We start from the raw sequence: 288358 nt of genomic DNA, 5'->3' as shown, positions 1-288358 counted from the left end.
GTCTTACTACTAATTTCATTGACTGAATAGAGGCGGTGGATTTCTTGCTCAGCATTTAAACAGGGAATTTACTGAAATGTGTCTGCAAACCTATTTCAGTGTATTTATCTCACACAAGACGTTTCAGTCCTGTTGCCATGGACTTTCTCTAAAAGCTGCTTATGGAGCCCTGCACTGTGAAACATTTGGGTGGTACTTTGCATTAGCCTAAATTCAAAAATTAAAAGTACTGTAACACATTTTGTGAATCGTGAAAATATTCTGATAATGTGCCCGTATTGTCAGGCATAGGCACATTGTTGAATGGTGATAGGTGAGTTTAGCAGGACAGAATTACAATCAACTATACAACAATATACAACATTTTTAAGTGCAATAACCATTCTTTTTTATAGTATTGATACAAGCTTCATATTTATTGGATGTGGGCTTGTTATCTGTCTTTAGTTGTTTTATTAATTGCACTGATCAGGAGTAGTGCTCCTAATTTTGTTGTACTTCTAAAATGACAATAAAGGCTTCCTATTCTATTCTAACTATTAATGCAACAACCAATCTTCATAGATGATACACACTGCAAATGCACATAAGATATAGGTTTATAACACAAATACCCATAGTAAAATTTATATATGTACGTATATGAAAAATACCTAAAGGAAGATCTGTTATACGGCATTGTATGTTGCAACCTTATTATATATTATTAATTTATATATGCCTATATGAGTTTAGAACATATATGAAATACCCATAGTAAAATTTACATATGCACATATATTATAAATATGTCTGTGCTGAATTCTCTCTCTCTCTCTCTCTCTCTCTCTATATATATATATATGTGTGTGTGTGTGTGTGTTGACACCATATATGTTAATTTTTTTATGTATATATGCATATATATATATATATATATATATATATATATATATATATATATATATATATATGTGTGTGTGTGTGTGTGTGTGTGTGTTTAGAACATATATGAAATTCCCATAGTAATAGTTGTGTATGAACACATATTAGAAATACATGTATGATTAATTTTCATATGATATTACATGTTGCAACCATAAATGTTGACAATATATTATTGATTAGTATATGCAAATGGGTCATTCCATGTCATTTCACCAAATTTTCAGGACATCCCACGCACTTGGGTCTCGAAAAATTCTGAAAAATTCACCAGTTGTTCCTTATGTATCCAATAGGCACACTGTAAAATTTTAGTTTGCTCAGATGGATACCTTTTGAGATATGGCCAATTTAGTGAGGGGAGTATGTGTCGATTTTGGTGCGATTTTCGCGCGTCCTTATTTTTCCTTCATTTTCAGGTGTCAATATCTCAGAAACTACACCACATAGGAAACTGAAATTTGGTACGATAATACACCTCCACCTACTCTCTCCGAATATACAAAAACATCTGTCATACATCATAACTGGTAGGCATGCCAGCCCCTCAAAAATGGAAAAAAAAATTACACAGGTTTTGTGGTCGACCACGTTTGGGCCTTCAGAAAACAACTTTGTATTTGCCCCAGCTTCTTGATTTTTTCAGAGCTTTGAGATACATAAATGGACTGTTCAAAGCATTAATGGTTAGTCAGATATATGCAACGGTTTCTGGATGGCAGCTTCTCCAAATCCAAAAAAAAGTTTTCATGTCAGATTTTCATTAGCCCATAACTGCATGTGGGAATGTCTTAAAAAATCTGATCTCTGTTTTAATTTAAAGTTCAAAGCTTGCTCTTTCTTGGGATATAAAACAATTTTTCTTTATGCAAGTTCTACATTTTTATTTTTGATCCCAAATATGGGGCTATTTCACCACTTGCTTAATCCAATTCCTTAATATTAGACCATTGTAGCTTGCTTTTGTGTCTTATATTCATTTATTGTTTGTTATTTGTTCATTATTAACCTAAAATATAATGACCATTGCACCAGAAATGCATTTATTTGTCAAAACATCAACATTTTCATGAACTTTTTACCAAATCTCTTAAGCTGCACATTCATGAATTCATGAACTCAATCACTGAGCACAACACCAAGTGTCGGAGGAGGCGGTGTAAAGCACACTGCCTCTGGACTCTGGAACAGTGAAAAAGAGTTCTGTGGAGTGATGAATCACGTTTCTCTATCTGGCAGTCTGATGGACGAGTCTGCGTTTGGTGAATGCCAGGAGAACTTTCCCTGCCTGACTGCACTGTGCCGACTGTAAAGTTTGCTGGAGGGAGTGATATTTTGGCAGAAATCGAATCTAATATCTATAAGTATATTTATTAGTGTATAATCAAGTGTAAATAGGAAACTGTAGTTTGTTTCACTTAGAATACGTCCTTTGTATCTACATAGGGAGCGGGTCCACTTCCATGTAGGCTGCCATATTGCACTGTCATGTTTCTACAGTAGCCCAGAAGGGACCAATTAGAGTCGCCTATTTTCTGCTGGACAGGTAATGTAGACTACCAATGTAAATGCGATGTGTTGTGTGCTTGCTTTAGCTAGAACATGGCCATGGGCATAGCTACCAACACAAGTATCCTCAGTTACCATTTTGTCACTTGAAAAACAATTGATTTAAGGAGCCCCCCGGGATCAGCTGAGAGAAAAAAGACCCTTGTGTCAATCTGTACTCTCAGTTTGCCCTGGTGTTACAAATCCATGCCGACAGATTTGTAAACTGTGCCCACGGGTTTTTAGTCCATGCACTCAAACAATCCAGGCATGGATTGGTAATCCAAGGGCACGGTGTACAAATCTGTCGGCATGGATTTGTAATTGGGGGCATGGATTATCAATCCACAAGCACAGTTATTCACCATAAACAGTGCGCACAGATTTCTAAACCAAGAGTTCAGATTTACACAAGGGCCTGGGCATGCTTGTTGTTGATCTGCTGGCTGTGCTATACTTGATTTATTTGTTTGCTGAGGAAAGCCCAATCCCAGCAGGTTAGGACACAACAGAATGTATTACAGGGGAATGCAACTGTATCACGTAGCTCTTATAACCTTGATGTTGCTATTAATTCTCCAGCTGTGAGCTATGAGGTCCTGCAACATCGACTCCCATGAAGAGAAAACCATTTCAAGTCACAGCTTTGGACTACAATATCCACCACAACCATGAGATGCAAGTTTCACACCTGAATTATTGAAACAAGAAAACGGCTCGCACATTTGAAATATTCCCATTTACAGAAATGGAACAGATTTTTTTCAATCAATGTTTTGTATTCAAGAGTTCTTTTTGTCTACTCTTAAAATGATTAGTAGATAATGGATGTTTTCAATTTTTGTTATATTTAGTTTCAGAAGGCTGTACAAGAAAAACGCCAGACCATAGGCATGTCTGAAGAACCTATGGAGACATGTTAACTTACCCTCTAACTCATACTGGTGGTGATGGTGAAATAGCATTATTTTAACAAAAAAAATGTATTAAAAGATACAAACAGTATTAATGTGTAATGTCAGCGTCTTCAAGAGGACGAGTTATCCACGAGGATGCTGATTCAGAATGAGCCAGACAGGAGTTGACCATTCATGAATCCAAGGCTGAATCAAGGTGCTTCTTAGACAGGGCGAGGAGAACACGGATAAACTCACAGCTCTTACTGTTTACACAGACAAATGTTTTGCCAAATTGTTTTTGTTTTTCTGAGTCGACTCTAATGTAGACAGAATAAGCTGCCATACTGTTTGTCTATTTGTACACTAAAAGCTGCATGTCTATGATTGTGTGCCAGCATATCTACTTTTATTGTCAAAATAAAAAAAATGTGGCCAACAGTGTCTTTATACATATGTCATAAATTTTACAAGTGTCAATACTGACAATGTTTTACACATTTTTGATTTCAAAACTATAAAGTACAGTTGTCCCTTGTAATAAACATATACTGTACATTACTATAACCTGAAGTGGCAGTGACAAAAATGATTGTAATGAAAATGACACTGCAGGGAAGCACTGTCATACTTACTGTGTTAGTGTATGTACACTTACTGTATACCAAGTGTATGTACACATGTATGTAATTGCAATAAATGCATTACATCTGATTATTTTTTATTAGTTACTGCACTTTGAAAACACCTCAGTGAAACAATACTAATACTCTGTTATGAACATCAATAAATAACTACAAAAACACATGAATAGCAAATATATTATTACTTTGTAGCTCCTCTTCTGCGGTTGGAAAGAGAGGGGGAGCGGAGGGGTGTTCAGTTGGTTGCAATCTGCAACCTCAGCGCTAGGTGCTGCTAAATCCTACACGATTCTACTAGATCTTACACACTGTTCCTTTACTGCTTCAGCACATCAAAACATTCTGTGGGAACAGCTTGGAGAAGGACCTTTTCGGTTCCAGCATGACTGTGACCCAGTGCACAAAGCAGCTCCATAAAGGCATGGTTGGGTGAGTTTTAGAAGAATGTGACTGGCCCGCACAGAGCCCTGACCTCAACCCCATCCAACACCTTTGGGATGAACTAGAACGGAGATTGCGAGCCGGGCCCTCTGGTCCAACATCAGTGTCTGACCTCACAAATGCTCTTCTGGATGAACGGGTAAAAATTCCCACAGACTCACTCCAAAATCATGTAGAAATCCTTCCCAGAAGAGTGGAAGCTGTTCTAGCTGCAAAGGGGGGACCCAACTCCATATTAATGCCTATGGATTTAGAATGGGATGTCAGAGAAGCTCCTGTAGGTGTAATGCGTGCGTGGCCCAATACTTTTGTCCATATAGTGTATATGCTGGGACCAGCAAGTAATGTCAGCAGTCTGCATCACTGTTTCTAAACTATTTTACACTAATTTGACAGTAACGGCAAAAACATGTCTCAGTTTACATTGCTGTAACCACAATGTGCAGATAAGAACACAATGTCTACTAAATTTAGATTGGGTCTGATGGTATTCTAGTGAATGTGTGCTTTTGTTAGGAGTCTATGTGTGAAGTAAGAACTCTGTACCAACCACACCAACTGACCCCGTCCTACGATGTGAATGTAATTTACTCATGTCTGTGTGTCACTTTAAACTTAAGGTGTATACTTTATATCATAAGTGTGCAATTCCACAGTGTACTAACACTGTCAGCTGAATCTAGAAGTACTAACACTTACTAATCTACTATTTGCAGTTTGTTTGTTGTGTGTGGATGAGTGTATGCACATGTGCACATAGTCATCTATGCATATGTGTGTGAGAGAGTATGTGTATTGCATGCACAAACTGTATGAGCACTGTGAGCACACAACTCCAATTCAAGTTCTTTGCGTATGAATGTGTATGTGTATACGTTTGTTATTATACGCTGCTATTCCATGAGGCATAATTTCAATAAAAATGAATACATGAATAAGTAAAAAGCCATAATATCAATTACAAAGTAATGATGCCTTGCATAAGTAGACACCAAATTCAAATGTGGAATGTCAGTCATTAAAGCAACAGAGGCATAACACAACAAAGCAGCCAGTATTAAGCTCATTAGTGTAGTGCAGCTTCATATTCAAGTATTCAGTATAAAGTAGGCTATACCCACCTCCTTCACTGAATGTAATGGGATGTACCCAATGTGGCTGTGTATAAACAAACAATACCTGGTGATTTCTAGTATTAGGACTGATTTAAGTCTAAAAAGTTACCATACGGAATTGAATTGAAATGAAATGACATGAAATATCCAAATACAAGAATTCTTCAGTGCAAATTCGTATTCATGGGAATTAAACTATACTACACTCTGTAATAGTCAGCCAAACCAAGCTGTTCACAGAAGTCCAGTAGCTGAACTCAGCAGCACAGTCCAAGTAGTGTTTGCCAACAATTTGTTTGTTTTAACCTATTTGGAGAAGCACACGGGTGGAGAGGTGGTGGTTGGTTCATATTCACATAGTGTGGAGTGAGTTCTGAAGTACAGAAAAGCATACGGATTGTCAGATACCTACCTGTGGCGATACGAACACTCTAGCTTTTACTGTAGCACCCTATATGGCAAGCCACACTTATGTAATGTAAGAGAATGAAATGTATTTGCAGGTAGTATTTGACCCAGGTCTGCTCTGCAGTCATCCTCTGACATTGCACCACAGCAGTGGCATGTATGGTAATGGTGATTGAGTGTGGGTGTGTGCCCCCAACTGAGTGGCACAGGCTGACAGAACCAGTGGACTGTAGAAAGAACTGGGCTGTGGAGCAACTGCAGGGAAAACACACACACACACACACACACACACACACAGGGCCAAGGCCATCTTTCTACATCTTCCCTGCTGCAATGCTATGGCAACCAGCCTGGTAGCCAGTCAGCGGTCCCCACTTGCCTCACATTGATCACAGATACCTTGTCGTAGTGGCACAGCAGGCATCGCTTAGTCCTTAGTGTTAGCGTCTATTTACTTCATACTGGAAGACAAGTCTGTTTCTCAGGTACATTTTAAAACATCTTAATCAAAGCTGCAATTCACATAACAGTAACATGAGTGTTACTCTTTTTTTTTTTTTTTTTTTTTTTTTTTACAAATATGGATAATAACGTTTTTCATTGCAACAGGTATCCACTTTTTTAATTCTAAATGAAATGTACCTGTTTTGTGTTCTGTCTGTAAAGCTATTTCAATGACACTCCTGTCTGTTCAAAGTCTATACAGTAAATTATCTTGATGTAACATGAATGAACTGAATTGCAAGTGGACTAACCCAAGCATGGCACATCAGGTGGAGAAACAGGACAAGGCACAAGTGAGAGCTAACTGAATTTCAAATTTACCAGCCTACCAAAATTGAGGGCATAAGAGTGATGGGAGACCACCTCTTTAAATTTGAGTGAAATAAATGTGAAATAAATAACATATAAATTGGTTGTAATTCTGTCAGAATCTATGGCTCCACCTTTCTTTCTTTTTGGTACTTTTTTCCTTAGTTTTTGTGTAGACAAAAAAGGTCTGAAGAAATAAGTTAATAATTCTAAAGTAAATAAATAAACCAATCAAATAACTAATTTAAAAAAGACAAAGAAACAAACAAAAAAAGAGTGGGCACAGGTTACAGTTTGTAATACACTCAAACAAGAGGAAAGGCTCATTAACAGTCCAGATGGCCGTAACAATCCCATTTTTTCCAAAGTGTATCTCCCTTCTCCTTTTGAAGTTGAAGGGTGAAGGTCAGCTTCTCCATTGAACGGATAGAGTTGATTATGTTGATGAGGAGGGGAGTTCCTCTGAAGCCAGCATTTTGTAATTGCTTTTTTGCTGGCGACCATGAAAACATTCAAAAGATATGTGCCACTTTCACTGAGGCTTTTAGGTGTGTTTCCAAGATATAAAAAGTTGAAAGAAAAATCAGATTTCAGGTCCAGAATCTTCAAGACTAAATGGCCCACTCCTTTCCAGAAAGGCCTGACATAGGACAAAACCATAAATTATGTGCATGGTCTGCCGAAGCCGATCCAGAGTGATACCTCTTCTCTGAATAGACAAGCTAAGCCAGTGTGCTGCTGTTAGATAGTGAAAATAGAGCTGAGTGGCAACTCTTCGCTTTGTTACACAATCTATGTCAGTGCACTGCTGAAGTTTGGAAATCTGCTGTGCCTTTGCCAGACATACGTTCATATTCCACACAAAAACAGCATTTCATTCAAATTTTGTCAAACTCTGCCATATTCCGCGTAGCGGCGCAACTTGGTGGGCGTTATCCTGGTAATTTCGGCTCTGACGACGTGCTAACATCCATGCTAACTCGCACTGGCTCTGCCTCATCATCGAGCCGCGGCTCGGTCGGCTCGCCGGGGATGCACTCCCCTCGGCCTGGGGGTGAACGAGCGGGCTCATTGTCTCCTCCAGTGCTCCTCCGACTTCGGAAAAAGAAAGTGTCCAACGTGTTTTGACCCTTTCTCTGTGACATGTCGTGTAAAAGTTGTTAGCGTGTGGACAGGTAGAGACAGGCAGTGGTTTTGGGGGTTCAGGTGATGGATAATACACCCGACCTCTCACCGCCTATGTGTTCACGTGTCGACCATAAGATGTCGCCATTGCGCTTTCAACCGTATCACCAGAAGCGGTTAAAAGCTCTGTATACCGTCTGTGGTATCACTGTTTCTGGTGCATAAAAAAACTATTTAAAATAAACAAACAAGCGACACTTAGCCTGGCGGGGGGGCAAGAAAAGCCTGGCGGCCCGCCATGCCTATAAAGCACTGGGGGAAACCCTAGATGGATAAATGTAATGATTAAGTTAGCCAAAGTTGTATATTCTATACCCTGTAGATTCATCACTACTGAAAACAAAAATCTTAATCTTCATAATTATTATTATGAATCAACAGCACAAATACTTACCTGACTGGTTAACTTTGCTCAATTCTGTGGAAACAAAACGCGTCACGCTAAAAGAAGAGAGATGTGCATACCCTGCAAAGTGGTTCCAAAGAGAGCATTCTTCCTATATTTCACCAATCCCCTAAACAAACCTAGCAGGTTTACACATTCGTCATTAAAATGAACTTAGTAACAAATGCTAGTGCTGCTACAAGTTCTCTGTCCCTCAGTATATCCAACGATTTCTTGGTATGCTGCATGCTGAAGTGTAGTGTGCAAGCAAGTCATGGCAATTTACTGGAGACAAGGTGACACAGATGAATTTGGTGCCAGTGTTGTCGTCACATATTTGGTAAGGTGACCTTTTCCTTTTTGAGTAAGTTGGTTGGCTAAGATTAGGGCAAGAGAATGAATGTTAGGGTTAGGGTTAATGTTAGGTCATTTGGTCATGACTCCTCCACCCTAGGGCAAAAAATATGGGATCCAGCGTATGTAGCATCCAGTGTTGAGTGTTTTCCCTATCATTCTATTGACGGGGCGTGAAATAATTCATGTCATGTCGGCTGTAGCCCCCTGAAAAACAGGTGAAAATCTCAGCGTTTTTTAAACGCACAGTACGACAGCCTGAGTCGACCACTAGTGGAGAAGATGAGTGCATCTGCACTCCTCCGGTCCCGGTCCAAGTCAAATGGACACCCACATGGGCGTTCCAAGCACTACAGCCACAGGTACGAGGTCTAACCAGAGCGGCAGCCCCCTGGTTGAAACGGCCTCCCTCCCCCTGACAGGCCGCTCAAGTCAACTCATCACCACCAAGATGAGTGTGTTCCCTGTCCAAGTCAAATGGACATGGGCATTTCAGGCACTACTGCTGCTGTTACTCACAACCAGAGCCTATTCTATTAATATAGATCAGGGCCATGCCTGACCAATTTGGTGCCCTAGGCAACATATTTGCTGGCGCAGTATGCAAAATGCAAAAGATTTTTTGAATAGGATGGGGAAAAAACCTCAGTCCCTGGCGCCCTCTGGCATGATGGTGCCTATAGCATTTGCCTAACCTGCCTTATGGACCACACGGCCCTGATATAGATTCATATAATATAGATGAGTGAATTAGTGCAAAGCTGAAGAATATTGAGCAACTTATTAATATTGTCCCCACCCTTCAAAATGTATGTGTACCCCCAAAATTTTCGAGCATGCACAGTGCACGCCTGCATCCCCCCTCGCCAAAGCCAGAGTCCTAGGGGAAACACTGAGTGTTGGCTAGGTCTCTTCCTAGGAAAAGCCTCTGACACACAGGTAGTGATGTGTTTTACATTCCCAGAGGCTAGAGCAGTTTATTTGGAATAAACAGAGGATGAAGAGCTGGGTAGTTAGCATGGACAGCGATAGCCACCATGGCTGAACAGACAAAGAAACACACCACCTACAGAAACTCAAACTCTCACTCCAGCACTGACCACACTGTTCGATTGCCAAGTGATCTCTGGGAAGCGCAGTGCAAAACACCACCGCAGTGACCACTTAGCACCATAGATGTTGCCAAAAGGGGAGAAAAAGGTAGGGAACTCACCATGCAAGGGCTACATGTTATAATAATTACAAAGACAAAGAATAAACATGTAGATCTTGCATGCTTACACATCTTGCTCTTTTGTTCACCTTCCCAAATCCTTCCCTCACTCTGCCCACACACACACACACACACATTCAAACACCCCAACCAGTGAGAGAGTGCGCGCTGAGCCGAGGTCCTGAGGGAGAGGAAGGCCTGGTATAATTCCTGAATACCAGCCCAGCCCCATGGGGATCCATGACCTGCATCTCTGCCCTGCTGCTCTCTGCCTCCACTGCCTCAATAGATGGGGCGTGCACTGCTCTCCAAATCAGACCAAAATAACACACACACACATACACACATACACATACATACACACACATACACAACAAAATCCACAGTACTATGTGTGGCCCTATCCTGGTGGCGGTGATTTATTTGGTGACTTGCTTCTAATAAATTATCACATTGGCCTGATAATAGCAACAATCTTGTCCTTCGTGTTATTCCCAAAAATGTAGAAGCCGGTTTCAAATTTTATGGTGGCAAATGATACTGCATAGCTTTCTGCACAAAAGTGTTTAGCAAATTGACACACTACCGGGTAGAGCTGTGAAATTAGAGGAGCAGAGACCTGAGGGACTGAGCTGCCCACACATCCTGATGGTGTAGAGCCGAGGGAGGGAGGATCCCGCAGGTCAGATAAATTCAGAATGATGAAACTAACTGTAACGCCACGATACACCCAAGTCTGACACATGCAACGCACAAATCAAATGCACAGCACACACAACCATTGAGGGGAAAGAAAAAGAGCAAGAGACACAGAGAAAAAGAGAGAGAGCTCATAGGAACTAAATACAGAAACACTACATCATTTCATCCCGCGCGATTTGCTGATTGCTGAATTATGGATTCAAATCTTGGCTGTTATTACTCAAATCGACCCCTCACCCCCACCCCATCCCACCCTCCCCCATTTTTCTGCATTTCCATCAGATGAAGATGAGCTTCAACAACACAGAATACAATCTTGCACAACATGTTTTGGTGTTTATCCCCTACAAAACATATATAGTGTGTGCACTTTTTCATGGTAAAGTTACGTCATTTGTTACTGTACCCAAATCTGTCCCCCAACTCTGTAGACTCAAGCTGAGGCTTCAGAAAGCACCGTTCAAAAATATGAACCAAAAACAAATATTTCATGCAGAATGTTGAATCTCACCCCCAAAGAGGGCAGACTATAGCAGGCTGACTTGATGTAAGGCATACTGACACGACGTGCTGTTCTGCAAATACCAACATGATAGGGTCCCCGCGTGTAGAGGGTGCTGGTCTATGGTGAAGCTTGATCACGTTATCAGCCAGTGCACTGAGGATCAGTGACTGTAGGTCATCCAAGGCACCCGACCTAGGGCTCTGCTCCTGTGATGGATGTGTCATCATCAGAGTTACACTGAGGATGGGAATGTTCTACCTCTCCCTGCTGGACCCACCCCCCACCCCATTCGTTCTGTGTTAGTGTCACTGAGGTCTGCCCTGCAGCCTGCCTGCATGTGAGGAGGATTTTGTCACTCTCTATCACTGGCTCCCATCCCCCATCTCCCTATCCCCCGCTGTTGCATTTGCCAAGCAGACAGCGTTACATAACCACAGCAGGAGTTCTGGGCTAAGTGACGACTCTGCACGTTTCCCCTCATTGTGCCCACTTCTGCCACCTTCCTCTCTTGCTCCCTCTTTCTTTCCCACATACACAAATGTGTCATCTCACGAGAACACACATGAACTCTATCCTCCTTCTGCTTGACACACACCTTTCGTCAAATACAGACACAGACTGTTGTGTAATTGGATTCCCAGTCCCTCTCTAAAATCAGGTTTTTCTACCACATGATTCTGACTGAGGGGGGCATGGAGACTAGCAGCTCCGAGAAAGGTCAAAACTGCCCCCTGTCGTCTCAAGGAGAGAATAGCAGGCGTCTGGGTAACTGCAGAGCAATTGATTTCTCATCTTCAGCCTTGCAAATCAAGCAGAGACCGTACTGCATGGCAGAATCCCATTTGCCTCAAGCCAATTTCATATCCATGCAAGTAGCGACATTTAAAACCCCATGTGGCATCTGCTGTACATTCACAGACATTCATTTTTGTCAAAAAGGTTGAGGTTTTCAGGGAAATATCTCGAGTGCTCTGCACCGACAAATATCAGCCTTGTGTGTGTCAGCCATTAAAACGTTAGATTGCCCTCTAGTGTCCAGTCAATGCCATCACACCTTTCCACTTAGCCATATGGAGTCCCACCCATGAAGTGGCTTCTGATCATTTGATTCAATTCAAACAGCTCTTATGAAAAACAGATGGGGATAGGACACCTACAGGTAATGGTGTATGCTTCCCCTTTGACAGGAAAAGGGATAACAGTGTGAATGATGGCGGAGGAGCTATGCCATTTAATGGCTGGCTAGATTAGAAATCAATGGCTCTTGTGAGGGAGCAAAATGCAGCCATTTAATGACATTAAAGCAGAAGGCGGGCAGATAGGCAGCAAGACAGAGCAGGGCAAATGAAAGGTTATAGCACATGTTAGAGAAGGACAGAGGAGTAATAGGGATTCTTGACAAAAACAGGGACCAGGTGCTGTGTGGCAAAACCAATCTGCACAAAAACCACCTCCCTTCTTTTCATCTCAAGAGAAAATGCTTTTATCTTTGATCATGGATGATTTTTGTCAGCCAGTCAAGCAAGCACAAGAGCCCAACAAATATATTGGATGGCCAATATTATCGCCTGATATTGGCCTATCACAGATTTATCGTATTGGTGTATGTTGACCAATATGTGCCATTATAAAATATTTGTACCAGGGTCTTGTACTGCTATCATATAGCCTAAAACTAGACGACCCAAGGAATCCATTGGTGCCAGGCATTTCATGCAAGGAGGACTGCAAGGAAGCTAAATAGTACTCCAAAATTAAAATACATTTTGGCAAGTGGAAAATGGCATGGCCAGTTTCAAAGGGGTCCCTTGACCTCTCACTTTAAGATATCTGAATGATTTCTATGGGTTCTATGTTCCTATCTAAAATCAGTATTTGTATCAAAAATGCCATAATGGTCAGGCACAAGCCAGAGCACATGCCAAGGTGTCCTGGCTCAGATTGTGTTTGGATGTCAGTGAGGTGTGGAAAGCATGTGGCCACAATCCATACAGTTAAATACATATAGTGGAATATATCCATGCGGGAATATATCCGATCACTATCCAATCAAGCAGGGGGCACTGAAGTGTCAAGTCTACACACACTTATGCAGAGCTCCATTCTGGTGTAGTTGATCCTAAAAGTCACACTGAAAAGACAAGTGTAAGTTAGTTCCTTATAGTTTTGTCTGGTCATTGAATTGATGCAGAGTGAGGGAGAGATTTTTATATTTATTAGGCTTACTCCAACACTGATGTGCAGTGATGGCATGGCCAGCCATAATCTAAAGGTTAGAGAATCAGGCGTGCGCCTGAAAAGTTACAGCTTCAAATTACCAGACCAATTACAAAAATCTGTTTGGAGTAATACATGCCATTGTGCAAGTCACCCAAAGGAGCACGACACTGATTTTTCACATTATCTCTATGTCCCTGCTTAAATACACCGGTCAATAGCAAAAGCTAGAATGCTCAGTGACTGTTAAAGCTCTTTATCATGTACCTGCAATACTTGTCCCAAATCGCCTTTGTTACCACTGCAACAAGCAGTGATTAAGCACATTATTTTGAAGTTCAGCTTCCACGCAAAACAAGTGTTTACACTGGGGAAAGACCTCAGTGCAGGGGTTTGACCGATGTGGGACTATTCTGTTGTTAAAGTTGTACTGGGTAACTCCCAGGTGTGATTATGAATGTGAAGCAGGGTAGCGCTGAAAAGCATGCAGTCAGCAAAACCCTTCCTTGGATAAATACAGGTTTCTAAACAATCTTCTCATACACTATTTAAAGTCATTATAACATTACCTACTAAACCGCATTATGGCCCTGAGATATTGACTGTTCACCTTTTTGTCTATAGCAGCCTGTCACTACAATCCTGAATCTTCATTTACACTGAAGAAGTGTTTTTATGTTGCCTGTGCTTCAAAAAAAAGGGTGTTGTTTTTCAAAATCCTGTTCTATAAGCGATGCTGTCCTCCCCCACGGAGCTACTTAATAGCCATTGTACTGAATCAGTCCTCGATATGAAGCCTAGGCAACTCCTGTGGAGAGCTACAACCCCTGTGGAGGAGGTACAGTGATATGTGTCCTAACCACCACAGAGAACAGCATCACTCCTAAATCAGAGATTCACCTCTACCCACACTGCTTTAACTGTGACACAGGGGCAGATAGGCCTGAACAATTACAGACACACACACACACTGGGGCTGGGACAACACTTATCTCCCAATTTGATACTATAATAATCCTTGTGTGGCGATTTTGCACTGATACTCTTCTAGTATTGAGATTCAACATCATTATTTACTGCTATTTTTGTTTGCTTTTTTAACACTAGACCACAGGAAAAAGTTGAATCATACGCTTCTAGAGACTGTATATCATGAGTCATATTTCCAAAAACAATGCACATCATGTATTTTTTTTTTTTGTGACCAACTTTTTATTGTTTTTTCTTTTTTCCCCATTTGCTTTCATAACAAAATCAAGTAAAAGAAATACTGTGTTGATGCTGCATAACACAACTACATCTATTCAAGTAATCACATGTGCATTACACATTTGCATTCATATAAAGAGATGGAGTGAAATACCAAAATAAATGATGTGAATAATACAGAAAAGGAATGTGTACCCAGAAGCCAAGATAAGCACATTAATGTGTTATGATCTAGTCAAACTTTCAAAAAAGATCAAATAAATAAATAATTTTAACAACCTTCATTTAAACAATGCACAACCAGTATTTAAGTATATAAGCCTTTATGTATTGCAATGGTCTGGTGACAAAAATCCAATCAGTACAGTAAAAACGATAACAGCACTGAGGATGACAACACACAGCTACACATCTCTTAGACTATTTACTGGTAACACACTGATTGCAAGGTCTGTTTGGCTTTGCTCTGCATTAAACGGAGTCAGGTCATCATAAACAAGATGACCTGACAGGCTGAATACAGACTAATAAACTTATTAAATTAGAGAGGATGGAAGTGCTTGGGTAATTGCACATTGTTGTTGTTGTTATGGTAAAACTCCATTTGCTGTTTGCTCATCAAACAAACATATAGGCTAGTAGCTACATGGATGTAGAACACAGTTCAGAAAGAAAGTGACACACTGAACGGCAAGGGCAAGCACACACACACACACACACACACACACACACACACAAATATCCCTAATTTGGTCAAAGAGGGACTAGGAGAGTGTTTAGAGGATGAATATTTCACCCAACCCCCTTTTGTGCAGCATGTCATGAGGTCATTGTGTCGTCTCGTTGTTGCTGTTGTTGTGTTTGTTGTGTTGTTGTGGTAGGTCATTCTGTTCTGCGCAGTATTTGACTAGAAGGAAAAAGAACATCATGACACAAATTAAACCTCAGCCAAGTTGGTTTCCCTGCTCTCGCACCAAAACACTGAGGAACAACTGTAGAAGCACAACTAGAACAATAGGGAAGTCCGATACTTATTGCTGGTACAATAATAAAATTCATCGACAAGGAAGCTTTCACATACAGGCATGCGCGCAAACACACACACACACACACATGCACACCAGCACAAAGTTGGAACTTGTTTGCACAACCACAGCTTGGCTGGATAACCGCAAGAGTCAAGCCAAGGAGTGCATTAATAATGAATCATGTTCACCCAACTCTCCCCAAAATAGTTCAGAGAGGAGACCTGCTCACTCAAGTCAAAATCACATTGAAGCTGCTCCAGCGAGTGAAATGATTTGAACAACACAAATTCTTCTCTTACGTCTGCTATAATAGTAAAAGTAATGCATAGCACAACCACAAAAAATGTCCTTGTCATGCACCACAACCTTACACCTTCAAAAATGATGTATCATCATGACTGAACTCAAGAAAAACAGTCCGATCTTTAATTTCAGTGCTCTTGCATTCCCCATTGAAGCCTATGGATTTCATAAATGCAGTATTATTAGTAAAGCTTTAGATTAAGCCAAGTGTTTTTTGCAACAACAAAAAAAAAATACTCCAAATGAGAGGTAGGGCCAAGACGTAGCACCAAGAGCAATATCCAAACTGCAGGAGATGCAACTTCTTCACATAGGTAAAATATGTGGGGAAAATAGCATTATAAATGAAGTATTGTGGTGCTACAGAGATGCCCGAACCTCTAAATCATATTCTCAAGAGGAAAGTATATCATCATATCATCATAATTTTAATCGTCTTTTCAGTGAAAATTCCCACTGAAACCATGGATCATATCACAATCACAATAATTAATTAAAAACAATTACAATATGATTTCTGACCAGATTGTTCAGTCCTAACAAGATGCAACATCAGCTGTCAGCTGAAAAACCGTCTCAAGTGGAGATCTGATGTTTGTGAACAACATACTGTACAAGCTTGACAGCTTGCCTGCTGTACCAACGGTGGGACAAAAAACACTCAGCCCATTCTGAGCCTATCCATATCCCATCCCCCTGAGCCGAGCCAGTCTAATAAAGATATATATCTCTGCACCTCTGCAAGGTCAAGGGCAGAGAGGGCAGGGAGACTCGGCTGGCAGACGGGTGGCTCTTCCTCTTGCATCCCATCATCATCAACCCTAGCGGTTTGCTGAGCCAACTGAGCTCACACCTCCTTCTGGATCAATAGAAACTGGATCATTGGTCCGGGCTGGAGGGAAAGTATTTAGATATTGCACTGCTCGCCCAGCTAAAATAGGACTAAGATTGAAGGAGACTTGGATAGACACTGGGATAATTGCACAGCAGGAAAATGCCAACAGCAGGGTGATTATGTTGACAAATTTAGAAGTGCACACACACACCAGCTTAGTCCGTTTGACACGCTTACCCATACGCAGACCAACACAAACATGCACCTTTATATGCAGCCAAGCAAAACATGCATACATACATATAATATGGACATACATATGATCCAAATCAATTACTATACAGCAATAGCACTTTACTGTATATAGTTTGTGAATACCAAAACTGATAATATTCCTCTGTACTGGTTGCATTACCAACATACAGAATTTTCTAGTTACTAGCCTCACTCAGTGAGAATGCTGGTTCATTTTCTCCTTCTACTAAAGCTGTCTGAAGCCCTTTTGAGTAAATCTTGGGAAAGAGAAAATATCACACGCCATTAGTGAGATATGCAGATGACGTGGGTATCCTTTGCACTCCTCAAAGACAATAACTCTCTCTCTGCCTACCAGCAGTCCATATTTCACTCTACCACATGGTGTCACATGAAAGTCCTCCAGCTCGGTATCTCCAAAACCAAAGAACTGCTCATCAACACCCCCCGTAACACTTGATCACACCCCCCACTCCAACCATTATTCCCTGGGAAACAGCAGAGGTGGTTGAGGCGCTCAAATCCCTCAGCATTACACAAGGCAGCTTCAGCCAGCAAATCATGGATGTTCAGAAACACTTTCAACAGAAGCTGTCAGTGATCTATAAACTAAATAACCAGTCTCTCCAAACCCAGCTCTCCAGTACCACAGCATCACTGTCCCTCTATTGTATGTAAAGCCTCATGTTCTCAATGAGTTTGTTTGTTGTTGTATGAGCAATGAGCAATTCATTGCACTGTATCATGGTTTTGTATGTGATCTGTGCAAAAGAATTTCCTCTCTGCGGTCAGTAAACTACAGTGCTGATCAGATTCATTTCATACTGGCACTGGCCTGGTCTGAAATGTTTTCAACTCACTGCACGACCATTTCTTGAGACAACAGTAGTGAAAATGTACTGTGTTGCCATGGCAACCAGCAGAGTGGATGTAGAGACACCAGTCTCCACAGGGCTGCAGCTGAGCAAGAGCGTACCATGTACGAGGGGAAGTCCTTCCTCAAAGACCTTCCCATCTCTTAAGGGGGAACGTGAGAATATGGTGAGATTTGTTCCTCCACACAGCCATCTGTCTCTGTGCTAAAGGATGATTGATACACACCAGAGTATTTATTCGGCCAAGTGGATGCAGAGAAGCGCTGAGAAGGCATTTTGCATGCTAATTTTCCTGCACTGGTGGGATGTATTGAACCCGGGAGGCAGGCTGGAGCCACATAGCACTGAAGGGGACGCTGGACTGGTAATGAACAGCTTCCATTCCTCACCCCAGTGGCCAGCTGCTTTAATAGTGGCAATCTGTCAGGCCTGTTTCACATTTAACCTTGGTGCTCCGGCCCTGCCATCTCTAAAAGTTGCTGACAGGCAGCAGGAAGCAGGGTGATGGGTGACGTCAGGGACCACTGGGTGACGTCTGAGGCACATACAGTGAAATGGGCATGAATGTAGCCCACAGTGACAGACTGAGGGCAGTGGTATAACTGCTGCTGACAAAACTTGAAACCTGTTTTTGAATACTGAGCAGAAAAACTGAGAGCATGCTGCCAACACGTTATATACTCCACAGAGCTTACAGTCTTAAACATGACGCATCAGTTTCAACACATCCTTGTGTCTTGTTTTTAACAACTCATATCAGCTTGACTTTTAAATGCAACTTGCATTCATAACAATATACTGTATGTTGTGCCTATTTATGTTTTTACTACCATATTACAAATGTGTGTAAATGCTTTTAACAATGCTGGATACAGCCAGCATTACAGAATTAAACTGAATGCCTGCCTAAGCCTGTGGATAGCATAAAGAAGCACTGCAATTAAGCAGTGGAAAATCTGGAGTTCCTATAAAGGCATTTATGGGAATGTGGGGAGCCCTCAATAATTAATCTGAAATGTCATTAAAATATCAGCCTTCATGATAAGTTGAGCACAGTATGAATATATTGATCGATTTGCAGAGAAGCCTTTATTTGCACTTGACTGGACCTGAATGATTGCACTCCTTCTGGTGCTAATCATCAGACTGCTATAGTAAATGCTTCCATTTCTGGTCCTGTGGGAACTTCAGCCACTGCGCATTTGTTCTGCACTGCTGCACTCAATTTGGCCACTCCTTGGCAGTGCATGATTAGTTAAATCAGGTGAGTTTGGTGATGGGACTGAGCCACAATGGCATGTTCCCAGGGACTACTCAGACAGGGCACCAGAGGAAATTGGCAGGATTGTGAAATTGACAAAACACAGGTTTGACATACAACGTAATTTTTTTTTTTTCTTTTTCAATTTGTCTGGTAAAATACCCTGCAGTTAGTAAGTGCCGGAGTTGAGCTGATTGTGTGAGTGCACACTAAGGTGGAGAACCCACATTCTCCACATGCTCCTCAAACTCTGCAGAAAAAGAGACAGCCACGTAACACACTTTGCAAGTGTTTTCTTTGTAAAAATCTTCATCTCACAAGGCATTTCCAAACCAACCCACACAAATGGAACTTGACAACATGATGACACTCGCTTTTGGCTGCAGAAAGCAAGTAGTCTTCCTCCATAACGTGACAGACACAGGAGGAGAGCAGCACAGTCTCTTTCCTGTGTTCACATGCTGCAGCTGCAACTGGAAAGGGGGAAAATGTGTGGAATATATTTCAGTGTGAAATTGACAGTGTGCCTATGAACTACTACAATCCGACTTGTTTATTCTGTAAACTGGAGGGGCGAAAGGACAAAAGACGTCTTTGAACACTGCTGTAAGCAACAGTGAGGGGATGTTTGAGTCATGCCACATGAATATACACATTATTTGTACAATACTAAACCACACAAAAAATGTCTATATCATAATTTTATAGCTGAATAACACAACAAAATGCGTTTAACGGAGTTATTTTGCCTGTAAAAAAGAAGAACGGGGTGGAACATGTGGATTTAACGCTGTGCAAACGCCTGTGTTGTTGACCAGACAGTGCCCTGTAGGGGCCATTAAAAATTCAAGTCACACACATCTGTCTATGAACACAGTGTGGTGGCACCCAGCAGCAGGCAAGTAACAGGGGTGTTAGCATGTAGCCCATAGCTAACCACCAGCATCCAGAATGAAGGCGCCCAGGCGTGAGGGAGCATCCCCTTACCTTTGAGCACCAGCACCGCCTCGGCGTTGGCAGCCTCCTGCGTGTCTGCGGCGCCGCTGGTTGTGGGCTCGTCCCCCTCGAACAGCTGGTTCACTTCACCCTGGATGTCTGCGGCGCACCGGTCGCCGTCTCTCTTGGAGACGGTAAACCTCTGGCTCATGGTGTCGCCGGTAAGACAAGCGGAGGCTCCCCTGTTGGCTACCTTGACCTGGCCTCAGTGAAGGATGACGCGGACGGACACCGACAGCGAAAGGGCACTTAGGGCTCGCGTGCCTGTCCACCTGTTCCTGCACGTCCGCTAAGTTTTCTCCTGACTACTCTGTCCTGGAGGAACTGCGGCTTTTTGTTCCGTAGATATGTGATGCTGAGTAGACCATCTCATCAACCGGTGTCTCCTGCTGGCGGAGCGTCCGGGTCCTAAAGCCGACGGATTAATACACCGAGCTGCAAGGTGCGCTGCGCTGCCTGTTCGGTTGAAGCGTTCGAAGGAAACCGGCTTCCTGCGTTTTGTGCTGTTGCTAGGCAACCACAGAACCAGCTGTAGATCAGCCGTCAGTCACTCAAACCAGCTGTCATTGTTAAATGCCAGCTGGGGTGATGAATTGATTAGTACGCGTATTAGTACCACTGTAGGGAGAAAAAAAAAATGTATGGAGCTGGGGGGTGTGGGTGTTGGGAAACAACTTGAATATTTTCTGAGATTAACATTATAAGTTTATGAGAAAACAACTCACAAACCTATGAGAAAAAACAACTCAAAAATTCAGAATTTTTAAAATCACATTATGAGAAAAAAAAAATCAGGCAAAAAAGTTTTCTTGTACTCTGGGATTTAGTAACAAGGAATTCCTGGTGGTTTGAGCCCAGAATCACAATCTTCTCCTCAGCATCTGGACTTTGAACAGACACTGCCGTGACTTGGGCCGATTCAGAAGAAAACTCTGGGTTCAGATCAGCAGGATTTCCTTGTTACTGATTCCCATGTCAAAGTAGAATTTGATGAGGTCATCAGCTGCAGGCCTGATACACTGTGAGCAGCAGCGTCTGCAGTGTGTGGCTGATCCAACCGCGCAAAGTGAAGCTGCAAAGCATAGTTTAACAATAAACTTCCAAAATGACATCAGTGTACTGAAAGGAGAAGAATGTGACGGTAAAGTGTGGCCGAGCCAGAAACAACTCTCCACTGCAGTGAACACAACATCAAATGGGCTGCTTTTCGCTAGCTTTGCTGGCGGCTTTGTGCTATTACTTTATTAGCATAAAGAGAGCATAAAAGTAATATCTTATGTATGTTCTTCATATTAGAATGGGGATTTGTGCTTTAATTTAACTTAATTAAACTTGAATTGAATTAATCACATTTTAATTAATTACACATATACCGGTATATCAGTTATAGACCAATATCGGCTGATAAAATTGATTGACCAATATATTGCTCGGGCTCTAAAAGTAATTGTCTAGACAGGGGAGCTGTTGAACAGAGGACTACTGATTAAAGTCTGGTTATGAGAGCTTATTATCATTAATACAGTCGTGCCCCAAGCCCCTTATTCAAATTAGCGATGTGTCTGATAATTGATTAGTACATATTGTAAATATGTGGATGGATAAAGTATGGACCAAGTATGTCAAGTATACTAATCTCTTTCTACAGCGTACCCACCTATCTGCCTAATAGCCACACTGAGTGTATACCCTCCTCCTTCTCAGTAATTTACCCACCTACATAGGTGTTTACCCATCTCATCAGCTCTCACAAACTCTTGGGTAGATATAGATGTTTGTCATAGATGGAATAAGGAGATGAGGGGACCAGAAAAAAAATATGAAGGCAAAAAGTCAGTTTTTTGCTAAGCGTCTGGTCATGGTTGGTCAAGTTTTTTTGTTTTGTTTTGTTTTGTTTTGTTTTGTTTTGTTTTTTTAAATTAAGGGGTTGGAGTTAGGGTAAATGTTTAAGCATTTAGATGAGGGACTTGTGCTAAGCAAGTATGGGCTCACTGTCTTGCTCAAGGGTCCTTTCATCAGGACACAGTTGCTGATGGAAATACGTCGGCTTGCATGAACATCAAACCAGTGTGTTACAGTCTCCAGAGTTCTATTTAATTGAACACTGAAGTAAATAAGGTGCTGAAAATAAAGCAAAAACAAGTTGGTTTAATCAACTAATTATAATAAAATAAAATTCTCATAATTTCTGCTTGTGTATAGAGCATCAAAAGTCCCTTGACTGGTGGAAGTCAATATTTAATATATATCCTTAAAGCATGTTTTGCCAGTATCATCTGGACATATTAATCTGAATATCTCTTCCCGTGAAATGATAGTAATGCATTAGTGGCAGGTTTTCAGTGATAACTGCCCTTTTCTGTCCCTTATATTTCACACATTTCCCTGGTGTTGTTGCTTTGTTGTTGTTTTTGTTGTTTTTAATTTTCACACAACAGCCAGACAATATTGAGTACACCGTCTGGAACATCAAGCCAATCTCTGACAGCTAGTTCTAATATCCCACAGCCCTGACATCACCTCTCACCATGATAAGTGTTGAGCATCTGTGATTGTCACAGGGGAGACACTGTGTGCTCCTGAAACTTCTTCATTCTGGCAGCAGTGACAGCGAAGCTCCTACCTTGGGCTTGAAGTATGAAATCCACCATGCAGTCATCTGCTTAAATATGAATAAAGGTTTAATTAACCTGTATAAAATGAAATGCTGCTCAATTACTCATGACCATGCAATGAATCATGCTATGTACCAGCTACAGATCTGTGGTGTCATCACTCAGTGCCATGTCTCTCTCTCTCTTTCTCTCTCTCTCTCTCTCTCTCTCTCTCTCTCTCTCTCTCTCTCTCTCTCTCTCTCTCTCTCGTTTTTTATTAGGTCCATCAATTTTCTCAGCAAATTTGACTTGAAAGTTAATTGTATGATCCAACTTTGAAGAAAATATCACAGATGATTAATGGATTGATTACAACAGATTAACACAGTTCTTAGGGGTGATATATTTATTCTTTATTTTATGGTTTTTATCTTTATTTTTTTATCTCATTAATTACTTGGAAAGTAAGTCTCTCTCTCTCTCTCTCTCTCTCTCTCTCTCTCTCTGTTTTTTGGTTTTTGTTTGTTTTGTTTCTTACAAAGAAAGAACTATATTTTTTGTGGTTCATGATCACTGCCTAACAGAAGCAAAAAATAATAATAGAAAAAATTATAATAAACACATCACATTAACTTATCTGCATGTCATCATTTGATCTATGACAACATAAAATAAGAAAAGGAAAGAAAATATAGAATATGCTGGAACGTAAACAGTTCACATTTTGAACTTTGACCTTTGAATACAGGTAATGCCACATGAAATATTTTAGTCATATATTCTTTTTGCTTAATATGCAACCAACTTAAATAGTTTAATAAATACTAACAAAGAGTATTACATTTTTTACTTGCAGATGACTGATAATATTACTGTAAATCTGTGGGTGCAGCAACTGGAGAGTTAGGTGTTGTGAAGGAATTTTCTCTGTAGCAGTAGATCACATTAGGTCGGTTTGAGCTGCACTGATAAGACAAAGTGACTTCATGCTACCAAGGCCATAAGTCTGGGGCACACCAGACATGGGGAGTCAAGACCAGGCAGATTGACGCCTTTCACAAACACAGAGCTGCTGAACTCTAAAATACTTAGGTAAGAAATCTCGTTTAAATAAGGCATGCTGGTGAACAACCCTCAGAATTGGTGTGGTACTACACAGTGTTCATACCTGTAGCGCTCATACTCTCTTCTCCTCAGCTGAACATCAGTAAACATCCTTTGTGTAAGACATCAGTGTCCTGAGATCTCCTTCACTCTGTGAGTTGACCAGAACCTCACTCTTTTCCATCACAGGTGTCACAAAACCTCACCATAACAATTGTATCACAAAATGCAGTTTACCATCCAGTTTTGCAGCAGTAAGGTCTTTATCTTTTGAAAGGATGCTGTAAATTAAACAAGCAGTGTGTTAAAGCTTTGATGTTCCCATTTGAAACAAACATACATATACACACAGCATTGATGTTATAGCCATGTTAAACATGGACATGGGGTTATTATATGGGGTTATAGGCAGACAGACAGTGCCACGACATCTAAGTAACTCTGGACCTTTGCTTACTGCTTCTTCTTTGCCAGTTAGTTGACCTGCTGTTCCACCACTCTGTCACAAATTTACATGGATGATTTGAACACCTTATTGATAAGAGATGAGGACTGAATCAGTATTCAAGATTCATGTCATGTGACTGTTTAAAGTGCTTGGTCAGGGGATATGAACTCTGGGTCATAACCCTTGAAGTTCATATATAATATTGCACAAGGTCAAACATGGCCATCAGTGAGAAGGTCAAACATGGCCAAAAATTCACATACATGCACACCTCTATACCAACATTCTCATATTTCTGAAAGGCTTTCCAGCAGAAATAAGCACATGACCTTGCATTTTACTCAGTCAAGCATAGAAGTGTGTTGAAGTTTGATGAGTTATGATTCATTGAGAGATGGCACCAGACTGGAAATCTAAACATCCAACATTTCACCAACAAAAACTGAATTCATTTAGCAAATCAAATGGTAGACAACACTGACTTCTCTTGTTTGATAGGGTTGTTTATTTAGTCAATCCATGCACTGGGCTAACATGATTTTGACTTAAAACAACATGCACCGCAGGTCACCACTGAATAGTGGGTGTAGCAGGGTCATGAAAAAAACTCTTTTTGCCTTCCAAAATGTGCACCAGTGGAACGTGTGTATACCTCTACGAATAAAAAATTGAATAGAAAATGCACTTGAGAAAATCCACCAACAAGTCTGTCATCCTTAGATAAAGTATGTTTAAAATCCTTTCACTCTCCTCTTCAGACATGTCTGAGAAATCCAGGTCAGCCTTCTTGCAGTTTTCCTGGTCTGTGCAGAGGAGGATTGGACAACAAACAGTATTAACATACAAATAAAAAATGTTTTTACTTACACAATCAATCCAATTTTGTCAGGAAATGTTGGCAAAATGCCAGTGTTTTCAACCATACTGCATTTGATGGAAGTAAATATCTTACCATGATCTGTGTTGAGGACCTGTGGTTTTGACCAGCCAAGACACTCGGCCAGTGTCTCAAACTCCCTCAGTTCAGCAGCAGTGACAGACTTTCTCCTACCTGGTGAAGGGTATACATGTCACATGTGATACTGGTGAAAGCACTGTCTCTGAATCAAAGCTAGAACATTTTTTGCATGTCTTCATATATCAGTGTGGCCCTCAGCGCTGCAATTTCACACACTGCAGTTTCCAGGAGGGCCGTTACAGACAAATCGAGTTAGAAAATAAAATTCATTGAACTAAGTGGGGTGCAAAGCTGTTGACATTTTAATCATTTGCTTATGCAAAATGACAATAATAATAAATGTTAATTGATAAGTAACTTATCTTTTCATCACAAATTAACCTAAGACCTAGTCTGTTTTCTATTTTTATGGTAAATATGAATTATAAATAGTTTTAAAGTAAAAATAATTTATAGAGATTAGACATTTTGACACTATCTCACTCACCTTCAGTTTGATATCAAGCTTTATTTCACCATGATTATGGTAATTCTATAAACTGATATCTCAGGTTTTAACCATACAATGGGATTTGCTCCTTCATACCAGTGTTCTAGATCCTGCAAGTTGGACCTTTCAGCTCCTTCCCTGTTATGAGAAGCGCCTCACCATGACTGTTCTTCTCCAAAATGAATGAAGTGATTCTGGCCCATCAAACAATATAATCACTGGGAAAAAACTCAAACTGATGAGGAAAAAAAAACCTCAAAAATTCTGAGATTATAAAGTCACAAATTTACAAGTAAAAACTCATAAAAATATATATTTTTTTTTACTTTACTTTTTACATTTTATTTACTGTTTACTTTTTACGTTTTTGGGGAGGTAATATTCTGAGAAATATATTATTGAGAATTTCTGAGAATGAAGTGGTAAAATCACGAGAAAAATCTCACAAATTTATAAGAATAATAACTTGAAGTATTTAAAGTCGCAAATTTGCGAGAAAAAAACTCTCTGAGAAACTCTCTGAAGTCTCTGAGATTAAGAATCTCAGGAGGTTTCGGGCAACCCAGTGGCTCACCGGTTAAGAGCGAGTACCATGTACCAGGGCTTAGTCCTGATCGCAGCGACCGGGGTTTGAATCTGACCTCTGGTCCTTTGCCGAATGTCATCCCCTCTCTCTCCCCTGCCCTTCCTGTCTATCTCCACTGTGACTGTCAAATAAAGCAGAAATGCCAAAAAAAAAAATCATCTTTAAAAAAAAAAAAGAGTCTTGGGGTTTTTTTGGGAGGGGGTCAACTACACACTGCCCTTTTGCCATCATGGATGTATAAACTTGTCATATATCATGCCTGCAGTTGATGACCTCATCACATTGATCACATTATACTTTGCAATTGTTGTGTTCTGAAAGCCAATTGTATCCTGGGCCAGTAGGTGGTACTATGTAGCTGCTGTTCTACAGATAGAGAAGAAAGACAGCAAGTGTTGCTGTGTATGGAGTTGTAAGATGTGCACACACATAATTCCCCCCACACCATCTGGCTCCTCTTTTTTTTTTTTTTTTTTTCTTTTTTTTTTTTTTTTTCTACCTACAGTGGCACTAATACACCATCATAGACTAAAGAATAAAAATGTTAGCCAGTCTGTGAAAACACTTTCTGGCCAAGCAGGAAAGTCAAACTTTATAACAATTTTCCAATAAAAAAGACTTACCAGCTAAGTCAGGTTAGCTCTCTGAAACACCCTCAGATCCACTTCAATCATTTTGTATAAGAATACTCTTGCAGGTGTAGTGCTTTTTCTCTTGAAAGGGAAGGAGCTGACGGGACAAACTTGGGGGATTTGTTACAAATACAGCAAATACAACTATATGGGCAAGAAACTATCACTTTAGCTTATTTCCTTTTTCATTTCCTGTTTTCCTTACTTAAGAGCAAAGCACTGTCCAAATGTCCAGACTTGATGACGAGGCAGTCGGGACAATCAGTTTGCAGCAGCAAATCCGGAGTATTAGAGACACCTGATGGTATCACAAGAAAAGTGTAGATAGTAATAATACAGAACAGGAAAGAATGAGAAAGAGCAAGTATGTAATTAAAAAAAAACTTCCATATGCACGTTATTTATTGTATAAGAAATTGAGACAAATACACACACAGGCATACATACAACATGCCAGTGTGCATAGTATTTTAAGACTTGCACTTACCATTCTGTTGGTCCTTAGCATAATAAAAGAGGCTATTGTCCTTATAGAGGAATTCTCCAGATCCATTGCTACAATATCCATACCTGCCATGGATTTAGCAGAATTACAGCAGCAAACCAAAGGAAAACTTTGACTGTATGATATACAGACACTTGCAGATTTACTGCACTATACAGCTCAAAAGAGTACTTACATTTTGAAGTTTACAAAGGACTTATAGACATTCTCCTGGCCCACTGGGGTGTTGTCGAATGAAATACTTGGCCAAAGGAACATATTCAGGAAAATGGGGAACCAACAGACTTCAGAGGATATGGCTATAAGGTACCATTTACCAGTAATCTGAAACATAAAAAGAGGAGGTTGTACCATTTTTTAAAATATTCTGATGCTCTGTGATCCTTTACATGTTTTGCCTTTAGTTCATTTTGTCTTGATGAGGTTTGGTTTGATTAAAGCACTGTGAAAATGTCCAGAGACGCCACACAGCTCTCTCTGCCTTTGAGAACGTTGAGGAGGACTGTCTTCTAAAAATTGTGTTCTTGCACAACTATACTGCATTTTCAATTAGGTTTCAAGGGGGATGTGTTTTGTCTCGGATTACATTTGTTTGTAATGTATCAAAAGACTTCACTTAGTCTGAAGTCCACGCTAGTTGGCAGGTGGGGAGGAGCATGGGTCAAACAACTGACTGTCATCCAGGCAAACCAAGAGTCCAGCATGAAGCAACAGTGGTGTTCATTTGTCGCAAACATTACATACATTGCATTATGTTACGGTTTATGCCTAAACCTAACCGTTCCCTTACCTTAAGCAAGTGGCTCTGTTGCTTAAACCCAGCCTTTCCCTAACCTTAACCAGCCAAGTGGTTTTGTTGCCTAAACCTAACCATTCCCTAACCAAAAGGTTTTGGAGTCTAAAGGTAACAAAACTGTCTAAAATGGCTCAAGCCATGATATAAAAGATATTTAGATTAGAAATGCATTTGTTTTATATCAGAAACAAATGTAAAATGCAACAAAAATACATTTCCCCCCAAACGTAATTGGGAGACAGGGTTGGGTTGTGTGCATCACCATGACTTAAGCAGCAGGTAATCTACCTAAAACAGTTCATTTGCATGGGTGTCAGTAAAGACAGTGACTGTCCCAAGGTCTGTATGTTGTTTCAGATTATTTTCTTTCCTTCCTCAATTGAATTTTGGGGGAAACACTTCCATATACATTTAGCACAGACAGGTCCAGTTAAAAGTGCACTATGCAAAATTGCCTTGAGGGATTGAAGTGAGGACCCTTTAGACTCACTGTGGAATGAGCACATGATCTATCAGTGAGCAGTCTCAACTGTCAAATTACATGCATCAACCCCTGGAAATGTTTCACACAATACCTTTATCTTGGTTGAGTTTGATCTAATACATACATTTAAAAATGCCTACAAGACATACAAATCATATAAAGAAACAGAGACTTACATCTGGACCTTTGTCCACTGGGGTATTCAGCTTCTCACATGTCAGCGGGGCAGGCTGGCCTCCTGTGAGGAGAGTCAGCACAACAACAGCAACACACACAGTCTTCAGCATGCCTTAGGATGTTCTGTGATTCCTCTCTCAAGTCTTTTGCCTGTCTTATATTTGTATCACTGGCTAATTATTTCTGTGGCTCACCCATCCACCCCAGCCTGCAGAGGTGATGCAATGCTAACTAAACAATTTTTGTGAATCATGATGTTTACTTGTCAAACACAGGACTACAGTGTAGGCCAGCAATTCCCAAACTGAGGTACTGGAACCTCAAGGCGTCCTTGTGGGCTTTCAAGGGCCCCTAGCAATATAAAAGACTATTTAAAGTAAGTAAGAGGGGTTTTCTATTATAGGTAGGCTGGCTTAATTATGGCAAAAATCGTAATCACAGTTATTTTGGTCCATACTAAGAACGGGCTTATTTAACATGATTACTCACTGACTTTGGAAATGCCATGCAATGTGTCGAACATGTCTGGCTAAGAGTGCATTTGGGCTTTTAGGGAGAAGTAAAAGCACACCACTGCAAAAAAAAAACAAAAAAAAAACAGGGTGTGTATTGGGGTGTATCATGAGTGTGGCACAATAGTCATTTTAACTCAGTTATCTAGTTTTCATAATCATGGGAAGTCAAAATTGTAATTGAAAATAAACCCTTGTAACTGAAAATAGACCCTCACCTTACCCTATAACTCCTTCTGAGAAGATTTTATGCATAACAATAAGTAATAGTATGCTCAATGCATGCAAAACTCACGCAACGCAAAATAAAATAATAAATCAATATGATCCCCTTTGATGACTTTAAAGGGTCATTCCAGTATTTTTAAAACTGGGCCCTGTTTTTCCATCATTTGGGCTCCATATAACCAACGGACAAAAAATTTTGGAATCGGTGCGGTATTGAGAGAGATCGCTTCAGTCAGCAGCTATGATGTAATCGTTAAGGGTAATTGTGCCCATAAAAGTGCATGTTTTTGTAACTGCCAGACTCAGAAGTGTGTGACAACATCATGGAAAGGATCCCTACATATAGACCTCTTTGATCACATTTCACTTCTTCCGCTCTCTGTTCTAACTTCTTCTACTATTCATGTGCAGAGGCGTGTTTTCAGATGTTTACAAAAGAAGAAGTCATGCCAAATGATATCAGAGCAGACCGTTTATTCAGTTAATATTTTGTACCTACCACTGACTTACTGAGTGATTGATGCTGCGCTTTTGTGTATACTGATCCCAGGTCAACATGATAGCTTTATCTAATAACATTACCACTCTGTCTGCAGCAGGTCTCTCCACTCTTGGAACAGTAGATTTCTTTAGGAAAAGGTGCTTTGGTATAGGATTTCTTGTCCTCTTTGGCTGTCAGTTGTAATCCTGGTCAAAATGATCACTGCAGACCTGATGGTCTGCATGGCACAGTGTATGGACAGGAGTGTTTGCATCCATTTGTAACTATATCCAACACCTATAAAAGCTGTGCGACACGTGGCAAGACATTTTGTGAAATGCGCAAACACCAACAAATTTTTCAAAATCTTTGAGATAACACTAAGCTATGCTTTCTGTACTGCAATCCTCTCTCCAACTCTCACTCACGTTTCTACTGTTGTCTTCCTGCAAAAGCTCACCACATGTGATATTTCATAGCAAGACTTCTCCTTGAGCAAGACTTCTGTTTTGGGTCTCCTATACAGCAACAGTCTGAGTCTGTCAGTGGCAAAAACAGCCACTTTTAGTTGGGGGGACTTTGACAGGAGCAGTTGCCCCAAAGGATTACCCTGTATCTCCCTCAATAATTAACCAATTCAAATAATTTTTGTCCCTATTTGTCACGTAGACTCCAACTGATGTAAAAATAGGGCCCAGGTTTAAAAATACTACAATTACCTTTTAAAGCCATGATAAATTTCCATGTAACCAATGAATTAGATGATGAATGTAACTACTTTATTTAAACTGGATATTGTATCTTTATCTTATACTGTATATGCATGTTGTCTGTAATCCCTGTGTGTCATGTTTTATACTATGGACGTCTCCCTCGGAAAAGAGATTTAATTCTCAAGGGACTTTCTGGTGAAATAAATGTTAATACATTAAGTTCAAATTGTCATTCACCAAAATGTTATATGAAAAAGCAAAAGCACACACACACACACACACATGTGTGTGTGTGTGTGTGTGTGTGTGTGTGTTGGTGCCAACCCATTTCAGGGTCCAAGAGTAAAGTCTACAGTTGGTTTGCTAGCTTGCACACCTTACTGTCTCTTATTAGAACCAGGAGGTGGAGTGAGGTTTTTAAAAGATTAATTGAGTTTGATAATACATTACTGTGGGATGATTAAAAATACAGCAGGTCAAAATTCTCCAGCCATCCTATAGAAATCCCAACACACAGGAAGTGAGTCACATTCTATGACAATCTCATATACCTTCAGTGTATTTTTGTGTGTGTGAGGAGCTGATAAAGTCTGTGTGTGTAATCCTTGTGAGTTGCCAAATATTATGAGCAGCGACTGATTCTCAGGTACATGGTGCTTTTAACCCATTTTGGATTTGGGTTTGCCTCCTGTTCAATAATGCCCTACATCCAACTCTTCCTCTTCCTGTTGAGCAGAATGGCAAGTGGCATGACATATTAATTAGTAACCCGGCCCAGACCCTTGTTACCCAATTTAACAATCCCACATAAATACCCCGGCTTAGATGGTTACATATAACCTGTGGCTTTTACAACATTCACCTGACCTTTGATCCAGAGCGTTTACATGGGTTTGTTATATTTTTAGTGCAAATGTAGTATATGTAGGCTTGACTCCATATGTAAGTATATGGAGTCAAGACGGCATACCAAACAACATAAGGTAAACAGCATATCAAACAAGTACATGGAGTAAATAAAATAAATAAAAAGTGAATACAAATATGGGATAACACTACAATAAAATACATTTATACATCTATACTCATGTGAATGTGAATGTGGAGTGTGTGTGTGTGTGTGTGTGTGTGTGATGGTGGCTTGTTGGATTTCCATTGTAACAGTATTGGCCTTCGTACTAGTAGTGAGGAAAAGGCCTGTGCTTTAGCTTGAACCAATGACAGTGAGATTTCTTAAGGATCTACCCTAAATATTGCAATGGTTGGGTCTGGCTATATATTTTTTTTTTTTTTTTTTTTTTAATCACAGATATATGAACATTTTTCGAAGATAGCAGTCTAGAATGGAACCAAGGCTGGGCAAGTCCAAAACACGTGATAAAGGGTGGCTTTGTCTTCATGGCAATGGGAACAAATTGGGCCCATTCCTAGAAACATCTTTGAAAGTTTGCTTTTTCATTCGTGGAAGTCTGTGAAGTATCTTAAATTGTAATAATCCATGACTTACACAGATAGATGCTGAATGGATCCTTTAAAACTGCCAAACTTTATCTGAAATTTTAGCTCCAAAGGTTTTCCCCTATTGTTCCCTGAGATGTTTCAGTGAAAGCGATGCTTTTCTTGTGATGAATTTCACTGTATAATGTAGATATCAGACCACGTTCAAGCAGATCCAAATCTAAAAATTCCTCAATCCAAACATCTATTGGGCAACATGGAAAGGAAACAAAAAACATTTTGACAAGACTATGCACTTGCAAATCCCTTAAGAAATGCGATTTAGGTATGTCTTGCTCTCAAACTATGTGCTCAAAAGACATAAAGTTATTGTTTTGAAAAAGGTTCCTTATGCTGGATTTATTATATTTCAAATGGAATGAACTCCATTTGAAACCAACAGTCATTTCCTCCACTTGGTGGACATGTGCCTCTGATTTGGCCTCAAGGACCCCAGCACTGCAAAGGGGGGGACAGAAGAGCACCTCTTGTGATACCCTGTGACTGTGTGTGTGTGTGTGTGTGTGTGTGTGTGTGTGTGTAACGGTGGGACCTAGAAGGGTTAAAAGTCTTATTTCTGGGATAGTCATGCAAGCCTTTGGCTGTTTTTTTTTCATTAACCAAAGAATGCCAGGTTGTTTGGTGGTGGTGACCCATGCCAGCCTTACCCGATGTGTGACCTTCCTGCTGAAGTTTGGGAAGCATTATCTGGCGTTCCTGGATGCTGACCAGGCCTGGAGTTTGGGAAATGAAGGTTTTAGAGACCACTGGCCTCCAAAAGGTGAAAGGGCACCTTTGTTATTATTTATTAAATTTATGTTATGATAATTATAGTATACATATAATATATTCTATATGTAATATATATAATAATATTATAACTATTATTATATTTATTATTTTATTGTTTTGATTTATTGGTCTCATGTCACAGGGAGGAATTGACTTGATGGGGGAAAGCCTGCTGTTGACAGCAGTCCATCTTTATCCGATGACCTACAAGAGAGACAGCTGCATCAGTCCAGCTGGAAGGTGCCAAACCTGGAAATTGGACATGGTCTCAGCCTATGAAAATGAACACTGGTCCCTCTTTGGACTCGAATCTGGTTTGCATGAGTGAAAACTGTGTTGATTGACCCATCCACCTCCCTGATTCCCTCCTAATGCAGAGTTAGAGGGTCTTTATAATACCCCATGATATGTGGCACAGGAATGAAATCTACTTCCAACTGAAATACATTACTTTTAAAGTCATGCTGACTGTCATGAAAAAGACTGAAAATTCACAACTCTACATCGCTCCATATTCTGTTTAAAAAGATTATTTTTAACTTAAGTTGGGATAAACAGCCAAGCCACTAACATCACTACAGATGGTGACGGTAATTTGGGATGTTGTTGAGATAACCTGTTTTCTGTGGATATTGACCTTTTTAAGGTGGCTCACCTGGTAGCTCACCTGGTGGCTCACATACCAGCATTTCAACTCATCAGAAAAACTGATATTAGTGTCAGCACTTGTTTAATAAACAAACAATGTATTTGCCCAAAAGAGCTCGCAAGAAATTTATTTTTCTTATGGGCCCTAACACGTTGTAATGATGAACAGGTGAGCATTTGGGTGAAAAAGGTTGAGAAGCCCTGCTTTACAAGACCATCAATGTCCATCTGCCTTACAATGTACAGGGTTTTCATTTTACTGCATGCTTACAACCTTGAGGGTCTACATTTACATGTCTTTATAAAGTTTATGACGTTGTTTAAGTGGTATAACTGTTGAAAAATCGAGGTTCTACCCATTAAATCTCTATAGTTCTCTGGACTTACATGGTATGCAAGATTAATAGGTGTTCAGGAACCACTGCTTATAGTCGACATATGGGTAAATACAGAGCTGGCCCAAGGCATAAGTAAACACATGCTTAGGCCCCGTGGCCACTAGTGGGCTCCCAAAACCACTTGAAATGTCCCATGAAAATTTTGATAATATGATATTTTAACACTATGTAACATTTTTGCCTTAAAATAACAGCTTCAGCATCATTTTAATGCTACACTGACATGCCATGTGTAGAATGTCTCTGTCATGGCCACTCTATTCCCCGAAAGCCTGTTCCTGCACTATAAATAACCTTATGAGACTGTTACTGTTACATATTATGTAATCATAAGTCAACCAGCCTATATTTTGATGTTTGACTTTTGAAATATGTTTGACCAAATTATACATGTAAATATTAATTTTGTCTAGTTGGATTTGCATGACAGTAATGTACATGTACAAATAAAAACATGACTCTAGATTTCTCCTCTGCTAAATATCAGCTCTCTGGTTACTTTTGAATCCATGTGTTCAAGCTATTTGTCACTGAGAAGATTCAGTGAATGCAGTAGCGGTTTTAGGCACGGGCGAAGCGGGCAGCCGCCCGGGGCGGCATATATTCATGTCACGTGGGGGGCGGCATGAGAGCAAAAAAAAAAAAAAAAAATCATCCTCGCTGCAAAGCAGTTTTCTATTACCGTATTCATCTGAATATAAGACAATATTTTTTCCATTGAAAATGCCCTGAAAAAACGCCCTCGTCTAATATTGGGGTCTAAGCAAATACACATGTATTGTGCTTGCATATAAACCAGTAGGTAGGCTCGCCCGATGCCGCGATTACCGGCGAATGGCCGCATTGCGCAGTCAATAATCAACCATGTTGTCTGTGTCACTGTCCGTTGTGCTGTTGTAGCCGCGTATGAACAAAAGTTGATTTATAATGAGAGGATGGCAGTATGTGTGCGCCGCTCACCTGTCAGATCCGGCAGACCTGACCGGGTGGGCGCGGCACCTGTAGGCATCAAGCCGGTGCCGCGACCGGCCCGCCTGATGCTGACCGGTGGCTTTTTTTTTTTATGGAAACAAGATTTTGTCCATATAAAAAGTATTTTTCCAAAAAAGGTATTTGTGCAGGTGTTGGCGCCCCTGCTCTGGGAGAGGCGCGTCTAGCCGCCAGAGGGGCACCGGTAGCGGCCGTTATCGCTTGGAAGTTCGGTTAGAACGGTAGGGCGCAAGGCAGTAATTTCGCCCAGGGCGGCAACATGGGCAGAACCGCCACTGAGTGAATGTTTACAGTATGCAAGTAAAAAGGAATGACACAGCAATTCTGTGGTTTGCTACATGTAACATGGCTATTTTTTGTTTGTTTGTTTGTTTGTTTGTTTTTGTTTCCTCATGTAAAGTCCGTCCTCCTCTGCAGACCACTGATCTTCCTGGCCCTCTGTGGCTGTTTCAGCCTCTGCTGATGTGGCTGGAATGGATTTCTTTCTCATTTTTTTCTGAACCTTTTGCACATCTTTACATACTTATGAAATAATTATTCAGCTTTACATTTATTCTTGATCGTTATTGTTATCTTATTACAACTTACTCAGTTCATTTTATGTCATTATTTAATTGTTTATTTAAAATTGTTTTTTGTTTTTTTTTTTGCATTATTTTTTTTATTTAAGAAGGAAACTTTACTGAGGGAGGAACCGTTTACCTGTGTAATTTTATTTTATTAGTTAATTGTTGCTCTGCACTATTGCAAATTTTGTAAACTAAAATAATTAAAGTGGTTAACTTGTTTACAGTAAATGCATTGTCCACCAGTTTATTTTGTTACTTTTCAACACACCACATTCAGTGTGCCACTGACTGTATGACTTTGAATATTACAGCGCAAACTGACACCAGACAACTCCTGTGAGTTTGCTACCTTTTCAGATTAAAAGCCATAGAAGAGTAAAAACATGCCAGGTTAAAACTGGGTTTGATGTAAGCAACACAGGTGCAACTATTACAACTGATAATGGCTGTGTTTGATTTACTGTAGGTGTGCCAATGATCTAGCCTTAACAATAGTCAAATAGCACCAGCGGTGCTAAGGGGCCCCCAAATCAAATTCTGCTTAGGGCCCCATGAGGGCAAGGGCCGGCTATGGATAAGCGGAATCAATTCGTATTGAGACACAGGTTAAATGCTAAGTTCCCCCGTTTGCTGACTGGGACGTTCAGAGTTAATGTGTGCAGCGGTTCTCCTGGCACTGTGTACCCACATAAAGGTCCGGGAGCCATGAAGTGAGTGGGGACATGCCGGTGACCCGGTTATGGCGGATAAGCTCCCTGTAGAAGAGAACTTTTTCCTGCTGGACTGGCGTGTTTCCGCGTGGCGTGACGTCCCCCTCTTACGTAAACTCAGAGACGGTCCATGTGTGCTAGTGGAGCTGCAAACTTCCCCTCAGTCTTTTGCTGTAGCTTCCTTGCAGTTGGCTGAGATTAATTTAATGCACTCTCGGTAAGTAAGGCCTCTCAGGCTCCTCACATTTTGAAATAACACAAAGGTCGTGATTTACAGTGATTTCTGATCGCCTGACGTTGCAGGCTATGGGCCTGGATCCGGGTGGTGAATGATGATAATAACAGCTTGGTAACGTTACTCACTGTTCTAGCTCAGTTTGAAATGGGCTTAATTTTTGGCTCCTGAGCCACATGTATACATTTTTTTGCAACTAGCCCTAGCTGTTTAACAGTCACATTTGAGCCGAGTGAAATTATAAGGCTTGCAGTTACGATTTTAGCATGTGCTTATGGAGTCATAACAATATCAACTGCTGTATTTCACCTAAAATGTATTTTGCGTATCGAGAGTGGACTTCTGTTCAAGTTCTAAGCTGTTTATCTGAAAACCCAGTCAGATTGCGTTCAGTAAAAGGAAAATACCACTCATTTTAAGAATTTGTATTGCTCGTGAAGTTATGTAATTTAGTTATATGTATTTATGTCGAGCTCTTCGTGATTGATACTAGGCAAAAAAAAGTTCTGCACCGCTTTTTCAGTCTATAATTTCTCCTCTTTATTTATACCCAATCGTGTTGTATCTTATACCGTTGTAAAGCCTGATGCGTCTTCTTTCCAATGAGATCCTGCATTTCTGGAATGAGTGACACCGGTAATTGTGTGGGAAGCGACCTTTTTTTTTTTTTTGGACAAAATCCCCTGCAATATTTTTTCAGTTGATCATTTCTCCCATTTAACAATACCGATTGGTGTTGCTCCCTTTTCAATGAGAAATAAGTTGTGAGGATTGTCAATCGATTGGTATGACCAACATGGCTAAACATGCCCCCCCTCCCCTTTTTTTTTTTTTTTTTTTTTTTTTGAGGGGAGCAAAATCCCATTCATTGTGTTTTCAGTTGATCATTTCTCCCCTGTGATAAGACCAATTGGATTTGTGAGTTATACTGTTGGAATGCCAGTCCCCTTTACAATAGGGTATAACTGTAAGGATGAGGCAACACAGCTAAACAGGTGGGAAGCACAATATTTTATTCATTTTCTACTGGGCCTTAGTAGCGTGTGGAACTTCCATTTGCAGCAACAACAGCTTCACACCTCCTCCTCATGCTGATCAACTGAAAACACACTGAATGGGATTTTGCTCCCCTATTGGGTATGAATAAAGGGGAGAAATTATAGACTGAAAAAGCAGTGCAGAACTTTTTTTGCCTAGTATATATTGAGTGTTTCAATATTTTTCTTCAGCCCAGCCTACATATTTTAAAAAACAGTTGTGGAAACAATTGACTAAAATGAATAGAAAACGGTCTGATGGAGGCTCTGTGCTGAAATGCATAAGCGTTTTTCTAGCGTGATGTGAGCCAAATAAACCACTGAAATGGGAGCATTTTGTCCTCCTTGACTTGAAAATTTGGGATGTGCTACCTTTTTACATTTCTTGAATATGCCCAATGGAGTTTGGGTTGAGCACTCCACTGAGAATCATACTGTTGAAGCACAACCTTCCCTTCTAACAGAAAAATGAATAGATATCAAGGCCATAAATATTTGTGTCCAAAGTTGGGCTCATTGATCCCTTGCATTTGTTTGTTGCTTTGTAGTCTCTTCTACTCATGGAGCTACTGATCCGGCGGTACCAGCCCTCAGATAAGGACACAGTTCTGACCATATTCAGCGATGGCATTCTGGAGCACATCGGCCCAAGTTTTTACACCGCCATGACCAGTCCTCTCTACCTCAGCATTACCCTGGCTCTCTGTGCTGCTGGCTACCTCCTGGGCTCCGTGTTGGGAGCTGTGGTGTTAGCAGGAGGCTGGGTGGGTCTGGTGTATTTCTGCTGCCGTGAGGTGTACGCCAGCTTTGTCCGGGAAAGACTTCGGACAGACATGCAGGACATCCCGGGGAACTATTTGAGCGGACCAGATGACTGCTTCTGGGTAGCTGAGGCCGAGGTTGATGGGAAGTCTCGGGTCATTGGTATGGTGGCTGTTGTGGCCAAACAGTGTGGAAAAGAAAGGTACGGGGAACTGTTCAGGATGATTATCTCCTCATCGTGCCGACGGGCAGGTCTGGGTTCCAGGATGACCCAGGTAGTGATTGACTTCTGTCAGGAACGAGGATTCTCCAGGGTGGTCCTGGAGACCAGCTCCACTCAGACTGCTGCTGTGGCTCTGTATAAGAAGCTGGGATTCACTCACACGCTCACACACACTGATGCAGTGAGTTCTTATTTCACGATAAGGATATCCAGAGTCAAGATAATCAAAATGGAGAAACATCTGTAGGTATAAATCAGCCTTGATTAGGTGCTGCTATTTCCCTCACCACTCACACCCTTGCAGTAGTTTAAACATGTAAATGGTTATTGCTTGCACTATGTATACACTGAGTTCAGGAAATAACCTTTCTGTTTTAGCAGTGAACAAAAAATCACTGTCCCGTCCTGAATCTCTTAGGAAATTGATATCATCAGGAAATTAGACCAAGTTTCTTTGACTGTAGGAGAGGTGTTTGTGAGGAAAGACTTTTGCACACCAGAGGATTTTGTAATCTTAAATGATTTTAAAAATATTGATATTTACGATATTTGATTGATATTCAACATTGGAGAGCCTCTGATCCATTAAATAACACTAAGATGCTCATACTACATGATCATTTGGGCAGATAAGCAGCTCAGACAAGCTTCAAATCAAGAACACCCCCTGATTGTTGGGAGGGGTCAGTGGGACCCAAATTCTACCCAGTTATCCTGTCATCTGGGGTCAGCTTTGAATTATTTTCAAATGTACTGTGATAACATTCCACACCAGTAATTGTTTGCAGAGCAATCATACTCTATCTGTAATTAATTCTCTCATTTCAGTGTTTTTTTTTTTATATTAAAATATGAAAATATGTAAGAAATAAAAGCACTATTACATGTTGAATAATGGTGTGTATTGCCTTTCCACATCCTTTGCTCTCCTACATAGACTTGCATTCATTCACTGTAAACATTTAAAGATGGTAAACCTAATTATTTGTTATCCTTATCAAAATAGCATAACATAATCAAAATACCTTTTCAAGTGGAAATACTCCCTCACCTCAACATTTTTCTTTATCATTGCGCAATTTGTGCTAAAATATGGTACCATAGCAGTAAAAACTGGTGTCAGTCATTACATGTGTTTTTACAAATACTATCTACTCAAGTGGAAAAACTCAAAGAATTAGGGCAGGGATGATACATTTATCTCCTGATTTGATACTATCACAATACTTGGGTGCAGATATTACATGTATTGTGATTCTTAGGTACTGTGATTCAATAGTACAATTCTCTTCTAGTTTGTCGCTGTAAAGTTTCATGAGGCTCTGATTACTCAAGCGGTCACTAGGTCATTTTATACAGTGATGTCAAGTTCCAAAAAAATGGTCTTACTACAGTGAAATGGCTGCTATGGGGGCTGACATCATCACACATGAATCAAATGTGGCTCATTGAATCCACAAGAGTCTCAGCTTTCCAGTCAGAGCCAACTGATGCAGCTCCAAGACTGTTTAGGCCCCAGTCTGCACAAACACACCATTTTACAACAGGCCAAAAGAACACATTTAGGAACTGCATGGGATTAGCAGAAGGTGGGCATGTCTGCAAAGGAGAGACCAGTGGCTGCCCAGAGAACCCATTTTCATTCAGACAGCTGGAGGTCAGATGTCAAGGGACCCTGCTGAAAATGGCCATGCCAGTTTTCCCCTCAACAAAATTTAGCCTTACTTCGCAACTTTAAAAATATACCTTACTTCTTAATCTATTCAGTAATAAAAATGATTAAAACATCAGTGAAAAATCACCATAATTAAGTGAATAATTTTTTCCCCATGCCTACAAAGAATTGTAAACATTTTTCACTTTTTTAAATCTTATCACAGAGAAACTGTATTTGAAAGGGTATTATGACAATATTGCACCAGTAATCTCACTGCTATATGATTAGTTCAAAAGTTCCAAAGTTGAACAGAGGCCATAAAACTCGTTTCAGTTTCTTGTCAGACAGAAACTCAAACAAGTGTGAGCACTGAACATATTCTGTCATGTATAGGCACAGTGTCATGTTGATAGAAATATGAACATATATATATATATATATATATATATATATATATATATATATATATTATTTTTATTTATTTATTTTTTTTTTTTTCAAAAGATCCAATCACCACACAATATCTAAAATATTATGAACTACATTTTTTGTAAATGCCTAGAGGCTGGAGTCTGTTGATCTGTGAAACCAGTGAAACCAATGAATGGCCAAGGATTTTATTTATTTATTTATTTATTTATTTATTTATTTACTTATTTATTTATTTATTTATTTATTTATTATTATTATTATCATTATTATTATTATCATTATTATTATTATTATTATTTCCTATAATTTGGGCAACTTAAGTTTACCCACAGGATCGATAAAATATTTCTGATTTTATCAGCACAAGCTGCAGTCTATTCCAATTTATCACCAGCAGAGGGCACCACTCACTGTAGGAACACAGTACTGAGGTGCACCTGGATGTGCAACAGGAGGATCGGTGCAAAATCTTGTTTCATATACCAGTGAAAGATGACAATGGATGTAAATGATTCAAATGTACTCTTTTTCTGTAAGTTTGACACCACATAGAGGTGAATAAAAAGGTTCAGCATTTTTCTGTTTGATAACCTTTGAGTTGTTTTTTTTTTTTTTTTTTTTTTTTTTTTTTTTTATGTAGAACAACAAACAGGAAGCTTATGCAAAAGTGGCAATGATGTGCAGGCCCTAATATTCTGGGTTGTTTTGCTATTTTCCTTCTTCCAGAGTAGTACATGATGGTTCCTGTATCAGTTATGAGAATGCTGGACAATGATGTTGCACATTGTTTTTATTTTGCTTTTTCTGACATCTAGAGGACATATTTAAATATGATGGCGTATTAGGGCCACTGTAGGGAGCAAAAAAAACATGGAGTCGGGAGAGGGAGGTAATATTCTGAGAAAAAAAAAACTCAGAATTTCCATGATTAAAGTCACAAATTTACAAGAATAAAAACAGAGTGTTCTCTTTAAACAGTGTATGGTTTGACACTAGGTGCTGTGCTGCTTCCCACATTTGGATGCAAAAGACCGGTGTCCATCCTCCTTTGACGTCACGCTCAGGGAGGGAGGCTCAAATGCTGGACTTCAGTTGCACTGCTGTGTTCCAGGCTGCAGCTTTTAGAAACAGAGTTAATCTGACAAAACCTTATTGTTGCACCGCTTCCAAACTGATGAACAACTGCAAAGCCAACAGCAAGTGAAAATCCACAGGGACATTGGTCCATATTTGAACACCCGTTAGCTAGCATTACACAACAGCTAACGTTAGCATTCAGCTACTGTTGAGTTAATGTTACCGTTTAATAGTATTATGTAATAAATTCTGAAATATCAGTGAACATGTTGGACTCATTTCTAGCTAAAGTGTGGAGGTTCAGCCCCCTGGATGTGCTGCAGCTTGTTTCCTGTCTTTTAACCTCAGAAATGCTCTGGCTAACTCACTCATGTTGTCTGAGGCTTTGCTCCCTACAACACAGAATTTAATTCCAAGCTTTAGCAAGAGGACTTAAAAACATGTGTCCAAGATGGTTTTTTCATATTTCATAATGATTAATGTTTACCTATCCTATCATGTAGCATTATCAAATGGTAACATTTGATAGTGATGAAACAGGTGATGAAATCTGTTGTTTTACTCTGAAATATGGCCCCATATTCCTCCATATTTTCACTATCCGCTGTTTTCTCAGTTGCTGATCAACAGGCTAGTGGTGAACCAATAATGTTTTGTCCGAGGGTTGACCAGTGCATATCTTTTTAAGAGCCTGGCAGGGTCATGTGGTAGTAACAGAGGTCATTTAAAGTAGAACTAATGTAACGGTCATCAGTGTAGAGAGATGTTGTGCATATAACTCTGTCAGACTGAATATCAACCTGTTGATGTTTGAATACCAAATTGACAAAAGGCAGGTACATATATGGGATGTAGGCTAAAATAATAAATGGTTTATAAGTTTTTTGGAATCTCATCTTGGGAGGTGTTTTTTTTTTTTTTTTTTTTCTATCCCTTTTATCAATGTACCCATAACGTTAGTCTGCTGTTAAACAGCAGTCGACCTCGCCAAGTCCCAACTTGGCGAGCTTGGTATTGAGGGCTGTGGCCTGCGGTCAAGATGCTCCTGATGACTGACAGCTGGGGTGTATTCAGCGCAGACCTACCGGTGTGTAACGTCAAGCTAACGGAAACGATAAAGCTCTGAACAACCTGTTGCATTACGCAAGCGTTGCAAGTATGGAAGCTGAGAGGGCCATTCTCCTCGCGATTGTAGCCGAAGAGCTGTTTGAGCAGGACGTTACTTTACATACAATGTCCACTATGAAAAAAACAGTTATTGTTAAACATTGTTTCCAAGTTTGTACCACAGGCCTACACAAATGAGTTTTAAGTCATAAGTTGAATAAAAGTTGCCATATTATTAAAAAAAAACAAAAAAAAAACAATAAACTATGTCTGATTTATCAGCACACACATTAACACATAGGCTACATGTGCTTTTACCTCTTCAAATGATGGGTAACATTTTAAACATAGGCTGCACTAATATAGCGACTTGGAAGCCATAATGGAGCACTAGCGTTTTAAATCTCGGAGGCTTCAATACAGGCTGATGCTGATTGGATAACACCTGTGACACGCCCACCAAACGGAGGAAAACTACCTCCGAGGCATGTTGCTCTCTGTTACAAAACGTTACGACCAAACAGATCATTCAACGAGACAACGTCACACAACGTTACGTATCGTAACGCCGCTGAATACACCCCTGCTCTCTCCTAGAGCCACACAAACACTTCCTGGCTGCACCTGGTTGGACGAACGCTTCACTAGTGGGCTGTTTGAAACCGGACCAGCATGGCGGCTCTTTTCGAAACTTTCTATGATGTTACGAAAACAATTTACCGAAATGTGTTTCTGAAAACAATTGAGGCCTTAAATGATCCCTGCAGCTGCTAAATCTGTCTTCATTTTAGTTCGACGATAGTTTAAAAGTTTAGCGGGAAGTTTCCAGAGGCGGCGAGTCGGGCCGGACGCCGGTAATTTGCATAACGTATCCTAGACCTCAACTTTATGCAAATGAGCAGACGCCGACGTGACGCCAAGCGTCTGGAACAGCAGCGCAACGCTAGCGGAATGCACCGCACAGCTGCCTGCATAGACAATGAATGGGAAGCCTGGAAGTGACTGATCCTGTGGACGCATACCAACAGAAAAGCGAGGAGGAAATGTGAGAGCATGTCCAGACTGCAGGAGCTGAGGTCGCTGGTCCAGCAGCGCCTGAGTGCGGCTCTGGACGACGTTTTTGGGCTGTTGGAAAGAACGATAGCGGCGCACGACGAGGAGCTGTCTCATTTAAAGGAGGAGAACGAGCGGCAGAGGAAGCTACTGAGCGAAGTGCAACTACACACAGCAGGTTTGTCAAATTCCAATTGCACTTTTGTATTTACTGATGTACCCTTTTAACTACAGGACCCCAACATACGTCCGTAATGACCCTACACATGTGTACAGGCTAGGCTGGCAGCGCACTGCCTGTCAGCCTAGCTGCTAAAGCAATGCTACGCTAGATGGTAAGATTCAACACAAAAGAGACAGACAGTCTGCAGCCTTTATCAGATTTACATCAATAGATGATGAATCAGATGAAGGTGTTGGGATATTATTCAGTGTTCTCTGTACTCCCTGCTTGTATTTGGGCGGTTGCTAGCCCCAGGACAGTGGCTAAAAACATTAGCATCTTTATCTTTAGCCGTTGTTCCATTGGAGGGTCCGACCAGGCTAGCTATCTTACTTGTTTACGTTTCATACGGGGGCTGTATGATGTGGACAAAATGTTACGATAAGATATGACTATGGGCTCACACCTATTTGAAAATTTAAGATTAGCAACAGTGAAAACTGAGCATTCTGCAAAAAAACAGCATAATAATGCCAACTGGATGTGGATGAGAACAGATCAGTCAATGTCCTATGACAGGGGTGTCCAATCATGTGCCACAGAGGGCCAAGAGGCTGCAGGTTTTCATTCCAACCAAGACCTCCACCAGGTGACTTCATCAGAAAGGAGGAACTAATCAGTGAAGTCACCTGGTGAAGGTCTTGGTTGGAGGTGTCTTCTGAGCAGCATATGAGACAAAAATACTAACAGCTAACATCATGATGATCATTGTGGCAGTGACTCTTCATTCAGCAGTAAGGTAATGTGTCATCACAGTTAGTTAGTTTTGTGTCTGTGGTGCTGCTTTGGACACTTCATTCTCTATTTGGGCTTTTTTTGTACGAAGCAGGAGTTGTGGTCTGGCTGTAATGGGCTGGTGGAGGAACATCGTACTGGGGCTCAGTGACACTAAGCGTGTCATCAAAGCTGTGTTTTCCACTACAGAGTCTGCCCTCATATTTGTGACCATAAATGTACCAGTTGCCACGGTGAGGATCATCTGTCTCTGGTATGGTAATGGCATTACTAGCCATAGACAACAATCAAGCTCAGCCTAGCATAGCTTAGCTTAGCATAGCGCCTCTCAGTGTGAGTCACTGGAGCTGCTGCAGTGTTTGTCTTTGGGGATAGGAGGGGCAGACAGCTGCCTGTTCCATTGTGTTGGCTGCCTTGTTGGGCGCAATGGCTCTGTTCTTTACACATCCATGAGTGGCACAGAGAACATTAGAATAAAGGTGGCATTGACAACATAATTTCAGTTTGTGATGCGTACCAAACCAAAAGCCTTGTACCAAATGGTTCAGTTTGAATATGTGTATTGTTACATCCCTAATTGCAGCTAATCCAACAGTATCAGCTGAATCAACAGCTAGCTAATGCTAATGCTACCTTTGGCAAACCTCTGTTGCCATGCACAGACAGACCCACCAGCCCTCTGGTCCTACCACTGCTATAGTTTGTCCAAAAACACTTCCTGGAATTTACTGCAGTAAATTCTGAAAATAGAGACCTTGTGGATTACATTCTTTTTATATGGACCTTGGTGGTCAAGAGCTATTTGGTGACCTTCATTGTTAGGGTCCAGATGTTTTATGGGCCAGATGTTGTTTTAGGGTTAAATGTAACTTTAAATTGTGTATGTCTGTATTTCAGAGTTTTCCCAGCAGCTGCTGGTGAGTAAAGAAGAGGATCCCTCTGAGCAGCAGGAGTGCTGCCCCAGTCTGAACCAGGAGGACCTGTGGACCCAGCTTCAAGGGCTGCAGGAGGCTGAAAGCAAGTTCCCCTTCACTCCTGTCCCTGTGAAGAGTGAAGATGATGAAGAGAAAGCTCAGTCCTCACAGCTTTGTCAAAACCAGCCCGAGGAGAACAGAGAGGTGGAGTCTCAAGCCAGCATCTCCACTGAACAGATGAAAACAGAAGCTGATGGAGAGGAACCTGTCAACAATTCAGATCCAGCTGCTGATTTACAAGCAGCTAGTGATGGCCAGCTCCTCCCTAAACACTCCTCTGAACCTGAGACTGATGACAGTGATGACTGGACAGAGACTGGAGAAGCTGAGTCAGGTTTAGCCCCATTCAGTAAACCCCTTTTCAGTGAGAACACATCTAATGTTGCAGAGAAACCATATTCCTGCTCAACGAGAAAGAACACAGGAAAGGAAGTACGGCATGGCTCTGTTTGTGGTAAAGACTTTAAACACAAAAGAAACTTAAAAAAACACACAATGGTTCACAAGAAAGAGAAACCATATAGCTGCTCCGCCTGTGGTAAAAAATTTACACAGAAAGTAATCCTGGAAACTCACAGGAGACTCCACACAGGAGAAAAACCCTACAGCTGCCCATCCTGTAGTAAAACATTTAGTGATAATTATCAATTGAGGAGACACATGAAAAGCCATGCGCAAGAGAAACCATATAACTGCTCAGTCTGTGGTAAAGGTTTTATACAGAAAACAAAGTTAGAAAAACACATTAGAGTCCACACAGGAGAAAAACCCTTCAGCTGCTCATCCTGTAGTAAAAGGTTTAGTGATAAAACACAGTTGAGAAGACACATGAGAGTCCACACAGGAGAGAAACCTTTTCCCTGTTCAGTCTGTGGCAAAGGTTTTACAGTGAAATTTAACTTGAACACACACCTGAGAGTCCACACAGGAGAGAGACCATATAACTGCTCAGTCTGTGGAAAATCTTTTACACAGAAAGCTAGCCTCAACTTGCACATGAGAATCCATACAGGAGAGAGACCATATAACTGCTCAGTCTGTGGAAAAGGTTTTACACAGAAAGTAAACTTAAAAACACACATGAAAGTCCACACATGATAGAAACTGTTCAGCTGCAGTGTGTGTGGGAGAACTTTGAGCAGGTGTTTGCAGACGTGTGTGTCAGTGAAAGCAGCAGCAGGTGAAGCAGCAGAGCTGCTGCTTGAGCTGAACTGTTCTGCAGTAACAGGACAACAGACGACAGGCATCAGGGGGGCAAATGTATCAAAGTTGATATTTGCACTAAATGGATGTGTACACATAGTTCTGAGTTTCTCTGTACAAAGGTTTTTCGTCAGATGTATGACCTGTGTCTCATTGTGGATCACTGCATAGCAGAGAAATCAATGTGGAGTTGAGAGTATGTGACCGCATGTATCTGCTGCCCTGCTGCCATTTTTGCCCTTTAATGGTCAGAAAAACTCCCACAATTAAACCCTGTAGTGCCCTGTAAATTTCCAAGTCATAGTTTATATTAATGTAGGTTAAATGTCACAGACAACAGCCAAATGAATAGAAAGTGTAACTTCACAAATTGTGAAATAGACAGATATGTAGATGAGGTTATTGTGATTGTTCACATCTTCACACCCTCCGGTCTATACATCCCTGCCTGTGCTGAATTATTACTGTACTGTACAACCCTGTAATGGACACTGGGGGATTTAATTCTGACATCTTCAATCAACATTTAGCCTCTTGTTTAGGTGTACATGATCATGTCTCTTACATGTCCGGAAGAGAAAAAGACCAGGCATGAACTTCACATCACTGATGTGATGTCAAGCTACTTGATGTACCAAGATATTCCCACAAATGCAGTGGTTAAGTTCAAATTTCGGAATCGTTTCATTTTATTTTATTTTGTTTGTATTTTAATTTTGTACTATGAATTCATAACTATTCTATAGATATGACTCTCACAGCTGTAAGAAACAGCTTAACATAGTCTGTATCGGCCCACTGTGGTTCTAATTTATTTTCATGAATAAAAATGTTTAAAAAACACCCTATTCCACCCTACTTTATCATAATGCCTCATTTCCCTCGTATAATGAGCAATAAAATATTTGTATCTGTTCTTGGGCAAATACACCAATTTAAAATGCACAGACATTAATGTTGCTCTGAAATTTTATTGGACACAGAACACAGACTATTACACTGAGTGGAAGGACAGCAAAGAATATCACGTTTGGAATTGCTTTTCACTGAAAGCAGTAAAATCGATAGGTGGCAGCCTGGGGAAATACTTTGGCAAAATTCACTTTAACAATTATAATAGTTCTTATTAAGTGGGCTTTCACCATGGATAACAGGTTGCTATTTTCAAAACGTTAATTAGATTGATACTGATACAGACTGGTCTTCTCAGCTCAAATGGTGCAGGTAGCCTATTTAACTTAGTATCACTTCTAATTTCTATTATGGACATGATGAGCAACTGATGTTTTCCCATCCTAATAAGGGGTTCATATGAAGTAAAACAGATTCTGAAGATGTGTGTTTTTCTAATCAACTGTAGATTCTAAATGGGATGTGGCAGCCAGTGTTCATCTTTAAAATGTTCACCCAGAAAGCTGAAAAGTCGAGACCCTTTCTCCAGGACAGGAGTTGAGTCTGTCAGAATAACTGCTCACAGCTGACCATGAGCCAGCAGTCTTGCAGAAATGTCATTTATTGGCAGTGCCTGCAGAGTGGGACAGTGGCAGAAGTGATGCTGCCATCTGGATATTTCAATAACCTGTATAATTCTCATGAATTCCACATTGGAACACTGGACTCTGTTTGTTAGCAGGATATCTCAAAAGGGTCTAAACATATTTTTCAAACTGATTGACCAAAGGGGTCGTGGCTTCACATAAAAAGGCATGAAACTTGTGAACAGGTTCATGCGCCATCATGAATCTTTGTGGAAAGGCTGGTTGTGTGGCAAGAAGGCAAAGATTCACTTTTCACACTGATTGGCCAAAGCAGGGTGTGGCAGTGGGCATGAATAACTTGGTGAACATGTGGAACTGGCAGATCTTGACAACTGCATAGCGCTGGTGGAGGTATGCACAGGGTGTTTTTCTCCAGTTTCTCTTTTTTTCTATCTACATGGAAAAAAAACTTGAAACGAAGACCATTTATATTTCAAGATTTTACTGTATAGTTGAATCTGTATGTCCACCTCTAGTTTTCCCACAGACAGGAAACCTCAACTCTTAGACTTTTCTTCCACTGTTCTGTTGTCTGTATTATTCAATGAAGGATGCAGGTAATTTAGCTTTGTAATGTACCTTCCCTACCTGTATCTACGTATATTTCATAACACATTTTTTCAGAGACCATGCTCTTCTATTGTAGTCCAGACACAGTGAGTGTCACACCTTAAATGAAAAGGCACCATGTCTTGTGCTTGCATTGTACTGCACTGCAAGCAATCCAAATGCAGGATCAGTGTAATGGCACGTCATGCTTATGTAAGATACAGTGGAGGTCCAGCAGTATCCCGGGCCTCTATCTGCTTTAATGTTCACAAGCAACCGGCTGTACTTGGGACCTGCGTCTACTCAGGACCTCTCTTTATTTCCTTTTGCACAAAATCCTTGCTGAGCAAAAAACTACAAAATATCATAAAAATATACTGGAAAATTCTGCAAACTCTGCAAGGCATCTTCTTACGATGATGCTGTTTCACAGTTTTACAGTATTTATTTTTGATTACTGTGTACATGTTCCCAGCCTCTACAGTGGACCCAGAAATGCACAACACTAAATATAGGGCACATTTTGACTTTATCTATATCTTGATCCTCAAAAACAAAAGCTCATGTGAACATCATGTGAAGATATCAGGACTCGTCCATCAGAATGATGAAACAGTCCTCATTAGGACTGTTTTTATTCTTTTTCTCTTTCTTCTTTTTTTTTTATCAGTCCATTACTTTATCGTCTATCTCTCCATCCCTTCTGGAACTTGTTTTTTCCCTTCCTTCTGCCTCCTCTCCTCTTGTTCTTTCTCCAGCTCCTGCTGCTCCTTGGCATCCGCCCCCATTAGTTTTTCTTGCACGTCTTCAGGGATATTTACCTCCATTAGGTTCTCCATCCCTTTCTCTGGCTCGTCTCCAATTAGCACCTGGAAGAAAGGAACAAATCGTATTCTTTCTCTCATCATTTTGTTAAATTTGCATAACTATATCAACTATATCACATACGGGGGCTGTATGATGTGGACAAAATGTTACGATAAGATATGACTATGGGCTCACACCTATTTGAAAATTTAAGATTAGCAACAATGAAAACTGAGCATTCTGCAAAAAAACAGCATAATAATGCCAACTGGATGTGGATGAGAACAGATCAGTCAATGTCCTATGACAGGGGTGTAAAATGTGCCACAGAGGGCCAAGAGGCTGCAGGTTTTCATTCCAACCAAGACCTCCACCAGGTGACTTCATCAGAAAGGAGGAACTAATCAGTGAAGTCACCTGGTGAAGGTCTTGGTTGGAGGTGTCTTCTGAGGTGTCTTCTGAGCAGCATATGAGACAAAAATACTAACAGCTAACATCATGATGATCACTGTGGCAGTGACTCTTCATTCAGCAGTAAGGTAATGTGTCATCACAGTTAGTTAGTTTTGTGTCTGTGGTGCTGCTTTGGACACTTTATTCTCTATTTGGGCTTTTTTTGTACGAAGCAGGAGTTGTGGTCTGGCTGTAATGGGCTGGTGGAGGAACATCGTACTGGGGCTCAGTGACACTAAGCGTGTCGTCAAAGCTGTGTTTTCCACTACAGAGTCTGCCCTCATATTTGTGACCATAAATGTACCAGTTGCCACGGTGAGGATCGTCTGTCTCTGGTATGGTAATGGCATTACTAGCCATAGACAACAATCAAGCTCAGCCTAGCATAGCTTAGCTTAGCATAGCGCATCTCAGTGTGAGTCACTGGAGCTGCTGCAGTGTTTGTCTTTGGGGATAGGAGAGGCAGACAGCTGCCTGTTCCATTGTGTTGGCTGCCTTGTTGGGCGCAATGGCTCTGTTCTCTTTACACATCCATGAGTGGCACAGAGAACATTAGAATAAAGGTGGCATTGACAACATAATTTCAGTTTGTGATGCGTACCAAACCAAAATGGCCTTGTACCAAATGGTTCAGTTTGAATATGTGTATTGTTACATCCCTAATTGCAGCTAATCCAACAGTATCACCTGAATCAACAGCTAGCTAATGCTAATGCTACCTTTGGCACCCCCTGTTGCCATGCACAGACAGACCCACCAGCCCAGACTGACCAATGTGTGGCTAATGTCCAAACCAGTCTGATAGCTCATAGGGTTTGCACCTACTTCCCAGTTTGCCTGTTTTGAAAGTCTGTCCAGTTAGAAATCTTGGAAATTGCACCTTTAACAAGATCTGCACTGTGGCTGTTAATGTCACAGTGGTGTTTTGGACTTTATTCCAGTATCCCAACTGCACTTATTTTATTTCCATTACACTTTGTTTTGAAACACAACAGGTGTCTATAAAGTGCTGTGTCAATAAACATGATGATGATGATGATGATGTAGATCTGTCTGAAATCCTTCAGACACCTGACCTGATATATAGCATTTAAGAAATAGTCTATACTGGGTAAATGGTTTCACTTTATTACAATGGCTGGCATGTAGCAAATGTGGTGCCAGGGGCAGAAATAATCTGATGAGTAAAATGAGTGAATTAGGAGCATCAGGCTCAGATTGTTTGCCTTCTGTTTCAATTTGTGCTTTTATACACAACAAAAGTTGAAAGTCATCATGTGGGAAAATGTAAAAGTGTGAAGACCAGAGTTTGTAATTCTTAACCTGAGCTCTGTCAGGCTCGACCCGATCATGTCGGCTCAGACTCACATGATTTCACTGTTCCAGCAGGTTTGAGAGGCTCGGGTTCTGTGCTGTGGTGGATAAATGGAGTTGAGCATGAAGTTGAACTGGAATGTATGAAAGTGCAAGTGGATGGGACTCTTCCGCAGTTTGGCTGCAGTATATGTCAGAAATTACAAACAAGGTTAAAGAAACATGTACTGATAGATTGTAACAGATATGATGAAAAAAGAGAATTATCAGTTCTAAATGATGGAAAACAAATTGGTACATTGTAGAATCTATTAGAGGCGAATTTAAGGAATTCGTGCAATTTTCGAATGAATTACTTTAAAGAAACAGGACAAATAGAATTTAGTGTTTGTTTTTTGTTTTGTTTTCTGCCAATCAACCGATTTCTACTCCAGTCCAGTGGGTGGCGCTAATAAGTCCTCCAGCTGGATTGCCAACCGCCAATAGAATGTACAGAAGAAGAAGGCGCTAAAGGCTGCATCGTAACGAGTCGGGAAACAAAAACAAACTGCAAACTTTGCAATGCCAGTCGTTGTTGAAAAGCCTTTGAAGGACAAAGAAAGTTGAGGAGGAAATGTGAGAGCATGTCCAGGCTGCAGGAGCTGAGGTCGCTGGTCCAGCAGCGCCTGAGCGCGGCTCTGGACGACGTTTTTGGGCTGTTGGAAAGAACGATAGCGGCGCACGACGAGGAGCTGTCTCATTTAAAGGAGGAGAACGAGCGGCAGAGGAAGCTACTGAGCGAAGTGCAACTACACACAGCAGGTTTGTCAAATTCCAATTGCACTTTTGTATTTACTGATGTACCCTTTTAACTACAGGACCCCAACATACGTCCGTAATGACCCTACACATGTGTACAGGCTAGGCTGGCAGCTCACTGCCTGTCAGCCTAGCTGCTAAAGCAATGCTACGCTAGATGGTAAGATTCAACACAAAAGAGACAGACAGTCTGCAGCCTTTATCAGATATACATCAATAGATGATGAATCAGATGAAGGTGTTGGGATATTATTCAGTGTTCTCTGTACTCCCTGCTTGTATTTGGGCGGTTGCTAGCCCCAGGACAGTGGCTAAAAACATTAGCATCTTTATCTTTAGCCGTTGTTCCATTGGAGGGTCCGACCAGGCTAGCTATCATACTTGTTTACGTTTCATACGGGGGCTGTATGATGTGGACAACATTTTATACTTTAGCGATACGATATACGATATGACTATGGCCCCACTTATTTGAAAATTTAAGTGTTAGCAACAGCGAAAAAAAGGAGAGATTTTAAAAGATCGATGAGTGCTTCAGGCTAACCCTAAATGTGGTATCGTCCATGTTGTTGCCTTTTGAGAGCCATATTGCATTACTTCTTTGGCTGGCTGTATTTTCAACAAGTCAATCACACAGTCACACCATGGCAAGCCTCCGGCGTGTCTGACAGGTAGTCCACAGGGAATACGTAGAACAAAATCTATTCATATACGAAGCTTTTTGTAGTGTGGGATAAAGTACGGCAAGGCATAAACATCTCACAGGCATAGTTCATATAGGATCAGTGGGGTGTACCCATTCATTCATTGTTGGCCTGGAGTTTGGGACATGTATAATTAAAGTTCACAGCAGTATCAGCAGTTGTGGTTCTCTCCGAAAACAACTCTAGTTTCTCTTTGCTGGTGCGGGGAAATCTGCGGCTCATTTGTTTATGTCGCATTTATTCGGTAACCATTAGACACAATTTGCTAGTCATTTCAAGATCATCAATCACAATTACAAAGACAGGAGCATTACATAGAGCCTACATACCCAGGAATATCTGATCCATTCAGTCATAGCCTGATATCAGCAATAGCGCGACGTGTTCCCAAGGAAACCAGTCGGAAGCTTGCTGGGGTGGCTTTGACTCTGTGTGTACAAAGTGTGTGGAAAGTGCAGCCAGCCAGTGACAGGTCTCTGTGCACAAACAGCTACAACTTAACGTCACCACACAATCCATCTGAAACATCCAGTCACATACCCGCCATGGTGGGACTGCCAAATAACACCACCCTGACTGTGACCTAGACTCAGCAGACTTCAGTCTCCAAATGTTCTTTCCACATTACTGCAGCACCATTTTAAGGTGTTAGCTGTTGGCAGACTAGTTTGTTACATTTCATAAGTGAGTTGGGATGGCATGGTTTCCACAGATCCCTAAAAAGTCTTAAATTTACTTTCTTAAATTTAAGGCCTTAAAAGGCCCAAAACCACATTCATCATTTAAATGAACATTAATCAGACTTTTAAAATGAATTAGGGAACAGCTTTTTTATTGATGTAAAATGTGATGTTTCATCTGATCATGTTGAAAGGAGAGGCAACAAAACAGCAGTTCAGCCAAGATGTATAGGGAGCGACTTCTCTTTTTTTTTTTTTTAAATTGGTGAAGCAAGACAAATACATAACAAGTAATTTAACATTACATGACATCACATGCATATGCTATGACAGCCTCTGTCTACTAACCAACCAATAGGAATGCAGCATAAACTGGCGCTCTGATCAACACGACACTGGCACTAAACCCCATGATGGAGGTAAAATGAGCAAAACCAAATGTTTGGGATTCCAACAAAGAAGGAAACAACCAGGACCACACTCTCCTCCCCCTTCTCTCCTTTGGATTATTGTCCAAGCAAAACAATATTATGTAATACTAATTATTAATATTAATACATTGATATGACCATTGCAAGGCTCCCTTCTTGCTGAGCTTCATTGTTTACCACTACAGCGACACAGATGGATGGCGTACGCCGAAGATGGTTTCTTGTATATTGACTTGTATCGTAGCTCTTTGATGTCACTGGCATGTTGTTTGTTAAACTGCACACAATGCAAATGGGTAAACTAATGCACTTTAGGGTTCATTTTAAGATTCTTTTATTTGTCTTTAAATCCCTAAATGGTCTGGCCCCTCCTTACCTCTCTGAGCTTCTTCACCCCTACGCTCCTGCTCTGTGCCTCAGGTCAGCCGACCTGCTGCTCCTGGAGGTACTGAGGTCAAAACGGAAGCTCAGAGGGGATAGAGCTTTTTCAGTTGCCGGTCCGAAACTGTGGAACGAGCTCCCCCTCCACATCAGACAGGCCTCCGCACTGTCCATTTTTAAAACTCGTCTTAAAACCCATTTTTATTCCTTGGCTTTCAACCCCGCATGAGACTCCGCTTCTGTTTTAGAGTTTTATGATTTGTTTTAATTATTGGTTTTATTTGTTTGTGTTTGTTTTAATTTACTTTTAATTGTTTTAGTGTTGTTTCAGTGTTTTATGGTTTGTTTTATTTATTGTTTTTATTTGTTTGTTTGTTTTAATTTACTTTTAATTGTTTTATTCTCTTTATTAAATTGTTTTATTGTTTTATATTGTTTTAAAAACAATAAAAACAATAAACAATTATTTTAATATTTATTTTCCTGTTAGTGCCTATTTTTGTACAGCACTTTGTTGCAGCTGTGGTTGTTTTAAAGGGCTTTATAAATAAAGTTGAGTTGAGTAAACTGGTTAAACAAAAAAATCACACAATGAGTATTTAGTACTTATTTTAAAATGTTAAAATGTCTATTTCTTTCATCCAGAGCTCTGCTGAAACCCTGACACTGTCTTGTCAAATGGAGGGACAATGCCTTATACTTAGCTGTCTCTGTGAAATAGACACATTGTCCTGTTTTCCTGCTTCAGCCAATCCAGGCAACTTCTGTGTGCAACCAAGCAATCCTACATGTAGATAAAATATAAACACACCAGATTAGACATTGCTAAATGGTGTTTCCCCTACTCTTGTAGACAGAAATCATTCAAGCAGTGTGTGCTGACCAAAGCAAGCTGGCAAAGAGCTTTCTGCTTTGTCATTTGCCAATTCATTCAACTAGAGTTGTGGTTTTTGTGGCAACAAAGAAATTCAGTCTCTGTTAGTGAAGGAAGAGCAACATTAGCAGCTAATCCAACAGTGACCTACAGAATCAACAGTATCACCTGAATCAACAGCTAGCTAATGCTAATGCTACCTTTGGCACCCCCTGTTGCCATGCACAGACAGACCCACCAGCCCTCTGGTCCTACCACTGCTATAGTTTGTCCAAAAACACTTCCTGGAATTTACTGCAGTAAATTCTGAAAATAGTGACCTTGTGGATTACATTCTTTTTATATGGACCTTGGTGGTCAAGAGCTATTTGGTGACCATCATTGTTAGGGTCCAGATGTTTTATGGGCCAGATGTTGTTTTAGGGTTAAATGTAACTTTAAATTGTGTATGTCTGTATTTCAGAGTTTTCCCAGCAGCTGCTGGTGAGTAAAGAAGAGGATCCCTCTGAGCAGCAGGAGTGCTGCCCCAGTCTGAACCAGGAGGACCTGTGGACCCAGCTTCAAGGGCTGCAGGAGGCTGAAAGCAAGTTCCCCTTCACTCCTGTCCCTGTGAAGAGTGAAGATGATGAAGAGAAAGCTCAGTCCTCACAGCTTTGTCAAAACCAGCCCGAGGAGAACAGAGAGGTGGAGTCTCAAGCCAGCATCTCCACTGAACAGATGAAAACAGAAGCTGATGGAGAGGAACCCATCAACAATTCAGATCCAGCTGCTGATTTACAAGCAGCTAGTGATGGCCAGCTCCTCCCTAAACACTCCTCTGAACCTGAGACTGATGACAGTGATGACTGGACAGAGACTGGAGAAGCTGAGTCAGGTTTAGCCCCATTCAGTAAACCCCTTTTCAGTGAGAACACATCTAATGTTGCAGAGAAACCATATTCCTGCTCAACGAGAAAGAACACAGGAAAGGAAGTACGGCATGGCTCTGTTTGTGGTAAAGACTTTAAACACAAAAGAAACTTAAAAAAACACACAATGGTTCACAAGAAAGAGAAACCCTACAGCTGCCCATCCTGTAGTAAAAAATTTAGTGATAATTATCAATTGAGGAGACACATGAAAAGCCATGCGCAAGAGAAACCATATAACTGCTCAGTCTGTGGTAAAGGTTTTATACAGAAAACAAAGTTAGAAAAACACATTAGAGTCCACACAGGAGAAAAACCCTTCAGCTGCTCATCCTGTAGTAAAAGGTTTAGTGATAAAAAACAGTTGAGAAGACACATGAGAGTCCACACAGGAGAGAAACCTTTTCCCTGTTCAGTCTGTGGCAAAGGTTTTACAGTGAAATTTAACTTGAACACACACCTGAGAATCCATACAGGAGAGAGACCATATAACTGCTCAGTCTGTGGAAAAGGTTTTACACAGAAAGTAAACTTAAAAACACACATGAAAGTCCACACAGGATAGAAACTGTTCAGCTGCAGTGTGTGTGGGAGAACTTTGAGCAGGTGTTTGCAGACGTGTGTGTTAGTGAAAGCAGCAGCAGGTGAAGCAGCAGAGCTGCTGCTTGAGCTGAACTCTTCTGCAGTAACAGGACAACAGACGACAGGCATCAGGGGGGCAAATGTATCAAAGTTGATATTTGCACTAAATGGATGTGTACACATAGTTCTGAGTTTCTCTGTACAAAGGTTTTTCATCAGATGTATGACCTGTGTCTCATTGTGGATCACTGCATAGCAGAGAAATCAATGTGGAGTTGAGAGTATGTGACCGCATGTATCCGCTGCCCTGCTGCCATTTTTGCCCTTTAATGGTCAGAAAAACTCCCACAATTAAACCCTGTAGTGCCCTGTAAATTTCCAAGTCGTAGTTTATATTAATGTAGGTTAAATGTCACAGACAACAGCCAAATGAATAGAAAGTGTAACTTCACAAATTGTGAAATAGACAGATATGTAGATGAGGTTATTGTGATTGTTCACATCTTCACACCCTCCGGTCTATACATCCCTGCCTGTGCTGAATTATTACTGTACTGTACAACCCTGTAATGGACACTGGGGGATTTAATTCTGACATCTTCAATCAACATTTAGCCTCTTGTTTAGGTGTACATGATCATGTCTCTTACATGTCCGGAAGAGAAAAAGACCAGGCATGAACTTCACATCACTGATGTGATGTCAAGCTACTTGATGTACCAAGATATTCCCACAAATGCAGTGGTTAAGTTCAAATTTCGGAATCGTTTCATTTTATTTTATTTTGTTTGTATTTTAATTTTGTACTATGAATTCATAACTATTTTATAGATATGACTCTCACAGCTGTAAGAAACAGCTTAACATAGTCTGTATCGGCCCACTGTGGTTCTAATTTATTTTCATGAATAAAAATGTTTAAAAAACACCCTATTCCACCCTACTTTATCATAATGCCTCATTTCCCTCATATCATTATATGAGGGAAGTATTTGTATCTGTTCTTGGGCAAATACACCAATTTAAAATGCACAGACATTAATGTTGCTCTGAAATTTTATTGGACACAGAACACAGACTATTACACTGAGTGGAAGGACAGCAAAGAATATCACGTTTGGAATTGCTTTTCACCGAAAGCAGTAAAATCGATAGGTGGCAGCCTGGGGAAATACTTTGGCAAAATTCACTTTAACAATTATAATAGTTCTTATTAAGTGGGCTTTCACCATGGATAACAGGTTGCTATTTTCAAAACGTTAAATAGATTGATACTGATACAGACTGGTCTTCTCAGCTCAAATGGTGCAGGTAGCCTATTTAACTTAGTATCAGTTCTAATTTCTATCACGGACATGATGAGCAACTGATGTTTTCCCATCCTAATAAGGGGTTCATATGAAGTAAAACAGATTCTGAAGATGTGTGTTTTTCTAATCAACTGTAGATTCTAAATGGGATGTGGCAGCCAGTGTTCATCTTTAAAATGTTCACCCAGAAAGCTGAAAAATCGAGACCCTTTCTCCAGGACAGGAGTTGAGTCTGTCAGAATAACTGCTCACAGCTGACCATGAGCCAGAAGTCTTGCAGAAATGTCATTTATTGGCAGTGCCTGCAGAGTGGGACAGTGGCAGAAGTGATGCTGCCATCTGGATATTTCAATAACCTGTATAATTCTCATGAATTCCACATTGGAACACTGGACTCTGTTTGTTAGCAGGATATCTCAAAAGGGTCTAAACATATTTTTCAAACTGATTGACCAAAGGGGTCGTGGCTTCACATAAAAAGGCATGAAACTTGTGAACAGGTTCATGCGCCATCATCAATCTTTGTGGAAAGGCTGGTTGTGTGGCAAGAAGGCAAAGATTCACTTTTCACACTGATTGGCCAAAGCAGGGTGTGGCAGTGGGCATGAATAACTTTTGGTGAACATGTGGAACTGGCAGATCTTGACAACTGCATAGCGCTGGTGGAGGTATGCACAGGGTGTTTTTCTCCAGTTTCTCTTTTTTTCTATCTACATGGGGAAAAAAAACTTGAAATGAAGACCATTTATATTTCAAGATTTTACTGTATAGTTGAATCTGTATGTCCACCTCTAGTTTTCCCACAGACAGGAAACCTCAACTCTTAGACTTTTCTTCCACTGTTCTGTTGTCTGTATTATTCAATGAAGGATGCAGGTAATTTAGCTTTGTAATGTACCTTCCCTACCTGTATCTACGTATATTTCATAACACATTTTTTCAGAGACCATGCTCTTCTATTGTAGTCCAGACACAGTGAGTGTCACACCTTAAATGAAAAGGCACCATGTCTTGTGCTTGCATTGTACTGCACTGCAAGCAATCCAAATGCAGGATCAGTGTAATGGCACGTCATGCTTATGTAAGATACAGTGGAGGTCCAGCAGTATCCCGGGCCTCTGTCTGCTTTAATGTTCACAAGCAACCGGCTGTACTTGGGACCTGCGTCTACTCAGGACCTCTCTTTATTTCCTTTTGCACAAAATCCTTGCTCAGCAAAAAACTACAAAATATCATAAAAATATACTGGAAAATTCTGCAAACTCTGCAAGGCATCTTCTTACGATGATGCTGTTTCACAGTTTTACAGTATTTATTTTTGATTACTGTGTACATGTTCCCAGCCTCTACAGTGGACCCAGAAATGCACAACACTAAATATAGGGCACATTTTGACTTTATCTATATCTTGATCCTCAAAAACAAAAGCTCATGTGAACATCATGTGAAAATATCAGGACTCGTCCATCAGAATGATGAAACAGTCCTCATTAGGACTGTTTTTATTCTTTTTCTCTTTCTTCTTTTTTTTTAATCAGTCCATTACTTTATCTTCTATCTCTCCATCCCTTCTGGAACTTGGTTTTTCCCTTCCTTCTGCCTCCTCTCCTCTTGTTCTTTCTCCAGCTCCTGCTGCTCCTTGGCATCCGCCCCTATTAGTTTTTCTTGCACGTCTTCAGGGATATTTACCTCCATTAGGTTCTCCATCCCTTTCTCTGGCTCGTCTCCAATTAGCACCTGGAAGAAAGGAACAAATCTTATTCTTTCTCTCATCATTTTGTTAAATTTGCATCAACTATATCAACTCCTTGATCAAGTCTCAGAAAACATGAAGGTTTTGTTTCAAATTCCAATCTATCCAAATTTCTTTTAAGCCCTTAAGTCCATTTTGTTGTGTTGACAGACACAAGAAAACATGTTTGTCATTTAGCTGATATTTTAACCCTGCTGAGCTCCAACAGAACAATATTTCAGTGATACAGTTTGTCCATATGACTTCCATATATCAGCAAGCTTCTTTAAAGAAACTTGCCAATGGCTCAATAAAGGGGATCAATAAAGCTATCTGTCTGATAGATTTTATTTGCTTTTTGAACCTAATGATGGCCCCCTTCACCTGCATAGAAATGTCTGATCACATGTTGAGGGTTCTGATGAACAGCTACTAAATGCAAATGCAAACACCTGGAAATAACTCCAGACCTTTTCTTTTCTATCTCTCTTCCAATGTTGATTTCCCAATTTGGGATCAATAAAGTACATGTATCCGTCTATCTATCTATTCATCTATCCATCTACCCATCTATCTATCTATCTGTCTGTCTATCTATCTATCTATCTATCTATCTATCTATCTATCTATCTATCTATCTATCTATCTATCTATCTGGTTTGTGTCTATGCTTATACCTGGACTCCTTTTATTTCGTTGGTGGATTTGTAATTTCACAGTTTAAATTATTTGGTATTTAACAGCTTAGCTGATGGATTTGACCTCACCTTTTGCTGATTTACGTAGTAATGAATGCCTTCATACCTGAACCAGTTTTTCGCAGGCCAGTACAACATGTGGCTCCTTCTCCCAGCGGTGGAACTCTCTCATAACTGGATAGACATTCTTCTGTTTGAGCGTCTGACGGCCTGCTTTGGTTGCTGTTAACTAGCCAGACAGACAGAGGTCATCGTCAAAATATTGCCTCGATAGCTGAGTGCGTGCGTGTGTGCGTGTGTGTGTGTGTGTGTGTGTGTGTGTGTGTGTGTGTGTGTGTGTGTGTGTCAGTGTGTGTGTGGTGTCATACTAGTAATAGTGTTTCCAACAGCATCTTTCTGATATCAGGGTCTTCTTCTCTCTTCTTGTCCTCTGGAAGATACTGCAAGTCCACCGGCAGACCTGGACATCATCAGCTTCAATTAGAGTTAGGGCCAGGTTTATTGTGGCTCAGATTAAGCCTGGGCTATATGGATAAACTCAAATATTGCAATATATTTGCCTGAACTACTCTATTGCTATTGTGACAATATTGGAAGGCTGACTGTTGGTTGCTTTCATAAGACAGTTACACACAAGAGATTTTTGATAATGTCATTAGTAATGTGGATATGATGACCAAGCAACTGAAACAGTCTAATAACTTAAGAAAAGTGCATGACTTTATAGTCATTATTTTAATGTGGGTAAATATTTGCAGAGGGAGTCCAAATAACACAAACAATAAAAAGAAAACAGAAAAGCCCAGAAATGAAGATTATTTAAAGGATGAAAAAGGAGAATAACAAAACATGACGACAGCGTTTACTTTGCTGAATTTATGTTTCAGATAAGAGGAAGACATTCATTTGTCATGGGGACAAATAAGCAAAACTGGAGGCAAAATACCTGAAACCTGAGAAATTCACTTGATTTCTTTCAAAAAGATATCGGGAAAAGAGCAAGTAACAAATCAGCAAAAAAAGACCCAAACATTAGCAAAACATAGCAGAAAACCGGCAGAAAATCAGCAAAAAATACTACATGATAATCATCCAAACGATGAGTAAATTAGCAAAAAACATGAAAAAAGACAGAAACATTAATGAGATTTCGCAGGACAATATTTTTTTTAAAAATTACAAGAAAACTGTTGTTTAAATTAGATATTTAAATGTCAAATCAGTAACGCTGCACTGGATTTCTTGTGTTCAAATGTTTATGAGAAGCCCAACCAGCAAAAAAAATTGTCTGTTGTCAATGTAAATGTAATTATCAAACAAAAAAAGTGTCCTCAGCAGCTGGTAAAATGTGGGTGTCCACCAGACACTGTGGCAGATGGAGCAAAAAGTTCATCTGCCTCCCTGTATATTCAGTATATGATGCTGACAGTATGGACACAACATCACAGTAAGTACATATGCTATATCATTACTTAGGATGTAATATTTTAGTTAAGTTACGAAATTGTAGTATCGACGGTTAAAGCAACATGGAAGCAAAGCTGAAGAAATAAACACACACACACACACACACACACACCTTCATTTTCTTCATCTGTTAGCTCCTCTGGACCAGCCAATGGCAGCAGCAGAAAAGGCAGGATGTCCACAGCATCACTTAGCAACCACTCATGATGAACTGAACAGACAGGAGGGGAGAGGGGTGCTTCAGATAATGTGATGTGAACAACACATGTCCTCATCCTCTGGGGTACTTCTGGGAGATCAGCAGGACCCCTTGGAACTATTTTCCCTCATCTGATCTTTTTGTGGGTCTCACCATAGTCAAAGCAGCAGTTCCGTAGGGTGCCGATGACTCCTCCCCTCCTCACCGTTGATGCCTGATATTGGGTGTAGGGTAACAACCTCTGGATGACACATCTGCAACACACACACACTAGTATAACTAGAAAGATAGCACTCAGAGTGCGTACTTCAACTACCATTTCCACATCACAAGTCTTACTTTTCATGCACTTATCGCAAGGTTATATTTTTTGTTTGATAAATTCAAACACTCAACAGTTATGTGTGTGTAGTTGATTTAGGGAGTATTTCTTGTGCATGCTGACCACCACACTCCCTTTTTGCAAATCAGAATGAAAGGTTAATCAGCCCTTTCTTGGCCCAAGCTTAAGACAAAGTTTTGCCATGTTATGTAAATCCGTTTAGAAGTTATACACCTAGTTGTGATAGGCCACACCGACTGTTGCCACCCACTTTGGCCAATCAGAGAAATCAGCTCTTTCTTGCTCCATGATCAAGCTCTACACCATGTGCTTTGTGAATCCTGTGAAGGTTATATGCCTTTTTGTAATTGGTGACACCCACTATTCAACTGGCCATTGGGGAGCACAATGACTATAATTCAAATGTCTGAAAATTTTAATGTATGCACCTGCTATGATTTACCTATGTTTGATGTCAAAAGATTCATCTTTTAATGACAAACCACTTTGCCAATAGAAGTCTTATAAGTCTTATAAGTTTTACAAGTCAAATATTGGAATTTTCTGCCATATTAAACTTTGTCAAATTCACTATTTTTTTTATTTTATTTATTTATTTTTTTTTAAATTCTCAGCACTACCAGGAGAGTGTCAAACGCCAGATGGCACTTTTATTAGGTCATTTTAAATCCACAATTCAGTCATATTATCAACCCACTTGTGATGAACATCCTCCTTTTCTTGGTGAACTTGCCACATTCACCTTATTAAGATTCATGTGTAATGGCTCAGAAAGGCTAGAATCACATATGTCCAACCCATCTTTTCAAACTCCTCCAAGACCGCAGGTGTGTGCGTGCGCAAGTGTGTTTTATCTCAACAAAAATTTGTCCAATTAAAGCCAACGCAGGTCCCTTCACTCCCCTACCCAACTGAGGGTCCATAAAAAAAATCAAATCCGCAGCAAGGTGGTGCTGGAACAAAAATTGTAGTATTTCTTAGATACAACTCATCCGATTAATATGAATCTTAGGTGAGTCATTTTGAACACTCTCCAAAGGCTATGTGAAAAACACGGAGCAAATCAGCCACTAGATGGCTGTTTTACACAAGAAAACCTTTTTCTTTTTTTTGAATTATGGTGCATTCTTAGAATCACAAATAAGAATAGAGGCACAAATTGTTTTGTGTTCAGGTTACTCTGTTATAGAACCCAGTGGTCATCATGGAGCATGAAGCTGTGGTTTGGGGAGTCAAGTGCCTGTTTTAGCTGCTTAAAATGAAACTGCCCACCACACAAATCATCCCAAGCTGCTGAGTTTGGCCTAACTTCTAGGATGCAATTATTTCTCATAGCTTAAAGTAAATGTGAAATGTACTATTGATATTACCATAGAACCACTAGTTCATTCAATAACAGATGAGTTAATTCCCTCCATTTTTGATTCCTAGCTTGATAAGAGAAACAACTATCAGTCCAGTCTCATTATATTGTTGATGACATGCTGAAGACTTTGGATGCGGTGATTGAGGAGCCCCTCTAACAAGAGACTGGAGAGTCCAGAGTATTCATTCTGGAGACTAATGAGAGCACTGATGTGTCACTTGTTGGACAACTTAACCTACACATCAGGTATGACCATGTATTTGGAGTTAGAGAGGCAAGTATCCTAAATGCATAAATAGCATATTGTTGTATGCAGTATTTATTTTTTTCATTCAGTTACTTGGATAAGGAAGGCTATGTTTTCAACCAGTTTCTGGACATAGAGTAGTACCAGTCACTGACTGTAAGGCTGACACTATTGTAATGGCAGTGAAAGATACCCCACAGAAGAAGGCTTTGCCAACCCAAAAACTTTGTGGGCTTAGGGCAGACAGGGCAACTGTCAAAATAGGTGTGATGATCTTAATTTTCATGAGTGTTTTTAAGCAAGGAATCGCTTAGTGTTATTTGACATTACTCACACACACACACACACACACAAACCTGTCCTTGTCCAGTATGTAATTTCTGGCTTCCGGCAGCTGTGTTAGGTTGGACAGCAGAGGTCCAAGGTAGTGGAGAGAAGCCTTTTTGTTGTAACCTTCAGTACAGAATATCTCCACCAGCTGGGCCAGACCAACATCCTCCTGGAGGACCTGGAAATGGATATGATCCAGCATCTATCAGACACCATGCTACATGACAAAGTTCATCCAATTAACATGGACCGGGTTGTGGTGGCAGAAAGGCTGAGGCATTCTTTTCCGGGCTAGATCCATAAGTCGTTTTTTTTTTGACAGCTGAAATTGGTAGCTTTCAAATGTACACATGGATAGAACCCCTTCTCAAATACAGAGTGGAAGCTTGGAGGTAATCTTGCGGAGAAAAAGTGTTGATTATGGTATAATTTTGGTAAGATAAATGCTTTTGGGGAATAATTTAATCCTTTTATGTTCAAAAAATGTAAAGGCAGAAATGCATAGGATTTTCCTAAAAAAACAATGCATTTACTCCTACAAAAATAATCCCTCCCAATCATCACTTCTGAGCCATTACAAGTGTGTGTTGGTGTGTGTGTCTGCAAAGACCCTGCCCTCCCCCTGCCTGGATTTTCTTGCTCTGCTGAGCTCAGGACTCTTCTGGGCGTCGGCCTTTGGGCAGTGGGTGTGGAGCTCCCAGCCAATAACAATACACAGTGCCAGATCAACAGTATGACATCCAATCTAGTGACAGGGAGCTACCAGCGGGCCAAATATTTTTCCAAGGACAGTGATGGCATTCATTCCATTGCCATCATAGGAAACAAAAACTGGCTGATGACGGTTAGCTTAGCCGGGGAGGAGGAGCAAACTTTGAATGTTGTGTTGTAAACACAATGTTGTGTTCAAACCACAACAATCTTACTCATTCTGCCTTCTTCAATTTTATTGTATAAATATGCTCTTTTGATTTTGGCTGGATAAAAGGTAAGAAGAATGATATCAGAGTTCTAAAACACTGCTGCTTGCTTAGGGAAAGATTGGAAGAAAAAGTATATACATGTTGTAGATATTTGGCTAAACACGCAAAATCACTGATATGATCCTTTAACTTAGGCTACTGTTACGCTTTTAGATGCAGCTAGTGGATTCTGACTGAAAGGTATAATCACTGATCACAAGCTGTAAAAGCAACTTGAGGTGGGAAGTCTTTAAAAACAAACTAACCTTGAAAACAGTGGTGCAGGTCTTCTCATGGCGGGACAGGTTGGTCAGTATTGTACAGATCCGATCTGAGAAGGGATACTCTGGATCCAAAAGGTTCTTAAATAAAACTGGCAGAACATTGGCTTTTGTCACCAACAACTGGAAGAGAACAGATGCATTCATTCTTCCTCAAATCTCACATTGCACATGCATTTCCTATGGTCACTGGTCTTTCCTTGCACATTCTAGGACCAATGAATATGTGTAACCATATGGAAACCAACTCCTTTGAGATTTCTATGCCATCTTGGTGTATCCAAATAACACTTAAAAAAAATTGTTCCGTGTATGTCACAATATTGATTTACCAACAAGTGAAAACACCAGGATCTTTTTCTAATTTCTACAGATGTTTTTCTGCTACTGCCGCTTCTAAATTTACTCATCAGTGGGGGGAAAATGCTGCAGTGCTGGTTCTAACCTCTGTCAAAATGACTTCCCCGCTGTTGTTTTCTCAGTGTATTTACATGATGAGCAAGATAACATACTGACAGGTGACATATTAAACTGTGCTAAGAGTGTAAAAGCCAACTGATCTCTAAGAAACTATTGTATTGACCCTCGCTCCACTTCCTGACTCGCGTGTTCAGTGGGATGTAGGCTCTCCCAGGACAGCTGCACAGTGTGTTTCCACAATAACTGACATCCTCTGGTCTTTTGTCTATTTATTTATTTTTTTTAACCTTTATTTAATCAGGGAAGACATGTTAAGCCCAGTAGTATCTTCTCCAAGGATAACATGACTGACGGTGACAGTCAGTCGGGAACCAACTGACTGTTCAAAGTCCCCAGCCTCCACCAAGAACGTTCACTTGGAGGTGAGAGTTGAAGTCAGTGCCCCACCAGGACACTATGTTCAAAATCTCACTGTGAGATTGATTGGTGACAGACAGTAAACAGGCCAAAAGAGGAAGTGAACATCCTCTATAGATCAGCATCACATGTAAAGAGCTGCTGTGACTGACCTAAACATTGCACAGAGTTTAGCAAAGCCAGATGCCACAGTTAGGCCACATGAGTGCAAGATTTGGAACTCGTAAATGGAGAGTGAATGATTTTCCCTGAGGAAAATGATTTGAGCTCTTTTTGAACATAAAATACTGTCTTGTGGCTAAAAACATTAACCTGCAATCAGTATCACCATGCAAACCCACAGTCCCATATTCTCCAAGCACTGCCACCCCATCTGGACCAAGCAGGATGTAGTGTTTCAACAGTTTAACATGCCACCTGTTCTCACTAAGACAAGATACTGACATGGCACCAGCAGTCAGCTGGTTTGTAACTCAGGATATACACACAGACATAAACACAGGCGGGAAAAACAGACAAGCAATGGACAATAAGTATTTGGATACACCAACAGAATTCCAGGATTTTTATTCTTTATTTATTTACTATGTTTTTCAAGAACTGATGCTTTCTTTCAAAATGTAGCGGAGTGGTTTGAAAAACCAGAAATATCACCTGGTGCAGTGTCTCATCGGCTGACAGGTTAATGAGGGCATGGTAACAGTTCTTCACTATATCAGCAGTGGGGTCAGAGGTCAGGTCAACCAGGGCAACCAGGAAGTTAGGATTAGAGCGGAGGAACTGGCAGCCATCCCTGGAGAACAGAAAGGCATTACTATAGCAACAGCAGATGAGAACCTGGAAGAGCAGCTAATTCTCAAAAAAATACAATAAAGTACAAATATATTTTACCTAAAACTATGAAAATGCCCAACTTAAGAAATGGCTGTTTATACAAACAGATCGATAACAAAAGAGGTTACATCAGTGGACTTCATCAAGTACCACAAAAATTCATGAGGTTCACTAATCTCTGAAAATCCTGACATATGGCTTTGTAACCACACAATTATTCAAATTAAAGGGTAAACCAACATAATGTCTTAGTAAGATGTTGGGCCACCAGGAGCCACCAGAACAGCTTCAGCGCTCCTTGGCCTACATTCTACACATTTCTGGAATTATACTGGAGGGATGGTACATTCTTCCAAAAGATCCTGTGCATAGAGAGGGATATTACAGTAGGACTGCAGTGTATAAAGCCCCCATTACAAAGACAAATGCACATTTAAGAGTTCACTAGTGCAAATCATTGGTCGAAAGCACAGGTGTCAAACTGGTGCCATGGAGGGCCAAGAGGCTGCAGGTTTTCATTCCAACCAACAATTCCACCGGGTGATTTCACTGATTAGTCCCGCCTCTCTGTTTGGAGGTAGGGTGATCAGTTGGCTTACTTTTTATCGGGGTATGTTGCCGTGGTAACATATGCTGAACACCTAACCTGCTCTGCAGCAGGTTAAGTTCAGGATAAGAGCTCAGCAGGTAGAAAAGCCCCACCTACTGACCAATCAGCTCTCTTAGAAAATGGCCTGCCCATTTTCCCCTTCTTCTTCTTTTATAAAATTTATACATTTTACAATTCTTCTTGTATTTTTTTTTTTTTTTACTCATGACTCTACACTGTCCAACCAAAAACCTCATCTTGTAGACAGATGTAATGATTTTTAAAAAAATGTTTTTTAAAATAAATGAGGGGAATTTAATTCAGAGGGTTAAATAAAAGTCTGATAAAATACACGCCAGCCTCTGGGCTCCTTTAGGTTTCCATTAGTTTGCTCATATTTAGTATTTAGGGCAGGGGTGTCCTACCTCGAAACAGAGAGGCGGGACTAATCAGTGAAATCACCTGGTGGAGTTGTTGGTTGGAATGAAAACCTGCAGCCTCTTGGCCCTCCATGGCACGAGTTTGACACCCCTGATTTAGGGGGTCTGCCCTGAAAAGTCCACATGAGAGTTGGTGCCAAATGTTTTACAGTCTTTAAGTGACAGTGAAATAATATTTTAACCAGCAGAATAAACACGAGGCGTCAGATGGTTTATAAAATGAAATATCAAAACCATTTGAATCAAAGTGACGATTCTGACGAAACTCAAACTGAAGGCAGACCTCCATCAAGGGTCGCCCCTCACTGTGAGAGAGGGCCAGTTCCTCTGCAGGAGTGTATGGCTGAGTGGGAGACACATTAATTTATTGAACATACAAATGTTACTGTAGTCAGATCTACTCGTGCCGTCATGGTGGGGAAGTCAGATTATAATCCCACTAATTTACACATTGACACAGTCGGCGATTTTTTGCCAGCATTCCTTGTGGCTTTTGGCAGCTGCAACTGTGTTGCTTTTTGCCTGGATTATTGATTTATATTCCTCGTATTTATTAATGATTATTGTCTGCTCCGTCGCTGTAAAGTATGTGGCTCGGGTGGATTTTTCCTTGTCTGCGATTGGTCGCATGCAGCAAACACCGCCCTTTTAATGTGAGCGCGCACAGATCTAGATTGGAAAAGCCTGGGTTGAGTTAGCGAGTTGATAGCCGGCTTTATGGTACTGAAAATCCGGACTGTGGATGTCTGGTTAAGTGAAGCCAGATACGAAAGAGAAAGCCCGGCTATGTTAATCCAGCTTTATGGTACAGGCCTCTGGTGGAATTGTTGGTTGGAATGAAAACCTGTAGCCTCTTAGCCCTCCATGGCACGAGTTTGACACCCCTGGTCTAAAGAGATGTGGAAAACAGTGTGCAAGGATGAGTGCCTGGGTGCATATCCATGCTGATAGGCTCAGGGCCACTCGCAGCCACCTGGAGCCTCTCTAAGCATATGAGCTTGACTCTTTAATTCCCCCCCTCTAGAATATTATCTGGGGTGTTTTTGAGCTTGACTGGGCTGGGAATGTTCTGCGATCAGGAAGCTCCACAGCATGGTTGGCTTTAAGTATGTACACAAGAAGCTGGTGGCAAAAATGTAGAAATGGGAGAGGAGCAACATCACCACAATGCTCCATCCAATCATGTTCAAAATCAGTCAACAAATGTAGCTATTTCTTTTATTTGATACTGCCCCACTGGGAAGTGGGAGCCTATTTATCACCATGTCAGTCACAATGGCAGTTAGGTCTAGAGGGATTTTCTCTAAATCTTTTTGGTGTTGCCTAGAGCATGAAACCTGGCAATTTTGGTGACCCCATGACCGTCCCTCTTGCACAACCAGCAGGTCCAACAGGGCATAATGAGTTAGAAATAGCTGCTTGTTTCTAGGTGTTTCATACCTGTGTGATGACAGGCCCAGGATGTACTCCACAGCTTGACCTTTGACGTCAGGACGTACGTCGGCTTTCAGGAATGACAGCAGCTCCACGGCTTCAGTGTCACTCAGCATCTTGTTACAATGTCTGCATAACCAGAGACGTAATGTTGACACAACATCCACATTCTGTCCACACAAGGCCATCAGCCCACCCTGGCCGAATAAAGGTCAAAGTCATTTTAACAACAAAAGAACAAAAAAAAATCACAATGCAAACAAGATGAAGTCAGGGGAGGTCCAGTCATGTCTCATAGAGTTGAGATAACTTTAGATAAGTTAGCCGTGGCTGAACTTTTCACAGTATCTCAGTGTCAGCAGCCCATGAGCTCTGCACTTGTTTCCCAGCTACTAGCCTGCTACCGCAAAATCTTAGGAAAAATGTGAAAATTAATGGACTGATTGTATAACGGTTATTTGGGGATTATTTCTGTATCGTATAGTCTATAGCAGAGGCATCCCATGTCTAAGTCAGTCTCTATTAGACATGTATAGAATAAAAAAAATAGTAATACCAGATGGATAGAGTTAGAAAAGAGATGGTGCAGGGCGGGTGAACTCAGCGGTGTCACTGAAAATCCCTCTGCACATTACGACCAACAAGACCAAAGCCCCATTGGTTTAAATGGGGAACTGTTTGTATTGAGCATGGCAGGGCACTGACTGTGAGGAAGAAAACTGTTAAGACTGGGGAGAGAGGGGCAGGATGCTTAGTTCTGCCAGCATGCAACGTCTTGGCAGGTCTTAGGCTTGTATAACATTCATACTTGACTTGGACAATATAAAAAAAGACACCATTTGATCCGAAATCATGTTTTTCTATGATTTGGATCTTTTTTTATTATTAAACCAGGAACATCCCAAGTCAAAGCTTTATTTGTGCTTCTCCATCAAACAGCTGCTATAGCTACGTATTAGGCCTACATGTCTATGATGCCTGTGTTCATTGTTCTGAAAATCGGACTGAATGTTAGACATTAAATTAACTGGTTAAACTGCTTTACTGCTCATTAAGGCTTAAGAAAAAGAGGAACACAGCTTGGAGCAATGCTGCTAAAACTCTAAAACGGTGTGCTCTGCCACAAGGCCTCCTGGCAGTTGACAGAAGTGATAAAAACACTCATTCTTAAAATGCAGTGTTCATAATATAAGTTAACACTACAGTGTAGACTAGGTGGAGATTTTGATAGATAGATAGATAGATCATCATGGAGGAAATCTAAGCAATTTAAGAAATTTTAGGCAATATACAAAAATGTCCACACATAGATAGGCGAAATTTAACAAAAAATTAGACTATTTTTAGGTGAGCCCACAGGTAAACACAAACACTGCAGACCGTGACATGAAAACAGTGACAGTACTGAGCAAAAGCAGCAGCAATAGCTAAAGTAAATTTAATACACTCTTCCAGCATTACATGGTTTATCACCTGTATGTAACTTCAGGATCTGGCAGTAAAGCTTGTCATCAAGTTTATCTCGCTCCCAATCCCTCATATTAACACTTATCATTTGATTTTCGGTCGTAATCATTTATGTGTAGCTAGTAGCATGTAGCTAGCTTATGCAAAGGACAACAAGAGCGCATTTTCCCGGACATCCATTTAACAGAGCATTTACACATTCCGTGAGCGACAAGGAACAGGAAGAGGGAAAATAATAAGAAAGAGTACCAACATGAACGTTGCATCCAACTGGCTCTAGCCTTGACATGTGAGGATTCTGCAGCACATGCAACACAGGCCACTTCCGTGTTATTGCGTGGCGTCTTCTTCGTTAAGTTTCAATGGCGGTTGGCAAACCAACTTGCACGCGCATTACCGCCACCTATTGGGCTGGAGTGTGGTTCGACGGGGTAGCAAGAAAACAAACAAAAAACGCTAAATTCTCTGTTGATATGGCGGAATATTATTGCCACTGTAGGAGGAAAAAAATACGGAGCGGGAGGAGTGTAATATTGTGAGAGAAAAACTCAGAATTCCACGATTCATAGATTTACAAGAAAAAAATAGCATTATTATTATTATTATTATCATGACCAAAACAGTAGTATAAGCAGTAAGAAACGTCGCCCTCAACGTAAGACGTCAGAGCAGGCATGCTGATGTGATTGGCTGAGGCGGGGCAGGCCGGAAGCGCCCTGGCTGCTGGAGCTGTCACAACCCTGTGGTCACAACAACGTTAGCTCCATGGCTGGCGTACTCGTCAGCGACTCTGGAGCGAGCTAAGGTATTAAATATCGCACTGTTTGTCTTTCAGGGGAGAAAATGGCGGTCCAGATACGTTAATTACACTAGTGGGTCGTGGTTAAAGGTGGGAGGTTTCATCATTCATGTGTCCTTTTTACCTTGGAAACTAAAGACATTAGCTAGCTAACCAAGGCTAACTAGCACACAGCAGCTAACCTCCTAACCTAACCTAGCTTTAGCTTAAGAAGCTAGATGTGATATGTCGTGGTAGTGTTTGCCTTTTGCTAGCTCCGTTAACGTTCATGGTTCTTAGTTGCGTAATTGTATATTTTCTAGTAGCCTTGACTACAAGTTGTTAATGTGTGAGTGTGGGAATTGAAGATGTGCACAGTAACGTTAGCTAACAACAAGGTGTACAGAGAGCTTACGGCAGAAACCTCCCAGCCTACTGAACTGGGCTGTTGTGTTTTCAGCCGGTGCGATAGAAAGAAGTTATTTACGGCTGACCAACAGTTAACTAGATGACTCTGCTGTCGTGTAGTGTCGCTTGTCGTATGTAACTAGTTAGCTAGCTTCCATGCAGCTAAGTTGGCTAGATAAAATTTCCCTTGTAACAGTCACGTCAAACTGATAAGGGCAGATGCGCGGACCTGATGTAAAACACGACATGGGGCATTTTACGACTCGTTAGTGTCTAATGGTAAAGACATCCACCAAGCATGATTTTAGTGAATTAATATGTCTGTCATTGTCACTCGCCACTGATAGTGGGAAATGTACCAATAAATGATCAAATAACAGAGGAATCAGCCCTAAAATTTGCACCTTGACTGACATAAGACCTGTTGACGTCTTCCATGTAGTTCCTGCCATATTAACCTCGTCCTGTAATGATGTTCAACAAGCTCTGCATGGCTGCCTACAATCAAGTCAACATTAACTTACCAGATTGTCAACGGAGTTTAGCCTGATACTTTGTCCATACATTAGAGATGAACAGTTATTAGGGATAGATGGCAAGCTAGTAATGCCTACAGCTTAAGTTTTATATATGGAATTGATGAGTGGATGTTCCATAAGTTTCTAGAATTTAACACAGAAATATCAGAAATGATTGTTTTCAGCCCCAAAGCAGGAGATTAAATGTCAGTGCTCACCTGGAATACATGATACTAAAATCAACAAATTAAGTCAGAAATCCTGGTGGTGTTATGGACTCAGACATAAATTTCAACAGCCACAGAACAACACAAAGAAAGTTAGCCAACTGACACCTCAAAAACATAACAAGAATTAAAGGGTTTCTGTCTCAAAACAATACAGAAAAACATTCATGCATTCATCTTCTGTTGGCTTGACTATTGTAGTGGTGTCTTCACATGCCTAAGTTTAAAAAAAAACAACCACACAGCTGCAGCTTGTTCAAACTGCTACAAATAAAACTTGCCTTGCAAGTTGAAATGGTTAACACCAATATTGAAGGAAGACATATTAAGAAGAAGCCTTAGTTTTTTTTTGAAGTTCTAATAAATATGTATGGTTTCTGCACAGGTTACACCATGCTCAGCAACAGCGGTTGAAGAACAAGAAAGTTATTTTTGACTGAGAAGAGTTGAGCCATTGTCACTATTGGCGTTATGGGTACAACAATGAGCGAGCCATGTATCTACGACAAGTTGTCTGAGAGCATCGACATCCTCCGCCAGTCAGGCTATCGCTATGGCATGTCAGAGAGGGAGATCGAGAAATTCATCAAGCAGGTCCTGGAGACCAACGAGCCCAGGAGAGACCCTCCCCAGTTCCCCATCCTGAGAGCTACCATCAAGGTCAGGACTGGAAACACTGCAAAAATATCCTACTCAAATAGACAGGCTTTACTTGGCTGAAATGTCATTTAAGTCAGCTCTGGTCTGCCTTGTAACTAGTTGAAGGGAAATGCCACCAGTTTTCAGTAGTAAATTATACCTCTTTTTTACTAACAGGGAATACTGTAATCATAGGCCAAATTTGTGACTCTAATGTTTCCCTAGGATTTTTTTTTTCCAGCAGCATGTCTTGGTCCATGTGCTTGTCATCTTCTACCGAGATTACTGCAACACCCTTCTGGCTGGCTGATGGCTTGTTTTTTTTATCCAACAAGTTAGTAAATGATAGATGGATGGTTGATCCACTCACCTGCTTTGTATTTTTGTAAACACCTGATAATGACCTCACCTTGTTTGAATCCAATAGTACCCAGACTTTGTTACATGATGTGAACAACAGAAGCAAAATCAGAGTATGGCTGTACCAGGCTCGACACCCCTCCCCACAAACAAAAATATGGATATTTTTTCAATTCCCATTATATGCTTAACATTTAGTTTTGATTTTTCAACAAGGCTTACACTGGTACCTTTCTCACATACAGAGTAGCAGAGAATTTTAATAATTTGTTGCAGGTCTTAGATCCCAGCTCTCATTGACTTTTCATTGGACTGAGAGGGGAGTGTGTCAAATTAGTATCCAGGCTGTGTGTGCTACTCATATAACCTGACCCAAACTTCAGTTCTGGCCTCAGCACTTAGCAACTTTGTGCTATGATCACAGTATTCTCTGAGGTATAGACAAAGACATACTTTACTATTGGAAAATGGGTGGCACTACCCCTTTAATTTCAATAACATGTCAGCTCTTAGAACAGGTTCACAGTGCTTGTTGCCGCCATGCATGGTGTATTTTGATGGTAGCATATTTTGGTAATAACAGACAAATCTACTCTAAAGGTTGATTTTGGTATATTAGATGTATGCTGAATAGAGAGGTAACCTTATGATTCATGAAAGGTCTTCTGTAATGTCCTTCAAGGGGATGTTTTCTTCACACTGGAAAAAATGGTGTAGTACATATTAAGACTAGCCACTTAACAAACATGTTAGCCCCAAGCCTTCCTATTCCAAAACCTCTATTACACAAATCTATAAACCTATTAGCCTCTCAAAGTAGAAGCATACATGCAAAGCTTGTTAATATCCTTGTTTTATTTTGCAGTTTGTGGTGGCAGTGGGCTTTCTGCTAGTGGTAGTGCTGGCCTTCACCTACCCCCAGAGCACCCCTCAGCTGGGTCTGGTCAACCTGGGCTGTTACAACTGGTCCTCACCCCTCAGCCATGTCCGCCTGCTCTCCCTGCCAATTGCTAAGAAGTACAACCTACAAGGTTGAAAGCATTCTCTTACACACACACACACACACACACACACACACACACAAATGCGAGTAGCATGTTTTGCCAGTCAAAAGGCACCATAATGAGAGCCTCACAGCTAGTGTACTACTCTAGAATGAATTAAGTAGATACAGACTGGAAAACAATACGGTTTTGAGTGGCGACACTGCTGAAAAATTGTTTTGAAGGATGCACAATAACACAGCTTGGTTTAGCTTTCACTTTCAGTGTTCTTCTCAGTCCCCATGTTTCCAAAATGGTGGAGCCTATTTCTGCCATAGCGAGCCGCTGTATCACCCTGTGGGTTGAGTAGGGGACTGGAGCACCACTGCATGTTGACAAAGTGGCTGTACTGCAGTAGAAAATAGACCCAGTAGCAACTGTAGAATCCTTTGATTCTACTCATTCCATTTCTGTGGGACCAACTAGCAGCCATCTTTGGGGAACCAGTTGAATAACTTTGACATTCCACTGTGTCAAAACGTTTTTCACTTTTTTTCCTAGAAAAAAAGCAATTGTGTTATTTTTTAGAAGTCTTAGAGTGCAATTCTTAAAGCGCTTATTGTTCAGCAGCTTAGTCTGGATCTGCAGTTCTCTGGCTGACCTGTACAAACTCTTCTGCTGACACAACAACATAGGTCAATGTGTACAACTGTTGCTTTGGCAAGGGGAACTCTGCAAATACAGCAACTTGCCATGAACTTAAATCCCATGCCAATTTTACTTAATTCTGTCTGTGGTTCCAAAACTGAGTCTTTTGTCCCCAAAGATAGAAATACTGGTAGGCAGTGGATGGGTTAAAGTGAAGGTAAGGGTCTGAAGACACAACAAGGAACTTTCATTTTATGTTGATTTTGGCAGCCCCTGTTGAAAAAAAAGGTAGTGTTTCCTTGAATGAGGACTGCATTTCCCATGTGCACCCCCACCTCCTGTCGCAAAGATCTTGTTTTGAAAGTAAGTGAAAGAGAGGCATCAACATAACCTGAGAAGAGACACTTCTGTCTACATCCCTGATCATGGCAGACCACAGCAAACACTCCAAAGTTTGGCTTAGCCTCACTAAAAAAGATAACGATGCTGCAAAGTCAAACAACCTCAGTAAGGATATTTTGTGCAAGAGAGGAAGCATAAAAAAAAACACCTAACATTTTTGGTGGCTAGTTAGCTCTGAGGCTAGTGCAGTGCTAGCCAAGCAGCTACCAGGATGACAGCAGGGTCTGGACGGTGGGCAGAAGAGTCAGATATGGTAGTAGTCTGGTAGTTAAAACGGGCTGCTGACCTGCGTACCATAAATCGTTTCATCTGATTACGACCCGGTGACAGGCATTTAGAATAACAAAATAGAAATAGCTAGTCCTCTCACAGAAGGCCTCATTTCTATATGTACGTTCATGTACAGGCATTACCATTAAATTGAGACATCAATCAAACACCTTGTAGTTGCTTTAAAAAACGGTAAATCATGGCCTTCATGTTAGAAATTAAAGTTTTCCCCAAGTAAGTAAAAGTTATTGTACTATGTCTTTAATGTTATGTTGATGTTTTATATTGTAGCTAATGTCTGTGTCTATTAATGCCTCTATTGACAATATTTTAATTTTTAATTTTTGATTTTAACAACAGCAGTTCTGAGTCCAAGACAGAATAATAAGGTTTCTTACTTTATCAGCCTTTACCTGAGATTCACCCTATTTGACCAAATTAATATCTGGTGTTAGTGTTGTCACTTGTAAGTCCAAAGTGAAGTCAAATCCAAACTGAACAGTGAAATCCAGATAAACTGGACTAAGCATCACTAGATCTTTTGCCTCTCACTTTTGTTCCTAACACAGTACGTTGTAGTTGCTGGATATTTTCATCCCTTTTTTTTTATTATTATTATTTTTTAGTGTCATGTTTCACTTGCAGGGCTGATAGGAACTTTGGCTCATTGGTTGTTAATGTCAGATCCCTCCCTGTCCTGCAGGTTTTCATGAATGGTGGAGTGCAGGGTCTCTTCGACAGAGCCTAGTCAACTGTTCAGGCTGTGCAGAGATCTCCTCTGTGCTGGAAGTTCCAGAGAACCTCAGAGAGACTGTAGCCCTGCGTAGAGGACCCCAACTCGTACTACTTAAGGTAAGACTGAGCACAGCCCTGCTACAACGAGGGAACAAATGACACATAATCAAATATATAAAAGTGCCTTATTGAGGGAATTTGTAGATGTGCACCAATAGTATTTGTACTGTCGGGATTGGCAGTTGACTTTTCACAGTATGCCTACTGTAATGACATACACTCTGACACAATATGAAACAATTCTGAAAAACGTTTCTACATGGTGCCTTAATTTACAATCATACAAATGACTGTAAATTAAGTAGTAGTTGGACTGGTGTTCCCGTCAGTTACCACAAACGTGGTAGTTCATTGGTAAAACAACAGGACATTCATGCAGATTTTCCTCACAAAAATCTCAAGAATCATGAAGACACATGTTAACAAGGATACAAGGATACAAGGAAGTTTATTGGTCATTATATAACAGGTTGTATTATGAAATTAAAATGTGGTTCCCTCTTGATTGATTAATTGATTGTATAAAAAATAAAATTATTAAACATGGAGCAGTGCAGATGGTGCATTTAGTAGTCTCACAGCCTGAGGGAAGAAGCTGCTCTGTAGTCTGGTGGTACAGCAGCGAATACTTCTGTATCTTTTTCCTGACGGCAGCAGGGTGAACAGGCTGTGGCTGGGGTGGGTGTTGTCTTTTAGGATCCTTTTGGCTCTGCGCAGGCACCTCACGTCCCCGATATCACTGATGCTTGGTAGATGAGTACCAATGATGTTTTGGGCAGTTTTAATCACTCGTTGCAGAGTCTTCCTGTCCTGGGCCGTGCACATCCCATGCCAGTTTGTGATGTTTCCAGTCAGGATGCTTTCAATCGCTCCTTTGTAGAAGTTGACAAGAACTTGGCGTGGGAATTTTGCTTTCTTAAGTTTCCTTAAGAAATACAGCCGTTTCTGAGCTTTTTTAACAAGGGCAGAGATATGTGAAGTCCATGACAGGTTCTCTGTTATGTTGATTCCCAGGAACTTAAAACTGCTCACTTGCCCCACCTCAGCTCCATTGATGTAGACAGGGTTGTGTGTCTTTGCCTCCTTTTTTCTAAAATCAACTATCAGCTCTTTGGTTTTGCTGACGTTGAGCAGTAGGTTATTTTCTGTGCACCATTTTGCAAGATGGTTGATTTCCTCCCGATATGAAAACTCATCATTGTTGGAAATCCGGCCGATGATGGTAGTGTCATCCACAAACTTCACAATAGAGTTCTCTCCATGTCGGGGGTTGCAGTCGTGGGTGTACAGCGTGAACAGGAGGGGGCTGAGCACACAGCCCTGGGGGGCTCCGGTGTTGAGCACTAGAGTGGAGGAGGAGAGACTGCCAATCCAAACTGACTGGGGTCTGTTTGTGAGGAAGTCCAGTATCCAGTTGCAGGAGTGGTACTGATGCCCAGAGTGTTCAGTTTTCCAATCAGCTTCATGGGGCTCTACAGTCCTGTAGAGCTGCTGTAGCTAACAAGCTAACAGTGTTACCAATATGCTCATGAACTTTCGCCATTGTAGTTGCTGCTTTCTCATACCATGTCATATGGTTTGTTTGTCTTATTGGACAAGTTGATGGTAGACAAATTGTTGATCCAATCACCTGCTTCATATGTACCCATTAACAAAATACACACACTATTGGAATAACTTTTTCAAATGTCTTGTTGATAGATAATGTATTCAGTAACATGGACATGCTAATAATGAGAGCAGTGAACAAGATAACTTGTATCAGAGTTTGGGCAACCAATTATTGTATGCATAATGCTTGCCATACATCTTTATTTCCAAATGAAATTAAACAATGCTGCATGAATCAGATCAAATGGTTGCACTGGTGTTTGTAGGCCTTATCACCCATTCCAGCTTACCTCTACACTGCTCCTTTTCCCTTGTTTGGTCCTATCGGTCTTTTCAGGGTGGGGAGTCTCTGAGCGTCCAGCGGCAGCAGCTAGAGGAGCTCTACTCGGGTCACTCAGGCTCCATGTCCATTCTGCTTGAGGAGGATGACGGTCTGCAGAACCACAACCAAGGCCTTCCTCAAGGACCTGCCAACTTTACTCTGCTCTGGTACACATCCACCATGTTCTGAAGTTATTGAAAAACTGCCATAGGTGGAGGTTATTTTCTTATCCTATGCCTTTTTGAACAGGATTAAGTTTACTTTAATAGCCCAAAAAGAAAACTGCATCTGCAAACCTTCGACCGTTAAAAGTCCCAGAATTTTGTGTTGTTTGTTTTTAGGAGGTTTAGCTCTGGAACTAGGGAAAAGGTGTTGCGGTGGCTATTCCCCAAGGCAGAACTCTGCCCCCTGCTGGACAGTGCTGGGACAACGCTGCAGCGTTGTCTGGTCACCCACAGCACAAACTCACAGAGCAAGGTGAGTTCAGCTGCATTTTTTGTTATTTCAAAATGCATTTTTGCGGTGGCCTGTTGGGTTCAGCTGGTGTAGTGCAAACACAGTTGAGGCCTTGTGGCAGCAAGTCATGATTACAGTCAACAGAGTAGTTCTAGTTTACTACACTTAAATGACAATAGGTTTTTGACTGGGCTTTCCTTCATAATACCTAAGCTCTATATAAAATGCATGGTAGACTTGCACTTGAAATAAGATTCTGTGATGATTTCCTTGGTGAGTCCATGAGGAGGATGAAGATGATGATTTACATTTTACATGTTATTTGCCAGTTTGAAGTCCCCCACATTTTACTTTACAACAAACCATTCTGCAAATCATACAGGGGTCAGTCCCTCAACTTTTTTTTTTTTTTTTTTTTCCCAGTTAAAACACCCACCACACACTATAATAGCTGTGGCTACGGCTTTTTCTGCTTCTGTGGCAAACAAAGTCATTGCCATTCATATATGACAGAACCGATAACTGGCTGTGTAAAGGAAGTATTGCCCTGGGGACTACTTTCCACTGTTTCAGTCCGCCCAATTTCCAGTCATCAAAACACAACAGTACTGTTGCTTTGAGGAAAACTAATGTGGACGACTTTATTACAATGATGGGATACTGGTGTGAAGAAGGTTTGAAGTTTATGGAAGTTCATTTTCATATCATGGTGGAATGAATTGAAACCAATAGATGGATAAAAGGCAGGAAAAATGATATGGGAGTTCTTTGGGAAAAGATTAGCAGAAAAGTGAAATAAAGACATTTTGTGGATATGCAACTAAACATGTAAAAATCATAAATAAAAAGCTAAAATATTGGGATGTCTCAGGGCGTTGGAGTGCAGGGCTGGCTGGTGGTAGGAGAGGGACTGCCAACAGTTCGAGTGCTGCCAGTTCAACGCTGTCAGAAACACTGCAGCTCCTTCAACCTCTGGCTGGGACCTGGAGACATGGGTAAGAACCTCTCCACTTGATTCTTTCTTAAAAATACACTTTGATTATGTCCACATGCAACTGACACACCGGCAGTTTGTCAAAACTGAAGTGTACTTATTTGCTAGTGTGTGTTTTTCCAATATTTTATGGTTGAATCTGTTGAAAGCCAATATTTTCGTTAGTATTATGTACCTTTTAAAGGGACAGTTCACCCACTTAGAAAAATGTTATAATTTCTCCCTTCCGTATTAGGACAGTAGTGGTACTATCTTCCTCTCATTGTCACTGAGTGCTAGATACTGGCTGGATGCTCCAAATGCTAACTGTTAGCCTCCTGCCACTGAGCTGGACTCCCCGGTAAAAAAAAAAAAAAAAAAATAACCACTTTACTCCACTTCAGGAAGGTTTAACACAGGGGTGGGCAATCATGTGCCATGGAGGGCCGAGAGGCTGCAGGTTTTCTTTCCAACCAAAAACTCCACCAGGTGATTTCACTGATTACCTCACCTTCAAGCAGAGAGGAGGGACTAATCAGTGAAATCACCTGGTGGAGTTTTTGGTTGGAAAGAAAACCTGCAGCCTCTCGGCCCTCCATGGCACATGATTGCCCACCCCTGGTTTAACATCACTTAATAAGTGTTGTTCTCTGAAATAAAATTCATATTACTCAGTGCTTACGGACAGTAGTTGCTCAAATTATTGTTGACAATGCAACAATGCACCAGAGGAGCAATAGTCACCACAGAGATTGCTTGTGTTTGTTTTCGTCATTGAACACATGTACAAATGATGCAGGACAATAAAAAACAACCTTCTCCAGACTACTAAAAGACAACTGGCAAGTAATGTTGTAGCTAGCTTCTTCTTTTCCTCTGCTCCCCTGTATAATAAATAAATATAGCATAAGACATAGTAACATAGTAATAAGACTTTATTTATATAGCGCTTTTATTAACAAAGTGCTACAGAAAGAAAAAAAAGAATTTAAAAACTGCAAAGTGCAATAATAAAATACAGCATCATACCAAGATTCATAAAAGTTTTTTGATAAAGGAATGTTTTGTGTGATAAGCACACTGAAGATGTTGCTTATCACACACATTTCAGGCTTTTCAGGCACCTGCCAGCCACCAACACAGACAACTAAAACTGCATAAGAAAATAGTTCCACTGTTGTTGTAGTTGTTGTTGTTTAAGCCATTTCAGGTTGTAACAATTCTGCCATACACCATCAAAATCAAACTTTGTCTATTAAACAAATTGAGCGGTTTATGGCAGTTATTTAAGAATGTTAAGTTGACACTTAATTTGCAAAAAAAATTGGATTTATTCAGTGTTTTCCACAGAATTTTACTGTTGTAAGGCTGGAAAAGCTTCTGAGTCACAGTACTAAGGCACATGCACTAGAATTAAGCATTATTACACGAGAGGGTGACTTCAGCGATGCTAACGGAACTCACCACAAGCGCGTCATTCCTGGCCGCATCACTGGCATGATAATAATGTTTTGTTTGTTTTAATAATGTTTTAATAATTATACAACTATTACCAACAAAATAAAATGTATAATCAAAATGTATTCATATTGTGGGCATTTCGCTCTCAAAATATCAAAGTTTTTTGCTAGTATTCTCTCCGTTTCAGCGGAAAACATGAGATCTGTCGTTAACTAGTCCTTGTCAGCCAGCCAACATGGGCTTATCATGTTTTCTAGACATCATGATTCCCCAAAACTGAATAAATACCAAACATAGCAACACAAAACTGCTTTGCTAGCTCAATCATGTTGTAACTAGCCATGGAAACCCAAACACAGACTCGGGCAATAAGATATAGGCGGAGTAATATTTTCAGTGATGAGATATTTTTCATTTGAGCACGGCTAGCTGTGCTGTCATGCTCATTTGAGCACATTCTATACGTCTGATTGACCAATCAGAATGCTCAGTCGGATCTATGTGTTGTATAATTCTTCAATAAAACCTAATACACATTGCACACGTAACTTAGCACCTTTAGCAGTATGCAGCCATTGGTGATTTGTTTCAACACACAGGTATGATTTAACCGTCTGACATTTTTCCCTCTGACCTGTCTGTAGTGTATGCTGATCCCCGCTACTGGCAAATGGAGCTGTTCCCTGGAAGAGGACAGAATATCTTTTGTGATGGATCGGCCTTTTAATGTAGAAGTGGTGTAACATGTAAAGAGGGAGAGAGTGAAGGACTTGACAGCCAGGACTCAATGTTGAGATTCCTCCCTTATGTGCACTACTGCTGATTGACTAAGAATGTACCATTTCCTCTCAAGGCATGTTACGATTGGAGCTCATTGGCCCTCTTGGACTGGACACCAAATATGAGCCTCTGTAGAAAGTCTTCTTCTTCTGCACATGCTGTGTCTGTGCCCCAGTGCGGTAACACGGAATTACTGGTCTGTTCCTTTCTAATCCTTTCTTGTCTAAGCCCTCAATATCCTGCAGCCTTCACTGATAGCAGTGAAGATACATGTAAGCAAGAGATTGTAGAAGACATGAAGACATGATTGTCTAACATTTTGGTACATGTACATCAGTTTGGAGATAGTCCAGAGCAGGGCCTTGTCCAATGAGAAGAGCTTGGATGGACTACACAAATGACTTATGGGTAAGGGATCTTCAGTATATTTTAAGAGTTAAAAGCAGAGCTCAGAAATGACATTGTGATATTGTCTTCATGTATCAGGTTACAGCTGTAATGTTAGTCACAATGTACATGATTAAGAGTATTTGCTGATGTTATCATCTCTAAAAGCAGTGAGATTTTCTGTCCGTTTAAAGGACCATACCAGTGATTTTGCATGTTTAGCATGATATCTACAAAATTTCAATACTTCACAATTTGGTTATAGTCCTATTTTAGGACTCCAGTATCATTTTTTCCAGTCCCTGGTTTCCATTCTTTCCACTGTGATATGAAAATGAACTTTGATAGACTTCAAACTTTCTTCACAGCAGTATCCCATCACCATATTTAAGTCCCCCACATTAGTTTTACTGAAAGCAGCAGCACTCTTGTATTTTGATGACTTGAAATTGGGCGGAGTGAAATGCTCCCTCCACCAGAGAGTAGGGTTAGGGTTAGACATTAAACATTTACTTTCCACAGCCAGTTATCAGCTGTGTGGTTTATGAATGACTTTGTTAGCTGCAGAAGCAGAGCATTATATGGTGGCTGTTTCAACCAAAACTTTGCATTTTTGTTCTATGTTGTTAAAACTTTAGCATGCCCACATGATTTGTAAAATGGTTTGTTGTGGAATAAAATGTGGCTTAATTATAGTTAACAGGCTAAACATTCAAAAATACTGGTGTGGTCCATTAAGCTGTTATTTGTGATAGTGCCATAGATGAAAGGGGATCTCTTATCAGTTTATTACGGAATGTTTGTTTTTTTTTTTTTGCTAAATTCCCCGCTGATCTGATTATGCCTTTGTTCATTTTCATACTTGATTACTTTTCATGATGTCACTGCTTTGCTGTTATCCATTTGTCTGCAAAAGCACTTTGATTAGCCAGTCTTTGTAAATCAAGCGAATGACCAGTTATTTGAACTTTTCTGTCTTGTGACGTTAATCAGTTCTTGCCAATTAATAATTTCACCTCGTTGATACTTTTACAAGTTCCAGCATTAAGGACAAATAATTGTATAGTTAATTCGCATCTTTTTGCCATTAATGTAGATTGTCATGTCACATTCAATCAGTATGTATTCATGCATTTTCTGATTAATTGTACTGACTTTGACAATGCTGATTTCTTTTATATTTGTAATTTTTATTTATTGTATTGGATGTACATATGGTGAAGTGTTGTGTTGCTATAATGAGAATATGTTTGATTTTTACCTGTGATTACCAGTGACTTGTTGGCCTGTTTGTGCTGGATTTCTGCTGAAAATCAGACATGTCTTAACTCACAGATCACTCTTACCTTGTGATTCAGTTAAGATGAGATGAAATTCCACAATTTACACATAACTGAATATCAAATGTTGGAAATGTGATGGTCAGCCAAATGTTTGCTCTCATAGTTTTTCAATCTCAATTTCATTTTTTTTTTAAATCTCAAACAAATAATAATCCACATCACAATGGTATGAGAATACAGCTTTTACACATGTAAGTCATTTTTTCACATTAACAGGATTGGTGGCTCCATTTGGATAGTTGAGAATAACCTGAAGAAGTGTGTTTCCTCACAAAATTGGCAAAGTCACAATTTTGGTGGTAGGCAATGCCCATACAAGAATACAGCTCCAAAATTGGGTAGCATCTGGGAGGCTAAAGCGCAAAAAATACTTTCAGGTAAAGAGTTGACCTGTTATTTCTATGTTGTACTACTTCTAGATGTTAGCAGCTACTCAAATATGACCTACTCAAATAAGGAATAACTGGAGTCAGATTTTGAAAGAGTGAAAATGTTTCATAACAAACAACTTAACAATTATGCTCATTTCCACACATGCATCTCACTATACCTTTTATTTGTTTTCATAGGGAAAAATAAAGTGAATATATTAATATAATAGCACCCCCATGTTAGCACTGACAACTAACTTTTAGTGAAACAAGTGGAGAAAATCTGCCAGTGCCACAAGGTATTCAAGGTAGTCCACAAGACAGAACTTTGGCTACATTGCCTTATAATCAAGGTCTGTTTACAGTAAAGATATAGAAAGGAAGATCTTCAGTGGGAGGCTGGTGGATGTTCAAAGGAAATGCTTGTTGGTAGCCCACATGAAAGCCAAGCTGTTTGTGCAGAAAGCCTTCATCAGCATTACCCAAGAAAAAGAAAAATGCATTTGAAATATCTACACCAAATGTCTGCCTCACTTAAAATTACTGTCATTCAATCAAAATCAGTTGCCATTTTGGAAACATTTTTTATAAAGCCAACATTTCCGTCATACACCAATATACCAATATTGATTTTAGTTCTCGAATTAGTGTGGATCTCCGAGAGTGGCAGAATTTGTTCCTCTTTTTTCATGAAATAAAAAGCAGAAATTATCTTGCCTGATCTGTAGAATCTTTTCATTTATTTAAAATAAAATTGGCTTGGAAGAGTGGAAATTAAAGAAACAAGTTGTTCAAAGTGACTCTGCTGTTTAGACTCTGTGTTACCTTGACAACTGGTTCATTGTTCTTGAAAAAACTTGTTTCCAAATCAATTATTGCATAGCTGCAACATATATATGTACATTTCACAAAGACCATTAACCAATAACAGTGCTTAGTTACAGTGGTTAACGTTTAGACATTCTAAACAAAAGCAGAAACCTGACACTATATTAATAAGGCAGATATACCCTGGTACAAGAGGGCTGCTCTCTGTGATTTTTGCCCCCACTGTTTCCTGTAAGGCAGCACTGCCTCCTGGTGCCTCCAGCACTGCCACTCTCAAGTTCTTCACACCTGCTCCATCTCTTTTTTCAATAGTACAGGCAGCTTGAAAGGTGAAGTCTAAGACAAAAGGCACTAACCCACATTTGTTATTTATCTGTTCCAGCTCCAAATAACGACATGCTTTAATTAGAATCAGCCTAAGTGTTGAATTTGATATTTCTTCTGTGTGTGTGCCCCTGAAGGTGTGAGCCTGAAATGTCAGCAGCCTTCTGCAATGGTAGAATTTAAAAAAGCAGGGAAAAGACATGTCAGTGTATGGTCCTCTGATTGCAGATGATTAGCTGGTGCAAATGTGTTTACTTCCAACAGGATAATGATTAAAAAACTTCCAATGCAAAAAGGCCAAATTTTGAAGCTATATTTTTGACATACCATCTGCAACAATAATATGAATGTAATGAATTTTCCACAACAGCCAGCAGATGGCAGTATAAGGATTTGTCATGGTGTGATTGTAAAAGACTTGGGCTTAAACAAGTTATGCACTTGCACTGTATTACATTTGTTAGTTTTAATAATTGTATAAAAGTGTGAGAGACACAACCAACTAAAATGTTTACTGCTGTATGCAACAACCCTTTAATGCAGGTATTTGTTTTTATTCAAGAGACACACTGGTGTGGTTCTGTATTTTTTGGCAATCTCAATGAGGGTATGAGTCACTCAGCAGGAATTGGGACTCACGTATCAAAATCAAAAGGAAGCCTGCACTCTTAAAAAATGGGTTTGAATGCACATGATTTTTGATATTTAGAGTTGAAATTTCTCAAGCGTTGTTCTAGAGCTGTGAATGTATGCCAGCCATCAAACTAAGAATGACCATAACAGTGATTTTGAATGTTTGGCCCATTTGGTACAATTTATCCATATTTTACAAGTTAACAAACCATTTTGCAAATCATGCAGGGGTACTAAAGATTTCACAGCATAGAATCAAAATCCTTTGATTTTCAAAATTGAAGTCGTCCTTTAACCCGCCTTATAATGTTCTGCTTCTGTGGCTAACAAAGCTGTGGCCATTCACAAACCACAGAACTGATCATTCTCTGTGTAAAGCCGATGTTTCTCCGGGGACTAGCTTCCGGTAGAAAGACCTTTTCACTCTGCCCAATTTCAAGTTGCTGAAATACAAAGTAAACACTTATCCATATGGACTGTCAGACACATTCAACGCCATTCCCATTACCACGGTAACAGCTCTCCAATTGGTAGAACTTGTTTACAGAATTGTGAGTAATGTAGTACCTCTGCATTAGCATCGGGAATAAAGTCGATCTCTTAAAAACAAATTACAGTAAATATTAACTGCAATTACAGTAAATTACAGTTATGACATTGTTATACTATCGTATAACAATGTCATAGCTGATATTAAGTGGACCTTGAATGGTTAATATTTTATGGCCAAGTATCACAGTCACTATGACAAATATGCATGGGAATTTTACTTCCAGAACCCTATGTGTCAGCTCTATTGGAAGCCACGAAATGGCTGGACCAATCAGCATCCTTTGAGGAACTACAGGCGTGACTTAGGTGATGACAGCAGCAAGAACCTACAGTGCACTGAACTGGAAAACAGCAACAACAGGCCATCAACATAGATTTTCCTAACAAAAACTGCAAGATTCATGTGCTGGCATGCTAACAAGCTGCTGGTATGCTAACCAATACACTCGCTCATTTTCACCGTCACAGTTGCTGCTGTTTGTTGAGCTTCAGTGCACTCATACTACGTCATATGGTTTGTTTGTCTGATTGGACGAGGTAGTTAATGATAGACAGAGTCATTTATCCAATCACCTGCTACATCCTTTATAAACATCCCTTGCTGCCATCCCTTTTCCAAATGGTTTGAACCCAAAAGCCCAGACTCTTGTTTTGTGAGGTGAACAACGGAACCTAAATCAGAGTGTGGCTGTAACAGGCTAATTTATACTGGATCAGGCCTCATGCCTATGCTGGCTCCACCATAGATAACTGCAGGCCTATTTAAGAGCTACAGCTCTTACCAAACCAGACAACTATGTTAATGTGTTAATAAAGCTGAGTGGTAATGTAGGATAGAATACTTGAATTAGATACTGGCAGCTTCAATGCCAAAATTTCAGTGTCAGCATTCAATAAACCTTCACAGGTTGAGTCCTAGTTTTTACGAAGACAGAAAACTCACAAAAAACGTATTCTAATTCAGCCTAAAAGACTTGTTTGTTTGATTTTCTCTTCAAAGACCCCCCCTCTCGGATGTTGGTTTTCTTTGCCTAAGTAGTGTCAAGCTTTCAGCCAAGTCCCATCAAATGGAAGCACTATATTCAAGATTGAAAGTAAAGAACCCCCAGAGTTTATTTGTAGGCTTTATTGATGTTTCCCATGTCTTTTAAAGACCAGATCAGCCACCCATAATGAGGAAGTGCCCCTACACCAGTTGCTACCCTGACTGCTCATGAGAGCCCATGGTCAAAGTCCAGCGACTGCCTGCTGATGGGGCTCCGGTCTGGTTCCACCACCTACCATCTTATTGACAGGACTGTAGCACAAACTGGACACTGGAGATGGAAGCATCCAGAACCTCTGGCCCCCATGGGAAGCCCAGTCTAGTTGTCTGCACAGAACTCCAGCATCAAGCCCAATTGTGGACAAGATTATGTAGCATTTCTGATGACCAACAGGCCGTTGCCTTGGTAATGGTTGGTACAAACTGAGGGAAGTGTGTGATCTTAGGCTATATATTTCCTGGGCTTGCTGGGGCTGGCAGGGTAACAAGACTGTGTCAAAGAAGTGCTGTCACAATGCACAGAGGAGAGCCTGAGTATGTGTGCAGTACAAACAAGAAGGCACAAGTACACAAGGATCAATAGAAATACTCTAAAATGCTTCATATCCAAAATGATTACCTGTATTTCATCCTTTGGAAATAATCGGCTTTGTTTAGCAAGAACTTAAAATACCTTCTGTCCTTTTAAAAGTCCCTGAAAGCACTTTGGTGTTGCGTTGGGTTGTCTAGTTCCCTGGGTGTCATGTGAGTCCACATGGTGGTCAAATATCCTCATTACCTCATTAGCTGCTCCCCTGGGATGCTAATCCACAATACTGTATTTCTATCTCTCCATTCATATCCATGGAGCAGCAAAGCAGGACCCAATAACACTTTTAGTGCATAAATGAGTGCAAACAATGTGGATTATTAGTATAAAAACAAGAAGTTCTGGTAACCATTTTTTGTGCAAATCCAATTATTTGTGAAAGTACTATAAAGTCATTTCTTCCTGGAGCAAGTCTATTATGCAGACATTTCCTGCAGATGCTACCTACCAGATCTACTATCCAATTCAAGTAAGATAACAACAAGAAAAGAGCTGTATAATAGCCTCAAAAATGCGCACTGGGGCTTGCTGCTTTTTATATTGGCCCAATCTGCTTTGTTTACATTTGTTTATGTGCTAAAACTGTTAATGTTAACTGTCTTTCCGTGCTGTGGAAGTGAATGGAGACATACAAATACAGTATTCTAGACTGGCAGCTCAGGGGAGCACAGATCTTCTAATGAGGATCTTTCACCACCATGCAAACTCATATCACTTCCATGTAACTCTACACACCCTACCAAAGTTCATTTGTGCTTTAATTTTGTTATAAATGTGTGCAATCAGTCATGGTTAGGAGATGGTAAAAACTGCCATTTGTTTGCCACTAATGCTACCCATAGTCAGAGTTTGTACACTCATAGAGCTATAAGGTCTTTTGTGTGACAATCTTAACCTCATTATAAGAAATCAGAGCAGTTGTTGCTTTTGCAAATCGTGAATTTTCTGTTGGAAAAATATTATTTGTGTGTATTTGCTTAAGCAAAATGCCATGATTTGGGAATACTGCGTCGCCCCGAACAAAAATCTCTCTTTGTTGTGTGAAAGCTAGTGTTTTGGAATCCAAATCTGTCTCAGTAAATCGCCTTCCTGTAGCAGCTTGGGCTAATACAGTGGTGATTTGTAGGAGACTGTGTTGTGGAGCAGCTGTGTCCATCTCAATAATCTAAAGCAGTGGTTTTCTACTGGTCTAGTCTCCAAGCCCACATTCATCCTCAGTCATTAAGTCACAGCCCTTACATAGGTTAACTTAAGAGCCATTCAATTTGATTTTGGTGGATGAAAAGTGCAGTAATCAGCACATAAGTAAGGAGCGATTGTGTTCACAAATCAGACCACACCTTAAATTGGCCAGAAGTGAAAGACTTCAATTTACTGCTTCAAAACCATTCTTTGTATTGCACAAACTTTGCAAAAACCCAACCCAAGCCCTGCCTATATCCAGTGATCTGCTTGCACAGTTTGAAGGCAGTTTGTCATTAAAACTGTGGTGAACCAATATGCAGCATCTGATGAACTACCCATTATGCTATTTTGACATGAGTATGCACAATTCCAGGCTTGTTTTTTGGTTTAATTACACCAATGACAGCTTCAGAGAGTCAAAGAGTCAAAAGAAAGGTCTGCTATTCCCCCACCTGCCTGCATACATAAATACAAACACAATCACATGCACAATTGAATAATTTCCTTTTTTTTTTTTTTTTTTTTAAATTTGTTACTCCTTTACATCTGGTGGTCCATGCCCCCCTGATGGTCTGTACAGGTATTGCAGGTGGTCCAGGAAGCTATTTACACATGTTTTATACATTTATATTGATTACTGCTTGTTTGGAAACAGGTAAATTCATCCAAATATATAGCATCTAGAAAAATCAAGGTGACTTTCCTGAGTGACGACTACAAAAAAATAAGTAAAAGGGAAATATTATCTGAGGGATGAACTTAAATTTGCACTGGGCTGCTGCTAGACTGTTAGCCCCAGTCAAAAAAAATCTAATACCCCAACAGCTGTCTCTACCAGGAATCCTTCCTGATGGATAAAGGAGGGAAAAGAGAGGAGGGGATATTTGAGGACCATCTGTGCTCCTGTATCATACATTAAACCATATGCATGAAACAATAAAATCATTACAAAAGATGTCAACAGATTCCCTTTATGAGTGTGTCTCAGCCCTCTGAAACCCATGGGAGGGCTTTTGTTTTATTTAAACCTCCCCTCCTTTTGCTTCTTTCCAAAATATTTTAAAAATTGCTGCTTTTGGCCTATGAAGACGCAATATTTTTTGCTCTTTTTTTTTTTTTTCAATCATTATCTTTGTCTTGAGTTTGACTCTTGTTTCAGGAAGTGGAATGTTGATTTCAGCAAACCGCTGGCACTTTTTCAAAAAGAGCAACTTGCTCAGAATTATTATAAGAGAATTCAATGCATTTTTAAAAATGGGTTTTATTTGACCTCTCATTTAGAGGTTCACCTCAACCTCAAAGAGCATATGCTTCCCTAACAGTGATCACACTCTCTCATTTCTTTGTCTCACTGGTTGAAGAACAGCAATTCACGAAAGAAACATTTTATACTGTCAATTCAAGTTTGTCCGAAAGCAGACCTTGTATATTTTCTTTATTTACAGCCACCACAAAAACTTTAGGTGGGTCACTACACAAATCCTGGTAGGCTTTGGTAACTTAACCCTACTAAAGGAGACACTTCAGACCACAAAGCCTCTTAATTAACAATTTAGACCTAGTGTGGTCAGAAAAACAAGCAGTGTAGTCTCTGGAGTGAGAGGGCGATGGCGACCCCATGTTAATGAATCTGTGTATTTTTCCCTTTTTGTGCCTTCAGCAGTGGTTTGTGTGAATGTGTGAGTTTCACATTCATCAAGTGTATGAAGACTTGAGGGTGGAGGGAGACAGAGCAGGGTGGGCACAGAGCGGTTTCGAGTGTCTGGCCCTATAGAAAAGCTTCTCCTAAAGCCTCTGGGACCCCCTGCTCCAGCACCAGCACCAGCAGCAGCCTCTCCACTGTCAAGGCAACCAAGAGGAACTGAGAGGTTTTGGGAAAGTGCAGCTGGTTTGTTTTGATCTCTCTGTGTGGACTCCAGCAGCCGTCTACACCCCCCACCCTCCATCTTTCTTTTCTCTCTTAACTGACTGCTTAGGGTAGGTGGGTGGTGGGGTGCGGGGTATGTGATGGTAGCTTGGCAACTGCCTTGGTGGACGGTCATTGATATGCAGTGAGGGGGCTCAGGCCAGGGAGGGGGACACTGGAACAAAGCAGGCCTTATTGGAGCCCCCCCTCCAACCCCCTCTCCTTTTTCTTTGCCCAGGACGAGGCACAACTAAGTGGGAGGACAAATACTTTGGTTCAGAGAACCGAGACGCTACTCACAGCCATGGTTCTCAAAGTGGAATCCAGGGACCCCCTGAGGTCCCTGACAAGGTTTCAGGAGGTCCCTGGCAAAATGAAAATTTCACTGTAATTCCGTAGAGATTATCTCAATTTTAGAAGGATAACTATAATCATAACTGTAATCATAGGTCTCACCCTCAACACTATCTTTTCTCAATGTACCGTTTAGACACTTCAACACATAAAATCTCTTGTCCCATTTACTACGATCTCCCCACATTTTTACATTGCAACAAACCATTTTGCAAATCATGCGGGAAGTACTGAGGCTTTCACAACAAATAATCCAAATCCCTCCATTTTCAAATATGATTTTTATTGTTGTTGTTGAAACAGCCACCTTATTATGTTGTGCTTCTGCAGCTACCAAAGTTGTCAACATTCAAAAACCACAGAAGTGATAATTGGCTGTGGAAAGCAAGTGTTTCCCTGGGGACTATTTTCTGTCTGAGTGTTTCAGTCTACAAAAAACAACAGTGCTGCTGCTTTTAGGAAAACTAATGTGGACGGCTTTATTATGATGTCAGAATACTGGTGTGAAGAAAGTCAAAGGCTGAAAGTTTATTTTCATATCATAGTCGTAGGAATGTTTGCTTTGGAAAAAGACTTGCAGAAGCATGTTATATAAATTTTGTCGATATTACACTAAACAGTGTGATATGTGGAATTAATATTTGCAGGGCAGGTTGATAATTGTATTGTAGCCTACTGTGAGTCAACTGTTAAATGATGAAGGTCAGCTCTGTACTTTGTTGATCATTTCTTTCAGAACATGGTATGGCTATACTACATGGGTAATAATTGTTTTAACCCTCGTAAAACCTTGAGGGGTCAAAACGACCCGAGCATCCGCGAGTCTTTTTTCTGGGGTCCTGCAGCACGCCCATGCCTCACCCTCGGCTCCACTGCAGCGGTCGCGGCCTCCAGCGCTCCCCCATGCCCCCAGACCCCCCGGCCTCGGCCCCTAACGCACCACAGGACCCCAGAAAAAAGACTCATGGACGCTCGGGTCATTTTGACCCTTAAGGCTTTACGAGTTAAAGGGATAATTCACTTTCATTTTGAAAAAAATGTATATTATGTCACTTTCCCCTAACTGTCATATAGAACAGTAGTGGTGACAGTTTCCTCTTATTAGCCGTCTTTCCACTGTTGTCCCACTGTGAGCTGGGGCTATCTTCGAGCCAGACAGCACTAATGGCCAGCCGTCTCAGTCTTGCAATAACAGAGAGCATCCACGTCTCCACTGTCCCTATAACCCAACCATCACATGTTGCCTCAGTGTAAATGCATGCAAGTGGGAAGTAGGAAGCAAGTGGTTTAAGGCTGCATACTGGGCACCAGCTAGCTACTGCAGAATAGAACAGGTTTTTTGCCTCTGGACCTTTGGATGCTACTTTGTGTGTTGTGTGCTTTAACTGCCTGGTACTGAGACTTAAGTTTTTTCAGTTTTTGGCAGACCTGTCCCGTTGTGAGTTGGATCCCCACCAATGCCAGCTCTCTCACAATATTTAACATAAAGTCCTCATTTTGGCAAACACAGTCAATTTGATGTTGGACAGAGTGGGCAGAGGATAATGTCCTCATTTGACCAGGACTGCCGCTTGTTCTCCATTTTTGTTTTCTCTGTTATTTTTATGCTACGAAAACAAGATGTGTTTTTGTACTTATCAGCTGTTTAGTGGACCATTAGCACATGGAAACTGACCCCAACAGACCCACAGAGGCACGTTCAAAGACCAAAAGTGACAATGGAAATGTAACTGGAGTGATAGCACACCCGAGTTTGGCGCGACAGTGGAAAGCTGGCTATTGTTACCGCTGGATGCTAGTGCTAGTGCTGGATGCTCCAAATACTAACCTCCTGCCATTGAGATGGACTTCCCCCCAGCTAACATTCTTAAAATTAATCAAATAAAATAATAATAAACTAATGCCTTAATCTACTCAAAGAAGGTTTAATATTACTTGACATGTCTCGCTTTCTGAAACTAAAACATGCATACAACTACCGACTGCCCAAGGACAATGGTTTTGCTCAAATGAGTGTTTATAACTGTATTTTTCACCTTATCAATATATGGATAAGTCTGGTAACTTCTGAAAGCAGTCAACATTGTTACACCATTTCGGGCTGTGAAAATTCTGCTACACATCATCACACTGAAACTTTGTTAATCCACTCAAAAGTTTGAGTGGATTAAGGCAGTTATTTTTCAGAATGTTAGCTGGGGGGAAGTCCACCTCAGTAGGAGGAGGCTAACAGTTAGCATTTGGAGCATCCAGCCAGTATCCAGCACATAGAGATGATAGCACCTTTACTGTCCTACAACAGCTAGGAGAAGTGAAACTAAAGAATTTTTCAAAATGGGTGAACCATCCCTTTAAGGGTGCACTCTGCAAAGTTGCTGAGAGTTTGTGAGGACCTTTAGACTCAACTGACAAATACGTGGAATAAGAACATAATTTATCAACGATAATGATAATATGAGTCAGAATGGAATTCTCCCAGTCCCTGTGTTACCTGCCCTCTGTTGTTGTATATATTCTGTACTTCCAGTCAGCTCATCTGTGTCTCCTGCACTTGGGTCCACCTTCTCCATCACATGTAACAAAAATGGGTGAAATCCTGCAGAAGTAGCAAATCCAGATTTAGCAAAAATGGCATGAATGCTTTTTTTGTTTGTTTGTTTTCAAGTACAAAGCTCATGTGACAATGAGATGGCATCAACACAGAATTGGAGCTGACCCACGCATCTTAGTGCGACGATGAGAACCATGTAGACTCTACCATCAACTTACATGCTTGTTCCACATGTTTTGTCAGTTGAGTTGTAATGTTCTCACTTAAAATGATCTTTGACAATTTTGCACCATGTACCAGCCCCCAATATTTCCTTTGAGGAGTTCCAGGGTTTCTTTGTTAATAAAAAAAAAAAAAAAAAAAAAAAAAAAAAAAAAGAGAGAATCATTTTGTTATCATCTCATTGACAAGAAAGAATCGGTTGCAGAATGACTAATATCTAATTTCAGATTTCATTCAGACTATTATCTCCTACTACATACAATGTAGACAATACTATCATTCAATATTAAATCAACAGAAACATTTTCTTGTATGGCTACCTGGCACAAACTCTGATCAAATGGGTGTCTTTGGTGTAATGTGGGTCTATCTGGAGTCCGTGAAATGAAAATATTTTAGGAGGATCCACGGCACAGGCCTGCATACATATCACCCTTGTTTGTGTGAGAGCAGGTTAGTGGCTGTGTGGGTAGGTAAGATGGCCCTCCTTGAACTTATCAGTGGTTTGCTCATAAAAATGAGTGCATTCCCTTAGCCACAGAAGATAAAAACCAAGAGGGAACTTTAACTTTTTATTGCTAAGACTCAATACAAAGCATAGAAAATCCTATGTACAATCAGTATTAAATCTGTCTATGTCCAATAGGCCACACTCTCAGTTAACCTAACTTCTAGCAAAATTAATATTCATGTCAGGGAAACGTCTTGCCTGCTATTTATAAGCTTCTTTTTAATCAAACATTTATCAATATTAGCTGTAAGAGATGATGTAATATTTCTTCATATAAAGAGATAGTTCATCCATTTGAAAAATGTGATATTCTTCCACTTCCCCTTTAGCTGTTGTGTAGGACAGTAGTGGTGCTCTCTTCCTCTCACTGGTACTGAGTGCTGGATACTGGCTGGATGCTCCCAGCCCAGGCTAGACTTCCCCCCAGCTAACATTCTGAAAAATAACCACCTTCATCCACTCAGGTTTAACATCACTTTATAAGAGTCACTCTTTGAAACTAAAATCATATGATTACTGAGTGCATGTAGATGATAGTTTTGCTCAAATTATTCTTCAAATATCTGCCAAATTGTCAAATAACTATATATTTCCTGTCAGTAGCCACAACAGAGATGAAATAGATTGCTTGGGTATATATACATGAATTATGGTTACTGTTTTTTGTGAAAATTGTTAACATTTTTGACATTTCAGGATGTAAAAATTCTGTTACATGTCATTAAACTCTAACTTTGTTTATTTAGCCATATGAGAAGATCAAGCTGGTTATTTTTCAGATTATTAGGGGGGTCCACCTCAGTGGCAGGAGGCTAACAGTTAGCATTTGGAGCATCCAGCCAGTATCCAGCACTCAGTAACAATGAGAGGAGGATAGCACCACTACTGTCCTAATAGGGGGTAAGAGAAATAATGACATTTTTCAAAATGGGTGAAGTATCCCTTTAATCATTTGTGCCTTTCCTGAGTTGCTGGAGACTCTACACAGAGAGGCAGGCACTGTGCTGTAGATATAACTGGTGTCCTGTACTCCATAAAATAACATCGTCATCAACAACAGAACTTTATTATTACTGCAAGCTGCTTTACAATACTTCTGTGAGGGGAGAAAAATGACAGCCTTCAACACATTACATTTTAGCAGTTCAACATGACAAACATACAGATTTATGATAACAAATTGTTTGAAATAACAAAGAAAAAAGAAGTGTCTTGCATCTGTACATTAGACTACATTAGACTCACGCCTCTGTGAACTAGGCAATATAATGAAACAAGTTCTACTAGGTACTAAATCAGACTATTGCTGGCTGCAGAGTGTATTCACATACAGTAGTTGTACACACTATCTACAAGAAATACATATTGTAGGTCATGATGGTACAGACAGTTGGTAAAAAAGATGGTTAAAAATATTGGGACAAGCAAGGAATTCTTGCCTCATCTCCGCAGTAACTGAGCATGCATCATTTATGTTCATTATGACTGGATATATTCAAAGGCCAATTGTTATTGTGAAGCTGTGACCTTCAGTAAATGAATACTGACTCAAGAAACCGTACAATCAAGCATAAACAGCTTTTTGCCTCAGTGGTGGGTGTTATGACAGGGTCTGACGGCTACCATTGAAAAGCATTCCTTCCATTGTGGATCATACAGAGACGGAGTTCATGAGGTCAGCAAGAGCAGTGAGGCTCCCAGACACAGACGGAGCTTCCATCAATAACCCTTTTCACTGGTTAAGTCCTTTTAAAGGGTATGGCAGGAATTAGAAAACACACTGAGAATTCAGACAATTACTCACAGCTGAGATAACGTTTCTTTTTCTTTGTTAAGAAAATCTAAGGTTGTCTTAGCCAAAACAATAACAAAAAGAGTAAACAATAGTCCCCACTGAGTTCAATCAGCTAGCATTTGAAAGGTGATTGGAACAGCATCTGTTTCTGCATCATAGATTAAATATTAAATCACAACAACAGATCAATAGATTACCTTTACATGTCCCCTTATATATTGATAAGCTGAAACAAATGGTGCAATTTCACAAGCTTGACTTCTTTTGTCAGTTTTCTGCAATTTTCTGCACTGGAACTTGGTGTTTGGTGTCCCACTGCACACATTTCTACTAAATCAGTTCATTCATCTTAGAGAAAAGTGCTCGTAATTATTAAACACAGGTGGGACGAGCCTCAACATCATGACTGATCTCTCAGATGATCACATCCCCTGAATGACAAAATGTCCAAATCCTCAAATTATATGTTGTCAACACACTTTGTGCATTACACATTGTTTTCATGTAAAAAAAAAAAAAAAAAAACATTAACAACGCACAACTATGCACAAACAATGCACAAATGTGTTGACAACGTGCAAAAATGTGTTGCTTACAAGCAAAAAAGGAAAATAGAAAAAAAAAAAACAAACCCTGTTGATCAAACCGTCAGTTTTGTGTATTTTGACCCATTTGGCCTTCCATACATGTGACACTACAGAGTGCTTAAGGACAACAGCTAACTATGAATGGGCACTGAAACGGGGGATCAGCAGCTAAAATGTGAAAAACAATGTGAAAAACGTTTGACTATGTAATCTCAAGCAAACTTTAACTTTCAAGGATGTCACTAGTATTTCCAGGACCTTTATTTTCCATGACTAGAAAACCAATGTGTAAATTTCCAGGTTGTCCAGGAAGCGTGGGAACCCTGATTTTCACCATGTTTTCTGAAGCACGAGAGGACCAAGAGCAAAAAACATATACATATACATATATGTATTTATAAAAAAATAGTTTACAAAGAGCAGTCTATCAGTCTGTGGCCAAGAGTCTCCTTGTGTTCCCTGAAAGGTTTTGGGGTCTCTTCCAGAATTCCCCGTCTGATGTAGAGCTCAACTGACGTGAGTTTGAAAGCCAATAAAGATTTCTTTTTAATCAAAGCCACTGATTGCTGATGTTTTGTTGTGATAGCCATAATTTGCAGATTGAAAACAAAGATGGTGATGATAGTAATAATTATAAAATATTAATGTAAACTTGTGTGGAATCTGATCAGAATGCCTCCCATAGGAAGTGTATTACATGATAAAGACATAATCAAACTGATTTACAGCCATCATATTAGAGGTGGATGACACTGGCTGAACCAGATCCCATGTTTAACTCAAAATTCACTTCATTTCTTTCAAAAACATTACATATTTAAAATGTCATTACCATAAATGTACCACAAATATAACATTAAAAAAAGGAAATGTGAGAAAATTACCAGAAAATTTTAAAAAGAACATTAGCAAAAATCTACATAAACAGACCCATTAAATGGACCCCAAAAAAATGCAAAGAAAAAAAATTAACAGATAATTAGTAAAAAAAAAAAAAAAACTCTATTTATCACTGTTGTCATTACATTTGTATATGAAAATGACAAGATTACATAAAAATGACCCCAAAAAGACTGCAAAAAAAATACTGTAAATGTACAGATTTTTTAAAAATCTAAAAAAAATTAAAATGACCAAATACCCTAAAAATTAAAAATAAAACAAAATAAAGCGAAAGAGAACATAAAACCATTGCAAATCAACGCCTAGCCATGGGCTCCTGGGTTTCAAAGTGCTGTTTCAGAGAGCTCATGGAGACTCTTAGCCACAGACTGCTCTTTGCAAATGATAGTTATGTATTGGCAAGCCTATCCACCCTAACCTCGCCTGAGGAGTTTGCTCTCCACCAGTTCATTAAGACTGAGATACAAGAGAAGCATGGTTAGACACCAGACCTGGACCTCAACAGGCCGTCCCAATAGCCACCGAGGTGTCCTTTGCCCTGTCATAGTAGATTGCTGGTGATGTCTCTGAGACCATCTTCAGCTTCTCCTCCTTGACGGAAGAAGGAGAGAGGGATGGTGGAGAGGGGGTTGTGGGAGAGGAGAGAGTGGAAGGAGAGGTGGAGGAGGACATGGCGGTGGCAGTGGTGGAGGCGGAGGAGGACGCAGAGGAGCCGCCGTCAGGGAGGCACTCTTCACAACAGCAGCAGCAGCAATCCATGAAGGCCTGGCCGAGGGAGCGACACAGGCACAGCAGCAGCACCGGTGTCGCCGAGCAACGCACAAACAACAGGAACTGGCCAATCAGAACCAAGAGGGCCTCGGTTGCGGCAGAGACAGGAACCTTGACGTAAGCCAGGGTGATGTTACAAGCGTTCTCTGGCAGGTTACACACAGCGTACATAATGGCCAACGCTGTCACAGTTGAGCTCAGCCTCTGCTCCCTTTTCATATGCTGCTTCTTCTTAGTTGAGGATGAGGACGAAGAGGAACAGGAGGATGCACATCCGCGTGTCACCTTGCTGCTAGCCTGTTTCTGCAGCGCATCCTGGGCTAACACATGCCTCGTCACTAAGTTGCAAGCCAATGTGAAGAGTAGCGGTAAACAGAAGTAGCAGCCAAAGTACCACCACATACGTGCCTCATGGTAGGTCAGCACTAGAGAATATATGTTCTCTGGAAGGTCCATGGAGGGCTGACGGACACACATATCCACCAAAAAAACACCTGTTGGAGCCCTGGAGGCAGCTGCCAGTGAGCCTCCCGCTTGGCTTTCCTGGAAGCTGGTTGGAGCTGCTAGTGGGCTGCTGTTCTGAGCTTTGGTAGAGCTGCTGATGGCTTCCTGGGTGAGTTGCCAGAGAAGCAGTTCAGGAGCTGCCAGGACCATGGAGCCCACCCAAATGACAGACAGCTTGGCTAGGATGGACTGACAGGGCTCCACCTGGGGCATCTGAAGTGTCCTGGGGCTAGTAGCTGCATGGAAGCGATCAATACTCAGGGCACAGAGGCTGAATGTGGCCACACCGAGCGAGGTCACCTAGCAAAGAAATGAGAGAGTGTTTCGTGGAAATGAAGAAGCACGGCACAGGTTGGGGCTGGGACAGCAAAGTTATGACACGGGTTCATAAATGAGGATGGGGGTAGAGGGAAGAGAGAGTGATTGTTTAAAATGTGAACAAAATGATGTCCACAAAGGTACAACTAGTGATGCACTTGTATCAGCGCCATTATCCGGCTAGAAGTATCGATATGGTAGATTCCATAATACTATACTACACCATAATACTAATGGAGCTTTCCACTGACGTCCCATTAGGAAAAGTGCAGAGGAACAGCAGTTAAGTTGAAACTTCAAGTTAGAATTAGGGAAAAGATCTGAAAGCACAGAGTTTGCCAAAGTACCATATATGATGAAACAAACCTTTTCTCTGACTGGATTTTTATTTGACAACTCTTTCAACTTCAAACTGGCATTCTCTTTAGTCTTTATTTTAAAGTGGTATAGGTTTAGAGCCGTGTTTTCTTTTAATTTGATGAACAGGCCTAGCACTAGCAGTGGAGATGACTAGCTGTAGCTAGCCTAACTAACATTGTCATTGACTCTCAGTAGTGAGTCACTTGCTGTCAGTGGACAGATGAGTGCTTTTCTGTCTTCTTGCAGTCATCCATGTCGGTTGCAATGGAACCAACTCATAAGTCCGAACATCCGACAGTCAGTGGAAAGCTCCATAATAACCGAAACAAAACACCCTGAGTTACATGTCAGAAAAGTAAGGAAAGATCTTGATTTTGCGTATTTTTCACTCACAGAAGCCTGTACTTTTCAAATGATGCACAACAAGAAGTTCTCAGACGACACTGCAATTTTGGCATTATTGAAAAAGAACTGTGATTTATCTGACTACTTTTTGGAAATCCAGAGGTTTATTAATTGGTGTGACGATAACCATTTGGTGTTGAATGTTAATAAAACTCAGGAAATGGTGTTTGATCCTCGTGGGGTGGGGGACCATAGGCCTGTGGTCATCCACAACCAAGCCATTTCCCAGGTGCAGTCCTACAAGTACCTCGGTGTCTTTATCGACAACGCACTCTCCTGGAGCACACATGTTGACAGCCTCTGCTGCAGATTACAACAACGGTTGCATTTTTTACGCCGCCTGAGAATTCATGGTGTTGATCATAAATTTATGTTGATTTTTTATAAAGCTGTCCTAGAGAGTCTAATTAGGTACAGCATTGCAGCTTGGTTTGGAAATCTCTCTGTTCAGCTTAGGAACAAACTGGCTCGGCTAATTCTTGCTGCGGGAAAAATCATTGGTGTTAAAGAGCATTTCTCCAGTAAGAATATCTATGAACAGGCCACTCTGCAGAAAGCCAACAAGATAATTAATGATCCATCACACATTCTGCACAGCGAGTTTGAGATGTTACCTTCTGGGAGAAGGTTTAGAGTTCCTCACTGCAGATTAAATAGGTTTAGAAATTCATTCATCCCTATGGCTACCAATCTAGTAAATAAGGTCAGATAGACCAGTAGGATGTTGATTTCCGTGTCTTGCACAGGTGGCACTTTACTCTGTAACTTTTTTTTTTTTTTTCAATTATTTATTATCTATTTATTGGTATTACGTTCCTGTAATTGTATTATGTAGGTATTTTTTTTTGTTTTCATTTTCTGTTTGTGTGATGTGCAACACTCTATGTACTGTTCGGCTGCAGCATGGGCGTTGGGGCCCAGAACAAATTTCTCACTCTGTGAGACAATAAAGGTAATCTTGATCTTGATCTTGATCTTGAAGGAGGAGATCGCTTCTCTGTATCAGTCGATATCTAACAATTACTTGATATCAGTATTGGCACTGGTCCCTAGTGGTAAATCCCTAGTTACAACAACAGTGATGTCACAGCCTTTATCAAGTGTCAAGAACTAAGAAAAAGCCACAAGCTATTAAGAGACAGCATTATGCACTTTGCAGCCTCTGCTCTTGGCCAAAGTATCATTACAGAGGCACATGACCCAAATCCCCTCCCTCTATGCTTGTTTAATGACCTCAATTAGAGGACAGCCCCCCCCACACACACAATTAACGCACACCACTAATTAGCATGAAAATAGCTTCAACAGCACAACACGGAGGAGGCTGGCAGCTTGACCTTGTTTTAAAGAGTTCTGTATACAAAGCTGTAATTACCAACGGTTCGCACTCCGCTTCAATGATTTAGCGCTCTCTAAAGCTGAAGCACAGCCATGAAACTGTAGTCTAGTTTTTGCTGCTTGCCTACACCAGCCTATTCAAACATCCAGTGTAGAAAACTTCACATATATATCAACAACAGCCTGTAGTCTGACCTGAAATTATTTTACTTTAAAATCCGTGGGTCGAAAATTGTTCACCACTAAAACACAAGCATAAGTAAGCATAAGCATATCAGCAATGATATAGTCAAATCTGAAATCTTAACCCTACTATAGCTTTGTGTGCATCAGCAGTGCCTTAAGAGGCTACTCAAGACACCACATTTGAGAAACAGCACGCAATTGTGTCAAGTTTCCAACACAACAGCATTAAAATATGATCATGTATAACCTCTTGCTTTCCTAATTGCTCATTTTTGTTTCTGTTTAACTGACATATTATACTTTACTACATTTTAAACCACATCCATTAGGCCACATGGAACAGGCTTTCCATGTATGTGAAACCGGCCAGCTGTAAATTATACAGGCTTCACACCCGCCACACCAAGCCTTAAGTAACCAGCGTTAACCAGCCCTGTCAGCTCCACTTTTGTTACTTTTGTTCTCTCAGTGCAAACTAAATAAAGACAAGCACTTCAGCTTTTTTTTCTTTGGTTTTTGTTTCAGAGTAGTCTAATCTACTGTTTTGTTTGTTTAATTCACTTTTTCATGATCTGGACCCCCCAAGTTTATTGTCATTGAGCCACGGACCCCCCTCTGAAATAATTTCACCTTTGGGACTCTCATGATGACACATTTTTGTACCATGACAATCTAGGCATTTTGACTTAATTTCTCAACAATTAACCTTTTTAAACCTTCACTTGATTTCTTGATTTCTTTCAAAAGGGACGTGGGGTGATTACCAAATTAGCCAATAAATAAATCAATGAATATAACCAGAACACTAATAAAGCTACACAAAAAATGCTATAAATGTGTTATATAGCCTAATTATGGTGAGATTTATTACTTATGAAAGGATACTGCTCATTTTGCGGATCACCCCCTGAAAGGCCCTTAAGGCCCCCTGGGGTTCTGACCTCACTTTGAAAACCACTGGTTTATACTGTAAAACCTGAGCGCTAGGTTCTCATGTATGGAGCTCGCTTACTTTGACACTGCATGGGAAATATCTTTCCTTATTTTGTTCACCAGCAAGACAACTTCTTAGTAAGTAAAATTTTTGGCAACTTAATAACAATTCTCCATGATTTATCTTTCCTCCCCCAGACGAAAAAGACACATGGTTTTACTGCGTACGGAAAGTCACACCGTGCCATTGCTGAAGCTTTTTCTGTCTTGTTAGCACCAAGTAGTCATAGCTAAACGCAGCTCTCCTCCTGTAACCACAGCGCTGACCTGACCACTATATATATATATATATATATATATATATATATATATATATATATATATATATATATATATATATATATATAAAATTTATCTTTTTTTTTTTTTGTGAAATGTTTTTTTCAGTGTGCGTTACAATGTCGACAACCCGGGCTTCACGCGCCGACAACCTCCTCCTCACCTCCATGTAGGGCACGACCCGACAGGAAACGTCGCCTAGCAACCTTTTGGCTGTTAGCTCGTGGAAGACGACCACGGGGAGACAGAAGAACAGCACGAGGAAGTCCCAGAAGGCCAGGCCCGCCAGGATGCTGTTCCACGCGTTCTTCAGGTAGTAGTTGTGCCACACGATGCACATGAGCGCCAGGTTGCCCACAATGCCCGCCGCGAAAACCACCAGAGCCAGCAGCATCACGGCGTAAGCCCCGTACGAGCCGTCGGTGACCGGGAAGAGCGGGTTGTGGAGGAACACCGTCCCCCGGACCGACGAGGAGTTTCCCGGGAGCTCTCTGGAGGTGTGCCGGTCGCTTTGCGGCGTGGTGAAGTACCCGTCAGGGTCATGAGGTCTTGGATGCCGGTAACTGTTGATTGCGGCATATGGGTCTCGTTTCCTGGGGTGCCCATCTTTTGCTCCTCGTGGGATTCTTTTGAGGCTCCCAGCAGTTCTCAAACTTTCAATCCGATTCACATGAACCCTTCCCTGAGGCTCCTCTGTCCAGGCAGCCAGAGCTCCAGCATCACCGTCCAGCGCAGAGCCCGCATGGACTCCCAAGGTTGCATGAGCAGCTGGGACGTCCCGGAGCTCCACAATCCTCAGAAAAACCAGCAGCAAAGCGAAAAAGGGGGGCATTTTTACCGCCGAACTGTTTGAAGCAGATTTTTAGTGTAGGATTCTTTCACAGACATGTGATACAACTGTAAAATCTAACTCTTCGGTAGCAAAAAAAAAAACAGACGTTTACTTGTCCATGCAACAGTCCGTCCTCCCACTGGTCTTGATGCACAAGTTTTGAGTCAGTTTCAAACTTGGGTGCCCCTTATTCACCAGTGTCAAGTGGCCGGAATGTAACAGAGCACTTCCTGTCTTAGATTTCAAAAGAAAACCCAAAATGACGAGCAGAGGAAGACCAAACTATGAATCATTGCAATAAACATTACATTAAACATTTTAAACTGCATCTACAATCAAGGGCTGCGTGGCTTCATCGTCCTCTTCTTCTTCTTTTTTTATTCCCCACTTGCACATTTTTTATGGACTTTATAGACTGCTGCAACACTAACTGCCCATTTGGGGCAAATTGATCCTGAATCTTGAAACCTGAGGACAACAGAGGTGACATTAGATCACGTGCAGTGTATCATGTACGCTACATATTAGTAGAAATTGAATTCGGGATGGAGCTTTACATGTTTTTTTTTTTTTTTTTTTTTTTCTAAGCATAACAGTGAGGATGTAAATTTATTGGAAATAATTTTTCAGGCTAAATATGGGTTTTTTATTTAAAAATTCTTCATTTATGGATTAATTATTGGATTAATATAAAATAAATAAGTTACAAACAAGAATAATGCATTTGAAAGAGGAAAAGAGGTTTTTTTTTCCTTTCTCATCTTTCTTTTCCTCTTTTTTTTTTTTTTTTTTTTTTGTGTATTTTTGCAAATGTGTAACAGTATAAAACTGCCCGAGCTGCTTCTATGTAAAGTTTGTCCGTTTAATACTTTAATAGAGACTGGCATACTGGAAAATCTATTGCAGCATATGAATCTATCACAGTATATGTATCAAAATTTTCTTGGATATTCTACACATCTCAACTTTCCAGATATTATAACACTGAATTGTCCTTTCATCTATTCTCATTTTATTCTGAACTATAATATTAAACTGGTAGACCTCTAACCCTTACAGAGCCCGGGCAGCCAGCTGTGATAGGCTGTCAAAATTTATAAAGTCGGTAGGTAGGTAGGTAGGTAGATACTTTATTCATCCCGCAGGAAATTCACATTTTTTTTCAGCAGTATCCACAGATTACAGATTAAGTAAATAAAAAAAAATAAAAATTAAAAAAATTAAAAAAACATCAAACTTTGATCAGACATGTTGGAGGTGCCATGTTGCAGGTTTCCATCCCAGTTAAGCTTTTACTTTGGGGTCCTGATAAAAAAAAAAAAAAAAATTGTGTCAAGTATTAAATTACTTAGATGTCATACTTGAAGAGTGACGAATAGATTTAAAACTGTCAGATAAAAACAGTGAAAATAATCATTCTTAATTCTAGTGAAATTAAACTAGGTTTCACTTTGCTGAGGACCCCTGGGGGTCCCCTGACCCCATGCGTAAGACCAGCCCCTATCAGTGTCACACTGGGTCCCTGTTGTAGAATGAGGCTCCATGTCCTGGTATCGAGCTAGCTGCTTTTGTTTCCACAAGTCAACTGTCTTACTTCCGGTCTTGCTCTAGCTAAATCTAGCAACTTGATGCGGCTCATTTCTATTGGAAGCTGGAGCAACGTGGAGGAGGTGCGCCCCCTCGTGGCTGCAGACATGCACTGATTCATGCCCTGTGAAGAGGACAAAAAGCCTGCTGCAAAGCTTATTTCTGGTGCCCTGCTATAAACCTTCACACTGGCAGATTAAATACATCTAACTGGCAGATTTTAGATTGCTTTTAGATTGCATCTGATAAAGTCAACTTCTGCAAGCTAGCTACTACTATTTACTTGTAACATTAGATATGTAGCTTAATAGGATCTAGAGTAGCTGATACATGTTTCCTCTGACAGGAATAAAAAAAAACAAAAAAAAAAAAAACATGATCCAGTAACTGACAGAGGGGATCCCAGCCCATACAGCTTGACATGATGATTCAAACAGACCCTGTTAAAATGTTTTTTCCTTGCCACTGTCGCCCTGTGCTTGCTCTTGGGGGAGATTTTGGTCCATGGGTTTGGCCAGTATGTGTTGGGTTTCTGTAAAGCTAAGATAACTTCTGTTTTGATTTGAAGCTATACAAATAAAATTGAATTGAATTGAACTGAAATAAATAAATGATATACCTTGCAAGTTGTGGTCTATAAAACACTTTATGAACAAAAGTATTGGGCCACAGCTCTTAATCATTCAATTCAGGTGTTTCATTCAGTCCCATTGTATAACCTCCAGCAGCTAGCCATGCAGTCTGCCTTTACCAACATTTTTGGAAGAAAGGCTCATTCTAAAGAGCTCACTGAATTCCAGCGTGGTGCTGTAATAGTAATGTAATAGGAGGAGGGGAACACCAGGAGAACATCACCTGAGGTTTGGGTGAGTCGGTGTGGGTTTGGGGGCAGATGCCCTGTCACAACCTGCCTTCAACATCACTGAGTATGTGTACTTTGAATTTGTGGAGTAGAAGTGGCAACACAAAGTGAAGTGACTCCTTACTTACCAGCGTTGAAGCAGACAGTACTGTTCATATTACTGACAGCTGTGCAGAGTGTTTGTGCATCACTGTTTGATTGATGATAATCAATGAACTGCAGATTGCCCAGCCGATAAAATGAAGTGACTAAACCACGTTATCTTTGATGATAATTTACCAACAATCAAAGGAAGAGATTAACAAGAAGGGATGATCAAAAGCTTTTGTTTATTTTTTGCTTCATCCATCAGGCGCCTTTTCAAGATAAGCCCCAACAAAGGGTCCTCAGTGGGAAAGAAGCCATAAAAAAGCAAGCAGTTGATCCCAAGGTTCTGTAGATGATCTCCAAGACTGTGGGGGAGGGGGCGTGCCTGGCTAATCTGACTAACCAGGTGCACAAGCTGGCAAAGACACCAGTTGGCCTGAGGAGCTCAACTTCATTCTCTCCTTTTGTGAACTCAGTGGTTTGTTATTCAGCTCTTGTGTTTGCTTGTTAATTGTTACACTTTAATGTCTTATGTTGGGCCAAAAATGAAAAGTAACCATTTTGGAGCATTTTCAATCAGTGTGTCTGGCCACTTGTATGTGGACTTGTTTCTTCTCCACAGACATGGTGCCGGTGCCACTCCTCTCCTTCTAATCTCTGGCCTGGGTTTCCACCCGCTTGACAGTCTCACAATCGGTAGGCACTGTATCAGGAAGTTACAAAATAAATAAATAAATAAATAAAAATAAATAATCTACAAAGGTATCTTTCAGTAATTTTAGAACTAGGATTTGGGCAAACATCAAACTTTGGCAAAAGTAATTAATAAAACCACGAGGAACCTGCATCAAATCTCTGTCCCCCACAGTTTGAATAATTAACAAACATTAATTTAAGTACATCTGGCCAGATGTATCAAGCCAAATTTATATGGATGTATTGTTTTTCTCCTTTTTTTGTTGTTGTTATGTTGTAATACCAACAAAATTCTAATTTGTGCCACAATTTACTCTTTTGAGCTCTCAATTTGCTCTTTCAAGTTCCAGCAGTAATGACATTGTGCCTACATTTGATAGAATGTGTGTAGTTGTGGACAGAGATTGGTTGATTCAGATGTAAATGTGACATGGGGATGTGTGGAATGTTGCATGTGAATCCTGCAAGTTACTGTGTCAGGCTGTGCAAAAATTCATGATAAATTATGCAATTTATCATTAATTGATCATTTTGGAGGTGTTTGGATCACGCTGAGTCTGCCAACTCACTGCATTTTTTTTATTTGATTGCAGCTTCACAGAGAAGCCAAAAATATGTTTCTGTGCCATTACATCAGCTGGCCAGCTAGCTAGTCAGTCAATAGAAGGTCAGTAGCTACGTCAGTAAGGTCATGGTCAAAGGTCACCGTGTCAAGTGACTAGAAAAAACATTTATTAGTCTATTAATCTTTGTATCTTCATAGCGGCAAAATGTTCGTTTCAGTTTTTTAGCAGCACCTCCAGCTTTCCTGCCTCCCACTGTTGTGAGCAGCAGGTCAGAGCACAAAAGGGCACTTCTCCTGTGTTCTGCTTGAATTGTAAGCAAGTTAACCTGTAAGAGGTGAGTTGTATAGTCACCTTGGTGTTACATACACATACAGTACTCTGAATGAGCAGCCAAGCAGAGCACAGACACACTAATGAGGATATTTCGGAACCAGACAAGCTGCATTATACCAGAGCTCAAGTCTCTGAGAGTTTCTAGAACATACTGTAGAATACTTTACATGTACTTAGTATCATATTATTAATCTTACAATTTAATATACAATAATATACTTCAACTATTTGTGTTGTACTAGTGATAAGTTATTAAGTAGCTATTATTAAACTGCAGATCTGAAAATACAATATCTAATGCAACACATATTCAAAGTGTAGTTTAAATACAATATATAATGCATTTGAAATACAATAATTGATTTTAATTCACATCTAAGTTGAGCTGAAGTGCCATTTGAGGAACACGTGCTACATTTAAAGTTGCACTAGGCAACTTGCATTAAGCAATAAGTATGAACTGTTCAATGCAATGCAACACGAGTGCTTTGGATTTACCTCTGCTGTGATTTGATGCTTTACAAATCAAACTGAATTGAACTGAACTGAATTATCTGTGACAAGATCATTTCCAGAGAGCATCTCTGGTTCCAGGTAAAAGACACTGCAGCTTAACAGTCATCGATATGTGCTGTGTGATGATAGGGTGAGAGAGGAAGGGTGTGTGTCCTTCAGAGCAGGAGATGCTTTTCATCTGGAAATAGAGGATTAAGAGGAGGAAGCAGCAAACAGTCATTGTAAGCTGCAGCTCTTTCATGCTCAAGACCTTGCTATTAAAACGCTACTGACAACAGAAGACATGTAGACTAGCTAATGATAGCCTCCTCACACGTAACACGTCATTTAAATTCAATATTAAAACACCTTTGTAAAATGAACTCTGTCTTAGTTTAACCAAATTTGTTACTCTTTCCTGAAGAACCACATCACAATGCCACAGTCTAGGAAAGTTACAAATAAACAATATATGAGATGTTTCTTTCATGTCTTTCATTAGCTATATAGCAGACTCAGTTATATATGCAGACTCAATAAAGAATGTTAACTTTTCATAATCACAATTAAAATAATTTTCCATGAGGTGTCCCTGTGAGCCACTGAAAAAGAAAGCAGTGTACTCGTATGTTCTCCTGTGCTGCCGTTATGCTGCTGTTGACATCCCATCTGTCACCTGGGAGGCGGGGTATCCACATGTAACAGCAGGTAAAAGCTTTAGTCTTCATCCTGCCTGCTTCTTCACAATCCATACACGCTGCGTTGAAATAACCAGCCAGAGGACCTGCAAGGACTCGGCAACATCGTGAACCCAGAGAGAGGGTGCTGAGTCCTGCCTCCAACCAGGAGCTCCTTCAAGGTCTGGAGGTGAGACACCCAGTGCATGGGATGTTACCTTACGTAGGCATGCTGGATGTGTAGCAGTAGTATAAACACAGCAGAACTGGTAGACAGAGATGGAACAAGTGGCAGCAGAAGTTGGTGCAGCAACATTAGTAATAGCAATAGTAATCCTCTAGTCATAGTGGTAAAAGAGGCTATTCAGGTTTGTGATTGAATGACTGAGCCAGTACACAGGTTGCTGATTTCTCTATCAAACTTGGTAGACCTGTAGTTGTATTAATGTATTTCATTTACAATAGATGGCCACAAACAAATACATCTATGTATTTGGTTGTGTATTTGTATGCAAATATATTTGAATAAATCCAGATGTTTATATTTATATTTCATGATTTTTTTTTCAGATTTTTCTTTATCTGCTTGACATGGTATTAGCAATGACAGCCTATTACTTTTCAATTCTAATTATTATTATCATTAACATTATTTTCACTACAATTATCAGTATCATTAGGGGTCCAATCTACAGAAGAATAATGCTTTCACGTGAGTTGAGAAAAAAGTCTGCTCTGTTTTTCTGAATTAATGACTCTTTAAGAAAAACAGAGCAGACATTTTTCCATGAACCTTTCTCAGAATTTTGAGATAATAATTTTGAGAGTTACACTCTTATGTACCATTATGTTCTAACTACTTTTAAACCATTTAAGTGATCAACACTGTCAAACTTTACAATGTTATTCAGGTTATTCTGGCATAAAGTCCTTGTAGTTTTCTAAGCAATCTGATTTATGTTTTTTTTTTTGTTTTTTTTTCCTAATTTTATTTAAGTTATAGTTTAAAAGTAATTCTGATGGCAGAATGCTCAGACGATGTAACAGTTTAAGGAAACATGTTCCATGTCGTGCCACTCAGGTCCACTGGTAACTCCACTGACGTGTTGTGCGCCCTCTGGAGGCTGCTGGGTTACAATCAGCCAGTTGGGTTATTTTGGTGAGCCAGTGCTGGGTCGAGGGAGCGACCCGGCACGGGGTTGGGTTATGGGTTTGACCCAGCAGGCTGGGCTATGTTTTGTACACTGATTGTATATTTATTGATTTTTTTTAAGCACATGATGTCCCAGCCGTTCTTTTATTGCTACAAGCAAAATCAAGTTAGTCACATATTTCCAATCAATTAACTGAACATTCACACATGAAACGTATAAAATTCTTCCTGGTTATATCTGAATTAGCTATAAATAGCTAACATTAGCTGATTCAAGCTAAAACAAACTATAGCTTGCTAGCATGCTAACTGTTAGCATAAAGTGGCATTACTTTCTGCGAACTTTAGCTATGTATAGTTATTTATATGTAGCTATAGCTATTTGTAGGTCAGGCTCACTAGCAGATGCTTGTTAGCCTGTTGTCTTGTGTGAACTAAGGTTAATAATACACCAAGCAAACATTATTTTTTCAGTTCACATTAACAGTGAAAATGAAATAATTACGCTTTCACCACCTTACCATTTCCTATTAGCTGCTGGAGCAAAGAGGGCTGAAACTCAGGTCCAGTCACGTCTGCGAAAAAACTGGAGGACTGCACTGTTCTTGACCCAGCGTTAGGTCAAACCCACCCAAGCTGTAACCCAGTCGCCTCAACCCAGCATTTGGATTATTAAAATAACCCAGACTTTTTGTGTGCAGATCCTCTCATTTTTCAGCATAGAAATCATACATCATAAGATCTGCAAACAGAGGAAGCATAATCTAGCTTCTGAACTGTGACTGCTGAACTGTCAGTACAGCTGTTCCAATGAGAAAGTTCAGTGAAGACCTGATCTTCTTTCTCTCTGTCACTTTATCGCTCTTATAATTTTTCTACTGTTTCTAATGCAGCTTCTGTAAAAACGTCTACAGTGCAGTATGCTACTACTCGTATTACTGATTCAACAACTTAGCTAAACTCCTTCAACTACTGTGGACATTTATTTCTACTATTTGCAAAGCTCTCAAGTCTCACGCATTGGGTGCGAGACACATGCATTTCAACCTGTTCACACACTCACACGCCACACAATCTCACGCAGAGAAATTACCAGGATAACACCCACCAAGAGGAACAGTGGAACAGGTAGAGGAATCTGTATTTTCTGTATTTTTGTATTTGACTATATTTGACTAATGAAAATACAGTCAAATATAAAAATACAGGCTATGTTTGGTCTGCTTGGCTATTATGACCCTGACACACATGCAATTTCGGCCATCATACGTGGTCGGTGGTAGCTTTTGCGGCTATTATTACTATTATTATTATTACACATGTTGAATCGGCTGCTCATTGGGTTTTTTCTTTTCACGTATCCATTTTTGCGGAGAGAGATAGCAGGAGCACTTGGGGTATCACATTATACCGGGCTACTGCAATCTGGAGGGGGTCTGGAACGTGATAAAGTTAGGAAACCCCTAGCCTTCACCATAGCAACTATCAGTACTCCCTTTTAGTATTACTTTAAGTCCATATTCCTCTAATATTCCTTGTGCAGCTACAACTTGTTCTACTTCTACTGATTATACTATGCTACTTTTACCACTCAAACGTCTACTGCCTCTTAAATTATTATTAGCTTTTATTTAGTTCCACCACAACTACTGCTTCTATTACTGCTTCTTCCGACGCAGCAGAGGTAATATTTTACTGTTGCTACTGCCTCAGTGACTTACACAGTTACTATTACCACAACAATTAAAGCAGGGCTCTGCACCAGTGTCACCAAACACCGAACATATTCAATCATACTCTATAGTATGACACTCAATTTCAACATTTTATATGCATAAAATGAAAAAAAAAAAAAAAAAAAAAAATCCAAAATTTCATACCAAAAAAAGTCAAAAATCTTTAATGAAAAATGAATCAACATGTAATTGGCAGCAAATCACTGATCATTCATCAGGGGGTACATTATAAACAGTTTGGGCGGACCTCAGCAAAGGCCAATCAAATCAGCTTCTCTTAGTGCACTCCCCATTACATGGCATTTCTGATGAAAGAGATCAGATTGACTTCATGCACTGTTGTCCATGCAGAACAGAACTATATGATTATACAGCACTCATACATGAATATATACATAACCAGATGTGTACAGCAGTCATAATTATTGTGGGAAAAAAATGAAATTGTTTTATTTTTACCCTAAAATTTTAGAGAATAGCAATGAAATAATTTTCGTAAGTGTTATTGTAACTTATGTCATAAGAGTTTGCTCCAGTCACTGATGGGGTCCCACAAGGATCCATTCTGGGGTCAGTGCTTTTCTGTCTCTATACGCAACCCTTTGGTGACATTATCAGAAAGCGTAACATATCTTGTCACTTTTATGGAAGGGTGCCAGAGAGTAATTTCACCTAGGGCACCAACATGGCTAGAGCCGGCACTGCTTGAGGACATTAAAGGCTGGATGGCAAATAACTTCCTTTAGCTAAACAGTAATAAAACCAAAGTAATTGGTCCTTCTAAGTCAAGAAGCCATTTCAGCAGTAAACAAGACCAACTCCCCCCATACAGGAAGCCACATGCAAGACACCTGGGTGTTACCTTGGACTCCGAGCTCTGTTTTGACAAACAAATCAGCTCTGTTGTTAAGTATTAATTACCACCAATTATGAATAATCTCCAGACTCAAGTCACTTCTCTGCTTCCATGATATGGAAAAAGTTATTCATGCGTTCATTACATCACAATATGGCCACTGCAATTCCCTCTTCTTTGGTCTTCCCCAGTCTTCAGTGTCTCACCTGCAGATGGTCCAGCATGCAGCTGCCAGGATGTGGACCGGTACTAAAACACATGAGCACATCAGCCCAGTCCATTTTAGGATTCAGTTCAAAATCCTATTGATTACATTTAAGGCTCTTAATGGTCAGGCCCCACGTTATTTCACAGACCTAATTCATGGGCACTCAGCTCCTAGGTCTCTTGGATCTGACTACAGTTCTCTCTTTATGACCCCCAGTCTCAACTCAAACGCACAGCTGACAGAGCCTTTGCAGTTGGTGCACCATGATTGTAGAACCAGTTGCTGTTAGACATCAGATGTGCTCCCTCCATCTCTGCCTTTAAATCTAGGTGAAAGACACTTTTTTATTCCCTGGCATTCTTGGCCTATTAACTTTTTCATTTATTGTTATGTCTATAACTCTGTATATGTCCTTTGTTGTTTATTGTTGTTGATTTAATTATTGTTCACTGATAACTTTGTATTTATTGTCCTCTGTATAGCCCTTTGGTAAACTTGAGCAGTGATAAATGTGCCCTATAAATAAATTTTACTTACTTTACTTACTTGTATTAAAGGGTTAATGTAATATTACTAATCAAGTATCAGACATGTTATGAAACAGAACCATGGCTTCAGTTGTTTTTTTTTGAGACATGGTGGTTTTGGCTGGCATTTAGCCCACTTTCTGGAACTCTACACTCAGGTTAAAGGGGGAATTCCTCCTCAAGAGTGAAGGAGCTGCTGTGTCATCTCTTTGAAAGAGAAGAGACAGACAAAACCCATTTAATGTTTAAGGGAAATTATAGCTTCCCAGTTCACTATATTTCATGAGTTATTTTTCATGTTTCAATTTGGCTATTATAATAAATCTTCTGGTGAAACTGTCAGCATTTACTTGAGGTATCAAGGTTCAGTGCATGATTTAAATACTTCATAAAAGAGGCAAACAAGAGAGAGAACAAGTGGAGGTGATCTGAAAAGACCCAGCAGTGCTACACAGTTGTTGGATACATTTCACACTCAGCACTGAAGAATGAGCCTTCATTTCTTAGCTCTATGTATATCATTGCTCTGAAAACATTTTTCAGGAACTGAGAAAAACAGCCTTCTTTTCAGATTGACAGCATTGATTTCTTTGTGGTTATCCAATGGGCTTTGAAAGGATTTCATAAGACCAAGGGGTTGTAGGATTTCCTCAATTCACAGAAGATGGAGTACTACTGCTCCACACAGCTCATATAATTGTGTAAGGTGCTGGAGGATCAGAAAATAAGGATATCCGCACACTCAGTCAGTATCAAGTTCACTTTACTAAGCTTTTGGCCACCAAGAGCCTTAGGCTCTTGGTGTTTGTGACCTTAAAACAACCACAGTCAGCAAACTACTCATTCAGTATAAAATCTATTTACTGTTAAACACAGGATTTCACATCTGATTATATCTGTAATATATCTGACCCCATATGATTCATATGATAAATCAATCAATCAATCAGTCTCCAAACCAAATATGTGTCTGTGATACAGTTAAGCAAAACAGATGAAGATATCCAGCTTAAAAACACATTGAATCTAGTGCAGGACATTTTAAACCAGTCATGGAAGAAAGAAGGTTCCTACCACTTATGCATCTAAGGCCGGGGTAGGCAGTCATGTGCCATAGAGGGCTAAGAGTCTGCAGGTTTTCATTCCAACCAAAACCTCCACCAGGTGATTTCACTGATTAGTTCCTTCTCTCTGCTTAAAGATGAGGTAATCAATGAAATTACCTGGTGGAGTTTTTGGTTGGAATGAAAACCTGCAGACTCTTGGCTCTCCATGGCACATGGTTGCCTACCCCTAATCTAAGGGATAACAATATTAATTGTGTGGTATGGCCCCTCTTAGCAGTTGCTGAATTCAACTCAACAGTGACATGTTTATACAACCGACTGGCTCAGAGACAAAGGCTTGTGTAGCTCTCTCCTCAGAAACTCATTTGATCTTTCATTACACTGCAGAGATCTTTTGTCTGAAATTAATCACACTTTGTTATCACTGCTCTTAATTTTTTATCCTGTCTCATGATTCCACAGACCACCAAGAAGACAAAAAGTTTCATGATGAAACTTCACCTTGTTCATTTGTTGTCCTAGAAGACTGTTGCTGGGCAAGTGGATCTACAAGTAAAAGAAAAAGAATACATCAGCAATTAGCAAACTGTAACCCATTTGCTGTACAATGAGTGCAACTTTTTCCCATTCAATTGTAGAAGAGTGCTCCACCTATTTTAGCCATGCTGGCAGTCTGAGGTACAGCCTGTCATCCTCTAATGCCTCTAGTGGTCTCACAGAGAATCACACCAACTCTCACCGCCAGCACTTCGGATCGGATTCTTTTACCAACACAATGCCTTTTATCCTCTACCCTTCCAACATGGACCCCGCTAGCCTCAGTGCCTATGAAGGCTCCTTCAGGGGCCACGGCCCCAGCCTCCTTCCCTATCTGACCCCTTTCCACCATGGACACTTTGGTGTCTACGAATGTCCCTTTGAGCCAGCATTCATCCAGAAGCGCAACGAGCGGGAGCGTCAGAGAGTAAAGTGTGTGAACCAGGGCTATGCCAAACTGAGGGACCACCTTCCAGGACGAACTGGCGACAAGCGGCTGAGCAAAGTGGAAACACTAAGAGCTGCCATTCGTTACATTAAATATTTGCAGAATTTGGTTGAAGGAAACAGCCAGGCAAGCCACACTCTCAGAGCTACCACCCATAGGTTGGAAGATGTTGGGCACAGTGGTGGTGAGTCACCCAATTCCTCCTCTCCAGGTCCAGACTGTGGCGAAGAGTCTGTGGGCTTCGGCTGTTAGGAGGGATTTATCCCTTTGAAACCTGAGCAAATTTACTTGAGTTCTTTCAGAAGCATGCCAAAAAAGCTGATGAACAGGTGGCCAAAAGATGATTCAAGAAACCAGTAAAAAAAAAAAAAAAAAAAAAAAAAGTGCAAGAAAATGACCTGAAAATGAGCAATAAAAAAGGACACACAATTAGAAAAAATTACAAGACAATTAGCATAAAAGAAGAATGACAAGAAAATAAAACAAAAAAGTACAAAATTACAATGAAATGATCAAGAAATCATAAAAAAAAACAGGAAAAAGGGAGAAAAAAAAACAGGGAAAAAGTAAAGACCAGAAAACTGTATTTATAATTATTATAATTATGTGTTTTAAAATCATCATAAAATTCTTCACAAACATTGAATATTGAAAAAACATTGAAAAACACAGAGTTTCAAAGAGTTATAGGCAGGGTGGTTTTTATGGCATACATATAAACACATGCTGAAAAACTGCTCCTAATGAGTATATATTCATTAAGCTTGAGCAGTGTCCAGGTGTCAGATGTATACACCTGGAATGTAGATGTATATATACCATGAGAGCAGCTGTCAGTCTGTGGACGTCTGTCCTTTTTAAGATTAAGAGGTACATGTTTTACTCTCCTATAATACTTCAGTTAGCATGTTTATGATTCAAATAGAAACCTGTGAGTCAACAAAATATGTCCAACAATTTTCATTAGATTTACAATCTAATCTCAATCTCAAATCCACGTGCTTACTTGCAGTGTACTGAGGTAGTGTCATTACTATAGGTTATTAGTTGCAAGAAAGACATTTGCTTATATACAGAACTCTAACAAAATGTATGTGTTTAAAATCCTATTTCTGTTTGGTTTTTACTGCTGGACTATTTTCATGCTATATATTTCAGAACGAGACCTGTTCATTCATTATTCAGTGTAAAAAAAAGTTGAATGCATCTCCAAACATGTATTTTTGTGCAAGTATGTGCCATAGGAGGGATAATAACGTCAGTAATATCCAGAGAATTTCATCATGATACCAGAAAATATTGTATTTTGTCAGAGCAGATGTCACATTTTTCTCATGCTGGATGTCCACATCATCTCATATCTTTGGGGAAAAAAGTATCAACTGAGGTGAAAAATGAGAAAAAAAAATGTACTGTTTTGATTATCAAAATGCTGGTGTTCAAAGATTGGTAAAATATAATTTGTTCATTTATTCTTTCATTGTCTTTACCTGTGTATTGCTGTTCAAGGTCATAGGAGCTGGAGCCTATCCCATAAAACCTATGAGACATTACAATATTCCTAAAATACTGTAACAGGATCACTGCAAATGTCAGACACTTGATCACCAGTGAGTCTCAGCAATAATTCAGGCAATATACCTGATCCAATACTAATACACACACACCAGTATTCATTTTGTCTGAATCTTCTGTCTCAGGCTTAGGCTGTAGTCACACCTGTTATTTCAGTTGGAATGACAGGTTCAAGCTGGAAACCTCCGCCAGAGGGCATATCATCATATTATGATCCTCCCGGCAACATCAGTCCCCCCTGCTCTATCAGTCAGAAACAAACAGCCGGCTAACAGAGGAGGGTTAGGTGGCTTTACACAATATTTTTTGACTTACACAAACACAGTGTTTCTTTGTTTTGGGGTTTTCTGCTTGTCAGCAATGAAGCTGCAAACTAGTCACCAATTTTAGTGATGCGATTCATCTCACATTTCATTGTGACTGACATCAAAGATGTTAAACATTTGTGAGCACATGTCAAAGACCACGACACCCCCAACACACCAGAATATTTAAATGCTTTGTTCTACAATAAAAATCAATACTGGACAGATTAATCATTAGATTGGCGACATATTCAGTAACTTTGTCCTAAACTCAATGTGTTATTTATTTAGACCTTCATACAACTGATTTGTTCAAATGACCATACACAAATACAGATACAGTTAGGTCCATAAGTATTTGTACAGTGACACAATATGCATAATTTTGCCCTTGTACACCATCACAGTGGATTGGAAATGGAGTAATCAAGACATAATTGAAGTGCAAACTTTCAACTTTAATTTAAGGGGTTGAACAAAAATGTGGCATTACCCTTTTAGGAATTACAGACAGTTTTATAGATTGTCAGTCAAAAGTAATTGGACACTTGACTTAAAAGCAGTTTCATGGCCATGTGTGGCCTTTCCCCTCATTATTCCATGACAAATGAAGAAAATAAAAGGTCTGGAGTTCATTTCAGGTGTTTGCATTTGCATTTGGTAGCTGTTTATCAGAACCCTCAACATGCGATCCATAGAGGTGTCCATGCAGGTGAAGGAGGCCATCATTAGACTCAAAAAGTAAATAAAATCAATGAGACAGATCACAACAACTTTAGGAGTAGTCAAATCAGTAGTTTGGTATATCCTGAAAAAGAAGTAATATACTGGTAAGATCAGCAACACCAAAAGACCTGGAAGACCATGGAAGACATCTAAAGTGGCTCACTGAAGAATCTGTCCCTGGTGAAGAAAAACCCATTCACAACATCTAAGGAAGTCAAAAACACTCTGGAGGAGGTAGGTGTATCATTGTCCAAATCTACAGTCAAGAGACTTTTGTGAGAAAATAAATACAGAGGGTATACAGCAAGGTGCAAACCACAGGTGTCACTCAAGAACAGCAAGGCCAGATTAGACTTTGTAAAAAAAAAAAAAAAAAAAAAAAAAACATCTAAAAAGGCCTGCCCAATTCTGGAACAAGGTTCTTTGGACAGATGAAACGAAGATTAACTTGTACCAGAATGAAAGGAACCCAAAGCAGAGCACATCATCTGTCCAGCATGGTGGAGGCAGTGTTATGGCATGGGCATGTATGGCTGCCAGTAGAACTGGGTCACTAGTGTTTATTGATGATGTTATGATGATATATTGATGATGTTTATTGATGACTGCTGATGGCAGTAGCAGGATGAATTCTGATGCTTATATGGCTATACTGTCTGCTCAGATTCAGCCAAATGCCACAAAACTGACAGGACAGCAAAACATACTGTGAAAGCAACCCAAGAGTTACTGAAATCTGTTGAAATGCCCATGCCAGTGTTATGTATAGTTTGTCCGATTACTTTTGAGCCTCTGAAAATGGGGTGAAAATGTATAAAACTGTCTGTAATTCCTAAAAGGTTAATGCCAGATTTTTGTTCAACCTCTTAAATTAAAGCTGAAAGTCTGCACTTCAGTCATGTCTTGATTACTCCATTTCAAATCCGCTGTGGTGATGTACAGGGGCAAAATTCTAAATATTGTGTCACTGTCCAAATACTTATGGACTTAACTGTATCTGGATTTGGTTTGTAAGCCTTTGTCCTGTTTCCTCTTCTAAATAGAGGTGCACCATTTTTGTTGTTGGACATGACACTGATGATTATCCTGGGAGCAAAATGTTTGTCATTGTAACCTCACTGAGCACTTTTTTTTTCTTTCACATTTCATCTGAGCATGGTGATATAAATACATTTCTATTTTTGTACTTCAACCTCTGTCAAGGGTTTTTTTCCTTGGTAAATGCAATGTGCAAGGTGTAATTTGTACCTGATCTGAGCTAAAATGTTTTTTTGCAATGTAAAATGTGGGAAATTGTAGTAAATGGACCAATATTCTAAGTCACTGGTGTGATCGTTTAAGAGCCTTTCAGGGAACAGAGCCCTGGCATTTATCAGGTCAGGTCAGCCATCCAGAACCTGCTTGTACCTCAGGCCACTATAGTTAGATGATTACGCTGCATGCTCGTGTAACAGCCAAGCTTTGTGTGACCAGTCATCGGGTCCTGGACACCCTGGGGTGCAAAAACTGCTCCTTCATTATGTTCCTATATAGATGTTAATGTCCCAAGCACACCGATGCTTCCTTGTGCAGCAGGATGAAGTCAAACTGCTTCAGTGGCCTCCCCAACCACCAGAACTACACACTGCTGAACCTTGACAAGACAGAGATTTCCACCTTCCTCACCCCTCAAAGAACTGGAGCTTTTCCTTTTTGAAGAAACTCCAAATAGTTCCACTGCACACTGTTCAGGATACAGTGTGACAGTTTTGAAGGCAGCGGTGACCTTATCCTCATTAGATAAGTTTGCTGTTCGTTTATCGTTCAGTGTTTCTGTCATTTTGTCCATAAGCATGTGACGTCTTTCACCTCTAAACAGTCCCTTGGCCTAGGACTATATCTGTGCCCATGTCCCCTTTTGTTGCTCCGCCGTATCAGAGCCACACTCATTGTCTATATTTGTTCCCTTGACCAAACAGCTGTTCAGTAAACTAATACCATACAAGTGGAGGGGACAGCTGTCACTAGAGAGAGGGAGGGAGAGAGAGAGAGAGAGAGAGAGGGAGAGAAGAGGGGAAGCACAGACACACCATCAATAAGACACGAACTGAGTGAGAGACAAGATGGAAACAAATATAGGTTAAGAGCAGTGGCCAGTGAGTCGGCCAGCCCAGGCTTGAAGAGAACAGGACTACCACCTTTTGAAACAACCTTGAAGAAACAAATTTATTGGACTATTTATTGCTAATTTACTTCTGCTTGAGCCATCATCTAAGTAATTTCTTTGGTCCAAATATTCCCATTCAAGCCACAATGGCAGACAGCAACAATCCTCCAATGTCATCCTACATTATGGATGAGGAAACTCTGAAGAGGAAGCAGAAGGAGAAGCTGAAGAAGCTAATGGCTACAGGGGGCAACCCTCGGCCAGCACGTTCCCTCTTCTTCCTGACACTGAAGAACCCATTCCGCAAGGCCTGCATCAGCATTGTGGAGTGGAAGTATCCTTCAAGGGTTAGAGTTTACTGGGCAGAGGGACGCTTGGATCAAACAGACACATTAACATTTTGTTGCTGGGGTCATAGATCATATTTTCGGTTCAGAAGTCATTAAATACTGTTAGTAGAGATGGCATAACAGAATGACAATGTTGCAAAGGAGGTATCAGTGGTGGAACGAGTGCTAGAACTTGCTATTCAAGTACAAGTCCTTACTTTGCTGATATTTTACTTAAGCAGTACAACTAGCAGTACAACTAATACTGTAAAAACCTACTTAAGTAAAAGTTTTTTAAAAAAAGTTGCTCATTTAAAATGAACCCAAAGTAAAAGTTACTGAGTTACTTTTTTAAACTTTGCTAGATATTAGATGTTCTATGAAATACTAAAGGAGCGTAATGTTCAAACTAGATTCTGCTCACTGGAAATTTGGGAATTACAAAGTAAAGATCCACCCACAAAGTAAAGCCAGCTGTCTCTTCTTCAGTCTCCTGACAGAACGATCACAATCGAAGGCTTCACAACTTGTCAGTGTGTGATGGCGAAGTTTCAGTAAATTTATAGAGCAAAACAAACTGATGTTCTACATTGAATGGGATTTAAAATGTAGCAAAGTACAAAGCAAAATGTACTTAAGTGAAAGTTTAAGTACTGACTTAAAAAAAATCTCAGTTCACAGTAATATGAGTAAATGTAATTGGTTACTTTCACCTGTGGCAGTTACACAGATATAATAACATTTAAAGTGTGACTTACTCGTACCATTGTCTTGGAGTTAGAAGAGTATGAGGAAAAACTGAGACTTGTTGCATTATATATTAGTTATATTAGTTAATGTTGAATGTATAAGCTCGTAGTGCTTTAGTCAGCATTATGTCTACTGACTTATGAGAGATCAAATGAAAAGTCCACAGCATTCCAGAATTAACAGCAAATAAGGAAAATTTACTCTGTTTAAACACCTGAATAGGTTAAACTAATACAGCCTTTGGCACACTGAGTAAAAATGACTTTGGTTGCAACAAGTTCATACCACAGTTATTATAGATTTATATTTTTCATTAGTTTTTATTTTTGTTTTGTTTTTAATTTTAGTTTCCAGAGTGGGTGTCCTTGTTTTAGTTAAGTCTTGTTTAAAAAAAGATTCATTTTAGTTGAGTTTTTCTTATTGTCAGTATTAATTTGAGTTTGGGGTTTTATTCTAATATGTGGGGTGTTTGTCAGAATAGGTAGTCCAGTCCAAAGTCAACACTTTGTGAAGGCAGTTGACTCCCAGTCATGATGTCTCAGTCCCAGTACACATGAGCACCAACACAAACTCATGCTGGCTGTGATTTTATTTTAGTTTTGTACACAATATTGTTTCAGCTAGTTTTCGTTTTTTCTAAAATCTAGTTTTGAGTTTTATTTTAAGTTAACTAAAGTGTTTTCACACCTAGTTTTGTTTTTTTAGTTTTGTTTTAGTTTACTATAATAACCTTGGTTCATACACGAATGCCTTCTAATCCTCTGGATCTGCTGATGGATGTTCATGAAGCTGTAAAATATGACTTGGTTGAGGCAGCCTGATGATATTTCCAGGAGATGGACAGCTGTCTCCCGACGTCAGAATCTAAAAACAGACATGATAAGTTATGCAGAATGCAGTCTCACGGGGTGGAAGCTCAGTTCAAGTAAATAAATTAGTTACGACTGGATTCCCCAAATGTGACACATTACATAGTCTGCAGAACGATACTTGCAGAACACAATAAAAAGGGTGAAATTCAGTTACATCTGCTGTTACTCTGACCTTAGATTTAGTAGTCCTGTTTCAGATAAGGGCCCTGCAGAAATGTCTGTTATTGGCAAGTAAAGTCTTTCTCATTTGTATAGATGTTCCTCACATAGCAATTCTTAAAGGGATGGTAAACTCAGTTAAAAATGGGAATTTTATTATTTAATTTTATTCCTGAATTCCATCTTCATCATCCACCAAGATCTGAGAGTTTTAGGGGCTGCGTTTTCTACAAACTTCCTTTCCAGCACTGGGTGGGTGTTCCCTTGGACTAAAGTTATTGTCACAACTCTGGCTTGTGGTGAAAATATCTTTGCAGCCTTTGCTAAGTCTCACCTTTCCATGTCTCTTGATATAATCCTGGGTGTGCCACGCTAGAGGGTGCAGCTGAGGAATCAATCAAACACTAATGGAGTTCTTACTGGATTAACCTCCCTCCCCAGTAAAAATGCTCATTTGACTAATGAGACAACAGGCTTCTATCTGCATAGAAAGAACTTTTGATGCTTACAGTTTTATCATGATTTCTACACTCTGCAATAAAAAAAAAAAAAATAAATTTAATGAAAAATGCACAGATTAGTTTACCATCCCTTTTAGAGACTATTGTGTTCATGCACAAACAGTGCATGAACACATGAACACTGCAGTTGGACTTTTCTAGATAATCAGCTCTCTAAATGACAATACAGTTTTGGTAATGTGCCTTGGTGCAAATTAACAGATGCTGGTTAGGAAGATGCACATTTCTTAGATGAATAAAATTTGGAACCATTTAAAAAGCTTTTTTGCAATCAGGCAACAGCACATTGCTTCGATGCTAGTGGAAATCTTGTGAAAGTGATTTTACAACCATGGATTTCACATCAGCTTATAATTCTGTCTTAAACATTGAACAGTGTACAACAGTAATAGTCCAGCTACTGATCAATATTTAGAATCAAGTTTAGTGATCATTTTATATCATTTAGCCCCATTGACGACCATGTAGTCTACTCTGTTTAGCAAGTGCTCAGCACTGCCTCCGATGGACAAAAGACTCCACTGCACTCTTTTCTCTGTCTCACAGCAGTTAATAGCTGTGTTTTGGCTCTCTCTCTCTCTCTCTCTGTAGACTTTGATCAAACTCGACGTTAAAGGTTAAGCTTTTTTTTTTTTTTTTTTTTTTTAAACACAGTTGATGTTCCCCATGTATCCCCCTGATATAGCTATTGTGTGTATTATACCATGTATGCTTCCTATAATTCACTTTCAGACCTTTTGAAATCATCATCTTATTGGCAATTTTCGCTAACTGTGTGGCCCTGGCTGTGTACTTGCCCATGCCAGAGGAGGACAGCAACAACACCAACAGCAACCTGGTGAGTCAGCATGCTGACTGAGTTAATGTATGTGTGTGTATGAACATGCTTGTGTCTGCATGTAAATTAATAGTTGTATTTGTAAAATGATGCTATAACATACATAGTTCAAATTCTACTTGTTATACTCACTGTGTCTACATTTTGACATACATAGCTGATATACATAGAGTAAATTTTGAGATGCAGCCTAATGGCCTTAGTGCTGCTCATACAAAGCGATCAGGTTTCTCCACTGTAATGCAACAGGCCACTGGCCTGGATAGCTGCTATATACCAATATAGCATCACCATTACATAGAAGGGAGAAAGTGAAAGACTTGACAGAAAGTGAAAGACTTGTGTGGCTCTTGTACCACATTGAGGCCCTCCAATAGTGCTATTTGGAAGTATTACTTCCATGCTGATTAGGATTGCACCATAGAAACAGAATTGGGTGGAATACGCAAGGGCCTTTGGTACACAGCAGGTTTGCTTTTGTTGAAGGCAGATTCAATAGGATTTTTCTAAAAAGCAATGCAGAGATTCATACAAAAAAAAATCCCTTTCAATCACCAAATTTTTTTTTCCCACAACAGCAATTGGAATGAATGCCAGCACCGGTTGAACTAAAATACCGCTACAATTGTGCTATTAAGTTGAGTGCATGTGCAGGTTTTCACTTGGCCATATTGTCCTGCAAACCTTGACTGCAAATCTGTAGAGGACAGCTTATGGTACCTAAGTGCTGACAGGGTGAGGAAATGGTCTTCTTGGGGTGTCGTCTTCTTGGGACGCCCACTTCATGGCCTGTCTCTGACATCACCTGTTATATGGAACTTGGCCTTCACTTTGGAGATGGTACTAGGGCTCACTCCAAATAATGCCGCAACTTGGCTTTGCGGAACACCAGATTGAAGTTGCCTGATCGCACGGGTGCTTTCGAGCTTCTGGTACCTGGGGGTACCAGAAGCTCAAAACAAGAGTCAATAGCAACCGCAGAATAAGCTGTTTGGCATTGGCAGAGAAGATTTGGCAAATTTTTCATGGGCGCAACCCACATACTCAGCTCTGCTGCTCATCCTGCAAATGCATGTTCCTTACAAATGCTGCACCATTTAAAAGGGAAATAAACAGGCTTTCCAACAGTCTAAGATTTATTTCCAAGAAGCATTGTTACAGCAAAGAAATACCGTATTGACCCGAATAAAAGACGACCCTGATTTTAAGACGACCCCTCTTTTTCAAGACCCTTTTTTGGAAAAATATTTTTTATATGGACATTCTGCCAGGAGCGGACTTACCATTAGGCAAAACTAGGCGGTTGCCTAGGGCCCCAAGTTCCTGAGGGCCCCATAAAACTCCTCATACACTTATGGTTAATACAGTTATTACTTATTTGCGCACATTAATTATGTTTTTGATAAAAATACTTTTGCTAAAATGCCAGCAGAATGCTTATCGTATTATGTGTGTCTCAGGGCCCCTGTTTTGTGTGTTGTCCTCTCATCTCAGAGGGCCCCATGCCTGCCTTTGCCTTGGGCCCCAAATTTCTTAAATCCGCCACTGCATTCTGCAACACCAGCCCATGCTAGCTTTAAACTCAGTGCAGGGGATGTTGAGCTCTGTGGCAGCTTCAAGTGCTTTCTGCTGCATCACAGCCCTCGTAACGGGCAGTCCTTCACTACGTTTCTCATTCACAAAACCGCACACCCTCCTGTCAGTCTCGTTGAATCGACCAGTTTGTGGACCACGAAAAGCCCTTCTCTGGCTGTGGGCATTTTTTAGCTCTTCTGTCTGAGACCGCCACCGTCTCACATTGCACTCAGGGCCAGGGTTAAGGGATGTTTATTTACCTCGACAGTTTCGGAGGTAACTTTAGAAAGCGTCCAACTGACAGCCGGAGCAGCATGTCAGCTGGCTGCTACATTCAAGCGGGTGGCGGCGCACACCGGCCGGCCCACCTGATGCCGCCCGTTGCCTCGGTCAGCACCGCACACCCCCGGTCAGGTCTGCCGGATCTGACAGGTGTGCGGCGCACACAGACTGCCATATATACCTTTCATCATAAATCAACTTTTGTTTATACGCGGCTGCAGCAGCACCATGGACAGCGACACAGACAACATGTTTGATTATTGATTGCGCGACGCGGCCATTCGCCGGTAATCGCGCCGCGCATTAACCGATTTTGCGGAGGCAGGAGGAAAGTTGCATGATTTACGTTGTATCCACGTTCGCCCGCTGCGTGCGTGACCGTGCATGTGCTCGTGCATGAACGCCCGTACCGTGCTGGAGCACACCCCTTCCAACCGCGCCAGAGCGGTGGAAGTGTGCTGTATTCAAGCACGGAACATATGCAAGTAGGGGAGACTGGGGACAGTTGCAACAAGGGACGGTTGCAACAAGCCTTATTTCTCCAATCAGAAACATGCTAGAGTGATGACACTCACACTGCACATGCTCAGTTAGACCCTCTACCCACAAACAAGAGAGTGGCCATATTGATCATCTGGTCCAGCTTTTATCAAGGCAAAACTGTTTTGGAGGTATGAAAGTAGATTTTTTCATGAGCTGTATTTTTGTCATACTGTCCTGGTCTTTTGTATGAATTAATCCAAACCTACCTAGCTTGAATCACTGTTTTGTTGACTATTCAGTGACACCGTTTACATGTGTCAATGTCACTGTGGCTAGTTAGCACATGGTGTTTTGTCATGACTGATACCACAGGGACGGTTGCAACAGTTGCAACTGTCCCTATGCTAATATCAAAACAGACCACACAACAGTATTTTTGAAGATTTTTAGCTCAAAATAGGCACAATTAATATATTTCATTGCTCATGATGAACAGAACAGGCAATCATAATGAGAAACTAATGCTAATGATAAACAAAATAATTCCCCAAATAACTTGTTGAGCAAAAATGAGCAATTAGTTATTGTTGTATATTGTTGTATGTGCTGTGCTATGGGACAAACTAAATAAATTTTCCTGTGAAAACAGTCATATAAACTTGTCATATAGTGAATAAATCATTTAAATTGTATTCTGTTTGTTTTCAGTATGCCAAGAGTGAGGAAGAGAATCACTAACAGAGGGGTTCCCCTCAGTACTTTGGAACAAGCCTCAAATAAAATAACAGATGAGGGCAAATCAGTCAGGGCAGTGGCCAAGGCCTTTGACATATGCCACACCACGTTATTCAGGTTCCACAAGAAAAGGAAGAATCTTGCAAGCACGGCATCAAAAAATAAACCACTTGCAGGGTACTGGACCAGCAGAAAAGTATTCTCTGAGGACCAAGAGAAGAGCCTCAATGAATATTTGCAAAGGGCAGCTGATTTGTATTATGGATTGAGTCCCAGAGAGGTAAGATTAATTTATAAGAAAAAATATATTATAACAAGATAATGATGCATATCAAATAAATAAATAAATAATAATAATAATAATAATAATAAATAAATAAATAGTAAATACTTTAATAATAAATAAAATTTATTATTATTAAATACTTTAATACTGTATACTCTGCTTATTCAGACAAAAATCAGAAGATAATTGGTGAAATTTAATGATTTTTTAATATGTTGCAACCGTCCCTGATCCGTGTTGCAACTGTCCCCAGGTTTGGGGTCAGTTGCAACGTTTGAATTCCTTTATTCAAATAAATATTGTGATTGATATGTTATATGTAGCCATCTTTAAATGGTATGGGTATATAGCAGACAGATGTAGGTTTAATATGTAAAAATTTGGTGTGCCTAGTCCAAATAGTCTCTGAGTAACTGAGGGTAATGTAAAAAGTGTTGCAACTGTCCCCAGTCTCCCCTACAATACATGTGTATTTGCTTAGACCCCCAATATAAGACGAGGGCGTTTTTTCAGGGCATTTTCAATGGAAAAAATATCGTCTTATATTCAGATCAATACGGTAATCTACCAAACACAAATTTCCTTACTTTTTGTGCGATGTTTAGTTATTTATGCCTCTGTTCGATTTATTGACTGTTTATTTATTTATTGACTATTGATTTTGGGGCCCAAATTATTTATTCTGTATATAAATGAAATCTGTAAAGTATCTAACATGCTGAAATTTGTTGTCTTTGCTGGCGACACAATTTGTGCTCTGGGGATGATCTGCAGAAACTGCTCAATGTAGCCAAGACAGAATTAAATAAATTAAAATGTTGGTTCGATAAGAATAAACTATCATTAAATCTGAACAAAACAAAGTTCATAATATTTGGAAATCGAAAAATCAACACAAAACTTTGTTTGGAAATTAATAATGTAGAATTAGAAAGGGTATATGAGAACAAGTTCTTGGGTATTACAATAGATCACAAATTATGCTGGAAACCCCACATAAAGTATTTGTGCACAAAGATAGCAAGAAGCATCGGAATACTGGGTAAAACAAGACACATCTTGACTCAGAAAGCACTGCACGCCTTGTGCTGCACACTTATTGAACCTTATCTGTCCTACTGTGTTGAAATCTGGGGAAATACTTACAAAAGCAACCTAAAAAAGATATGCACATTGCAGAAATGAGCAATAAGGATAGTACATCAAGTTGGTTATCAAGAACATACAAACAGTTTTTAAAATCTCACACTTTGAAATTCATGGATATGGTCAAATATAAAACTGGGCAAATTATGTTTAAAGTAATTAACAAGATGATGCCAGAAAACCTACTAAACATGTTCTCTGGTAGAGATGGGGGTTACAATTTAAGAGGATCACTGAATTTAAACAACTCGAAAAACCATGTGCATCTCTGTTTGTGGGACGCTACTTTGGAATGGCTTGGACGAAATGACCAAAACGAGTAATAACATAAGAAAATTCAAAAGCATCTATAAACAATCAATCCTGGACATGTAAAAGAGAGAGCTTGAAAAATGAGAATTGTATATACTTAGTATACTTTATTTTTTGTGGCATTAAGTTGGTTTGCCTCTGGTAGGCTATTTGTATTTGTTTTGCAATTATCAGCTATTATTGAAACTTAATCTAATGAAGTAGTAAGGAGGGGCAGGACTAGATAAGCATGGCTTCTTTCTGTCCCTTCTTGGACATATAATACGGTGTTTTGTAAATGAATGTGTTATGAATTAGTTGACTGTACAGTTAATTTCTATTCTGGTCGTTTGACTCTTAAGAATTGTCAACTGATATGTTGAACTGTTCAAGACAAATAAAAAATTCAATTCAATTCAATTCCATTCAGTTTAACTGAAAATTAAACCTGATACTGTTACGGACACTGGTTGGACAGACAACACAGAGCACATAAAGATGAATGAAATTTATTGTTGGTTTGTGCAGAGTAGAGGCAGCAGACAAGAGCAGGGAGGTGGAGGAGGCTGACTGGCAGGGCTTGGAGTCCAGGGAGTGAATGAAGAAGTGTGGCTTGTTGGTGTGGCTTGGAAGCTTGAATTATGTAGAAGTTTCAGGCAGAACGGCAGGCAGGTGAGTTGTGATCCTGGGACACAAGAGAGGCGATAGGCATAGGCAATAACACCAGGAAATAGAGAAAAAGAGAGACAGGAAAGGCAGGGGAGAGAGAGGGCATGACGTGGGGCAAAGGGCCTGGGCTCAGATTCAAACCCAGAACGCTGTGTTAAGGACTCAGCGCCATAGATGGCAGCATGACATGTAGATGTTCCCTGCAGTGATCAGTTTTCTACACCAGTCTACCTGAAAATTCGATTATTTTAAAGATCTACATGCCCAGTTTGCCTTCTGATGGTCACTCACTTTTTCAGCCTAGACTATTAGCTTACTTCTATTCCAAAGCGTCCTTGTTCAATGTCAAGTTATATCTGAATAGTAGAATACGAGATGTATTTTGGCATGTGTAACCTCTGTAAAAAGCACATGCTTAAATTACAACATGGGGTCGCTACTTAAAGACATCAGCTATATGTCTATAAGACCATTTCAGTGTAGCAGAGCCTCTCCAGTCAGCCAGCACACACAGCAGCAGGGCCCTGGCGCTGCTGCACTACATAGAACAGAACCTGAGTTGATGACAATGGTAGCACCTGTGTTTACCTGCCCTTTCCTGTCAAAATAAAAGCTGTGAAAAAACCCTGTTGGCTAGATAGATAGGTTGTTGTCCTGCTGGGGGATGGCGAGTGGCTGTGAGTTTGTATGTGCATTGTTTATCATGTGCTCTTTGTGTTGTGTTATTAAATTTAAGGGTGCTTTTACATTATTTGTGCACTGTGACTGTTGTCTAATGTTTTGGTGTAGCTCCATCTGCTATACACCTTATTTTTTAGTATTTTGGTTTGTGTTGCTTCAAAGTGAAAAACTGCTGGTTAAACACAGCCAAAGCAATGTTGTCCTACACAGCCATACCTTGATTATGAAAATAGCATTTGAGTTATCATGAGTTGAACTTTTAAAGAAATATTCAGAAGAACAATTCCTTTGTCACAAAGCCATTATTTATTACTTGCATTACTTCTTCTAAATCAGAGAGTGAAGCTGAGTTATTAAGTAATCATCAGTTACTTCACTTTTACATCTTGAATAATGCATTGAATAAATGGAATCCTCATAGATGTATCAACATTTTCAACTTGAGTTTGTAAGTTGAAACTAATTCTACTCTTAAGTGGGTTTTACTCATGATCTTAAGACACCAGTTTTAAAGTTCAACTGCCTTGTAATTTTTTTGGCAGTGTATATGACGATGGAACCTGCTGTAATTTCTTGATTGCCTGATGGCAGAATTGAAATCAATCAAAAGTAGTCTTGTGGAGTTTCAAGGGGTGTCCAGGTGCTGTAGCAAAAGGTGCAAGGCCACATGCAAGTTGAAGGGGATCCAAGAATTGTGACATGTATGAAAGAATAATGTTTAGGACTACCTGTTCAAAGAATTTCACGCCACTAACAAAAGACCACGACAATAGGAGTCAAATTTGAAATAGTTTATTTTATGGTGGAGAACCAAGATGATGTACTGAGGGTCCGACGGGAAGGATGGAGGATAATAGGATGGAGGGATGGAGGTAAGGGTCAAGGGAGGAGGGGATCGAGGGATTGAGGAAGAAAGTTAAAGGGATGAGGAAATTTTGGTAGCATTTGGGTAGCATTTGACCTTTTAAATTTCAGATTCTATCTATCTATCTATCTATCTATCTATCTATCTATCTATCATTTCACACAAATCCATGCATTCATTTACCACATTTATCCTTTTCACATTGGTAGCAGCCCCTAGCGGTGCAACTCAAAACGTTCTGGTGGAACGAACATTATTCAGTACGTTGATTTGATGAACGACCAGTGACTTATGTTCAATGTGTGCTGAACCATGTTTCTATAAAAGCTGATTGGTTGATGAAATTCAAACCATTGTGCCTATTCATTATCTGAATGTTGTTTCAATAGGAAAGCATCCAGGATGCTCCACCACAAGATTTGCATGAACTGGATTATTCTTTGGAGGATGAGTGAAAACACTAAACAAAACAAAAAACAAAAAACTGTAAACTGTAAAACTCAGAATGGCAGAAAATCTAGTCTGATGGAAATGGGTGCAAATTTGGATGTTAAAACTACCTAAATTGACCGTATCTTTGTTCCATACACCATATCTCTAACATAGTTTCAATAAACACATTGTGCCTTTTCTTGAGGAGTAGCCATTTTTTAGGAGTTTGTTTAAGAGAACCTATTTCATCAACAGGGTACCTGAAATACACAAATGCAAAGTGATTAAAAACTAGAATAACCACTGAGTACATAGAACAAATCTGATTAACATATCTCATCAATTGCTTTTGTAATAGATTTTTTAAATTGTAAAAAGACTTTGTGGACACCCTGTATTAATGAAAATGTCAGAAAAAAGGTATGCACACACACACACACACACACACACACACACACACACACACACACACAGTCTCAGTATGATGTCCTTGAGCTCAGGTGATGGAGTGGGACAGCTGTCCACAGCCTGCTGTTCTTTGGCTGTGGTGGCTAACATTAAGTTGTCATGCTAGGACAGTGATCAGTGTACACACTTTCTTGGTACTTGCTTTATTTATCATCTCATATGTATAGCATGTCTGCGTCAGTGCTCATATATACTGCAGAGCATGTACATTACAAACCACTGAATAGCAAATAAAGACCATTTAAAAAGAATAATACCTTTGATGACATTGTATCATAGAGCTCAGTTAATATTGTGGGATGATATTAAAAGGTAATGGGAGTCTAATTTTGAGTTACACACTGTTGACTGATGCCTGTAATTAGTTTACATTACTTCAGATCATTTAAATGCTTGTACTAAATAATAAGATGCTAGAAACATTTCCATGTTTTGTGTCACTATATAACCATTTCATTGTCTTTTTAAGTGCAAGTCCAAATTTCAAATAAATAAATAAATCATGGATTTGAAAATAACATCCATAAGTCGACAGAGTAAAGAGGGACGTTTTTGCGGTACACGCCGTCGCTCATTATGGTCACATTTTTAATAAATGGAGAAATATCAGATCCAGATCAGTTTTGTCCTGCTGAAGTGTACTGTCACTGTGATGTGTAATGAGAGCTGACTGCTGCCATATTAGCTGCCCAAAGCCATTCATTACATACCTCTGCTGAAATGAGAGTGGGGAGGCAAAACATTCCAATGGTGTGTGTGTCAGATATAGATAGGCAGAGGCAGATAGGGGTGATATGCAGCAAAAAATACTTATATACTTGTAAAGAACAAAAGCAGAATGGGTGACTTATATAAAACAAACCTTGAGAGAAAACAGAAAGGACAGTACTGACCATTTTGATATCAAAATAAACAGTACCATTAAAGGGATAGTTCACCCATGTAGAAAAAAATTGTATTATTTTACTTCCCCCTGGTTGTTCTGTAGGACAGTAGTGGTGCTCTCTTCCTCTCATTGTTACTGAGTGCTGGATACTGGCTGGATGCTCCAAATGCTAACTGTTAGCCTCCTGCCATTGAAGTGGACTTCCCCCCAGCTAACAACCTGAAAAATAACCACCTTCATCCTCTCAAACTAGGTTTAGCATCACTTTACAAGAAATTAAAATGTATATACGAATACCAAGAGCCCATGAATAATGGTTTTGCTCAAATTACTGTTTACAATCACATTCCTGTTATCAACACACTTTTGTGAATAACAGATTCAAATAAAGACTTTTATTATTGTTCATTTACAGGAGAGTCTGGAGTACATCTTCCTCATCATCTTCTCTATAGAGTGTTTCCTGAAGATTGTGGCATATGGATTTCTCTTCCATGCAGATGCTTATCTAAGAAATTGTTGGAACATATTGGATTTTGTTTGTGTATCTGTTGGGTAAGTTCATAAGTTACACAGTGTGTGAAAAAGCTTTTGTTGAGAATCTGTTGATTTTCATTATGTAGCTTTAGACGAGTAATCACCAAACTTTATTTAAGGAGTATAACAAAACAGATGTGCATTAAAATTTATTTTTATAAATCTACTAATTACTAGGGACGTCCCGATCACGTTTTTTTGCCCCCGAGTCCGAGTCCGAGTCATTTGATTTTGAGTATCTGCCGATACCGAGTCCCGATCCGATACTTCTATAAAACCAGGAAATGATATGCTATTAATGATTGAACAAAAATGATAGGAGGATGTATCAGTAATTATTTCACCTGAGGGTTGACAGAGTACTTTTTGCTGTAACAATATGTTAAATTATTTGTTTTAACAATGTAAATTGCTTATCAAACAGACCTAACAATTCAGCTACCAATGAATGAGCAGTAGTATGCATGTGATAACATAGATCGAAAAATAAGCCAAAGTGATACCTCTTCTCTGAATAGACAAGCTAAGCCAGTGTGCTGCTGTTAGCCAGTGAAAAATACAGCGGAGTGGCACCTCTTCGCTTTGTTTCACAATCTATGTCAGTGCGCTGCTGTAGCTGGAAAGTTTATCTGCCTTTTGGAGTCGGTTTCCGTTTTATTTGGCTAATTCCGCGATTCCGTCCGTGATAGTAGCAGCATATCACCAGAGCCCGTCTACTGTATTAGAGTTTCTCTGATATCACACACCTCAGCTTCAAAACAAACTGCTGCGGTGTTCCACGCATGCGCTGGTCAGTGGTGTCTGTCACAGACAGACCCGGCCTGTAAACATTGGTATTTTATTCTCATTTATTTTTTATCACTAATAGCCCATATATTGAAAATGTGATTAAAAATAATAACAATAAATATACATATGTATACATATTATTTATCCGATACCTGATCGGGACATAACGTCCGAGTCCCGATCGAGTCTTCAGTCATGTGATCGGCCCCGATTTCCGATCACATGATCGGATCGGGACAACCCTACTAATTACTGTTACTAATTGAAACATGTAACAGTTCTTTTGTACTTACGCTATTTAATAGCTGGTCACTGTTTGTGATTCAATGATACGCTAAATGGAAAAAAAAACATCTTCATTGGAGTGTTGTTTCTTCAGGCTGTTCACTGTGGTTGTGGATGCCATCAATCACATCAGTGGTGTGGAGGCTCCAGTGGGAGAAAAAGGTGGAGGAGGTTTTGACATGAAAGCCCTCCGAGCCTTCAGAGTCCTCCGACCCCTCAGGCTGGTCTCTGGAGTCCCCAGTAAGAAACTGGTTTGCCATGTTGCTGTGTTCATTGGTCTTCACTTCTCACTCAGTTGCATTTGTGCATGAGGGCAAATCTTAATTATGCTGATGCTGTTGTTCATGTCACTGATCAGGGATAGTTCACCCATTTTGAAAAATGTGATATTATTTCACTCCCCCTCAAGCTGTAGGACAGTAGTGGTGCTATCCTCCTCTCATTGTTACTGAGTGCTGGATACTGGCTGGATGCTCCAAATGCTAACTGTTAGCTTCCTGCTATTGAGCTGGACCCCTGAAATCTGCATACACACTCTGGATGGCCAATACAAGACCACTGTTCTAAAATCAGCTATATCTGAGAAGTTATTTTGTCCTCCTGCAGGCCTGCAAGTGGTGATGAACTCCATCCTGAAGTCCATGCTACCTCTGTTCCACATCACCCTACTGGTCCTCTTCATGGTCACCATATACTCCATTATGGGTCTGGAGCTCTTCAAGTGCAAAATGCACAAGACCTGCTACTACACAGGCACAAGTAAGCAGCAAAACATGGTCGTGTGGTACTTATGATGTGAAGCTAACAGTATGTTTAACCAGTTATCACCAGTCTACAAATGTTTGGCATCAGAACTTCAGGTGGCACCATCTAATTCCTTTTGTCCTGACCTGTTTCAGTCCTAAGTTTCCAAAGCAGTCAAATAATAGTTTTTGTCCATGCAAATACCAACTAACTTCAGGCCTGATTCAGACTAACACTTTGATTGGGGAGATTTCTGGAGCTGAAACCAAGGGTGTAGTTGAGGATAAATGCATATCAAAGCTGTTTACCCATCTTTTGAGATCTGGAACACTGCCTCCCCTGGATTGTTTTAACATAGTTACTTGGTTTAGTAGTAGCCCAGATAGAGGACCCTTTGGTTATCTTTGGGTCATATTGGTTGTTGTGTCTACCAAAGGGCCCTGAACCAAAAAGAAGCCTAAGATCCTTATATTACCCTCCAAGCATTTTGGACAAGGGCTGGAGCCAAGGCATTTGAACCATTGCTTTAGACAATACCATCCAAGGCAGTATTGTCTTCTTGTGACCTAGTTTCCTGACCCCATCTAGAATCCATAGATTTGAGTTGGGTCATTGCGCTTGGCTGTGTATGTGCATATAAATATTAGTGTGCACGTAGAGCCCCAGGTAACTCTAACCATTATTTCCACTTGGCTGTCCTTTAGATATCATTGCCACTGTGGAGAATGAGAAACCGGCTCCATGTGCTCAAGCAGGGAACGGCCGGCGTTGTACCATCAATGGCACAGAATGTCGAGCTGGCTGGCCGGGACCAAACCATGGCATTACCCATTTTGACAACCTGGGCTTCTCTATGCTGACTGTGTACCAGTGTATCACCACACAAGGCTGGACTGATGTCCTGTACTGGGTAAGGAATTAGTCTAGACCAGTAGTCTTCAACCATGTGCTGTCATGACAAAGAGTCAGGAGGTTTTTATTCCAACCAGTCACTACAGTAGCTCATTTCACTAATTATTATACCTTCAACCAGACTGGATCAAATACATGGTGAAATCAGCTTCTGCAGGCTAATTACAATGAAACCCTGCAAAGTGTTGACTAATGCTGACACATGAGTATATGCTAGCAGACATATACATTTTTGTCATTTGTAGTAACATGAATGACTGTATATACCTTATTACAGTTTACATAAGCTTCAGGCCAGTCACCTCTGTGGGCCTGAGCCTCTGTTGATGCCACTTAATACAAGTCTTTACTGCATGGGTGGCTGTTGAGGCATCCTTGAGCTAGGCACGCAATCTGCAGCTGCTCCAGTGGAGCTGCTCACTGCTTCGCAATAGAGGAGTGAGGTTGTGCTGGTCAGCTTCTGGTGAGAGTATGTGAAATTATATGAATCTCATGCAGGATGTTGTTAGAGTACAGCAGGGAGGTCAGGTGATTTCTATACTGTCTGGGAGTGGCTGCAGGCAAAGCAATTGTATTATGGATGAAAAAGATGAAAAAGGAGCTGGTGTTTGCCATTTTGCTGTAGGTGATGATGTCATTGATGCTGTGGACCACTTCCAGGGGGCTCAAGACAGTGGCTTTTACATAGAAAAGATCCATAAGCTCTGTGACCACAGGGCTACTGATTTTATGAATCTCCCCTTGTTATCTCAGATCAACTGTCAACTAAGAGCCATACTAAGTCAGGAGAGGTTTAGGAATGGTATATCTAATAACACTGTCATAATGCAAATTAAGTGCATTAAGTTCTTTCTATCGTCACATACCCTCTGCTTGCACCAGCCTGATTGTCTTTTCCCTGCGCCTTTGTGTCTTCTCCAGCCATATCACCAGCTTGCTTACTGCTTCACTGCAGCCAAATCACATTGACAAAGGAAAAAATGTTTACACACCTTTATAGCATACCCTTATGCGTTTTAGGGTTTTTTTTTGTTTTTTTTTTTTTTTTTAGTAGTGGGTGAAATGAAGTGAAAGTCAACAAACTGTTCATCTTTCAAAAGGTGCAAATCTTATTCAGCTTATGTGAATTGTTTGTATACTGTCCTATATTGTGTATTGTACTTTTCATCTCAGGAAGTGTCTGAATTACCTGACTGGAAGACAATTTTTGCTTTGGGTAGAGTTTACCTTGAACATTGAACCAGGCTGATCATCAAACATTTATGTGCATCTTGATATGATGCAAATAGTGTTTCCACACAGTGCGTTTCCACACACTGTGTTCTCCTCTTCTCTTGTCCTCTCTTCTTCTTCTGGTCAAGAGTTTCCTCACCTCAACCACAATTCAGCTCCTGCTGCTTGCATATGTGCTTGTTTTGAATCATTTGTGCCCAGTTCTTCATTATTTTGTGAGCAGAAATTTATCATTGGAGCAAATAAATTACCACATGCAAAACATTTCATAAAATGTGCATTTATTTTTATTATGTGCTCACTTTAAGTCTTCACCCACTTAACCATTCCCATCCACTTGAACTTAGTTGGTTGTATTCATTTAATTAATTCCAGTTTAACTTACTATTTGGTAGAATGTGGGTTTTGTTAAGTATAATGGATGAATATATCAGATACAAACTTGTGATTTGTTAGCAAGGCATTCCAAGGCCTGTGGACAGATCAACAAGGTGGAATTGTTTGTAACTATTGACAACGGTTTTGGCAGCTGATTGGCTCTATGGTTGTAAATATGCAGACTTGAGGGTAATCAGGATTTGTATCATCAATACTCCAGATATTATTTTCTCATGTGCCCACATTATATTATCTAGTCACTTTTTTATATCATGCATATCATTGACAAGAGTTCATACATTGTTACCATGTGATATATTTTTTGTACACTTTGTCTCACAGGTTAATGACGCTATAGGAATGGAGTGGCCATGGATTTTTTTTACCACACTGATCCTGGTTGGCTCCTTCTTTGTCCTCAACCTGGTTCTGGGCGTACTCAGTGGGTAGGAATACATATTTTCCATCTTGTGCTTTTCTCTAACTTAATCATATTCAGCCTGATCATTCCTTTCTGTCAGTTTCTCTTTCTCACCTTCTGTTTTTGGATTTTGCATTATCACTCAGTGAGTTCACTAAGGAGCGAGAGAAGGCCAAATCCCGTGGAGAGTTCCAGAAGCTGAGAGAAACCCAGCAGCTGGATGAGGACCTCAAGGGCTATATGGAGTGGATCACCCAAGCAGAGGTCATGGACAATGACCAGGAGGGACAGGGTAAGAGACAGAGTAGAATAGAGTAGAATAGAATAGAATAGAATAGAATAGAATGAGTATACCTCATAATTTGCCTTAAAAATAGACCAAGGACTATATTTCCAGAAAATTTCATTATAAAGCCTATTGGCTTCTTTTGGAAAATTCTTGCAAGCAGAAAAGCTCCTTCCACCTTTGACGGCAGGGGTAATGAGAATAGAATGTTGACTAGACTAGACTATTATAATATGCAGATTGATAGTAACGTGAGTGTGTGTGATGTGTGTGTGTGTGTGTGTGTGCGCGCGTGTGTGTGTGTGTGTGTGTGTGTGTGTGTGTGTGTGTGTGTGTGTGTGCTGTCATAAGGCCTGCTGCCCCTGGAGGATGGAGGCTCAGACACAGGGAGTGTTAGCAAAATGGACACCATGCAGCGGATTACCTACTACTAGTAAGTGTTGCTCTGTCTACTGCTTCAAGGATTTTCAAACCTTTTCATTTTCTGGATCCCCAAGTTGACTTTCATTGAGCCATGGACCCTGATGTGAAATGATTTGGCCTAGGGGAAGGGGAAACTTTTTATTTCTGCTTGTATAAGTATTCAGTTGTTAAGATGCCAATCATGAACACTGACAAAGATTCAAAGAGGTGAGATTATGACATGTTAAAATAATCACTCACTTTTTTTTTGGTCCCGTGACAATTTCTAGTGACTTCATCAATAATAAAAATTAATCCCTTGAAACCTGAGTAAATTTGCTTGATTTGCTTGAAGTCACTAATTTGCAAAGATGTTAAACAAATACAATGTAGGAATTTGGCACAGAAATGGGACAGCACACTCTTTTCTCCCATTAAGCTGTGCTTTTGCATAAAGCAAGTGCTTTCTGTCGTGTTTGGTGAGTTTACCATAAGGAAAACAGAACCACCATACCAGACATGCAATGTAAATTACCAATGCTTGGTTTCCAAAACTTTCATTATGTTTCAGGCTTGATTTTTCCCTTTCCCCCTGTCTCTTGCCTTATCATACAGTAAGCAGGCTCGTAAGTGGAACCGATTTTTTCGGCGGAAGTGTCGTGTGTATGTTAAGTCCAGGCTGTTCTACTGGTGGGTGATCTTGCTGGTCTTCCTCAACACGCTGGCCATTGCTACTGAACACCATCAGCAGTCCCAGAGGCTCACCAACTGGCAAGGTCAGCACTACTTGCTTTCCACTTTGTAGTCAATGAGTGGCTTTACATTAAAGGGATAGTTGACTCGTTTTGATTTCATTTCATTTCCCTCCCAGCTGTTATGTAGGACACAAGTAGTGCTATTCCAAACCTGTCTCACAGGAGTTCGTGCAACAGTCCTGAAATTTAATCTACGGATTTGTGTCCATGGACACCAATATGTCTTTTTGTGTATATGAACATGAATTATCCTTTAGTGGAAGTGGTTAAAACCACTTCTAGAAGAGGCTACATTTCAGTAGCTTTAGCCAACAAAAACATATATCCAGGTGGGGAAAATTTAGGTTTAGACATAAAAACCACTTTGTTAAGGTTAGGGAAAGGTTAGGTTTAGACATAAAAACATCTTGGTTAAGTTTGGGGAAAGGGAAAAGGTTAGGTTTAGACAAAAAAAAAAAAACCTCTTAGTTAAGGTTAGAGAAAGGTTAGGTTTAGGCACCAAACCTGGAAACTGGATATTGTCTCTGTCTGAAAACGAACACTGGTCTCTCCTTGGACATGCACCCAGGTTGCTTGAGTGAAAGTTGTGTTGAGTGACCCATTCACTGCTCCGACTCCCTCCTAACACAGAGTTAGTGGGTCCTTGTACTTCCTCATGATATGTGGTACAGGCACTTGACATACATTACTTTAAGAGTTGTGCTGCCTGTCATGAAAAAAATGGACAATTCATGTCTGTGGACATGAATCTGTAGATTAAATTTTTATGACAATATCACAAACTTCCGTAAGAATTTTGTAGCAAATACCTTCACACCATGTCACATCATCTTCTTTTTCCTCTCCTCACTCTGTCTGTTGGCCTCCTGTGACTCCCTCCCTCCACCACCCCAAGACAATGCCAATAAGCTGCTGCTGTCTATGTTCACCATCGAGATGTTCATGAAGATGTACGCATTGGGGCTGCCTTCTTACTTCATGTCACTCTTCAACCGCTTTGACTGCTTTGTGGTGTCCACTGGCATTCTGGAGCTCATCCTGGTTGATATGGATGTCATGTCAGTCATGGGCATCTCTGTACTGCGCTGCATTCGACTGCTGCGCCTGCTCAAAGTCACCAAGTAAGGCAGCTTTTATTAAAAGGCTTTGTCATAGGAAATATGCTGTGTAGGTATGGTTGGTAAGGCACTCTTTATCCATCACTGACCTTATTAGAAATACAAGGAGTGTCAGTAAAAGGACAGAATCTCAGTCAATCACGTAAAGACTTTATACAGCAAAGTAATAGAACAGCAGTGGACAGTGTAGCTCACTGAAGATTCCAAATAGCAGCAAGACGTAACCCAGAGGAACTAGAGAGACTTTGGTGAGTACAGTACAGCTGTTTTTGGATAGAGCACTTACATGCTGCTGTTACAGAGACATTTGGGTGTGAAGTCCACAAGAACGGAATGCTGCTTTGGTTTACAAGTGTGTGGACACAGAAATGGCATTAAAAGGATGCCCAAATCACTGATTTATTGATTTATTGATTCATTTATTCATTGACTAAAAGACTGAATTACTGATAAATTGGTTTGCTTTCCCAACTGATTTTGTGCATCTCAGATACTGGACATCTCTTAGTAACCTCGTAGCTTCCCTCTTGAACTCGGTGCGTTCCATCGCCTGCTTGTTGCTCCTCCTCTTCCTCTTCATCGTCATCTTCTCCCTGCTGGGGATGCAGGTGTTTGGAGGGAAGTTCAACTTTCCTAACCAGCCCAAACCCCGTAGCACCTTTGACAATTTCCCTCAAGCCCTCATCAGTGTATTCCAGGTACAGTTGTGGTGGAAAATGTGGGTTGAAATGAATTCTTAATGTGGGCCAGATGATTGGAATCAAGATGTATTTTTTGATCAAACATAATATTTTGTAATCATGTTGATAAGGATTTGTGTGTGTGTGTGTGTGTGTGTGTGTGTGTGTGTGTGTGTGTGTGTGTGTGTGTGTGTGTGTGTGTGTCAGATTCTGACAGGTGAGGACTGGAACACAGTGATGTATGATGGCATCATGGCTCATGGAGGACCCAACATGCCTGGTATCCTGGTCAGCATCTACTTCATCATCCTGTTTGTCTGTGGAAACTGTATCCTTAAACAACAGTATTTGTATACGGTACAATTCCCACACAGTCTTTCCCCAGCAGTTAATCCCAACAATGACCACCACAATTCCACCTCAAATTTTGATCAACTTTGACCTTTGACCTCTGACATTCAGTCATCCTGCTGAACGTCTTTCTGGCCATTGCTGTTGATAACTTGGCTGAGGCAGAGTCTTTGACTTCAGCACAGAAGGAGAAAGCAGAGGAAAAAAAACGCAAGAAAGAACTCAGGTGAGTGTACCTAAACATCAGGGGTAAAATATGAGGTAGAATTAACCCTTTGAAACCTGAGCATATTCACTTAGTTTCTATCGGAGACATGGAATATTATATTAAACATTGGAACATTAGTAAAACAATCTAAAAATAAATCCAAAAACATTGCCAGAAAAGTCTATATATACTTACAAATACTTACAAAAGCCTAACTCTTTGAAACCTTAGTAATTCACATGATTTCATTCAAAATATGGGAAAAAGGGGATAAGTAAATAAATTGGCAGAGGTTACTTAAAAGTTACAAGATAACGACCAGAGAATTACTAGGAAATTGCTAGCTATCAGAAAACATGTGAAACATGACTGGAGAATTAGTACAAAAAAAAAAAAAAAAAAAACAATACAAGAAAACTATTTAAATTAATTACAAAAATGCCTGAACATTGCCTCAAAATGATGACAAATATATTAATAAAAAAAAGAAAGAAAAAAGAATATTACCCTTCAAAAAAGAAATTTAAAAAATTAAAATAAAACAAAATAGTGCAAAAAAAGGTGCATTTTGTTCAGAGGGTGAAATATGATCTCTGAAAATAAAAGCCTTCCAAGACTCTTTGGTTTCAGTTAGGCAGCCTGCTGTTTTATATACTGATTTGTAATTTGCAGGACAACTAGGAAAAGCAGGGTGTTTTTTCACATTACAACATATGATCACTGTGGCAGACAAATAACTGGTGTTTGAGTGACAGCCCCAGGCAAAGATCAGTGTTTGTTTAGTGAGTCACACAGGCATGGATGGTCAGTGTAAATAAATGAATACCACTATGTGTCATGACTCAGTGGTTTTGGGACTTTTGTGCTGCTCTTCATGAACTCATGAGTTATGGACTTTTTGTTTAGGGGTTTCTCTTGTATTTCACCTGTCTGTATATTTTTACCTAAAGTCCTGTTTGGTTTACTGTTTTCACTGGTGTCATAACCCACTTTTCTTGTCCCGCCTCCTGTTTTCCCAGCCAGTCAGCTCCTGTGTTTTTCTCTGTCTCCTTTATTTTCCCCTGCACCCCTGTTAGGTTGTAGTCTTGTTAGTTTTGCCCTTGTATTGCTCCCTAAATTGTGCATTGTCTGCCTGATTAGTTCCCTGTGTGTTTCTAATTGTTCTTTGTCTGACTATTAGCCGAGCCTATTCATTTACCACAGAACATCACAATAATATACATCTGCTGTCATGTTTGCTCCTTGTGTCTATGCTTCTAGTGTTTTCTCCAGTAAGTCCAGTTTGCCTTTATCTACCTGTTAACCTGTCTGTAAATGATACATTATTTTCCTTCAGTTCTGATGCCGCCTGTTTGCGCTTGTGTTTGTGTCCACTTGCCTGCTGCAATTGTGACAAGATGCATGCAAACCATGTTAAGTAACAAAGATACCAATGATTTATACCACTCAATTATTTGCCAGGGCCAACATGCCTGACAAGGCAGCTGAGGAGAAAGCACTTCTGGCCAAGAAGTTGGCTGAGCAAAGAGCCAAGGGCATAGAAGGCATCCCTACTACTGCCAAGGTCAGGCAATGAATTCAATAAAGCTATATTAAAATCAGCTAAAAAGTTTTTTAATCACAGTTGTTGTTGTTTTTGTTGTTTATCTACAGCTCAAAATAGACGAGTTTGAGTCGAATGTGAATGAGATCAAAGACCCCTTTCCTCCTGCAGACTTCCCTGGTAAACCCCACAGTTTAAAGGACCATACCAGTGACTTGGAATGTTTGGCCCATTTTCTACAGTTCCACCACATTTTACATTGCATCAAACCATTTTGTAAATCATGAGGCAGTACTAAAGATTTCACAACAAATAATCTTAGCTCTTAGCTTCTCAAATTTTAATTTATGCTTGAAACAGCCACCTTATAATGTTCTGCATCTGCAGCTAACAACATTCACCGTTCACATACCACATACTGATGATGGAAAGCAAACATTTCCCTGGGGACTATTTTCATCCAGAGAGACCACCTCTGGACGTCTTTATTACGGATGGAATAAAGTGAAGCAAGTTTGAAGTCTCTGAAAGTTAATTTTTATACTGTAGTGGAATGAATGGAAACCAGGATAAAAAGGATGAAAAATGATGTTGGAGTTCTAAAATACAACTGCTTTCTTTGGGAAAAGATTAAAAGAAACATGAAGTATATCGATATCGCTGATGTTACGCTAAACATGCGAAATCACTGGTGTGGACCTTTAACACACCTCAGCATATTTTAGTGGTGTCAGTATTCATATTGCAAACTCATACCTCCCTTTTTTGTTGCCCTAGGTGATGATGAGGAGGAGGACCCTGATATCCCAGAAAGCCCGAGACCTCGTCCAATGGCAGACCTGCAGTTGAAAGAAGAGGCGGTGCCAATGCCAGAAGCCAGCTCATTTTTCATATTTGGTCCTCAGAACAAGTATGGTCATGTTCATGATAGATAGATAGATAGATAGATAGATAGATAGATACATAGATAGATAGAACCTTACTCATCCTCGATGGATGTGATGATGGTGGTGAAATCAAAGTCTGCTGATAGTGATGATGATGATGATGATGGTAGTTAACACAGTTTCCCCTTTTATTCCCTTATATTTTCCCATACAAGTCCCTTATATTTTGTTGCTGAGAGCTCAGTTGTTGTTGTATCTGATTTTGGTTAACATCTCGCAACAATCTGCACAAAATCATAATAATAATAATTCATTTATAACTAAATATAAAATATTTTTTCGAAATGATTTAAATTTCAATGTCTTTTGGTCAGTTTGCACTGTGTTTTGAAATGACAAAAATAACCCAAATACAGAGAGCACACTGGAGACCAAAAATGTACTTCTCAAAATGTGTCTTAATCAACAAGCAAGAAAAAATCAGCAAAGCAAGAACAACGGTATTGATGAAAATGTTGAGAGATTCTCACGTTTGAGCAAAGAACAGAATAAGCATCAGAATCACTTTATTGATCCCTGAGGGGAATCACTACTTAAACAGGCTAATGCACAAGTGAAACAATTCAGCATGATTAACCTGGGTGAAAATACTCAAATATCACAAAACACAATCTGTGCTGCCATGTACTGGCAGCCTGTGGTAGATGCAGGAGCCACTGCAGTACTGCCCGCCTGGCATCCACCCTTCCACCAGCACATTCTGGATGATGATGATGACGTTGAGAGTCACAAATCAGCTGCAGGATTAGGATGTTTCTCGCATGAATCCACTGCTCACTCCCAGCCCTCCCATTCCACCAAGAACTGAATTCATTAATTAATTAACCTTTATTTATTCAGATAATAAGACTCACTGAGATTAAAATATCTTTTATGGAAGAGACGTGGCCAAAAAGAAGGCAGTAAACAAGGCATACAACTTACAAAGACAACATACAAAAATCATACATTCTCTCACAGTAGAACATACAGTTTGATGGAGTGCAAAAGAATTACATAATTTAGGTTTCAATTTCAAGTTCAAGTTCAAGGTTATTATTATTAAGTTTATTATTATTACATCACTGATAACAGTCTCAAAGGGCTTTACATGGCCACATGTTTATACAAAACAGGTCAACACCAACTGAATTAATCCTCATAAATACAAAAATAATTACAGAGTTACATTCCAAATCCAGAGTTCTGATGAGATCTGGCAGTTGAAGTCACTCTGTAAGGTGTTCCAAGTGAAAGAGGTAGTATACTGTACATTAAAGCCTTTTTTTCCAGAACATGAGGAACATACATCTGCAATTTTATCATGTGCCTAAAAATGAGACAAAGCATTAGACAAATTGTCACAAATGTAATTAACATAGGGAACAATGTTAGTCCCAGCAAAGACTCCTCCTTTTGACAAAGTTAACCCTATAAAGCCTGAACTATGAAAGAATTGGCAGAAAATTCTAATTTTTTGAAACTGAACCCTTTATTTAGTCCTATAACAAAAAAAAAAAAAAAAAACATTTTTCAAAAAATATGTCTTTATACAATTTGTTTATACGATCTGTTGTATCATATATGATAGTACTTGAAATGCCAATGGTATGGTCCAGAGTGAGCAGGGGAAGTATTGATTAAACTGAAATGGAATGTGTTATTTGATAACGTGTATCATATATGATACAAATGGCTTTATAGGGTTAAGACAGAAGAAGTTTAGCCTGCCATCTGAATGCATTGGGTTCTGTCTGACAGATAGTTGGTGAACCACACTACTGCTTGCTTAGACAAGACAATGTGGACTAGCATGTCGACCATAATGTTGTGGTCAGCTATGTGAAATACTTTGGATAAATCAATAAAGACAGCTGTGCAGATTTTGTTTTGGTGATGTCGTTTACCACTTTAAGAGCAGCAGTGATAGTGCTATGTTGTTTTCTAAAACTAGATTGATATTTTGATCATTCTAAAAATTGTTTAAGCATGGCCATGGTCCACTCTGAAACAACTAGTTGTTCACTTTTTGACCGTAGCCCACCAGTTCAGAAGCACTGATTTAGACTTTATTGATGTTGTATATGTGGAGATGTTAGTCCTTTCACATTTGCACACATAAGCAACAAATCTAAGACGATCAGTATTCCCCTTCTGCTCATATCTAATAAAAATTGTCCAACTTACCACTGTCATATCACTTTTTAAGTATTGTTAGCAGAGAAGCAATGATTTCTGATATATTATTCTAAATATATGCATTTTTATTTTCATCAGTAGCAATTTATAATACTAAATTTTTGCTCTTTTCTTGAAAATAACCAAGTGGTATCGTGCTATTTTTTTCTCCAGGTTTCGTAAGCTCTGCCATCGCATAATCAATGCGACAACTTTCACCAACATCATCCTCCTGTTCATCCTCCTGTCCTCCATCTCTCTGGCTGCAGAGGATCCTATCGACCCCATGTCCTTCAGGAACCAGGTGACCAAATGTCTGCCCACCCAATTCCATTTTTGAAGTTAGGGTAACATTAAATGAAAATGATTTTTTTCATTCATTGTATATAATCTTTGTGATATTTTCAGGTGTTGGCCTATGCTGATATAGTCTTCACTTCCGTGTTCACAGCAGAGATTGTACTCAAGGTAGTAAAAGGCACTAAAACATGTTCTTGAGTCCTAGTTCTTTAGTTCTTTGCTTTTTAATGGCGGTCTTACAATAAGCCGTGATACTTCTTTTTCAGATGACCACATATGGTGCCATTCTTCATCAGGGTTCTTTCTGTCGGAACTCTTTCAACATCCTGGACCTTCTCGTGGTCAGTGTATCCCTCCTCTCAATGGGCATGGAGTAAGTCGTGTCTGGAGATGTACCTTATCACTTGTCCTCATCACTTGTCACTTGTATCATTTGGATATTCTCTTTTCATCACAGAAACCTTCATTTATTCAGCCACTCTCCCAAAGAGCACAAAACAGTGTTTTTCTAGGTAAAATAAAGACGCTACAGATTGTGTTTGTCCCATCTAGATCCAGCGCTATCTCTGTGGTCAAGATTCTCAGGGTGTTAAGGGTACTCCGGCCCCTCAGGGCCATCAATAGAGCAAAGGGACTCAAGGTAAGATCTCTTTGAATACACAGTTTTAGTTTTAGAGACATCATCAGAGACAATAAGAAAGTGAGACAGCTGTCCACACTGGCCACACTGGTTACCTCTCCCTGTGCATGACGCCTGCCTCACTGAACTGCTGCAGCTCACACGTGTGGTGTCCACACAGACAGCAGTGCTGCTGCAGCGCTGCTACTGACAGCACTAGCTTTCTTCTTTGCTTTTGATAATAACCAATGTAATTTTGGAATGGAAGGTTGTAGCAACATGCAAACAAAACTGGTGTATTCAGCATTCCTGAAAAACCTTACAGGTGTAGCCTCCATGCAGTTGCTAAAATAGTTTGTATAAAATCTGATTTTTCCATGTCTGTGATATTTTCTACAGATACAGATATTAGTGAAAGGTGTCAGTTATGTAATGTTGCTGGTATGCTGTCAAATTCAGCAGATCATTTCCATGCAGGCTGTGTGGCTGCTCTAATTGGTGAATATGAGCGGTAAAATGAAAACTGAGAGGTTCTGTGGCACACATGCACTGCTCAGGTAGACAGTGTGGCCCAGGCGCCAGACTATTTCTGTTAGCATCTTTATAAAAAGATTTTAACATGTTGTGGGCACAACCTGATGTAAGACCATGGTGTTGGCTGAGTTAGTATACGTTGTGGCACAAAACTGTCTTCTGTGTCATGTATGAAAGGCATGGATTTTCTTGTTATAATAGCAATGCACAATATGCCTAGAACATTTTGGCTTGCTGAAGTTATATACAGTAACAGAGTTCTGTCCACAGTATGAATAGCTAACATTAGCTTTGTACATTAGCTCTACTATGGGCCACAACTAACTTATGAAGGACATGATCTCTCATTCCTGAGTTACACCTCTTACTCTAAGTCTGTGTCCTCTGTGACTTCATTATACCGACCAGATTCTTTCTCTGTGCATAATCTCTTTGCCTGTTCAGCACGTGGTCCAGTGTGTGTTTGTGGCTATCAAGACAATTGGAAACATTGTCCTTGTCACCATGCTGCTGGACTTCATGTTTGCCTGTATTGGAGTCCAACTCTTCAAGGTAGGGAGAGCAGATAAGACCTGTTTTACTGTCCACATGCATTTTCATCCGTTGTCATCTGACAAAGGTATATCTTTGTATGGCCTTTCCAGGGAAAGTTCTACGCCTGCACAGATCCTGACAAAATGACAGAGGAAACTTGCAAGTAAGGTGATAAAACAGTAACAGTGTTTAAGAAAAGTTGTGAGTCTCTATGCGTTCCAGGGATTTAGTAGCTGAGTTCATTTTATAGAACACAAACCTTGCCCAGTCTTGTCTTTCTCAACCCAGCACTGCAACCAGTTTAATAGATGACATCTGATGTTTGACTTGGTCTAAAGGGGGTCTTGGATTGCTTGGAGCACTGCTAATTATTCACTGTGGCCCTGACTCATTCTAACCCACTTGTCTTTTCCCCAACTCTGTGGCCCAGAGGTTGGTATATAAAGTACCAGGAGGGGGCGCTGCATGAAATGGTGGTTCGGAAGAGGGAGTGGATCAATTCAGAACTCAACTTTGACAATATCCTCAATGGGATGCTGGCTCTCTTCACTGTCTCCACGTTCGAGGGATGGCCGAAGTGAGACATTATCTGTTTCGTGTCTGTCAGCACTGCTAATTTCTTGATGGTCGCTACAAATGTAAACATTCAAGCTTACCATTCAGTTCAGATGTGTCAGATACCTGACACAGCATAGTATATTTCAATCACTCTGTGACATATATACAAAATCACTTCTTTTGTTCATATGTACTCTATTTTCTGTGTGTGTCACTTGTATATACTTGTGTATAGGGGACATGTCTTACTGTCTTTTCATTCATTCCACTAGGCTTCTATACAAAGCCATTGATTCCAACCTAGAGGACATGGGCCCAGTGTACAACAATCGTGTGGCAATCTCCATTTTCTTTATCATCTACCTCATCCTCATTGCCTTCTTCATGATGAATATATTTGTGGGATTTGTCATCGTCACCTTCCAAGAGCAAGGAGAGCAGGAGTACAAGAACTGTGAGCTCGACAAAAATCAGGTCAGCAAAGAGAAGGAAGTGGGGAAGGGTGTATGTGTGTGTGTGTGTGTGTGTGTGTGTGTGTGTGTGTGTGTGTGTGTAATTCAATGGGCCACCAAAAAACAGCTACATGCATGTACATTTGATTCTATGGCTGGATATATGTGAAACTGTATGCCATTAATACAACCGTACCACATAAATGCACATGCATATATACATTCTCAACTAGTAGCCATGTGTGTATGTAAATTATATACATCTGTGTGTGTCCTGCAACTCAGCCCCACAGATGTGCATGTGTACACAATCTCAAAGAGTAACTCAACACTAAATCATATAAAGCAGAACTACTGCTGCACTGCCCTCTAGGGGTTAAAACTTTGACAAAATCATACTGATTATTTTGAATGTTTGGCCCATTTGTAACACTTTACCCACATTTTACACCGTAACAAACCATTTTTCAAATCATGCAGCAGTACTCACAAATTCACAATGAATAATGAAAACCCCTCAATTTTGAATTTTGATTTTTCTTGGTTGAAACGTCCACCATATAATGTCCTGCTTTTGTTGTGGCAAGTCGTGGCAGGTCATAAACAATGAAAACGACAATTTAATGTGTAAAGCAAACTACCCTGCATTTCTTCAGGATCTATTTTCTGGCAGAGACAATTTCTCTCCATAATTTCAAGTCGCCTGCTGCTTTTAGGAAAACTAATGTGGATGACTTGCTGAACTCTGTGTAATGTCACCAAGGTTAGAGGGATTAGAGGAAAGGGTGATCTGGCCAGGAGTGGGCCAACATATCCAGTTGGAGTGCATCTGTCTTACTTATCAAGATGATCCAGAACAGACTGCCCTGCCCTACATGGGTGTGCAAAACATTCACAATGAAATTATAAAGTCAAGGAATACATACAACAACCAGGGCCACTCGGGAAATGCCCATATTCTTGACATGAAATGTTAAGTTGCCCATAAACCAAATCACAATGCATCTCTCCCTTCTACCCTTTTCAACTCTTTCAGAGGCAGTGTGTCCAGTATGCTCTGAAGGCACGACCTTTGCGTTGTTACATCCCCAAGAACCCTTATCAGTACCAAGTGTGGTACATTGTCACCTCCTGCTACTTTGAGTACCTCATGTTCCTCCTGATTATGCTCAACACCATGTGTCTGGGGATGCAGGTATGGATGAAATACACAGCAGGTACCTATCTGTCTGTCTCTCTGTCCATCTGCTGCGCTGATTGCATCTGTTGAATCTGAGTCTATGCTGATCTATCCTCTGAGTAGTCGCACTTCGTTCAGCAAAGGAACTTGTCCCGATGTCATTTGGGGTAAATAGCATTCTGCTGATTTTCTGTGTTATCAATTTTATTTTATATAGACCTGATTGGAGAATATTATGCAATCTTCAGTGTGTATTTTCACCAAATGAAACATGTATAGTTCTTTAATTGTTTTACATATATAGCAAAAAAAAAAAAAAAAAAAAGTGGCATCAATGCACATTAACAGAGCTGAAGTTGGATCAGTGCTCAAAGCGACCAGTATACTCGAAGGAACAGTTCACCCAAAAGACCTCTGCTGAAATCTATCCATTCAGTTAGTTTCTGTATTATTTTGCAAGGTTTCCAGTCTGCCTTTTGAATTCCCTGTCACTCTTCAGTCACCTTGATACAATGGGGCTCAGTGGATATTTGTTTGTAAAGCTCAAATCGTCAAAAGTTTACTGTGGAAAACCTGAACAGCAACAGCTCTTTCCAAAAAACAGCGACACAGATACCTGGTATTATCCACAGCCCTCAGGGGCAAAGAGTTTCACTGCAAACTATTTCCTGCCAATGAACACTGGCAAAATGTATCTCTCTGCTTCCAAGGACTATGAATTGACGAATCGGGGTTTGAGTTTTGAACATGAATCCAACCCTATTGTATTGGCTTGGTGGGAGACAGGGAAGATTGAGACAGACTGGAAACCTCACCAGATAACACAGAAACTACATGGATAGATAGATTGTACTACGAGTAAGTTGGAAACTATCTTCTTCTTTTTTGTATTTTGGGGGAACTGGTCCTTTGAATAAAATGCTCAATACATTTGTCTGTACTTTTCTATGTTTGTTGTATTGACTTTGTGCACCTCTAAAATACATCCTATCAGTTATAACCTGGCAGGTATCATCCAAGCAAAATGTTTCTCACCTAACATTTGTGCATTTTGCATTCTGGACCTGTTTGTCCCTCAGCACTGTAACCAGTCGGACCATGTCACCCACCTGTCCGACATGCTGAATGTGATTTTCACTGTGCTTTTCACTGTGGAGATGATCCTTAAACTCATGGCCTTCAAAGCCAAGGTTAGTCACCATACAGCATACCCAGTACCATAATTACCCATACATTGCCCAGATACATCATATTAAAGGGATAGTTGATCCAATTTGAAAAAATTTAATATTATTTCATGTAGGACAGTAGTGGTGCTAGTCTCCTGCCACTGAAGTGGACTACCCCCCAGCTAACACTCCTAAAAACACCCACTGTAATCCACTCAAAGAAGGTTTAATGTCATTTAACAAGTGTCCCTTTCCAAACCTAAAATGCATACTGACCAATGAGTGCATGCTGATAATATTTTGCTCAAATGACAGTTTAAAACTGTATTTTTCCACTGTATTTGTCAACATCCAGAGAGATCTGGAAACTTCTGCACCTCCTCTATCACTCTGCACCAGAGCAGCAGCAGCCACCACAGAGACAAGCAGATTGCTTGCAAGTTTACTATCATTTGTTTTCTTCACTGAACACGTGAACGCCCCTCTATCACATGTTGCACCTGCAAGACACTGTTGTAACCGCTAACATTTTTATGCCATTTTGGCTGTAAAAATTCTGCTGCAGATCATCATGCTCAAATTTTGTTTATTTATTAGTTTGAATGGATTATGGTGGTTATTTTTAAGAACATTAGCAAGGGGAAAGTCCACTTCAGTGGCAGGAGGCTAACAGTTGCTAACAGGGAGGAAGCTACCACCACTACATAACAGCTATGAAGGAAGAGAAATAACATCTTTCTTTTCAAAATGGGTGAACTATCCCTCTGCAAAGAGCACTCTTTGCAGAGACTTTATTAAAAGGTTAAATTTTGAAAACGTTTATATAAATTGTGATGGATGTGATATTGCTGGATGTTTTCCTTCCATGATAAATGAATTCCCTACATATGTGACTGCAGACAGACATGTGTATTCACTTGCACATATGAACACTCACACAATCTCACACACAAACACACACACACACACACACACACACAAGCACACACATGGCTCATGGTATTGTGTTTCGTCAGGGTTATTTTGGAGACCCCTGGAATGTCTTTGATTTTGTCATCGTCATCGGCAGCGTTGTGGATGTGACACTGAGTGAGATCGATGTGAGTACCATGTCTTTCTTTCTCTCTCTTTCTCTCTCTCTCACTCACTCACTCACTCACTCTCACACTCACACTCACACTCTCACATACACACACACACACACACACACACACACACGCATGTAGGGTTTGCCCTTGTAGCCCAGTGTCAACACAACTGTGAGTAACTGTCAGCACCTTTACCATTTGTGACATTCAAAAGATTTTGCTGGTTCCATGGTAGCGTTTACTTTGTAGTTTTTTTTAATTCCAGGTTGTGAATATCGCACAGAAAACAGGCGACGGTTTACATTATCATGTCTCATTGTGATTGTCTGTTTTTAAACAAAATCTTATCTGTGAATTGCTCTTTTGCGTATATGCTATGTTGGGAAGGAGAGGCTGTTGAAAGTCATAACCACAAAAATATTTGCGCATTTAATCCCCAAGCTGACTGTGTGGACTGTTTCTATTCTTATACCCCACCCACCCACCACAAAGAGACACACAAGCCAGGCTCCCATGCTGGCCCTGGGCTCCAACGCTAGCACAGAGAATGCGGTCAGTATATGCCCCAACCCCCCCACAGCCATGCCACATGAGCCACAAACCCCCCCACCACCACCACCACCGCCACCGCCACCCCACCACTGCCCCCACCTTTTCTGTCAAACTTCCCAGCACCCCAAAACACTCCCAGGTATTGCTGTTCCAGAAGAGGACACATCCTTCCTCCTTACCTCCCCGTTCTCCTTTATCACTGTTCAGCATGGCCAATATTATACTATTATGGCATTCCAACTGGACGTATTTCAATACAAGACAAAAATTGGGGGGAAAAAAAGGTGACTGGGGTACATACGGTGGCTGTGAACTGTAAAAAACACAAACATTATTATTTTTAAAATTGTATTTAAAAATAATAATAATAATAATAAAAAATTGTAGTTTGTTTGTTTGCTATTGGTGCTGTTACTGGACTTCCTGTTGTAAGCCTTGCACAGCATGAACAGCAATTGAGAGAAAAGCCATGGCTGCAGAGATGGGAAAAATATGGGATTTTTTTTTTTTTTTTATGTATCAGGCTTTATACATTTATTTCCTGAAATGTTACTTTGTTTAGAGTGTTGTTAGGTTTTTTGTTGTTGTTGTAATAGTTTATTTTTTTATGAACTGTTGTTGTGTTGTGCACTTCACCACCACCGTAGGTCCAAACTGCAGTAAAAAAAATAAATAAATTAATTAATTAAAAAAAAACAAGAAAAATAAGAATAAAAAATACAAAAAAAGAAAGAAGGAAGAATGTATTTTCTAAGGTATGGATAGGGGATTGCTTGAGTCATCACTGCATTGCCTTGATAATGATCCCATGCTGTCATTATCACAGTGGTTGTGGTTATTTTCTGCCCCTAGTTACTTTCCCAGGAGCAGCGCCCTCTTTTCACTTCAAGTTTTTATGCAAATTGTCACTATTGATTACAGATCAGGTTATAAGGGCAGAAAACAACCTGTTTCACTGTATTACCCATTTTCATTTTGTCCATGCTCAGAGTGATGTCCCTCTGTCGTTTTACTGTGACCTCTGTAAAACAGGCCAGTTTTCATACCTCAAATGTGTTTTAAAGTCAAACTCAGTTTGTTTAAATTGTGTATGTTTTACCATTGTAAGACATTTTCTGTGACATTTTCAAAAAATAAAAGTCCATGTCACTGCTCTCTATAATTGATTGATAACAATTGAGTATAGTGCAAGCAGTGAGAGACAGAGTGGTTAAAGATACAAACAAAAGAGAGCAACCTATAGAAACTAAAATTTCATCAGCAATAAATGCAAGAACAGAACTGTATCCATTATAAACCAGTGACTTTGAAAACCACAAACAAATTGGAGCCCAAGAAGAATGCCTTAACTTTGTCATGGTCAGATACATGGCTCTATCTCTATTACTTTGTCTCATTTGTTACTGTTAAACATCAGCATTTTAAGTTATGCTACCAGTTGTTACTACCACAAAGTGCAAATGCAGAATGACAGTTGATTTTTTTCCACGGCATAAACCCTGGGTTACACACAACACGCTTGGTGTGTTCAAAAGCAAAAGGAGTTGTTGTACTTTGCAACAGCCTAATGTTACTTACACAAGACTCAAGAGGTATCTAAATAGGATAACATGTGCATATTTGTGTGGCACTATGAAAAGCAAACAGCCTCAATTTCGAGGGACAGAACAACACACTGGTCCTGCTGCCTGCAGATGGCTAAAGACATGTAATCAACCACAAGAGATGGCTGTCATACATTCTACAGGCAGCTTGAAACAAGCAAACACTACATATGTGACGGGCTTCGTCTGTCACATATGTACTGTTCATCCATGACAAATTACAGCCAAAACAATAGCACTGCAAATCTCAGTATTGGCAGATTCACATTTAACCAGGGAAATCCCAAACCTGCCAAAAAAACAGCCCAAAACTTGTTTAATGCCAGATGGAATTTGTATTAAATTGGCAACCACTCCACTGGTAATCTGCTAATCTGTAATGTTGTGACCAATGTATGCAGCTGAAATTTGATAGGAATTTATATGTTTCTCTTGTTCTTCCATGATGGAACGCAGGGAGCTAATGACTATTACAACAGAGAGTCTGCCACACGCACTCTGCAGCCAATTTGAGCTTAGTTGAGCTCAGTGTTGCCCATGTCTGATATATTACATTTCTGCTAAAGTGTGGGAGCCAAAAAGCCAAAGCGTCCTCCCCAGAAAATAAATCCTCAACCAACTTTGTTGAAAGGTTTGAACCCATCAACGGGATGTATGTTTATTTTCACAACAGCAGCAAACCGGTTATTTTCACAACAGCAGCAAACTTCTCAAAATCCTCCTCGTGGTGTTCCATTCTGACTAAGCTGATGTGATTTCAGGGACTATTCACTTCAGAGAATAGCAGTGAAGTAGGTCGAGAGGCTTCCCTCTGCCTCGTTACAATTTCTGGATAGATCCATTATCTACCGCACCCACAGGCTCATTTTGAAACTTTTTGAAAGTTTGGGGTATTTTTCCTTGCTTGTCTACATAATATAGAAGTATTTGTTTTACTACAGAGGCAAGACCTCCAGGAACCTCTGGTTTCTTCAGATTAAAAAACAGTTAGCACCATAGATAGCAAAAATGAGGAACTTGAGGATTATCACTTTAACATTTGATGATCAAATCTTCCATTTATATATATATATTGTGGATTTACTTGAAAAGAACATCTACTCTAACTGAGAGCAGAATTGGCTGGTGTAGCGTTGAAGTCCCTGGTCATTATATACACTATAGTCCACATGGTGCTGAAATCTCCTCATTAGTTGCTTTGTGCTTCCCTGAGCTGCTAATCAACAACACTGGGTTTGTATCTCTCCATTCAGTCTGTAGTGCGGCAAAACAGCTCCCAAAATAACACTTCTAGCGCATAAATGAACAGCAGCAAGTGGATTATACAATATAAAAACAAGTCCTTGTATTCATTTTTTGAGGAAATGAAACGGCTCTTTTCTTGTTGTTTCCCTATTTGAACTGGGAAGTAGATCCGGCAGGTAAGGTCTGCAGGAGCCGCCAAGTTCCTTGCACCAGCAAGAAATGACCTGATAGTACTTTTACAAATAACTGTAATTACACACAAAAAAATGAAAATAAAAACAGGGTTATCAGGACTTGTTTTTTTATGTTAGCATAATCTGCTTTGCTGGTGTTCATTTATGTGCTAAAAGGACACCTGCCTTCTGTTTTTTGAACGTTATCTTTAATTCATTTTTTTTTTTCAGCCTTCTGTTCAGTCTTTTCGTCTTCCATCCTTCCTCACTGATGTCCCACAGATGTCTCTGTAGCTGGATGTCCTTGTCGTTCTTCCTCTGAGCTCACCTCCTGCCTCTGTTTCTCCTCCCACAGGCAGCACTGGCTTCCTCAGGAGGGCTTTACTGTCTCCACGGCTGCGCTGTAACTATCCACCTGCTTCATTATTGCATGTCCAGCATTCACATGTTGTATGAACATTGGGTTTAGGCCTGCAAATTAATGGTATTTTGAACTTATATTTAATAGCTTTAAGTTTTGGCCAAGAAGTAGTTTTATTCTGGGTGAAAAAGCCCAAATCTCTCCATTGAAAGCCATATTAATGATATTGTTTTGGGGGGGTTAGTAGCTTGCTGACCCAGGGGGGGGGGGCAGGCTTCATCGCAGGTTTTACAGGCTGTGGATGAAAATCCTTCCACACCACAGCTGACTGACTTCTCTGGGCAGACATCTGCAGTAAAAGTAATAATAACATATTCATGAACTCTGGTCAGAAATGAATCTCCATTATATCAAAGGTGAACATTATCGATGCCATAAAAGGCCCAAATCAGTCCCATATATCTGCAAACTGATGCATTAGTCAAACCCTCACTGTATGTTGCATGATTTAGACCTACAATTCATTGTTAGAACATGGCAACTATACTGCAAGATATGATTCAAATATTACACGCCCTTGTTTATTACTAACATTTTAACTGCATATTGAATATGTCTTAATAATATTTCACCAGTTTGCTTGCAAGCACTGTAAGAATTTGCTCTGTGACAGTATTTTTTTTTTTTTAAATGATTCGATCTAATTCTGTTGATGCTAACAAAGTTAGCCTCTGTAGCCAACCGTGTGAAAGATGAGAGCTTCAGTGGTGTTAAAGTTTGGTGTGATGATGGAAAAAAGTGCACATGTTTTTCTACCTAGAATATTTGATGTGAAATCATTAAAACTTGATTTTCAATGCTTCAGGAAGTGGATCCCATGCAGGCGATTGCGGTGAGTTGTTCTGAGGTTTTTAAATGTTTTGTTGCGGTTCAGCAGTGGGCACTGTGTAATGTCCCGTTTGTGTCCTGTCTCTCAAAGTCCTCAGAGAACATGAGTGTGTCCATCACCTTCTTCAGACTCTTTCGTGTCATGCGTCTGGTAAAACTTCTGAATCGCTCTGAAGGGATACGGAATCTTTTGTGGACCTTCATCAAGTCCTTCCAGGTCAGAGTTCAAACAATATCTAACATGATATTATAATAATGTCTAATAATTCAGCCTGAGCTTTGATTGGTTTACCGTCATGCTGTAATTGGTGATTGTGTTGCAGGCTCTACCCTACGTGGCCCTGCTTATTCTCATGCTGTTCTTCATCTATGCTGTGGTTGGTATGCAGGTATTACAGACACACACATGTGCTCACACACCAAACACACATACACACCCTGTGAGGGGTGAAAGGGCACCGAAACTCACACTGAAGTGCACTGAAAACAGACATGCACATAGCCTACATGTTTTTTGACTTATTATAACTATATGTGTGTATGTTAATGAAGATGATGATGATGATGATGATATATTGCTGCTGTCCAAAATGTCAACTTTTCAGAAACTAAGAGAAACAATTTTGTTTTTAGCTTGACGACTGCATTTTTTAGTTTATCTAATTAGTTTGTAAAGTCTCTGAAACCGTAGGATACACATTAGGGCTGGCAAATGTTTTGTTTTTGTTTTTTTTGTCTTACATTTTTAATCATGGTCAAGGTCAAAATGGATTAAGCATAATTAATTACACAGTTAATTGTATGAAATTACTTGCTTGCTCGCCCTTTCACTGTTGCAGAGAGTATTTTGGAAAAAAATCGCTGCTCTTTAAGGGGATTTATACTGTACGATGGATTCCCTGACACAGTCTGTATGATAGCTTTCAACCCGTTGTCTTCAACAACGCTAGAAAGCATGAAAGAAAGCCCATTACTGATCATTGATCTCTCTTCTCTTCTTCTCAGATATTTGGTAAAATTGCCTTGGTTGATGGTACATACATCAACAGGAACAACAACTTCCAGACATTTCCACAAGCCGTGTTGCTGTTGTTCAGGTTTGTGGCCTCACTTTCTTTGCTTCAACAATATTTAGCATAACACAAACACTTCACTTGTGAACAGTTCAAGGTGACATTGCAAACATATATCTGCTAAAATGACTGTAAGTCTACCAGAAAAAGGGAACATACCACTGTGAAGAGATAAGAGGGGTTCCAGCTGGAACACGGAGCCTGTAGTTGTTAATGGGTTAAAGCAATATGCCAAGTTGCTGATATTTGAGTCCAGTATTGTCCTCTTATTAAATATGGCATCTGGTGCAGTCAGTGTTGTCCACCTGTGAAATGATGGATAAGCAAGGTTGGTTGATTGCATATTTATTGTAAAATTGATCAGTACTGCAATTCATGTCTGTGGGAAACCCTTAATCTAAACCGATTCCAATGCAGTTTTTTTTTTTTTATTGGATTTGTGACATGTATGAATATGCATCACTACCATTCACTCTTGGAAGACCCTTACAACCATCGTGCACTCCTGAATTCAGGTGATTCCACCAGCACTACTGACAGTGGTCACAACAGGAGGGAGCACGAATGCTCCAGTGGTTTAACCCCACACAGGTTCAAGAGCTGGGGCTTCCCACTAGTCTGTCACAACTCAAGAGGCTTCTTGCATGAGAAGTGACACATCGTCAAGAAACTACAAATAGTCCAGTTGATCTCGATTCAACCCGACATGGATATTGTGTTGTGTAAGACAGTCAGATTGTAACTTTGTAACTTATTGTAATCAAAAAAAATATGTCCCCTCTGTTGACACCTACTGTATTATTTGGGAAAGTTTCTTGCAGTATGAGCCTGTGTGTGACTGCACAACCGATGATGTCTTTGCTGTTTAGGTGTGCTACAGGGGAGGCGTGGCATGAAGTGATGCTGGCATGTATGTATGGGAAGAGGTGTGACCCAAAGTCTGACTACCTGCCAGGGGAGGAATACACATGTGGAGCCAACTTCGCCATCATCTACTTCATGAGCTTTTACATGCTCTGTGCCTTCTTGGTAAACACACAGGGTCTCATTCATGAAACATGAGCAGAACACATTTGTGTGTGAACTGTTTGCAGATGTAGGTAAATTTCAGTATTTATCAATATAAAAATATAGTACAAGTATTGTAACCTGTGGAACAATGGGACTGAATCAAACACCTAAATTCAGTGATGAAGGTGTGGCCCAGTACATATGCACACGGATATCAATTGTTTGTCCTTCACAGATCATCAACCTGTTTGTGGCTGTCATTATGGACAACTTTGACTACTTGACACGTGATTGGTCAATCCTTGGCCCCCAACACCTGGATGAGTTCAAGAAAATCTGGGCAGAATATGATCCTGAGGCCACGTAAGAGAGAGAGTTTGTGTGTGTGTGTGTGTGTGTGTGTGTGTGTGTGTGTGCCTGTTTTTCCATTTGTTTACATATAGATCAAATCTTCATATTTTGTTATCCTATCCTGCAGGGGGCGTATCAAGCACCTTGATGTTGTGACGCTCCTGCGGAGGATCCCTCCTCCTCTGGGTTTTGGAAAGTTCTGTCCTCATCGTATTGCCTGCAAGGTGAGTACACCAACATAGAGGTACATGGTATATGCACATGATTTATGTGCATATATATATATATATATATATATACACAGACACAGTATATTTATACACACAGTATATTTACACACACACACACACACACACACATACATATACATATACTGCTGCGAGGCTAAATCATCCTCAGACAAGAGCTGATGGGTTCAGAGATTGAATCCACCGAGACACTGGATGAATTTTCACCATTCATTTGTAGCATTAATATTTCTTTTATTGCAGTTGCTCTCTAATGGGTTCCACTCATATAGAGTAATAATGCAGAATATATCCTTGTTGATCATGGTGATGTGCAGGAATGTGCAGATGGGGTCTGATCAGGCCAGAGAGAGTTCAAGGACACAGACATAACATGTATTTGGCTTTCTCTTGAATTTAACCTCGTACCTTGGCCCAGAAGCACATTACATGACCAAATGTTGAAGGACATCTCAGGACATCTTTGTCAGCGTCCCAGTGTCTTGACTGCCAGAATATAACCCGCCCAACGTAGATTAGGTGTGCAGCTTTAGTTACCATGGTGAAGTACCTCACTTAAAAGTGAACCACTACTGTGAGACCAAAAAGCAAAGATTAAGCCTCAACTAAGCCCCCAAACTCATTCATATGTGAGACAAGCCCCAGCTCCTTTCCAGCACAAACAAGAGAACAAAGCTGAGCTTTGCCACAGCAAGTTGTGTAATATTCAGTTTGTTTAATGTTGGTGAGCTTTTCCAAATGTATTTTCATGCAGTTTAAGTGTTTTACTTGTCATGTCAATAAGGCACCACTGAATTGAATACAGACAGACAGATAGACAGACAGACAGACAGACAGACAGACAGATAGATAAATACATAGATAGATAGATGTAGACATAACAGAATGCCATAACAGATAGACCTCTTGTCTCCATACTTTATCAACAAACAAGGCAAAAATCCAACTTTTATCTGTATAATCACCAATATAATTTTTGCAAGAGTCAACAAGTTAGGCTAATATCTTGCTATTGCATTGTCTTGTGTTGCATTGTGCAGCAAAGAGCTCATGACCAAATTAACATTTGATGGGTTTTTGTCTGCAGAGGCTGGTCTCCATGAACATGCCTCTCAACAGTGATGGGACGGTCACCTTCAACGCCACGCTGTTTGCACTGGTCCGGACTGCACTGAAAATCAAGACTGAAGGTGGGTGTGTCCACATTTTATGTGGGGAAACTGTTGTAAATGTGGGGTTACTTTGGTTGAAACAGCCACCTTATTATGTTCAACTTCTGCGACTAACAAAATCATCAAAATTCATAAACCACATTACTGATCATTGCCTGTGAAAAGCAAAACGTTTCCCCAGGCACTATTTTATGGCAGACTGTTTCACTCTGCCCCAATATCCAGTTATCAAAACACAACAGTGCAGCTCCTTTTAGGAAAACTAATGTGGACGACTTTATTACAGTGAAGAAAGTTTGAAGTGTCTCAGAGTTCATTTTCATATCGTAGTGGAAAGAATGGAAACCAGTTGCTGGAGAAAAGGCAGGAAAAATTATATCGGAGTTCTTTGAGAAAAGATTAGCAGAAACGTGGAGTATAGATATTTTTTAGATATTATACTAACAATGCAAAACACTAGTATTGTCTTTTAATTATATTTGGTATTATATTAAAGGTTCCCCTTCCCAAAAGAAGTGTCATCTGCCACCTTCGAATTGGCCTTCTAGTAGTTTTTCTAGCACTCCATCCACCATCAGAATGTCTTTTGCCATTTCTTTATATACACGGTCCTACCTGTGGCAGCAACACTAAAGGTGGCATCTCTGCACACTCACTGCTGGTCTGACTGGTAACTCTGAGTCACAACTACACTCTTGTTTCTGTTTTGAGGCCTTACAGCAGGAGTCATATTGTCTTGGGTCGAATCCTTGGTTATTCCTACCATACTTTGTCTCTTGGGTTTATTTATAACATCATTATGCTCAGGTAATTTTGAGCAAGCCAATGAGGAACTGAGGGCCATCATCAAGAAGATATGGAAGCGCACCAGCATGAAACTACTGGATCAAGTTATCCCACCAATAGGAGGTCAGCTTTCATGACAGCTTTCAAAATCATAAAACTGATTTTCCTACCTTGTCACTACAACTGAAGCATTTATCATGTCAAATGTGAGTAGAGTTTGTGAAATGGAAAGAGGTATTTGTATGTGTTGCCAGATGATGAGGTAACCGTAGGGAAGTTCTATGCCACCTTCCTGATCCAGGACTACTTTAGGAAGCTGAAGAAGAGACAGGAGGAATATTACGGTTACCGGCCCACCAAGAAGAGCGCCACTAACGAGATACAGGTCAGTGCCTAAATGTTTCTGTTTGACCACTCAGCTAGCCTGCTTTCTCTTTGGCTCACTCTCTTCTTTAAAGAGATACCTCACCCATAATGCATAAGGCGTGCTGCCTTCTACCTCCAAAATATGTCTTACCCACAAGCATTCATGGTAAACTCAAATTCCCAAAACATTAGCTATGTTATGATTTTACAACAGAAAAACGCTATCAAAAGTTCTGTTTAAAAAGCTCACACTCATCATGCTGTATGATCCAAATCTCCAGTATCCAGTCATGTGCTCAATTCTTCCCAAACACACGCATTTTCAATGAAATCTCGCCACAACATCTCTGAAAACCCTTGCTTGTTATGCGGATTTTATATATGTTTATGTATTTAGTGTGTGCTTTGCAGTATGGTGGGCTGTCATTGAGTGGTTGGAGTATTGTAATATTATTCCATCAGGCGGGATTGAGGAACATCGAAGAAGAGGCAGTTCCAGAGCTCCATAGGGCGATCTCTGGAGACCTGATGAATGAGGAGGAAATGGACCGAGTCATGGATGAAGCTGCTGATGAGGGCATCTTCAGGGTAATGGGAGAGATAAATAGATAGATCCCCTGAATTCAAATGACACAGTAGCAACAGTTGACATCAAGTTAACATCAAAGCAAGAAATACAAAAAAGATGGATGGATAGGAGGAATGAAGAACAGATGGATGGATCATAGAGAGAGTAGAGGGAGACCAGTAATGGGTTTCTGAAGGCAGGAAGATGGAGGGGAGATAGTAGGGGGTATACTGTGTGAAGCACTGATCATTTTATGCTCCTGTGAGGAAAGTGTAAGTGACTCTTCCTCACATAGGGTATATGCAATATCTAGTGTTATAAAGTAATACATCAAGGGAATCTGCATTATTGTAATACACTGATAATTTGATGTGCAATATTTTAATGTATATGGATATGTTGTATCATATGGTAACTGTTTAATGTTTTCTCTAGCGTACCTACCTAAAGGTAAAATTGATTGATTGTCAGTTTTTCATAAGCCATATTTAACTATTTTCATTGATAAAAATAGAAAAAAGTAACAATCCTAACAAATACAGTATGGTTATGGTACTTGGTGCTCAGATCCCTGATTAGTAATCATTTGGATGAATAATAATTTCCCGTATAACCCTTAGAAACTCAGTTTCTAAGGGTTTCTAAGAGCAAATTACCAAAAATGTTACTGGGACATTACAAAAAAAAAAAAAAAATGAGCAAAATACTCACAAGAAAATAACCAGATAGTTTGCAAAAATATTTTGAAAAGAAAGAAAACTGTACTGATAATTATTAAAATTATATTTAAATGTCATATCAGTAATGCCGGTGATCGGCATCAGATTTCTTGTGTTTAAGTGCTTGAGAAAGAATAAAGCGTTCACATGCCTTTCACAAGTGTTTAACTCTTTGAAACCTGAGCATATTCACTTGATTTCTTTCATAAACATGGGAAAAAGGTGATGACACCTGATGAATGACCTGAAAATAAGTAAGAGATCATTTTAAAAAAGAAAATGAGATTACCACACAAAAAAACAGTTTTGGAAAATTTTGAAACATTCTCAAGAACTTTTCCAAAAATGTCCCCAAAAAATCTCAAATAAAAAGAAAGAAACTGAACCCACAGGCTTGGGTTTCAGAGAGATAATCACAACATCAGTAGACTTTAGAAGTGAAGTGGAAATAGCAAAAGAAATGAATTCTCAAAAACAAGAAACGTAGAGAGAAACAAAGTGGAAAGAAGACACTGAAACGTTGTGTTATCAGCAGAGACTAACCTAAACAAACTGTTGTGTTCTCCAACCCAGAGGAAAGGTGGTCTGTTTGGGAACGATGTGGACCCTTTCTCTATGGAGAACGAGACGGCCAACGCCGGTCAGGCCACCAGCCAGCGCCCCCTGCAGATGGCAGAGGGAGCAAACAACAATAACAACGTTAACATTACCAACAGCAGCACAAGGAACAGGTCTGTGACTGTGTTTGTTATGTCAGTGTGTGTTCACAAAGCTAGCTGTTGATTGATTGGTTGATAACTATATTAATCCTTATGGAGGAAACTTGATTAACCACCTCACATTAAATGAGAGCAAAAACAGATGAAAATATCGGAACATAAATACAAAAAAACAAACAAGAATGACATCTTTACACATTATTACGACATACAAACTTATAGCTAGATTCTTTTCTTGGTATATCAATGTACTATTTATCTTGTGCCATAACACCTTTGCTGTTACAAGGTGATTACCGGTATATTTTTATAATATAAAACATTTATAGTCATTATGAAATAACTTATATTGTTCTAACATAAAACTAATGTTTTAATGGGAAAAAAACAATAAAATAAAGAGCCCTTGCACATGTTGTCATGCCACAGTGCATTCTACTAACTCCGTCTCCATAGCAACCTTAGGTAACTTGGCCAGGGCAGGAGCATGGCTGCACAGCTATCTGATGGTAACACTTAAATCTTTGTTGAAGTTATGATGGCCATCAAAAGTTGTTGGTTGACAACACAGCAGCCATTCACAAGACAAACATGGAATCTACATTTTCTAAAGATTAGATCAAAAGATCTAAATTGTGGATTAATGTGCAGATTATTTCCTCAGTGAATGGATTCATGTCTTGGTCTATAAACATCAGAAAACAGAAAAATGCCGCAGCGTCACAGCTGACATTTTTAATAGCTCGTCTGGAACCCAGTGAAGGAACACGGAACGTGGAGAACCGACCAACACGATGTTCATGTAGGTTTTCAACCTGCACACAGTCATCTGATTTAAAACAGAACCTTTAAAGAACCATTCAGAAAAGGTTCTTTACTAAACCAGTTGGGTCCACAACGTGAGGGTCCAAAGCATGGAAAAAGAAAGAAAAAGAAAAAACTTTACTAAAATTTTTTTTGATGGTTCTTTGAGGCACCTTTGGGAGTTCTTTAAAGAACATATTGCTGAAAGGTTCTTTGTGGAACCAAAATGGGTCATCTATGGCATCACTCTGAAGAACCACTTTTTGCTCCAGTCAGCAACTTAATTTCTCTGTATGTATTTTCTTTTTTCTTTTTTTTACTAATGTTCCAGTAATGTTTTGAAAGAAATCAAGTGAATTAGCGCAGGTTTGAAAGTGTGGAGGTTTGGATCAAATGTGCTGTGTGTTGGCAGCGGTGTGTGAAGGGCCCTGTGGAGCTGTGCTGAGGTAGACTGCGACTGATGGGCCTTTCTCTCTTGTCATTGCAGCTTTGCCTATGAGAGCGAGGCCTCCTCACATGTTCATCCTGTAACCATGAGTGGAGCTCCAGAGAAATGGAGCTCAGCTGACAGGATGATCCAGGAGGTAGGTGAAGAGATATGCCAGATACACACACACACACACACACACACACACACACACACACACACACACACACACACACACAAAGCAGAGTTAGCAGTAAAGGATGAAGGATGTCTTCTTCTCAGATGATCAGCAGCCACTGAGCAATGTTGAGGCTTACTCAGCAGCCAGCCAGCAAAGTACATACTCCATTACTGAGCAAACCCAGGGAGGGACTGTTTTGAAATCCAGTCAGCGTTTATATTGATTTTGTCATGCAAAATAATACCAATAAAACAATATGTTGTTCTGCATGGCACTAGTGGCTCATGGCAGGTGCTCTTTAGTGAGGCAGGTAAATATCCTTTGGAACACAAAATCCTGGACATCCTGCTTGATATTAATCTCTCTCCAAGTGATGATGAAGCAGAACTAAGCAGGTCTGCTGAGTTGCCTCGCTCATAGAATGAACAATTAGATTAATGTCAAGCAAGACTTTTTTTTTTGTTTCCAAAACAATCTGTTTTATTTATTAATAATTCACCTGCTGGGACCACTTAATTACACATAAGTGGCCACAGCCCTAAATTTAGAAATAATTAAACATTTTTTAATGCAAAGCAAGCTTTGTGTTGGTGTTGCACTGTAAATTTCAACACTGCAATTTTTAAATTTACTACAAATATACAAAATATTGTTTGGGTGTCCTGAATTACTAATAATCAATATTGATATTGGCCCTGAAATCAGTATCAGTCTATCACTAACACATAGTGAGTGGCCACTTTATTAGGTCCACCTGTACAGTCTAATCCAATCCACTACAAATGTTCTGTCATAGTTTACAGTTATGATGCCTATAATGCTCAGCTTTTCTTGTTGTCACGGTAACAGAGGTGTTGATTCACTTCTATGTTTGGCATTGAGCTCATAGTTAGTGCTGCTGCTGGACTGGACTGCAGTTTATTGAGGGGTGTTTCTAATATTCTGTCCCCCTCATGTATATAAATAGGGAGGTCAAAAAATTAGAAACACCTCTCAATATAATGTAGTCCAGTCCAAGACCTCTGCAAACTACAACCTCAATAATAAACACAGAATTAAATGTACACAATGTCAAAAAACCTGAACATTATTAACTTTGTTTAAAGGTAGAATTTATGGCAGAGCTGCTGACCTGAACTGCATTAGACTGTAGAGGTGGAGCTGATAAAGTGGCCACTGACTGTATGTCCTTATTGAACATACAGCCAGTACAGTATTTAATTGGTGCTTATTTCCATCACTGAAATGATCACACCTATCCTCACTCTGTTCTCTCAGTGTCTTATTAATGGTGGTTTGGAAGATTTGGCCACTGACCCTCGATTTGTATCAACAACGAGGAAAGAGCTCGCCGAGGCCATGAACTTAAACGTTGATGAGATGGAGACCACAGCTCAGGAGCTTCTCAGCAGACGCAAAGTGGGGTCCAGTGGAGGAGACCACCGACCCCATCCACACCCAGCAACCTAATGCAGCCAGTGGGCTTAGTGCCAGGAAATACTACGTCATCCATCAACGTTGACAGCTGAGGCATGAAATGTCAAAAGAAATGTTACTGGATACAGTGAGACCTGAGCTGAGATCTGATTTGTTGAGGACACCAATGTAATTCTGTAGTTTTTTATAAATATATTTAGAATATTGTCTACTATGCTATATTTAAAGGGATGGTAAACCCAATTAAAAACAGGGATTTTATTATTTAGTATTATTCTTGAATACTATTGTCATCATCCACCAAGATCTGAGAGCTCCTGAAAGTCAGTAACTGTGATAAAATGGAGTTTTAGAGTCTTCATTTTCTGTAGTAATCCATTGCAGCAGGACTGTGTGTGTGCGTGTGTGTGTGTGTGTGTGTGTTAGAGGGCGGATCGGGCCGCATATTTTTGTCTGAACCCGACTCGAGACAGGATCATAGTAACCGAGCCCGACCCAAACCTAACAAGCATCCTTTATCACGCCTGAACCTGACAAGAGCCCGAGCGCTGGCTTGTCCTCCATCACACGTTTACATTTAGCACCTGAAATAGTCTGTGTTGCCTTCAGTGCCGTCACGTAAACTCCAGCACCACAGCTGGAAGTTGCCCAGAACAGACAGTGAGTCCGTCATTTTTATTTATTTGACACTAGAGTTTCACTAAAATGACACTGATGTGACTGAACCTGGCCTGACGCATCGGGTATTCACACACTAGTGGGCGTTCCCCTCGACTAACATTACTGTCATGACCAACTGATTGTAGTGAAAGTAGCTCACTGGTTGGAAGTGTTGCTGCAGCAAATACGATATCTAATGTTTTCATAGATAAGATTGCTGTACATGTGAGGAAGTCCATGACTGACAACCCCGCTGGCTAAAACTTCCATATTTTGATAAAAGCCTTCACTTCCTCCTGTCTTGTGCTATAATCCTGAGTGTGGCGTGCTAACAAGCTAAAATTTGCTGTTAGTTTGTTGGAGCTAGCCCTGTGTAGAGAGGACCTCGGGTTATCACAGTTTCATGATGTTTTCAGCACCCAATGATGATCGTACAAACATTTTAACGAAAAATCACACATTTGAATTTACCATCCCTTTTAAAAGAATGGAAATACAGAGAACGAAACAGAAAGACTTTGGATACAGTAAGCAGCTGCAAGACTGTGTTTTGGGAGGTGCATTCAAGGATATGATGTTGCATTCAAGTTTTTGATCCCGAGCAATATGACACGTTTTTCATCCTCAATTTGTTTAACAGTATGCTGACGTGAAATCCCCCACAAAGAAATTCCCCTATGATTTGCTAGCTATTTTAGTCATTGTATACAAGATTAACACAAGTAAAGCTGTGGAAAAGGATGGGACTTTGAGGTACTGTGTATCTTAAATGTGTTCTTCTAATGATGGCCTTCATTGTATGTAATAACAAATGAGCAGATCTACTTTTTGGTGAAGTTTGCCAAGACTAACCTCATAGTTTAGTAGAGATAAAACTGTTCCAATGTTCACACAAAATGGACTTGGCAGACAGCCTCTTGCTGCATGACTGAACTGAACTGGAAGCTCTCACTACATGATCATGATCATCAGTTCACTAGGGATGCACAGTATATCGGCTGCTATTGTATTTGCCGGTGCTGACCTGTTTTGACTGGCTGTCATTAGACATGTTATACTGGGTGTTTTATAGTGCAGGGGTTTCAAACCTTTCCATGCTTTGGACCCTCACGTTGACTCTGATCAAGCCCCGGACCCTGAATTAAAGGGATTTTGCCCTCAGGACTCTGATATGAAATGATAGTTTGTTTTGTTTTGTTATGGAATTGTCTTGGTGTCATACTTGCCAAATAAATTGCCAAAATTAAAACAGAATGTTAAAATTATCAGTCGGACATATTTTTGTGTTGCAAATGTGTAGTGAATTAAATCTTAGACACTTCACTTGATTTATTCCAAAAAATGGGGAATAAGGTGATGACAAAAAAAGACAGAATAGAAAAGACAGAACAGACAGAACAGAAAAAAGACAGAACAAAATAGTAAAAGATTGATAAGATTCTCAGAAAAATTAGTACACACACACACACACACACACACACACACACACAAACACAAACCAAATAAGGAAACAAAATAGGAAAAAGGAAAAATTACAGGAAATTATCAGAAAAAAGAAAGAAAAGAAAAATGAAAATAGATTAAAATAAATTAGAAAATGTAACCATCACAATGAAACTGTAGAATTGGATTAAAATAATATATTTAAAGGTCTGACCAGTTTCGCAAGCATTTAAACTCTACTGAAGACTAGAGCCCACTCTGGAAACCACTGGCACAGTGCAGCATGTTGAATGGGACAAGGATTTCTCTTGAATTGTCTGAAGAAGAGTGACAGTTAAAATGGCCTTCCTTATCCCCTTCAGACCCGCATTTTTTCTGCTGGGCAATTTTTTTTTTTTTTTTTAACTGATTCTGATTCCTCTCCAACATAAAAACAAAGTGGAAAAAACACATTTTTGCTAACTCATGTTTTTAATAGTATTTTTTCATGTCCATTGCAATGGACATCAGACTTTGAAAAAAGCCTGTAAATTAACCATATGATGTATGTTCAAAATTACTTAAAATATTATCACTTGTAACAGTTACAATTGTGCTGACAGAAAATTTGTTTGGCCATCATGAACATAAATTTATATTTTTGATTGAAAATGGGCACTTACTCCTCCCTCTCTGCAGTCGCTCAGCCATGCTTGTCTTGTCCGATGTCTGTCACTCTCTCAGAGCGTGCTCAAAGTCATAACATGATTATGATTGGATAATCAGGATCCAACCAATAACCAGCATTACTGACATCATTCAATTACCCAGTATTTATTGGTTTAGAGACAGAAATATGTCATGTCCATTCCAATGGACACAGGGTCTGAAGGGGTTATGTTAACTACAGTTTGTTTCCAAAAACTGATCAATCTAAAAGGTTTCACATTTTTGCAAATGCAAGAGTCCCAAAAAATTAGAAATTCCATACTCCGCATCTCTACAAATGACAGCAAAATTCACTTGAAATGTGGCCATTGAAATAGGTCATATATTTGGTGAGTGAATATATAATAATAAATCATCATAAATTATTCATGAGAACTGGCCAGGTTTCCATGTTGAGGCAAGTTACAATAAAATTAACAATAAAAAGAATCAGCCATACAATTGACCCTATTCACTTGGTGGCCATGTGAAAAACCTGGCTACCTCCATAGCTCATAAACATTTCTGTGATACTTAATGTTATGTCACGCCAATAAAGCTTATTGAACTGAACTGAATAGAGATTAGCTGAGTGAGAGAGCCAGTCTATCTGCCTGCTAGATAGATTACGACTCTAGACTATCTACCTCATATCCCCACAGTAGAGAAGGTGCTGCAAGGACCAGATTTTACACTACTTTGTGATTTATTATTTTCAGTCAATCAATTTGTCGCTATCCCAGCAATGAGAAACTGCATATTGGCTCATGAAAACAACATATAATGTAGAAATACACCAAGCAGCAAGAGACAACAGCAACAAATATACAGCATATAGGTTTACTGTGTACCTTCCAGAAGAAAATAGCAGCTTTTACCATCTTGCTGGAAAAATTCTGCATTCCATGTCAAAATGATGACAGTGTATTGGAGCTATCTGAGGGGAAAAAAATTATTGATCCGAGCAGGAGGGCAATATACCGAGAATTTACTAGAAAAAATTCTGAAATTCTTGAAAATTCTGAGATTATAAAGTTAAAAATTTGTGGAAAAAAAGTTCAGTTTGAACTATCCCTTTAAATATCTCCTGGCTGTCCAGTCAACAAATGCTGTTGGTGTGCTTGTTAGCTAAAATGAAGGACTGATTAATAATTAGTAGCATTTAGATGACACCCGCATTCCATGAAACTAGAGGAAACAAACAAACAAACTAACTAACAAACAAAAAAACACCCAGCGGTTTATTTCTAATCAAATTATCTGTTTACAGAGCTACACTAATATCACTCTCATGATTTCTATTTGAAAGCTGTGTGAGAGTGGTACAGTGCAGAGCATTTGACTCAGATGGCCAAGATTCTGCAGGAACCTTGCTGTCCTGTCCTCCTTTATCACACTGTACATTGAGTTCAGCTTCTATAGGCCTGTGACACTGTTGTTCTGTTTCTCCATTACAAGGCTGTGAAATTCATACTTCCACATTCATTTCCATCACAGCCTGCCTGATTGCAGGTCAAACCATGAAAGATTTTGGCTCAGTTTGATCTCATTTCCACTGTCAGACCAGTGGCGTGTGGGGCCAAGCCCACTAAAGCCCAGTTTGGTCCAAATGCATTTGCACTCTCCATGGGACCAGTGAGGCTCTGCTTCTTGCCATGGCATTGTTCAGACAGTGCTGCTTAGTGTGCTATCAGGTGTCCATTAGTTGCTCAGTTCATGTCAGTACAGTGTAGTTTTGGTTTGTTTTTTTGGTAGGTTTGTTTTAATTTCTGTTGATTTCCATTGGATTCATCATGGTGGAAAACTTGAGTCGCATGACTTGGACGTAAGTTACAAATTTGATGACTGTATTCTCAACTCGAAAAGATCAAGAAATGACTTGGCCCACCTGTGGAAAACAGTAAAGTACCTTCCAGAGTGGTGACGTCTGAAGTTATCATCAGTTACCAGCTACCAGCATATACAATGAAATCAGTCACTCAGCAACAGCCACAACATCATGAGGAGGCTACTACAGTCCATGTGCAAATCAAGTAATCTAATGCCACTGGGAGTCCATGAATCCTTAGTTTGAAAAACAAACAAACAAAAAAAAAAAAAAAACAGCTTCTCAGGGAAATGAAGCGTCTCTTTCCTTGTTATTTTCTTATTTGAATCTGACGACAGATCTGGCACGTAGTGTCTGCAGGAAACTTCCTCATAGTAATCTTGTGCCACCAAGAAAAAACCTGATAGCACTTTAACTAATGACTGTAATTACACACACAAATACACAAAAAGGATGCTGGGACTTTTTTTTAATATTGGTATAATCTGCTTTGTTTGCATTCTTTTATGCATTAAAAGTGTTTTGCTGTGCTATTTAAGTGAATGGAGAGATACAAATACAATAATGTGGATTAACAGTCCACACTAATAAGGATATTGCACCGTCATGTGGAGTCACATAACCACCAGGGAACTCCACAACCCAACACTCTCCCCAAGCTCCAGTTTGCATTAAATGACCTTAACCACCACACAACACACATTCTATACTATTGTACAGTAGACTTGTAGATTTCAGGAACTTATTTCAGCTTTCTATCAAATTGTCAAACAGAGGATTCAGTTCATTGCATTGATCCCGCTCAGTCTGCTCTGTTTGGTTCTGATGAAAAGTGAGAAGGCGTGTCCTTGCAAGAGCTCCACAATGCAAAGAGAAGAAAAGGGAAATGAAAGCTAACAACAACGCATTGTTGTGAGCCAAAGGAAAACATTCAACAAAAATAGCTTAAGTGCCATTATGCTGAGCTTGTTGCTATGACAGCAGGTGTGGTCACGCGCTGTTTTACTGAAACGGATACAGTGAAAATTTGACATACAAACACAACACTGTCCTTGTTATTGCTGAGAATTACTTATGAATTACTTCGTTTTTCTCAATTTATTAAAAATACAGTTGTTTTTTTTTGTAACATGTACAGCTTACATTTCATTGACTTGCTTCGTTTGGCAGGGCTGATAGTAAACCAAATACTTATGTCAACTGTTAATACATTTCTAAATATGAGCTGTGATCTGAGATAGACAAAGTATGAGCATGGTAATGATAAAAAAACTTAATTAGCCTTACAGCAATCATGTACAACAGCAACAATATAGTGCACAATTCCATTTGCAGAGCATTGTCTTGTATTATGTTATAGAGGGGGTCGGGGTTAAAGATGAGGTTGACAAGTTAGTTCCCTGTGATAGCACCATTATTACCTGATTAGACACACTGATGTAGTTAGCCTGCTTCCCATTCATAACCCAAAAAGCATCTTTTCTCTAGTACAGCCTGAGAACAGTTAACTAAAATCTACATACATAATTATGCAGGTCTCATTATTTAAAAAAATGATACTGATTTACTTATCATCAGGTTTGAAAAACTGAGAGAAAGACGCGTGTTGCATAATTAAAAAATGGAAGTAATGTAAGTGAATAATGAAGTGTTCCCATAACCTTACCAAAACATTTCTGGGGCCATGCAGTGGTCAGAGAGAGCGCAGCAGCCTCACAGAGATACTGCCAACACCAAAGCCACAGTCAAAGCCTCCTTCTCAAGATACATTACTTCATATAAAAATAGTGCAAATTTTCATAATATATTGTTGGTGCTTTTATTAAAACAAGCATAAAATGTAAAATATATGTTAAACAAGTGCATTAAACTTTGGACTGCATGATGGTGTGTACTGCTGCTCAGGCGCGTCCTGATAGGAGTGGTGAGGTTTCTGAATGGTTGACTGGTGCTGCGATGCCATAGTGTGGCCAGTCATACAGGTGACTGCTTTGGAGATCAGCTTCCGCTCGCAAATTAATTTTCTTGTAAAAGAAAAAAAAATCACAGTGATATGAACATCAGAGGACATGCTGAGACTGAACAGCTGGAAACTGAATGATAAAATAGCTTGAAGAAAAAATTGAACTTGGGTAGAGTGTTGCGTTGTATAGTTCCTTAGGAGTTATATAGGAGTTCACATGGTGGTGAAGTATCCTCTGGGCTGCTAATCCAGAAGAGTGCATGTCAAAACAACCCCCAAAATGACACTTTTAGCACATAAATAAATGCAAACAAAATAGGAATATAAACAATTTTTTTCCCATTTCACTACAATTATTTGTAAATGTACTAACATGTCATTTCTTCCTCACGCAAGGTTATGCAGAAGTTTCTTGCAGACACTAGCTGCCAGATCTGCACTCAGGGTCCACTTCATTAGATCCACCAGTCCAATCTAATGCACTTCAGCTCAGCAGCTCTGCCATCAATTCTACCTGATAATGTTCTGTTTGTGTTGACATTGTGGAGAATGTGTACATTTAATTCTATGTTTATTATTAAAGTTGTAGTTTGAAGAGGTCTTGTTCTGGACTACATTATATTGAGAGGTGTTTCTAATTTGGACCTAATAAATAACCACTTAGTGTGTTTCCCAATTCAAATGGGAAAATAAGGAAAGAGCTGTTTAATCTCCTCAAAAAAATTGTATAATCCACTCTATTCGTGTTGGGTTATGTGTTAAAAGTGTTATTTTGGAAGCTGTTTTACCATGTAACAGAAGTGAAAGGAGAGACAGAAATCCAGAAGTCCTATTGTGGATTAGCAGCCGAGGGGAGCACGGAACAGCTAAAGAGGATATTTCACCACCATGTGGACTCGTATCACACCAAGGGAACTAGACAACCCAACACTCTACCCAAGTTTAATTTTGTTTTAAATGACCTTAACACCACACAACACACATTCCATACTATTATAAAATAGACTTGTTGAATTGTACACAGCAATCTCTGTACAAAATCTGAGCAATCAAGAACTTATTTCAGCTTTATATCACCCAGGGGAAGCAGACAACACAACACTAAAAAGTTTTGCTTAAGCTTTCCCGAGTTTGGCTTTCAAAAACATACAAGCCACTGTAACAAATACTCAGAACTAAAAAAGCAGCTATACCTACTGTATATTCAGACGTAAATAATGTAATCATTGAGGTGAGCTGTGCATCACTGAAAAATAAGTGGAAGCTCATCTTACATTATTCTGCTTATTATGCAGCAACATATGAAATGCTAGGCACTGTACATTGTTTCGAATGAGTGGTCAGTGGAGGATTAAGAGTGCTCTGAAATAAAAAGCTGTGACCCTCCCTTTGACCAAAATAGATTTTGCCTTAATCCTCACCAAACAAACAAACAAACAAATAAACAAAAAACTGACACTCCCTCACCAAACTTGCTGGGCTTTGGGCTCTTTCCTTTAATAGATTTGGTTAACTGTGGATATGTTTTATAATCGCAAAACACTCGACAACAGCCCTGCCAATCATCTCAATAAACTCAGCTTTCATGTTTTACTGCCTTATTATATCTCAATCATGCAGAGGCTATTTGATAACCATGGATATAACTGCAACCAGAGAAAGGCTGGTCTGGGTCATAAAAATTAACATCATGATTAACAGTGGAGGGACTGTGGGCAAGTGACCTTGAGATTTTTTTTTTAAAGGCACGTATAAAGAAAATGTATTATTATTATGACTAACCAGTAGCTAACTAGGTATCCAGTAAACTGCTTCGCTCATCACTATGGCAAATCAATCACTGCCTGTTGACATAAACCACATCACTACCTGTACAAATGTTGCCACAAACATTGGATTTAAACAGCTGTACTGCAAAAAGCAGAGCCTTCCCAGCTGTGATAGGCTTCATCAGCACTATGTCAACTCTTTTCACAAGAACTTGACTGTAATGGACATTCATATATATGTAAAAGCTTGTGGTTTTTTTTAGCTTATATTTATCTATTTATTGAATTTTGCTCTACCTTTGCTTTTTATTCCTTGTATGCACTGTAGAGCACTTTGTGATTTTATCTGTGAAAAGAGCTATATAAATAAATTACTTACTTACTTACTAAAAAGTTCTGCACTACAGCTTTAATTAGCTCTGCCAACAGAGTTGGATAGGGGTTATGTTTTTTGTCCTATTTTATTTGTTTGGTTGTTTGTCAGCAGGATATCTCAAAAAATTATGAATGGATTCACACAAAATTTTGTGGAGGGCTTGGTCATGGACCTAGAAAAAGCTTATTAACCTTTCACACCAATTAGAGCCAAAAGTGAGTGTGGTGGTGAGCATGGGCTATCACAAAAAGGTGCAGAAGGTCCAGCAATAGAAATGTTCCCTAAATCAAACACACAGACATACCTGTTTAATGTTTAATTAATTTATTAAACCAAAAACACTACCTTCAATTAAAAGCATGAAAAGTAAGAACTGACTGAAGTTTAATTTGGTCAACTATGTGATGAGGAAATGGCAGATCTTGAGAATTGCACAGCGTTGTTGGAGCTGGAGTTTTACACTTTACTGAGTGACGTCTTTCTAGTATGATTAGAAATCAGCAATGACACACAATATGGAGTGATATTAAATGTGCAAGAGTGGTCCGTTATTCAGAAATAACAGATGTCAGAATGCCTCATACGCCAATCCAAACTGAGAATTTAGCAAAACTGTGCAATTATCATTCACATGAAATCATGATGTGAATGATTCATTGTCATCAATCATCATCATAAAAATTGAAATGGCTGCTATATGAAGGTAGAAGTGAGTACCTGAAAGTCTCTGATGTAGGTGAGGAAGAAGCTGATGAAAGAGAAAGCCAGGGACCATTCACAGATCGTGCTGATGATGTGAGCAGTGTAACCCTGAAAAACACACACAGCTTTACAACACATACTCTCCCAGTGGTGCTGCAGATACAGTCAGCCTTATTACATGCACACACACACCGTCTCTCCAGGTGTCCAGTGCAGTTTGTGAGCTACATCCACTCCAGGCAGGCTGCTGTACATGATGACAGACGACACAAACACTGAGAGGACAGGCGTTAAGGGCAACACAGTAACTATGTGTGTTTGGCTCCTTCTGGCTGCTAATGTGATACTCTGTAATACTAGCACTTGCCTACAAAGAATCCATTACCAATTAGGCCTTGAACCCCAGGAGCGTGTGGGTGGGAAAAGTTGTATTATTTTTGGTCATTTTCTTGTAATTTTTTTCTTTTTTTGTATTTTTAATGGTGTTTTTCCTCCAATGCTTCCAATTTTATGGTATTTTTTCTGCAAACCATTAATATTCACACTGGCCTAGGCCATTACAGTATAGCTACAGCGACACTTCAACACAGGAATATAATTTGACTTTAAAGCACTTCACAAAACATGTTGTCACTCTTAGGATACTGCTGATGATACTAGCCAGGGTCCACATGCCAATGCTGAGGCGGACATGGAAGGTGGCCTTGCTGTTGATGTGAGGCTGCATGTAGAAGGAGAGTAGAGTCTGGACCAGGATGTACAGAGCCCCCACCCCAAACGTCAGCACGGCGCCCACCAAGTGCATGTAGAACAGCGTGGTTTTCTGGATTGCAAACACAGAGCACAACAGTTTAATTTTCATTTTACTGACTGCAAACACAGGAATATAAAATGATTATAAAGATGAGTCAATATATGAAAATGCTTGTCTATGCAGACACAAAAAGACAGTAACCTGAAAGTTGGCAACCACACACATGCCAAACGAGCTGATCCAACCCAGCACCAGGCCAAACTGGTTGAGCTTGTGGAGTTTATATTCTTCCTGGCCTGTCAGAGCCTGAACCTGTTTATAGCGTACATATGTGGTGGCCATTCCTGCAAGCACAAAAACAACAGCTCTATCTGTCAAATTCTCAACTACACACAATACGCAGTAAGGCTGCAATCTTTCGAAAACATGAGCAGTGTTTGAGCTTTCTATCTGGCCCTCAGTGAACAGTCTGGCACTGCTACAAGTGTTCTTGTGATTAAAAATGTTCATGACTCAGAGCAGGACACAAGAGTTGGTTATCAAGTGTCCTTGACATACTCTAAGTGAGGAGGAGCTATCTTTTGAGAATGCATGACATCACTACATTATTAAACTGAAACTTATGATGACATGTTGTGGTTATTCCTAATAAAGAAAGATCACACAGACTTTACATTAAAACAAGACAAATAAATATCAAACCAACTATATCAACATTATGTAATGATTTTATCCCTTGATAAATTTGTCTTTGACATATTAATCCTGGTGGCAAAAAATAGACCAACGGAAGTCAAGTGTATTTAATACAGTGTGTTATCGCATCTTTACTTTAAATTTACATAAGGTACAGGCCGCTGTCCATGTAAAACACAAACAAATAAACAAACAACAACAAAAAAACAGCATAAACTTAAATATTAGGGTTAGGGTTGTGGTAACTCCTAACCATTTAGGACAACTCTGTAGCTCTCCTGTTTACAGGGTGAGATATAAACATGATATTATATTGATATTGTGATGTAAGACGTGATATCATCTGGGATTTTGGAAATCATATTATCACGATACAACTTACATATCGCCTTTTCCTGGTATTAAGGGCTGCATCCCAGTAAAGGGAGGCAATTTCCTGAACTTAGCTGACTGTTATTGCTGTAATTTGCCTCTACCTGCTTGGTCACCATATGGACTTTGACATATTTGGTCAAAAATATCAGCATATTTGACTTTGCCCATTCTGCCCAGCCCTAACAGAAACAGTGCTTTTCAGGATGCAGGTTGACATATGAAGTGTGTTACCTAGGAATGCCGATACATCCAGCATGATGCCAAACACACACCTCTCTGGAGCCACTGTTCCTGTATCACTGCAACACAAGAGGAAAGAACAGGAAAAAGGTCACCACCTTCAGAAAGTAAGAAGTTAAAATAGACAAAAATCCTTGTAATTACTGTAATTACTGTGGGTGTCTCTGTATGCATGTCTGTCCGGATTTATGTTAAGACTTCAACTGCCATGGCTTTTTGCAGGGTTTTACAGATATTTTCATCCAGGAAAACTGGGTGCAACCAATAAACAGGGGAGCTGAAGAAGAGGCAGAGCGGTGGACATATTCTGACCTGATGTAAGGAAGCAGTGCATCCACATGTCTCAGTACTACAGCTGTGATGTAGGTAAAGATGAAGGAGGCTGCTGTCCAGATCACCAGAGCAACTGGCAAGATGCACAGGCCCTGCTGGAACCACCACATGGTTTTCTTCTTATTGTGAGTGTGTGTTGATGGACAGTTAGATTTGCCTGAAAAGAGCAAAACACCTGGTGAAGTGAATCTGCTTGTGTTCTCTGTCACTGACGAACCAAAAATAGAAGCCCACATCAAATCTCACACCAAACATCAAATCTCACACCAAACATACAGGTGGACTAAATACCCCCCAGCTAACATTCTTAAAAATAACTGCCTTAAACCACTCAAAGAAGACATCACTTTACAGATGTCGTTCTCTGAAACTAATATGCACATACTATTGCAGACTACATACGGACGATGCCTTTGCTTTAATCATTGTTCATAACTGCAATGTATTTTTCCTGTTATTAACATCCAGACAGATCCAGTAACTTCTGCACTTCCTGTATCACTCCGCACCAGAGCAGCAGTAGCCCCCAAAGAGAGGGAAGTAGATTGTTTGAGTTTGCTATTGTCTGTTTTCTCCATGGACACATGGACACATGCTGGAGGACAGAAATACCAACTGTCTCTGGAGTACTAAAAGCTAGCTGGCATGTAATGTTGTGGCTAGCTTCTTTTCCTCGGCTCCCCACTATCAAACATTTCATGAATCTTTCAGACACCTGCCAGGGCTTACGCTGCACAAGAAAATAGTTCTACCATTGATGACTATTTTATTTTCCAGATTGTGGATATTCTAATACACATCATCAAATTCAGATTGTATTTATTCAACAATTTGAGTGGATTAAGGTGGTTATTTTTAAGACAGTTAGCCAGGGCTAACTGTTTCAACGGCAGGAGTCTAACATTTAGCACATGGAGCATCCAGCCAGTATCCAGCACTCAGTAACAATGAGAGGAAGATAGCACCACTACTGTCCTCCAGAACTAGCGGTGAAATAATGTCTTTTAAAAACAAACAAACAAACAAAAAAAACAGGTGAACTATCCCTTTAATGGCACACATACACATCTGGTGGACCATTACTTAAGATCTTTATTCAATCGTTAGGAGCCACTAGTACCTCTGATAAATACCACGCAGCAACGGCTCCACTTTAACAGTCCGCAGCCCCCGGTGTCCTGTAGAGGCAGAGGCTGCGCCCCTCGCAGGGAGAGCGTCACCTCACTGTCAAACTCAGGAGTGGACCCGACCGACTCGTCCCTGCCGACAGCTGAACGGAATTTGACAATGTTGTCTTCTCCACAAGCTGACAAGCAAAACGGTGGAGCTAAAAGAGGACATGCCAGCTGTGATGAGAAAAGCGGCTATTAGACTCCAACAGTGGCAGTTCCAGTCTGAGCTGGAGATAATTGGTGATGAGTGACGCTCACGGTCATGGGAAACGGCTCACGTCAGGCGAGCGAGCTGGACAACTAGCTAACTTAAGCTAACAGCTAATGGCAACAACTTGGGAAAAAGATGTGTAAAGAATGGCTTACTTTACCAGGTAAGGTTCACATTTCTTCGGAAAGCCCCCGGACTCGCGTGCAAACGAAGTACTGGTGACAAGTCGTTTATGACACAGGACTTGTGGCTAACTTGCAGCTCAACATGACAAACACAGTCACTAGTTCAGCTGCTTCCTGTTTCGTTTCCAGCGAGCCGAGTTCAACTTCCGGTACTCATCTCAGCATGAAACATGACTCCTCTGGATGGCTTCTGCCCACTGAAATATTCCCAGCGTTTATAGTTAAAAGGGTCAAACATTTTATTTATTTATTACTATTATTATTGTAACTGTTGTCAGATATTGGTTCCGAAAATTAAGTACAGTTACAGTTACAGTACAGTTAATTCATTTAAAAGTGTTTGTTGCACGATTTTATTTTGCAGGCCAAACTGTCCAAACCGGAAGTCTTGTTTTGTGTTATTGTTAATCTTGGTGTCAATCTTCCTGTGGAGTGCTTCTCGGTTATTGTTGTAATGCTGCTTTCTGATACAAGCCTCGGGTCCTTTTAATTATCTATAGAAGAAGTGACTGGAAGATTCATTACTTTAATGGAGAGGGCGGAGGGGAACTTTGATGGCAGTTATCCCAACTTATTTAATAAAAATATGATCCTCAATTTTATGTAGACAATGAGATGGCTCTGAATTAGTCATGGACTCGTGGAGTCCCTATTAGATCACCCCTACATCTATGAACAAAACTGTGTAATCCTAACAATGAACTTTTTCTTCATGCAGCATATTGTAGGCAGAATATTCTCATTTTTGCTTTTGCCAGAGTGTCACAGAGCCAGAGGCTGAAATCTCTGGGGCAGCTCTTAAATCATCCACTTTGTTGAAGTCTTACCATCTGAATGTGCCCTGCAAAGAGATTCACTGGACTACTGTCATTTTATCAAACATGTCCACATTTTGAAAACTGAGCAAATTCAACAGATTTTCCCTCAAAAATATTAAATGACAAGAAAAAAAATCAAATAATTACCACAAAATTACAAAAGAACAAAAAATTACCAAAAAAGATCAGAAAATTAGAAAATTAAAAATACGTGAAAATGACCATGAAATTTAAGAAGTGCTGTTACCAACAAAAATAGACAAAAATTTAAAAATATATTTAAAAATGATCATAAACTAAAACTAAAATCACCAGAAAACTAGCAATTGCAAGGAAAGTACAACAAAATTACCCCAATATGTAATTAACCACCACACAAAAATAAAAGCCAAAAAGAAATGAAGTGAGTTTTGCTCAGTGAGTTAAAGCTCCTGGGTTGTTGTTTTTTGTGAGGTTTCATGGAGATTCTTTGTCCAGTTTCCTTGTTCATCATTACATTAAATTTGATAAAGACATGTCAGGGGGTCTTGCTTTATTTACCAGTTCCAAAAAAAAAAAACAAAAAAAAAAAAAAAAACACTGTTATCTGTAAACTATTTAGCAAGACTCAACAAGAAATGGGTAGGCTATTGGTGATTTTTCTCCCAATTTTTTAGAGTGTGATTTCAACAAATGAACATGGAATAAGCAAATCCCATATGTAGCACTGACTCCGTTTTACCATTTCCAATAAAAGACAAATAGAAACCTGGTTACAGGTGGAGTATGACATTTATTTGCATTGGTAGGTAAAGGAGAGATTGTCAAGTGATCTAGTTTGTTTGATGTAGTAATCAAGGAACACACACCATTATGCACACTGGTAATATACCTGAGCTTGGCAGTCTGGCCAAAATAATAAACCAAGGATAAAAACAAGCCTTTGCCAAATAAGACACAAAAAGAGACAACGTGCCCATTTCAAAGGCTTGATCTTAATACAAAACAACAGAAGAACAATAACTTGTTTAAGGCAACCTTTTACTAGTCTGAGAATGACTGGTAACAATTGAAGAGTTAACCTGATAACACTAACTATGTGCACAGAGGGATGTAGAGCTCTCAATGTTGAAGCTAGATTTCACAAAAGTCATTATGAAAAGTTGTTCACCTATGGATTCCAGGTAGTGAGTTATACAAAGGAACTCGAGCTATAGTACAAACTGTACAGTGCTATTGTACACTTGCAAATGAGGGCACAGTCAAGCTATTTTCTGTTTAGCAGTGGCTCACTTCCTATTTTGCCCCAACAGGTGCACCATGAAGTTGCATTACTCTAAGGATGAACTGTGCAGAAAAAAGTAGACAAAGAACTTTTTAAGCTGTTTTGTCCTTGACAATCTTGAAATGAGTGTTTGCAGACTGACAGTCAACACTGTTCTTTAATGCATAATGCCATAACTTACAGACATGTAATCTTTCAAATAAAAATAAAAAAAAATAAAAGCAAAAGAGAAATGTGACCTTGAGTAACAAAGAGCGACTTCAACACTAAGTGATCGTTCTTGGAAGGCTTTGTTTCTACGAATCGTGTAGCAACAGTCTTCTTTCGTAGAACACACACCACAGCAGCCTCCAGTTCACTGTATTCACCTCGCCCTCATGTTTGCTTAACTGACATCATGAGAGGGATTAGACGTGGAAGTGTCTTAGACAAATGTTAAAACTCAGCTGTAAAAAATTCAAGAGTAGGATTAATCACAGTCACAGCTGGAAATCAGCTCAGTAGCAACAATATAACATTTCCCATGGCTGAGTGACTTTTTATTACTGGTGTTTTTATTGCTTTAGGATGAATGAAAAACAATGAACACAGCAGCCATTTACCTCCATTCATTTTCTATCCTGAAAACTGCAAGTTACACACATTTGAAGTCTTTTAATGAGGGCTTTGAAATTATGTTAACTTGATCTCTGTGACATTTCATTTCAGTAGTCTTGAAATAGTATTTTTATAAAGTTTTATAGAGGACACTGGAGTCTATGGCACTTCCACATCTAACTCCCCCATGATATCAGTTAACCAAACATGGCATCAAGGTGAATAAGGCAAATGACAAGTTTTGTAACAGTTATGCATGATAAAAGTCACAACTATCCCAATACAGTCATCAACACTTGGCATTTTAGATCTTCTTGGACATTTTAAACAAATGCTATAGGCTTGATACAGTATCTGGGGCAGGGGGAACTGCACTGGAAAAAAAAATAAAACAAGTGCAATATGCAAGAGCAGAGAGACAAAAAAAGAGGCTGTGCACATTAATGACGTTAATGTAGGATATCATGACAAGTTTTTCACAAGAAACAAGATTAAACAGACCATATCCAACAAGTTAATACCCATTCTGCATTTGTGGTAACAATATTGGATCATGTTAGTGGCCTTGGAGGCAGTATGTGCATTAGCCATTTCAAATAAATACTCGTCTTTTTAAAAAGTGTAATTAACACTCAAGGACTGTCCACAATGCTGAATCTTGCCCTAATTGCCATCTTAATTACAATGTCTTTATACAGTTAATGAATCAATGTCTCAATGCATTTTTTTAACTTAATGAAAAGCACAAACACCTTAAGTGTTAAACCCCTTTGATATTTTTTTAGCAAAAAGTAATGTTATGCAAATTTTGCAAAAAATATATATATAATTATAGAAAGCAAAGACTGAGAATTTCAGTCAATTCCTGTACATTTGCCTGGACAAAAATTGCTAGAACAGGTTAAAGTTTATGTTTGAATCAACGCTTTTCTCCTTCAACATACCAACTAGCGCCTATGTTGTCTTCAACCCCACTGCAGTCTTTTCACGATTCCCTCACACTGAGCAACACTGACTCAGCCATTTGTAGGTCAGAGGAACATTTCAGAGGAGGCCAGTGTGTATGTCAACATCCCCAGTCATACTGTCGTTTGGTTTCAAATGCACTTGGAAGCAGTTTCTAGAGATCACTCCTGGATGTTCTGTTTTTAATTAGGCATTTTGCAAAAACTATTTTTCTGATCTGTCATAAAGGATTATTTTGACCTTAACATTTTGTCATTGCTATGATAGAGCAAGCACAATCTAATTAGAAGGAATGGGAACTGGGACTCCCCAGGTGCTGATTCGATACATTCTGTAATTATTGCGATTTTCTAAGTATTGAGATTCAAAGACAGAAAATTTAATTTAATTAGATTTCAATTTAAGGCAAAATATCAATTCAGACTCCTGCTCTGATAACTGTGTGCTGTCAAGCAACAATTCCCCTTGTAAACAGATCCTGAGGTAACTTGCCCTGTTTTTACAAGGAAGATGAGGAGTTTTCAGGAGGGCAATAATCCTTACAGATTAGGCTGTGCACGAACTTAATTCAAGATCAGACCTCCTGGTCATCTCTGTCACTACAAGTAGCCCACATGGTATTGGATTAGTCCAAGTGACTCTCAAGGTGACTGAATATATAGTTCATGGAAATGGACAACAAGACTGCAATCTTTAAAATAGTTTAGATTCCATAAATTATTCAAACATTTAATGAATACAAATTTATCCTCACATCAAATAGGCTAATCCAGGAGTGATTCCAGTCTTGAAACTTAACTAATCTCAAGATGTAGTAGATTTTGTTTGAATCCCAGCATATTTTCATTAGACACTTACTTCTGGAGCTATGAGCTAAATAGTGATGACATACCCACTTTCCTACCCCAGTGGGACAGAAGATGAAACTGGTACACACTCCATTCTGCAGAGAAAATTTAATAATGACAATAATACTCTGTTATCTCAATATACATATTTTGTCCTCACATTCACTTGGCAGAAGCCTGCATTTTAGACTACAATTTCCTCTGCTTAGAAAAATGAAGGGAACGAAAGAACATCTTGATGACAGCAACTAACAAGAAGGGACACAGTGATGGCATGTGGATCCTCACTGAAGAGTGGAGGGAGTTGAAGGCTTGATTTTGAAAACAAAAATGTGAAGATGGCAGGCAATCTGGTTGCAAACACTGACACAGTAACGCACCAAGTCAAAAAATGAAATTACCTGCAGGGGAGAAAACAGAAACCATGTTAAATCTGTCAGGCAGAAAACACACCAGACAAGTGCTCATTACTGATCAGTGGCTATAATTCTCCCCAGATACTATTAAGGGCTTGTACTCCCCAAAAAACCCATTAGTCGAGCCCGACTGTAGGAATTAAACCAAGCCTTAAGTTTAACATAGATATGCGTTTTAACAGTTTCTTTTTATGCCATTTCATAGCTTTATTAAGACATACAACCATAGTTATTAATGTGTGTACTTACCAGTGCAATCCACAGAACCAGGTACTCATCAATAAAACTGTTGAAATACTGATTCAGAAACAGTAGCCCTGGTCCCAGGAATGCTAAATCATGGAGATGCATCTCACTTTTTGTCATATGTGCTACCTATGAACATACAGACATACCGTAGACAGGGTTAAGTATCATACACAACACATGGAACTGCAACATATACAACAATTTGAAGATCATGTGTGACTTACGACTAATTTATTGGTGATTTTGGCTGACACAAAGCCAAAGGCCAGGATATAAAGACAGGGGTGTTTCTCAAAGAGCTGGACAGCAGATTTCTTGTATATCATCATAGCCAACACTATAACTGAGCCAATATGTAATACTGGAGAAAGGACACTGGTTCCCTGAGGAAAGAAACACACAGTCAAGTCTCAGCAGATACGTCTACCAAAAACAGCTTCAAAGGACTTGCACTATTAGCAAATGAAGCTTCCTGATATACTTGGGATGCCTATATTATTAATATGGCTAATAGCAAGGTCAATACAACACAGGGTTTCCCATAAATGTATTAAACTGGTGGTTATCACTCCAATCCTTTGGTGCTGCCTGTCCTCAAAAAATTTGTGCCAGCGCTACTCCTGTAGACCTGATCCAAGTATGGGTCACACACTTGCATGCACACTCTGTTCAGGTAGATCTGTTTCAACCAATCAGCATTAAGCCTTTAACAGTGGTTGCAGTTCTACTAGTAGCAGTGATTGTAGAATTAGAAAAAAAAAATTGGAAGAAAATTTGTGTGCTTGCTTCAGGTTGGAAAAAAAGCTGCCAGCTGAAGTAGCTGAAGCAGTATTTGAAGTAAGTGAAACAGAAGCTTGATCCTTGGGGGGGAATTTGGTCCATGGATTGGGGAGCACATTGGTCCATGATCTGGGGAGCACATTTTCAGTATCAACTTGCTGCTCAATGACTACAGTACAAATACTACAAATACTGTAGCAATACTATGAGCAATAGTGTGTTCATGTGCATGTGTGTGCCTCGCTCAGGCAATGACCACAATGTGCTTGTCACTCAGAGTTAGCATATATGCAAACTGTATATGCAAAGACTGGAATATTGCCCGTTAACAGCTGCATTCCACTTAAACTGCACTGTAGGTGAACAGCATCCCCATAAAGTTCCTAAATAACAAGTGATAGGAATACTATATGTTGTTGCTATTATAGTTTTTAGATGTTGTTGTAAAGTGAATTTAATGGAGAGAGGGCACTACAATTTTGTTTTTTCAGAAATAGTGGGTGCAAAAATTTCCAGTGGTGGTTAGGGCTGTGTATGTTCATAATATCTTGAAATGAACCATTTCCTGCCCCTGTATGGTACTGTCGAGTCCCTGATCCCTCTACTGTCCCTTACAATTGGGTGACAGAAACAAAATTTTATCACAAGGGTTTTCAACTGTTGTACTACTACTACTACTACTACTACTACTACTACTACTACAGGTAGTACATACAACAGACTGTAACATGCATGCGAACTCTTAAAAGGACCATACCAGTGATTTTGCATGTTTAGTACAATTTCTACAAAACATACATCCTTCATGTTTCTGCTTATCTTTTCCAAAAGCAACCATATTTTAGAACTCCAACATAATTGTTTGTACCTTTTATTCAGACATTGGTTTCCTTTCATTCCACTAGACTAATATGATATGAAAATTAATTTTCTGAGACATCAAGCTGTTTTCAAAGCAGTTTTCCATCACTGTAATAAAGTTGTCCATATTCAATTTCCTTAAAAAGCAGCGCTGTTGTGTTTTGATGACAAGAAATTGTAGGGGTTCAAGCAGTTTCTCTGCCAGAAAATAGTGTGGAAACATTTGCTTTCCACAAGAAGTTATTGAAGTTTTTTTTTTTTTTTTTCTTTACCTGACAGCAGAGAGACAGGAAAGGCAGAGGAGAGAAGCGATGACATGCAGCAAATGGCCCCAGGTCAGATTCAAACCCAGGACACATGGGTGGAGTGTCCCGGTGAGCCAGGGCACCCCACCCATAAGAACACATCCCATGTGTTAGGGCTTACTCCTGATCAAAGTGTCCTGGGTTCGAATCTGACCTGGAACCATTTGCTGCATGTCATCCCTGGTGCCCCGGTGAGCCACTGGGTACCCCCACAGCAAGTTATTAGTTCTGTGGTTTATGAATAGTGACAATTTTGTTAGCCAGAGAAGAACATTAAAAGACGGATGTTTCAACCATAAATTCTAATTTAAAAATTGAGGGATTTTAATTTTATGTTGTGAAGTCTTTTGTACCTCCACATAGTTTGCAAAATGGTATGGTGTAATGTAAGATGTGGGTTAACTGTATATTTAAAATCACTGGTATGGTCCTTCAAGACCCCAACACAACAAGTCAGCAGTCAGCCCTTGGCTCTTGTCTAACTGTCTTGGGCCATCTGAATCCAAAGATTAAGTGCAATCAGGATGGTGTGTTCCACACCTTTAGACCCCGTCTACTCTCATCAGTGGCTGGGAAGCTGCTGATGAGAGTGGAATTGGCATCGGAGAGCATCGTTAACAGATAGCTTTCTGATTGGAGGCCTAAGCGAATCAGGACACAAGACTAACTAGTTAGCTAAGCAAGCTTGTTCTGGAAAAATCCACCTTATACAAGCAAAAGACCCTCAGACTCATAACACCCATGCCAGTGAATCTATCAACAGACGTATCAAGACATGTTGCCGATTTGTACAATGAAACGATTATAGATGAAGGGCTAATGCAGGCACAGAACATGTGCGCATGTTGACCATCAACTGTAGTTGATGAAAGTGATTTGAACGTCTATCTCAATTGTTGCTAGTTCTCTTAAGTGGGCTTGGTGTGTGCCACGCCTTTGAAAGGACAGATCTTTTCAGTCCATACAAGCACATTTTATTATGAGTTTATCTGGATGAAGCTGTGGGGTTTCCAGACTTACTGCTATTGTGGATCCATTTTTGCCCACACCTCCAGTAAAAATAACTCTGAAGTAATTCGTACAAGAGAAGATGGCTCCTGCAAAAGTGCAGATGGCAGGAACTATTTTCATCTGGATATTTATGATGGGAATCTGTGGAGTCAAAGACAATGCAATACCAGAATTAAAACACTGTTATACAACACAGACACAAATGTTAACACTGTAAATGTGTTCACCAATTTGGACTGTACAGCCCTTTGTGAATAATTCACATTTACATACACAATGAAAGCATCATGAACACAGAATGGGAAAAGAGAACGTCCAGCACAGCTTAATAGCAAGCAAATTCCTTTATATTTCCAATAAAATGTTAAATTATAACAAAGCAACATAATCATCAATAATTAGCCATCATTACTCATCATCTTCATATTATGGCAACTATCAAATTAACATCAATCAATCCAACCAATCAGAATTACCAGTGACTGCCAAAAAGCGGATCCTCCCACGGCGGCCAGCAAATACATAATTATTATGAAGATTTGCACTTCAGTCACATCAATGCTGAGTGGGAGGAAAAAAGCACAGTGGTTTACAGGAAGAATTAGTCTTGAACCATAGATCTACAAGTACATAGTAACCCCACAGCCTTCTTCCATAGCACACTAGCCTGACTATACACACAACTAGGGGTGTAACAGAAAGTAACTGATCCGAGATCCATATGGATCATCCCCCACACACAGTTCGGCATGCAGGTGAACTGTAGATTACATGGCAAAATTTAGGCAAGCCTGGTTTCATATCCAGTGAATCGCATGTTCATTTTTATTCAAGCCATTAATATAGGTCTGATCTTGCCCATTTCAAGTGTGATTGTTTGGTTAAAAAATTAGCCGGTCCAATCATCCCTGTTGTAGGGATGGGTCAAACATTGTTTGACCCACTGTTGTCAGGCTGTGCCAGAGCAAGGGATCATAGCATATTAGCTAAAACTGTTTAACAACACGAGAAAATGGATGATAAAGTTCAACACTGCTATCGACATTGCTTTCGGAATTAAAAATACTAAAAGCAGAGCAACGTTGAGCACCCAAGGTATGTTTGAGCAGGGAAAATATTTTTTGGTAATTTAGGGTTATCAATGAGCCCCACAGAAAAGGAGCCCCAGTCTGTTAGTTAGACTTAGCCTAACTCTGTTCCAGGGAGTTTGTTTCCGTGGCTAGCCTGTGTTAGACTAGCCCTGGGATAACACTAACCCCTTGGATAAGAGCTAGACAACATCAAGTAATGAGAAAGCACAAGTAATGTGAGGCATGATGGGGAATGGAGTGTTTTTCTTTCACTAACAACACAGAAAGGGAGAAATTCACAAATAAGAGGAAAAAAAAACTTTTACAACAGGAACTTATGCCAAAGACATTTTTTGTCATCATTTGACACTTACAAAATTTGTTACATGTCAAATAATGCCATTTTTGGATAGCCTCACTTGTCCTGAAAAAAGCAATATATGGCATGGCCGGAAACACAGGGACTGAAAAACGAGCAAAACTAATGTTTACGTATGTAAACATGGTTATATGAATCAAAGTGACCCTGTGAGTGAAAATGAAAGGTTGCAGGTTAACTATCATTCATAAAACCGTGTACATATGTAAAAAAAAAAAAAAAAAAAATTCATTTCAGTGAACCTGTAAACATGTGACAACAGTATACCAAATCAGTCCAGTGGGGAGTGAAGTGGCACTGACAGACTCATGCCTAACCTGCCACCAAATGACATGCAGAAAAAAATGACCAAATTCAACTTAAACTGAAAAAGTGGGAAAAACACCAAAACAAAATAAACAACTGATACCACCCATCTCATGCTAACAATGGCTTACATAGACATAGTCTCATAAACATAAAAACCTGGGCACAAGACAAAATTGCACTCTGTGCTGCAGGGGAAAATAAAACCTGTAGCCCCAAGGGCATGTTACTGCTTCATCACTGAAAGAAATCTAGTCCCTATTAGTTCAAGCACTGAGAACACAATAGATGTGTGTGCTGAATGTGGTAGATACCACATTCAGCTGGTGGAACGTGGCAAGTCAAAGAGAAGACCCAACTTCTCACACTACATCTCTCCAGCGCTGCTCACCTTTGCCAGACCCATGGAATGGACACCCTTCTAGTGGAGTGAGCCACCACATGAGAGGCTGGACCCAACCTGAATTGAACATGGTCCCCATAACACCTATGTGCTCTCACAGGGCACAACTTATGCAAGCGGTAGAGGATGGAAATCATTCAGCACAAGTGGCTTGGAAACAAATCTCGTTGCCACAACCTTTGAGCAAAGGGCTGGATCCCTCACTCACTTGACTGAAATGTTAGCCAACAGAAAAACAGTCTTCAGCAAGAGGAGCTGTAACTCCGTGGTTGACAAAGCCTCAGAAGGCGGCAGACAAAGAGGAACTGCTGGTGCTCTGGACAAATGGGAATGTGAAAGTAGGCATCCTGAAGATTGACTGTGGTGCACCAGTCATGTGTCCAGACTGACTGAAACAGGACCCAAATTGTGCATCCAAAACAGAAGAATTTGAGGAACTTGTGCAACCACTTTAAGTTCAGGATGTGACAAACCCTTCCATCCTTTTTTGGCACAAGGAAGTAGGTGGAATAAAATGCCCATCCCGTCTCTCTTGAAGACAGGAGATTTTTCTGAAAATTTTCTTAATGAGATAGACATTTCATTGGCCAGGGCAGCAGAATGAGATTTGTCCCTCACCTTGGTCTCCAAAATATCTTGGAAAAAGAGGGGGTCTGGTCCTTAACTGCAGCAGCAGCCAGACTCCACAGTGCTCAACCCTCCTGCAGCAATGCAGGCTTACAAAACCACTGTTTGGTCTGTATCTGCCAAGCCTGACTTGCTCATCCAAACATGCCTCCGAGCCATGGTCAGATGGGTTCCCCAAAACTCTGGCATCGGCACTCACTCCCTGGATAACCACATCCATTACCTTGGCCATCTCTGGCATCACGTCTACAGGATCCTTGGACTCCAAAATCCCTTGTCAGACCTTCCAGATACAACAACAGGAGTGCACTAGTGTTGGCACCCTAGAAGCCATGGCCACAGTTTAGAAAGCTTTCACTACCAGATCATCAATAGTACGGCACTTCATGTTAGGGTGACAAGCAACCCTGCAGCTAGAGGGCTCTTCCCCAGCCAGTATAGCAAAGGACGAGCCCACACTTGTGGTTCCAACAACCCTTGCTCTGCAGCGCCTCCAATGACAGCCATAGGTAAATGTGGAGCTAATGCCTCCCTAGGTTTTCACCAACACTCCTTAGTGTGTTTGATGATGTCATGGTACAAGAGGCAAGAGGGCCTTGCCTCAACCCTTGGAGTCCAGGTCCAACGCAAAAGCTTTAGGAGGTGACGGATGGAGGGGGACCCCAGCTATCACAGCTCCCCTTGAGACCAAGCCCTCACAGGCTGCAGAGAAGGACATCTCACTCACCAAAAAAGAAACACCAGCATAATCCATTCCAACAACTGTCCAGGAGTGTGAGGGTGTGCCTGTTATATTGGCTGCTGTGGGCATCATCACATAATTTGGCATAATGGATCAAGGTTCACTGAAAGGAAATGTCTTTTTTTTGTTTTGTTTTTAACTCATCCAAAAAAGATCTTATCCATGACTGAAAAAACATATAAGTTGAATTGTGAGTTTTTGTGATCCATCCATGCATCCCCTAGCTACAACAGTTTTTGAACAAAACATTTTTTGCTCAAAAGCAGGTAAAAGATTTTAAGCAGCAAAACAATTACTTGAGACTGTTAACACAGTGGCAAGGCCATTTTGTACCAGCTTGAGTCTCTGGTTTCCTAGGGAGAGAGTGGTGGTGGCAAACCTCGAGGTATATCTACCTAGTGCATCTCATGCTACTTGGATTCTCCTTCTTGATGCTGTACTAAAAGTTCAAATTATTTGACCCATAGCACCATTTGCTAGTAGCTGTCAAAGCATGCTCAATTACACATAAGGACTGACTTTTGTGTGACATACTATTTGCAAAAGCTTTATTTTTGTTCTAATCTCAAATGTATTTATCTTTTGATTTTAACAATAGTAGAAATTATTTGTAGCTTCATTGATTTTCAGCTTTCCAGTTTCCTGATACAAACCCATACTGCTCATCATGTACAGCTTTACATATATTAAACTTGAGATCTTTTCAGATAACTGTTCCATGTGTTTTAGTGGAGGTCAGAGGGAGGAAGACATGACCACTCATAGTTTAGGGGAGGGCCTTTTGAGGAGTAAAATTCTTTCATTTCAGCAATACATTTTAAGGCACCCACAATGACCCATACAGTCATGGCCCTTAGCCTATGGTTAATTTGACATGAGTTGAGGAAGTAGCACAGGATGTCACATATGAGACAAATATTGAACTGCTACAGGTTAGTCATTTAAGGACCATACCAGTGGTTGGCATGTTTAGCGTTAATATCTAAAAAATGTACATACTTCACGTTTCCACTAATCTTTTCCCAAAGCAGGCAGTCACCTGCAAAAACTCCAATATCATTTTTCCAACCTTTTAAGCCACTGGTTCCCATTCATTCCACTATGATGTGAAAATTAAAATTTTTAGATACTTCAAACTTTCCTCAAACTAGTATTCCATCACCATAATAAAGTTGTCCACATTAGTTTTCCTAAATGCTACATTAGTGTTGTGTTTTGATGATTCAAGTTCCTGTGAAAATGTTTATTTTACACAGCCATTTATCAGTTCGGTGGTTTATGAATGGTGACAACTTTGTTAGCCACAGAAGCAGAACATTATAAGGTGGGTGTTTCAACCAAAAATTTAAACTCAAGTGATTTTGATTGTCTGTTGTGAAATCGTTTGTTGCAAAATGGTTTGTTACAATATAAAATGTGGGTAAACTGTAGTAAACAGGTCAAACATTCAAATCACTGCTATGGTCCTTTAACAAACGAAGGACATAACAACTGAGACTACCATCATATGAACTGAGGTGACATCAAACTTGCAAAGTTCTTCTCCCTTCTGCCTCACCACCAATTAACTCACATGCCAAAGCGCAGGGTGCCCGATACATAGGTCTGCCAGTGGGCACAGTAGAACATAAACATGCCAGCAAAGCAGCAGAAGAACATCCAGTCAGGGTTGGTGCCCAGCTGCACTGCTATACTGGTGCCCAGCACTACAAACACTGAAGAAAAGGAAGAAAAAGGTTGGCAATACTGCAGTAATTTAAATGCATTTTAACACAATACAACAGAATAAAACAAAAACTAGCCATTAACCTGTAGAGAGAGAGTCACAACCATGGTCAAACAGCTCTCCCAGTGGAGAACTGCTATTAGTACGTCTCGCTTGCTTCCCATCGATGGCATCCAATGACTGGTAGACAAACAGACCAACAGCACATAACAGGTATGCCCACAGGGGAGCCTGAAACAGAAACAAAAAACGTCATAATACTTTTAATCCCATTCATATCTCCCAGTTTGGAAAATACACTGCTGTGCCTTGTAGAGGCACAGCAGTGTACAAGACATTTGTTTTAACAGTATTATGAGTGTCAGTTCATATAATTACTCACAAAGCAGCAGCTTGATTCACATGCCGATGCTATGGGTGTGTTTGTTTTGCACTTAAGACAGAATACATTTCTCTTGTCTCTTGTAACCGCAAATCTACGCCAAGATTTGGGGAATTATTACTTAAAAAAAGCTAACAGCAGCAGTACAATTTTATGTCACTCTGATGATTAAATTTTCCTGAACAATGGTAGAGCCCTAAGTAATCTGTTTTCTTTTGTTTCCAGATTCCGTTTCATTTTTTCCTCAAATTCTCTGTTTTCAATTTTAACTTTTCTGAAGTCTGTGTTTTACAATTTAAGCACATTTTGTCATCAGAGCATGTCTAATCATGTAGTGCAGTGGTTCCCAACCCAGTACTCAAGTACCCCCTGTCCTGGAGGTTTTTGTTTCAGCTCTACTCTTTCACACCTGATCCAATTAAGGCCCTTGCACCTTCATGCACGCCCTCTTCAGGTAGATCTGTTTCAGCCAATCAGTATGAAGCCCTTACATGGATCAGGTGTGAAAGAGTAGAGCTGAAACAAAAACCACCAGGACAGGGGGTACTTGAGGACTGGGTTGGGAACCACTGATGTAGTGGATGAAGTTGACGTGCTGCAGCAAATTCTGTGACATTCTCTTTTTACAGTTTTTTTGATTTGATTATCACATTGCATGATTCCATCTCCATTTTCTGCATCAGAGAAATAGACTTGCTCTGTACTAGTCTCGTATTGATAAGCAGTTATCGGTAGGTTAGGTTTATTAGCAGATACTGACTGGGGTTTAGAACCCGGAAATCAGCCGCTATTACCAGGCCAGGCGATAATCGGTCTGGCCCAAACTGATACTGATGAGTATCAGTTGTATGAGCATCAAGATGAGTAATTAGACTAGACTGTTTGATATGAGGTCAAGCATCAGTGACTCAAATTTGAAATGCAACTAACAGTGTTGAAACTATGATGAATAGTTTCAACACTGAAACTATTCATCATAGTCCAAATAAAGTGTGACTTAAATATGCACTTGTGGTAGTCCTTTGTTCCACAAAGAAACCAGATGAGGGGGGAAAGACACAAGACAGGCTCACATCTTATTTTTAGAGAAAAAAAATTCTCATCAAATCCAAATTCCTGTCAATATACATAAAAATACTCAAGCAAAGCTGAAAATATGGATATATCCTATCCTTAATTTATTTAGTGTGAAAATATAGCTGAACTGTTGCGTACAACTGCTATAGAGAGAAAAGCACCGTCGAAAGAAAGCAAGCTGTCATGTTTCACCAATGCTCTGATCCTTCCACATGTTGGAGCCTGTTTCTCTCTGTGTTGTGAGGCAAGATATTAAATATGGCAACATTTGTATCCAATGACTATGAGCTTTACTAAAACAGCAGACACACAGTGATATGCCAAAAACCTCTCTGATGTTTGGGAAACTCAAACTTAGGACATGAGAAAACAATTAAACCCAGTTATCCCAGTTAAAAATCATACTGACTAGTGACAGTCGTGGTAACTGAATCTAGAACTGTATGCCAAATGCTGCAGACCATCAAGGACACTGGGCTGATTCATTAAGGCAGAGAAAACCACTGAAAAGTAGTTTTAACTTTCTGAAACCTGAGCAAATTCACTTGATTCCTTTCAAAAACATGGGGGGAAAAGGGCATTTAGTAAATTTGAATTTAAAAAAGAAATCAGCAAAAGACATACAAGAAATTTAGCACACACACAGAAAAATAAATTAGAAAAAAATACAAACTTACAAGAAAACTAGATTTATAATTATTTAATATAATTATTAAAGAGTTTATTAGAAGGATAAACCCTTTGACTGATTGATTGATATAAGTCTTTGAGATGAACCATCGTGTTTTCAAGGGGGTCCTTAACACAAACACAAAGAAAATACAGTACATAAAGCAAAACACAAATACACTCACATACAGACAAAAGCTCTGCCACGCCTATTCACTCCCACACCGACTAGTTCCCCTAAAAATGCCAAAATACATACAGTAAATCTACACATTCCTATACAGCTCTATACATACATTAACATGCAGCCTACACATTAGAGATAAATTAGTTCCATATCTCAAGTATAATTAGAAGCGAAAGCACATCGTTAGAAGGCAAGTAGAAAAAGATGCCTTCAAGCACTGAAAAGTGGTAATAGGTCAAAGTGAACTGAGCATGTTATTCCAATTAGATGGAGCTATATAATTAACGGCACTAAGCTTGGATGGTATCTACTTTCATGAATAAAATCATGTGGCTAATCAATTGGTTTTGTCTTTTGGACTTTTGGAAGAAGTCATTTCAAGTTAAAGTTACATGTAGCATGCAACAGGACTAACCCCAAAATACTCAATTTTTCTTTTTTACTATTCTTTTCACCACCACTCACCATCCCCATCTTTGTCAGCTCAGCTCCTGTTCCACCAATAGAGACTGACCTCTGGTGGTGCATGTTGTGCACTACAATACATCACCCCAATACAGCATCTCCACACCAGTTGAACAGGAAGAGCAGTGTCTGAATTTTTCACAGTGCTGAAAAATCAAACCTTTGGGATTTCTAAATACCCTGGCAAACTGTAATATTACTGCCAAAGCCTAAAAGGCACATTGCCCAGTTTCTCAAGAAATGTTAAGGAACAAAGAATTTCTTGCATTTAAATACCTTTCACAAGCATTTAAGCCTTTGAAAACCAAGCAAATTCACTTGATTTGTTTCAAAATAATTGGAAAAAAATGTGATGAAAAAAATTGCATGGAATTTGTTAAAAATAACATGAAAATTAGCTAAAAATGAGTAAAAGTAAAAAATGACCAGAAATTAAACTAAAACCCCTAAAAAATAAGACGGTGAAACAAAGCCTTCCAAAATAACCCAAAATAGCCTGTCAATGGGCACCTAAGTTTCAACAGTCCAATGACTGTAATGACACTGATAGGTAGGAGAAGAGGCAGTGTCATTTTAGCATTTTGAGCTACATCATGTAATATGGCATTAACATAATCACATACCTAATGACAATGAAACTGCATTACCATTATTTCTAAATATATTTTGAATTACAAACTTTGGAACTTTTGTGCAAATTTTCAATTAAGTAAACAGAATACAAAATACTGTAAAATAGACGTGTAATGATGGAAGGAATCTATTGGCGATTTGTAAATGCTTCCAGATCCTGGCACAATTTTTTCCCAGCCCAAATTAGTGCCATTAATGTGCCATATGGTGTGACATTTCTTCAATCAATTACTTTACTTCTGTGTCAAAATGCCGCCATAGCTACGTTGTTGGTGTGTGCAGCTCCTGCAGAGGCTGATGGCACCACTCAACTGTAACTGCACTTACAGTGGTGTGAAAAAGTGTTTGCCCCCTCCCTGATTTCTTATTTTTTTGCATGTTTGTCACACTTAAATGTTTCAGATCGTCAAACAAATTTAAATATAAGACAAAGATAACACAAGTAAACACAAAATGCAGTTTTTAAATGAAGGTTTTTATTATTAAGGCGGAAAAAAAATCCACACCTAGATGGCCCTGTGTGAAAAAGTGTTTGCCCCCTAAACCTAATAAGTGGTTGGGCCACCCTTAGCAGCAACAACTGCAATCAAGTGTTTGCGATAACTTGTAATGAGTCTCTTACAGTGCTGTGCAGGAAGTTTGGCCCACTCATCTTTGCAGAATTGTTGTAATTCAGCTACATTGGAGGGTTTTCGAACATGAACCGCCTTTTGAAGGTCATGCCACAGCATCTCAATAGGATTCAGGTCAGGACTTGGACTAGGCCACTCCAAAGTCGTCATTTTGTTTTTCTTCAGCCATTCAGAGGTGGACTTGCTGGTGTGTTCTGGATCATTGTCCTGCTGCATAACCCAAGTGCGCTTGAGTTTGAGGTCATGAACTGATGGCCGGACATTGTCCTTCAGGATTTTCTGGTAGAGAGCAGAATTCATGGTTCCATCAATTATGGCAAGTCGTCCAGGTCCCGAAGCAGCAAAGCAGCCCCAGACCATCACACTACCACCACCATGTTTGACTGTTGGTATGATGTTATTTTCATGAAATGCTGTGTTAGTTTTATGCCAGATGTAACAGGATGCACACCTTCCAAAAAGTTCAACCTTTGTCTCGTCAGTCCACAGAATATTTTCCCAAAAGTCTTGGGGATCATCAAGATGTTTTCTGGCAAAACTGAGACGAGCCTTTATGTTCTTTTTGCTCAGCAGTGGGTTTCGCCTTGGAACTCTCCCATGGATGCCATTTTTGCCCAGTCTCGTTCTTATTGTTGAATCATGGACACTGACCTTCACTGAGGCAAGTGAGGCCTGCAGTTCTTTAGATGTTGTTCTGGCTTCTTTTGTGACCTCTTGGATGAGTCGTAGCTGCACTTTTGGGGTAATTTTGGTCGGCTGGCCACTCCTGGGAAGGTTCACCACTGTTCCATGTTTTCGCCATTTGTGGATAATGGCTCTCACTGTGGTTCACTAGAGTGCCAAAGCTTTAGCAATGGCTTTGTAACCTTTTCCAGACTGATAGATCTCGATAACTTTCTTTCCCATTTGTTCCTGAATTTCTTTGGATCTCAGCATGGTGTCTAGCTTTTGAGAATCTTTTGGTCTACTTCACTTTGTCAGAGAGGTCCTATTTAAGTGATTTCTGGATTGAGAACAGGTATGGCAGTAATCAGGCCCGGTTGTGGCTAGAGAAATTGAACTCAGCTGTGATAAGCCACAGTGAAGTTATGTTTTAACAGGGGGGCAAACACTTTTTCACACAGGGCCATGTAGGTTTGGATTCCCCTTAATAATAAAAACCTTCATTTAAAAACTGCATTTTGTGTTTACTTGTGTTATCTTTGTCTTATATTTAAATTTGTTTGACGATCTGAAACATTTAAGTGTGACAAACATGCAAAAAAATAAGAAATCAGGGAGGGGGCAAACACTTTTTCACACCACTGTAGGATGATGCAAAACTGCTTTAACTTCTTTGTGCTTCGTGTGTTTTGTGCCAGCGTCACAAAACACAACAAGTTTTCTCCCGGTAGCTTTTGAAAATAATAAATGAGTATTTTATTAAAATGGATTTTATTTTAGTTCGCTCGTTTTTAAAATGTAGTTCTAAATTTGAAGATTATGGTGATCTTGTAACATCTAAATAAAACGTGTCGCTCTTAAAAGCAAACATCGCGCACACCTCACAGATGACAGCTTATGATCCTGTGTAAAGATGAAGGTGACGGTATGCAGCCCTGGGGTTCGTTTCACAAGGCAGGTTTAGTGAAAACTGATTCTGTTAACCCTGAAATGAGGGAAACTCTGAGTTTTCCGTTTCACAAAGGGAGGTAACTCAAAGCAGAGAAAGAGAGCCTACTCCTAGCCTGTTTCACAGAGGGAGTAAGCTCTCGGTCAGTTACCACAGTAACAGACTCCATGAAACTAACCTGGTCGGGACCAGGTTTTTCTCATGAAACCTCGAGTTTCTCTCTGTGTGTCCGCCCTCTTTCAGCCACACACGGTATTTAACTTCCTCATTCATTCAGTCAGCAGGCGAGTTTTGGCGTGGCATATTAGTTCTGCCGTCTGTTATTTAAAAAAAAAAAAAAAAAAAAAAAAAAACAGTCAGTAGGCCTTTATTAGAAGTCCATGAGTAGTTAGGTGGCGACTTTTTTTCACGAACATGGCATGTCCTTTTGACAACGATCCCGTGGATGAAGGTGCAGTGTTACTGCGCAGAGAATTAAATATTTGTCGGGAGATGGTTATAAGACCGCGCATAAGATTATGCCGAGAGTTTGTTGAACCTGCTTCGTGAAACGGACCCCAGGCAGGAGTAGCATGCTGCGTTAAGCCCCACAGTGGTTCCGCTAACTTCTTGTAATATCTCTTGTAATATCTTTCTTTTGTAATATCTTTTCGGGCAGTACCGTCAAATCGTCCATCCAATGAGTGATCATGTAGGGGTCGGGGAATTTCGTCCCATCAGCGAGAGTCAGTTTTTTTTTTTTTTAAGATAACATTCACGGTTGTGAAGAGTGAGGGTACTCACATATCCACTGAAACTGCCGTTTTCCTTGTCCATTTTGGCATAAACACTCCATTAAAACATGCTAATCCGCATTGACAAGCTAGCGCGTTTGAGATGTTTTGCCTCCAGCTAAGCCCCGCCTCCATATTACATCACATTGTTTACAAGCTGTGAAGGAAACGCTGCATGCATATCCAAATCTTGCCGCCGTCACGGCAGTTCCGCGTGCATTTCCTTTTCAAAATAAAAGTCCGATGATGCTGTAACAACTGTGCGATGATCGATATTGTGAAAAATATTGCATATGACGGCAAATATCGCGATATTCGATAATATCGAATATCAGCCCAAGCCTACTGAGGAGGTCTGCATATCTGTTCTAATGTTGTGTTAGTGACTGGTGAAGTGTGACACACTGTAAACAAACACTCACACCAGTGCAGATCATAACAGCATAGCTACAGTTATACTTCAACACAGAATTTAAACTGAGATGTATTATTGCATACGTTATGCTGTTAATTTATGTTAACGAGGTTCATATGTGTGTGTGTGCTGTGCAGAGGAACGCGAAAAATTGTCCTAATTAGGAAAAAATAAACTGTCCTAGTAAATCACCATAAACAATTTGATTTATGGCACAACAAAATAAGCAATGAGCATAACATGGAACAAAACACATTTTTTGATGCCCTTTCTGTTAAATATTGATTTAGCATGACATACCAATATTGTTTAAGCAAGATGACTGACCTGCTCAGTGGCAGTAGGGCAGTAGTAGACGAGCACTAGAGTAGTGAAGACATTGGTGGCCAGCCCAACAATGGTGATGAGGTTGGGGGCGATCCAGGATGGCACTCGCCCCACCAGCCATTCCCAGTAGCGCTGCATCAGTGGCTCCAGCAGGGAGCGACCTGCGCTGCTGTACCTGACAACGAAAGACAAGAGCCAGATAAAAGTCGGCTGCCCTTAACATGGAGCACTAGGTGGCTGGCAGAATGGACTGTAGACAGTAATGTACAGTACAGTATTATCATGGTAGGACAGAACTGCAAGTTCAACACATGCAACCTGCAAATACAGTGCATCTTTGTTCCTGCTATAGAAATTGAATCACCATGGGCTTTTGGTTCACACCTAGTATTTCTGTGTGGTTCCCCTTGCCAAGGAACCGGTGTACACGTCACTGATGTCACCATGTCGACAGATGTTTAATTTTGCTTAAGTGAGTCTGGCAGTGGTACAGCAGATGAGATGATAAGTTCAGCTGACCACACTTCTGATGTTAGACTGGGTGCTGCTGCTGAGCTATCGACAAAGGTACATCTGTAGAACTCATTCATTTCATACACAGCGCCAGAGCCAATCTTAAACAGCCAGACTTAGCATGTCATTATACTAAAGTATAATGACAATGCTACACATTGGATACAGTTCTGTTATGAATGCATGCCTTTATGTTGTGATGTTATTGCCTCAGAAGGAAAAAAAAAAAAGAGTTCATTAAATCTTTGCTTTAAGAGGTGTCAATAAAAGAATTTTATATTGTATTTTAATTTGTCTGTGGTTAATTTCTTCATAAGAATAGCAACTTGATGACATGTTAGCCTATTTCTCATTTGCAATTTTTTTCTTAGCTGAACTTTTTCATTAGCAAATAGCTATTCATTACCTTAAAACAATCATTACTTGTCAAAATGAACTCCGTAGTTTGTATTTTTCTTAAAAGTCAGTAATGTGTACTATAATATTGAACATTTGGATTTGCAGCTACTTTTCACTAAAATCCAGCTAGTAGTGCACAAGGCCAATTATTTAGGCTTGTACTTGATTTTGTATATTATTGCAGAATTTTGAGCTATCAGCACAGCGCAGTCATCACAACATGTGCATGTGCATAATAAAACAAAACACATTGTTTGAAATGACTGAACTGAAAATCATTTGGTGTGACTCCAGTCACTCTTTGCTGCACCAAACTTGCAACTTAGTTCACTTTTGCATCAGCTCACCCTATGAACTGTGGGTAACAGAGCCAGGGCACTATTGTTCATGCTCAAGGAAGACACTCTACTACACATAAATGGAAAAGAACCTCAATTAATCTCAGTAGTAACACCTGTGTTTAACTGCTATTTCATGCCAAAGTGGCTGCTGTGAAAAAGGCCTACAGTGACCTCAATTAGTGCTCCCTAATATCAACACTATGTGACTGTTTCACGTGACTGTGTAGTAGAGATGGAACAGTTATGAGTCCTGGATTATCACCAGGGCCAATACTCAGAATTTTTCAAGAATGGGCATCACAATTTACATGATAGCCAATATGAAAACAACTCAGACAGCACATCTCCCCTGTTCCCTGAAAGACAGTGGCACAAAAGCATGAAGGTGGGGCAACAATTCCTCAGGATAATATGGTTACAATTTTCCTTTCCCTTTTAACTGGATTTGTATTTGATTTGTTTTAGAGAAAGACAAAAATGCTAAGCTGTAGGATGTTACCCTTACTTACCTGCCTTGAGAATAGATGGGTTACAATTTTTGTTTCACTTTTACTTCAGTTTTATGTAAATGTAAGGAATCTGACATCGATCATCATCAATGCAATGATGTTTAATCATGTAAGCTTAATAAGTACATTTTTCTTGTAATCCCCCCCACTAATTTTTAGGTAATTTTTTTTGCTAATTTTAGTTTTTTCTTCCTTTCTAGTAATTGTTTTTGGCATTTGTTTTACTAATATAATAATGTTAATTAAACATTTCTTCAACGGTTTCTGTTAGTAGTTCTAATATTGTTAATTTTGATACCGCAATTCACTACAAATGAATATCAGCCCTTAATATCAGTCTTCAGTGTCCTTGATTACTAACAATCGATATCAGCCTTGAAAAATTAGCATGGGTTGGTCCCTACTGTGCAGCAGTTAGATCAGTCAGAAAGGTAAGTACAGGAAGCAGTGTCACCTGTGTTCTTCCAGTCTCTTTAGCTGGTGTCTGGACAGAGGGGGGGAGGGCAGCTCAATGAGCCTGCGCAGCGCTCCTGGGGCCAGCCAGCAGGTCGCCTCCATGCCTATGCCCTGTCCAGGATCCTTGTCCTTGCCCAGGCCTCGGCGTGAACGCAGGACCCCCTGCTGCTGCTGCCCCGTGGTGCTCATGTAGCCTGGCTGGCTGCTTGCGTTGCCACCGATGCCTCACAATGCGTCTGCCTTTGCCACCGTTTCCGCTGATGTGCTCTGGACCTAGGGATCCACAGTGGGGCTGCTCGCTGTGTGGGGTATGAGGAGAATGATGCTCACCTGAGTGAACTCATCTGTCAAAGGTTAGTAAAAGACTGAAAACACTTGTAGGCTGTATCTGGTACTTTAGTGTTAAAATAAAGCAAAATCTATGGCAGACTTCTTTATTGAGATTACAGAAATACAATCCTTCCATTCACAGTGGTCTAGAGAAAACACTGACAACTTAAATTACTGCTACTTCCTGAGATATCAAGTTCAAAATGGAAGATCCAACTATTTCACCATGTGATGCCACCCCCTGTTTTAGACTGAGTTTGACAAGTCCCCTGGATCCAGCCCTCAAGAATCCCTACTCCCACATTTTTTAATTACATGACATTTCCTGATGTTTGAGGTCTGAACTGCTTTCATTCCAGGGGTAGATTTGACTGGAATCTGTACAATGCCTGATTTGATGATAAAAACTGCAGCTAACAAGTACAGTCGACAGACTGAACATTATCAAGTAGTTTGAATGTGTTCAGGTCATCATCCAATACCACAAACAAGAATGACAACGATCTCTAAATGAGAGGATGAGGATGATTTACACAGAGGAGATAAATGAGAGGTAACAAATTGGAGCAATGGATAAGGGAGGTGTAAGCAGGTAACTGAAGAGGTAATACAGAGATGGTCACTTGGCAGAGAACTGGTCAGCAAAGCAACTAAAACCTCACAGTGCCAAGTGATAAAATCACTACAAAAAAATGAATAATTGTCTAATGCTGTAACTAAACAGTAGAGATGAAGGCATGAAATTAATGTAGCATTTGTGTTTTGCCCTTATCCTGCTTGAGGCTCAGTGTTCAGAAGCAACATAGGCATACAACACTCGTACACGACCACTGAACCAACTAGTGACCCAACTAGTGAACCAATTGAACGATAATTCCCACCACTACTGTGCTCTGTTTCACCAGGGTGGGCCCTCCACACACACAGGGAGCAATCTGCAGACAGTCTCTGAGCAGAGCAGAGGAGAGACAGGTGAAGTGAAGATAATGTTACTCCAGCTGACAAGTTGTTATGTTACTGTTAGCGAGATAAAAGCTTTCCAACACAAGTAATTTATCATCGACATCCATCGAAAACCAAAGATGGTCAGACGTCAACCCTAAAATGCCTGAAATTCCATCTAACCTGAATCTGGTGACAGTGTGCTGGTGGTAAAAAAAAAATAATTATAAAACGGGTGCTTCCCATCCTTAAATGTGATTGGTTGAGCCACGTTCCATGCCGTTGTAAAATCAGTGCAACCCACTGGCAGACCGCAGCACAAAATATCCCTGCGCCAATGTAAACGGACATAGCGTTGCCTAGCAACCAACTACTCTGCACTCATCTTACTCATGATGTTACATTTGTTTCAAGACTTTTGTAAACAAAATATCAGACTTTGTGGTGAATTTTGATTTGCTGGGTGGCCTGAGCCTGGATGAGTGGTTGGAGGAGGTGCTTGGTGTCTGTTAAAAGACGCTGAATTCACCACCAGCAACAATGTTTTCGCCGGTGTGGTAAAGAAATTCCGCCGAGAAGGACTTGACAAATCTTCCCCCCACCAAGCCATAACCGAGGCAGACTGCCAGAAGATGAAGCACTTTCATAGAAAGCCTGCCCGGATTCATATATGAGCAGCCGGGTAACCCACTGTGTCCGGTGGCCTTCCTGGAGAAATAGCCTACCTCTCCCTGCTGCCTCCTGATCCACCTGCCTTTTATCTCCACCCAAAGCGGACACAGTGTGACAGCGCCGATGTATGGTAAATTAACAGTGTACTTTTATTATTATTGTTATTGTTACAACTGACGTTAGGCATACGTCTGCGCAAAAACGCACCTGTCGCAAAATGCATGACACCGTCCCTGCAAAGAGGAGTCCAAACATAATTGAACACTATTTTAACAACTGCACTATTAATGGAAATATCCAATTCAACATTAATGAGCCCAAATAGCCTGATGTGACATGATGATGCCGCTAGATGAAAAAGTAATCTTGGCGTCTGTGTTGCTTGACAACCATTCTGTCCACTCTATCTTGCTTGGTGGAAGAATGAATAGTTCTCAATTTTATTGTTGCATGTCAGCAACAATGTTTTCGCCGGTGTGGTAAAGAAATTCCGCCGAGAAGGACTTGACAAATCTTCCCCCCACCAAGCCATAACCGAGGCAGACTGCCAGAAGATGAAGCACTTTCATAGAAAGCCTGCCCGGATTCATATATGAGCAGCCGGGTAACCCACTGTGTCCGGTGGCCTTCCTGGAGAAATAGCCTACCTCTCCCTGCTGCCTCCTGATCCACCTGCCTTTTATCTCCACCCAAAGCGGACACAGTGTGACAGCGCCGATGTATGGTAAATTAACAGTGTACTTTTATTATTATTGTTATTGTTACAACTGACGTTAGGCATACGTCTGCGCAAAAACGCACCTGTCGCAAAATGCATGACACCGTCCCTGCAAAGAGGAGTCCAAACATAATTGAACACTATTTTAACAACTGCACTATTAATGGAAATATCCAATTCAACATTAATGAGCCCAAATAGCCTGATGTGACATGATGATGCCGCTAGATGAAAAAGTAATCTTGGCGTCTGTGTTGCTTGACAACCATTCTGTCCACTCTATCTTGCTTGGTGGAAGAATGAATAGTTCTCAATTTTATTGTTGCATTATTACCAATAAATTATTGATTTTTTTTTTCTTGTGTGTTTATTTTATGGGCTATATGTAGGGTAACCGTTTTATAAAAGTAGGGCCCTATAATTTCGGCGATCACGGAATCACGGACGGAATTGCGGAATTAGCCAAATAAAACGGAATCTATTTTTAACACAGAATATCACGGAATATTACATAATTTGAATGAAATGCTGTTTTTGTGTGGAATATGAACGTATGTCTAGGGAAAATTACATGGAGGGAAGCAAATTTGGGTGGCACAACCCCTCCAGTCGTTTCACCTGCACCACCAAGAAAAAAAATTACAACAACTGCACCGGCACCATACGAGTCCAAAAGGCAAAGAAACTTTCCAGGCTACAGCAGTGCACTGACATAGATTGTGTAAAAAAGCGAAGAGTTGCCACTCCGCTCTATTTTCACTGGCTAACAGCAGCACACTGGCTTAGCTTGTCTATTCAGAGAAGAGGTATCACTTCAGCTTATTTTTCAATCTATGTTATTACATGCATACTACAGCTCATTCATTGGTAGCTGAATTGTTAGGTCTGTTTGATAAGTAATTTACATTTTTAATACAAATAATAATTTAAAATATTGTTAAATTATTGGAGTCAAGCTTACTGGTAAACATCTACTCCTTCAAGATAATTTATTATGTTCTACAACTCATAAACATACACTAACACTACATACCGAGTGTTTGAGCAACATATCTCCTCTGTGCTACAAAAGATCTGTGGTAAAAAGTACTCTGTTGTTGTGGATGAGACCACTGATACAAGAGACTGCAGCATCCTAAACATCGTCATTTGTAAGTTAATGTGAATAGCCTGTACGTACAATGATCAACACTCAGTTAACAATCTTTTAAGTTAAATGTGTGCATGCATTGACCCAACATCAACCCTCACGTGAAATAATTACTGATGCCTCCTCCTGTCATTTTTGTTCAATCATTAATAACATATCATTTTCACCTTTTACTGCTATAACAACGTAACTGTTAAATAAATAAATAAAGTGTTGTTTATGTTACCTCAATTAATTTAAGGTAATTTCTATTTCATTTGTGTGCATTTTAGTCATTAACATTAAAAACACATTCTTTTTTGGTAGTAAAATAAGAGTAAAAGGTAAAAAATTGAATTCCCAAAAACTAAAACGGTAAAAATGGAATTTCCAAAAATTAAAACGGAAAAAACGGAATTTGGGAAAAAATTCAACAGATTTTATAGGGCCCTATAAAAGCAATGATCAATGGGCTTATTGCTTAAATAAATAAATAAATAATGAGGCCACTTGGCTGCCAACACATTCCTTATCTGTCCCTGAGTAATACACACACCTCTCAAGATGGTGCCTGCACTCCAATACTCATAAAGTGACAGCTTCCTCCTGTTTACAGAGCTGCTGCGTTGCTGCCCAGTGTGACAGTGACACCTAGTGACCACTTTATAAATGACTGCTCATTCCAAAGCATTTATTTGCTAAAAGGCAACACATTCAACAAACCCACCAAACTTCCTTCCAAGAAGAAAAAAAAAAAACTGCATTATTACACAGTCTAATTTGTTCCACATCAATACACTCATAACAGCTGCTGCTGGAATGTATCTAACCAGGACTTTTTTTGTTTTTTTACTAAGGGTGGTCGATTTTTTTTTCTTTTTCTTTTTCTTACAATTTTCAATAATTGATTACTGAACTGATTACTAAGTTTAAGTAAGTAAAGGTATTGGTATCAAATGAAACTAGTTGATCTAAGGTACCCAAGCATGCTAGGTTGTCAGCAAGGGGACTATTTATTGTTCCAAAGTTAGGCTAAATTTTGGTGAGGGAAAAACTGGCATGGCCATTTTCTCCCTTTTGCAAACAAGCCCACCTTATGCTAATCCCATGCAGGTTTTTGAATGTATTACAAATGTGTTCTTTTGGCCTGTTGTAAAATGGTTTATTTGTGCTGACTGGGGCCTAAATAGTCTTGGAGTTGCATCAATTGGGTTTGACTGGAAAGCTGAGACTCTTGTGGATTCAATGAGCCACATTTGATCCAATATGTGATGATGTTAGCCCCCATAGCAGGGATTTCAGTGTAATGCAACCATTTTTTTTTTAAACTTGTCATCACTGAATAAAATGACCTATAGTCACCGCTAGGATAATCACAGCTTCATGAAATCACAAGAAATTGTAATATCAAATCAATACATATTGAATCAGCAGCCAGGTGTTAGGACTGTTCTGAATTAAGAAATTAGCAAATTACCCCAGCCATTGTTTTTTTCCACAGAACTTGGGAAAGGTAAGTCCAAGGAGTTTTGCAAATGCTGGTGTGCAGGAGTAAGTATAAAGTGGGTTAAGTGCAGTAAAAACTCACTATAAGGTAAAGCGGAAGGTTTAGCTTTTAGTAACAAGAAATGTTGACTTCCATGCAGAGGAGCTTGACCAATGTTGACAACAGGAGATACTTAAAAGACTGATCAATGAAATTTGCGGAAACGTTTATGTGGAAATTAAGATCTTATAAATTCAACTTTGAGACTGTCTGATAGCTTTTAAAGCCCATTGTTGATCAAATTAAATTTCAGACATAAGACTTTAAGAACGTGCAGACATCCTGATATACAGCCATTCAGATGGTCTGGTTTTACAGGTTCCTTCTATATAATCCCTGACTCACAGAGCAGGATGTTGCAAGTCAGCCACGCTCCAATAAAACTTTGACTTCCACACTGCCAAATCATGCCAGCCCTTCAAAACACTGCAAAATCACACATTTGTACGTGGATACATTCACACATGTGTAACTTATCTACCTTGTGCCAGTGTCCTAAAAACATCATGCCCACAACATAAAATCCTGTTCTTTACACCAGTTCCCACCAGCCCAAGACGCCCCACAGCACAGCCGTTCATAATTGCTCACCTTGGTCAATAACGCGTGCAAAATTGCCACAAGTATTACTGCATCAAGCTAATCTTTTCAGCTAGAAGCTAACACCAATTAAATGCAATACACCTTGTAGTGGTTTGCGTGCTAAGTGTTAACGCAGAGAAACGCCATTACTAGCACGCATGCCATTGGAAACGTTTAAGAGCAAACACAGTAGGTAACTCAAATTGACAGCCAGGGATGTCCAGGTAGCACCTGGCTGTGTTTACCTGTACTGACTGCTGGTAACACATGCCCAGCTAGCGACCCACCGGCCAACAAACTCTGCTGCACAATTACCTTTGGCTAGCTGGCAGAATGTTAGCTAATGGCAACTGTTGGTAGCAAAATGACCCGGTCTGGTTCTAACATTAGCTCAAGTGCAGAGCAGTTTTGTCAGTATCACAGCATTTGTCTATCTCTTCTCTTATTTATACTTACGTTTAATAAATGGATATTTTTTCCTTCGAGATTTGGATAAATTCGCACCATCCCCTTCCCCCTCCGTGATGACTACAGCTAGCTAGCCTAAGCAGCTAGCTTAACGACAGATAGCGTGCATCGACTGACCTGGAGAGGTAAAAGGACAAGAGAGCCGCGCTAGCGTCCGAGGCGGCGGTGGGTGGAGGCAGTCCACGCCGAGGGAAATGGGCTTTCTGTTTGGGGGAAAACTTTGGATTGTCCCTTTATAACTACAGGCAGAGACGGGACGTTTACTTGCTGCAGTTAGTAGACCCGGTCCCAGTGAGTTAACATAGCAGCCTAGCTACCGTTAGCTGCCGTCACAGACACTACTACTTCCGTCGCATTTGAAGCTGACAGGTTGTCAGGGACATGTCAGAGCAGAGGGTGTGTGACGCTCTGGACGACAAAACTGCTACACCCCGCTCCTCCTCTAGCACAATGCAGCGTGGAGGTCGCTGGCTCTTGGTGCTTGTCTCATGATCATACAGAGAGGCGACGCAGCTCATTTGTTCTTTTCTACTGTATGCAGCAGGGCCGACTCCCAGAAGCACAGGGCCTGGGGCACCAACTTCACCCCTTGGGCCCCTTGCGCCAGTGCATGAAATAATTAATCTGTAAACACACGCAAACAAATTAGCTAGTATGGCTGAACGGTAGGCTATGTTGTTATCATACTGTTATCTAGATATAAACATACATGATATTTATATCTATAAAGGAAACAATATGGATGATATCAGTATTGGGGTTAGGGTGAGCCTGAGACACTGATTGGTCTCTTGTGATCAAAAAAATATTTTGTGAAATACAGTTTCTATATCCAGTTGGTATTATGCTGCTTTTTTGAAGAACGCTCAGTTTTCACAAAATATTGTTGAGGCATTGTGTTGAAATGGAGGTTGCAGCAAAATTCAATTGTTTTTAAAATATATTTTAATACAGAATTTATTTTAAGACAGTGATTGGTCTGTTCTGATCAATAAAATGCTTTGTGAAGTAACTGCACAAAGTATGCAACATGTTGCACCTTTGGCCACAACCAGTCAGTGATGTGACAGTGAGGACCTTTCCACTGACACTTGATGAAAAATGTGCGGGAAACTGTAACATTACTGATTGGATGGTGCGAGAGGTCTAACATATCTGAAAGTTTCAAGCCGACTGTATGTTAGTGTATCATTGCAACAAATCAATGAGTCTGTGAAGAAGTCTGCTGATTTATTTTTAGGGCTTGAAACTGAAACCCAACACCAAATGTTTCTGTTTTAGATTGTTGAATTTTTTTTCTACTTTTAAAATGCCATTAAAGCTGTAATCAGAATGTATCCCAGTGACATCTGCAGAAGCCGTGAAAACACAATGTCAATCACATATCCAAAATTTTGATGGTGCTTGTGTATCTCTTTCCTTTAAAAACCCTCCTTGTTCACTACCGTATTGGAGATAGTCAAAGAATCTGTCATGTCCTTCCTCTTCTTAACCCTTTCAGTAAAACCCCTGGGGTGCTTCCTGTGCATTTTTAGCAGAGTTGAAACTGCAATGTTGGTGTTTTAAAGCAATAATCAAATACCCTACCTACAACAAGTACATTTCATTCACTAAAAACTCCTCAAATACATTTAAAGTACTAATCAAATCATTATGAGAGTTTGGTGCAAAAGGGGCGTAATTTACATTTTGTGGTGAATAAATCAATTGCAAAGCTCTTGAGTTCTGTCAAGTGGTAAAATGCCACAACCACAGTAATAAATATTATAAAATAAATAATAAATAAATAAAATAATAAAATTGAATAAAAAGAGTGATCATATGTTATAAGTGCAGGGAGTTTGGCAGACCAAACAGGAGAATATTTTGTACTGTAGCACAGTTTTTAATGCACATAATTAATTTGAAATACCAGCAATTAAACATGATACAGCAGACGTAACAGCAGAATCCAATGACGAGGAAAGGGATGTGTGAAGTAAAATTTGAGAAATGTATTACTGACCAATAATATGTTCACTGCTTGCTAAATTAGCAAGCAATTATTTGAGGCAATGTGAGCCTGTTATCAGAGACAACTGACTATTATTATTATCATCATCATATTTTCTTCATATCATATTGGGAGCCTGATTTATTCATACGTGCAAAGTTACAACAACCTGAGAGCATACATAAACCATGTGTAAACTTCACAGCCGTTTATGTGGAGTATTAAATTTTTGCAGTTAATACATTTGCATGCATCTGCCAACAGAGTTGAACAGGGGTTATGTTTTTGGCCTATTCTGTCTGTTTGTTAGCATAATATCTCAAAAAGCTATGAATGGATTTGCTCAAAACTTTGTGGAAAGTTTAGCAATAGAGCAAGGAAGAGTTTAACTTTTCATGCTAATTGGATAAAAGGGGGTGTGGAAGTGTGCATTGCTGGTCACAAAAAGGCACAAAACTTCAAATCAGATTCATGTAACATGGCAAAACTTTGTGGAAAGCTTGGTCATGGAGCACAGGGGAGCTGAACCTTTCACAAAGTGTTGCCAACACTCCTTGTGGACAATCTGACAAAGGTTTTATACAAAACCAGCCTGGGTAAGGAAAGTCACAACTGGATGTCCCAAAAGTTACTAGAAATCACTAGATGATATCATCTAAATTGCATACCAGGCTGATCTGCATGATTAACAAATATATATATATATATGTGTGTGTGTGTGTGTGTTTGTGTGTGTGTGTGTGTGTGTGTAGAGAGAGAGAGAGAGAGAGAGAGAGGGAGAGGACATTTCAGTGGCTTTCATGAATGTGGCTTAAATTTAGATGATATTACTCCAGAGTCCTGGAGTAAGGTAAGTAAGACTAAATGAGAACACCTGAGTTAAGCCTCACATAAGACATAAGAGCATATGCTATTAGTCTAATGGTGCTCATAAAAATCTGGAGTGGAATCGAAAACATGACTACTGGTGTGTATCTTTTTTTTTTTTTTTAAGATTATTTTTTTTGGGCATTTCTGCTTTATTTGACAGTCATAGTGGAGATAGACGGGATGACATGCAGCAAAGGACCTGAGGTTGGATTTGAACCGGTCGCTGCAATCGGGACTGAGCCCTGGTACATGGTACACGCGCTTTACCGGTGAGCCACCGGTGCGCCCCAACTGGTGTGAATCTTGAGACCAAACAACAGTAGAGGCAAAAAGATGTTGTTCAAAAAACGTTTGTGAGTATGAAAAAATGTTCCTAAAACAAATTATGTAAAACCATCCAGTAACTGAAAGTGAAACTCATACTACTACTACTACTGAGCAAAAGACAAGAGTGCTTGGGCTGCAATATGCAGTGAGTTCAATGCAAGTGAAAATGTGAGCACAGGGACACGACAACGGCTTCAGTGGAGATATCCTCATAATTACCAGTATTTCATGTCTTATATTCATATTTTAATGTTGCTTATATTGAGTGATATCTACTTTTATAGACTCTGTGGAAGAACCTTAAACTGGCTTAAAAAAAAAAAAAGAGAATGCAAACATGATAAGGTATATGGTGGTATATCAGAAAACAACCATTTGGGCAGTTCAGATGAAGCCCTGAGCACTATCTATCTATCTATCTATCTATCTATCTATCTATCTATCTACACACACACACACACACACACATATATATATATATATATATATATATATATATATATATATATATATATATATATATATATATATATATATATGTGTGACCCAGGCAGGTGCTGCGGGACTGAAGGAAGGAGACTGACGGTGCTCCCCTCTCAGATGACTGCACTCCGGTTAGCATCCATGAAATATGGAAAAGACTGTTTTGTGTTAAAACATCATGTTGTCACTAAATTGCATTAGTGTGTGCACATAGATATTTTTCTAAGATCTGTGTGTACTCACTAATTCTTTTAAGATCAAAAAAGTCACATTATTTGTCGCTAGCCACTTTTGAAGAATAAAGTTGCTAAGATGGCCTGAAAACTCAAGTCACCAAGTTGGCAACACTGCTTTCATGGTGACTGGTCAAAGGGAGTGTGGTGGTGGTTGTGGTGTATCACACAAGAGGTGCAGAACTCCAGTACCAGAAATACTCCCTAAATCAAGCACAAACACACATAACCGTTATCAAAATGCCACTAGGCTGTTTTGAATTGTAGCTCTCTAATGATAATGATTATTTAACAAATAAGTGTCAGGTCAACGCTGACCAATCAAAATTGACAGCCTTACAAGCTCCTCCCAAAGGTTCGTCTGGGTTCCCAGGTTTTAGCATCACCAGCCAAGCAGGGAACTTTACTTGGAACTGTGTGGTGGCCAACAGAAATTATTCCAGAATCCTGTGAAGCAGTCTTCATGGCACGGCATGCCTTGCTCATTTTGCATGGCATGCCATGCCATGAAGTTTCAGTTTTCAGGTGAAAAGTTTGCACTGAGACCATCCCAGTTCACCCCTCTTCAATGTCTTTGTGCTGAAAGGTGCTACAACAGAGATGTTCTGGGTATGGCAGCAGGGCTACACAGACAGACATGTACAGCCTAAACCTGTCCTGCTCTACATGACCTTCTGTCAGTCTACACAATATCACAAGTCTTGCAGTTCACAGCTTCTGCTTGTTTTTTCTATCCTGGAGCAGAACTAAGATAGAAAGACATACTAGTCTACAATCAAGGATGGTGTTCGCAACTGGTGACGCATGATCCGGATCTGGATGACCGTCAAGTTTCCATCACACACAAGAAGACCACCGGGTTACTCTTCAAAATAAAAGCTTTATTTTCTGTTTTTTTTTTTTTTTTTCCCTTCGTAGCACAAAACAACTTTCTATGTACACTCTCCTGCCTGGAAATGTCTTGCATGTTTTTAGGGGAGCTCATGTCTTATTAAGGAGAGCTGAACTCCTTTCTTCTCTGCTCCGCTTCTTCTATTCTTTAGCTTGTGTGTCAAGTTCACCTGAAGTCTATGTGTGGTCTGAGGTGAACTGTGGAGGACCTGCATGCATAGAACCCACTATCTCAGGATGCTGACAAACAAGTCACCACAAAATATGAAATAGTAAAATTATTATCTCAGAATTCCGTGATAATTGTCTTATATCAGAAAAACAGCAGATTTTATGGGAATATATATATATATATATATATTGTCAAATTAATGGTTTAATAGCATTAGCTACCTTTTGCGACAGACTTGACGTTGGCTTACTTTACTTTCCTGTTCATTCACTTGACCCCCTGACGTGAACACTTGGTCTAGGTGTTTTTGCAACAACAGTTGGAATAAGTGACTCACATCTGGGGTCCGTTTCACGAAGCTGGTTCAACAAACTCCGAGTCTTACCACGAACTCTGAGTTGATCTACTCTGAGATAGGAAACTCTCCCTTTGTTCCAAATCGCATACTTATATTTTTTACATACTTATACTTATATTTTTTACTTTTAGTATGTACTGCATCTGCCCTTACAAAGTATGTAGTTTAGTATGAAATATGCATGCTAATTCTTTTTTCCCCTACTAAATAGTATGGTAGTATGAGTATTGGAACGCAGGGAGGGTCTGAGTTTTCAGTTCCAGAACAGCTGATTTGAGTTAGTTTGATCAACTTGGAGTAGTTTCACCGGGAGTTAAGCGCGTGCACCACAGCTATAAAAAGACAGCGTCAATGGAGCCCAGATTTGACGAGTCACCATGGCAACGGGGAAGCGTCGGGCTGCGTTTCTCATCCCAGTTGAATTGAAAATCTTAATGCATTCATACAGCGAGTTTGAGCATGTTTTTGCTCTGCCTCCACGTCTTCCTGTGCGCTCTGTTTTTGTCGGAGGCGACAGCCGGAAGTGCTGTGCTGCGTCTCGCCTAGCTTGACCATGATGTGTGTTGCGAAGGCGCCACGTCGGCAGAACCAGCGCGGTCAGAGGCTCCCTGCTCCTCTGCTGAAGGGAAGCGCTGCGAGACGAGCAGAGCACTCCGAGAGACGAGCGCAGGCACAGGCAGAGCGGGACGGCACAGTCACGCACAGTAAACCGAGCCTACCTGCTGAAGTGAGAAGTTTGGGTCGGAGGCAGAAGCAGAGCATCAGTTCCGCTACTTTGCTGCCAGGTGTGTTTTGGAGAAGCTCTGGGAATAATGGTGAAGGTAAGAGCAGACACATCGGTACTATCCCTACACTGGGTTCACCTGAACAACTATAGAAACAAATACATTTTTAAAAAGTGGTGAATTTTAACCAGACGCACCTTGTGTGTCTGTGTCAGCCTGCAGCGTATTATTCTAATACAGCTAGTAAAGCAAACAGACTTTCTAGGATTTTAGAGGTCACTATTTGCCCCTAATGCTTGAGAAGTTCAGTAATTCAGCTTTTAGAAGGCGTGGAAACCAAGAGCATTCCTGGCTAGAAATTTCAAGTGTTTTGGGTCCCGTTTTTTTTTTTTTTTTTTAAAGGCCATGGCTTCAGTACAAGGTGCACTAATAGCATGATACTGTGGCGTGACGTGGTGCTCAGGCACGACTGCATGGCCAGTTCCAGCAGCTGATCGTGCAGTTGTTCAATACTCTTGTTGATCAAGACATATTCAACGTGGCAGGCATTTGGCCTGCACACATGAAGCGTGAAGCCCAGCTTAAGCTGTGTGTGCTGCCACTTTTCAGGATCTGTCCAAGATCATTTAGCAAACTGAGTGTCAAACTGAGGGACATTATGATATGTTTTATTTTATTTATTTATTTATTTTTTGGTGGTGTTTTGTTGTTGTTGTTGTTGTTTGTTTTGTTTAGCATGAACCTTTGTAACTGGTTTGTCCCAGTTCAGCTGTTTTCAAAGTGGGGTCCAGGGACCCCCAGGAGTCCTTGAGGGTCTTCTAGGGGTCCCCAGCAAAATGAGGAATAGTTAGGCTGCATTCACATGCCTTTCGCAAGCATGTAAACACAAGAAATCTGATCTAGCATAATTGATCTGACCTTTAACTATCATTTTTAGCATAGTTTTTTTTTATCATTTAAAAATATAAGTGGAAGTGGTGCTGTATCATCAGATTTCTTGTGTTTTAAATTCTTGTGGAAAAATAATTCTTTTACTCTGAGGGTCCCTTTAGGGCAAAATCCCTTCAAATGGGGGTCGAGAACATGAAAAAGTTTGAAAACCTCTGTTCTACTTGATCGTCCCACTACATCCCATGTCAGATGATTTTATTTTTGAACTATCAGAGCTAAAGCACTTTGTTTTTCAGCCTTTTTCTGAAAGCTGATTTCCTGTGTTTGTCAGAATGTGAACAGCGTGAACTCGGAGCCCCAGCCTGGGACCAGCCTGGCCGGGGATGAACCTGAACCCGCCAACAGCCACTCTGTGTCAGGTAAGCAGCGCAGTCCCTGGGCTCTGGGTGAAATGCTGCAAAGCCAGTGGGGAATATGGTGCAATCGGCGCTAAAAGGTTGCCTGTTGCTATTTTGGAAAGTGTGGCTTTGTCAGGGGAATCAATTTGTTTGTGTAAGAGCTGCTGCATTTCTTGGCTGCTATTTCTGTTCACGCAGACATGTTGCACCACTCATTTGCCTGTTTTCTGAAGGTCTCTGTCACAGTCTTGTGTTCTGGTAGCACTAGTAGTGACTGAGAAGTCACTAGGAAATAAATTAAACCAGCAGATGCGAACTCACAATGCTACATAAAGAGCGGGATATTAGGTCGGGCTGAGAACTGACAGCTTCTCCCCAATATGATATAGTTACCCCTGGGTGCCAAGTTGATAGGTATTGCAATTCTGTAATTATTGCAATTTTTGCAAGTATTATGACACAAGTAATTTTTTATTTATTTATTTTTTTTTTACAGATATTGTAATGAATGCATAAATAGCCTATGAGAAATAAGATTAAAAATAAATGATTAGCTAAATTAAAGTAAAATGTTCAAATAAAAATAAAAAGATAATAAATGATAAACCTGATACAACTAATGTATTGTAATTTAATTTAAATTTTATCATTTTATCTGTTATTCTGATTATATTTAAATTAAGGACAAAATATCAATTCAGAGTCAGCATGGCCTTATTAAAATCATCAGACAAAATCATTTGTATTTGAACTGTTTTTTTCCCCCCATCCCTTATAGTAAGCAGCTGTATCTGCTTCACAGACATTAGTCACAGAAACAAGATAACCAATATTGTAAATGGAAGCCAGAAAAGGACAACAAACTTGTTAAAGGGCAAAAAGTATAAATAAGCACATTATAAAGAAGTTTTGTTAAAAAAACCTAAAATGGTGAGTGTGTGTGTAATAATGCACTTTATAACTCTCTGAAATCCAGGCTTTGTTTCACCCTCTGAATTCACTTTCTTTTTAGTTTTAATTTATATTTTTCCCAGTAATAGTAATTTCATGTTTTTTTTTTTTTTGTTTTGTTTTGTTTTTGTGTGTGTGTTTAAATTTTGGCTAGTTTTCTTTTAATTTTCTTGTAAGTCATTTTTTAAAATCTATGTTTTTGAAAGCAATCAACTGAATTTGCACAGGTTTCAAGGCGTTAAAGAGACATCAACTTGACTGAAAAGGTGTGTTTTAATTGTCTAAAAATTTTTCTTATAATATTGTCAAGTGACACATTGTGAAGCAGTGACACAGTATATACTGAATAGGCATCGACCAATTATTCATCCTGGACATCCTGATTACTGAAAAACTCTGAATGCCAGAATTTTTCAGTAATCAGTTGCATCATTTTGATGGCTGATAAACATCTGAAAGACAGCAAGACAAGCAAGTGGGTGGGGCAACGTTTCTGATTATTTGTTATATTTTTCATTTTCCTTTTTGCTGAATTTGTGTTGTAGCGTGTTGTTCTGACTTACCTGCCATCAGGACAGAAGGGCTACAATTTTTGTTTCAGTTTTACTAGATTCATCCTGTTTTATTTAAATGCTTCAGACACCTTTCACAAGCATTTAAACACACAACATCTGATCCAGCATCACTGATTTGACCTTTTAAATGGAATACTTTCCTTGTGATTTAAAAAATGTTTTGGTTTTTCTTTTTGCAATTTTTGAGACCATTTTTTTCTGTGCTTTTAGCAAATTTTCTTGTAATTTTTTTAGTCTCTCCCCTGCTTTTCCTGGCTCTCTCTGTTGTCACTATTGAATAAAACAGAAATGTCAAAAAAGAAGAATCTTTAAGACAAAGAATTATTCTTTTTTGACATTGATATTCCTCTTTAAAGAGAACATTAGGTAGATAGGTGGCAGCTCTCCCCAGCAGAGCACGCCCATGTCCATATATAATCTGCGTGATGCATTTGTTTTTCAGATCCTGGCAAAGATCACTGTGCCGCCACCCCTGGCATGATATCACAGGTGACTGGTGGCCTCTTCCGTGGCACTAAAGGTCTTGTGGGTGCAGCAGTAAATGGGATAACCTGGATCGGGGGCAAGGGCCTAGAGATCACCAAGTCAGCAGTTACTACGGTGCCCTCAGTTGGGGTGGGGCTGGTGAAGGGGGGGGTGTCAGCTGTGGCTGGTGGCGTCTCCACGGTGGGATCGACAGTAGCGAGCAAAGTGCCATTCACAGGCAAGAGGAAAGACAAGGCTGAGTGAGGAGGAGGATGCTGAAGATGATAATGGACTGAGCCAACGGAGAAAGGCTGCTAGCTGCTTTCTATCTGCCAATCAGACTGTTTTCCACCAGTGCCTTCTGAAGCTTCACCCTGTCCTGTCTGTCTTTTTGTTGCCATACCAGAATTTAGATACTGATGCCAATACAAGTTCTAGAAATTCAACAATACTGCAATATCATGGCAAACCAGAAAAAACATCAAGCAGCATCATCAAACACCAAAAGATGTTTTTCTTCGTCCTTTGTGTCACCACACTGACCTGGACGGGGGGTTTTGATGCCACTGAGTGTCCACCTCTCAGGTGTGGAAGCTCCTGGTACCAGTTTGACAACAGGTTTGGTGGGCTGGAATCCAGCTCAAGACACGGTGGACTGCTGTTGCCTCAGTCCACGGACAAGAGCCAGAGTGAGACTGTTGATTCCAACCGTTCCTTTCTTCTTTTAACTGTTCCAGTCCTCTTTCTTCAAAGTATTGCAGTCTGTTTGTTTATGCCCTCCGACGGTGATAATGACTTCATTCTTTGGCAGTGATAATGAAGTAGTATTGCTCATCATGACAAGACTAGGATGTACTGAACGTGTGGTTTTGTGTTAGAAGTCAGGGATCAGCATTTTTCAGGGCACATTTCAAAGATCAACTCACTTTGAAAGCATGTCTGAAGACTGTAGACCATGTAAACATTCAGAAATACAGCCAGCTACATTACTGTTCAGATGCAGTGCCTGTCTTCAACTTGTGTTGAAATACAAAGTGTTTAAATGCTGCAGCAGCACGTGACAAGATGGATTTGTAAAATTTCTAAAAAATAGTTTGTATGTAAAAGATGATTTTCAGGAGCTGTGAGGAAAACGTGCCCTGTGTAGTCACAACTGTGGTTGGTCTATAAAGGCTGAACTACATCTGGCTGAAATCTGAAACAGTCATGCACTGTCACTGTTGAGAATATTTCATGTGTGAGCTGGAAATCACAATATCATTTCAATTCATTGAAGGGCTCAATTTTCCTTTTTTTCCTGACTGCTCCAGTTTTGTTTTGTTTTTTACATTTGTGAACATTTATATGGAATTTCAGCATTACAATGCAATATTTACATTTAGAATTTGTGGTTCCTGAAGTGACTTAAAAATGTTGCTGCTGGACCTTGCCATGTGAATGTTTTGTATGTTCTTTCAGTATATCAATAAAGTAGTTTGGAAGGTTCAACGTGTCACACTGGATACTTGAATCCTCACAAGCAGAGTGAAGCTGTATTCTACCATTCACTTTCCAGCATCATCAGCAGAATTCATTACATTGCTCCTATTCACCAACACTCAGAAAAACAAAGCACAACTTGGAACTTTTGTCACATCTTAAAGGGACAGTTCACACATTTTGATTGTTTTATTTAACCTCTCAGCTGTTATTTAGCACACTTGCAAAACTCATTAGAATTGATGAAGTGTCTTCTCAAAAGTGTTGCAAGAATCCTTTAGTTCCTGTTTGCAGTACCAGGCCACCCACCTTGCAACCAAGTGAATTTGTGCCGGACCATCTAAAACTCACCTTTTTACAGTTTTTGTTCTGGATATGTGGCTGATACAGCCTTGCAAAGTCAAGCAATGTGCCTCCTTGACCGAGTTTTATTCTTGCAATTTTGTGACTTTATGATCTCAGAATATTCTGTATATTTTCTATATGTTTTTCCTGTAAATTTATGACTTTAATCTCATAAATTCTGATTTTTTTTCTCAGAATATTGATATTGCCCCCACCCCAATGGCTCTAATTCATCATTATATAGATGATTCATCCCATCCATCCCAGGAAGAAAACTTAGAAGCCTGTATGGAGTTCCACACACAAAAAAGTGACTTGATCGATCAACATGTATAAGCTACCAAACCTCATTTGAAAAGAAATGACACTGAGGAATATCATAAAACATTTAATGTTAGTTGAGCAGTATACATACAGAGAACTAAGCATCGACAAGTATACACACAGGTATACTGTCCACATCTTTAGGTCATCATATACCATATGAAATTACAAATACTGAAATAGGTAATCTGACACAAATAAAAAAGTAAAAAAAAAAGTGAAACACAAAACACAGTCATAAACAGCTCCAAATGGATGAATAAAACTGCAAAAAAAGACATTTCTGAAAAGTAAATGATGATGAGGTTCGGCCCAGAATGAGACTGGGGCCTTTTGCTGGTGACTGTGGGAAGAGCTTGTCTCCTGTCAATGACAGTGAATCCACACACTCCAGAAGTGTATCCACGCTCTGCTGCATGTGTGATCCTCTCGAATCTCGATCTAGCAATTGATAATATTAAGAACAGCTTTTGCTCATTCACAACAATACATTTAGTAACCCCACAACAGATCCTTATCAAAAATTGATGATACACTGAACAAAAAAAAAGAGCAATTGCAGATGGAGAACATTCCAGCTATTGAGCAGCTCAGTCATCAACTTATGGAAAGGCAACGGATTGGAAAATTATGTGAGCAAATAAAATGGACTCTGTGTTGATCCTGCTACACACAGGAAGTGCTCTTCATATTTTTATCATGTTCACCACTTCCAGTCTGACTCACTAAGTGACAAAGTGCTGGTGCAGTCCAGGGGAAAGCTCCAAACTGCACACAATTCCTGTCACTTATTTATTTGCTTGTAAAATGGGGTATAACATCAATTGTCTTTTTAATTTCCTGAAACCAGTTTTAAAAAAACTGACTTTTAATGTCAATGGAAACGTAGGTTAGCCTATAAATCTAAAATGTTCACATCCCTCAAAAGGTTATACAAATTTTTGCTTTCCCTATGGGGGCATATTTTTGGATATAAAAACTTACATTATTTTTTAGTTAGATACACTTTGTACATTTTCTTTTGTGGAAAGAATCACAGCTTAGGATGACATGGCCATTCTCTCCTTTGGTTGACCAGCACTCTTCTGAAACACACACACACACACACACACAAAGATAAGATCATTGCTCATTACAATAATAAAAAGTAATAATATCTCATTTGATAAGCTAATAATGCTACTTTGTTGTGTTGTAAAATGAACCAAGCATTGAAACTACTGGGGCACTAAAGTCACTTCAGGCATATTTCTGAATGCAACATTAAGTTAAAGGGATAGTTCATCCATTTTCAAAATGTGATGTTATTTCGCTCCAAATGCTTACTGTTAGCCTCCTGTCACTGAGGTGGACTTGGACTGGGTGAACTGTCCCTTTAAACAGAAACGCCGGGTCAGGCTGCTCCTACTTACTTGCTTGTTTTGTCGTTGAACTTTGAAGGTAGATGATGAGCTGCTGTCCATGCCCACTTCCTGTTCAGCCTCGCGCTCCCTCTTCCCAGATCCTCCAGTGTTGCGAACACAAACACCTGAACACAGCACAACTACACTGCACATCTGATCTGATAGAATATGAGCAAGATGTTACACTATTGGTATCAAAAACATTTAAAAATGTCCACTTTTTAAAATGAAAACCCCATATTGGACTACTGGATAACATGAAAACTGAAAAAGGTTATTTATTATTGGCAAAGCAACCCTGGTTTTTAATTGATCTAAACTGGATCACTTTCACAGATTTCAAGGCAAATTTGACTTGAACTTAAATAAAACAAAACAAAACAGAAGAACACCTAAGGTTGTTCCATTTGAAATAATGTTAGAAGTACCTTAACTGTTCTGGGAACCATATCCAGATGAATGTCGGTAGTGATATTGTCACAATACCTACGATATTGTCACAATACCTACAATTTTATTTCAGTGCTGATACCAGGTTAAATATCATTATACTTAACCAAAACAAAACCATGGCCAAAAAGGAAAATGAAATTTAGCATGGTTTGCTTGACTTTTAAAAAGATCATTGTGGTCCTCTTCCAATGGCTCAAGTAGAAAAACTATACCTATGCTATGAATAGGGTTTCAAAATTCCAGGAATTTTCAAAGTTGGAAACTTTCCATGAGACTTAACAGAAATATATGGGAATGAATGGGAATATATGGGAAATAACAGGAATTAGTGGGAATAAACTGAAAATTTGCAAAATTGCAGGATAGCTTATAACAGGGAACTTACATGTAGTTGAAAAACAGCATGATCTTGGCTAAAACACCCAGATTTAATGCAATTTCAGTTGAATTTCTACCCCTCACTTTGCATTCCTAAATCCCATGTACACAGCCCACTCCTTACTACAGGGCTACTCAGGCCACCCTCCAGGTGTGAGGCCACACCCCCTGCATGCACTGTGCATTTCTCCATCACATGCACAGATCCTTTTGAGAATCCTGCACACTGTGGTAGGAATCCACACCTTGAAGCCACACAGCCTACATCCAGTTTAAGTTTTGATGATATTTCTGGGGTAAATATATCTTATCTATGGTAGTTTAACTAGCAAAAAGTAAATCAGCATGTGTACACACACACACACACACACACACACACACACACACACACACACACACACACACATATTTATATTTGGAGGGACCACAGGGAATATGTTTATTTTATTCAACATTCATGACCGATTTGTTGTTGAATGAAAGAATCAATTAAAGTTGAACTCACAAATTAAGGTCAAAAATGTCCTTTTTAAAGTTTGCATGCATTTCTGCTTATGATATAACAAAGTGTTTATGTTTGTATATGATACAGTTTGTATAAATCACTCCAACTTTAATTAATTTCCAGTTAATTCCTGTTAATTACCATTAATTCCCGGTAACTCCCATATATTCCCATTAATTTCCATGGAACGTTCCAACTTGGAATATTTCCGAAATTCCCCAGCTTCACTTCCCATGGAAAGTTTATGGAACGTTTTGTAACCCTTGTAATGAATGAATGAATGAATTACTCTGAGCAAAGCAGTTTGCTGTAAAAACAGAATGACAGCTTTAAGCGAATGTTGCACTGTGCATACTGTGTTGGCAAAGTTACGGCCATGTCCCCATACAGATTTTTTTGAAAATGCAATTTTATTTATCTGCCTATAAGGAAGCGTTTTTGAACATCTTTCTGTACACACAAGAGAGTAAAAACACATTTGTCTTGGCAATCTGAGCATGTGCAAAAAAACCCGAGGCCTGGCAGCAGTGGTTTGTTGACATCCCTGAGTTAGCTACCAGTGCAAGAGCAGATACGACTAAAAGCACCTCAGCAGCATTCCACCCCAGAACTACCACTGTATCAGCCTGTGAGTTGAGTGTAGGACAGGAGCACCACTGCATGGTAATACAGTGGTTGTACTGCTGCAGAAAATAATTCTGTTAAAAGAGCATTGAAAGTGAAACCACAGTGAAACATACTTGTCATTGTGCATCCCTCAAAACAATTTTTCAGCTTTGTGTTGCTGCTAAAAATCACATTGTTCTCAAGTCCATATCTAATTCATTCATTTTGGAGCAGTACACTCCCTGTGAGGCTCTCATTCTTGCAACAGGAGAGGAGTTAATGGTCCAGACTTGGTGGATGCATTCCACTCACATGGAGCAACAAATACCACTATATAGGTAAGAATCCAAACTATCACTTTCAATTAGATACGACACCTGAGAATAAAGACATTTTTCTCATTACCCAAATGTCTTCACAGACAGTAAATTCTAATTTAACAGTGGTGTTAATGAGGAAGTACCTGGGTGCCGAGGCACAGCAAACTCTTGTCTACTTCCTGTATGACAAGCCTCCTTATTGGTCACTCCTCCATGCTCTGCGCTGGATGTACGGTTGTCTGCAGGAGTCAAAAAACATGGAGGTGAGGAGAATGGAGAGTGGTTCTGGAAATGCCCTATGGTAAGACAGCTTCAGTTTGCTCCTACTTGGTCCTGGCCGGGGCTTCAGTCCACTGGGTCCTGCCTGCTCTCTGGTCTCCCTACGTCCTGTGGACAAGAAGCAAGGAGGAGCTTAAAGTCAAAGGTGTGATATTTTGAGCAACAACACAAAACTGATTTTTTTGGGAGGATACACAACATTTTTATTTTGGTTTCACTTTCAGTTCTCTTTCTGGTCCCCTGTCTTTCAAAATGTCAGAACTGTTTTCTGCAGGAGTACTGCCACTGTGTCAGCATGCAGTAGTGCTCCGGCCCCATATTCAACCTACGGGTTGATCCACTGGCAGTTTTACAGCAGAAAGTAGTTCCACCATTTTGCAAACCAAAATGAAAGTGAAACCACAACAAATATGTTGAAGTGCATCCTGTAAAACAATTTTTCAACTTTGTGTTGCTGCTCAAAATCATGTTGTTTTTCCAATCTGTATCTACTTCATTCAGCAGAACACTCCTGATGAAGTTCTCCTTCTCACGACAAAGAAGGACCATACTTGGTGTATGTGAGATACATTCGCATGGGGCATCAAATACGACTACAAGGGTAAAAAGCCCAACTATCACTGACATTTGGTCAACTGAGTGGACATTGTGCTCAGTATGAAAACAGCTGGTAAACTGCTGGTGGAAAGTCATGCCCAGCACCAGATGAACAACAACTTTTCCAATCTATTGTGTGTATCCATGAGATTCAATATGCACATTCATCTGGATCTACTTTGTTGGTGCACTTTTTGGAAAAAAAAAAAAAAAAAAGGAAACTGTTTGAACTGTGTGCTCGTCCCATTAGAACTGTATAGAAAAAAATCACATCTGACAGCATTATTGTTTCTATTTATACTTGGTAAGTAACAATACAAAACACCTTTTCCACTAGTGATAATAGGTTATTCTTTATTGTTAACTACAATAAGGCTAGACAAAAATAATTTTTGGGTTCCGGTTCCCGACCGAGTGTCCCATTTAACCCCTGAGTCAGGTTATTTTATTGGCCTCTGTGTAAAAATAAAATAAAAAATAAAATAAAGGCCCTATGCAACCGAGTGTGACCTTGTTGGAATTGGTCAAAAGTTAAGCAGGGCTTTTATTTTGATCTATGTTGCACTCGCCTTATTTGTGATGTTCTCGCGTAACTTCGGAAAATAACTTCATGGAATCACACGCCACCGACAGTACTGGCTGGAAAGAATGGACTTCCGCACCGTGTGTGTGATTTGTCCTCGCAAACCACCAGAGAAAATAATCCGACTACAAGAGAAAACCTTTGCAGATGTAGTGAAAGAGGTGAAACAGTGCCATTGTAGGTTTGCAAGGGCAGCAGGCAAACATGATGGGGGATCCATCATGTTGCCGCTCTGTCCGTTAAAAAGGTGGTAGCTTATGCAAATATTGAATTAATTATATTTAAAAAGCAACCAATGCATCGCTTCCGAAAATAAAAAAAAGAATAAAATAAAATAAAATCCCTACCTACCCATCCTTCCCATGAATAAATCAAATAAAATAAATCCCCCTTACCCATCCTTAAAATGCTAAATAAAATAAAAAATAAAATAAAATCCTACTACCTATTCATGTCCTTAAATGACAAGGAACCGGAACCCAAGGTATTTTTTTGTTTGGCCTAACCTATATTACACATTGCAGAAATGCACTGAATCATGATCAGGGCTGCAATAGTACATGTAAGGCTGTACAACCCGATTCTCCCAACATGCACAAAGGAAGTGTGGCATCAGCAGCGAATGGCAGAGGGACCACACTTTACTACTTCATGGCATAGCAGTATGCCAACATTGCATTATCATGTGACACTGACCAGCAAAGCCTTCTCTAGGCCACGGTGTAAGTGCAGCAGCAAAGCTAACACTCAGGATGATAATCTGATTTCTACTATGTGCACTATGATGTCTGTTGGTCCCTCACTATTTCTTACCGGTAACAGGCACTGCCACAGGACGGCTCCAGTTGACATTCAAGTCTTCAATGGGCCCAGATGGCACAGCTGCCAACAAGCCTGTCAGAGACATGAAGATGAAGAGTGGGGCTGAGTCTCTGTTCAGTTTATAGACAAAGTAGAAACACATTTAAAAATGTGATGAGTGATGAACTAATTGTGAGGGCAAAAACTGTACATCAATACGCATGATGCAGACACCCGCTGGGTCACTCGGGAGATATCATCCCTTCAAGTTTAATCAAATGTGGACTAGTGACAGCCTCTCGACATTTGAAATTTGCATTTAAATTCTAATGCACGCATCAGGCAAATCTCTGTAAATTTATTTCATAAAACTTGTGGTGTCTAAGGCAGCTTTCTCAAATCATCCGTACCGTGATTCACTTGCAACAAGATCTAGTCCTGACTCTAAAGGCGGACCACGGTTCACTTGTTTGATCTGGACCAGAGGTAGAATGCGTGTTCTCACCTTTCCAAACAAAGCAAGCTATCAGAGTAAAGGCACCGTGGTCTGATTGATATAGACCAAACTTGGTCTAGACTTGGTGTAGTAGTTGGGATCTTTCAAAATTAGAAATTTTAACCTTTTAATTATAGCAACCTCAACAGCCCAATCAGTGTAATTTTGTAGACAGCAGAACCCAGTGTCAAAACACATCATCATCACACTGCATCCCAAGTTGCATGAAACTGGACCAGTGGTGTATGGATTATCACCCAATCCATTAAAAAAAAAAAAATGAGTACAACTCCCTTACTGAGCCCTCGGTATCGTGAAAGCTGCTGGTAGATCTGCCTCATCCTCTCAATGTTGAGCCGGCTTGCCTCAGCATGGTTGACCATGGGTTTTGGATAGTCCTGGCCAATTATACAGTGCGCTGAATGCTGAACCTCCTCTGGTGCATTCCACGGATCATAGATGTACTTGGCTGGGAAATCTCTTAGCACAGGTAAGTAGCGTCTGGAACCACAGGAAGAGATTACAACCGCAGTGCCCCATCACAATGGCTGCTAGAAGGTTTGGCCTAATTTTTGCTGACGGTCTGAACCACATGGGACATATCTTAATACTGTGGAATGTTGTTTTTTAAGATTTTTTTTTTTTGGACATTTCTGTTTTATTTGATAATGACAGTGGAGAGAGCCAGGAAAGGCAGGAGAGAGAGCAGGAATGATATGCAGCAATGGGTGGAACAGGCCACTGCAGTGAGGACACGCCTTGATACACTACTCACAAAAAGTTAGGGATATTGGGCTTTCGGGTGAAATTTCAGGATGAACCTAAAATGCATTATAACCTTTACAGGTGAACTTAATGTGACCTTCTGTAAACTTTTGAATGCACATGTCCAACTGTTCAATGTTTCAGTACTTTTTGCACAAGTTGCTGTTCTCTAACAAGGAGTTTAACGGCAAAATTCACATCAGGTGTTTGATGCTCCAGCTCATCGAGGTCGTATCATTAGGGAACGGCTGCTGGAGACTGGGGTACCTCAAATGGAGTGGCCTGCACTTTCTCCAGACCTGAATCCCATAGAAAACTTATGGGATCAGCTGAGTCGCCGTGTAGAGGCTCGGAGCTCTGTACCCCAGAACCTCAATGTCCTGAGGGCCGCCCTTCAAAAAGAGTGGGATGCCATGCCTCAGCAGACAATAAGTCGACTTGTGAACAGCATGAGATGTCGTTGTCAAGCTGTAATTGATGCTCAAGGGCACATGACAAGTTATTGACACTGACATTTTTTGTTGTGGTATACCCACCACTGTTGTTGGCTTTTGTTTCAAGAAATTGTTTGAGATGAAGAAATCACCAGTGTATTCTTCTACTTAAATGCCCTACTTTCATGATATAATATCACTGTAGCGTGAACTTTTTACATTTTCCATAAATTTCACCCAAAAGCCAAATATCCCTAACTTTTTGTGAGTAGTGTATATGATACACGCTTCACCAGGTGAGATTCTAGGGCACTCAATGCTGGGAAATGTTTTAAAATCTGTGTGCATCTTCCCTTTTCCTTGTCACTAATTGTATTCCATGGAGAGATAATTAATTCACCAAATGCCATGTTTAAACTCATCTTACACTAGTATATCATCATAACTACATGTTGCTAACTCTACACACATGCATGTGTGCGAGTTATGGCGCACAGTGGGGTTGCATATCATGTATGTTTGTGTGAGCTAGAGGCATGTGTGAGTTGCAAGAGCGCCCCTCATGTGTAGTGGCAGAAATCAGTATTGCACACTTCAGTTTTGGATTTTTTTAACTGCTCGACACAAGCAGATGTGACCAGGGTCCGTCAGGCTCAGTGCAACCAACAAGATACCACCGAAAACTGAACTAACAAGTTAGAAACTAGTTAGTTCTCCCACCGTAGGCAGTGACAACAGGCCAGATATGCAGCAAAGTAATTACAGGCTTGTGTAAAAGCACTAAAATTCATCTATGTGTACAGTCACTGAAGTCTGATGCCATTTGTTTAAAGTGAAAGGGTTTTCCTCTGTGTCAGATGGACCATCTATTGCAATGCTTTAAAAAATGTTTTGGGGGGATTTTTTATGCCTTATATTAGATAGTTTTCTGAGAGGAGAGAGACAGGAATGTCCAGTAGGCTAAGAAGGGGAGAACACACAACTATGGTTTCAGACATATACCAGGATGCATGTTCACACACACCAGAGGCCCCAGACCACCAAGCCACCAAGACGCTCGCTACATCTGTGACTTGATGGCCAAGGAATACAGTGGCCAATGACCTGGACCAAAGAGTATATGCAATTTAATAAAAGGTGTAAGTTGTAGAAAAAATACAATGTGGTTGTGCTCACAAAAACGGATTATTTTTTTGGACTAGACTTATGATTTTGTTGGTTTATGATTCACATTACAGGGTGGTCTGTATGTGTGTGTACTGACAGTTAATTCATTATGTATTCATGCATACTTGTGCTAGAGTGTAAACATGCAAGAAGCCGTGGCTATGCGCATGTAGATAAGCATGTACCTTATGTAGTCACCGTTGGGGTCTATCCGTCGTCCAGCGCCAACAGGACAGTAGCAGTGGAAGAACTGCTGGAAGAAGGAGCTGCAGGAGTGACACATCCAACTGCCTGCATTCACACTCCAGTCTGCATCCAGTAACAGCTCTTCAAACACCTTAAAGCACACACACTGTTAAGACCCCTGTATACTTGCTGAGCACACACATTTCCAAAGCACATCGCAGGTCATTTAGTTCCAGAATGTAAACACACTTGCTGGTTGAACTGGTGGAATTCACTGCCTGCACTGTGTCCATCTGTGACTGATCTGTTGCTTGGGGTGCCTTTTGATGTTACCTTTTCCAGTTCATTACCTTTCATTCACCTTAAAGGACCATTTGAATATGAATTTTGAATGAGATCTAGATGTAAAAATCAGCTGAACTACCTAAATCTGAATGGCAGTATACAGAATTAGATTTCTTCCATATTTCTTTAAAGGATCATCCCAGTGATTTTGCATGTTTAGCATAATATCTACAAAATGTAGGCACTTGACATTTCTGCTAATCTTTTTCCAAAGCAAGCAGTCGTATTTTAGATCTCCAGCATCATTTTTCCTAACTTTTATCCAGCCATGGGTTTCCATTCATTCCACTACAATATGAAGATGAACTTTCAAACTTTCTTCACACCAGAATTCCATCACAGTAATAAAGCCCTCCACATTAGTTTTCCTAAAACCAGCAGCACTGTTGTGTTTGGATGACTTCAAATTAGGTGGAGTGAAATCGTCTCTACTGGAAAATAGGCCCTGGGGAAACAGGGAACAGTATCGGGTGGGTGTTTCAACCAAAAATTATTATTTTTTTATTATATACTGCAATCATGTGCGAAAACATAATTTGCACAATGGTTTGTTGCATTGTAAAATGGGGGTAAATTATACAAAATAGGCCAAACATCCAAAATCAGTGATATGTTTTTTAAGGCACAGGGAAATCAGTTAAGGCCTTATTCCCTAGTTCCTGACTTCCCTAAATCAGGAAATATCATATTCCTTAATATAATAATAATATTCCTGGAATATAATTCTTAAAATGTATAATCTCTATGAGAAATACTATTATCATTACCATTATCATTATGGTTATTATTATTATTTTTGTCTAAAAAATTTCAGGAAACCCTTGATCGGGGAAGCTCATCTATCTCCTCCTCCTCCTTTACTTTAATGCGTCTCTCATCTCTACCTTCATGTTCTCCTCTTCCTTTAGGTATTCCCCCTCAACCATGAAGCCTTCCTCCTCCTCCTCCTCCTCCTCCTCCTCCTCCACTACCTTCATGCCTTCCACCTTACAGACATGTCTATGTCCTTCTCTTTCTGCTCCTGCTCTACCTTCATGCCTTCCTCCCAGCTGATCCACAGGTCTCCTCTGGTCAGGAAACAAGCCACGGCATGTCTAGCCAGGTGGTGGATCCAGCCCTCCTGCCTCAGCTGGGTCATGATGGCGTCAATCCAGGGGAAGCCAGTCTTCGCCTCGGCCCACTTAGCCAGCGCTTCCGGGTTTTTGTCCCACGGGATACGGATGCAGATGGGGTTTCCCTCCATCTTGTCAAACTGTGGGTTGTTGGTGGCTGCCGTGTAGAAGAACTCTCGCCACAGCAGCTTGTCGAACAGCGAGATGGGCGGGCTGCCTTTCTTCACCTGTTTTGCCAGTGAGGTGGAGAGGAATAAACACTGAGTGTAAGTGGAGCTGATTTGATTAACTGAGTTTTGGCAACGGCCACCATTTTTACCCAGTATAAAATCTTTTAAATCTGGACGTTTTCATGACTCTTGTTTTGAGGTACAGATTCACTAAGACTGTATTGTGATGGCACTTTCTGTTTTTTAGATTTTTTTTCAGCTGTTTTACTCAACAGCGTTTTAGGGCTGTTGTACTTTGAGATTAAAGTAACATTAAGAGAATATGGTTATAACGTTATGAGAAAAAGCCACGACGTTACAAGAACAAGAATGTAATGTTATGAGAATACAGTTGTAAAATTACAAGTATACAGTCATCATTTTACAAAAATTGTTTCAAAGTCTTAATAGCTATAATAATCTGGTGCAGATGCACCACAGGAACAAGTAGGATTTAATAATAATAAAATAATAATAAATTTTATTTGTAATGCACTTAATTTATTGCATCTTAATTTGTGACTTGTTTTTCTTGTAATATTGTGACTTCATTCTTGTAATAGTATGACTTAAACGTATATTACATCTTAAACTTATTAGGCAACAGTCTAATAAGTTGAGAAAATTGCATCCCTTTATTGTAATGCAGCCTTCAAAACACTTATGCCATATCACAATATAACGATTTCCAAAATCCAAGAAGATATCTGGTCTTACATTGCGATATCCATATAATATCAATATATTGCCCAGCCCTAATACTACTGGACATGGAATGCACATGGGTAGTTGATAGCATGGCTTTGTGGCATTAGTAAAATGGCATACTGTGCCCTTCACCAAGCTTTAGTGAATCTGGGCCTCCTTGTTTCCTCCTGGATGTCATCTTTGTCGGGGCTGAAATGCTTCTGAAATACATCATGAGATACTAAAAGTCTCCATGAAATCCCAGGATGATAATACTGATTCTAGCAGCTTGATGTTCTTACTGCCTTGAGGGAGAAAAGCTCTGAGTGTTTCATTGTGTGTGTGAGTGGTTGTGTGTGTTGTGTACCTTGGTGTAGAGCTCAGACAGTTTTTTGTAGTAGAGGCGACAGGACAAGCAGCCGAAGCGGAGGTAGGGGCTGAGACCCAGAGGGCTGGGCAGCAGGGGACTCGAGCTCAGCTTTGGACGGTCACAATTCAACTGCCAGGCCTGCAGGAGCACGACAACAAACACACAGAGCCATTCTACTGAGGTTTGGTTTACATAGTAAGGCTGGGTATTCTTACACCACATCAATAGTGTTCTCACAATACAGCATTTACTGAAAGTTGTACTGAACTTAAAAAACTTCTGCAGTGTGCTTTTATCATTATGATGCATGATTATGTCCATTATTTGACATATTACAGCAAAAGTTCACCCATTTTGAGAAATATGATACTGTTTAAGTCTACGGGGCCAAAACTCGCTTTCAGGGCAAAATCCTGTTATACTTTGCAGATAATGATAATATGGTGCTACAGAAGGTTCACTTTGCGTGGAGTGGTAGTTTAGTAGTAGTATTTCGTAGTAGCAGTAGTAGCAATAGTAGTAGTCGTAGTAGTAGTATTGAGTGGTAGTTTAACATCACTGTTGCTAAATTCCCTCTTTGTTGGTATAATTGGCACGGTGCTATAGTAACTTCTTCAACAACAAGCCAGCAGGCCTAACTGGGACTTACCTGGAGGTATCCCTCCACTGTGCAAATGATCCTACCTTAGAGGGTTACTGTTACTGTTATCAGTTAACATCAGTCAACATTGTTAGAAATTGTATGTCAAAATGTTTTACAAGATGATATCAGCGTTCCAGGGTCAGTTTTATAGAAGCATTTTTAGAATTCTAAATGCTTACTGCACCAATAAGTTCTAAATGCTCCTAACTGGTCAGCAGCATTAGCCCTGTTGTGGTTCATGAAAACTCAGGTCTGAGGAACCTGAGTGAACCACTGAGTGTTCAGAAATGCAGAAATTGTAAGTGGCGTGTGTGTGTGTGTGTGTGTGTGTGTGTGTGTGTCATACAGTGGACATATCAGGGCCCATCTGTTTCTGTAATCTCGTGAGAGCCTCAGTCTCTCCACCGGGCCACACTGCAGGACTCAAACCTTCAGTATCGAAACCTGCCAAAAGAGACATAAAATTCACTTAATATTTCAATGATAATTCCGGTATTTTTCCACCTTGGCCCTATTTTTCCACATCTGGGGGTCCAAATGACTGATATGGACAAAAAAAAAAAAATTGGAATTAGTTCAGTAATGAACTAGATCGCTTTAGCCGGCAGCCGCAAAATGGGCTGCAATGTAATCATTAAATTATGTCAAATTAAATCAAATCGTCAAATTACTGTATGCCTAATAAAAGTGCTTGTTTTTGCCGGTGACATGCTCAGATTGATATTATTCGTGTCTGACAAGATTATGGAAAGGATCCCTAAAACTTCACAGGTTCCATGGCTGAAAAATACTGGAATTATCCTTTAATACCACAGTAGCTGTTATCATTTTCCAATATTCAGATCATTCTGAGGGGTTGTTATGCTGCTATGTACAGCCTTTGAAAAGCACGTCTCTCTTTGCAGCACCTATGACCTGTGTGGTTCGGCCTGGTTCAGTGTCCAACCTGTTGCTTGCGTTGACTGTGAGGTATGGCTCTTGGTTACGCTGAGGCTGTTGTGTGAGGACATATATTTGGCCACAATATATATTGATAGCAACTCAGTTAATTTAGAAAATAAAATGCCATGGTCCCCCCTTGATTGTCTACCATAACTGTCCACTGGTCCTCGCTCCATGCAGCACCCTGCCGGCGGGCCCTTTCTTTTGTTTTCCCTTAGTTGCCCTGACAACATGCACCACACATCGATCATTGCATCCATACTCTCCCCCACACCACTGACACTGACTTCCACACCCCATATATTTATTTGTTTACTTTATTAAAATTCAGTTTGTTATAAGTTAACATCTGGTGCATCTCCTATTTTGTTGCGGCCAACGAGCCGGTCGTAACAACAGTTTACAGACAACACATATATTTTTACATATATTTCTTACATTATATATATTTCACTTATTCATTTGACACCTTAAATAGTTCTTTGGTTTTTAGCTTTTTACGATTTTCTATTTTAGTTAGTTTGAACTCTTTCTATTTTTTTAATGGCAACTATGTGTGGAAGATTGTGCAAAGACAGTAAAGGAATCTTGAATTTTGAATCAGAGGTCATGTGTTCCCACTGGTGTTGTCTGTGGGACAGTCATAGTAGCCGCTCACAGTCTTGGTTCACCTTGCAGGTTCCAGAAATTCGTACAGAGCTACAGGACAATCTGCTTCCTGTTAGTGTGACCCACACACTTGGAATGTGCTTCAACAAAATTTCAAGTTTTCCTCGTTAATAATTTTGAGACAATTCCAAGGTTTAATTATTGATTGCAACTGTCATTTCTTTTATTTTTAAGTTATTATATATTCAGTTATCTTAATGTCAATTTCAATTGTCAATTTTTACAGTTTTTTTTTTTTTTTTTGGCACCACTGAAAATGAAGATTCACCCTCAATGTGTTTTCTGAGATTTTAAAGAAATAAAAAGATGGGAAAAAGCAACCAGCAAATTAGAAATGCCCTGGAAATTAGCAATAAATTTGTAAAATGTTACTGATATTTTGGTGCAAAAATTAAGAGATCATATAAAGTATTGTTTTTCATTTTCTTTACAGTGTATACATACACCACAACTCAATCTTCCACACTTCACAGATGCAACTGTGTCCAGTCCAATACGTTCCTTTTCTGCTCACTTGGTAATTTCAGTCAATTGATACTTTGGCACAGTTAACACAGACATCATATAATGTATTAATTTTCTATTGGTATATGTTTCATAGATAAACTCACCAGTCAAAATAATAATAATAATGGTGTTTAAATGGTGTTTCCTGCCCTGCCTGATCTCCTTAGGGAGGCCATTCCAAAGTCTGGTAGCTCTAATCTACATCGCTTGTAATTTCTGTACCTACTCTTTTTCATCAGTTACTGATAAGTTTGCAACATGAACTTTTCATATTTACAGATGTCTATGTAATATTTGTTGTGGGCCTGGTCTGTGTAGCTTGATACATTCTACTGTCTGAATTTTTCATTTATTATTCCTTTTATTACTATTATTATTATTATTATTATTTATTTATTTATTTGTTTTTCGTTTTTTTAAATATTTTTTATATTTTTTTAATCTTAAATTTATATTTTGTCATTCTTTTTCTTTTCCTTTTTTCTTTACATTTTTTTATTTTATTTTATTTTTTTTATTTTCATTTTTTTTTCATTTTATTATTATTATTATTATTTTTTTTTTTTTTTTTTTTTTTTTTCCTCAGACATTGGCCGCCTGTATCCGTCCAGGTGCTTTAAATTTAGCTCTGATGATGTTAGATTATGGTGGAACTGATTTGTGGGGGTGGGTTTACCTACCTATTTAGGATTGTCTCTCTCATTGTTTGGTAAGATAACCTGATGAAGGTCTACGTACCGAAACGTTGTTATTAAAGTTCTCCTTTTGCAAATGATGCGAGCAGTGTGCGGGAGTTTTTTGTTCTGAAGTTTGCAACATACCCAGCTCTGCTAGCTGTGGGACGCTATAGTTGTCCTTTTGTCCCTGCTTGGTGATGGGGGTGACGCAGGTCCCCATCTTAGCCCTGGTCAGTGGCTCCACGGGATGGTCTGGAGGGGGCATCGAAGCCACCAGAGTCTGAAAACGCTTGTAGGTTAGTGGGGGGTGGCCACTGTTTAGCTCAATGATCCTGGAGGAGAACAAAAACAGGATTCCATAAAGCTCATGGACAAATGCAGTACATCAACATTACAACACTGCAACACAGCTCTATGTACGCTCTACGATCGATGTATATATTTTTTAATCTATTTATCACTATCAAATATTAAAAGTGCTAAGGGGCAGAAGTAATGAAACCCCCTACCATGGCTGTTATCAAAACCAATACCATGATTTCCATTTGGTCTAGAGCCAATATGGTCAGGGGTCAGCAATAGAATACTTTTGAGAAGCAATAGAATGTTTGGCCCTGTGATTTCCTGTGATCAAATGGCAGTCCCCCTTTGAGCCTATGTGCAAAGTTTGGTTGCTGTACTTCTTACTGTTTCTAAGGCCATGTCCACACTAAGCCCGGGAAATTTGAAAACACATCGAGCGACCAAACCCCATTTGATCCACAGAGTCCCTCTCAATCTTTACGAGAGGGACTGTAATACAGCTTGTGATGTATAAAAAGCTCATATGTATGTTGCTTTGGATAAAAGCCATCTGCCAAACGTAAACTGAATTGAATTGAATTGAATTGAATTGAACTGAATTGAACTGAACTGAATTGAATTAAGATTGCATTTTCCACCAATGACAATAGAGCTTCTCAAACACACTCCCAAAGGTGTGTAAATGTGAAAAAGCCAGCCTGGTCGATGGGGAAAACATAACTCTGTTCTAGGATGTTAGGTCACAGAGACTGACGTAAGGCTTGACTAGGCTAACAGGCTAGTCACAGAGACTGATGGCCAAGGGAAAGAGAGCTAGGGAAAACAGCTGTCTGAAAACGATGATGTTAGATCATCGCGATTTAGCGAAGGCCTCTTCTTTCCACACAGTAGAATGAATTTGAGTAGGTATGTGCATGCACAACAGGGGACTTCGGGCAATGTGATGTAGTGCGGATGGAAGGCCACAACAGTGTTTTCAGATGCACCTGGCTTAGTATGGACATGGCCTGAAATCCTACTTTTAGCAGAAGACATAGAAAAAGACAAAGATGGAGAAGAGGATTAATAACCCTAACAAAAGTAAGATCAGCAAAAAGAAGAAGAAAGCGTTTGTAGTGTGTAAATGATGGCTGAGTTATAAATACAAAGGGAGTTAATAGGGACACATTATATCTATGGATTGCATACACCCTAAATATGCACGTCATCAGGCTGTACTTCACATTGGAATGGAGTTTGTGCTGTATTCAAAGACCGAGCTACAAGCACATGGCTGTTTGTGGCCTTTTGAAGTTATGAACACAATTCATCTTTGCAGACACACATACACACACACACACTCACTTGTCCAGGTCATAGAGTGTGTGTGAGATGCATACAATGACCTCCACACCAGCTTCAGAGGCCAGCTTCCGGATGGCAGCATCCCTCTCCTTGCCAAAGGGCTCCGAGTCGCACTCGAATGTCAGACGACTGATGTTCCACTCCTGCATCACAAAAGAGCAAATAATGGAAGCAGACCAAGATAAGACTCATTTTTACAATGATTTCAATGCTAATGGAGTATCACAATGATACCACAGACAACAGAAACACCTTAAAGGACCATGCCAGTAATTTTGCATTTTTTTTCAGCAAGAGCTCATATTTTAGAGCTCCTCTTATCATAAGTCATTGGTTTACATTCATCTTCAAACTTTCTTCATACAAGTACTCCATCACTGCAAAATAGTTGTGCTCAGTTTTCCTAAAAGCAACAGCACTGTTGTGTTTGGATGATTTGAAATTGGGCAGAGTGAAATGGTTTCTCCACCAGAAAGTACTCCACAGGGAAATGTTGGCTTTACAATTATCAATTCTGTGGTTTATGAATGTTGAGGACTTTGTTAGCCGGAGAGGCAGAACATGATAAGGTGGGTGTTTCAACCAAAATTCAGGAATTTTGATTATATGCTATAAGATATTTAGTATCCAAAAATCACTGGTATGGTCCATTATATGACAAAGTTACTATAAACTCACTATGTCCCACTATAAGACCTGCATTCAACCTATGGAGCTATAAATTGAATATTGGACCAGAGCACTGCTACATGGTGATACATTGGCGGTTCTAGGGCAGAAAGTAGTTTTTTGGAAGCCAGGGGGTTGGGAAGAGCACCAATATTCCAAAAGTCCCCCCAAAATGTGGGTTGTTGTGCATCCTTCAAAACATTTTTTCTGCTTTGGATCGCCACTCAAGATCATGTTGTTTTCTACTTAATTCATTTTGGAGCAGAACAGTCCAGGTGGAACTCATTCTCATGACAGGGACGGAGTTAGCAGGCCAGACTTGGTGGATGTATTTTAGGTCCTGTTTCCACCTCGTATTAACAACCGTCCTGAGAAATCCGGATACAAGCTGACACCTCTAAATACAGGTGGAAACAGCAGCAATGTGTCCTCAATGCGTCCTGAGTGATCAGATCTCAGGACGCATTCGGAGGTGGCTCGGAGGTGGCAACTCACAATGCAGTGCATATAAAATTTGCAGGTGGTGGCAGTTCTTATATTTTGTGCCCCAGCACGATTAAATAAATTATTTCTAACCCTCGACTCAATAATTACTATTGGAATACTACAGAAATATTATAGTGGCTGCAGCAGTGCATATGTGTTGTTGCAGTTACTGCAGGAATACCATAGTAATATTATAGGTCGATTTATCCACCTAAGCAGTGAACCCTGTCAAACGTGCTGGATTAACTAAATAATCTGAGCCTGAACATGATCGGGTCGAGTCTATAACAGATGGGAAATACGTCTTCAGTGAATGACAGCATATTGAGGCTGGAGTGCATGAATATGTCTAGCAAAGGAAGAATTTCATTCTCTCTCTCTCTCTCTCTCTCTCTCTCTCTCTCTCTCCTCCCCTCTCTCTCCCCCTCTCTCTCTCTCTCTCTCTCTCTCTCCCACTCTCTCTCTGAAATGACACGTGTGTCTTTGAATATAGAGCGGGAAAGTGAGATCCAAACATAAGTAGGCAGGCGAGCTGCATTTGGAGATGCATGGTAACACCAGGTGTGTGCAGATGGACTGACATCTGTGCACTTGCAGATTTCTCAGGAAGGTTGTTAATACCAGGTGGGAACGGACCCACAGTCGCACAGAGCAGCAACATAACTACGGCAGGGGTTCTCAAAGTTTTGATGACTGAGGGCCAATTTAGGGACCCGACATTGGACTGAAGGCCACCGAAGGTATCTCAAAATATTAGAATATTACATAAAACCAATCAAAAAGAATTCATAATACAGAAATGTCAGCCCTCTGAAAAGTATGATCATTTATGCATTCAATACTTGGTTGAGGCTCCTCTTGCATTACAGTACATGTAGAAAAAAAATTATAGATTAAATTATAGATTATATTATAGAAAAAATGAACTTCTCCATGATACTCCTGTATGTCAGCTGAGATCGCCTGTGACCTTGGTCTTAAGAGGTTAACTCATTGAGGGCCACCAGAAGCATTTCTGCACTTTGACAATGCCTGGACTCTGGGTAAGAACCCAAGCTATCATTTGAAGCTGTTGGAGAGCTTCAAGAAAAGACAAACGGGGAGCTTTTTAAATGTTTATGTATACTTCACCTTAAAAAGCTGGGGGAAGATGTTAGCTGGCTGCCCACGTATGACAAACAATCGAGAATTGAGCTTCCGGAGACTGGCATCTAAATCTTCCAGACACTGCAGCAGGAATCTGACACACAGACAACACACACATGGCAACAGACATAGTAAACAGTTCTATACCAGTTAGGACATATCTATATCTATTGATCTATCTATATCTATATCTATTTATCATCATGTCTATATGATATCTATATGATGTTGAACTCTGACCCACTTTTGACCCTACCGCCTACCACTTGTGGGGATTTCCCTGATAGTGATGACAGATATGCTTTTTATTTTCCTAGATTTTGCATCAGATCTACCACAGACATCAAATTATTAAAGTCCTCATGAAATGACCTCACGATTTCTACCTCCTGTAAAACAGACCTCTTAAACAGCGACATCATCCAACACTAATCTGTGTATATTAAAATTTGAACTAATAAATCCTTCACAAATCTTTAAATATCCTCTCATCCACCTGTCCCTTCAAATAAACTTGTGTTTCTCTCCCAAACTGATACCTATTGGTTTGCACTTGTGAATGGGCCTTCCCTGCACCATGTCCCACCCAAACATCTTCTTTGGACAGGAAGTACGTCAAATCAAGAAAATAAGAGTCCATTTCATGGGATCTTTATGTGTTCTTCAATAGATATAGAACAGTGAATTTTACATTCTGTATTTATTGTTTTTAACTTGTCAGTTTCCTTATCTTCTCTCTTTTCCTATAAATGCGCAGACAGAAAAGACATTCAGAAAATTGACTAATGGTTTATGTGGCCCAGTGATCAGGTTTCTCCAGGAAAAAGCTAGGTGCCGTGCTCATGTTAGGCTTAGGCGAAAAAAAAAAAAAATAATGATAATAACAGCACTGGCCAGTTGTTGGACTAACAGTCATGATAGGAAAATTTATTTATAAGATTTTATAAAGTTTATTTATAAGTTTATAAGTTTTTATGCTCTAAGTTAGAGCAGGAAATATTTAGCTGCTTGCAGTCCCTCACCTCCAGCGGTTGACCCCGTGGTTGGAGGAGCCAGCAAACCAGGGATCCAAAAAGTACACACAGCGTAGAGTGTCAGCACCTCGGAGGGCCTCCAACAGCGCTGGGTTGTCATGGAGACGAAGACCCTTCCGGAACCAGTGGATGGAGTTTGTCTGTACCATGGTCGGGAGCACGGACCCTGGGTGGTATGAGTGGGAAGGAGACTGTTAGGGTCACACTGAATATTGCATCTTAAATCAAATCTGAATGATCCTCTCCCGAAAACTGGATAGTTAGTGGGGTGAGAGAAAAAAATGATTCAGTGCAAAATGAGATTTCTAAGCGCAACGGGAGGGATGGTTCATCCATTTTGAAAAGTGTTACATAATTTCATGTTATACATATTACAAAGTAAAATGTAGGTAAAAGACAAAACACAGCAGTGCTTAAACTTGAGATTTTTAAGCCAAATACACAGATGCTGTTGATGTGACAGTTCACCCCAAAACATTTGACCCAGAAAACATCTTGACCCTAAGAATGTAGGTCACGCAGATACATTTTAACCACCATGATCCAGGTAAAAAAAAAATGGAATCATATTTTTTGGGGAATTTCCGGAAGTGTTTCTGGGCAAACTACAGTAACAGAGAGTGGACAGCCAGCCTCCAGCAGGGCGGAGGGCAGACATGGGTGGAGCTGACCCTGGGGCGTCGCGCAAGGGATAATGGTTGTTTATGATTCTGTGACAAAAATCTCACAAACTCACTAACAAGATTTTTTTTGTCCACACTTTTTAACATTTTTATTGCAAGGTCACAAAAATTAAACATGCTGTGAGGTTACCAAGGCATGGGATTACCATGCACTTTAATCCTGAAGAGGTCTTAAGTCACCATTTCTACATCTCTTAAGGACTGAAGAACTTGGACTTGCTCAAACTTGAAACTGCTGTAACACAGGGTTTAGAGTAAATGCATTTTAATGTCCAAAATCATTTTACTGCAAATAACAGGGAGCGGAGCGTCAAAAATCATCTTAAATACAGTCATACTATTTCCAAAATCAAATGTAGTAAGTATCAGACTGGCACTAAATTATTTGCATGGGGTGATTCCAATTCCCAGCCCTGGTGAAATAGACATACAGATTTAGTCCGGTGACCCATATTGGAAGACCAACACAATCAAGAATCCTGAAGCCACGTCAGGAACCACTAGAGGTCCCTTGACCTTTATTTGACAACACATCAGTAGACATCCTCTTCAAATGGCATTCACTTCAAATCACTGGTATATAGGTGACTTTTAAACCTATGTAGAAGCATGCATACTTTACATCAGCTGTTTTTGCTGTCATTTTAGTTATTTTACTTATGATATAACAATATTGTTATAATAATATAATATGTTGTTACAAGTTGTGTCATATTAGAGCATCTCTTCCAGGTGACTGCTGCAGTCTACAGCAAATAAAATGACTGATTTGATCAATCAGTACAGACAGCGAAGAGAATGAACAGGCTCCTTCCTAGTGGATCCCAAACAGTGTTAACCCTCCAAATAGTCAAAATTAGGTCAGTGGAACTTACGCAAGATAACACGGCGGTACACGCTGTTCTAAAGAGCACAACTGAGTGAGTCTCACCTCTAATGTGTTCACAGATTAGGTGTCCTGTATTACATTATCGGTAAAAGGTGCTTTAATTCCACAGTGTTGTTTTTACGTCCAGGATGGCTGTTCCACATTCACAACTGTCTGGGTGTTCCTAGAACGCAACTGGATGTTTCATAACAATTTTCGTTGCTGCGCAGGCGCTTTCCTTCCCGAACTTCACAGGATATAGAAATGCCGAGAAGTAGATCTGCTCCACGTCAAATACAAGTTGAACGAGCAGCTTGAGAAAAGTGCTTTTAAACGTTTTAAAAGCACAGTTAACAGTATTAAGCCCATACGATACAGCCCTGTTCTCAGTTATATGGAGATGATGCCAAACTCGGTATTGTCGGTAATTTAATCTTGCCTTGCATGTCGGTAAAATACACCCATCGATTTCATACACTGAAGAATCGTTAGGACCCATTCCTCAAATCGGCATAGACACTACGCGTAAACTAAGTTGCCTAATAGGCCATTTGATCTATGACAAAACAGCATTAACCTTCAAAGGAAAGAAAAGAAAAGAAAAAGAAAGTTCATCGCCTCATAGTCTGGCAGTGTATTTCCACCAAAATGCACATTGTAAGGATGGCGTGTGAACGACTTTTTTCCCCCCCATTTACAGCTACTTGATTTGTGACCCAGATGCTAAATTTACCAGGAGACCTCATAAAATGGCTGAAAGTATGTTCCACGAGATATCTCGAGAGAGGGTCACTCTCATTTGGGAGGTATATCTTCTCTAGTTGTGGAAATCTGCGCTTATTCCAAGGCGCCACGACCGCTTGTAAAGCAGCGACCTAGATAAGACTCGCTTTCCATTGGTTCGTGTCACGGTGACGGAAAACCTGAGACTCACGTTTATACAGCATGGACCTGGAGTGCTTTTTTGGCTATTAAGATACACAATTACCAGAATATTAAGATGCCCGTGTGATTCTGTTCCAAACACCTGTATTACTGTGAGATAATACGCTCCATTTCACATGATATTTCACGATTTCTGTGCAGCAAAACCCCGCCCAGGTTTGTCACCCAAGATGTGATTGGTTACTTTTCTGAAAACCCGGATGATCACGAGTCGGGCGTTGGGGGGAAAAGGGGGGAGGAGGTGGTCAGGTTGAGACTTTCAGTAGACGCCATGAAGGCTCAGTATGTTACAGTTGCTGTATTAAGTATTGGATTTTCGGCAACCGACTTTTCGCAATTGTTGGTTGAATTTCCATAGAATGTTAATGAAATAAAAAATGCGGTTTCATAAACTGTATTAAAACTTATGACGAGCATAGACGAGTCACATAACAACGTATAACAGCCGTAAAATTTCGCATTTTGTTAAGGCATATTCCCCGTCACTTTGTTTGGGGTCCTTGCTAGCAGCTCGGCGCCAGTCGCCCCGTTGTTAGCACCAGAGCGAAAACAGTAGTGCAGGAATATATCGGTGAAATTTTATTTTACAGAGACTCGGGACCCTAAGTCGCCCAGCAATGAATCTAGAATTGCTCGGTAAGAAACAGTTCCCTTTTCATTGCGTTCTCTATATTCGGGAATATTCGGAAATGCCGAATAATATGTTAGATAGCGTGGAAATGGCAACCGATAGCTAGGTATATGAGCTAACGTAAACCCAAACACACAGTCATTCTTATTCAGCAAATGATATTGGTATTTCACATTCAAGTCAGTATGCATGATTGTGTTACCGCAACTAGTGTTTTATGCTACAGTGCGATACACTATCAATAGGGGAGGCAGTAGTAGGCAACAGAAAGCAAACCAGTCTTTCCGCAAATTGTGTTCAGAAGTTCAAAAGTCAGAAAATCATGTTAGTGCTACACACTTTAAGACTGTAAGGGTTTCCAGAACAAGTATTGTGGCTGTCTGATGGTTCCATGCTAAATTAATAGGAAGTACTTGGGAAACTGAGGCATCCTTAGGCACTTGTGACACAACACCGGCTGTACGAGCAGATGTGTTGGTAGTCCCTGGACGAGCTGGAGGACTTATTCTCCTATGGAGCGACCGACTCGACTATCATTGAAGACTTGACTTCACAGTTAAATATTCCGTTTCATCTCGGCAAAAATATGCAGTGGTTGGAACTTGCTTTAAAACACTTTTCGAAATCCTTAGATTACACTTGTAACATCGGCATACATACAATCACCAAGCAGCTGTCATTTACGTAACACGCCAGCTTTTACACGAGTCGGTTCTGATAGCACATTTGAGTTCCTGTGAGTCGTATTTGTTCCTGACTTTAGGTATTTTAAAGTCGCTATGCATACATAAACACTGAAAAACATGAGTGATTCCTGCTTATTGAAAAATTACTTTGCTTTTCCAGGGTATTTTTCCTCTTCAGTTACAGATACTGTAATGTATTATAGCTCATTATTTTACAGTATATTCCATGTCGTAGAATTGCCTTATCTTGATACCATCCTTTCTGCTTGTAAAATATTCTGATGGAATTTTATTATGAGTTACCCAGTAATTCCCATCCTTACCAACGATTAGTTAAAGGGCTCGGTTCATGTTCTCTAATGATCCTTTCACACAGGTGCTGGATATTGCAATTTTTTCCAATATCTGTATTTTATTGTCCCAGTTACCCAGTATTAAGAGCGAGTCCTGGCGCATTTCAGTAAAGTTGGAAATACATTCAGATTTGAACTTTGAAGATCAAGAACTCATAAGAGAAACATTAAAATTCAGTCGACGTCTACTCCCTATAGTTGTAAGGTAGGCAGTGAGTTACAAGCTAATTTTCATCAAACAAGCTGGCCTCTGAGCTGGATAGTTAACATTGGTCTCTATGTAAATCTGTGAGTGCGCAGGAACTGTCTTCAGTTATGTATTTTTGATGATAAGCAATTAAATTCATAGATTTTGAAGTCAGACATTGGAATACTGTTTTTTTAAACAATTGCCATTGAATGGGACATATAAGGCTGTAAGCAACCAAAATCAGGGTCATATTCGGAAATACAGAATGCAGATACTAATTTTAAACAAAATACGTCAATATCTTTAATTGTAAGTTTTTGTTTGTTGTTGAGCACATGGCCCAGACATTTTCTAACCACATTTCTTAATTTTTTTTTTTTTTTTTTTTTTTTTTTCTAGAGTCGTTCGGGCAGAACTATCCAGAGGTAAACCATCAATTCTTATTGTCCACTGATGATAATGATAATGATAATAATATTAATATTAATAATGATGATAACATAATACAATAATAGACAGATATAATAGATTATATATATATATATATATATATATATATATATATACATATTTGTGTGTGTGTGTGTGTGTGTGTGTGTGTGTGTGTGTATATCTGTGTGTGTGTATATACAGTACAGGCCAAAAGTTTGGACACACCTTCTCATTCAATGCGTTTTCTTTATTTTCATGACTGTTTACATTGTAGATTCTCACTGAAGGAATCAAAACTATGAATGAACACGTGGAGTTATGTACTTAACAAAAAAAGGTGAAATAACTGAAAACATGTTTTATATTCTAGTTTCTTCAAATAGCCACCCTTTGCTCTGATTACTGCTTTGCACACTCTTGGCATTCTCTCCATGAGCTTCAAGAGGTAGTCACCTGAAATGGTTTTCACTTCACAGGTGTGCCTTATCAGGGTTAATTAGTGGAATTTCTTGCTTTATCAATGGGGTTGGGACCATCAGTTGTGTTGTGCAGAAGTCAGGTTACTACACAGCCGACAGCCCTATTGGACAACTGTTAAAATTCATATTATGGCAAGAACCAATCAGCTAACTAAAGAAAAACGAGTGGCCATCATTACTTTAAGAAATGAAGGTCAGTCAGTCCGGAAAATTGCAAAAACTTTAAATGTGTCCCCAAGTGGAGTCGCAAAAACCATCAAGCGCTACAACGAAACTGGCACACATGAGGACCGACCCAGGAAAGGAAGACCAAGAGTCACCTCTGCTTCTGAGGACAAGTTCATCCGAGTCACCGGCCTCAGAAATCGCAAGTTAACAGATCAGCTCAGATCAGAGAGCAGATAAATGCCACACAGAGTTCTAGCAGCAGACCCATCTCTAGAACAACTGTTAAGAGGAGACTGCGCCAATCAGGCCTTCATGGTCAAATAGCTGCTTGGAAACCACTGCTAAGGAGAGGCAACAAGCAGAAGAGATTTGTTTGGGCCAAGAAACACAAGGAATGGACATTAGACCAGTGGAAATCTGTGCTTTGGTCTGATGAGTCCAAATTTGAGATCTTTGGTTCCAACCGCCGTGTCTTTGTGAGACGCAGAAAAGGTGAACGGATGGATTCCACATGCCTGGTTCCCACTGTGAAGCATGGAGGAGGAGGTGTGATGGTGTGGGGGTGTTTTGCTGGTGACACTGTTGGGGATTTATTCAAAATTGAAGGCACACTGAACCAGCATGGCTACCACAGCATCCTGCAGCGACATGCCATCCCATCCGGTTTGCGTTTAGTTGGACCATCATTTATTTTTCAACAGGACAATGAGCCCAAACACACCTCCAGTCTGTGTAAGGGCTATTTGACCAAGAAGGAGAGTGATGGAGTGCTGCGGCACATGACCTGGCCTCCACAGTCACCGGACCTGAACCCAATCGAGATGGTTTGGGGTGAGCTGGACCGCAGAGTGAAGGCAAAGGGGCCAACAAGTGCTAAACACCTCTGGGAACTCCTTCAAGACTGTTGGATAAACCATTTCAGGTGACTACCTCTTGAAGCTCATCGAGAGAATGCCAAGAGTGAATTTCCTGCGGGATGAATAAAGTATCTACCTACCTACCAAAGCAGTCAGAGCAAAGGGTGGCTATTTTGAAGAAACTAGAATATAAAACATGTTTTCAGTTATTTCACCTTTTTTTGTTAAGTACATAACTCCACATGTGTTCATTCATAGTTTTGATTCCTTCAGTGAGAATCTACAATGTAAATAGTCATGAAAATAAAGAAAACGCATTGAATGAGAAGGTGTGTCCAAACTTTTGGCCTGTACTGTATGTGTATACACACACACACACACACACACACACACACACACACACACACACACACACACACACACACACACACACAATAGACAGGATTATAATAATGAATGCTTTATAATACTAATTCTCATCTTTATAACAATTTATACTAGGTTGATATGGGGAAGGTCGGAGAGAGACCGAAAAGTAGTGTTCTTAATTGATCATGGAAAGTCTCTGGCTGTGACTGAGACTTGATATGTGTAATTTGGCAGGAGGCAGATGGCACTTTGGACTGTATCAGCATGGCCCTTACCTGCACCTTTAATCGCTGGGGTACCCTGCTTGCTGTTGGCTGCAATGATGGCCGCATCGTCATCTGGGACTTCCTCACACGTGGTATCGCTAAAATTATCAGCGCACACATCCACCCTGTTTGCTCTTTATGGTGAGATTATTTTTTTATCTGTGTGTGTGTGTGTGTGTGCACACTTTTGCAACCAATTACTCAGTTAATTATTCTTAGCAGAACAACCTACATGTGTGTTTATCGGATCATACCAGTGACTTTGAATGCTTGGCCAATGTTTGGCCAGTTTACTACAATTTCCATGTGAACAAACCTACCTAACTATTTATCAACAGAGAGATCATTTATCACTCCGCCCAGTTTCAGTTCATCAAAACACAACAGTGCTGCTGCTTTTAGGAAAACCAATAAAAAAGTGTTGTTGATGAATGATTTAGGCATAGATTTAGTCAACAAATTGAACACTGCTCACAGTGTGGGAAATTTTTATTATATAAACAACGACACCAGTGCTTTCCTAAACAACAAACCTACTGAAGACGCCATAACCATAGCTCTTCACGCTGCAGTAAGCCATCTGGAGCAGCAGGGGAGCTATGTGAGAATGCTCTTCGTGGACTATAGCTCAGCCTTCAGTACCATCATCCCAGACATTCTGATCACCAAGCTGACTCACTTGGGCCTCCCTTCACTCACCTGTTCCTGGATTAAGGACTTCCTGACTGACCGCCCCCAGACGGTGAAACTGGGCCCCCACCTCTCTTCCTCCTGCACACTCAGCATTGGCTCTCCCCAGGGCTGCGTGCTGAGTCCCCTTCTCTATTCCCTATACACCCATGACTGTTCCCTCGCCCACCCTAGTAACATCATAGTTAAATTTGCCGATAATAACACTGTGGTTGGGCTGATTTCGAATGGCGATGAGTCCAGCTACAGGAACGAGGTCCTGAATCTGACAGCTTGGTGCTCAGCCAACAACCTAATGCTTAACACTACAAAAACAAAAGAAATCATAATAGACTTCAGGAAGAACAGAACTGCACTCGCCCCCCTTTACATCCATGGCGACTGTGTGGAAAGGACCCACACCTTCAAATACCTGAGCACCCTGATCTCTGCTGATCTCTCCTGGTCCGCAAACACCTCAGCTATTGTCAGGAAGGCTCAGAAACGACTACACTTCCTGAAGGTGCTCAGGAGGAACAACCTGGATGGCAGCCTGCTGGAGACCTTCTACAGATGCTGCATTGAGAGCCTGCTCACATACTGCATCTCAGTGTGGTACAGCAACTGCTCTGAGGCAGACAGGAAGAAGCTGCAGAGGGTTGTGTTGTAAGTCAGCCCAGAAGATCATCGGCCGCCCGCGCAAAATATTGCCATGGACACTACACATCCCAGTCATCACCTGTTTGACCTCCTGCCCTTAGGGAGGCGAGACACATGCATAAAATCAAGGACAAAAGACTCAAAAACAGCTTCTTCCCTAAAGCCATAACCCTGTTCAACACATACATGCACTAACCTTTTTCTGCTGCAATTGCACTTATCATACACTATTTATTTTATTATTTATTTATACTCCTAACACTGTGCAATATCATGAACGATGGCCTGAATGTGGATTTTAATGTGTGTTTATGTGCAATATTATGACTGATGGACTGAATGTGGGCTTAATGTGTGTATGTATGTGCACTTTAAGGCATTGCCTCTAATTTCGTTGTACTACATGTATAATGACAATAAATTTGATTCTGATTCAAAATGATATGGCACAACCCTAGTAGTGGGTTTTAAACATGCAAACCTAAATGTTTATCTATTTGGTTGTGACATTTAAGATGAAGCCTGACATTTGCTTTTCATTCAAAGAGATGTATGTTTTGCTTTAACTGTGTTTTCATTCCCCTTGTGCCTCTGTTTTGTCTTGTTTCTTGTCCCTCTTATCCTTGTTTTTTGTCTCTGGGAAAAGCTTTGTTACATTCTTTTGCATTTAAGATGCTATGTAAATAAATGTTTATTAGTGCACATATACTCTGCACACGCAAGCACATGCAGTTGGCTGTGGCATGGTACTGATAAAGTTTGTTTTTGTGTGCAGCTGGAGCCGTGACGGCCACAAACTTGTAAGTGCATCAACAGACAACATAGTTTCCCAGTGGGATGTCCTGACTGGAGACTGTGACCAGAGGTTCCGTTTCCCTTCACCAATCTTGAAGCTCCAGTACCACCCCAGAGACATGTAAGTAATCCAACACTCTCTCTTCATCCATATCTGATGTTTTCTAGGATTATGCCCCTAGACAGAGAGACATTTTGGAGACATTCATCCATTATTAATGCCAAAAAAATTGGCAGATTTTATCATGACTGATTGTTCTCCAAGTCTTATCAAAATTGAAGGAAATTTCTTCAGTGTTTCCAGTAATATTTAACAGTCAGGGCGAAATGGTTTTGATAAATTTAAGTTCTTCCTGGCTTGGAGGAGGGGAAAAAGATTTCCCATCGATGAGTGTTTGATGCAGATTCAATTTCCAGCCTCAATTTTCTGTCTCTAAACAAAAAAATTCTTATCCTTGTAAGAGAGAATTCCAGAAATCAGTGGTAACAAAATAAAAACAGATCAGTGGATACGAATAAAAGTAATATGAAATTTGTTTGTACATCACTTTTGCATCTGACCCAGTGTTTGTTGTTTGTTGTCTTTTATATAAGAAGTAGGCTACTACTATCATACTGCTACTGCTATCATCATAGCCTTTATTATAGGCATGGTTTCCAAGGCATGCCTGCCCAGGAACCTGAAACTGTAGCCAACTTGAGAAATACAGTCTAGACACTGGCTTTCATGATGTTGATAAAATGTTGTATGTGTATGTATAAAAGTGGCTGTAATTCCTAAGCTGTTAATGCCATAATTTTGTTCTACCCCTTAAAACTGAAAGTCTTCACCTCCATCATGTTTTGATTACTCCATTTCAACTCCACTGTGGTGGTGTACAAAGGCAAAATTATGAATATTGTGTCACTGCTCAAATACTTATAGACCTAACTGTACATAATAACTCACTTCTTGAATTCATTCTGAAAATCTGGTATTGCTGTACCTGTGTTTTATTATTTGTTTGTTTGTTTGTTTGTTTTGAGAACATAAACTCTTGATATTGCTTGCATTGTGTTTTAGGGACAAGGTGCTGGTGTGTCCCATGAAGTCTGCTCCAGTCCTGTTGACTCTTTCAGACTCCAAACATGTTGTCCTGCCTGTGGATGACGATTCAGACCTAAATGTGGTGGCAGCTTTTGACAGGAGGGGCGAGTACATCTACACGGGAAATGCCAAGGGAAAGGTCAGACAAATCTGTTTTGTGTGTGTGTGTCAGGGTTGTCCCTGTTGTTGTTGGCAGTGGCTCAAAGTCAGCGTCACCAGCCTGACAAAAGCACCAGCTGAGTTTGTTGTGATTTATGGCTTTTGAGTATGTGCAACAAGTCAAGCCAAGATTTCAGCACCACAGACAGCGGCAGAAGTTTGCAGGGACCCCCAGGGGTTCCTTAGTGTAGTTTAAATGCTTGTGAAATCTAATACTTATATTTTGAATAATTCAAAATGTAAGTTCCTTGTCAGTCATTCTTCTTGTTCTTCTTCATATTATTAATGATAATAATGATACAATTTTATGTATTTATTTATTGCTAAATGTCAGTAACTAAATTTGTGCTGAATCTCTTTCTTTTTGTGCCATTTTTTACTTATGTATCAGTAATTTTTCTCCAATTTTTTACTTACATTCTGCTAGGTACAGGAACAGAGTACAGAGAATTTCAAGACATGATTATCTTGGCCAAAATAACTGCGATTCACAATATTATCCTGATAATCATTAAAATATGCTTAAAATATTTCTGTTGCATCACAGATAGGACATTCTTTTTTTTAGCGAACGACCTTTTTAGTGAGAAACTATGAAGGGCAGATACAGACTTTTGGAAATACATTGTAGATTGTCAAACATGTATCTCATGCATACAATCTACACAGAGTCTATGCAAGTTACCTACATTGCTGTGAGCATTCACACTTGTTGCTAATCTGTCTGCATCACTTTGCAATTCCACCAACACGCTAGTTGGCGGTGGGGTTTCTATGTCACTGTGTTGACTGTAGAGGACAGTAGAAGAAGTCTCTTTGTGTACATCAGACATTGGTAACTGTTACTAAATCAGTACTGTTATTTTGGGTTTTGTATATTTGTGAAAAAACATCAGAGCATTGTGTTAAATGTTTGTCCTGCTGAGCACTGAGTTTAACATTCAACCAGCCAGTTAGCTTCAGCTGCTGCTGCTGTGATCGTACCTAGCTAACAGCTAGTTGCATCCAGGTAGCCACAGATAGCCAGAACCAGACTGGAAATACAGCGATTTTGCCCTAAATTAAACCTACATTAATGTCAGAATAAATTTTCTATTTAGAGAATCATTTGAATTGTTATAGCAAATATGGAGTAAAACAATATTGTAAAGAGCTGCTGAAAAGGTAATATTTTGTAGGGAGCACCTTCCCAAGGGCTTTATTATGAATGATATGACTGGAAGTCCTGGAAGTTAATTTTTGGTTTACTTGATGCGTGCGATTTACTGTCACAACATTAAAATAATCAAGATGAACACAGAATTTATACGTTAACTGGAAAACCTGAACGGAAAAGTGTTAAATAGAAAGGAGAGGCTGGCAGCTTTTGTAGTGTTGTTAAGATGAGTCATACTAATGTACATATTTGCAAACTTCCTTAATTAACATTTCCTCGATCTGGTCCATGATTCACTCAACTGGTCGGTTAAGACAGGGCAGACAAAGAAGCAGTGGCCAGGAAAGTGTAGGAGGAAGTGCATTGTTACCAAGCGGACCAATCGCAGTTTTTGTAGTCTGGGTCATCATGACATGCAGTTACATTTCTGGCGAGGTGCAGGTCAGGTTACGGTTTAGGGTATGTGGCTGATGTAGGCTACGTCGTAACGTATGATTTAAATTCTGTAGGCCTACAGAAATATAAATTGGCCTTCAGTTTGAATGAGCATGACGCCACTGGTTATTAGAAATAATTAATTTACTGAAACATAGAGAGCTGCACTTGTCTTCTCTCACTCTTGCTTTCTTTGTCTTCATAAACCCAAGTCCTGAGAATTGTAACTGAATAAGAAATGCATGGTTAAAATGACAGAAAGTTCTTGGTTGTTTAATTGGAATCTACAACAGTTCTCTTAGCCTGTGATCAAGTCTGTCTCCTCTGCTGGCATGTAGTTATTTCTCTCTGTTGTTGTAGATCTTGGTGTTGAGCACAAACAGTCAGGAACTGGTGGCATCCTTCAGAGTGACCACTGGCACCAGCAACACCACTGCCATCAAGTCCATCGAATTTGCACGCAAGGGCAGGTGAGTGGAAGTGTGTGTCTGTGGACCTGGTTAAGCCACTACTGTCTTAACTACAGTTACGCTGTGTTTAAGGCACAAGTTATCTTTGTATTAAAAATGGAATCTGGTCAATAATATCAGCATTTGCCTTCAAAAGATCGTTTTGGGTAACTTTTTGAAAGGTTTGATGTAACCCTCTGAACAAAATTCACTTTATTTATTTATTTTTTATTCATTTGTTGGGCACTTTTTTGTAATTTCATGGTGACTTTATTTTTCTTTCTTGTTATTTAATGTTAAATATATTGTCTTTAGACATTTCAGTTACTTTTGAAAAAGATATCTTTGGCTTATTATATGGTAATTGTCTGCTTTTTTGTTTGTTAATTTTCTGATTATTTTTGCAAACTTTTTTGTACTAATTTAATAGTAATATTCTTGTAATTTTTTCTCAAATATATAATGTTTTTGAAAGAAATCAAAGGTTTAAGGTCTGTTGTTTACACTTCAGTGGGCTCTTTGGTGCCAAACAAGAACAGTGACAGGAAGATAACTGAAATGCTGTGATGATATTTCAATACAAGGTTTGTGTAGTAGCTTATTTTTTGAGCTGAGGTTGGAGTTAATATGACTTGAGACTGCAATTTGTACAGATTTCTGGCAATGCAGTGAAATGATGTTTCAGTGACTTTATTTTGCAGGACTCTTCCCATGCTTTCTTATGCCCCCTCTAATTTCCCTTTGTCTGTTGTCTGTGTAGCTGTTTCCTCATAAACACAGCAGACCGGATCATCAGAGTTTATGATGGTAGAGAGATCCTGACCTGTGGCCGAGATGGTGAGCCTGAACCAATGCAGAAACTCCAGGATCTGGTTAACAGGTAGTCCAACATACTATATTACACACTGTAGTTACACCCCGATATCCCTTTGGTCTTATAGTAAATGACCATGTTACCATGTTAGATATATCACAATATATATGTCACAATATATATTAGCCATTGCACTTAAATACAGTGCACATTGGAATAACAAAAAGACGATTTTCCCAAAAATCAGTCTTAAATTCGGTTAAAACCTCTATTGAAAAGCTTTAAAAACATTACATTTAACTCTCTGATACCTGTAGACAACATGTCTAATCAGAAAACTCACTTTTCTAGCTTATTTGTAATCTTGCGTTACTTGCTCTTTCCAAACACATGACGTCACTTGTGTTTACCATAGCAGTTGACGCAGGAGAGCAGGAAGTATGATGACCACCAAATAACATTCAATATTGAGTAACTGTTTAAACTTGATGATTGTGAGGCAAGATCGCAAAATTGTAAGGAAAGAGACTGCCATCATTTTCCTGGTGGATTTCTTTGCACTTCCACTTAATGGACTGTAGACTTTGGGCTGAAGAGTATGTTTATGATTTTTGTTGCTAATTGACTGACTTATTAAACTGGAAAGCAGGAGTGAGATTTTAATGGAAATTGCAGTGATTAATCCATAAAAATTGGTATCAGCATTCAAAAAATTACTTGTAGAACTACACCCACTCACTTGCTGCTTGCTCTATGTGAATTGTTCTATTGTTCCATCCATTTTCCCTCTCTAGGACGCCATGGAAGCGCTGTTGCTTTTCCGGGGATGGGGAGTACATAGTGGCTGGTTCAGCCAGGCAGCATGCCCTCTACATCTGGGAGAAAAGCATCGGCAACCTTGTGAAGATCCTGCATGGAACCAGAGGAGAACTGTTGCTGGATGTGGCTGTAAGTACACTGCATCTTCCTCCTCCTCTTCTTTTAGTCCCCCTTGTATTCCTTCTTTTTAAAAAAACATTCCAAAGCACAGAATAATGAATACATGAAGGCCAAAAACAATGTCACCACTCCACAAATTCTCTGTCTTCCCCAATAAACTGAAGCTATTGCATTCTTTTCTGTGAAGTTTGCATATTTTCCCTGTGTCTGCATGGGTTTCCTCCCACAGGGCCAGCCTTCAGGTTATGAGGCAACAGTGCTAATCCTTGAGCCACTGTGCCACTCTTCAGTGCATTTTCTATTATTGCAATATTTGCAGTAAATGCAGTATCACATAAAAAAAGAAGTTTCCTGACTGAACTAGGTCTGCTCATTACCAACTTAATGTAAATGTACTTGTAAGCTACAATTTATGTACACTCAAAGTGGAATTAAATTAGATTTTAAATGTATTTGAATTGCTCTTTAAATTTAAGAATAGCACATGCGATCATACGTTAAGTAGCACATTTGCAGTATATTAAGTATAATAGTTCTGTTTTATTAAAGACAAGTGCACTTCACTCAATTACAGTTAGGTTTTTGTACAGTTTTAAAGTATAATAAATGTAACAATAGTTGTTCCTTTTTAGCACACTTTAAGTACACTATTGGTGTGTCTCAAATCGCGCACTTCCGTTAGTGCACTGTCTGTAAGTACACTTAGCTGACAGTACACTTACCGGCACAGTGCGCGAATTTTGACAGTGAAGGGTGTCTCAATTGGCGCACTTCCCGTTGTGCACCTACCGGAAAAGACGATCGCCACAGTCAGCATCAGGCGAGCCGACTGGGCAGCACCAGCCGCTCACCTGTCAGATCCGGTAGACCCGACCGGGTGGGCGCGGTACGGCCCGCCTGATGCCGACCAGAGCCGCGGCTGGCCCGCCTGATGCCGACCGGAGCCGCGGCCGGCTTTGGTTTTCGGTGGTAAAGTTATCCAGAAGTAGACGTGTACACATCCTATCTTCAAAATAAAGCATCACCACTGCTTCTAAGGTATTAGAGTTTTATTTTTGTAAACAGACGGAAGTGACTGTACTTTGCACAATCGCTAGCTTGAGAGTTATCCGAAAACGTCGAAGCAATTTTCAAAACAGACGTTATTTGGACAAACTAACCACATATTTGGAATCTACGTAGTTACTTTCTCGCCTTAAAAAAATTAAAACTTAATAAAGTGACATATTAACAGTCGTAAAACGAAAAATCAACTCAGCTTTTTTAGGTAGCTACTTCCGGTCAGTGGCGCCGTTAGGGTGAGAAGTGTCCATCGTTCCACACTCAACTTTTTGACTGTTTTGAGTGTACATCCGGGTATTTGTAGTGCACTGCATTTTGTTAGTATTTTCAGTGTGAACGCACTTATGCACTCAAAATGCTATATGTAAGTGCAGAAGTGCGCGATTTGAGACACAACATATGTGATAGTATGATTTGTACACTTAAGTGTGGTGTAGCATAGTAAGAGGGTACTTACTATGGTAAAGTATACTTTCAGTGCATAATTAATTAGGAAAAATTTAAATATATTTTAGTATTAAATGTACTTTTAAAAAAACACATTTGGGTATAATTTTGTACAGCATATTAAAAATGAACTTTGTATAAGTATGCTTTAACTGCATTATCATGATTATAGTGTTTAACACACTCAATAAAAACAATAATAAAAATCTACAAAAGCATTTGACCGCAGTCATCTGATCAATAAACTATTACAAATACTGCACTAATATACTACAGTTTTACTAAAATATATTCACAGTAATGTATTTGTTAAAATAACACTGTAGTTTAATTTACTTAAAGTGTAGTCAGAATGCACTTTCGAGAAGTTTACGAAAGCATGAAATGAATATAATTTCCATGCATTTCAAATAAGCATACTTTTTTTCTACAAATGTAATGAAAACATATTGTGCAATATTTCAGTGCCTTTTAAATAGACTTAAATACATTGGAGTTTTTTTCATTAGGGATAGCACAACAGCAACAACTACTACGACAACAACAACTGTTATTACTGTTATTATAATTATTATAAACTCAAGGAACACAGGAAGAAAGGAATCAAACAGCTTCAGTTGACACACTTGCAGAACTGATACTATGGCACACTGAAGTTAGGCTATTAATAAACTTGGTTGGTAATTCTTTTGTTTTTGCAGTTAACCTGTGTTTTCCCATGTAATGTAAATGATATATCCTTTTACCTCTGTCCAGTGGCATCCTGTACGTCCAATCATTGCGTCCATTTCCAGTGGGGTGGTGTCCATCTGGGCTCAGAACCAAGTGGTAAGTAGAAAGTGACAGTAAGGGGTTGCACAGACAATTTTTTTATTTCCCATGTACATCTCAGATATATGCCTCATGAGGCACTTACAGATACAAAAAGGTTCCTGTTAAATTATTGATCAACAACTCTGTCAACCCCACCAGATATGTTATGGTAATGTCAAGGAACATACTAGTGATTTTGAATGTTTGGCTCGATTCAAGTCACAACAAAACTGCTGCTTTTAGTGGATGGTGTTTTTAATACAGTAATGAAATACTGGTGTGAAGAAAGTTTGAAGTCCCTGAATGTTCATTTTCATATCGTAGTGGAATGGCTGGAAATCAATGGCTGGATAAAAGGCAGGAAAAATGATATCAGAGTTCTAAAATACTACTGCCTGCTTTGGGAAACGATATACAATTTGATCTCGAACCAAAGTAATTTCTCAATTTATGAAAATATAGCCCCACAAAGAGACAAATCTAAAGAAAGAGAATGAGAGAGACTATATTCAGTTTAATTTGATTTCTACACTTCAACACTAACAGACAAGAGCACATCACTCCTGTTCTTAACTCCCTTCACTGGCTTCCCATCCACCACAGAATTGATTTTAAACTTTTAATGTTTGTTTTTAAAGCTTAATGGCCTCGCACCATCTTATTTATCTGAGCTTTTAACTGTTCGTGAGCCTGGTAGAGCTTTGAGGTCGTCTAACCAACTCTTGCTGGAAGTGCCAAGGTCAAAATACAAACACTGGGGCGACCGAGCCTTTTCTGTTGCTGCTCCCAGGCTCTGGAATAAGCTCCCCGCCGAAATGCGTCTGGTTTCTGACCTGGGCCTCTTCAAATCTAGACTAAAAACCTATCTATTTAGGATGGCTTTTAGAACCCAGTAGCATGATGACATTTTAAGTTTATTTTATTTTATTTTATTTATTGTATTGTATTTTATTTTTGTTTTTATTGTTTTTATTGTCTCTCGTTGTTTTTATTTATTCCTTTTATTGTAAAGCAATTTGGTTCACAGAAAGGTTTGTTGTAAAGGGCTGTATAAATAAAGAACATTTACATTTACATTTCATTTAAAGTCAATCACCGATGAAGTTTGTGCGTGATGTACAGCCCAGCTGTTAGACCCACTGTCTGGTCATGTTCTCTTTTAAAAACTAAATGCTGTGAATTTTCTGTTCAGCCTTGTTAGTGCATTCCAAGTACAGCCATGGATGTGTTCAAAAATATTTGAGGCAACATGGATCAGCTATTCTTAGCAGTGTTTTGAAACTCAAATTTTCTACAGTTTTTATGAGAATCCTTATCCTTGGCCAGGTAGCATGTCAGTGCGTTGGTTAGCTCTTTCTAGCACTTACTTGTCTTTTCACATGCAGTGCTTTTGTCAAACACCGCTGCTATGTTGCCAAATAGAAAGGGGAAGGGACTGGGACATAATAGTGTCATTTGCAGTTTGACTGAGGAATCAACTTTTATAGTGTGTATGAGAAGTGTCAGGACATCTGTGGAATATGGAGTATCACTGTAGCACAGTTTAATTATTCATGATCTAATATTGTCAGAAAAATATTACTTATTGCATCTTCTCAAAAGGAGATAGTGCAATGGTTAATTTTTTTTTTTTACATGTTTAAGCCACCCTGCTCGCCAAAAGAGGATATTCTTTCTTTCTTTCCCTTCCTCCCTCTTCTTGCTTTTCAACCCTCTGTATTTCTCTCTCTCTCTCTCTCTCTCTCTCTCTCTCTCTCTCTGTCTCTCTGTCGTCTCTCTCTCTGTCTCTGTCTGTCTGTCTGTCTGTCTGTCTGTCTGTCTCTCTCACGCTCTCTCTCTGTCTCTCTGTCTCTGTCTGTCTGTTTGTCTGTCTGTCTCTCTCACTCTCTCTCTCTGTCTCTCACACACACACATACACACCTTCTGTATATAGAGGAGGTACAAAATTTTGGCATTGGGAGCATTCTGATCTCCATTTCTGTTTCCATTGTAGTCCCAGTTGTTTTACGAAGGTAAACAGTTCATGTGGGGAGAATATGGCAATTCTTAAAACGGGGGTGAAACAAAATGGCTGAAATGTCATCTAGACCTAAAACACTTCCAAAAACTGACATCTCAGTGACATCTCAATACTGCTGTGGTGTGAATGTGTTGTTGTTTGTAGGAAAACTGGAGTGCATTTGCTCCAGATTTTAAAGAGCTGGATGAGAATGTGGAGTATGAAGAGCGAGAGTCTGAGTTTGACATCGAAGATGAAGACAAGAGTGAACCTGAACAGACAGGTACACACACACACACACACACACACACACACACACATGCGCGCACCAGAAGATGTCTGCAAGGCCTTAAAAATTATTGACAGGTCTTGAATAGTCTTAAATTTAAATATGTAAGTTCTTAATTTGAACAACAATTTCATATATGGCAGTACTCATTTGAATAACACAAAGATAACTTCCCCAAAAATCTAATACTTCAAAACAAATTATCTTTAAAAGGCCTTCATCGATTTTAAGGTTCTCTTAATAGTTTTTAAATGTCTTAGGGGTCTTGGGCCTTCTTATCTTTCTGAATTGCTTTTACGTTATGAACCCTCGCGGACCCTCAGGTCCTCCGACACCGGCCTGTTATGTATTCCCAGAGTTAAAACACGAACACACGGTGAGGCATCTTTCCAGTTTTATGGCCCCCGATTGTGGAACAGCCTGCCAGAGGACCTGAGGGCCGCAGAGAACGTGGATATTTTTAAAAATAGGCTCAAGACCCACCTCTTTAATTTGGCTTTTAACCCATGCTCTTAATATGCTCTTTCTTTTAACCTGACTTTTATTTAATGTTTATTTTATACCCTATACGTTTTGTTTTGGCTCTTACCTAAATGTTCTTAAATGTTTATACATGCTTTTTTTAGCTTTTATTGATGTTCTTATATATTTTTACTTTATATGTTTTTATTTCTCTATATACTTTTTTATATGTTTTCATACTTTTATCCCATATATCCAGGGTTTCCTCAGTGGGGGCCCTCTGCGCTGGGGGCTGTTCTCGGCTGGGGCTGGGATGTCTCTTCTTGTGGGGCACACCGGCTGGGGTGGTTGGGGCTCTGTGGCTCTGTGGCGGTGCCCCGCTGCAGCGCCATGGGTCCTCTGCCTACCTGTGGCTTGGTGGGCCCCTGAGCTGTGGCGTCCTGGCCTGGGCCGTGGGCAGCCCCCAGCGCAGATGGCAGCGCTTCCTGACCTGGTTCCTCTGTACTCAGCCAAACAAACATTATGTGTGTGTGTGTGTCTGTGTGTGTGCGAGTGTGTGTGTGCGTGTGTGTATCTATGTGTGTATATAAGAGAGAATCGTGGGGTGGGGGTTTAGAGGTTGGGGTGGGGAGGGGGGCGGTGGGTGTTTTTAACATGTAAAGCACTTTGTGCTACATTTCATGTATGAAAAGTGCTCTACAAATAAAGATTGATTGATTGATTGATTGATTCAGTAGCATTAAATTGAACACTCTTGACACCTGTAGACACCATTTCACACACAGTTGATGTGGATTTTTGAATGCCCGGGCTGATACTTTTTGGACTGAAGCTGGCAGTATCTGATACTTTGTGATGATGTCTAGTCTCATTACATTTGGTCAACCATTGGTCTACCACCTATACCTCTATCAAGCTGGGATGTATCCCTGTGTATTTCTAAAATGTGTGTTTCTGTGTGCCTGTGTGTGTTACAGGTGCAGATGCTGCAGAGGATGAAGAGGTGGATGTCACCACTGTTGATCCTATAGTTGCTTTTTGTAGCAGGTGAGGGATGAGGTTATTGCTAAACACATTAATGAACACACAGTATCCCAGTCCTTCCTCTTGCTATTTTTTTTTTTTTTCGGGTTTATTCCATGTTGTCCTCGTCTCATCCTTGAAACACACTGAAACAGTTCATTTATAACAAAGCATACTTGCATAGCAATAGTTTGCTTAGTTTGCTGTTTGCCAGGTGATAGCAAACAGTTGCAGTTTCACCCCAGCCCAAAACCAAAAAATTTGAATAAACACAAGAAACAGTATGAAAGGGAATTAAAAACTTTATGAAAGTGGTAAAGTAAAACGTAAAGCAGAAATGAAATGGAAAAGGGACTAATTTTAATTTCTGTTCTAAAACAGTGATTGGCAAATGGATTTATGAATCCAGGAACACATTTACTTAAAAAAAAACAAAAAAAAACAACTGTATTATGAAACTGGTTTATAAATTCAGTTACCTTTTTAGGGATTTTAAAATCTATGTTTATTAATTCTACCTGTGATTTTCAATGTGTGGCCAGTTTGCTACACTTACACACATTTTATCTTGTCTCATACCGGTTTGCACATGATGTGGGTGTACTAAAGATTTCACAGTGTAGAAGCAGAATCCCTTGTTTTCCAAATGTGAAATTCTGGTTTAAACCAGCTTATAATGTTTTGCTACTACAGGTGACAAAGTTATCACCATTCATCAACCACAACTGATAATTGGCTGTGGAAATCAAACTTTTCCCCGGGGACTGTTTTCCCAGGCAGAGAGAGCTTCACTCCACCCAATTTCAAGCGATTTAGATAACCAAAACACAACAAAACTGCTGCTTTTAGGGAAGCATGGGATGATGTTTTTATTACGGTGATGGAATTCTGGTGTGAACAAAGTTTGAAGTCTGTGAGTTCATTTTCATGTGTGGATAAAAGTCAGGAAAATTATATGGAGTTCTAAAATGACTGCTTGCTTCACGAAAAGATTAGCAGAAATGTCAGGTATATACACTATACAGACAAAAGTGTTGGGCCACACCTCTCAATCACTGAAGTCAGGTGTTTCTGCTAGCCATGCAGTCTGCCTTTACAAACATTTGTGAAAGAGTGGGTCATTCCAGCATGGTACTGTAATAATAATGTCAAAGGATGCCACCGCTGCAACAAGTCAGCTGGTGAAATTTCCTCCCTCCTAGATATTCCACCATTAACTGTAAGTGGGATTACTGTGAAGTGGAAGCATTTAGGAACCACAGCAACGCAGCCACCAAGTGGCAGACCATGTAAAGTTGCAGAGCGCTGAGGCGCATAGTGCGTAAAAGTTGCCAACACTCTGCTGACTCAATAACTGCAGAGCTCCAAACCTTCTCTGGCATCAACATCAGCACAAAAAGTGTGCACCTGGAGCTTCATGGCATGGGTTTCCATGGCTGAGCAGCCGCATGCAAGCCTTACATCACCAGGCACAATGCCAAGCTTCAGATGTAGCGGTGTAAAGCACGTCGCCACTGGAGCAGTGGAAATGTGTTCTGTGGAGTAATGAATCACGTTTCTCTACCTGGCGGTCTGAAGGTCGAGTCTGGCTTTGGTGAATGCCAGGAGAACGCTCCCTGTCTGACTGCATTGTGCCGACTGTAAAATTTGGTGGAGGAGGGATAATGCTATGGGCTTGTTTTTCTGGGGTCGGCCTTGGCCACTTATAATTTTTGGATAATTCTGTGCTTCCAACTTGACTGGCCTATACAGAGCCCTGACCTGACCAACCCCATCCAACACCTTTTGGATGACCTAGAACAGAGATTGTGAGCCGGACCTTCTGGTCCAACATCAGTGTCTGACATCACAAATGCTCCCCTGGATGAATGGGCAAAAGATCCCACAACTCCAACTCCTGTAGGTGTAATGTATAGGTGGCCCAGTACTTTTGTCCATATATTGTATTTTGTAGCTATTAGGCTAAACATGGAAAATGACTAGTCTGGCCCGTTTTAAGAATTGCCATGTGAGCAGGTTTATGGAAACATTTTTAAAAAGTGATTTGAAACATAAAGTCTAAGCTCCTCATTGTTATTTAACATTATGAGAGTCATGTCTCGGAGCTAGCTTTGAAGAGGAGAAAGCATGGCCAAAATAGGGTATAAGTAAGTTCTGTTAGATATAAAAGTTGAACTATTGGAAAATCTAGTTGTGTGTATCCCCTGTAGTGATGAGGAGCTTGAGGACTATAAAGCCCTGCTGTACCTACCCATCGCCCCGGAGGTTGAGGATCCAGAGGAGAACCCCTTTGGTCCCCCACCGGATGCCTCAGCCCAGGCAGCCCCCCAAGAGGACGGCTCAGCCAGTGGAGACAAGAAGCAGCGACAGCCCTCTTCTGACGGAGGCCCAGCCAAGAAGAAGCCCCGCACCACCACCATCGAACTGCAGGGGGTGCCAAATGACGGTGAGATATATGACAATAATGATACAAGATGTTAATGAAGGTTTTCAGTCATCCAGGTCGTGGTACATCTACTAGTAGTAAGTCAGTCACATCAACTTTTTTCATAATCTTTAAGATGTTTCACTACTCAATTAGGAGGCTTAACACCATAAACTTTATTTATATAGTGCTTACAAGCAGGGCTGAGCAATTCATTGAAATATTATCAAAACTGCAACATGTCCAAGTGCAATATCCAGATCGCAGGAGATGAAATTTTTTGATAACGATATAATGTGTGATAAAAATCGTTGTAAATGAAGTGTTATGGTGTTACAGAGGTGCCATCGTCTACAAATTGTATTTTCTAAAATGAAAAATTGTTTGTTTGGTACAGACCCCAGCAAAAATCACACCATTGTCATTTTAATAGATTTTTAAGTCAAAATGAAAGTTAGAATGTAGAAATCCATTCCTACTAAAATGGTGAATCATATTGTAGTATCTATAAAATTAATTGCAGTATGTTTTTTGTTTTTTTTGTTTTTTTATTTTTTTTACCATATGTTTCAGCCCTACTTAAAAGCAGACTTTACAAAGTAACGAACAAACAAACAATGAATTACATAAAATGGAAAGACAGAGTATCAGATTGGGATAAACTTAAATGATCCCTCTGTGGAAAATGGAGTTTTGTATCGGCAAATAGGAACACAAATCACAAAATCACAAAGCAAATATACACATTTTTGGGGGATTATGTGAACATATTCAGCTGACAGTTCCATGTTCAGTTGTCTGTATGGGTGGGGAATATGGATTTCTCAAATATATGAATTTATTTAGTATTGAGTGCTTAATGCAATATATATTATAAATGAAAAAAATGAAATACATAAGTATGATGCACATACATGACGTTATAAAGGTAAAGCACTATGAATGACATAATGGGGTCATTCTGAAATGTGTGTGTAGTATGTAACAATGAGTGAAATGGTTAATTGAGGAAAGCGGTGACTTAAGAGCACATATACTAGAGGTACTAAATTATTCTTCAGATCTACAAGAGGTCACATGAAAACATAGCAGCCAGTGACCAGATATGTTAAAAAATGTGTATGCACAAAATATATATGAGCCATTTTCTACACAAACTGGTAACAAATTGGTATTTACAAAAAAATAAGGTGGTGAGAATGTATGTACACACATTCATGCTTCATTCTATACTACATACCATGCATATACAGAGTTTCTGGGAGCAGGCTGCTTGTGTAATGGTGACTGAATTAATGATTACTGCTAGTTGTTTGCCATTTTGTACATTTTAACTAGTTGAGGATTTCAGTGTTAAGGCCTGCAAACAAAACAGCGCAACCTCACCAACCATCGTTTCCATCTCACATTTGGTTAAATTGCGCTTCTTTGTCATTATTTTCATTGCCATTTCAAAGAAATGAATGAGCAGCAACAGCTATTAACATGTAAAGCAGGCTATTAGGGCTGTGTCAACCTCCATTTATGACTAATGGTGAGTGTGTGCATCAGGCTTGTGCATATGCACACAGTTTCACAGTGATTGTGATGTGATTGTGATATATAAAAAAAACCAAACAAACAAAAAACATTAAAAAGCACACTGTACAACATAATATTATACCGTACAGTGTGCTTTTTATGTTTATGCACCTCTTTCATTTTATTTGAAACACAAAATTTATAGGAACAAAGCCATATCTTACACCAATTGATACCTTTAAATATAGAATTCCAATTATGTCTTTTCTTAAGGCTAAATTTTCCTTCCTTGTTGCATTTTGGATTAATTAAATCAATACCATTGACAAGTAGGATAAGATCCAATTTGCTAATACTCAGCTTAAATAATTAATTAATTCAATCAATTTATTAAATTAAATCATACCTGAATGAATGTGTGGCTTCTTAAATCTGACACTAGGCGTGCTAATTACATTCTGGCATTGAGGGCACCTCATTAGAGGACAGATGGGAAATGAAGATTCATGTGCTTTTAACTATTTTGAACATCCTTAATCAGGTTTCCCATGTGTCCTTAAATAGTATGAATGAATTTTAGCACTAAGAAGTCTTAAAATGTCTTAAATAAATTTTTCATGAGTTTTAAAAGTCTACTGAATGATGAAGTTGTTTTTATAAAATTGCAAATTAGGAACATTAGGCTTCAGAGTTGCACATGAAATTAGGGCTGCACAATTATGGCCAAAATGATAATCATGATTATTCATCACGATTTGTCATCATGTTAGGGAAAGCATCTGTATTTTTATTGCACTACTTTTAAACAAACAATATGTGAACAGTTTTCAGTGCAAAATAAAACTTAAAATAAGAATAAATGCTTAATAATGAAAAAAAAATAGAATTTAAACCAAGAATTTAAAATTTACCAAGGGCTAACTGAATAGGGCCCTATAAAATCTGTTTTATTTTTTCCCAAATTCTGTTTTATTTTTCCCCAAAAGTTCGTTTTTTTTTTTTTTCCGTTTTAAATTTTTGGAAATTCCATTTTTTTCTGTTTTAATTTTTTGGAATTCTGTTTGTACCTTTTACTCTTATTTTACTACCAAAAATGAGTGTGTTTTTAATGTTAAAATGTTCACGACTAAAATGTACACAAATGACATAGATATTACCTTAAATTAATTGAGGTAACAAATAAACAACACTTTATTTATTTATTTAACAATTACATTGTTATAGCAATAAAAGGTGAAAATGATATGTTATTAATGATTGAACAAAAAATGACAAGAGGATGCATCAGTAATTATTTCACCTGAGGGTTGATGTTGGGTCAATGCATGCACACATTTAACTTAAAAGATTGTTAACTGAGTGTTGACCACTGTGCGTACAGGCTATTCACATTAACTTACAATTGACGATGTTTAGGATGCTGCAGTCTCTTGCATCAGTGGTCTCATCCACAACAACAGAGTACTTTTTACCACGGAGCTTTTGTAGCACAGAGGAGATATGTTGCTCAAACACTCGGTATGTAGTGTTAGTGTATGTTTATGAGTTGTAGAACATAATAAATTATCTTGAAGGAGTAGATGTTTACCAGTAAGCTTGACTCCAATAATTTAACAATATGTTAAATTATTGTTTTAAAAATGTAAATAACTTGTCAAACAGACCTAACTATTCAGCTACCAATGAATGAGCAGTAGTATGCATGTGATAACATAGATTGAAAAATAAGCCGAAGTGATACCTCTTCTATGAATAGACAAGCTAAGCCAGTGTGCTGCAGTTAGCCAGTGAAAATAGAGCGGAGTGGCAAATCTTCGCTTTGTTACACAATCTATGTCAGTGCACTGCTGTAGCCTGGAAAGTTTCTTTGCCTTTTGGACTCGTATGGTGCCGGTGCAGGTGTTGTAATTTTTTTTTTCTTGGTGGTGCAGGTGAAACGACTGGAGGGGTTGCGCCACCCAAATTTGCTTCCCTCCATGTAATTTTCCCCATATTCCACACAAAAACAGCATTTCATTCAAATTATGTCAAATTCCGCGATATTCTGTGTTAAAAATAGACTCTGTTTTATTTGGCTAATTCCGCGATTCCATCCGCGATTCTGTGATCGCGGAAATTATAGGACCCTAACTGAATAAATCTGCTATTACAGAGTGCAAACACAAAGTGCAACTCAGTGGAAACAATTACAGCTTATACAGAAAAGGCTCTGACTTAGGCCTACAGGTTTTTGGCAAGAAACACCAGCCTGTCAACATTTTCTGGCTTGAGAGACGAGTGAAGGCAGGTCACTACATTTCACTACATGTGCTACCTTCTCCCGACATGACTCGCTCTCATCAGTCCACCAAGTAACTTGAGGCCGCCGCTGCAGGGTGCGCTCGCTTGTTATTTAGGCAGCTTAATGAAGCCTTAACCATGCGTTCGCCCCCTGGTGGTTGGCTGACTACTGGCTGAGAAAGTGCTTGATGAGATATGCAGCAGAGCCAGCATTTAAATGTAAATATCGCCGATGATCAGGCTCATTTAATCGTGGCAGCCAAAATCACGATCACGATTAAAATTCGATTAATTGTGCAGCCCTACATGAAATCGGAAAAACACAAAGCCGCTGATAAAAGCAGCCAGGAAATGCCTACTATCTCCCTCATACTGTGGCTAATATGGTCATGAAATAAACCTTAAATTGCATTCTAAGTGGTTTTAGAAGGTATTGAATTTGGTGGAGTCTGTGGAACCCTTTTAATAAAGACAGAAAAACTGACTGCACGCTTAGTGTGTCCTAATATTAAGCTACATATTTTTACCCCGTTTCCCTGTCTTTGGCCCTCTGCCCATTTGTCCTTCTCTCCTCAGAGGTGCATCCCCTGTTGGGTGTGAAGGGTGATGGCAAATCCAAGAAGAAGACGGCAGGCCGGCCAAAAGGCTCCAAAGGTAAAGAAAAAGACTTCCCCTTCAAGCCCAAGCCCTTCCGGGGCGAGCGGCCCTCCTACCCCATGAAGCCCTGGGCAGCACTGGGCCAGGAGGGAGGAGGAGGAGGGGATGAAGGGCAGAGCGGAGGGGGGCCTGGCCACAGGTAAGCATGCCACCGCCCATGCTGCGAAATTGGGTAGCCACACTAGACCTGCTGCCCTGCTAGCTCTGTCTGAAGGCCAATTTCTACTTGTGCTTCAAACTGCCTCTGTAGCTACGCCGTCGGTGTCTGTGGCTCCTGTGTGGCCCATGGAGACTGTTGCTGTCGCTGACATGCAAGAATGGCCCTGCACATTGGGCTGCTTTTTCTGTGCTTCAGTATCACCGAATAAATCAAATCTGCTGTGTGATGTTTCAGCAAGGTGCTCACTGTGTGTACACACAGAACTATGAATGCTCCCACTGGTGCAGGCCACTACGGCGTAGCTATGGCGACATTTCAACACAGAAGTAAAAATTGGCCTTGGCACTTCACCAACTCTACCTATGTCCAATCCACCCTCCCTCCCCACACCCCACCCCAGCACACTGACAGAGATCCACCAAGCCTCAGAGCTACAGTCTGGATAGAGGGAAAGATTCCTCTAGAGGTCTGTACTTGAATTAAACCTATACAGCCTGTGCAGACCTTTTCTGTATTCTGAAGTGGGACACACTTCACGGCCCCACTCATCATGGCAAAGAACTGCGAATCCCATTTTGTTCTGTCCTGGCCAAAAGACCACAACATGCAATCCAGTGACAGTTTAAGTGCATTCACATTCTGTGAATTCAGTTGATTCTATTGAGACATTTTGATTAGGTTCCTCACAAATATGTTTTAATGTGCAACATCATTATGGTGTTTATTTTTTTACTCTGACAAGAGCAAGACTGTGGTGAAATGATCAAATTTTAAGCTATTGAATGGTAGTCAATGGTAAATCAATCAACATTGATTTACAAAATCTAGTTGTGCATAGGTGGAACATAGCTATAAAACTTGTATGGGCAAGATTTCTGGGCTTCTTTTGCAGCTGGGAGTAATATGGGAGCTGCTGTGTTTCAGTCTGCTCCTTCTAATGCTCAGCTCACTGTCAGCATGATTACATGCCAGACTGTGGCTTTGACTTGTGCTAGCCTCAGCCTCACTCTGTCTAATTTGCTGAGATGTGTATTTTGGGGCAAATTTTGACAGTGGTTGGTGGATAAATGTTGAAAAGTGTGGATAATGTTGGGATGGTGCAGCTTGTTTTCCTTCGGGCTAGCTGGCTAGTTTCCATTTACTTCCTGCTTGGCCTTTGACCCTCCTGCTCCCACTCCCGCCTCGCTCCCTGGGCTTGTCATGTTACCTGGGCGTGTGTGTTTAGCTGTCTCCAGGTACGCTCTTCATTTTCTGTCTTTAGTGGTTTGTGTGTGTGTGTGTGTGTGTGTGAGAGAGACAGAGTGAGAAAGTGAATGTGTATGTTTATGTAGTCTGTGTTCCACTGTCTTTTGACATTGCCATTGTATTAAGTCATCCTTGAGGCAGTGTCTGAAACTTTTTGCATGTCCTACCGAGGGCTAGATAAAAAAAATAAATAAATAAATCTGCCAAGAATATTTTTATTAGTCAAATTAATGAATATAGACTTGGATGGAAATATCATTTTTGATACAAATATCAGCATTTTCATTTGTTTAGTTGTTGCTGCTTTATGTAGAGCAGCAATAATAGGCCTTCAGTGTAGAATCTTTGATTCAAAGACATTGACTCACTCATTTAATATTTTTTTGAGTTTGGAGAAAATTTACTTGATTTCTTTCAAAAATATTTTGTATGTAAAAATTACATTAAATTACAAGAAATAACCCATTATACATTTATATATAGCCATATACATATACCCATTGCATATATTTGTATTTATCTATTTATTTATTTATATTATAAATTCATATGTATGTGTATATATATGTATACACACACAAACACACATGCACGCATTTTTGTTTATTTCTTTATTTTTTTCCCCCCTTCTTTTTCAGAGCATCAGATTCAACTTTAATGACTTAGTGGGTTTACACACACAAGGAATTTATGGTTGCCTTTAGGACATATATCGTACAAATTAATAGGCAGATCAAAAATGAAGTTATGATTAAAAAAAATGAAGTACTGTAACAAAGTCTGTATGTACAATAAGGTATATCACAGTTATACCAAAGTGTTAAGTGTACTGATTTTTTGCTAATTTGTTAATCTCTTTTTTCCCTGTTTGTGTAAAAATGTAATTTGATAACAACATTGTAGTTATGGTCTAGCAGGGTTTTTCAGACATGGCTATGGACATAAAGTAAAGTCTGACAATGTCTCCAGGCTGTAGTTCAACTTTACTATATAAATTGATTGTTTTTGTGAATCTTCTACCACTCTAACACTTCTCTGTTATGATCAAATTTACCAACATATTTGGAAACTAGTTGCTCTGCCAACACTATACAGAACCTTCTTTTGCCTTCCGTCATGCTGTTTTATCTGACTATGTTGCCGTTCATTACAGGGAGCCTGGTTTCACAATCATACAAACAGCACGATATTGGAGGGATGGACTGAAGATTCCCACCGCTTTTGTTCTGGAGGAAAACCCACAGGAGCAAAAACAAAAAAAGTCATTTTGCCTAGCAACATGAAAAGACAATGACTGACCAGCCTCTTTGATACAGACTCTTGGGCTTCCTTTTTCAAACAAAACACCATCTATCAGTCACCAACAGAACCTGCTACATGCCAGCTGATGAGGACATCTCAGGCCACATGGCATTTTGTGTCGTTTTTCACCTCCCCGGTGACTGAGAGAGGCAGGCAAAAGAAGTAAAGCAGCCATGCCTTAGAATAGATCACACATCCTCTGTTGTTTCCCGCTTCTCTGTCTTATTCTCTTTAGGGCTTGTGATGTATAGAATACAAATGTGGTCTCTGCCATTGTACTTTTGAATACTTGTTGGATATGTGTAGTCTTTTTTTTTTTTTTTTTTGTTCTTTTTTATACATATTAAACCATTCTGATTTCTGAATAATTTGCAGCAGTGTGGTTCTGTTTCTATTTGTCCTGTGAAAGACAATACAAGGATAGCATCCTGATAATCTGAAATCCTACTGTTGTGTAGAATTTGGTCATTCCAACATATTGATTTGCTATAAAACAGTGCAGATTATGCTGATGGATAAAGGCTGAACAATTAATCAAAATATTATTGAAACGTAAACGTGGCAAAGTGCACTATCCAAATCTCAGGAGCTGCAGTTTTTTCTATAAAGCTGAACTGTATAACACAGATACCTGGGCCTTCGAATTGGGTTTTTGGATTGTAAGAAAACATGCTTGTTTGGCACAGACCCCCGCAGAAATGTTTTACTGCGCTCCACTATGACTGGTCTTCTTTATCTGGCATTCGGAATTATAGCAAGACCATTTAATAAATCTTAGTGCACACATTCATTTTAAAGTTTTTTCCTGACTCATAAGACATGTTTATATCATCCCAGGACTGACATTGAATCAAAGTGTTATTCTTTAGAGATCAAAGGTGAACCCCACCAGGCACCCGTATTTTAATAACCTGTCAGTTTTCCAGTAGAAAAAAAAATATCCTGTTGATTCTGCTGTCAATTGTTGTTGTTTTTTTTTTTTAAACCATCTACATTTCTGACACATCACAGCCACAACTGTGGAAGAGTCCTCAATGACAGGAGGCTAACAGTTAGCATTTGGAGCATCCAGCCAGTATCCAACATGTTTCAAAGTGGGTAATTATTCCTTTAAGACTGATTGCATGAATTCCAATTACCAGGATAATATCTACCAGCTGATATTGAAACTTGAAATGAAGTCACATGAATCATTGAAAGAATGAATTTTAGTTCTGCCTGAAGCACCAACATGCATCTTACTTGATACAAAAGAGCTGATTGGCTGGACTGAAATCCTTGTTACCCACAATGCAACAGGCAGCAGGCACAGAAATTACAGAAGAAATCTGTAAAGCAATTTGAAAAATTTGAAAATTTCATATGTAATTGTTGATAACCATTGTAAAGGTGACCCATATTGTATGTAGATTACACAAGCTCCATGGGAGAGACTGTCATATTGAAAAGGCTATTTAAATAAAGGCTGGTTGCCTTCAAAAAAAGTTGCAAAATCCCATGGTGCTTGTACTATATAAATGTGTAATCATAGACATAGAAAGAGGCTAGAGTGGCCACTCCCCCTTTTTACACGGCAGAGTTGGCGGCCATCTTGAAGCGGTCGACCGCTTCAAGTAATCAATATTACTCTATTTAGACTATCACATTAATGTGTATATATTTACTTTGAGAATTTGATTATATCAGAAAGAAAATGATCAAATGAGGACCTCTGACAAAAACCATATATGCATGTTTTCACATTTTAGATAATCAGCAATATTTTCACATTTTAGATAATCATCAACATTACACTATTTAGACTAATATGCCTATCACATTAATGTGCATATATTTACCTTGAAAATTGATAATGTGTCCTTATTCAATTGACAAAATATATTTCTTCCATAGGCCTAACCTTTTAATATATGGCCATGAGAAACCGAAACTGATAACAAATGGACTGACAGGCATCTTAAAATTGGCCATGTCTAATGATAAAGTATGCTTTCTGATCTGAGGGAGAAAAAACATGCTTCTAGCGAGAATTTAACCCGGGTCTATAAATAATAAGTCTTGTGTGATAACAACTATACCACTACAACTTCAAAATATTCAAGGGGAATAGCTATTTATTTCCGAAAGCTTGTATTGGTAATGCACAGTGAATTGCGGGGTTGACCGCAGCAAGATGATGCCGCCGTCGGACGTCAGTCTACTGGGATTCCAGCGTGAGGCGTCCAGTCTACCTATGTATGTCTGTGTGTGTAATTATGCTGTATTTCTCTTTAATTACTGCATTTATTTTGTTTTATTATAAATGCCAGATGGCACGACAGCGCACTAGGGTCACTGTTGAAAGAAAAAAAAAAATTATGGAAACTCCTGAAAAAAATTAGGGATTAGGGATTAAAGTCATAAATTTATAAGGAAAAAAAAATGGCTTGACTTTGCGCAGTTGGATCAGCCACACACTGCAGACGCTGCTGCTCTCAGTGTATCAGGCCTGCAGCAGATGACCTCATCAAATTCTACTTTGACATGGGAATCAGTAACAAGGAAATCCTGCTGATCTGAACCCAGAGTTTTCTTCTGAATCGGCCCAAGTCACGGCAGTGTCTGTTGAAAGTCCAGATGCTGATGAGAAGATTGTGATTCTGGGCTCAAACCCCCAGGAATTCCTTCTTACTAAATCTCAAAGAAGAAAAACTAGCTTTCACAGTTTTTGTCACATATTTGTAATAATATATTTATAATGTCAGAACTTCAATATTTATTTTTTTTGAAAATTTACGACTTTAAGCTTGAAAATTATGAGATTCTTCCTCAAAATATTATCCTTCCTCACCTGGCTATGTAATTTTTTTTCTCTCTGAGTGACCTTAATAAGCCATTGTGAAATGAAAATCCACCAAAAAGATTATTTATTTATTTAGTTAGTTAATTAGTTAGTTAGTTAGTTATATTTTTAGTATGTAGCCTAGTTGAGAGAGAGAACAGTAAATAGATTTGAGGGATTTTTACATCGGACAGGTTAGTGGTGCAGCTTTCTCTGCCAGTCACGCTCATCACAGGTTCTAACTCCATATACTGTAGGTGAGCTTGACTTCCTATTATATTCACCCCAAGTGAAACATTAAGTAGTCTCAATCAAATAAATATTTTGATGAATCAGTGTTTGTGCCCACTGACAATTCATTCACAATCAGTTGTGGCAGAAATATGACAGTTAGGGGCTATTTGTTGATTTAGATAGTTAGCTCTCCTTAAATTGACTGCTTCAGCCAACATGCCAAAATGTGTAACTTTTACTTTGAAGGCGACCCTAACTTCCTTGTTCAGTGCCCATTGTACAAGTCGTATAATGGAAGTAGCTGGCGCTTTGTTGCGCTGAATCCCATCACACGTCGTCATTCAGTGTAACAGTAACAGGCAAAGTGTTAACAGCATTTCGGAAGCAGTGACGTATCAAAGAACGAGCTCACACTTGTCAACATGCATTTGCATTTGTACAAGTAGGACAGTGAAATTAGGAAATACCCCATAAACTGTCATTTTTCATTATACAATGTGAACAACTGCAGATTAATTATACTTGATCCACAGAGCATCCATTAACCAGTCACTTACATTGTTACTCCCTCTTCTCGTCTCTCAGCACCCCCCCCCCCCCCCCCCCCCCCCCTTTTTTTCTGGCTTCCTCTTCTGTTTTGCCACCATTTCTCCTTTTCATCTCCACATCCCACCCTATCTATTTCCATTTCTTATCATTTATCATCCCGCCGCCCACGGGCCTCCTAACACCATCCTGCATTTCTCACTCATAGAAACCCAGTGAGGAAGGTGTCGAGTGGAGTGCAGTTTCAGCGATGACTGGGGTGGTGTCACGGTAACGGGAGAATCCAGAGTGCTTCATTAGAGGCGAGCTGTAATGTCACAGAGCTAAAAAAAAAAAAAAAAAAAAAACAGCTCCAGGCAACAAGCTTGTTCACCAGCGGCATGCACATGTATGTTCAGAAAAGTTTCAACCCTGAAAGACACTTTGCTGACATCCAAGTTGACTAAGACCTCCGGATCGAGTCGTTCCCTGAGGCCAACGCTGGTGTTACGTCTGCACCACCCACAAAATCAATGAGGTGGCTCCAGTTCCATGACACGGCTCTCTTCTCAAAATGCTCAGTTGTCAGATGTGGGAATTACTCTGAAAGCAAGGGAAGGATTATGCCAGCAAAGAGAAAAATAATAATCCTTCCAGGAAACTGAATTTCTCTCCTTTGAAAACGTTTGATTTTGTAAATGCTATCTCAGGAATATGTAAGCAACCTCCATTATGAAATTTAAATATAGCAAGTGCTATGCAAATATACTTGCACAAATAGCCCAAAGAATGCCTTATTTTTCTTTCTGCAGACACCAAAATACAAACGTCAGAAAGATTATTGTGCAGGCCTTTCCGCTATTAGCATATCAAATGCCTGACTTGTTTCTGTTGCAGTACTTAGCCTGTGGCAGTGCTGAATGGATCTGTGCATTCACTGATATGTGTGTGTGTGTGTGTGTGTGTGTGTGTGCGTGTGTATGTGCGTGTGTGTGTGTGTGTGTGTCACAGGGACCTATAAAAGGTCTGGGGTCATACTTAAAGCCAGTTAACTGTCCGCTGATCAGGGAGCTGCACTACCTGTCACCGACAGGGACGATGTAAGTACCTCATCAGCAGAATTCCCTTTAAGCTAGCAGTTTGCACATCGCTGCATAATGCCTTGTTCTTCTTCTTTCATTCAAAAAGCTTTTTAAATGCCAAGAGGTCTTTATTTCAGTTTGAGAATACTCTTGTTGTAGTTCCACTGTCTCCAGTGTTCCATAACTTGTTCTGCTGTATTCTATTCAGATGTTTTGTAATTGAGACTGTGTGTTAAATTTGTCATTAAGTGGGATGTCAAATTATGTGGAAAATCAAATTTTTCATTTGATTATTTTCCAAGATACAATAATTAATTTATTAGCTTCATTTTTAATAGAAAAAATGTATACTATGAGACTATATTTATAATAGAAGTGTAGAAACATGTTATGGGTTTTCAGAGAAAAAAATTGGCCTTTTAATAAATGTCAATCAGACTATGAAATGTCATCTGACAATGCATTCAGTGCAGTCTAACAGTATTTTTGCTTTTCACTGGATAGATGTAACATGAATTCAGATGTATTTCAAGTGACAGTATGTTTTTTGTTGTGTTTTTTTTTTTTTTTTTTCCGGGGGTGTCGACAGAAAATGCTGGTGCCTCATAAGCCTGTCTACTGGCTTGCAGTCATGGTTCTTGTTGTCTTCACACTTGGTCACTGTCAGGAGAATGACAGGTGGGTGAATTTTTATTAAAGCTAGTGGAATATGCATCCCATTTTTTTTTTTTCAAATTTAAATCTTTCTATATCCACATATGTATCTATGTATGTATATATGAATGCATGTATGTATGTATTTATTTATTTCCAAGTTCTCTTCTTTGTTATCATCCATGGTCTTCATTTTTTTCATAGCATAGTGAAGTTGTTGGATTATTCTTTGACTGTATCTATGGAACAAATTCAGACTGGTGGATTGATACCAATCCATGTATTCAAACCAAAGAATAATGATTGGATTTGATGGAACCAGTTCAATGAAAACATAATTGCAATCAGTCAGGGCCAACCCGATTGACAGGAAAATCAAGTCCAAGCCCCAGAGACTGATAATGAGGGAAACTGAGCTTTTTTTTGGATGTGTATTTTATTTATTACGCTACCCACATATGTTTCATTACTAGTGACCATTTTCCAAAACAAACCATTTTTTAAACATTTACTCATTTTCCTTTTGTTTAGAAGTCTAGTTATTTAGAGACTAATTCCTGGCACACTCTCTTGTGCTGGGTTCTGACTGTGACAGAGAGGATGGAGAGAACGGTGCATTCACAAGCTAGTGATAGACAGAACAAATTTCATGGCTGGTGGTTAGACAAGCAAGAAGACAAATCCACATCATCCTTTTCTCAGTGTCTATGATTGCTTATTGCTCACACTCTGGGTTTGATTTCCCTGTCAGACAGTGTGTGAACGCAGCGCTGCTTGGCTGCTAACTGTGACATCCTGGATGTCGGAACATGCCACCAGCATGTGAACACACCAGAGGACATGTAGAGTTTTTACATCACTTTGGGCATGAAACGTTTCCTGGGGCTGTATGGGCTTCAGTGCCTTATTATATTTTTAGATCATTATTGCCTGATGAACTTGAGTGACTTGTGGATCGGGCCACATTTTTTGTCCAAACACGACCTGAGACGGGAGCATATAACCAAGCCTGACCCAAACCCAACAGGCATTCTTTTTTGTGTCTGAACCCGACCCAAGCCCCATAGTTTTGCTTGTCTTGCATACGCTCAGTGGATAAGTGGATAATATGAGTTTTGATTCTTTACATGTGAATTCCACATTTTCACTTGTGACTAGTTACTATAGTGAACTATAGTTTTTGCACATGAAAACAATACATGACATCACGAGACATGAAACCCACAGTCCCACAGTCATATGTGAAAATTCACACGACTGCTTTCTTCACGTTATCTATAATTGTCACATGTGAAAACAACGTTACATGTTGTAACAAGTGCGCTTTTTCTAATTTTTTTTTTTTTTTCTAAAATTGTAAATTATAAATACTGACTTGAGAGTATACTGAGGAATTTAGAGGAATTGTAAACACATTTGTGTTATCCAGAGGAGAACCCTCTAAAGACGGTGACAGATTGGGCTGCATAGTTTTGTCCGAACATGACCTGAGCCTGAGAGCGTAGTAACTGAGTCCGACCTGAACCCAGCAGGCATTGATTTTTTGAGTGCGAACCCGACCCGAGCCTGAGATTTTGCTTGTCCTCCATTGCTAGCTTACATTTACCGACTGAAATAGCCTGTGTGTTGCTTTCAGTGTCATCAGGGTTAAACTCCAGCACTATACAGAAAGTTGCCCAGAACAGACAGTAGGTCCGTCAATTTTTTTTCACACTGACCTAAACTTGGACATAATTTCCAAATTTTTGTCTGAACCTGGCCTCCGGTCCCAGTGGATCCCAGTGGGCTCGGGTCGGGTGTCCACACTGTACACCATTCGCATAGCATTGGCTGTATGCCTACAAACAGCCCAGTTTAGCTTGAAAATGGTGTGATGACAATTATTAATTATTAGTCCTTACCCTTGGTGACTGGTGGCTATTTGTGTTGGTGTGGCTGCAGACACTGAGGGTCTCAGCTTACACATACTGATAGTGATGCTGTACAGTGTGTAGAGACACGTTTGTCAAAATTGCCATCGTTTTCTTTCATACCAGCTCCTTGAAAAGCTTCTGGGGTACTCCCTATGCCCCTCTTTTGCCTGCTGTTTGAGTGAAAGATCATGTCTGTCGACTCCCAGTTCTTTAACCTGAAGTTTCTCCTCTCGGGTTCTCCTCAGAAAAGGAGTGTTTACCAGTGAGCTAACAGAGTTGATTGATCTCAGACGCTGTAACGCTAACATTGAATAGCTTGGCTTCTTCTTTTCGTCAGTGTCAGCGTCGAGGCAACGATGCGGCGCACTATGATGTGATTTAGCATTCTATTGTTTGGGATGCTTCCTTTTTCTGTCATTCTTCCCTGTTACTTTATTGGATTGCATGCATTTGGAGAGATGGGATGAACAGACACTAGTCTTGCATTATTGCATGGTTTAGCTGGCACCTGCAAAAGAAAATGTGCACATATTTTGCTTGTTATTTCATATCGTGTCAGCATTTTACTTAATATATTCACATCAGTATACTCAAAAAATTAAAAAACACCTTAGCAATATTTGTTATGATGTCTTTATTTTATGGTATTTGGAGGTATGAAGCTTGAAGATTCTTGTGCCCTCTATTAGCAAATCAGTCCTGGATCTTAACATTCAACATACATCAAGACAAAAATATGCTATGTAGAGATTTTTAGCTGATGTTCCAAGCACATCTTTTCTTAAAATTGCTGTGTAATTGTTTGCCATGAAAAGTCCGTCTGATCCATACTAGCTGCCATGAAGATTGTTTCGTTTGCCCACCGATGTGCCTATCACTGCCCTTCTGACAGTATGGCAGTGATAGGCTCAGGTTAAGGTACAATGATATCTACAACAACTGCATAGATTCTCTGTCTCTGTACACCAAGAGTGACAAAGTGTGGAAAAGCCGTGATTCCCATAGGTATCTCACCACTGGTTGCAATGATTTGCTTTAGGATACACCAAACAAAGATCACTTCTTCTTGATGGCAAAGGCTTTCTCATGCTTTCATCATATGTTCAGCACTTTGTAAGGCAGTGTATTAAATATTGAAGTATTAGACAAAGTTATTAGTATACAGTGGTCCCTTGTTTATCGTGGGAGTTACATTCTAAAAATAACCCGCAATAGACGAAATCTGCGGAGTAGTCAGCTTTATTTTTAACAATTATTCTAGATGTTTTAAGGCTGTAAAACCCCTCACTACACACTTTATACACTTTTCTCAGACAGGCATTAACATTTTCTCACTTTTCTCTCTTGTTTAAACTCTCAAAGTTCAAACCTTCATAGAAAAATAAGTCCAGTATTATAGAATGAACGCATTCTGTACTGTACAGGAGACACGGCACGGAGGAGATTGATTGACAATGGTCTACAGTCCCTTAGCCAATCAGGAGGCAGAACACAATGCACTGTAAAAAAAAAAAAAAAAAAAAAAAAAACATGCAAAATTGCACTAAAAAAATCCGCAAAACTGCAAGGCCGCGAAAGGTGAACCACGTTATAGCGAGAGACAACTGTAATAGTTTGTACTCATACTTGGTAGGCTGCTAGCCTACCAAGGCTCTGTCATAGCCATGCTAGTCATATCCTTTCCTTCATGAAATCTCAAGGCCATGTTGACAGTGTGCAGGTGGTGTACACAGACCCTTGTCAGGGTCAAGCTGCACAGAGCCAAGTGCAAATTGCTCAAGCAGGTGGAACTTGGAATGTGGGTAGATCTAAATGATGATGATCACTTTCGGCATTCTGACAGCAGTAATGTTTTAACTTCAGTCCCCCATTCATTTATGCATTCACTATTTGTTGTAATTGTATATATAGTATGTTGCTCATTTATTCTGTTCTTCACATTAGTTTGGGAATGAGTTGTTTGAATGTTTTCGTCATCTCAAAAGCGATATAATCACTCTGTTCAAAGATCTCATTGTGCCTGTAATTAATAAACTAGGTAGATCTGCTAACATATCAATTCAAAAAATATATAAAAGTATTATGTGCATTGTCTTTTTGTAATATTTTGTGACAGAATTGAGAAGGCCATATACCCTGTATGTACAAATAAATGACAGATCCTCTGTTGTCTATTTGTTGCTGTCCTCTAGTCGCCGTGCAGTGACCGAACACCAGCTGATGCACGATCGTGGCCGAACTATTCAGAGCCTCAAGAGACTCATCTGGTTGTCTAGCGCCATCGAGGGTCTCCACACTGCCCAGACCCGCTCTGCTCTCTTCAACCCAACAAAGGCCATCAACCTAGGTGTGAATCCAGCCCTGGTCCCTGGGGCTGCGGGGAAGCCCCAGCCTGCCCAGGTGGAAAGCCAGCATAGGGTTGCAATGGACAGCCTCTTGAGAGACTTCTTTAATCCCTACCTGACGTCACTGCCAGAGAGAGAGAAATAGCATTACATTTATGCATAATCTGCCACTACACATAGATAGACAATTTCATTGTGTCTATTCCATGGACAACTCCATTTAATACAGGCTGACAAAAAAATTGCCACCAGACTCATTAACCTCCAGATACATTTTTATGTCTTGAGACCACAGAACTTGAATTGGGGTAGAACAGATTTTCCTATTCCTAAATCAACACAGCAGGATGATTGGAGCGGCAACCGTTCATATGTGCATCGCTGCCACCACAAAGAACTGTGGCTGTTGCACACTTCCATATTCCAGTTGATGGTAACATTGATTACTACTTACAGCAAGCCACAGCACAACTCACCCTCTCACTTCTCAAGAGTATAGGCAATACATGTATTGTCACTGTGGCAACCAACCATAATCCCAGTTTTATTCTGAACTAGCCAAACGACCATGACAAACAGTTCGGTGGCCATTCTACTTCATTCAGGTTCTGTGCTTAAGACACTAAAACCAGATTGCTGTTAAAATACAAACATTTCTCACAAGCAGAACTGCTCTGGAGCCAGGATTAATCTTTCTGGTTGAATTAAGGCACAGTGCATGGAGTCAAAAAAACAAACAAACAGTTTTTCTGTTTATGAAAATTACATTGGTGCCTACTAAAAAAGGCAAACAAACAGACAGGGGGTCAGCTTCATAACATCAGCTACCTGTCTGCTAATATTAAGAAACTCCACACTCTCTACTAATTGAAAAATCTAGCGCTACTAAGTTATCAAGATTAGCTAGATAGCTAGCTCATGACCTTTAAGCAGTGACTCGGCAGCATAAAACGTCCGCTGTACTGCCCTCTAGGGGTTGAAACTTTCAGGCATGTTGCATTTCTGGCCACACCCAACCAGTGATGTGGCTGCAGGTATTTAGCCATTGACACCTGCTGCCAAATCACTGAGTGGGTGTGGCCAGAAGCAGAACATGAAAATTTTGCCCCCTAGAGGGCAATGCAGCAGATTTAGTGTTGAGTTACTCTTGAATGTTAAAAACAGTCATACTAGGTAAGCAAGTTAGCCGACCTGGCCAATTTTCCAAAATCAAACAAGCCCCACCAGCCTATAGCTATCTAGGTAAGCTTGCTAGTTAGTCTGCTGACCTTTCAAGATTGTAAATGTTATGGTCATGAATGAACAAAAAAAAAAGAAAAAAAAGTGATTGCCAATTATTATTTATTTATTTTTAAATTCAGCTTCCCAGGAGGTCGAGCGGATTGGTTCCACTCTTTTAAGCATTTTACTAGCCAACCCAACTGAAACACAGTTTGCATTAAGTCATGGCAAGCCAGTAATTGTATTTTTCAGTGAAAAATGCTTTTGAATGCTGAATTGCCTAATCAAAAATACTGTATGTTGTGGTGCACAATAAAAAATTTGCAGGGTCTCTGAAAACACATTGGAAAAACTACAAAACACTCTAAACACATTGACCACTTAAATTCAACTTTTCATTTTTACAGTAAGTGAAAAGGCATTTGCTGCTGAGTGTTTAATTCTTAATTTTTAATTGCTAACCTATTCCTTCACTAACTTTGAACCACCAGCAATCAGAAAATCAGGTGTTGAGTGGAACTGTCTAATTGAGAAAGTGACAGCAGAGAGCATAGTGTATACAGGCAAAGTGAAAGTCTCCCTACCAACTACAACAAAAAGCTGTTTCAGGATACACTTTTTTTTTGGCTTGACATCAGTAATGTCTCACATTCACAGCAATATCCTTTTTCAGCAGACTAGAGTTTCTATAGACTGGATTGGAGAAGAACATCTTCTTTCCTTCTCCATTCTCTTTGGAGCAGTTTTGTATACAAGCAATGTTTGTAGAACTAAGCCTCTAATCTGCACATACGCTCTCTATGTATCTCACTGTATCTGTTAATTTCCTTATATGTTTTCACAGTGTTGTGAATGGTTATAAAACATGATCATAGCCTGCTTATATAATGGACATCTTTCACCTTCAGCCTCATATGTAATCTTTTCCAGGACCTACACCATATTTGACCGACATACACACTGTCAACATAATTGCTAGAAGATGGTACACACTATAGCAAGTTCTCAGCTGCAAAGGTTACTCGCATTGTTAGGTATATGACAGTATCCATGTGTAATAGTCTTTGTATAGATATTGCTGTTGTTGTTTCTTTAGTGTAAATACTTTGATTTCAGAATATCAAAAAGTTAAAAAAAAAAAAAAAAAAATTGACATCTGAATATGAGTGTTGTATTGAATTTTGAATGCCACTCAGTCACTGAAATGACTACATCATGTCTCTTTTTCATACCGTTTACTCTAAATTTACAGCCTAAGTGGCACTGAAGGGAAGCCAGTCAGTAGAAACTGAATGGCAGTGGAAGGCAGTATCGGGTGTGTGAGGATATGTCTGATGAAACTATGACTAGAGTGCTGACCAACAATTCACCATAGTTACTGCACCATAATAAGCTACATCAAGCAATGAGAATTTTTAACTCCAATTTACAAATTCAAATTTAGTTAGAATCAGAATTACATTTAGTGAAAAACAAGCTGTTATACCATATAAAATAGTGAAAGTACTTTAGTCAATGAAAATCCGAAATTACAATAAATATCTACAAGACACAAAAAGCACCTATAGTGGTGTGCATACACTCAGTACCGGTTTTAGGCACGGGCGAAGCGGGCAGCCGCCTGGGGCGGCATTTTTTCATGTCACGTGGGGGCGGCACGAGCACAAAAAAAAATAAAAAATAAAAAATTCCTCGCTGCAAAGCAGTTTTCTATTACCGTATTCATCTGAATATAAGACGATATTTTTTCCATTGAAAATGCCCTGAAAAAACGCCCTCGTCTAATATTAGGGGTCTAAGCAAATACACATGTATTGTTGCATATGTAAACCAGTAGGTAGGCTTGCCTGATGCCGCAATTACCGGCGAATGGCCGCATTGCGCAGTCAATAATCAACCATGTTGTCTGTGTCAGTGTCCGTTGTGCTGCTGCAGCCACGTATGAACAAAAGTTGATTTATAATGAAAGGATGGCAGTCTGTGTGCGCCGCTCACCTGTCAGATCCGGCAGACCTGACCGGGTGGGCGCAGCACCGGTAGGCATTAGGCCGGTGCCACACGGTAACACGGAAGGGCGCAAGGCAGTAATTTCGCCCAGGGCGGCAACATGGGCAGAACCGCCACTGCATACACTCCCGATCAAAATTTTAAGACCAGTTGAAAAATTGCAAGAATTTACATTTTGCACTGTTGGATCTTATTGCAAACAACCATTAAACTGAAATAGGCTGTTCATCAGCTGATCAAAAGTTTAAGACCACAGCCTTTAAAAGCCCAAATCTTAGTGAAAGCCGTTTGGAAGCTACTAGGCCGACAACCATCATTTCTACCAGGACCGTCACTAACATCGGAACATGGACGTTAGAACCATGTTTGAAACTGGCAAAACGTGGCAACGGAAATGAGACGCTATCATCTTGACCTGGGAATCAGTGAGTCTAGAGCTGTGTCCCAATTCAGGGTCTGCATCCTTCAAAGTACGGGTCCTCCGAAGTCAGCGGACTTCGGAGGACCCGGACTTCGGACGAAGCGTCCTCCCTGTCAACCAAATGGGACGGTCTAGCCTTAGGAATATTTCCTGGTCAGGTAACCGCCATTACCATGACAACAGGAGACAGAAAGATAACGTTTCTTTCCGTCAGACAAGACGGAACAGTAAAGAAAGGGGTTTTGGTTTAACATATATGGCGTTGGATGTTCAAATGAGTAAAAAACGAATATTTTATAATAGTGAAATCTGAATTTAGATGTCGCCGTGGCCATTTCAGTTAACTTTTTTAGACTGAGCAGCACCACACAAAGCATCTTGGGATACGGGAGCTGAGAAGGATAGTCGCGGTGCATCCTCCGAATCGGCTACCAACGGCTGAAAAGGAGGCGGCATTTAAAGTGCGAATTTGAAGGATCCTTCGACTTTGGATGAATTGGGACAGGCCGTCGCGCAGTGTTGTGATGTAACTGGCCTTCAAATGCCGACTTCGAAGGATGCAGACCCTGAATTGGGACACAGCTTAGGACTGTGTCCGAAATCACTCACTCACTACTCCCTACTCACTATATAGGTAATTCAGTGTAGTGGACTATATAGTGAACTCAATAGCAGACCTTTTCGGACACTACTTCGCTCGTTGTTCGGCGCCGTTCCGCAATGCATGACGGGATATATTGCCTGGTTAGTGACCATCGGATGTCCACTACATTTCGCAGTGGATTGTGGGATACATCCAGTGAACTATATAGTGAACATTAATAATCACTAAACATCCGGACACCCCTACAAAATGGCGTAATCACTATATAGTGCACTATATAGTGATTAGGGAGTGATTTGGACACAGCCTAGGTCAGGGGTCAACCCGCAACCCGCTCTTTCATCCCTCTGATGCGGCTCCCTGTGGCTTTTGAAAATAATTAATGAGTATTTAATTAAAATGTATTTTATTTTAGTTCGTTTTTAAAATCTAACTCTAAATTTGAAGATTATGGTGATCTTGTAACATCTAAATAAAACGTGTTAAAAAAAAAATTGTCGCTCTTAAAAGCAAACATCGTGCACGCCTCACAGATGACAGCTTATGATCCTGTGTAAAGATGAAGGTGACGGAATACAGCCCTGGGGTCCGTTTCCCAAAGCAGGTTTAGTGGGGAGGTAACAGTAACAGTAACAGACTCCATGAAACTAACCTGGTCGGGACCAGGTTTTTCTCATGAAACCTCAAGTTTCTCTCTGTGTCCGCCCTCTTTCAGCCACACACGGTATTTAACTTCCTCATTCATTCAGTCAGCAGGCGAGTTTTGGCGTGGCGTATTAGTTCTGCCGTCTGTTATTTAAAAAAAAAAATAAATAAAAAAAAATAAAATTTAAAAAAAAAACAAACAAAACAAAAAAACAGTCAGTAGGCCTTTATTAGAAGTCCATGAGTAGTTAGGTGGCGACTTTTTTTCACGAACATGGCATGTCCTTTCGACAAAGATCCCGTGGATGAAGGTGCAGTGTTACTGCGCAGAGAATTAAATATTCGTCGGGAGATGGTTATCAGACCGCGCATAGATGTTTATGCGGAGGTCTTACCTGTTTGAACAATGTTTTTATATTTCATCTTAAGCTGCTGCCAAGTGCGCTTCTCCCCCGCGGGATTGCACCTAAATGAAATAAATTCATAGGCTACCATTCAAGCAGTTTTCCCCTGGAATATTATTGTGATTGCAACAGACTACATTTAAACTTACGCATTGACCCGAGCAGCAATGTTCTCCCATGCCGTCTCCCTCTCCTTTGCCGCTGCAGCAGTGTTGCACTTTAAAAAAAAAAAACATGTTCAGACTCGCTGTATGAATGCATTAAGATTTCCAATTCAACTGGGGTGAAAAACGCAGCCCGACGCTTCCCCGTTGCCATGGTGACTCGTCAAATTGGGGCTCCATTGACACTGTCTTTTTATAGCTGTGGTGCATGCGCTTAACTCCAGGTGAAACTACTCCGAGTTGATCAAACTAACTCAAATCAGCTGTTCTGGAACCGAAAACTCAGAG

At 39.8% G+C, this 288358-nt stretch overlaps 15 protein-coding genes and 1 long non-coding RNA gene across 30 annotated transcripts in view; 9 read left to right on the top strand and 7 right to left on the bottom strand.

Annotated features, from left to right (window-relative positions):
* The window catches only part of LOC115359500 (solute carrier family 12 member 5-like), a 204105-nt gene extending 183660 nt beyond the window's left edge, over window positions 1-20445 (bottom strand). Inside the window, exon 1 of the mRNA XM_030052017.1 lies at window positions 20104-20445. Within this exon, the coding sequence (XP_029907877.1) occupies window positions 20104-20263 (160 nt within the window). The 5' untranslated portion in view covers window positions 20264-20445. The remainder of the gene's footprint in view (window positions 1-20103) is intronic.
* Window positions 20446-36403: 15958 nt separating this feature from the next.
* On the top strand, window positions 36404-39534 carry LOC115359510 (probable N-acetyltransferase camello). The gene is made up of 3 exons (XM_030052037.1): window positions 36404-36641; window positions 36728-36773; window positions 38245-39534. Exons 1-3 carry the CDS (start codon window positions 36454-36456, stop codon window positions 38926-38928), a joined length of 918 nt encoding a protein of 305 aa, XP_029907897.1. The 5' UTR covers window positions 36404-36453; the 3' UTR covers window positions 38929-39534.
* A 4080-nt stretch (window positions 39535-43614) lies between these two features.
* LOC115359355 (zinc finger protein OZF-like) lies at window positions 43615-47678 on the top strand. Its single transcript, XM_030051775.1, has 2 exons — window positions 43615-44185; window positions 45863-47678. The coding sequence occupies exons 1-2, from the start codon at window positions 44008-44010 to the stop codon at window positions 47035-47037; spliced, it is 1353 nt and encodes a 450-aa protein (XP_029907635.1). The 5' UTR covers window positions 43615-44007; the 3' UTR covers window positions 47038-47678.
* Window positions 44921-57782, top strand: LOC115359356 (zinc finger protein OZF-like). 3 transcript variants are annotated; one of them, XM_030051777.1, is made up of 3 exons: window positions 44921-44969; window positions 52238-52604; window positions 56135-57782. In XM_030051777.1, exons 2-3 carry the CDS (start codon window positions 52427-52429, stop codon window positions 57142-57144), a joined length of 1188 nt encoding a protein of 395 aa, XP_029907637.1. In that variant the 5' UTR covers window positions 44921-44969; window positions 52238-52426; the 3' UTR covers window positions 57145-57782. The 3 variants fall into 3 exon arrangements, with proteins under 3 accessions (XP_029907637.1, XP_029907638.1, XP_029907636.1); XM_030051778.1 differs by lacking the exon at window positions 44921-44969 and adding an exon at window positions 47089-47099 and having other exon boundaries at window positions 52260-52604; XM_030051776.1 differs by lacking the exon at window positions 44921-44969 and adding an exon at window positions 50442-50575.
* On the bottom strand, window positions 49655-50345 carry LOC115359358 (uncharacterized). The gene is made up of 2 exons (XR_003928250.1): window positions 50234-50345; window positions 49655-50098 (listed from the first exon to the last, which is right to left on the bottom strand). It is a non-coding gene; the product is annotated as an uncharacterized LOC115359358 (long non-coding RNA).
* Window positions 57783-59639: 1857 nt separating the features above from the next.
* Window positions 59640-72094, bottom strand: hgh1 (HGH1 homolog (S. cerevisiae)). Of its 2 annotated transcripts, none has more exons than XM_030051779.1 (10): window positions 71951-72094; window positions 70237-70359; window positions 67588-67726; window positions 66082-66219; window positions 64880-65031; window positions 62721-62821; window positions 62481-62579; window positions 61270-61361; window positions 61008-61130; window positions 59640-60208 (listed from the first exon to the last, which is right to left on the bottom strand). In XM_030051779.1, exons 2-10 carry the CDS (start codon window positions 70344-70346, stop codon window positions 60026-60028), a joined length of 1137 nt encoding a protein of 378 aa, XP_029907639.1. In that variant the 5' UTR covers window positions 70347-70359; window positions 71951-72094; the 3' UTR covers window positions 59640-60025. The 2 variants fall into 2 exon arrangements, with proteins under 2 accessions (XP_029907639.1, XP_029907640.1); XM_030051780.1 differs by having other exon boundaries at window positions 71947-72090.
* Window positions 72095-72382: 288 nt separating this feature from the next.
* c5h6orf89 (chromosome 5 C6orf89 homolog) lies at window positions 72383-86145 on the top strand. 2 transcript variants are annotated; one of them, XM_030052263.1, is made up of 8 exons: window positions 72383-72502; window positions 74014-74288; window positions 75493-75658; window positions 77634-77782; window positions 79674-79825; window positions 80000-80135; window positions 80986-81109; window positions 83193-86145. In XM_030052263.1, exons 2-8 carry the CDS (start codon window positions 74100-74102, stop codon window positions 83273-83275), a joined length of 999 nt encoding a protein of 332 aa, XP_029908123.1. In that variant the 5' UTR covers window positions 72383-72502; window positions 74014-74099; the 3' UTR covers window positions 83276-86145. The 2 variants fall into 2 exon arrangements, with proteins under 2 accessions (XP_029908123.1, XP_029908124.1); XM_030052264.1 differs by having other exon boundaries at window positions 72493-72586.
* A 13767-nt stretch (window positions 86146-99912) lies between these two features.
* On the bottom strand, window positions 99913-105400 carry gpr37l1a (G protein-coupled receptor 37 like 1a). The gene is made up of 2 exons (XM_030051493.1): window positions 104732-105400; window positions 99913-100989 (listed from the first exon to the last, which is right to left on the bottom strand). The coding sequence occupies exons 1-2, from the start codon at window positions 105398-105400 to the stop codon at window positions 99913-99915; spliced, it is 1746 nt and encodes a 581-aa protein (XP_029907353.1).
* An 11457-nt stretch (window positions 105401-116857) lies between these two features.
* On the top strand, window positions 116858-117487 carry LOC115359147 (achaete-scute homolog 1-like). Its single transcript, XM_030051492.1, has one exon. It carries the CDS (start codon window positions 116858-116860, stop codon window positions 117485-117487), a length of 630 nt encoding a protein of 209 aa, XP_029907352.1.
* Window positions 117488-122133: 4646 nt separating this feature from the next.
* On the top strand, window positions 122134-169153 carry cacna1sa (calcium channel, voltage-dependent, L type, alpha 1S subunit, a). Its single transcript, XM_030051491.1, has 43 exons — window positions 122134-122321; window positions 125351-125456; window positions 134671-134810; window positions 135961-136106; window positions 136473-136625; window positions 137315-137520; window positions 139476-139579; window positions 139701-139846; window positions 140192-140273; window positions 140858-141018; window positions 141893-142118; window positions 142606-142813; window positions 143003-143123; window positions 143258-143372; window positions 144816-144918; window positions 145008-145077; window positions 145675-145807; window positions 148176-148305; window positions 148410-148469; window positions 148568-148674; window positions 148854-148941; window positions 149899-150006; window positions 150099-150151; window positions 150419-150565; window positions 150819-151020; window positions 152035-152193; window positions 153258-153368; window positions 154364-154447; window positions 158365-158412; window positions 159236-159262; window positions 159350-159475; window positions 159582-159647; window positions 160264-160355; window positions 161201-161360; window positions 161578-161705; window positions 161821-161917; window positions 163029-163131; window positions 163921-164022; window positions 164154-164284; window positions 164728-164853; window positions 166126-166283; window positions 167563-167659; window positions 168962-169153. Exons 1-43 carry the CDS (start codon window positions 122134-122136, stop codon window positions 169151-169153), a joined length of 5310 nt encoding a protein of 1769 aa, XP_029907351.1.
* A 5034-nt stretch (window positions 169154-174187) lies between these two features.
* Window positions 174188-182647, bottom strand: dram2b (DNA-damage regulated autophagy modulator 2b). 8 transcript variants are annotated; one of them, XM_030052286.1, is made up of 9 exons: window positions 182485-182647; window positions 182067-182292; window positions 180926-181103; window positions 180605-180672; window positions 179504-179646; window positions 179194-179371; window positions 178741-178823; window positions 178564-178656; window positions 174188-175762 (listed from the first exon to the last, which is right to left on the bottom strand). In XM_030052286.1, exons 3-9 carry the CDS (start codon window positions 181054-181056, stop codon window positions 175640-175642), a joined length of 819 nt encoding a protein of 272 aa, XP_029908146.1. In that variant the 5' UTR covers window positions 181057-181103; window positions 182067-182292; window positions 182485-182647; the 3' UTR covers window positions 174188-175639. The 8 variants fall into 8 exon arrangements, with proteins under 8 accessions (XP_029908146.1, XP_029908145.1, XP_029908149.1 ...); XM_030052285.1 differs by having other exon boundaries at window positions 182067-182273; XM_030052289.1 differs by having other exon boundaries at window positions 182067-182216.
* A 1436-nt stretch (window positions 182648-184083) lies between these two features.
* On the bottom strand, window positions 184084-212169 carry cept1b (choline/ethanolamine phosphotransferase 1b). Of its 3 annotated transcripts, none has more exons than XM_030051205.1 (10): window positions 211777-212169; window positions 205271-205616; window positions 203055-203229; window positions 195966-196113; window positions 195730-195871; window positions 191106-191190; window positions 190639-190770; window positions 187897-188055; window positions 187673-187798; window positions 184084-187408 (listed from the first exon to the last, which is right to left on the bottom strand). In XM_030051205.1, the coding sequence occupies exons 2-10, from the start codon at window positions 205459-205461 to the stop codon at window positions 187292-187294; spliced, it is 1275 nt and encodes a 424-aa protein (XP_029907065.1). In that variant the 5' UTR covers window positions 205462-205616; window positions 211777-212169; the 3' UTR covers window positions 184084-187291. The 3 variants fall into 3 exon arrangements, with proteins under 3 accessions (XP_029907065.1, XP_029907063.1, XP_029907064.1); XM_030051203.1 differs by having other exon boundaries at window positions 205271-205571; window positions 211777-212168; XM_030051204.1 differs by having other exon boundaries at window positions 205271-205571; window positions 211648-211782.
* A 5343-nt stretch (window positions 212170-217512) lies between these two features.
* Window positions 217513-222476, top strand: LOC115358782 (transmembrane protein 263). Its single transcript, XM_030050793.1, has 3 exons — window positions 217513-217807; window positions 218934-219021; window positions 220969-222476. The coding sequence occupies exons 1-3, from the start codon at window positions 217799-217801 to the stop codon at window positions 221253-221255; spliced, it is 384 nt and encodes a 127-aa protein (XP_029906653.1). The 5' UTR covers window positions 217513-217798; the 3' UTR covers window positions 221256-222476.
* A 711-nt stretch (window positions 222477-223187) lies between these two features.
* On the bottom strand, window positions 223188-245357 carry cry3b (cryptochrome circadian regulator 3b). 2 transcript variants are annotated; one of them, XR_003928239.1, is made up of 16 exons: window positions 244870-245357; window positions 243244-243421; window positions 242207-242315; window positions 239921-240063; window positions 238418-238605; window positions 235825-235922; window positions 234833-234973; window positions 233488-233796; window positions 232112-232263; window positions 229859-230061; window positions 229077-229157; window positions 227132-227191; window positions 226948-227043; window positions 224552-224667; window positions 224124-224224; window positions 223188-223580 (listed from the first exon to the last, which is right to left on the bottom strand). XR_003928239.1 is itself a non-coding variant. In XM_030051630.1 (15 exons), the coding sequence occupies exons 2-15, from the start codon at window positions 243402-243404 to the stop codon at window positions 224180-224182; spliced, it is 1902 nt and encodes a 633-aa protein (XP_029907490.1). In that variant the 5' UTR covers window positions 243405-243421; window positions 244870-245357; the 3' UTR covers window positions 223188-224179. The 2 variants fall into 2 exon arrangements, 1 of the variants encoding a protein (XP_029907490.1); XM_030051630.1 differs by having other exon boundaries at window positions 223188-224224.
* Window positions 245358-246029: 672 nt separating this feature from the next.
* Window positions 246030-273395, top strand: rbbp5 (retinoblastoma binding protein 5). Its single transcript, XM_030052262.1, is given in 15 exon segments — window positions 246030-246387; window positions 248011-248036; window positions 250151-250323; window positions 252287-252427; window positions 253370-253532; window positions 255504-255613; window positions 256353-256472; window positions 257201-257354; window positions 259611-259682; window positions 261832-261949; window positions 263395-263464; window positions 265651-265886; window positions 270243-270435; window positions 270437-270462; window positions 272882-273395. Coding segments are annotated over 15 exon segments (1674 nt in total). The 5' UTR covers window positions 246030-246368; the 3' UTR covers window positions 272935-273395.
* Window positions 273396-277687: 4292 nt separating this feature from the next.
* pth4 (parathyroid hormone 4) lies at window positions 277688-282749 on the top strand. The gene is made up of 3 exons (XM_030051428.1): window positions 277688-277710; window positions 278282-278370; window positions 282452-282749. The coding sequence occupies exons 2-3, from the start codon at window positions 278285-278287 to the stop codon at window positions 282747-282749; spliced, it is 384 nt and encodes a 127-aa protein (XP_029907288.1). The 5' UTR covers window positions 277688-277710; window positions 278282-278284.
* The last annotated feature ends 5609 nt before the right edge of the window (window positions 282750-288358 follow it).

This window comes from Myripristis murdjan, chromosome 5 (genome assembly GCF_902150065.1).
Source record: "Myripristis murdjan chromosome 5, fMyrMur1.1, whole genome shotgun sequence".
Lineage (NCBI taxonomy): Eukaryota > Metazoa > Chordata > Actinopteri > Holocentriformes > Holocentridae > Myripristis > Myripristis murdjan.
The sequence above is the reverse complement of the archived record's forward strand: the minus strand, read 5'-3'. Positions and strand labels throughout refer to the sequence as shown.

What these genes read in the sequence shown, in the direction of transcription:
- LOC115359510 (XM_030052037.1), top strand. Translation starts at nt 36,454, where the DNA reads ATGGCGGATAAGCTCCCTGTAGAAGAGAACTTTTTCCTGCTGGACTGG. An exon ending in ATTAATTTAATGCACTCTCG is followed by an intron (nt 36,642 to 36,727) that starts GTAAGTAAGGCC and finishes CTGACGTTGCAG; the next exon opens with GCTATGGGCCTGGATCCGGG. An exon ending in ATGATGATAATAACAGCTTG is followed by an intron (nt 36,774 to 38,244) that starts GTAACGTTACTC and finishes GTTGCTTTGTAG; the next exon opens with TCTCTTCTACTCATGGAGCT.
- LOC115359355 (XM_030051775.1), top strand. Translation starts at nt 44,008, where the DNA reads ATGTCCAGACTGCAGGAGCTGAGGTCGCTGGTCCAGCAGCGCCTGAGT. An exon ending in AGTGCAACTACACACAGCAG is followed by an intron (nt 44,186 to 45,862) that starts GTTTGTCAAATT and finishes TCTGTATTTCAG; the next exon opens with AGTTTTCCCAGCAGCTGCTG.
- LOC115359356 (XM_030051777.1), top strand. Translation starts at nt 52,427, where the DNA reads ATGTCCAGGCTGCAGGAGCTGAGGTCGCTGGTCCAGCAGCGCCTGAGC. An exon ending in AGTGCAACTACACACAGCAG is followed by an intron (nt 52,605 to 56,134) that starts GTTTGTCAAATT and finishes TCTGTATTTCAG; the next exon opens with AGTTTTCCCAGCAGCTGCTG.
- hgh1 (XM_030051779.1), bottom strand. Translation starts at nt 70,346, where the DNA reads ATGCTGAGTGACACTGAAGCCGTGGAGCTGCTGTCATTCCTGAAAGCC. An exon ending in CCGATGAGACACTGCACCAG is followed by an intron (nt 66,220 to 67,587) that starts GTGATATTTCTG and finishes GTTCTCTTCCAG; the next exon opens with TTGTTGGTGACAAAAGCCAA. An exon ending in GAACTGCTGCTTTGACTATG is followed by an intron (nt 62,580 to 62,720) that starts GTGAGACCCACA and finishes CTGTCTGTTCAG; the next exon opens with TTCATCATGAGTGGTTGCTA.
- c5h6orf89 (XM_030052263.1), top strand. Translation starts at nt 74,100, where the DNA reads ATGGGTACAACAATGAGCGAGCCATGTATCTACGACAAGTTGTCTGAG. An exon ending in TCCTGAGAGCTACCATCAAG is followed by an intron (nt 74,289 to 75,492) that starts GTCAGGACTGGA and finishes TTTATTTTGCAG; the next exon opens with TTTGTGGTGGCAGTGGGCTT. An exon ending in GCTGGGACCTGGAGACATGG is followed by an intron (nt 81,110 to 83,192) that starts GTAAGAACCTCT and finishes ACCTGTCTGTAG; the next exon opens with TGTATGCTGATCCCCGCTAC.
- gpr37l1a (XM_030051493.1), bottom strand. Translation starts at nt 105,400, where the DNA reads ATGCCCCCCTTTTTCGCTTTGCTGCTGGTTTTTCTGAGGATTGTGGAG. An exon ending in GGGTCGTGCCCTACATGGAG is followed by an intron (nt 100,990 to 104,731) that starts GTGAGGAGGAGG and finishes TTTCTTTGCTAG; the next exon opens with GTGACCTCGCTCGGTGTGGC.
- LOC115359147 (XM_030051492.1), top strand. Translation starts at nt 116,858, where the DNA reads ATGAGTGCAACTTTTTCCCATTCAATTGTAGAAGAGTGCTCCACCTAT.
- cacna1sa (XM_030051491.1), top strand. Translation starts at nt 122,134, where the DNA reads ATGGCAGACAGCAACAATCCTCCAATGTCATCCTACATTATGGATGAG. An exon ending in GTTCTGGGCGTACTCAGTGG is followed by an intron (nt 139,580 to 139,700) that starts GTAGGAATACAT and finishes ATTATCACTCAG; the next exon opens with TGAGTTCACTAAGGAGCGAG. An exon ending in CTGATGAGGGCATCTTCAGG is followed by an intron (nt 164,854 to 166,125) that starts GTAATGGGAGAG and finishes TCTCCAACCCAG; the next exon opens with AGGAAAGGTGGTCTGTTTGG.
- dram2b (XM_030052286.1), bottom strand. Translation starts at nt 181,056, where the DNA reads ATGTGGTGGTTCCAGCAGGGCCTGTGCATCTTGCCAGTTGCTCTGGTG. An exon ending in GTGTGGTTGCCAACTTTCAG is followed by an intron (nt 179,372 to 179,503) that starts GTTACTGTCTTT and finishes TTTGCAATCCAG; the next exon opens with AAAACCACGCTGTTCTACAT. An exon ending in CCTGGCTAGTATCATCAGCA is followed by an intron (nt 178,824 to 179,193) that starts GTATCCTAAGAG and finishes CTGTCCTCTCAG; the next exon opens with TGTTTGTGTCGTCTGTCATC.
- cept1b (XM_030051205.1), bottom strand. Translation starts at nt 205,461, where the DNA reads ATGAGCACCACGGGGCAGCAGCAGCAGGGGGTCCTGCGTTCACGCCGA. An exon ending in TTGTGACTCTCTCTCTACAG is followed by an intron (nt 195,872 to 195,965) that starts GTTAATGGCTAG and finishes CCTTTTCTTCAG; the next exon opens with TGTTTGTAGTGCTGGGCACC. An exon ending in TGGTTCTGTGGATTGCACTG is followed by an intron (nt 187,409 to 187,672) that starts GTAAGTACACAC and finishes TCTCCCCTGCAG; the next exon opens with GTAATTTCATTTTTTGACTT.
- LOC115358782 (XM_030050793.1), top strand. An exon ending in CAACAGCCACTCTGTGTCAG is followed by an intron (nt 219,022 to 220,968) that starts GTAAGCAGCGCA and finishes TTTGTTTTTCAG; the next exon opens with ATCCTGGCAAAGATCACTGT.
- cry3b (XM_030051630.1), bottom strand. Translation starts at nt 243,404, where the DNA reads ATGGTACAGACAAACTCCATCCACTGGTTCCGGAAGGGTCTTCGTCTC. An exon ending in TCTTCCCCCAGCTTTTTAAG is followed by an intron (nt 240,064 to 242,206) that starts GTGAAGTATACA and finishes TTTGTGATGCAG; the next exon opens with GAGTGGAACATCAGTCGTCT. An exon ending in CCCACAGCTAGCAGAGCTGG is followed by an intron (nt 235,923 to 238,417) that starts GTATGTTGCAAA and finishes CTCTTTTGGCAG; the next exon opens with GTTTCGATACTGAAGGTTTG.
- pth4 (XM_030051428.1), top strand. Translation starts at nt 278,285, where the DNA reads ATGCTGGTGCCTCATAAGCCTGTCTACTGGCTTGCAGTCATGGTTCTT. An exon ending in CACTGTCAGGAGAATGACAG is followed by an intron (nt 278,371 to 282,451) that starts GTGGGTGAATTT and finishes GCTGTCCTCTAG; the next exon opens with TCGCCGTGCAGTGACCGAAC.